The sequence below is a fragment of the Ostrinia nubilalis genome, chromosome 21, assembly GCF_963855985.1.
Source record: "Ostrinia nubilalis chromosome 21, ilOstNubi1.1, whole genome shotgun sequence".
Lineage (NCBI taxonomy): Eukaryota > Metazoa > Arthropoda > Insecta > Lepidoptera > Crambidae > Ostrinia > Ostrinia nubilalis.
In genome coordinates, this window is record NC_087108.1 from 10,059,113 (window position 1) to 10,335,149 (window position 276,037).

At 37.2% G+C, this 276,037-nt stretch overlaps 12 protein-coding genes and 2 non-coding genes across 18 annotated transcripts in view; 4 read left to right on the forward strand and 10 right to left on the reverse strand.

Moving 5' to 3' along the window:
* LOC135082366 (protein D2-like) overlaps positions 1-9,633 on the forward strand; it is a 10,305-nt gene extending 672 nt beyond the window's left edge. The window contains exons 2-5 of one of the 4 annotated variants that reach the window (XM_063977161.1): positions 1,131-1,252; positions 5,127-5,250; positions 7,915-8,128; positions 9,153-9,633. In XM_063977161.1, the coding sequence (XP_063833231.1) occupies positions 1,142-1,252; positions 5,127-5,250; positions 7,915-8,128; positions 9,153-9,291 (588 nt within the window). In that variant the 5' untranslated portion in view covers positions 1,131-1,141 and the 3' untranslated portion in view covers positions 9,292-9,633. Of the gene's footprint in view, positions 1-1,027; positions 1,253-5,126; positions 5,251-7,914; positions 8,129-9,152 lie in introns of those variants that run through there. The other 3 variants (XM_063977162.1, XM_063977163.1, XM_063977159.1) reach the window with 3 other exon arrangements.
* Positions 9,634-12,100: 2,467 nt separating this feature from the next.
* Positions 12,101-16,905, reverse strand: LOC135082367 (phosphatidylethanolamine-binding protein homolog F40A3.3-like). Of its 2 annotated transcripts, none has more exons than XM_063977164.1 (5): positions 16,822-16,905; positions 15,969-16,051; positions 14,395-14,518; positions 13,783-13,996; positions 12,101-12,324 (listed from the first exon to the last, which is right to left on the reverse strand). In XM_063977164.1, the coding sequence occupies exons 2-5, from the start codon at positions 16,044-16,046 to the stop codon at positions 12,186-12,188; spliced, it is 555 nt and encodes a 184-aa protein (XP_063833234.1). In that variant the 5' UTR covers positions 16,047-16,051; positions 16,822-16,905; the 3' UTR covers positions 12,101-12,185. The 2 variants fall into 2 exon arrangements, with proteins under 2 accessions (XP_063833234.1, XP_063833235.1); XM_063977165.1 differs by having other exon boundaries at positions 12,155-12,324; positions 16,826-16,874.
* Positions 16,906-19,131: 2,226 nt separating this feature from the next.
* Positions 19,132-146,725, reverse strand: LOC135082360 (uncharacterized). The gene is made up of 3 exons (XM_063977153.1): positions 146,522-146,725; positions 29,572-30,512; positions 19,132-20,631 (listed from the first exon to the last, which is right to left on the reverse strand). Exons 2-3 carry the CDS (start codon positions 30,503-30,505, stop codon positions 20,027-20,029), a joined length of 1,539 nt encoding a protein of 512 aa, XP_063833223.1. The 5' UTR covers positions 30,506-30,512; positions 146,522-146,725; the 3' UTR covers positions 19,132-20,026.
* Trnad-guc (transfer RNA aspartic acid (anticodon GUC)) lies at positions 58,316-58,387 on the reverse strand. The gene has a single exon. It is a non-coding gene; the product is annotated as a tRNA-Asp (tRNA).
* Positions 146,726-149,411: 2,686 nt separating the features above from the next.
* Positions 149,412-151,244, reverse strand: LOC135082057 (mediator of RNA polymerase II transcription subunit 21). The gene is made up of 3 exons (XM_063976810.1): positions 151,121-151,244; positions 150,766-151,044; positions 149,412-150,156 (listed from the first exon to the last, which is right to left on the reverse strand). Exons 1-3 carry the CDS (start codon positions 151,160-151,162, stop codon positions 150,031-150,033), a joined length of 447 nt encoding a protein of 148 aa, XP_063832880.1. The 5' UTR covers positions 151,163-151,244; the 3' UTR covers positions 149,412-150,030.
* Positions 151,245-151,662: 418 nt separating this feature from the next.
* Positions 151,663-154,922, reverse strand: LOC135082058 (solute carrier family 35 member G1). The gene is made up of 2 exons (XM_063976811.1): positions 154,751-154,922; positions 151,663-154,668 (listed from the first exon to the last, which is right to left on the reverse strand). The coding sequence occupies exon 2, from the start codon at positions 154,651-154,653 to the stop codon at positions 153,613-153,615; it is 1,041 nt and encodes a 346-aa protein (XP_063832881.1). The 5' UTR covers positions 154,654-154,668; positions 154,751-154,922; the 3' UTR covers positions 151,663-153,612.
* Positions 154,923-161,436: 6,514 nt separating this feature from the next.
* LOC135082059 (cell cycle checkpoint protein RAD1) lies at positions 161,437-165,229 on the forward strand. Its single transcript, XM_063976812.1, has 6 exons — positions 161,437-161,626; positions 161,732-161,869; positions 162,159-162,262; positions 163,419-163,650; positions 164,274-164,405; positions 164,882-165,229. Exons 1-6 carry the CDS (start codon positions 161,534-161,536, stop codon positions 164,993-164,995), a joined length of 813 nt encoding a protein of 270 aa, XP_063832882.1. The 5' UTR covers positions 161,437-161,533; the 3' UTR covers positions 164,996-165,229.
* Positions 165,230-168,916: 3,687 nt separating this feature from the next.
* Positions 168,917-178,408, reverse strand: LOC135082370 (SH2B adapter protein 1). The gene is made up of 6 exons (XM_063977167.1): positions 177,575-178,408; positions 176,797-177,028; positions 175,911-176,101; positions 173,869-174,042; positions 170,171-170,176; positions 168,917-169,110 (listed from the first exon to the last, which is right to left on the reverse strand). The coding sequence occupies exons 1-6, from the start codon at positions 178,253-178,255 to the stop codon at positions 168,991-168,993; spliced, it is 1,404 nt and encodes a 467-aa protein (XP_063833237.1). The 5' UTR covers positions 178,256-178,408; the 3' UTR covers positions 168,917-168,990.
* Positions 178,409-187,078: 8,670 nt separating this feature from the next.
* Positions 187,079-226,859, forward strand: LOC135082474 (T-box transcription factor TBX1-like). Its single transcript, XM_063977270.1, has 11 exons — positions 187,079-187,219; positions 210,277-210,380; positions 210,973-211,206; positions 211,378-211,447; positions 211,521-211,630; positions 212,501-212,754; positions 213,183-213,339; positions 213,793-213,948; positions 216,225-216,292; positions 220,883-221,026; positions 225,808-226,859. The coding sequence occupies exons 1-11, from the start codon at positions 187,171-187,173 to the stop codon at positions 225,863-225,865; spliced, it is 1,404 nt and encodes a 467-aa protein (XP_063833340.1). The 5' UTR covers positions 187,079-187,170; the 3' UTR covers positions 225,866-226,859.
* Trnav-gac (transfer RNA valine (anticodon GAC)) lies at positions 226,176-226,248 on the reverse strand. The gene has a single exon. It is a non-coding gene; the product is annotated as a tRNA-Val (tRNA).
* Positions 226,860-229,690: 2,831 nt separating the features above from the next.
* Positions 229,691-232,215, reverse strand: LOC135082256 (uncharacterized). Its single transcript, XM_063977024.1, has 3 exons — positions 232,092-232,215; positions 231,209-231,263; positions 229,691-230,884 (listed from the first exon to the last, which is right to left on the reverse strand). The coding sequence occupies exons 1-3, from the start codon at positions 232,179-232,181 to the stop codon at positions 229,830-229,832; spliced, it is 1,200 nt and encodes a 399-aa protein (XP_063833094.1). The 5' UTR covers positions 232,182-232,215; the 3' UTR covers positions 229,691-229,829.
* A 6,842-nt stretch (positions 232,216-239,057) lies between these two features.
* Positions 239,058-245,128, reverse strand: LOC135082060 (uncharacterized). The gene is made up of 10 exons (XM_063976813.1): positions 245,047-245,128; positions 244,335-244,480; positions 244,115-244,248; positions 243,757-243,937; positions 243,304-243,434; positions 242,750-242,893; positions 241,869-242,059; positions 241,120-241,334; positions 240,194-240,397; positions 239,058-239,378 (listed from the first exon to the last, which is right to left on the reverse strand). Exons 1-10 carry the CDS (start codon positions 245,126-245,128, stop codon positions 239,058-239,060), a joined length of 1,749 nt encoding a protein of 582 aa, XP_063832883.1.
* A 2,705-nt stretch (positions 245,129-247,833) lies between these two features.
* On the reverse strand, positions 247,834-248,748 carry LOC135082476 (uncharacterized). Its single transcript, XM_063977271.1, has one exon. It carries the CDS (start codon positions 248,746-248,748, stop codon positions 247,834-247,836), a length of 915 nt encoding a protein of 304 aa, XP_063833341.1.
* Positions 248,749-260,596: 11,848 nt separating this feature from the next.
* Positions 260,597-274,379, forward strand: LOC135082477 (fatty acid synthase-like). Its single transcript, XM_063977272.1, has 15 exons — positions 260,597-260,748; positions 262,677-262,869; positions 263,599-263,710; positions 264,217-264,420; positions 264,833-264,949; positions 265,125-265,303; positions 265,705-265,847; positions 266,275-266,478; positions 267,231-267,417; positions 271,725-271,884; positions 272,208-272,377; positions 272,794-272,945; positions 273,363-273,546; positions 273,697-273,845; positions 274,191-274,379. The coding sequence occupies exons 1-15, from the start codon at positions 260,599-260,601 to the stop codon at positions 274,377-274,379; spliced, it is 2,493 nt and encodes an 830-aa protein (XP_063833342.1). The 5' UTR covers positions 260,597-260,598.
* Positions 274,380-276,037: the final 1,658 nt, after the last annotated feature.

Genomic DNA, 276,037 nt, shown 5'->3' on the forward strand with positions numbered 1-276,037 from the left:
AAGAAAAAGTCACATGAGTACTTTTCATAATGATGCCTATTTACAAAACAATCCATGTTTATCAGAACTGAATAAATGATAAAGACATTGGTTTCACAAATGGATGACACTGTAAAACTGTAATAGAAGATGTTTCAGTAGTTTAGGAACTATTTTTTAAACAGCAGTTAAGCAAAATGGTTTATCTTTATCTAATGTAAAATAGGTGCCATATTCAAAAATATAGGTACTGCTACTTTTTCAAAAATGTAAATTCAACCATTGATACTTTTTCTAATCCTTCTTGAAAAATACATATTTTGGGTCACCTTTTTGCTGCTGAATGTGCCCCTAGAATCATATCCAGTTTCAATACTACTTACAACATAATACATGCAAATAATGTTCTTTAACTATAAAAACTTTCGAAAGTTACATAATCAGTTGCTAAAAATCAAAACAAACTTTGTCTAAGTGTGAAATGTTTATTCATTTGTTTTTTTATTCCTTGTGTGTGTGACCGAGCCCACCTCTCTTATGTCTACCTTCACTGGCTTAAACTTGTTCATGTGTTGTCATTATCCAGTACTTGTATGTAGAAAAGTGGTTTTATGAAATTGCTGAAAGATTTTTCTGTTAGAAATTGCACTAAACATTATTCATGTTTTAAAATAATACTAGCTACTTAGTGAATGCTTTATTCCTTTTAATGTTAATATTTTTTGCTGAACATAAACAATGTTTTTTGAAGTTTCGCTCCATATGTAACGTCAAGTGGACATTATGATTACACAACATACATTAGTTATATCTAGACAAGATATTGCAATAAGCATCAACATTATCAGCTTTAGTTTAGTTACTTTTGCATTGACTATCATATCACTACAAACAGGCTAGCAACAGTTGAACACAACATTGAGATAAATCAACTTAGCGCAAAAAGTGCGAGATAAAAAAGCACTTTTTTAAGTGCTTTTTTACCTATCTGACTTCTCTACATACATGTACTTATAAGTATAACGCGCCAACCGGTCCAGCGAGGCTTACACTTCAGTTACTCAACAATCGCTGGTCGTAGCTGACGCGTTATTGATTAAAAATGTTGAGAGTGAAGACAATATTGAGATGTGCGCTCGTTTTGTTAATAGCAGACAGCACTATGGTCAATTTTAGGGTGCTAGCGCGAGCGATGTCGACCGTGGCGAAGGCGTTCGAGACGCACCAAGTGGTGCCCGATGTGGTGGCTAAGGCGCCGGCGGCTTTGGCTCAGGTGAGTGCATATTGTGATTACTATTACCGTTTCAGCTAAAGGATGTCCACTGCTGGACAAAGGTCTCCTAAAATGCTTTCTTATGGAAAACCTTAACCTTAGCCTTATAACGTTGCACTGTCCACATCCAGGGTCATCCTGCGACCTTCACCAGATCGCCGGTCCACCTAGTAGGAGGCCTGCCCTTGCTACGTCTTCCGGCCCGTGGTTGCCACTCGAGAACTTTTCTGCCCCAACGGCCATCGTCTCTACGAGCTATCCCGCCCACAGCCACTTGATTTTAGCAATTCTGCAAGCTATTTTAATAATGTAATTACTACAGTGGACCCCCGGTAGTCCGGCCCCTGTCTAATCCGGCGCCCCCTGTAATCCGACATGGTCTATTATTTATTATTGAATACGTATTCGCTAAGCATGAAAAGTTATTGCATATTTTTTGTAAGTTCTATAGCATTAATGACGTTAATTTTATAATAAAACGTAAGCTCTCTATTGTTGTTTAATTTACTAAATTTGACATACATAATGAAGTATAATTGGTATTTCAGAGTACATATATGTACATATGTATATAATATGTATGTATAAAGAATCTTATCATTGGATCTGTAATTTGTCGGATTACAAGGTACTCTTTTGTAAAAAAATCCGGACTATAGGGGGTCTTAGGCAGTACTCTATAATCCGACGAATTCGATAGTTCGACACTGCCCTGCAAAATGTCCGGGGGGTCCACTGTATTCACTTTGTAATACTGTAATTACTGTTATCGTTTCACCTAAAGGACGTCCACTGGATAAAGGATTTCCACGACGATCGGTCCTGCTCCGTCGGTCTAGGTGCTTCCCATGACCTTCAAAAGATCGTTGGTCCATAGAGAGGATAAGGCCTGCCCACACGCCGCGCCGCGCCCGCTTGAGAACTTTTTGCCCCAACAGCCTTCACTTCTGATTAATTTACTTCACTAGATCGTTGGTTCACCGAATGGGCCTGCCCACACGTCACTCGAAAACTTTTTGCGCCAGCGGCCATTCTTGCTTTAGTTAGAAGGCTTTCAAGTCTCAACTGCGCTTGTCGCGCGACCCGGCACGAAGGATCAAAATATTATTTAGGCATTTTGTTTAGTTCGACTTGCGTTCTATCGACCTTTATCTGACCCTTGACATGCACAAAATTATTATCGGAACGATGTAACATTGCTTCAAACGTATAGGCAGTGGCATAGTCAAACCGGGACCAATTTCGCAGTGATTTTTCAATTAATATTCCCACTGAGAATTGAACTCGTCCTGGGGTTCGAAAATAACTGAAGAAACTTATAAGTTATATTATGTTTCTGCGTACCTCTGTTTAAAATAGTTATACCTACTCTAATCTTGTATCAATAAAAAACTAAACGTTTATCGTAATAACCATTATATTTCTCATTCAATACACTGAAGGTTTTGTTTCCCAATTAGCCATTGTTAACGAACAAAAGTAAAAACTTGGATATTTGACTCTACACTTCCGTGATTATTTTTTCTATACAAAATGCCGCAGATTTATTGTCTCTCATTTGAGAAGAATCTGTCTTGTAGGTTACTTTAAACTCAACTTTAAACCATTGGCTCTGGCATGGTTATTTATGGGGTAAAATCATGTGCAATGAGTATTATCAACATCTTTCCTTAGAATATACATTTTCTTAGGGAGGAGTCGAAGCCAAGAGCAGAGTGAATACGAACTTTTCTATGCCAAGAGTAGGTTTTGCGGCGCTCTTTAAAAATACTAAAATCGTGTTGATAGTTATAAAGATCTTAGATCATCATTTACCCTTTTTAATTAAACTAGGGTAATAAGTAAGTTGATAAAACACACTGATACAACACAAGCCAAGAGTCTAGGTTTTGGGGTGATCTTTATAAAATACCAAAAGGGTGTTGATAGTTATAAAGATCTTAGATCATTTATTTACCCTTTTTAATTAAACTGGGGTAGTAAGTTGATAAAACACATTATCGTATTCGATATTACAAAATTTATGTGTGGTTAGGTACCTAGTATCTAGGTACTTAACATTCAATAATCGAGAATTGCTTGTTAGCAATGGAAATAGACGTAACTACAGTTGAATAACACACAATCACGGAATTATGTCGCGTTAACCGACGATTGTCGCAGGATGTATCATTACCAACATGTGACATGTGATCAAAACAACTGATTAACGTGTATTTTTTACCTCATTATCACTTAATGCTATAGGATTGGCTGTAATGATCATTTGTTACACTCCTGCTTATGTATTATAGACCCACAGAAAAAAGCGATTAATACATTATTTCGGGCCTTGAAATGTGACGTTGGAACAGGTTAATTACGGCCAAAATGTATATCCTACATACGACAGCTAAGACCAAAATTATTGAGCCCGTTTTTGGTATTTCTTTGCCTCTAGTCTGTTTTTTGTGGGGTGGAACGGGACTACTTAACCCACCTCTCTTTCCAACCATTGCAACTCCTGTATATCCAGGACACGGTAATAATATCATACAGTATTGTAACTTCATATAAACAGACGAAACAAGAACTTTCTTTCGAAATTCAAATCTCGCTATGCGCTCGGTATGCAAAAGTCGGGGGTGTCGCGAATGTGCCGAATGGACGTCGGTGGCCAAGTGTTAAAAATGACAAAACTGATTGAATTTGACTGACCGCCATTTACGGTCAAATTGGTCAAAAACTAGTCAAATTGTCATTTTCAGTCAGTTTGATTTGAAATGAAAATTATATTGTATTAAACCAGCTTTTGCCCACGACTTCGTTCGCCCGAAATTAACGTAACAGATCATTATGTTTATGATTATTAAAGTTTCAAAATTATTTAAGTAGTTTTAAATAAATTAAATCTACTAATCACAAAACAACACACATTTTTAACCTATTCCATTCACAAAGTATTTTGTTTGTCTAACTAAATAAAAAAATACAATCACAAAACTAGATAGAAATTCTAAGTGGGCAGATGTAATTAAACTGGGTACTGTAGGTGGGCAGCCCTATCGCATGTTGTCATACTGTGACGTACCGCGCGACTGTTGACATTTATTTCAAAAATATGGCCGAGTTGGAATACTGTATAGATAGTATTACCGTGTCCAGGATCTACAGTTTGGCCTCTAATGAAATCCAAGTGATCCAACCAGTGAAGGTTGAGTAGACCCGGGGGGTAGCTTATTCTCTGTTTCACTCGTAACGAAATTAAGCAGAAAACTATAGGATGCTTTTGGGTTGGTTGGGTTTTATGGGTTGTCAAACTATAGATCCTGGCTACACAGGAGTGCAGTGGTGGAAACGAGAGGTGGGAATATGACTTCTTGGCGGGAATCTGAAGCGTCATGTTAGCGGTTTTGTTTTATTTCCTCAAATTCGTGTTTGGGCGACTATTAATGTGTAATAATGGTGGATTATTAACCATTAAGTGTTCGTGAACGTGCATGAGTGTGGGCAAGTGAAGCAAAACAGTGCATCGTGATTCTTCTGGTTCTCTCAAGTTGTCCATAGGAGGTCTCAGTAAAGCACCACAACTTTACTGAGACTCAAAGGGTGGGAAGGGGGTATCATCTATCATCCTTCATTATATCATTACTTGATCTCATTTTGTAACTCGTATCACATAAATACTTGAAAATGGCACAAATCAAGTCGACCTCGACGTGTATTGCCAACATCATCAAAAAAGAAGAAGAAGAAGAGAGGTGGGAATAGTCCAGCTTTGAACTTTCGCGTTCCATTACAATTAAAATAAAGAATCTTTCTATTTGAACTATAGAAAGAGTTCTATGTGTTTGGTGTACAATAACGAGTATATACTTATATGTGCCCTTCGCAGGTGAAATACCCCAGCGGAGTGGTGGTGGAAGAAGGCAACGAGCTCACCCCGACTCAGGTGAAGGATGTGCCGACTGTCTCGTGGGATGCCAGCGATGACAAGTTCTACACACTGGCTATGACTGGTAAGAACTAGATTTGGGTTCTTTCGTTTCTTTCAGCTAAGTTCATTGCTCGATAAAGGCCTCTCCCAAGGATTTCCAAAACGACCGGTCTTCGTTTCAAAGGCACAACACTGTTTCGTGGGATGCTAGTGATGACAAGTTTTCTACACTGGCTATGACTGGTAAGAACTAGATTTGGGTTCGTTCGTCTCTTTTAGCTAAGTTCACTGCTGGACAAAGGCCTTCCCTCAAGGATTTCCACAATGACCGGTCCTTCGTTTCATAGGGACAACACTGTTTCGTGGGATGCTAGTGATGACAAGTTTTATACACTGGCTATGACTGGTAAGAACTAGATTTGGGTTCGTTCGTTTCTTTCAGCTAAGTTCATTGCTCGATAAAGGCCTCTCCCAAGGATTTCCAAAACGACCGGTCTTCGTTTCAAAGGCACAACACTGTTTCGTGGGATGCTAGTGATGACAAGTTTTATACACTGGCTATGACTGGTAAGAACTAGATTTGGGTTCGTTCGTTTCTTTCAGCTAAGTTCATTGCTCGATAAAGGCCTCTCCCAAGGATTTCCAAAACGACCGGTCTTCGTTTCAAAGGCACAACACTGTTTCGTGGGATGCTAGTGATGACAAGTTTTGTACACTGGCTATGACTGGTAAGAACTAGATTTGGGTTCGTTCGTTTCTTTCAGCTAAGTTCATTGCTGGACAAAGGCCTTCCCTCAAGGATTTCCACAATGATCGTTCGTTTCTAAGGGACAACACTGTCTCGTGGGATGCTAGCGATGACAAGTTCTACACACTGGCAATGACTGGTAAGAACTAGAATAAAATAATCCGTGGGTTATGCCCCCGATGTGTTTTGCCCCCGTGGTGGACCTTCTCGATTGATTTCGTTGAAATAATTAATAAGAAATAAGTAATTTGTACCTGATACATTTTATCGCAGTAGAACGAAATCGGAGGCGTCCACTTCGAGGGCATAACCCACGGACCTGAATAAAATTGGGTTCGCTAAGTTCATTGCTGACAAAGGCCTTCCCCAAGTATTTTCACAATGACCAGTGGTTCGTTTTAAATTACGACACTGCTGGACCAAGGCTTCCCCTAAGGATTTCCAGTGACCGGTCCGGCGCTGCCCGTATCCAGACTACAATCAATAAAAATAAGAATAAGAATAAGAATAAGAATAAATTTATTACTTAATAAAACTTAGCCTAGATACATTTGATTTCACTTACTTAAATTAAGGTTAGTGTGCGAAGGTAAAATTATTAATACCTAAACTAAGCAAAATTGTTTGCCTGTGTCTTATAAAAACTGATGATTTTGTAGGTCCTTTTGTAGCTGTACCTACTGTACGAAATTGAAGTCGAAAAATTGTTTTCGCACTGTACTCGAATGAAATAATTTATGTAAGCGATAAGAAAGTAAATCTAAAACTTATCACCTACATTTTTGATATCATAATGACCATTGTGGCCAAGGTTCTGTCTACATTTCTACAGGGTGGCCCAGAAGAAAGTTCACTTTTGAAAATTCAAGGAAACGAAACTGTACATTTTTATAGAACTTTAACTATTGCAATTTAAAGGAAATTTAATGCAATTTATTTTTAAATTTAACTTTATTTAATTACATCGCCCAGGAGATTTCCTTGACGCTTACAACATTCGATCAACATACATCAAAATATTGAAATGCGTTCGTTAGAATTACCTCGAAACCTATTTTCAATTTTTTTCCGAATGCTCAGCTTCAGTTGCTGCATGGTTGTTGGATTATAAAAGTACACTCTATTCTTAATGTAACACCACAAAAAAGAATTTTCTGGAATGAGATCAGGGCTTCCTGGGGGCCAGGAGATGTCACCCCTGCCTAAAATTATTTTTTTGTGGGAACATGTCTCTTACCATCTAAATGCTCTCATTTGAAGTGTGTCACGTAGCCCCATCTTGATGAAACCAAGTGCTCCGGTCATAGCCTTGCGAATCTTGCAGCTTTGAAATCAAAAAGCTTTTCAGCCTACCAGTATAGCGCTCTCAAAAATTAATCATCCTTTCAATGCAACAAACCAATTAAGCAGGGGTGAAATCTCACTGCTTCTAAGAAGCGCTAATCTCATTCCAGCAGACTTCTTTTTGTGGGGTTACCTTAAGAGCAGAGTATACTCTAATAATCCAAAAACTCTGCAGCATTCATCAATCCTGAATCCATTTCGAGGTAACTATAACGAAAGTTTTCCAAAATTTTAATGTAGGTATGTTGACCGAATGTTGTAAACGTCAAGGGAATCACATGTACGATTAAATTTATGAAAGAAAGTAAATTTTAAAATAAATTGCACAAAATTTCCTTCAAATTGCAATAGTTAAAATTCTACAAAAATGAACAGTTTTCGTTTCCTTGAATTTTCAAAAGTGAACTTTCTTCTGGGCCACCCTGTACATTTACGTTCGTAAAGAAACCTACTCACTTTGCATACACGTGACGCGTTTGAGAAAAAAGGAGGTTAAATGGTTGGATGTAGATGAACTACAGACGATGTTGTAAAATCGCCTCTATTGCAACTGAATAAGATGCTACACTCGACTTGCTGTCTGTAAAATGCAATCTGCGGCAGTATGTATTTTTTTTTAACAATAATCAACTCTAAAATTATTCCACTCTTCAGATCCAGACGCGCCGTCCCGCACTGAGCCCAAAGCCCGCGAATGGCACCACTGGCTTGTAGCAAACATACCCGGAGCGAACGTAGCGAGCGGCGAGACGCTGTCTGCCTACGTCGGCTCCGGTCCTCCACCAGACACTGGTCTCCACCGATATGTCTTCCTGGTGTACCAGCAGCCTGGCAAACTGAACTTTGACGAGCCCCGCCTTACCAACACGTGAGTCTCACCCTTATAGCGCAGGAGTAAAGTTCATTATCCGTTGATATGCTGCCTAGCGACAACGTGGCGAGCCCAGCCTAACTAATACGTGAGTTTCATCCTTATAGCGTCGGCGCAAAGCTGACAATCAGAGCCGTCTTTAACCTACTAGGGGGCCTGGGCACTTAAGGATCAAGGGGGGGCCATATCATCTTGAGAAAGGTATATTGAGTAGACGAGGGGCCCTTCGGTCGCGGGGCCCTGGGCACGTGCCCAAAGTGCCCAGTGGGAAAGAGGGGCCTGCTGATAATGCATTGATATTGATACGCTGCCTGTTGATGACAACTGTCTGCAAAAAGCAGCGTTTGAGCAATAGCCTTCGAGGAACTTCGGCTGTCTTCAGACTTCATTTTACTCTAACATTTAGACGATACAGCTTTTGACCTACAACAACTATGCAATGGTCACACCTATACCTATACGCTCTGAGCTTCGAAGAGCCCCGCCTAACGTACACTTGAGTCTACTGTATTGCGCGGCTTTTACCCGTGGTTCCTCCAACATGTCCCCCTGGTGGGTCCACGGGTAATTTTTTTTACCCGTTGTCCCACCGTTCTGAACTGTGTTTGCCAGTGGGTCTACGGGTAATTTATTTTAACCATGGTCCCACCGCACTAAGTGGCAAACATTGCATGTTACCTAGGTATCTATAATACTATAAAAAAATCTATAATTAATTATAGAAAATAATTATACGGCACCATAGATTTATAAGACTTAATTCCTAAGTTCATATTTATTTGAGAATAAGGATACATCGAAATTAATAATTGCAAGAACATTTTTTATAATGAGTGTAGATAACTGGCAAACACAGTTCAGAACGGTGGGACAACGGGTAAAAAAAATTACCCGTGGACCCACCAGGGGGACATGTTGGGGGGACCACGGGTAAAAGCCGGTATTGCGACGTCATAGAGCTCACTTTACCCTGACAATTAAAACCTTACACCAATCCATTCAACTCTAATATCGTTTGCAGGTCCGGTGACAACCGCGCTAACTTCGCCATCGCCAAGTTCGCCAAGAAGTACAACCTTGGCGACCCAATCGCCGGGAACTTCTACCAGGCCAAGTACGACGACTACGTGCCCCTGCTCTACAAGCAACTTGGCGCGTAACTTGGCATCGTAACTTGACCTTGGCGTTGTGTGTTTGGCGCGAATTGTGACTTAACCCAGCGGGTTAGGGTTTAGATTGGCTTACACATTTCTGCTCAAACTTGAATTCTTCCAGCTGTAATTTTTTTTCTTGAAGAAATTTGTCACGTGTGTAACTAATGTTGGGCAGTAGCATTTATAAAACTGTAGTTTCCAACGCAAAGACTGTTAGATTGTAATAAAGAACCAAACACACTTCCACGCAATATCTGGTTGTAAACAACCGTGTCATCTGGTATGACCAGTCAATAATCTAGATTTGTAAGTGAAATTCGTATGTTAAATAAAAATGCATCAAACATATAGCTTGTTTTATTGACATCTAAAACCTTATCCGGTCGATTGTTTGTTATAGTCAAACCTCATAACACAGGTCAAAACAACTTTAACTGCAAAAATCAGGAAAGTGATTTTGATACATGCTTCTAGATAAAAACCATTTGACTGATTCAAAACTATCTATTTAGTCTACCGTATCAAAGAACCAGAACTGCTTCTTAATGCATCATGCTTTGCTACATATTTTAATGTCGATTGACGAAGATGACTATTAGGGGGCGCCATAGAAAGAAGTCAAGCCCAGGGCGCTGGTAGCATTAAAACCGGCACAGGTTGTTCCTTTAATTTCCTCACTATATTTTATCAACGATATCGTCGGCAAACCGAAGGTGAGTGATGTACTCGCCGTTAACGTTTATGCCGTATCCTTTCCATTCCAGGAGTTTGAAAGCGTCTTCCAATGCCGCGGTGAAGAGTTTCGGAGATATAACATCTCCCTGTCTTACGCCTCGCTGTAGAGGAATCGCCCTCGTGCTTTGCTCCTGTACTCGGACCGACATGGTGGCGTTTTTGTACAAGCACTTTAGAACCTCGATGTACCGATAGTCGATACGGCACCGCTGGAGAGACTGCAGCACTGCCCACGTCTCAATCGAATCAAAGGCCTTCTCATAGTCCACGAACGCCAAGCATAGTGGCAAGTTATACTCCTCAGTCTTCTGTATAACTTGTCGCAGCGTATGGATGTGGTCTATGGTACTATAACCTTTCCGGAAACCGGCTTGTTCGGGAGGCTGGAAGTCATCGAATCTACGTGCGAGACGATTCGTGATGACTCTCGAAAACAGCTTGTAAACATGGCTCAGAAGGGAGATGGGTCTGTAATTCTTCAGTAAGGTGTTATCTCCTTTCTTGAAGAAAAGCACCACCACGCCTCTGTTCCATGCCTCTGGCGTTATTCCCTCGAGTAAAACGGAGTTAAAGAGCCTCTGGAGGACCTTCAGTATCGGTGTACCACCCGCGTTCAGAAGCTCCGAGGTTATTCCGTCATCACCCGGTGCCTTGTTGTTCTTAAGTTGTTTGAGAGCCATCCTAATCTCGTATAGGCTGATATCCGGGATATCTTCGGTATAGTGTCGGGTTAGCTTAGCTCTTGGATCTGTGGCTGAGCTATCAACAGGTTTGGTGACCGAGGTATATAACTGTCCATAAAACCTTTCGATCTCACCCAGAACCTCGGCTTTTGTTGACGTTACACTACCGTCCGCCGTCTTCAGCTTCGTCAGCTGGCTTTGCCCAATAGAATTGTCTCTTGCAAACACTTTGGAGCCTTGGTTCCGCTCTATCGCCTCTTTAATACTATTAGTATTAAAGTTGCGAACATCATGTCGCAAGGACTTCCATATCTGTCTATTGAGCTGCCGATATGCCTTAGCGTCAACGGAGGTCTGCAGTGTCATTGAACGTCTTTCAGCCATGAGTTTGAGGGTACGGTCGTGGTCATGGCAGAATCGCTGGAGGACCTCGGCACCATGCTCGAAGACCTTAATCGAGTTTCCCAACAGGTAGGCCTTCGGATGAACATGGACAAAACGAAGCTTATGTCGAACGTCCATGTTGCGCCCTACCCGGTGTCGGTTGGGAGCTCGATTCTTGAGATTGTTGACAAGTATATCTACCTCGGACAAACGATCCAGCTAGGTAGGTCCAATTTCGAGAAGGAGGTCAATCGTCGAATCCAACTCGGCTGGGCAGCGTTCGGGAAACTACGCAACATCTTTTCGTCCAAAATACCCCAGTGCCTGAAGACGAAAGTCTACAACCAATGTGTGTTACCTGTGATGACTTATGGCTCGGAAACGTGGCCCCTCACTATAGGCCTTATACAGAAGCTCAAAGTTGCACAGCGTGCTATGGAGAGGGCTATGCTCGGTGTTTCTTTACGAGATCGAATCAGAAATGAGGAGATCCGTAAACGAACTAAAGTCGCTGACATAGCCCGACGGATTAGCAAGCTGAAGTGGCAGTGGACAGGGCACATAGTACGCAGAACTGACGGCCGATGGGGCAGCAAGGTTCTGGAATGGAGGCCACGTACCGGAAAACGCAGCGTGGGACGTCCACCCACAAGGTGGACCGACGACCTGATAAAGGTAGCGGGAAGGCGCTGGATGCAGGCCGCTACCAACCGTGCGATGTGGAAGTCATTGGGGGAGGCCTATGTTCAGCAGTGGACGTCCTGTGGCTGAAATGATGATGATGATGATGATGATTTTATCAACATTGTTAACCTGTGTTACTTAAGGCTGCCGCGACACAAGCACAGTTTACTGCAGCAGCCGCTAGATAAACAGACTGTAAATTTTTTGTTGGCAAATAAAATACTTTTACTTTACTTTAATATTAAAAACTAAGTACGAGTAGGTACGGTTTCAATGGTGGGTAACCGCAACGGTGAGTGAAAATGAAATATAAAAACGCGAATTAGATAATCTTATTTTATTCTAAAGTTTATAGAGAAAAAATATCAAACTTCAACAACTTTAATTAAAAATACATAAATAAAATCTTAACTTCTAAACCCCCAAGCTCTTGTATAGCAGTGGTACGTAGTCGTCAAACTGAGCGCGGTAGAAGTTACCAGCCACTGGGGCCCCGAGTTTGTATTTCTCGGCGAACTTCTTGGTGGAGAAGGATGCGCGGCCGTCGATCGATCTGGAAGAAAGATGAGTTAACATTACTAATAGGAAACATTTTTCGATATGTTTTATGGCAGGCATTTTCTTACATGATAGTACGAGAGCCCACGACCAAAATTTTTGTCTCATAGCAATACGGCCAAAACCGCATCAAATCGATAGATACGATTATCCTGAACTCGAAAATACCAATATCAGACATTTTCCGCGTAGCGTTTGATCTGACCGAATTTTCAAAATTGTCAAAGAATTTTACCGAACTGCATCATAGCAATATGTATGATTTGCAGACTGTAGTTGAATGATAGTTCTGAGATACCGGAAACATTATTTTCAGACGTTAGTGGTGTAGCGCAAACCCGTAAAATCACTTAAAAAAATTAAAAATGAGACAAAATAAATTTCTCATAGCAATACGTCTGAAAATCTTTTTTATTAGTAAATTTTGGTTATTTGATGCGAACAAAACAATTTTCAGACGGAAATGTGAACGCATTAAATTTTGAGACCGTTTTGAAAATGTTAACAAATTTTACCGATCGGTATCATAGCAATATGTCTGAAAATTGTTGGACATGATAAAATAAGTTGTCCACATGTGCAAAAAATTTATATCAGACAAATTAAGTGTAGCACCTTCTCTATCATACAACTTTTTGATACACTTAAAGTGTCTGAAAACAGGTTTTTGGTAATCATGGCAGCAATACGAAAAGGTGAAAAAAATAATTATCCGTATTGCTATGATACAGGTCGGCTAAATTTGTTGACATTTTCAAAAATGCGCACAGGCTATATGCTACGCGCAAAATGTCTGAAAACAAACTTTTTCGTAATACAATTATAAAATCTATGTACATTTTCACTATCAGACGTATTGCTATAATACCGACTGTCTTTTTTTTTTGACACAGCAGAAATGGCCTCCCACGCAGTTGCTACACTTTCGACCGTTACTACACACCTAGTCGGGTTCAGAATCATACAATCTAACGATTTTATAGGGTTTTTGCCGTATTGCTATGAGACATGGTTTTGGTCGTGGGCTCTCGTACTATGACGTATACATTTTGGTTGATTGGTTAATTATTTTCAAAAGTGTACAAACAATGGCCTACAATTAGCGGTTTTCTACCTCAAACTTTGTTTTGTTAAGGACAGGTCCTATTTTAATGGATCTTCCAAAGGTTCTTCCAGTCCATTCATATTTCATTGATAGAAAATGCGCTGAAAGTACAAAATCTATCTGGCTCGAAGGACCACTCTATTGAAGACGGCTAATGGTGTTAGGTGTTTCTTGGTCGTGACGCTTCTGGTGATTGTATACAAAATCCTTCTCAAAATGAAATCCATGAATTTCTTAAAATTTTCATTCATGTCACATGACGAAGATTTTGCTAATAATTTTCCTAGGCGTTGGCACCTACTTACGTTAGCTTAATTTGGCAATTCCTTTGCTTGGAAATACACTCACTTGTTGGTCAGCCTCTTCTCATCAAAGTTCAGCTTGCCGGGCTGCTTGTACAGGATGTACACGTATCTGTGGATGCCGGTGCCTTCTGGAGGGCCAGAGCCGATGTAACCGGATAGGACTTCGCCCTCGGCTATCTTGTTGCCGGGGATGTTGCCCACCAACCAGTGGTGCCACTCGCGGTATACTAGCTCGGGGCCGTCGTAGTTGTCGGGGTCTGGGTACGAATGAATACAAGTTATTATACAATTGATGTAAAAAAACCTGTTTGCTTCAAAGAAATGATGCTGCTTAGTCATAAGCGAGGTTTAGACTAGCAATAAAATTTGCAGAAGTTGTTACCACTGTGTAAATCTTGCAGAAGTTGCCACGTACAGCCTTTTACACAGCGGTAAACAGCTTGCGGAAGTCAGCTTCTGCAAGTTTTATTGCCAGTCTCGTTTTAGACAAGCCCTGTATCAAAATTTGTTGGGGACACCTAAAGTCAAAAACTTATCAACTTTTTGTAAGGGAATCGTGTGAACTATCTTTGTCTGGTATTTTGATGTACCTAACTACTTCCTGACATTAATTCCGCCATTTCTACTTACTTACTTAATCTAAATAAATGCTCACCAGTGAACACCAAGGTATAGTAGCCCTGAGGGTCAGCGTCATAGTAGACGGAGGGCTGGTCCTTCACCTTGGTGGGCGCCAGTTCATTGCCGAGCGTAGCCTCCACTCCGCTGGGGTATTTTAGCTGTAAGTAATCAATACAGGAACTTAAACATAATAGAAAATCACCTAACAATGGCTTCCGCAGATACTAGTTTCATGTTCTGGGTTCTACCTTAGAGATAGTGTTGCTATTTTGGTTCACAACATGTACTAAAATACTTATTTATACGTAAGTAGGCACTTTCAAAATTAATAATTTTATGCTATGAACCGAATAAGTATAAACATTTTTCTTTCTTTCTTCTTTGTTTAAATAAACTTTGAGTAAAAGTTAAAAATAAATTTACTATTCGCAATAACGACTTCAAATCGGGATTTTCATTTAGGTCGGTCTTGATTTTAATTTACTGGACGAAAAGGATGCTGAAAAAAATTGAATTGTGTTCCGAAAAGTCCAAAAAGAATCCCCGTTGACCGACCGCTGAGCTAACGTGGTTGAGACGAACTCACTCCTAGTTATCACATTGTTTAATATTTACATAATATAACTACTGTATTTAAAACAAATAAAACATAAGCTGTTGTTCGTACCTAAGTCAGTGATAATAAAAGTCCTTGACATTGTTATCGTAATTCTTAATTAGGTAACAGTCTTTTGTTTATCTTATTACCGTTATCATTTCGCAAACATTTTACCAATGAGATAATAGAGTTTTGAGGTAGGTAATCGGTACTTGCAGTACGTTATATTAATTTAGTTTGTGTTTAATTTTAAATTAGTACTAGAATTGCCCGTAAATCGATCCTATCCCTTTTGTGTTCCCGTAAAAGTATCGAGATAAAAATATCCAAAATTCCTAATACACCTTTCCCTGGTCCTAAGTTTCTAATTCTTTACCGCCTTTTATTTATTTTTAAATGAAACTGACATCTCTCCGGGCTGTCTGGAAGCCATCACTTCCTAGCGATAAGACCGCCTAAATTGTGCCGATCCTATAAATTCCAATCTTTCAGTTTTTGTGTGGTGTGCAATAATAATTAATAAAGATCAGTGTCTGAAAGACGATATCTAAAGCCATGACAGGTTCTTATGCGATTTCAGATACTGTAAGTAGATACCGGTGTTTAATATGTAGGTAGGTACTACCTACCTACCTACCTACTTATAATATCTTCAATGCAACAGCTGAGTACACTTACTAAAATGCATTGGTAAACTTTATTCATTGCACCGCTAAGCAATGAAAAATATTACGTAATAACAGTCTATCTTTGATCAATTGGATAATATACTAAAAAATATAATTTCGTTTATTCACGTTACACTTAGGAATACGGTTACGGCATAAAGTTAACGTCACAAAATTATTTTGTGATAATCTGACTCCTCCCCCAATGACTTCCACATCGCACGGTTGGTAGCGGCCTGCATCTTCCAGTGCCTTCCTGCTACCTTTATCAGGTTGTAGGTCCACCTTGTGGGTGGACGTCCCACGCTGCGTATTCAGGTACGTTCAAAATTATATACTCACATCAATTTTGCCTCTGGGAGCCGTCGGGATGACGTCAGGGACGATTTTGCTAGACTCGAAAGCTTGGGCGACCGACATGATGGCTGAAAATTTGGGAAAATTAATGTAATTTTCGTGAAGCTTACCTAACCTAAAATATTAGGTATGTTTTATTTTATCTTGTGAGTTGTGGGTTATATGAGGTAATTCTGGATCAGGTGTCAGACTTTATGAACCACCATAAACTTTAGACAGCTTAATCGGGCTAGACTAAAGCCTCCTCTGTTTGTTGTACAGTCAATTTGATATCTTGCAATATTCTAATAATTATAAATAAAATAAATAAATAAATCTTTATTAATTTAATAATAATTTAACCATTTCAAGCAATGTCCTACTTTATTCCAACTAATAATTGTAACAGTATTTACTTTCATTCGTGTGTCTCATTTGGAAATTGAACCCAGGATCTTCGGCATTAGAATCCATCTATCTAAATTTTAGAGTTTCGAGTCTAAAACACTAGATCACGGAGGAAAATGGGTTACCGAATAGGGTAACTTAGCTACAAAGTTAACCAATTTTATTTCATTAATTTTCGATTAATAATGTGTTTCTGTTCCAAATTATGAAAGTAGAGACATAGAGAAGATACAAGAAAATGACCTCATATTTATTTATATAGCTGTTATTATCTACATTAAAATTTGATGAATTTTGTAATCTTAAAAAAATTACACATCTTCTTGTTATTCGAACTTTGTTTGCTGGTAACTGTTGTTAAAAATCTCTCCTACCTACCTAATTCTTTCCAGATATTTATCGAAAGATAGTTCAAAATGACACTAAAATTATAAGAGAAACCAAACCTTACCTACGTGTACTTCCTTTTCGATCTCGAACCACACTGCACCAGTCGTAAAAAAGTATTTCTCTTGCCGCAAAACATAAGATAAGCGCTCTTTGTTGCCGATATATTGCGATAACCTATGCTTATCCTCATTAGGGTTTCGTAAGAAGTTTTAAAAACGGTAGATATCTCTGGAGAATTGTTTTTTTAATCCAATGCTCCAGAGATATCTCAACTAGTACCTAAGTATTATTTTATTGTAGGGTGAGTCCTTTACTTAAAAAAATCAGGAAAATAGAAAATGCTGAGTTTTCAAACTTTTGTTACGTTGCATTTGTAAAAAAAGTCAAATAAAACTTTTGGATACTCAATCAAACCAAATTGTCGGTAAATTCAATTACCACTGCGGCTGCGGATTCAATCCCGCTGTAGTCAGCTGCTTCAGCTGCTTGTATGGAAAATGAGCTAATTTCAAATTTTATTGGTATATCTATACAACAGAATTGTAACCATCAATCAATAATTATAATTTGCAAAAAATGTTATGTAAGTTGCAATTAAAACATTTTAATGAGATTAGATAATCAAAGTCTTATATCTAAGACAAATTTTGATAAAACAAATAATTACAATTTATAATTGATGTGTTTATGTAAATAAAATATAAACAGACATGTTATCTTTAAAAATATCTCACATTATATTTCATTACATAAAACTAATGTCTGATAAAAAATATGTAAAATTATTTTGCCATTAGATTATTAACTCCCAGCTTTTATTTCTTAGGGATTCCGACGATTCTGTGACTTCTTCCAGTTAAAAATTAATTAAAATATGTAACTTATCCTCCGGGACTACTCAACCGTCAATTGGACATTCACATTGGAAATTAAACTGTAGATCCTGGCTTAAATTAATGGTGGGTTGATTTGAAAATTGATATCACTTTGACGACGTTACTTACTGATAAGAAATAAATAAAGAAACAATTTTTCAGATTAACAAACATTTTATTATTTTTCAAACAACTCTACGACGAAACAAGTAATTAAGTAACAACGAAAATAAATCATACAACATTATACTATATCTCTAATTATAATATATTCATAGTTACACTGTTGATTATAACTATTCTAATAATTACATGACAAAATATGACTTCTTTTCGTCTAAATAGTTATTTTATAGGATCAAGGTATAAATAAAGGCATTTTCCATATGTTCATAAAAAGAAGGAGAACGATCTAAGAATCCGAAGAGTAACAGTTTTAAAGGCGCGTGCGCAACTTTTGGCAATCAGTTTCACATGGTCCATGGGGGCGTATTCAAAAAGCGTTCGAAACGGAGTTTTTCGATTTCGCAGATTCATGCAGATTCAAAAGACAAAGTCTTTATTGATTTAATAGCATTGACCTACGCGTTTTTAGTGGATTGCGAGGAAAATAATGTATTTTTTAAAGAATTTGTTACAGAAGATGCTTCTAAAATGTCTCTATGTCCCCTCTGAAGTCACGTAATCGCATTTATTTACGAACAATAAGTTTAAGAAGTGGCACATCACGGAGTCAAACCCTAGGCTCTCAGAGTCAAGCAAGTCCGATTCTCTAGCAGTTTCATTGATAGTCTGCCCGTGACCTTACTTCAAACACGTCCTTATCAACTGTTTTCTTCGTAATTGAAATAACTTAAACATAATAACGCGAAGAAAAAGCAACACTTACTTAAATAACACAGGTGTATGTAATGTTATCAACTCTACACTACTAAAATAATGTCTGAATTTAAACAAAATAAAATATTATAAGCACTGGGGACCTATTTTCAAATCATTTGAATTGGAATTGGTTAAAAAAGTCTCCTGATAGAATTTTGACTAAAAAAAGACTTAAAATTAAGAAAAGGGACGTCGACTAGAAAATGAGGAGAATCAAATCGACTTAGCTATACTAATGGATATAAGGACGCATTTCATGGTGTGTCTGTTTATAATAAATATTTTATAATCTATAACTAAAGGTAGCTTTAGATGCCAGCAAAATTTTACTAAGGCGGTTATCACACTGCGCCGCGCTCCGCCGCGGAGCGCGTGATTTCATATAAAAAAACCCGCGCGCGGACGCGTTGTCAGTGTGAAGTGCCGCGCGTGTTTTCTATACAAACTGAGGTACTTGCATACAATGATTAAATCCACGGTAATACTTTGTCCAGCAGTGGACGTCATTTGGCTGAAACGAACGAACGAACGAACTGTATGATATTATTACCGTGTTAAATCTGTCGTCCCGCGCTCCGCGGCGGAGCGCGGCGCAGTGTGATAACCGCCTTAGTATAACAACGTTTGGGTATTTACAGGTTATGGAACTATTTACTACAAATATAAAACATTTTGTTGATTTATCATGAAATTGGCGCCCAACGTGTTAGTTTTAATGGAATAACTGGAACCAATCCACAATATTTGTTTCTTCCTGAGTAATCTGACTGTATTATTTTATTGAGAACTTACTACTATCGCCGACATCTAAGTCTACCATCAACCTCATCAATTTCTTGTATCTGAAACTGTCCGACAGCAATCTCAGCCTTAAGATTGGCGACATTTCACGAAATTGCAACATTGCAACATTCGCAACACTCCTTTTGGAAATCCTCAGTTAAGACGGGAACATTGCCAGCAACTGTCAGATCAGATTCAAAAATAACAGAAATCACATTAAAAATAATATTAATAAATAATATAAATCAAGCTGTAGTGATGTGCATTTGATTGGTCGATATTTTACATTAAATAATGTGAAAGTAGCGTGCGAATTTTTGCTGTGCAATGCAGAATTGTTCATATTAAAGACATTTTATTAAGACTAATAAAATTTCGTAAATGTTTCTAGTGTTAACTGTGTGCGTTACACAACACTTTAGAAATAAGTACATTATATTTACACACGAATCCCGGCCTATCTTCATTTGATTTACAATCTAAATAATGCTTTGAATATTTCCTATAACATTCACATCTTATATTACTCCAGTCAACATTACATCTATCAAGATACAATCGATCATCAATAACAATTTAATTCATTCAAAATAAAAATTTACATCGACTTTAGAATTACTCATCACTATTATTGCCACCAATTTCTAATTTGATTAGATCACACTAAATTTCGAGCACCCGATATTTAACTTAGACCACTCGATATTTAATTTAAGTCACTCGATATTAAACAACCTGAACGGTGGCGAACGCGCTGAAAGTGACTTTCTTTGGTGGTTCAGCACTGCAAGTCCTCACAACTGATCGTTTGGCGCCATCTTGGGCGTTAGTTTTCAAAACTGGCTTCAAATTGGCGACGTCACCGTGCGACTGCGCTTTGAAGCGACCAATCGTGTTGCTCGGATTGCCTAGATCTCGCAGTTTATTCGTCAAACCAGTGATCCTATTCGATATGTTCGAATAGTTCGTTTTTTTGACATCGTTCTGTTTCTTTGGCTCGCTGAGTTTCTTCGGGAGTTCTAAGCTTTGGAGGGAGGTGAACTTTCTGTGGTCGGTGTTGAGGAAGTTGCGTTTTATTTCTGGGTTAGGTCGGGGTAGCCTGGGGGGTCTTTGGAGGAAGTTGTTGGGTCGGAAGGGGAGAGGGGTTAGTTTGGGTTTGGGGTCGCTTGGGAGGCGGTAGTACTGGGGTACGGGGTCAAGCCGCTGGGGTTTTTTGAGGGTTAGGGCCATGGCGGTCTTGGTGGGTCGCGCGAGGCTGTCGAAGGCCGTGGTGGAGAACTGGGAGCGGCTGCTCTTCCACTCCTCGCGGTCGGACTCGTAGCCGGCGGTCACTGGAATGAGAAAATATGTATTTAATACAGATACCATATTTTTCTTTTTAACCCTTTAAATAAGTAACAGGTTAAACTAGACCGAAGAATTTTATGTAACGCTTGAGCGTTTACAAGACTTTGTCAACTAGATAATATAATTCTGCCTTACTGTTATAGCTACATTAGACTCATTTTAGTAGCTACTTATTGATTCATTTACAATCAGAATTCTCCTATCTTCATTCTCTCACTGCCATTATATTTGGCTCTATAGCTTGACCGTCAATAAAATCTAGTATGTAATAAAGCTTATTCATTTTAAAGCCTTAGGAGATACCCTTTTAGCATTAAATTAAGTTTTGTTTCATTCGAAGTAATTGTAGTATCGATACGAAAAGAGTTAGCAAATTAACGTTTCTGAGAAATAGAAACACCAACCGATGCTGTGCTATTGTGTTCAAATGTCAAATGTTGGCTAACACCGAAGACTTCTAACTATGAGTAGACAAGTTGTGATATTCGACCGTCACATTATGAACCTAAAATACAATAATTAAAGCCATGTGACGACACAAGTAATCTTAGATTCGGAAAGTGATGATTTCCTGCTCAAGTTTTAACTAAAACTGTATTAAGTACCTACCTACTTGAGATTAAAAATAAAGGCACGCATAATTAATTAAAAAAACATTAAGGCTGAGTTGCTCGTCAAAAAATGTCAAACTTCATACAAAAACACCGGTTATCGTTAAAGTTACGGTCAAAGTTAGATGCTGCAACTCAGCCTACGTGTTATAATCTACCTAAATAATAGCGGACCAAACAAAGAAAAATGTTATTGTCTCTGTCTCTACTATAAATAGAAATAATTAAACGCAATTCTTTGTTTTTATTTGCGTTCCGTCGTTCCAAATTCAAATGTTCAAATTAGAGACGTTACATCAGAACGTTCTCAATGCAGATTGCGACGCTTCCGCGACGGTGCGCATACAAATTATAGTGATGTACTCATTTCGAGTTGATTTGCTAGAAATAATGTTCAGTGGATTATGTCAACTAAAATAACATTGTCTTGGTCAGTGAGTGGTGAAACAATAATATGCTAAAGATGAGTAGGTAAGTACATTTATTAGGTAATCGCAGTTATGTCGATATAGGCTTTTATCGTGATCTTGTGATAAGATTAACCGTTTCAGACCTAGAGGTCTAGGTTCGATTCCCAGAGGGAGGAAAATGTTATGCTCTGTTTGGTTGATGGTAGAGCTTGTTCCAAGTTCGCCTAACTGGCTAGCTATTATTATATTATACTAATATACATTCGGCCTAATTTATCAATTTTCATCAGTTGAGATGCAGAAGAGCTTTCCCATTGTAGCTAAAAAACCTATTACATCCACCGACAATGATCAAAATTGTTCTACAGTTTAGTGGTACAAATCCTTCGATTTTGGACTAAATTACCATGTGGAATTGGTCATAAAACACCAGAACGATCACATTTTCATGGTTATATTATAATCAACCGCTCTACATTAACTGAATGTCAAGGATGCGATTGACTAAACATGGTTTAGAATATTTATATGCGTACACGCTTTGCGCAGGTTGCAGCAATCTACTAGGTCATCTTAACTATTTATTTAGCTATTAACACGTGATCTGCATGTAATTTAGTCTGTCAAGACGTTTATTTAACGATTTCCCGCCCTTATTCGTAAAACCTTTAAAAAACAAGTTCCCGCACACTTTTTCCCAGCACTAGCCCAAAATATTTTCCTGAAGCAGTGATAGGGTTAAAAAAATATTGAAACTTGTCATCCTTTGATAGTGAGTATGGTATTTTCCCAGATAATATCAAAAATTGCGAACCTTAGGGAAAGTTATTTAAAATGCAAGAAAGTGCATAACCCTCTTAAAATCAAAGTATCAATGCATGAGTAGGTACTGTAGGTAGGTTCAAAATACGAACTTAAAATTAAGTGATGGATTGTAATTATTAAACGTAATGTATTGGGATTCTAAGTTATTGATGGACTGTTGTTATTTAACGTAATGTAGGTATGTATTACATTGACGTAGAGATGGTTTTCATGCCCATAACTTTACACCTTTCACAACCATGGCCTGTGAACTATTGGCACATCTGCACAGCGGGTGCTGGTGAATTTGACAGCAACCTTGCTGTCATCTATCAATATTGACATGTTATTAACACGTCACTGTTCTTAGTATAATTATGCCCCGGAGGTGGTTGGGATTTATTAGATTCGTTGATGATTCCCTTTATTAGAATTACGATTTGGTAAGCATAAATTAAAACGTCTATGAAAGAAATTATAATGTAACTTGTTTCTGCTGATGGCATACGCTTTTGTGGATTTCGTTCTCTTACAGAATTTTAAGACTAACAACAAAGAAATGTAAGTATCAAAAATGCTCAAAAACTAATCAAAGGCTTGACTCTACTTGATTTCTGGGTTTATTTGACATTTGTGTATAAATTAAAATTAATAAAAAATGATTAAAATAAAATTTACCCTTGTGTTAGGCGCGGGTTCATCACAATTTTACTTCAGTGGTCGATAGGGATCTAATATTGCGATGATACCCGAATAATGTTCGGATGTGACACCATGTGGCTAATAGACATTGTAATCTAATTTAGCGTTGTTTCATAATAATGTCTCAATATAGAATATTTAATTCAATATTACATCTAAACCTGATACGCTTGCCAAACCCACTGTCCCAATTTGACAGGTGTCGCGGAAGTTGACAGCCGAGCTCCCTGGGAGGCTGTCCTTCACGGCTCAATGGTGACATGCACACCGCTCGCGTTACAACCTTGGTGTGAACGTGTTAAGTGGACTACCCTACTGGAATGGCAGAGGTATTGATTCTGATCTGATGACCAGAGGTCCACCTGGGCCAGAGAAGTGCTAAAAATAACTTTTTTTTTATTATTTGACGGACGTTAGTTTTTATTATTATGTGTTTTTATAGTAAAATAAGAAAAGAGGCACAACCATACTGACCTCATCTAGGCTGGCTGATGGTGCTAGAAAAAGAATATAGTTCTAATGGATATCTTAATCACATAGTTCGTATAGAAATAGAGATATTATAAGTTTTAGGCACTTTTCACGAATAAAACAATGACTGTCATGCACCAGATGACTCTATTTTCTTTTTGCAAAATCGCACTTATTTCAGTAATTTATGATACTAGAGTCTAGCTTGTTTTTTTATGTTTTTGTACTACTTTAAAAGAGCATTGCTAAAAATGTGGTAAAATCTATTGGCACACAATTTAGGTAAAATGCGCAGTACCATCCTTGTACACATTGCAAAAGACTCAAACGTTTGTAAAAGATCGATCGAAAAAGTATTCGAATGTGCGACATGATACGAATGGGTAATCGTTATCGAGAAAAATTGCGAAAGAACATTTGCAAACGAGGGTAGTGAGGTAAATTTGTAGGCCTATGTAAAGGTTATGTAATTTGGTCGTATACATTACTACTGCTTGTAATTTGTTAGGAAAGAAGGTAAATATGTGCCGTAAGAGGTGGTCTATGTAGTGACCTGTCGTTTATATGGATTTGATAATTAATTACATAAAATCTCATATGAAACTCCACGATTCATAATATAGTATCTGAATAAGTATTCGCATGTAACTTTGTCTCCATAAAATCTTTTTCCTTGACCTTTACTTATCTTGGCTACCTTTTGTTTATTTTGAAAAAAAAAAAAGAAATAAGCCAAAAGATCGTTATCTAGTATTCGTAAGTAACTTTGTCTCCATAAAATCTTTTTCTATGGACCTTTACTTATCTAGGCTACCTTTTGTTTATTTTGAAAAAAAGAAATAAGCCGAAAGATCGTTATCTATGTTGCCTAGTTTTTCGCGTCAAACCTGATCGTCATGGACAAAAAAAAAAAGAAAACTAGCCCGCTCAAAAATAGTTTCCTTTTTGGTTCGCATTCCTACTTTATTTTGTATCTGAAAATCTGTTGCCTCTTTTTATATTTTATTTTCATTAAAGAACTTTTGTCTCTCTTTTCGTTGCTCAACCTGCAGTCGAGTAAGTCACGTATGTCCTAAAAGGAGCTGACGAAATTAAGCAATTTGTTTACCCATCCACTTAGCAGTCAATTTGTGGACATGCCACCTTAAACTAAGTCTTGGGCAAGATGTTTTATAAAAGGAGTATTCTTAAGACTTCTTCATGGTAGAGTTTGTATGGGACGTACCAATGGAGGCCACAAAGACCATTTAAGGACCTTAGGCCTTGTTACTCAAATTTTTATAAAATATCTATTATTAAGCCTTGTTTTGTGTTTTACCTTTGTAAGTCAAATAAAATAAATAATTTAAGTAGGAACATAATATAGGAAAAAAAAACTATCATCTTCGAATCGGTAGCCCATGATCCTGGGGTGGGCCCTAGACCATTAGACTCCCCCCTATCTTAACACTGATGATTTCCTCTCTGCACACAGATGCAATTTTTTCAGTACAAAAGCCTTAACTTCAGGAAACATCATTGTACATTCTTCAATACTGTGTCTGTGCAGGTCAATTCTGTTTATGTTTCCGCACATTCAAGAGGTCAGTGACTGCACTATGTGTCAATGGGACACGAACCACTCCGCCAATCGCTTTATGTAACTACGTCGTAAACATATGGACATAGACGCACGTACAAATTGGCAGGCTAGGGATGAGGACGAGTCAGAATTTATCGACAAGTTTCGCAAGTAATCGTAACTCTGACTAGATACACTGGCCTGCAAAACTAATTATCACATTTTTTTCTAAGCTTATAAAAGTTTGAGATTCAAAATGAAAAAGTTTAATAGCAAATCGTATCAGCTTTCTTTGAACACTATTAAACTCTTATTCAAGTCCTCTTTATTTCCATAGTATATCTTGTGTACCTACTTAAAAAGTTATTACAATGTGAAAAGTGTGGTAGGTACTTAGTTTTACAGACCAGTCAGTTGCGGCGTAAGGGGGGAGGGGCGGTCCGCCCCGGGTGCCAAGAATCAGGGGTGACAACAGTCGCGTAGATTAGTGTACTCATTGGGCGCATCTACATGACAAGGACGGTCATGATACGAGGGGGTGCGATCGGTTAACCCAAAAATCTTGCCAAGCTATGCTACGCCGTCACTGAGGCCAGTGAAGATTGACGGATTTTAAAGTATTAGAACAGTGGATTTGTAGCGAAGTAGCGTTGTAGAGAAGAGCGAAAGAATGACAGCAAAAATTTCACTGGTCATAAGGTCTGTTGCCAGAAGAATGTACTTAATTAGGTAGAGTTTATTTTTTAAATAAATAGTATATTAATGTTTGGATCAATGAACGAACTAAAATAATAAATCGATGCTCTAAGTGCATCTGTACAATTTCATTTGAGTGCAGGTTCGTCCGACTTTCCAATATTGGCTTCACACAATCGTCAATTAATTTGTTTTAACTAGGCGTGAAAATGTGCTATTTTTATAACAAAGCAGTGATAGTTTACTATTTGTACCCGTAAAAGTTGAGCTTTCTTTACCTACTTACTTGAAACAAAATTGGTTGTGTTTGAGGATTACAATTTTGTAGTAAAACTGATTTCAGTTTATTGAAGAGCATTAATAGACATTAGTTGGCATGGTTATTAAGTATACCTAAATAATTAAATTTTTATAAAAACCTAATTCCAAAAGAAAGTCCTCCGAAGTGCCTGTAATCTGTATGTCTTTGTCTGTATTCACGATAAACTCAAAAAGTACCGAACGGATTTTCATGCGATTTTTTGAAACAGACCGAAATTTATGCTGACGGAGTAAGTAATATTACTTATAAAATGTAATTCACACACATTCCCCTATTGGAAACTTCTCTACACCCAAGAGAGAGTTTTCTTAGAACCATGAATGATTTGTCAAGCAAACATCCGCGTCTGGGCCTGACTCTAATTATATTAGTTTAAATGAAGTTAGCGACGCTACTGCAAATATAGATTTACATTTATTAATATTATGATTTCTAAAACTATTTAAATCATCCCAAACCATTAAATATGAAGTAACTTACGCAGAGGCGTAGCTTGACCTGAGGGCGTAGCTAATAGCACCGTATGAATTATACTTACGTGAAAATCAATAAAAACTTCCTATTTAGGAAAATAATAATAATTAATTTATTTAAATATAGGAATATTTAAATAAATTAATTAATCTAATTGAGTCAAGTCAGTCAGACGCCTTTTACTAGAGTTGAAATTAAATTGCCTCATTTCAAGCAAACAAAATGAGATAATCCCATCCAGACTATTTTCGATAATCGATAATCGTCATCATCATTTCAGTCATAGGACGTCCACTGCTGAACATAGGCCACCCCCAATAATTTTAATTCCCATAAATTTTTCGATAATGCATGGCTATAATTTTGGAATTTAAATAACTTCTGTAATTCAATTTACATTTGTTTACAAAATATGTATGACGAAACAAAATTGATCCAATATTCAAACATGGTAACACCGCTAACAGGCAGTTCGTGCGTCAACACTTTTTGCACAAATCCGTTCAGGCTATCAACCGAGGAAATTGCAATTAGACGGCAACATTGACTATGGATTTCATGCACTGTCATTCATTCATCAATTTTAACAGTATTGTGGGCAATATTGAATAAATCGTCATGGTTGGATTGAAGAATCGTCTGGGTAAATAAATTTAACACAAAACATAACCCATTATTTTCATTACTAGGTATAATAATAACGTACTAAACATAACTACATAATTACCCTCCTTCTGGCGCAGTCGGGTAATATTGAATTGACATTGAAGAAAAAAGACAATCATTCAAAGTTTTAACCGATTAAACATTCAGATATAGACCAATTTTTTGAGGGCATAGAGATGGTGAAAAAATCATACATTATGGATTGCCCAGGAATCTCGTATTAACTCAAAAGTCAAGCTACGTTACGAGTACCATATTCAGTGTTATTTCTACGGTAGAAGTTATTTTATATCTATCTAGCTTTCCTACTTCTCTACCTACGACGGCGACGGCACATTACCATAGAATTTACTCTGACATTACGCTGAGAATTAACTGTTATTATTGAAGAGCGATATGCAACAAAAATGTCCTCAGGTCAATAGCGTGTCTCTCTGACTCCCCTATCATAATCATTATTATCTGAATCCACAGGCCTAAATCCTCGATCTCGTCAAAGAAAAGGAAGCCCTGTCTCCTACTTCCTAATCGTTACTTAAAATTCGTCCATTGTCCACCGAGTCAACGACCGGCACACATTGCGGCGGCCTTGACGCTGATCTACTGGCAGCCGGAACATCGATTAGCAATGAGCAATGAGCATGCTAGATAGTTTGCTAAGCAAGTGGCCCCATCCAAATTGGGTGCGGTTTTGGAGTTTTGTAAATGTTTGTAATGTTGGTAAGATGTATTCCACTAATTAGATCTGTAACGATTCTAATCTACGAAATTCGGTGATTTTCTCAAACTATTTTTGTGATAAGATTTATGATATCTCTACAGTGGCGGCGTAGCATAGGTTGGCACCCGGGGCGGCTATAATATAAATTATAGCCTAAGGCACCCCAAAGTGGCCATGCAGATGCGTCAGTGAGTACTAATCTGCGCGACTTTGTCACCCCCTGATGCTTGGCACCCGGGGCGGACCGCCCCCACCGCCCCCACCGCCCCCCCCTTACGCCGCTACTGTATCTCTATCAATCTCTAGGACGTTTTGTGGATTGCCTCTGCCAGTTTTAGCAGTTCCTTAGTGCTTATGTTTTCAGCAGCTCTGAGTTCACCAGAAATACAACATTTCTACACATTTTCTAATTAATTTTATTATAACTTTTTAATTGTTTAATATCTGCAAATATCCGCATTTTGGTTTATTTCTGTTATATTAGGTTTTCTGGAAGATATCGCTAAATGTATGACCATATTGTGTCATTTCAAGTTTCTACGTTCAAGATTGACAGATTTTATGCAGTGTAGGTATGCTTATTTACTCTTGTACCTAGTTTTTCCCCTGAACTATTTATCCCTGAAACCCATTACATGGAACAATCTAAGGTAGAGTCGAGTACATAGTCTAAACTTAGGTATATCTTTTTCAATCTCAGCTACAGTCGTTAGTCATTCCATAGTTTTACAGTTAAGTTATATTTAAAGTCCAAATGGATTGACGGACAATGTGCTGTTTCCAGAGACGCGTTTTGTTTATGGATTATTATGTAGCGTAGACAATCGGCCATTACATATTGTGGATATTTGAAATACGGTATTTGTTGAGGATGTGCTGTTTCCCACTTCGAGCGAGGTCTGGTTTGAAGTTATTGGTTTAGTTAGTGAGACCATTGTTAGAAATTGAGAGTTTTGAGAATGTGATGGGAAAAGGCAATAATTGACGGGCACACGAGACTGAGTTAAATGTTTCGGAGACATTCTGGAAGATTGGATAGGCGATAGTTCGAAACCTGAACATAAAATGTTTACTGCCTTTCCTTTTTAAGTGTAGTATTCTTTTATAGTTCTAGTTTATGTTATATTGCTGTCTAGTAAAGTATAAGAAATAACAATTATAGCTCATAAACCTAGGCAGGTACACGTTATTCACTTCATTACCTTCATCAATTTCGCTTTTAGTTTCTAAAACAATTCAACTTCCTAGCTTTTAATTTATGTTTAACTCGTGACTATATTTTACGTCATAAGTATTTACTAGCTTTTCTGATGATATTTTAATTGGTTTAGAAATGACATTAACTATCGCGGCATTAAATCGCCCATCTTCATTTCATACGTAACCTGGGCTTTTGCTATAACTTAGAGTAACTATTTCCGTGTTGCGCTGGCATACATTGCATAACCTAATTCCCCATGAAGCTATAAAATGAATACGTGCTCACCTTTATTGCTAGTGGACCAAAGAGTGCTGGGCGGACTGTTCCTCTTCGTCTTCCCATCACGAAACAGAAGGATATCAGGGACCTTATTCTGCTTGTTATCTCTAGGCACCACATCCGGCGCTCTGTCTACATTAACTCTAACAAATTCTCCTTTCAACACTTTAGACTGACTATCTTTACTCAAAGGAGGCTGAGGGGCTTTAGATTTCTTGTGGAACAGTCTTTTCCTCTCAGGCTTCGCGGGAATGTCTATATCAGTGTAAATTATGCTATCTATCTCCCCGATGTCGCCAGCATCAGTCCTTATACCGATCAGGCTCATAGGCTGGTCAAATCTGTTCAACCCTTTCTGCTGGACCGATATATGCGTCACCCCATCGTTGTCGGTCGTCTGCATCAAATCGAACTCCGCCCGACCTTTGTCGTAAATGCTATAGTCATCCATGCTGTTCTTCCTATTCCTACTAAACAGTTCGTACGTTTTCTTCTTAGAAAACAGGTTGTCGCTGCTCGCGTAGTTATTCGAGTTCTTCGTAAGCCGGTTCCTCATCTTGAAATACTTATACGTGAAGTATATCCTCTTGAAGTCTTGTTCGTTCTCGAATTTGAGGACTATCGCTTCTTTGCTGAGGTTTTTGGTTATGTAGAAGACTAGAGTGTTGTCGAAATTGGGGTAGTTTTCTATGTTGACGCAGTTGGCAATGTCGTCGATGTTGATGTTCTCTTGTTTGGTTTTGTCGTAGTCTTTTGTTTTGTCGTCTTCTTCTTTGGTGAGGAGTTGGAGCTGGTCTTTTTCGTTGAAGCCGACGGTGACGTTGTAGAGGAGGGCGGGGGGTTTGGGGAGGCCGAGGATGTCCAGCTGTTTGTTGGCATGCAGCCACTGGCGGGACACCACCGCGGCCAGCCCGCCGCTTCTGGCTTTCTTAACTGTCATTGTTTATCTGTAACAATAAAAAAGGTCGTTATTACATGAGCTTTATGGAACGTCCAGCAGTGGACGTCTTTCGGCTGAAACGAACGAACAAACGAATGGAACTTTGAGCTTAGTTTACAACCTAAGACCTAGACTTCATTTTCATTTACCTAGTGTGTAGTGTTCTAACTAACGTAGGTATAAATCTTTATCTAACAAACGGTACCTAGTTGTTGTACAACACAGTAAATTAATTAATTTTACAGAAAATAAAAGCAGTAAAAACACATCTAAAACAATAAACTTTTATTGTGTGTGTGTTTCATTAATAGTCCAGTCAATGAATGCTTTAACGACGGTGTAGAGAGAAATCCCTGGAACACAATTTCTGACCTCGGGACTTTATTTAGACTAGTTAGGAGGTGAACATAGCAAAAGTCCCCGCCCTTAGCCCTTGAGCCGGCGGGAAGAGGGGGGTTTAAAGGTACCACTTTTCGGTTTTTCGCTTAATCCTCGGAAACTATGCGTCCTAGTGACATGGCTACTATGAAACAAAAAAAGCTTATTCAATTTGCTACAGGTAAGACAGTCAAGTTTTTCTATATCTTGTATAGTTTTCGCGGTATCTGCTCTAGAAGGTCTGTAATATTGGAAATTTTAATTTTGTCTTACATGTTCCCATCAGGAGAAAATCGACTAAATCAACATTGAGCAAACATTATAGACATGCGGGAGAATGTTAAGCCTAGTTCCAGGGAGGGGACTGCAACCTGCGTATATTTAGACGAACCAATTGGAGCCACTTTTGACTCCTCATTACTCAAAAAGTACTGTGCATTAACACTTCAAATTTGGCTCATGTGTTGAGACTTTCAAGATAAACATCAGCTTCCAATTTCATAAATATACCTCAAACGGTTATTTAGGTATTGACGTTCAAAAATCGACATTTAGGACACTAAAATCTGTCTATCACCTGTGAAATGTTAAAATTTACAAGTTTTTTATTTTTTCCTTTGTATTTACACAACTACCTATCTGGATGCCAAATTTGAACCTTCAAGGTCATCTGGAAGTGGTTAGAATTTGGTCTTATAGGTCAGCCATGTAGATTTTTAGACGTCAATACCTAAAGAACCGTTTGAGGTATATTTATGAATTTTGAAGCTGATGTTTATCTTACAAGTCTCAACACATGAGCCAAATTTAAAGTGTTAATGCACAGTACTTTTTGAGTGATGAGGAGTCAAAAGTGGCTCCAATTGGTTCGTCTAAATATACGCACGGTGCAGTCCCCTCCCTGGAACTAGGCTTAACATGCTCCCGCAAGTCTAGAATATTAGCTCAATGTTGATTTAGTCGATTATCTCCTGATGGAAATATGTAAGACAAAAATAAAATTTCCAATATTACAGACCTTTTAGAGCAGATGCCGCGAAAACTATACAAGATATATAAAAACTTGACTATCTCACCTGTAGCAAATTGAATAAGCTTTTTTTGGTTCATAGTAGCCATGCCACTAGGACGCATAGTTTCCGAGGATTAAGCGAAAAACCGAAAAGTGGTACCTTTAAACCCCCCTCTCCCCGCCGGCTCAAGGGCTAAGGGCGGGGACTTTTGCTATGTTCATCTCCTGACAAGTCTAAATAAAGTCCCGAAGTCAAAAATTGTGTTCCACGGTTTTCCATCTATAATGCTTTATTGACTGGACTATAAACAGACTAAACGACTCATATAAATTCAAATTGTCATTGAAGAATCAGCAACCTAAAAATTAAATGCGTTTATGAAGTCAAACGACAATATTGCTTTATTGATTCTGCGCAACGCATAAATCTTTGAAATTGCTGACAATTTTGGATGAAAATGGCGGACTTGTATGCATGATCAGGTTGGGTTTCAATAAAGTTTATTTGAGTAAATTCGTTTATCTACCATTAAACTTACAATATCAAACGAGAGTTACGTATCAGGGTAATTAAATAATAATAAAACGTTTCTAAAGGTAGAAGACAAAACACAAAAAAATATAATACGAGTAAGTTTAAAGTACACACGCACCTATAACAGTTAGGTTACCTTCTATTAGAAGGTACTTTTGGTAGGAAATAGGTACATTATAGTAGTTTTTGATTAGAGTTTCAAGGAGGCGAAACCTGAATCGATTCATTTACCAGAGAGAGAGAAAACTCTTGTATCCAAAAATAAAAGGAAAAGAGACAAAATTGTGGTTTACTTTTAAAAAGGCACCTAAATTGGGTAAAGGAACTTACGATAAGTGGCCATTTAATTTGGAGCGATATTGTTCACTTTCACTTGCTTTCTTTTTAAATCATGGCACTTATAGTTATAGCAATCAGATAGTGTCAGAACTTAAATTGATCTAAAGAAATCTGCGCAACGATCGGAGAAATAAAAAAAAGCAGGGTGGTTAAAATCATTATAATAACGTTGTGAAATTTTGGGAATATTATTTGATCTTTACCGCGATAAAATTATTATGGTAAATAAAATAATTTTATTTCTGTTTGTCGTCACAGCTATCAAATATCCAGAGAGATAAGCACTTACGCAGTTTTTACCAGAATTTTTGTAGTTTTTATTGAAAAAGACAAACTTGTGAGTGAATAGGTAAATAAGTAGTTTAGTTAGTTATTACTTTTAAAACTACTTATGATGCTTGCTGCATCAGTTATCAAGTCCGTCCGTTTCAAAATAAAAGTAAATGGCTGCCAATGACATGATGGCTCTACATCTCTTGATTTATACAAAAGTGCCTAAACAGCTTTCTATGTATGAAAGAGTAATTTGAAATAATTATGATTATTTGTAAGCATTACAATATTTCAAGGGATCAGGTAGGTACACAATAAGTATCATACGTAAAAACCACAACACTGAAGGAACACAACACACTCAATAAAAGTAGCTTTAAGTATACTTATTGTTGAATCCAAAAGCTTTCGATTGGCACCGGCAATACAAAGTTAAGGAAGATAATCTTCAAATCGGATGTTTTTAATCTTCGTGTCGTCAGGTTGTCAAGAGAAAGCTAATTATCTCGTATAAAAGAGCAATTAAAACAAAGCGTGCGATAGCGAGGCACAACACGCTTCCTTGGCGGATGAGCGTTGGTCCAAAGCGTGGCACAAAACAAACGCGAAAGAAAAAAAAGTCAGCACCGTGTCCTTGTTGGGCATAGATAGAGTCAAAATTACGCGTCGGAGGATGGTCGGAGATAAAAAAATCGAAAAACACTTTATTTCTTATTGCACCATCTTACTTGAACTTTGACAAACATCAAAAATCTGTCAAACTCCATACAAAAAGCACCGGACAAGTTAATGCTACGGTTAAAATAAGGTGGTCCAACTCCAACTCATCCATAGACAACATGTCTTTCTTCAAAGACTAATCTAACTCTACTCTCTCTACCATTTGACTAGACCATATTTTAGCAACCATGAAATCTTTCCCCACATATCCAAATATTTCCGAAATCTGATCATTATCACCCGCTAGTCTTTCGTCACTTGGTCCAACTTGCTAAAACAATAGAGGCGTGGGATCTTCTTTACATAATATTTAGTGCATTTCCGACTGAAACTGGGTGATCTGATGAAATTGGTCTTCATTTCAATGCCTTACAGATGTCTTCCCTGATGACAGGTTTGCAGGATGAACGGGCTTACAATTTTCTGAATTTCACGAGTTTCAACTTGAAATCATAATTTCTAACAACAATTATTGAGCTACTAGAGACTTAATGTCTTAAGGTAAATGTTTTAAGGTCACACAAATAACATTACTATGGATTTTTATATTAGTCAATAATAAATCTATCAAATAAATTGGCACAGTAGGAATATTATAATTTAGGGAATTCCATTAATTATCATGTGATATCAAAAATTATCTAAAATCAGTAAAACATGTAATTATAATTGGTTTGAACCTGTGTTCGAACTTTAAGATAATATAAAAATAGTTATATTGAACATGAATGTTTGAATTTTGGACAGTTTTATTGTTACACCACTGTAATCACTATACGGCAGAAATCTGAGTCAACGATGAAGTAATATGAATAATAATGTACCTACCTAATTCATTATTACTTTTGCTTCCTCAATTTCATATTTAACTCACAATCTTGCACTTACAATCTGCACAGATAACACTAGTTTACAAGGTTTTTTACCCAGAGATGAAACTGATATGTATCGTTAGAGTTATAAACCCTTACTTAAAAACTGAACTTAGAAAAAATTGAGGACGTCAAATTTTGTAAATATTGATTATGTTAATTTTTATCATTTTTATACATTTATTTCTAAAAACAACAAAAAATGAGTCGTATTACTCCTGCTTTTATATTAATTAGTATCAGTTTCCCTTATTATAGACCAACAGCAATCCGCTAACATATTTTTATCCCAAATTCCTTGGTATCTTTCCTCAAAAACCTTCAAATCCTGGTGAAAACTTTCGCCATGCTCAACACTCACGCTTCCCAGGTTCTCAGGAAAAAAATCCAGGTGACAATGTAAAAAATTAATTTTTAACGACTTATTCACACCCATTCTTTGGTAATTCCTCAATAATTTGGAAACAATTTTTGCATAATTCTCAGATAAATTTATAGTTTCCCAGGAAACTTTTCACTACTGCTTTAAATTAATATCAAGCATCTTTCCCTTACTGGAATTGCTGGGTAATAACTCCTTCAGATTGTAGCACAGGTCTTGTGACTGATGCAACATCAAGATATTGTATGTTCTTGGTTTTTGTTGTTAAAACCTGTAGTTTCCGTGAGGCAGAAGTAACAGACATTTAGTGTGATTTGTTGGTTCTCTCCATAACATTGGGGTGCCAATTCGTATTATGTTTTCTTTTTCCTGCAGCCTAGTGCAATAATATACTCCTCAAATTTTCGCACACTACACCAGGAACCCATTTTTTATCAGGTTTGTTACCGAGATTAGAAAGTAATAGAAATAGGCCGGTTTTACGGCCTTAGTGACTGGTCTCTTCTTTTTTGACAATATAATTTGGCCACAAACTTAGCAAAAGTTATTTGGGCTTAATTTACACTGCCTTGGTGACATTTTAAAACAAGTGAAAATGTTAAAATAATACTTAAACGCAATTAAAATAAAGTAGAAACTCCGTCACGGCTAACAAGACAGCTTACTTAGGTAAATGTGGATATCTCAAAAACTTGACGTGATAAAAATATGAGACGTATATTTTTGTAATAAGGGGGCCGATAGAAAACACATCCAATATGAATTATCTTTGGGTAAAAGAAAAACTTTTTTTTTGTAAACTAGTGTAATTTGCGTTATTCGTAAGATTAAACTCGAAAATTCACATCGTTAGTACTCCAACGTAACACATTGTCATTTGCAAAAATTGCGAAAACCGACATAATTTCCATAATAGAAAGTATGTTGACAATAATATGATTTGCACTGGTTATTATGTACTTGAGGATATAGGTAGATAGGTAATATCATTATGTTTATGCGTGTCACAGTCGTTTTAGATTAAATAAGCAATACCTGTGGCAATACTGAAAACGGATTACGGCTTCTAACATTTAAAATCTATACCTGTTTTTTCAGAGTCTACTTAGCTCATCTAGGTATCTGATTAAAAAGCAAGTTCTCACAACACATAACGTTACATACAAAATTAATCCTCTCTCTCTCTCTCTATAGTACAGATGTTATTATACCTATCCCTTCGTGATCCATCAAAATAATATGTGGCCTTTTTGAAATATTCTCACCACTCGTAACAACTTGACAATGCCTGTGTAGCCAGAAGCTACAGCCTGACTGTCAATGAAAACCAATTAGTAAAGATTTACTTAGTCTCGAAGGACTATGCGGCCTGCAAATCTGGCATTTTGACAACGTACTGACTATTTCGCCATATACTCATGTCCGAAATACCGCAGTGTCTCAAGACGAAAGTCTTCGAGCAGTGTGTGTTGCCAGTGTTGACATATGGATCCGAAACGTGGTCGCTTACTATGGGCCTCATAAGAAGGCTCAAGGTCACCCAAAGGGCGATGGAGCGGGCTATGCTCGGAGTTTCCCTGCGTGATCGAATCAGAAATGAGGAGATCCGTAGGAGAACCAAAGTAACCGACATAGCTCGCAGAATTGCTAAAATCAAGTGGCAGTGGGCGGGGCACATAGCTCGTAGAGACGATGGCCGTTGGGGCAGGAAAGTTCTCGAGTGGCGACCACGGGCTGGAAAACGTAGCGTGGGCAGGCCTCCTACTAGGTGGACCGACGATCTGGTAAGGGTCGCGGGAAGAGCCTGGATGCGGGCAGCGCAGGACCGTTCATTGTGGAAAACCTTGGGGGAGGCCTTTGTCCAGCAGTGGACGTCATTTGGCTGAAACGACAACGACGACTGACTATTTATGAGCTATATTATTTCTAAATACATAGTTTAGCATCGATCAAATATAATTATAACCACGATATTATACAAAGGAAACTAAACAATTGCGACAAACAAACACGGAAACCGACACACGAATTATCTAACGCCAGATCAGGGCGTTCCCAGCGACATTTTCACCGAGACAATAGTTTTTTCACATAATTACATAGTTTAATGTGTGGACTTCCAATTGTGAGCTCATCAGCTTTCTTGTTTCAAAGAACTTTTTCTTGAGATGACTTTACAGAAATGGCGATAGAAAAGTCAACACGTATTTAAAAGCTCTAAACAATAGGGATCAGATTAAGATAAGCTTCAATAATCGTTTCGAAGCACTGCTGCCTCTGAGCTGAAGCTACATAGCTAAAATAACAAAAAGGTATGAGCAAATATCTGCCTTTTTCTACTGAGACCATAGGCTACTTTCCTGTCCTTGCTAAAACAACAAATAAGAGTGTGTAAAGATTGCTTTCTTGTCAAACTTTTCGAAGACTATCTTTGAAAGAGACATTGCTCATTCACTATGTCTTTTGAATGAAATAGACAACATAAATTATGTGATGATCAACACAGGATCTTGCTCTTGGCAACAATTAATAGAAAGAAAGAAGATAGAGTTTGTTAACTGTACTTATCAAGGCAGACTTTCTTGAAAACCCATATTTATAAAAGCGAAAGGTCACTGATTGAATGATTGACTGACTCACTCACTCACTCATCACGAAATCTCAGAAACTACAAGTGCTAGGTGTAGAAATCAAACCACTTTTCACGAATTTCAGCAATATATTTCGTATCTTTGCACAATATCACATTTCGACATTCTTCATAATGAAGTCGGTTAAAAATACAAACAGCACTCCAGTATTACGTCCGTCTCCGACGCAGTCTCGAACCACACTGCCCGTCTGCCGGCGTCTGACTCGAGTCGTGCAATCCCACCACCGGATTTTAGAGTGGGGGCGATACCGGTCTGCGGTGGTAGGAGTGTACGACGCGAGTCAATACACTGTCTCAATACAATGTTTCTTACCATGATTACTTAAAATAAAGTATAATTATATTATTAAGATTACATATTCATATTTATATTTATACATTTATATTATATGGGTATATTTAATGTTAACAACTCGGCCATCCTAAGATATGGTTCGTCCTCGGACCTATGAACTATTTTGCAAAAGTTATAGGTAGGTACTACATGCTTGAGGCATTATTTTGTACGTTAAAATTGAGTAGTAAAATCATCACAATTTATCAATGATACCTACTTCGAAATGAAAAAAAAACTTATATTAGCAAAATATGTCGTTCCTCGACTAGGCCAATAGGAATTAGTTTCATGCATAATCATTTATGATCTTAGCTATATAAATCTAAAATAGACCAATAATTAACAAGATAATAATGTTGTTCCGCGACTAGTCTAATAGGAGTTAATGACATGCACAAGAATATAATAATAATTATAATCTACGCTTTGAAGGAAATAAAAATCAATCAATTAATTTATCTAACCATTATTCGGATCAGGTAAGTCATCGTTATCATCAGAACTACTTTCGAAATTGGTGTTGAAATTCAACCAGGGTCGTAACTTGTCACCAGCTATGATAGCTTCATAAACACGTTTATTCTTACGCGTTAACGGTGTATCCTTCACCACGAATCTGTCATTTGGCAATATCTTAGTTATCCTGTACGGTCCCTGGTATTTCGGCACCAATTTCTTAGACTTTCCGTCGTTTTTACTTATGTCGCGTTCTACACGTACCAAATCACCCTCATTATATACATGACTTGGCTTTCTTTTTTTATCGAACCTAATTTTATCCTTATCTTGTTGGACTCTAATAAGATTGCCCGAGTTTTGTCTCATTTCATTAAGCTCTTCAGGTGATAATATTTCAGTAGTATCTTCAAAAATATCATTAAGAATTCCCTCACTTGTACCTGCTAGTCTGTACCCGAATAACAATTCACATGGGCTTTTTTTTGTAGTACTATGAATTGAGGTATTAAGACCTAACTGAATATCTGGGACTTGCTCATCCCAGGTCCTATCATCTTTGCCATGAGTTTTTGTCGACAGCGCATCTAAAATTGTTCGATTAAATCTTTCTACTTGCCCATTGGCCCTGGGAGTAGCGACGGCGTTCAGTATATGTTTTACCCCTGCGCTTTTAGTGAATTCTTTGAAAGCATGGCTCGTAAAACATGATCCACGATCTGTGATTAGACGCGTCGGTGTACCAAAATAACTGATGTGATCTCTAAAAACACGAATGGCTGTATTAGTCTTAGTATTTCTTACGGGCGTTATATTAGCAAATTTTGTGAAACCGTCGATGATAACTAACAAGTATGAGTTACCTCGCTTACTACGCACAAAGGGGCCTAAATGGTCCGCGTGTATTGTGTGGAAAGGGATTTCGCTCTTAGGGATGGGATGTAATTCCCCTGTCTTTGGACCACCTTGTGCTTTGTGATGAGCGCACTCAAGACATGCATTTACATACTTTTTCGTGAACCGTCTCATCTTTGGGAACCAGTAGGACTCCCTTAGTCGTGATAGGGTTTTCTCGAATCCGAAGTGCCCAACATCATCGTGGTTCATCTTAAGGATTTGCCACCGCACACCCTTTGGAACTAGCCACTTTAGAGAATCTTCAACTTTCCTATATACTCTTCCATTCTTTAAAGTATAGTTTTTATAAATCTCAGAGTGTTTATCGATATTAGGAGCGGTAAGCGCTTCTTTAATCGATTTGATCTCATCATCCGTCATTTGAACCGTACTAAGCCAGCTGTCTTGGTTGACTACGAGAACATCTAAGATGTGACTGTCCTGAGTAGGGAATTCAATTGGATTCCTACTTAATGCGTCAACATGGGACATTTGTGATCCAGGCCTATATTCGACACTAAAATCAAACTCTTGCATCTGGATCCACCAGCGAGCTATACGAGGTATCAGGTCTCTTTTTGTGAAAGTATTCCTCAAAGCGCTACAGTCTGTATATATTTTAAAAGGGATACCTATCAGGTACACGCGAAATCTGTTAAGAGAAGCCACTACTGCGAGAGTTTCTAGTTCAAATGAATGAAGTTTTTGTTCGTCATTAGTGGTTTTTCGACTATAATATGAGACTACATGGAAGTTACCATCAGAGTTCTTTTGTAGCAGTATACCAGCTAGGCCAATTTTACTTGCGTCAGTGTGTAATGTCGTTTCAGCTAGTGGATCATAAAGTGCCAGTATCGGACGTTCAATTAGAGCCCTCTTCAAAGTAGTGAAAGCATTGTCGTGTTCATCGGTCCATTGCCAAGTGGCGTTTTTTCTTAAAAGGTCAGTTAACGGGCGTGCTATTACTGCGAAATCTTTCACAAATCTTCTAAAAAAACTGGCCAAACCGAGAAATTGGCGTATTTCGTGTTGGGTCTTAGGGGTTGGGAATTTAGATACTGCCTCAGTTTTCCTATTTCCTGGTCTTATACCATCGCCACTAACCTCGAATCCAAGAAAATCTATTTTGTCAAAGAAAAAGTTGCATTTAGACAGTTTAAGCGTCAGTCCACCTTTGCGTAGCAAGTCTAAAACTTCTTTTAATCTCGAAATACCCTGGTCAAAATTTTTGGCTGGGATGAGAATATCATCCATGTAGACTATGGCAAATTTTACTTTGGCAGAAGCCAGAATTTTATTTATCGTGCGTTGAAAGACTGATGGCGCATTAACGAGCCCAAATGGCATCCTCAAATACTCGAATTGACCGTCGGGTGTAACGAAAGCAGTCAAATGGGTTGATTCTTCAGAAATGGGTATTTGATAATACCCAGAAGCAAGGTTTAGGGTAGTAAAGAGAGTGTTGCCTGATAATGAATCAAGCTGGTCCTCTACGCGTGGGATGGGATAATGGTCTTTAATCGTCTTCAAATTCAACGCCCTGTAGTCGACGCATAAACGCTTCTCACCAGACTTCTTTTTTACTAAAACTATAGGACTAGCATAGGGGGACGAAGATTCACGTATTATGTTCGCATCTAACATTTCGTTTACCATATTCTGAACCTGTAATTTCTCTGCATGTGACATGCGATATGGGCGATATACAACCGGCTGCGAGTCTTTTAAATTTATAACCATCTCAGTTTCTTGTGTAAACCCCAAATCAGTAAGATTGTTTGAAAAACAGTCTGAGTAAGATTTCAAAAGTTCCACTAATTTTTGCTGTTGGTCATAATTTAAGGTGTTGCCAAAGTTAACAGATTTATTCAAATCAATGTCATTCATCGCGAGTCTACATATGTGTCTAGTATCTCCAGGTCTATTAGTCCGAGTAATTAATGTATTTTTGGCAAAAAACACATCATTAACGGCCAAGTTTTGTACTAAAAAGATGCCAGTCCCATTAGAAAGCTCATATTCGCCAGGTAAGAGGTAATATTCGTAACCGGGTTTTCCTCTTATAGAGCCATGTACATAAACTCTACCCGTAAAAGATGAAGCAGAGGTCACAGGGATTGATTTAAGCTCATTCCGTTTTACAATGATCTCATTAGCTACTAACATCACGAGTTTTTCAGAGGTATCGATTGTTTCAAATATTAACTGCGAGGGGGTTTTAGTTATCATAATATTTTGATGTTCCGTAAAATTATGGCCCAACAGTACTGAATGCTTCAAGACATCGTCATCGACAACAAACATATCAATTTCTAATGAGATGTCCTGGACATCGACGACACCCCGTACTCGCGCCAAAGCCGGAACTAGGGCTTGACCTACACCCTTTAACAGTGGCAAATTATCTTTCATAAACGTAAGGCCTAAAGATGCGGCATCTGATTGCCGAATTAACGAGCATTCGCTACCCAAATCTACAAAACATGACAGTGGTAGATTATTTACGTTAATGGTCATCATATATTTGTCTCTAGTATCAGTGAGATTTGGGCAGAGCGGAGTCTCATTCAGGGTTATTTTTAAAACAGTTTTTTCGGAATTCTCCTTCTCGGTCTTTTGCTCATTAGAATTACGATCTGCACGTTTGTATGGGCATGACAGTATGTTGTGTCCAAGCCTCCGGCAATTATTACATTTAATGATCGGTTTTGGACAGAGAAAACTTGGGTGTCCTTTTATACCGCAATTAAAACATGTTATTGGACCTTTAGAACTAGATGCGGTCGCATTTTGGTTTGAAGAACTACTAGGGGTTGTATTAACTGGTCTCTTATCCAATTTACTTCTAAGATTGTGATTGCTCTCCTTATTAGATGGGGCTACTTTAACAGATTTGAAATATTTTAGAACTTGTTCAGGTGTATCAAATTGTACAGCCTGAGCTCCCAATTTGATTGCACGGTCCTCAATTCCGTGCAAGATACAATCGACGGCTTTTTTTCCAAAAATCTGACATCTGTTGAGCAAATTTAATTTTTCATAGAAATAATTATCAAGTGACTCACCATAGCGCGCTTTCAGAGATAACATTTCAGTTAGTAAATCTGCGTAATTTTCTCTACAAGGAAAGGACTCGATAAGTTTTGTTTTCCATTCGGACCAAGTAAAGCGGACACTGGGTAAACTCTGATACCATGTCTTGGCTAACCCTGTAAGCTTAGGGAGCGCATAGTGAATGGTTTCTCTTTCGTCCCACCCATAAATGTCGGCGCACTCTTCAACTTTCGTTATCCAACTTAACATTGTTTGCCTTTTTGAAAGAGGGTCAAACTCAGGTACAACGTTATTAACAGTACTAAGTTTATGAGAGCTTGTTTTTGAAATATCTTTGATAGCAGTAATGAATTGAGACAAAAGCAAACTAGACATATCATCATTATCGTACCTATGTCTACGTGACGAAGGTGGTGACAGCTCATCGCGACGATGACTCGATCTCTTCCTCGATTTTCTACTCCTCCGGCTGCACCGCTCCTGGTGACGCCCGTGGGTGGCATCAGAACTGTCGCTGCTGCTACTCCTCGATCGTCTCGAAAACTGAAAATGGCAAAAAGTTCTTAGCATTCGGATTACAAATATTTACTAAAATATAATCTCACTTTCAATTCATTGCGATAAAATCAGTCTGGTAGTGTGTATCGAGATTTTTGACTCATCGAGCCCTCATAATCAGTCATTATCGTTGCGTGAGGGTCTCAGAGTTTTCAGTTCTTTGGTAAAATCGTCTCAATGCCTTACCCGCCTGGCCCTCGAGTATCTGTCAGTATCATTGCGTGAGGGCTCAGGGAAGGATCTTTCGCTGCGAGAGTGAGGGGGTAGAATTATACTTCTACTCCTTGCCCTAGGCTTACGCCTCACATCATCTATTCCACTGGCCTCATCAATATATTTCTCTTGATTTAATGCCTCTTGGCTCGTCTTATCTGGATCGTTCATGCCAACACGTATCTGTAACTCAAAAAAAAATTTTAAAACATGTTCTGAATGCATTAATTAGAATGTATATAAATAAGACTAAAATATTATTATTCTTTTTACACAAAAAATAATATTATAATACGAATGGACTACTATATTTTATTACATAGCACTATTGCGAAACGTAAATCAAAATTGTACATATGTACGTGTTATCCAGCCTCAGGTATAAATAAAATATATCATAATTATAATATATTTTTTGTAACGATCAAGTTATAATATCAGGTATCATTCCATGCGTTATTTATATAAAAAAAAATATGAAAAAAAATAATAATAAAGTAAATAAGTAGTGTATAATTATTGATTGATATCAACAAAAGAAAACTAATTCAAAAATTTGGAATTGGTTCCGGGGAAAGATATAAAATTAATAATTAATATTGATTTATTTTAAATCATAATTACACTCAAATTGCATTAATATTATGTCGATCTATTTTTTTTAAAGCGGATAATGGTAGTCAACATCTATTCAATTAAATTCTGCCTAATTAAAAACTTTTTAAGATTTGATGCAACTAAACACGTAGATACTTCTTGATATTAAGATAATTATAAAAAGGGGAGCAGAAAAAAAAAAAACAAGAAAGAAAAGTATAGTGTAAAAAAAAATACAAAAAAAAAAGACTTACTTGGTCGTAGGCGTGAATCCAATTTTAAGAGATATTATTCTCTTTCATCCCACTTCTGAACTGTAGAAATCAAACCACTTTTCACGAATTTCAGCAATATATTTCGTATCTTTGCACAATATCACATTTCGACATTCTTCATAATGAAGTCGGTTAAAAATACAAACAGCACTCCAGTATTACGTCCGTCTCCGACGCAGTCTCGAACCACACTGCCCGTCTGCCGGCGTCTGACTCGAGTCGTGCAATCCCACCACCGGATTTTAGAGTGGGGGCGATACCGGTCTGCGGTGGTAGGAGTGTACGACGCGAGTCAATACACTGTCTCAATACAATGTTTCTTACCATGATTACTTAAAATAAAGTATAATTATATTATTAAGATTACATATTCATATTTATATTTATACATTTATATTATATGGGTATATTTAATGTTAACAACTCGGCCATCCTAAGATATGGTTCGTCCTCGGACCTATGAACTATTTTGCAAAAGTTATAGGTAGGTACTACATGCTTGAGGCATTATTTTGTACGTTAAAATTGAGTAGTAAAATCATCACAATTTATCAATGATACCTACTTCGAAATGAAAAAAAAACTTATATTAGCAAAATATGTCGTTCCTCGACTAGGCCAATAGGAATTAGTTTCATGCATAATCATTTATGATCTTAGCTATATAAATCTAAAATAGACCAATAATTAACAAGATAATAATGTTGTTCCGCGACTAGTCTAATAGGAGTTAATGACATGCACAAGAATATAATAATAATTATAATCTACGCTTTGAAGGAAATAAAAATCAATCAATTAATTTATCTAACCATTATTCGGATCAGGTAAGTCATCGTTATCATCAGAACTACTTTCGAAATTGGTGTTGAAATTCAACCAGGGTCGTAACTTGTCACCAGCTATGATAGCTTCATAAACACGTTTATTCTTACGCGTTAACGGTGTATCCTTCACCACGAATCTGTCATTTGGCAATATCTTAGTTATCCTGTACGGTCCCTGGTATTTCGGCACCAATTTCTTAGACTTTCCGTCGTTTTTACTTATGTCGCGTTCTACACGTACCAAATCACCCTCATTATATACATGACTTGGCTTTCTTTTTTTATCGAACCTAATTTTATCCTTATCTTGTTGGACTCTAATAAGATTGCCCGAGTTTTGTCTCATTTCATTAAGCTCTTCAGGTGATAATATTTCAGTAGTATCTTCAAAAATATCATTAAGAATTCCCTCACTTGTACCTGCTAGTCTGTACCCGAATAACAATTCACATGGGCTTTTTTTTGTAGTACTATGAATTGAGGTATTAAGACCTAACTGAATATCTGGGACTTGCTCATCCCAGGTCCTATCATCTTTGCCATGAGTTTTTGTCGACAGCGCATCTAAAATTGTTCGATTAAATCTTTCTACTTGCCCATTGGCCCTGGGAGTAGCGACGGCGTTCAGTATATGTTTTACCCCTGCGCTTTTAGTGAATTCTTTGAAAGCATGGCTCGTAAAACATGATCCACGATCTGTGATTAGACGCGTCGGTGTACCAAAATAACTGATGTGATCTCTAAAAACACGAATGGCTGTATTAGTCTTAGTATTTCTTACGGGCGTTATATTAGCAAATTTTGTGAAACCGTCGATGATAACTAACAAGTATGAGTTACCTCGCTTACTACGCACAAAGGGGCCTAAATGGTCCGCGTGTATTGTGTGGAAAGGGATTTCGCTCTTAGGGATGGGATGTAATTCCCCTGTCTTTGGACCACCTTGTGCTTTGTGATGAGCGCACTCAAGACATGCATTTACATACTTTTTCGTGAACCGTCTCATCTTTGGGAACCAGTAGGACTCCCTTAGTCGTGATAGGGTTTTCTCGAATCCGAAGTGCCCAACATCATCGTGGTTCATCTTAAGGATTTGCCACCGCACACCCTTTGGAACTAGCCACTTTAGAGAATCTTCAACTTTCCTATATACTCTTCCATTCTTTAAAGTATAGTTTTTATAAATCTCAGAGTGTTTATCGATATTAGGAGCGGTAAGCGCTTCTTTAATCGATTTGATCTCATCATCCGTCATTTGAACCGTACTAAGCCAGCTGTCTTGGTTGACTACGAGAACATCTAAGATGTGACTGTCCTGAGTAGGGAATTCAATTGGATTCCTACTTAATGCGTCAACATGGGACATTTGTGATCCAGGCCTATATTCGACACTAAAATCAAACTCTTGCATCTGGATCCACCAGCGAGCTATACGAGGTATCAGGTCTCTTTTTGTGAAAGTATTCCTCAAAGCGCTACAGTCTGTATATATTTTAAAAGGGATACCTATCAGGTACACGCGAAATCTGTTAAGAGAAGCCACTACTGCGAGAGTTTCTAGTTCAAATGAATGAAGTTTTTGTTCGTCATTAGTGGTTTTTCGACTATAATATGAGACTACATGGAAGTTACCATCAGAGTTCTTTTGTAGCAGTATACCAGCTAGGCCAATTTTACTTGCGTCAGTGTGTAATGTCGTTTCAGCTAGTGGATCATAAAGTGCCAGTATCGGACGTTCAATTAGAGCCCTCTTCAAAGTAGTGAAAGCATTGTCGTGTTCATCGGTCCATTGCCAAGTGGCGTTTTTTCTTAAAAGGTCAGTTAACGGGCGTGCTATTACTGCGAAATCTTTCACAAATCTTCTAAAAAAACTGGCCAAACCGAGAAATTGGCGTATTTCGTGTTGGGTCTTAGGGGTTGGGAATTTAGATACTGCCTCAGTTTTCCTATTTCCTGGTCTTATACCATCGCCACTAACCTCGAATCCAAGAAAATCTATTTTGTCAAAGAAAAAGTTGCATTTAGACAGTTTAAGCGTCAGTCCACCTTTGCGTAGCAAGTCTAAAACTTCTTTTAATCTCGAAATACCCTGGTCAAAATTTTTGGCTGGGATGAGAATATCATCCATGTAGACTATGGCAAATTTTACTTTGGCAGAAGCCAGAATTTTATTTATCGTGCGTTGAAAGACTGATGGCGCATTAACGAGCCCAAATGGCATCCTCAAATACTCGAATTGACCGTCGGGTGTAACGAAAGCAGTCAAATGGGTTGATTCTTCAGAAATGGGTATTTGATAATACCCAGAAGCAAGGTTTAGGGTAGTAAAGAGAGTGTTGCCTGATAATGAATCAAGCTGGTCCTCTACGCGTGGGATGGGATAATGGTCTTTAATCGTCTTCAAATTCAACGCCCTGTAGTCGACGCATAAACGCTTCTCACCAGACTTCTTTTTTACTAAAACTATAGGACTAGCATAGGGGGACGAAGATTCACGTATTATGTTCGCATCTAACATTTCGTTTACCATATTCTGAACCTGTAATTTCTCTGCATGTGACATGCGATATGGGCGATATACAACCGGCTGCGAGTCTTTTAAATTTATAACCATCTCAGTTTCTTGTGTAAACCCCAAATCAGTAAGATTGTTTGAAAAACAGTCTGAGTAAGATTTCAAAAGTTCCACTAATTTTTGCTGTTGGTCATAATTTAAGGTGTTGCCAAAGTTAACAGATTTATTCAAATCAATGTCATTCATCGCGAGTCTACATATGTGTCTAGTATCTCCAGGTCTATTAGTCCGAGTAATTAATGTATTTTTGGCAAAAAACACATCATTAACGGCCAAGTTTTGTACTAAAAAGATGCCAGTCCCATTAGAAAGCTCATATTCGCCAGGTAAGAGGTAATATTCGTAACCGGGTTTTCCTCTTATAGAGCCATGTACATAAACTCTACCCGTAAAAGATGAAGCAGAGGTCACAGGGATTGATTTAAGCTCATTCCGTTTTACAATGATCTCATTAGCTACTAACATCACGAGTTTTTCAGAGGTATCGATTGTTTCAAATATTAACTGCGAGGGGGTTTTAGTTATCATAATATTTTGATGTTCCGTAAAATTATGGCCCAACAGTACTGAATGCTTCAAGACATCGTCATCGACAACAAACATATCAATTTCTAATGAGATGTCCTGGACATCGACGACACCCCGTACTCGCGCCAAAGCCGGAACTAGGGCTTGACCTACACCCTTTAACAGTGGCAAATTATCTTTCATAAACGTAAGGCCTAAAGATGCGGCATCTGATTGCCGAATTAACGAGCATTCGCTACCCAAATCTACAAAACATGACAGTGGTAGATTATTTACGTTAATGGTCATCATATATTTGTCTCTAGTATCAGTGAGATTTGGGCAGAGCGGAGTCTCATTCAGGGTTATTTTTAAAACAGTTTTTTCGGAATTCTCCTTCTCGGTCTTTTGCTCATTAGAATTACGATCTGCACGTTTGTATGGGCATGACAGTATGTTGTGTCCAAGCCTCCGGCAATTATTACATTTAATGATCGGTTTTGGACAGAGAAAACTTGGGTGTCCTTTTATACCGCAATTAAAACATGTTATTGGACCTTTAGAACTAGATGCGGTCGCATTTTGGTTTGAAGAACTACTAGGGGTTGTATTAACTGGTCTCTTATCCAATTTACTTCTAAGATTGTGATTGCTCTCCTTATTAGATGGGGCTACTTTAACAGATTTGAAATATTTTAGAACTTGTTCAGGTGTATCAAATTGTACAGCCTGAGCTCCCAATTTGATTGCACGGTCCTCAATTCCGTGCAAGATACAATCGACGGCTTTTTTTCCAAAAATCTGACATCTGTTGAGCAAATTTAATTTTTCATAGAAATAATTATCAAGTGACTCACCATAGCGCGCTTTCAGAGATAACATTTCAGTTAGTAAATCTGCGTAATTTTCTCTACAAGGAAAGGACTCGATAAGTTTTGTTTTCCATTCGGACCAAGTAAAGCGGACACTGGGTAAACTCTGATACCATGTCTTGGCTAACCCTGTAAGCTTAGGGAGCGCATAGTGAATGGTTTCTCTTTCGTCCCACCCATAAATGTCGGCGCACTCTTCAACTTTCGTTATCCAACTTAACATTGTTTGCCTTTTTGAAAGAGGGTCAAACTCAGGTACAACGTTATTAACAGTACTAAGTTTATGAGAGCTTGTTTTTGAAATATCTTTGATAGCAGTAATGAATTGAGACAAAAGCAAACTAGACATATCATCATTATCGTACCTATGTCTACGTGACGAAGGTGGTGACAGCTCATCGCGACGATGACTCGATCTCTTCCTCGATTTTCTACTCCTCCGGCTGCACCGCTCCTGGTGACGCCCGTGGGTGGCATCAGAACTGTCGCTGCTGCTACTCCTCGATCGTCTCGAAAACTGAAAATGGCAAAAAGTTCTTAGCATTCGGATTACAAATATTTACTAAAATATAATCTCACTTTCAATTCATTGCGATAAAATCAGTCTGGTAGTGTGTATCGAGATTTTTGACTCATCGAGCCCTCATAATCAGTCATTATCGTTGCGTGAGGGTCTCAGAGTTTTCAGTTCTTTGGTAAAATCGTCTCAATGCCTTACCCGCCTGGCCCTCGAGTATCTGTCAGTATCATTGCGTGAGGGCTCAGGGAAGGATCTTTCGCTGCGAGAGTGAGGGGGTAGAATTATACTTCTACTCCTTGCCCTAGGCTTACGCCTCACATCATCTATTCCACTGGCCTCATCAATATATTTCTCTTGATTTAATGCCTCTTGGCTCGTCTTATCTGGATCGTTCATGCCAACACGTATCTGTAACTCAAAAAAAAATTTTAAAACATGTTCTGAATGCATTAATTAGAATGTATATAAATAAGACTAAAATATTATTATTCTTTTTACACAAAAAATAATATTATAATACGAATGGACTACTATATTTTATTACATAGCACTATTGCGAAACGTAAATCAAAATTGTACATATGTACGTGTTATCCAGCCTCAGGTATAAATAAAATATATCATAATTATAATATATTTTTTGTAACGATCAAGTTATAATATCAGGTATCATTCCATGCGTTATTTATATAAAAAAAAATATGAAAAAAAATAATAATAAAGTAAATAAGTAGTGTATAATTATTGATTGATATCAACAAAAGAAAACTAATTCAAAAATTTGGAATTGGTTCCGGGGAAAGATATAAAATTAATAATTAATATTGATTTATTTTAAATCATAATTACACTCAAATTGCATTAATATTATGTCGATCTATTTTTTTTAAAGCGGATAATGGTAGTCAACATCTATTCAATTAAATTCTGCCTAATTAAAAACTTTTTAAGATTTGATGCAACTAAACACGTAGATACTTCTTGATATTAAGATAATTATAAAAAGGGGAGCAGAAAAAAAAAAAACAAGAAAGAAAAGTATAGTGTAAAAAAAAATACAAAAAAAAAAGACTTACTTGGTCGTAGGCGTGAATCCAATTTTAAGAGATATTATTCTCTTTCATCCCACTTCTGAACTGTAGAAATCAAACCACTTTTCACGAATTTCAGCAATATATTTCGTATCTTTGCACAATATCACATTTCGACATTCTTCATAATGAAGTCGGTTAAAAATACAAACAGCACTCCAGTATTACGTCCGTCTCCGACGCAGTCTCGAACCACACTGCCCGTCTGCCGGCGTCTGACTCGAGTCGTGCAATCCCACCACCGGATTTTAGAGTGGGGGCGATACCGGTCTGCGGTGGTAGGAGTGTACGACGCGAGTCAATACACTGTCTCAATACAATGTTTCTTACCATGATTACTTAAAATAAAGTATAATTATATTATTAAGATTACATATTCATATTTATATTTATACATTTATATTATATGGGTATATTTAATGTTAACATAGGAGATTCAAGTTTTGCATGGGGGTTTGCACTAAGACGGGATTTTGCAAAATTCAACTCCTAAGGGGGTATCCACTAGGGCATGCAAAAACCGAGCGGTTTGGAAAAACCGGTTTTTTCGGTTTTTATTTTTAAAAACCGAACTAAACCGGTTTTTTCGGGGTTTTCGGGTTTTTCGGGTCGACTGTTTGTAAGTAAATAAAAATGCTGCAAATTATAATAAAAATAATTTTATTTCTTTTATATTCTAGTTTGACAAGATGAAGTTACATGTTCTGAACATAATATTGTGAGATCAATTGAATAGTTTAATTAAAAATCAAATATAAAGAGATCAACAATAGGATACTTCGCTCATTAGCAAAGCAAAACCTTTGGTCAGGACTTCTTGGCGGGAATCTGAAGCGTCATTAGCGGTTTTGTTTTATTTCCTCAAATTCGTGTGTGGGCGACTATTAATGTGTAATAATGGTGGATTATTAACCATTGAGTGTTCGTGAACGTCCATGGGTGTGGGCAAGTGAAGCAAAACAGTGCATCGTGATTCTTCTGGTTCTCTCAAGTTGTCCATAGGAGGTCTCAGTAAAGCACCACAACTTTACTGAGACTCAAAGGGTGGGAAAGGGTATCATCTATCATCCTTCATTATATCATTACTTGATCTCATTTTGTAACTCGTATCACTTATATACTGGAAAATGGCACAAATCAAGTCGACCTCGACGTGTATTGCCAACATCATCAAAAAAGAAGAAGAAAATTTGGTCATAGTTATGCTTATTTAAATAATATGTAAGTTGACACTGACAGAGACTAGCAAAGCAAAAATAATGGCGGCAATGGTCAAATACAAAGCGCGTTCCATTTTGCGCCCGCGCGCTTATAGCTTTAGCTAGAAGATACATAGTACTTTAGTTCATTACCATAGCCATAGACTATACTCTACTCATTCACATTGCATTCATCATCATTCATCATCATTTCAGCCATAGGACGTCCACTACTGAACATAGGCCTCCCCCAATGCTTTCCATGTTGATCGATTGGCAGCGGTCTGCGTCCAGCGCTTCCCTGCTACCTTTACGATGTCGTCGGTCCACCTTGTAGGTGGACGTCCCACGCTGCGTTTTCCGGTACGCGGCCTCCATTCCAGAACCTTTCTGCCCCATCGGCCGTCAGTTCTGCGTACTATGTGCCCTGCCCATTGCCACTTCAGCTTGCTTATCCGTCGGGCTATGTCAGCGACTTTGGTTCGTTTACGGATCTCCTCATTTCTGATTCGATCTCGCAAAGAAACACCAAGCATAGCCCTCTCCATAGCACGCTGTGCAACTTTGAGCTTCTGTATAAGGCCTATAGTGAGAGGCCACGTTTCCGAGCCATAAGTTATCACTGGTAACACACATTGGTTATACACTCTAGTCTTCAGGCATTGAGGTATTTTGGACGAAAAGATGTTGCGTAGTTTCCCGAACGCTGCCCAGCCGAGTTGGATTAGACGATTGACCTCCTTCTCGAAATTGGACCTACCTAGCTGGATCGTTTGTCCGAGGTAGACATACTTGTCGACAATCTCGAGAATTGAGCTCCCAACTGAAACTGGGTAGGGCGTAACATGGACATTCGACATAAGCTTCGTTTTGTCCATGTTCATCCTCAGGCCTACCTGTTGGGAAACTCGATTAAGGTCTTCGAGCATTGTGCCAAGATCTTCCAACGATTCTGCCATGACTACAATATCGTCGGCAAACCGAAGGTGAGTGATGTACTCGCCATTAATGTTTATGCCGAATCCTTTCCATTCCAGGAGTTTGAAAGCGTCTTCCAATGCAGCGGTGAACAGTTTCGGAGATATAACATCTCCCTGCCTAACGCCTCGCTGCAGTGGAATCGCCCCCGTGCTTTGCTCCTGTACTCGGACCGACATGGTGGCGTTTTTGTACAAGCACTTCAGCACCTCGATATACCGATAGTCAATACGGCACCGCTGGAGAGATTGTAACACTGCAAGTTATACTCCTCAGTCTTCTGTATAACCTGCCGCAGCGTATGGATGTGGTCTATGGTACTATAACCTTTTCGGAATCCGGCTTGTTCGGGAGGCTGGAAGTCATCGAACCTACGCGCGAGACGGTTCGTGATGACTCTCGAAAACAGTTTGTAGACATGACTCAGAAGCGAGATGGGTCTGTAATTCTTCAGCAAGGTCTTATCACCTTTCTTGAAGAAGAGCACCACCACGCTTCTGTTCCATGCCTCTGGCGTAGTTCCCTGGAGTAAGACGGAGTTAAAGAGTCTCTGAAGGACTTTCAGTATCGGTGTTCCACCCGCATTCAGAAGCTCCGATGTTATTCCGTCATCACCCGGTGCCTTGTTGTTCTTTAGCTGTTTGAGAGCCATCCTAATCTCGTATAGGCTGATGTCCGGGATATCTTCGGTATAGTGTCGAGTTAGCTTAGCTCTTGGATCTGAAGTTGAGCTATCAACGGGTTTGGTGACCGAGGTATATAGCTGTCCATAAAACCTCTCGATCTCACCCAGAACCTCGGCTTTTGTTGACGTTACACTACCGTCCGCCGTCGTTAGCTTCGTCAGCTGGCTTTGCCCAATAGAGTTGTCTCTTGCGAACACTTTGGAGCCTTGGTACCGCTTCCACATTGCATTACAATAATTGTTTTTATTGATATGACTAAAGAAGCGTGTTCTTGTATGAGTTATTAAATTATCTAAAATCGTAGAAGAAAAACCGAAAAAACCGAAAAACCCGGATTTATAACTGACAAAAACCGAGTTCCAAATTGTGTCGGTTATCCGGTTTTTTCGGTTATCCGGTTAACCGGTTTGCATGCCCTAGTATCCACGCGTACGAAGTAGCGGGCGGCCGCTAGAGATAAATTAATTTATGTGAATTTACATCAAACAGAGAATGGGCAGCAGCGCTCTCTGAAAAACATCAATCTTTTAAACTGCGATCTCCAACCCGCCTGCCAAGCGTGGAGATTATGGCAAAACCCTTCACTATAGTGGAGGAGGCTCATAGTCCAGCAGTGGACTGTAAAGGGCTGTTGATGATGTGAATTTATTTACCTTATCAATAAAGATCCATAAATATTCAATTAGCACAACATCGAGCCATTTACCCTCGTTTCAGAAGCCGGGTAGGAAGACAGATGTTTAATTTCAATTGCATCGACAATAAAGGCATATTATAGGCTATAAATATACGAGGTTTCCATACGAATATGGCCATAATGATTCATCATCGCTCGTCCTTTACTGGGTCATGATTATCTGTGGAAAGTGGAAGGTGATCTTGTCTATGCTTCCGAGATATTAAAAACGTAGCCATAGTCAAAAGAGAACAGCCATATCAAGTTAACAGAAGATATAAATAAATTAATTGGGTTTTTACGAAGTTGTAAAAAAAATCTTAACGTAGGTTCGGGGATGCATCGCGTTGTATGAAAAGTTAGTTTACTTGTTTTTAGTTTTCTAGAAAACGATAACTTAAAAAATGTAGTTTAAAATATGACATGACATAGGTACGTAATTAAATAATTTGGTTTGAATTTTTCTTATATGTTTTTGCTAAAATTTGCTTTTGTTTTAGAGTTACATGTGGTGCTTTACTTACGGTCGTTGTTGGTCCACTGCGTGGCAACGTAAAAAAAAAAACAATCAACACCAGAAAGTCCGACCATTCATCAAGTTTTGATTAGTTTGGAAGTAAAGTCGCAGTGTAAAATGTCTAAGGATATTTCTTTTTATTTATTTATGTTATTCTGTGGTACGACTCTTCAGTAATGTGATGCAACTAAAACTGAACTGTTTTATTTTAACTGTGACCCTGGCGAGGGCGGAAGTAGGTACGTAAACTATAAGGGTTAACTGAGCTGTGGCATTGGAGAGGCTCTATGGAACTAATTAATTGTCAATCGTAATTACTGGGGGTAATTAATTATTACTTTTACCTTTATTATTACTTATTACCCTCCACGGCCATGACAAATCCATCTTAAATGGCAGGTTCTGGAACGTTTGTGGAATTGGTTTAAATTAATTTAAGTTAACCAAATATACAAAAAATAGTTCATTTAGAAACCAATTAACTTTTACGTCATTAGTTAGTTGGTAAGTATTTCTATTAGGTAGGTAGTTACTGCTGAAAAAATTCAACGATTAAACATTTTCAGGTAAATTAGAGACAGCCTGAAAGGACTGGCGAAACTAATCAAAAGTTAAAAGGCGTTTCCTAAATAAGCAACATGGTCCAAGTTCCCATATTATGTTGTCCCGAAGTGGTGGTAGGGCAAGCTATGTATATTTGGGACATGTATAAGTGCCCTGGAAGGGGCCTATGTACTGAATAAAATATTTGAATTTGAATTTAGAAATTGAATTTGAATTTAGAAATGAAATCTGACACGCGCTTGCCTAGATTTTCCACAGCAAAACACTATTTTTCGCATACTTACTCATCTCAAGCTGCCAAAAGTGTCGAGAAATGCCACTCTCTAGGTGTTGAAATGATAAAATAAATAACTAAATATAATTAAAAGTAGTGTCCTACGATGGTACAGAACCCTTAGTGTAAGTCCGACTCGCAAACCCAGTTTTTCCATAGAAAAGCACCATACTTTTCCCGTCCCATCTCGTGCACCATTATACTCATCTCAAACTGCCAAGTGTCGAGAAATGCAGCTTTCTCGGTGCATATCAGCCTGGGAACGCTGCACAATGCGCGATTGTTGTCGGTACAGTCGCCGACAATTATCGTAATGTCGGCGATATTTAGCGTCATGTGTTTGGAGGTAGAAAGCGACGTAGAGCTTCGTTTGTTAAATTAGATGCTTGCTTGCATAAATTATTCATGTTTTTTTTCTACAAATAGATATAATAATATCTTTTAAATATTTTTTTTGTGTGTTTTTTGTTTCTTTGTAAGTTGTTGTGTCTTAGGGTAACCAGTGAACTTAACATTATCACAATACACCATACTTTATTGGGGTCATTATACATCAACGAAATATTTTATGTAAGTCCATTAATTAAAAGTGTTTTAAAAAGTCTCTAAAGTAGTCTTAATTTGTTTACCTACATTTTTGTTAATTCTCATACGATCTTGTAAGATCTAAAAAAACTCTTATATGAAGCGAAAAACATTACGTTTTTTATTAGTAAAAATATTCGATCGGAAAAACTATAATAAAGGAAAATGTACGATTAAATAATTTCTGTGATGGTTTTTAGTAATACATTTCAATGTAAATAATAAAGAAGTTGTGCCTACCAATGAGAGAGTTCTAAAGAAATATATTTTTAACATAATAACTTATACTAATAACCAGTAATTAGACTTTTACGACAAACAACTTCAATTTAACTTAGCTTCCTTGAACTCTAGATTTTTCTTAAAGATACAGTTTTCCCATAGAAACAATAAAATGTATTCACTCTTTTACAACGAGGTAAGTAAATCAGAGTGCAATAATAAGAAGAGCTATAGAACTTGTGACAGTAGACCCACTTCTTATTGCGTAAATACGACATCTAATTTAGGGAATTTTTATTAAAATTATCTGTCACTAGCTGACCCGGCGAACTTCGTACCGCCTTAGCGTAGAGATTTTCTTTATATTTTTTTCCGTAAGAACCATCCTTGGACTTCCACAAACATTAAAAAAAAAGAATTATCGAAATCGGTTCAGCCGTTCACACGTGATGCCGTGACAACGCGAAACGGGTTTCATTTTTATATACTCGTATATAGATTTTATATATATAGATATAGATAAAAATATTAACTTTACGAGGCTTAGACGCCCGTATTCACAAACATTACTATGAGATCTCACAGAGCGCGTGCACGCACAGGGTGACACACGAACCAATCACAGAGCTCTATTCAACGCTGTGCGTTCGATTTGCTGCTTCACTTCAGCAAGCATCGTTTGTGAATACGGGCGTTAGTCACTCTATTAAATACTAGCTGACTCGGCGAACTCTGTACCGCCTATGTTGATCAATGAAGGATTCTAATGGCAAAAGAATTTTCCAAATCGGTCCCGTAATTTCGGAGTCTTTTAGTACAACTAATCAAATATTTCCTCTTTATTATTTGTGTAGATTTAAGGAGACAAGTGAGAGTTCTGAGTATACCTCTATTGTAAATCTTAATGAAGATGAATCTATTAAAAGTGAAATTGTATGCAAGCATTCTTCCGTATGTTTTAATGTAATAGTTTTAGTTTCCAAGATATATTTATCCAGATTGCTCTCTATAATGTGTCTAATTATTTCAACACATCTCGATTAAATATTTTTGCATTTAGATGAACTCTTTGATATTTCAAGACGAACTTGCTCTTAAATCTTTAAAATGCTAGACACGTTAGAAAATTTGGGCTGAGATGTACCACCTAACTTTGACGGTAACTAAACGATAACCGGTGTTTTTGTATGGAGAGTGTGTGTGACAGACTTGACGTTTGTTAAAGTTAAAATAAGATGATGCAATCCATCTATCTAAGTTTTCAAAATGCTAGAAATCTTCTAGATTTATTGTTTGGGGCCCACCCATAATGGCGTTAAATGTGTAAAAAAAATATTTACCAGAGATTTGACAGGAGATCCAGTCTCTTTGGCTTGGTGGAAAGAACAGTAAGACCGCAAGCAAAAGGCAGTGGGTTTGAGTCCCACATAGTGACTCAAGCAAAAAGAATAAGTCACTTTTTTTTTTCTTGACTGATATTTTATGTCTTAATAAATCTACGATTCACTCTTAGTTTTTCATTATTTTTGGTGCATCTAGGAATCGAATCTCAAACCACGAGGTGTTTCCTAATGTACAGTCGACAGCTCGTCAGACTATACATTTTCGTAGTAAAATAGCCTGTATTACAACGAAATAGATGCCACTGTATTTAGCTTGATCTGCTATACGATGAATCACCGTCTCTATCACGATTCACGACCTGTTTCTCATAAACGTTTATCGTTTTATATCAAAACCCAATCATTATTGCTAATTTCATATAAGTTCTACTTATCAGTGATTATCTGGCGCCAAATTGGACTCTATGGTGAATATGAATAGGGGCGTGAGTGATAGACGTGTGAGAACGTTTGCCATTATCACAGCTTTCTCGATGTGAAGTAAAAGTTGAAGAGCTAGTTGGGAGACGGCTGCCGTCACACCGATGTCTTGTTGAAAATTGCAGTATGTGTTAATGTTCGCTAAAAAGCAAAGGGCATATTGGGTAAAAAACACCTTATGGAATTATTTTTTTATCGCAATGATAAAGCTCTTGGCCTGTATCTCACCAGGTGGAAAGTGAAGATCAGGCAAGATAAATCAATAAAAAAATCTGCTGAGCTTTTATTTTATATTATTTATCAATTTTTATTATCTTTTAATAATATAAAAAAAATAAAAAATCTCTCCGGCGGGGAATCGAACCCCGGTCTCCCGCGTGACAGGCGGGGATACTGACCACTATACTACCGAAGACTTGATAGTGAGGGCGAAATTACATACCAATTTTTACATGTTGTATTCAATAATGGACACATTTTTAGAGCTGTCAAAGCGCTTCTTTCCCACAGCTGGGGGACTACGAAGTCATGAGGCTGAAAATTCATGCCATTCATAAAAAATTCAAACCTACTAAAATCGAATTTTACAGATAATTGAATTAGATTTTCAGGGCTACAATGAAGCATTTTTTTAAAGATGATGTGTCTTGAAATTATTTGTTTCAACAATGCTATCTGTTATCAAACGCACCGATCCACCTGATACAATTCGCCTGCCTGTTACGTCACGGTGTGACAGCGCCGCTCAAATTGAGTGATAATAAAGTGCGCGCGCGCCGTGTCGCCGAAACGACGCGCAACGAAAACTCACTTTCGAACCTTTTGCCGTGGAAGTAATTGATCTGGAAATAATAAGTACCTTATTAATGTCAGAATGACGTACGACTGTTTTTCGTGATTAAAGTTTCGAACTTAGGAGTTCGAAAAAATAAAATTGGTCTTGAACGTTTACATAATAATGCGTGTATAAAGTAATGTATTTGTCCTTTAAATAAGCTTTGTATTTCAATTCAATGTTTATCTTGCTATCTAGAAATCTAGAAAAGCTATTAGTTTTGAATTGTAGGCAATTTTTTTTTTGTTAGACACACAAATCGTCTTCCTTATCAATAGATCACATTGATAACTTTATAAATTAATTACTGGTCCGGTTAAAAAAATATCAAGATTTTTTTTTCATAAAGTGCCTACATTAATTTGTATGATACCGTCCTTTACTTACTGCATGAAAACTCAAGTTAATATATCAAATTTAATTTAATCCTATAAAACTGTCTTAATATAATATTAATAAATCTAATTCTTTATAATAATTCAATTACCTCGTTACGAAGAACCGATTGCTGTCCGATAAAATCAATCAATACAATCGCTCGATATTTTCACACGTAATCGAGCACCTAATATCGACCATGTAGATTAAATCGATTGCATGTTATAAGGGAGAGTCCGCTAATTTGGACCAGTTTTTTTCAATCCCATTTTACACATAGTTTTCTTTTGTTTTTGCTAATGTCCATGGTATATAATAATAGATACATTATTCAACTTACTATTTCATACGTATTAATTAACATGATTGTTGTATATTTAGCACAAATCAACAAAGTACGAGTTCAGAGCTTCGGTCCAATTTAGCCAACCGGTTCGATAATTTGTACCACAGGGTTACTAAATTGGATTTCAATAAATTTCAAGCCTTTAAAAAAACTATGGCAAAATATTATACGATACATTCTTAACAAATTAGGAAACGAAGAGGAACAGTAGTTAATAACATAGACAATCGATATTGTTTTACACGTTATCACGATTTTTTTGAGTACAAGTTTTGTAATTCCAATTATCGTAACGCACACTTGTACCTAATCTACTTTGCCAGTCTTTTGCTTTCATTTATTGTTAGTCAAACATAACTACGCTATTATAACTTCAAAATATGATTTACTAAAAAAAATGTCAAAATCCTTTGGTAAAGTTCCATACAACTTGATGTGGTACAATTTAGCCGACTAGGTGATAGTGCTTTTAAAAAATCGGTAAAAAATACAGCTTAAAAATACCGAAAAATGTTTCAAATAATTGTAATCCACACTAATTTACGCTTCTAAATAATATATTAGAAACACCCTGTGATTAAATTTAACAAAATTACAATCTAAATATGTATTGTCAAAAGTTACTTGAAAACAATGAAAAAATACTTTTCAAAATAAAACACACGTGTTTGTTGTCACGGCAAAAACCACATGGCCGATATTAATTGATTTTAGTTGTGTATCGCTGAGTGTTGCAATTACAGACATTTAATAAATACTTTACGAAATATGAGGGTGGTACAATTTACCCGGCGGTACAATATACCGAACTCTCCCCTATTGAATTTGTGAAAGTTCTGTAATATTATGGCAGGAAAATACTTGTAGCAATTTTAAAAGCTTTTATTGAAAAGCTAAAGCTTGTAGCACCCAAATAAGGTTCGTGGAAAGCTATTTCCGAGTAAAGCAAGTTTTAGTAATAAGCTTTTAAGTCTTATATCCTGTGGTAAAGTTCATGCCATACAGAAAGCTAAAACCGCTAACTGTTAGGAATTCAATGTGGATATTTTTTTATTCTAGCCCTGAAAACTTTACAATTTGCTGTAAGATCTAATTTTCAGTATCTTTCAGAGTCATTGTTAGAGTTTGAACTTTGTGACGTCATGTTACCTTTAGGTAGTACCTATTTATCATTTTTCTGCGATATTTACTCTTCAGAATAGCACATCGCAAGCTTTATTTATTTATTTAATTGATCACCAACAAGGTTACATTGTAGCGTTTACATGAATAACTTACAAAAACGACACTCTTGTTAAATTCAAAGTTAATTAACTTTGAATCTAATTCAGGTTCATTTATGGATTTTTTAATAGTTTTTAATGCGTAGTTAAAGAGCATCGTATTGCTGTTTTATATTATAAGCTGTATGTTTTCCTAATAAATAAAATACAATAAAAAGTAATGCCTAATTTAGTTTATGATATGAATCAGGAATACCAAGTGTTTCAGTGCAATATTAAGTTGTTTTATGCAAAAGTGACTGCTGGAATGTTCCAACCACGACCCAAACAGGAAACGAAGTTACGCAAATGTCCGTGAGAGGGCGCGCGTGTGGTCTTCCCAGGCTAATGCGATGATGACGTCCTCATACGTCATGCGGGATGCTGATGTTACGTAATGCGCCATTTTGGCATTTTTCGCTTTCACGCATGCGCTTATGGGGTTTGCTTCCGTGGAAGACTGACAGTTAGGCCCAGAACAGACGGTGAAACGCAACTGCAACGAAACTGCAACTGCTAGTTACTTTTGAGTTGCATCTAAGTTTCTGCCATAGCGTCCGTTGAGAGACACGACGCGACCAGTTTGAAACTTTCAGTTTCAGTTTCATTCATCAGAATCATCAGAAAGTTGCAGTTTCGTTGCAGTTGCGTTTCACCGTCTGTTCTGGGCCTAAGTTTTAGCGGGACAAACCAGGTTTAGTTCCCACCATTCATTGCGACTTTTATAGACAGGATCTTCAGCCTGTTCAGGAATGGACGTCCTGTGGCTGAAATGATGGTGATGATCTACAGTTCAATCAATATTGATTGATATCAATAAACCAACGAAGTTCCGGGGACTCTGGGATATTCATATTCATGGCAAGAATGAAGTGTTTTAAAGAAGTTGGTGGTACCTTTGTATTACCGAATTTGACCTCTATCATATTTTCAGTCACATTTCTAGAAAATGGTACCTAATCTAAGCTTGACGTCGTCTTCTGTGAATGGAGCCTACTTACTTCATTTTGTAGTGCTTAATGTAGAATGATAAGATAATAACAAGACGATACCATGAATAAAAAACTAATAGTTATTAGTTTTGTTCACATAAAAATTATTATACTCATGTTCCATTTATGAGGAAGCAAAACATTATAAAAAGTTAATTAGGAAAAATTACAACTTTCTTCAATTTTATTGTAAGAGATCCGAGATACAATGTTCGGGGAAGACATCGGCATATAATGAGTTACCTAAAAAAGTACCTTTAGGCTGTATTTCAATCAGAGTTGTGCTAGGAAGATGAATAGAGCAAGGAAGTGTAGAAAAGCCGTGAAACAGTGTGGGTATTACCACCAGAGATGTGCTAGAAAGGTAACGGGACTATTCCCACCGCTGCAACTCCTGTGTAGCCAGGATCTACAGCTTGACCGCTAATAAAAACCCAACCAGTGAAGGTCAAGCCAAGAAGGTGAGTGGAGCGAGGATGTGTAGGTAGAGCTGAAGAAGCTGTGAAACAGTGCGCAGTCACTACTAAACGGACTGCTAGCAGTTTCTCGTTCGCCTCCATCCCATAGCATACATCCTTCGCCCACATCTCTTACTAACATTCCTAGCACACATCCTTCATCATCCGATTCCACTAGAGCTGTGCTGAAGAGGCGAGGTATTTTTTTTGCAAGGCAGGTTTTTGACCGCAGTCGCACATGTTGTTAAAAAGTGAGATGCAGTCTAGGATGGTACATGTATCTGCCTTGAAAAGGCCCGGATTATAGTGTTCGGGAAAGAGCAGCAGGCAGTGAATTCCAGTCCCTAGCTGAAAATATGAAATTGATAGAATGAAATCTGATTGTTTATTCAAAACATTTCTCCGTTCTGTTCCGCTCCGGTGGTGGTTGGTGGAAACCGGCCCTTAGAAACACATCTCTGGTGGAAACGTAGCCTTACCTATAGATTTGCTATCTTCTATCAATTTCCATCGAATCATCATTTATCACTTACCGGTCAGTGACTGCGCATAAATGTGCGTGCACGAGTGATCGGCCACAATGGCACAAAAACGCCACATTGTCTGTATGGGAAGGCAGATTAACATGACAAATACCTTATTGTTGGTCAAGGGAACACTTAACTTATTGGTTTGTTATCGGATGATGCGAAAGAGCAGCTACGTACCTACACTTAATAACATTTTTACCTACAAGAAGGATAATAATAAAACTGTTTTTTTGTGGAAAGGCTCTAAGTTTTAACACCGGTAATCTATGGCCGAATATAAAGATAACGGGCTGCATATTTCGACGGCGAAGTGACAATACCTTCTAACTAACATTTCTCAAGAAATCGATTTTCTTAATACGATAGGCTTAAAATTTAATTCCACGTCGACTTTTTCCATTCGAAATTTTTCTCCTAACTCATATTTCTTTTAGATAGCAATAAACCTTTGTGGAAATAGCTGCTATATGTGCAAGTACCTACTTAATATTTACGTAATTTTTTATATCTCCTGAAAACCAAAAAGATAAATGCAGTTAGGAGGTATTGTCACTTCACCGTCGATTTGTATGTACTTATCATACATTGATTGAACCTTCAACCTCTGGCGTAGCAACCAAGTTCCAAATTGGTTACCAAATTACAAATAAATTAAAGAGCTTAATTTCTTTATGAATTGATCTACGAGTTCTTTTTCTATCATGGATCATTTATTATCAACAAAACAATTCTTGTTTGTTTATTTGTCTTTAGAAAGCGATATTTATAACAATGTCGTCACTTTTCAATAATTAACTAAGATAAAAAAGTAAACTGTAATCAAAGAGCGTGTTAAGTTTGAAGTGTTAACTAACTGGAGAAATTAACTTACAATTTTACTGAGGCAATTAGAAGAAATGGTTCAAACTGAGAGTTCTCGAATCAATACCTATTAATTATTACAATAGAAATAAAATTAAGTAAGATATGTATTTTTGGTCTACAAATCTTAAAGTTACAATAAAATAAAATAAATCTTTCTGGTAACGATTGATTATTTCTTATTTGCAGATGATTGATATGATTGTTAAGAAATATATTATCAGGTTATTATTTTAAGGGTCCATCGTAAAAATACTAAATGACCTTTTAACTTTAATTGTGAAAAACACAGGTTCAAGGTTCAAAGTCAAAGTCAAAGTTTCTTTATTTGTATCTATAGACTATTTAAATAGTACTTACAAATCGTCAAACAATTTGCTACTACATCTTCTTCTTTTCAGCCAAATGACGTCCACTGCTGGACAAAGGCCTCCCCCAAGTATTTCCACAATGAACGGTCCTGCGCTGCCCGCATCCAGGCTCTTCCCGCGACCTTTACCAGATCGTCGGTCCACCTAGTAATTGCTAATACATACATGTCTCATAATCGTTTTACCCTACCAGCGCGGCAGCGCATTGAGACCAACATTAATTTGACATTTGGTTATAATTATTATGACAAAATTTTCTTAGGACTTATAATTTCAAACCCGAGATCTCTTGCACTGTTTTTGAAATCGTTCGACTAAACGGAACCCTCAAAAAACTGTTCCTGCAAAAAACGGGATATCTCAGTGGGAACAAGCCCTTAGGACATTAAAAATGATTTTTTTTAAATTGCCTACTACACAGAATAAATAATATTATTATGTCTATCCTCAACTCACTACTTATTGACATAAACCGCATTCCTTCATTAGCAGTAGGGCAATTCGTAGGGAGAAAGATATTAATTTCGAGACAATACAATACTTATACTATCTTCTTTATATAAATTCTGATTGTGAATCTGTTTGTGGTCCTATGAGAATAAATGAAAAAATACAAAAACGTTTATTCACGACAACAATAAGAAAAACACATCACGCTTCTCGCTACTCGATCCGAGTACAATAACAGCGAAATCGAAAGCTATCGAAGCTTTTTGCCGCATTCACTTTCGATGTCGCTAATAGAGACGCCATACTTGTGACACCGATGTCGATGATGCTTCTTGATTGGGCGCTGATTGCTTTGGAATCAGGGAGTACAGTTGAACTACATTAGGCTACACATTTGTGTTGAAACTCCCACCTTACGACTGCATAATAAGGTGCTTGTGTTTTGTTTGATGTGCCTACGTCTGTATGTAGGTATCACCTACTAGGTATGTATAAGTTGCCCTTCGTAAAAAATGACTGTTAATGTGTCTCTGCTGGAATACAATTTCTCCTTGATATTACAGAGTTAGAAAAGCGCAGTGTCAAACGAGACTGCAGGCACAGAATAACAATAAGGTATCGTTATACTCGATGAAATCCCCGAAAAAACAATAGAACTAAAACACACCATGAGCGTTTTATTCTAATAGGTAGGTACTTTACATTGGCAGAAATAAAACTCCTAGAAGAAAGATCAAATAAATGAAAAAAGTCTTTATAACTTTGTAGGTGTTTTTGACATTTCAACACGTCCCAAATAGAGTTTGCTCTACCATTACTCCAGGACAACAAATTATCAGCTAGTGCTGTGAAGAAGAGATGGAATGAACTCAGCCAACTTCATTGTCCTTCTGTTAAATTACTTACATAAGTAATGTGCTCAAGAATTCAAGAATTTTCAATATTTCAACTCATCCACTATCCTTTAATGTTTCAATTCAACCAATATTAGGCTCTAGTTTGAATCTATTTTTTTATTACAGACTCAAAATTTAACCCTTGTAGGTCGGGGTCTCACGTACACTCCGTTGCATTGCATCGCACGTAGACTTTACGGCCGCGCGCGTGACACTTCAGGGTTAAAAGCACATTATTGGCAAAACACACGAGTTTTGTAAAAGGAAAAATCGAATTTATTGTAGTCTGTCGTCGTGTACTGGTGAAGGAATTTCCTATAGAGCAAACACCAATATCAAGAAGGTATTAAACGAATTGAATGCACTCTACAAAAAAAACCAACCGTATTGAGAACCTCCTCCATTTGTTGAAGTCTGTTAAAAATCATCAGTATTACAAAAGATATCTAAGATAATTAAGACACGATTATTCTAATCAATCGAAACTGGGACCCGTCGTGTAAAAGCTTAATAAAAGCCTAGGTAATTGAAAAAAAAAACTCATGGTTTGGAAAGAAGAAAGGAGTTCGGGCTTTCAAGGGAATCTGTGGATATATCCAATTTAAATGATTGACTAAATACTAAATGAGGATGCAGATTGCAGACTAAAGGAAACCAAACGCTCTAAACCATCGAGAAACAGCTTTACGTCCTTTAACTGATTTTAAAATATCCTTTGACATTTTCTACAGCCCTAATACATCCCAAATTAGAAAGAGTTAGGTATCCATAACTTTCCATAACTAGCGTGGGCAGTCCTCCTACTAGGTGGACCGACGATCTGGTAAAGGTCGCGGGAAGAGCCTGGATGCGGGCAGCGCAGGACCGCTCATTATGGAAAACCTTGGGGGAGGCCTTTGTCCAGCAGTGGACGTCATTTGGATGAAACGAACGAACGAACGATCCATACCTTTATCAACGGCCTGACCGTCTCGATAAATGTGACCTGATTATAAAGAACGACATCCTAAAGCTGACCCAAAACCGATGAGTTGACAATCGATTCCAAATCGATTCTACTCAAGCCGGAGGTTGTAAGCCGCGAACAATGGTGCATCCGACGCTGTTAGCCGTAAACAGAGTGATTCATGCACCATTGTGGTGGGTCAGTCGTCAGTCATAATCGCACAGTGGGGACAGGTAGAGAAGGTCTACAATTTACCCATAGCAAGTACTGTAGCCGCAAGTCTGAGTAGCACCACCTTATTTTAACCGTAAGAATAACAATAACCGGTGCTTTTTGTTTGGAGTTTGACAGATTTTTGACGTTTGTCAAAGTTAAAGTAAGATGGTGTAACTCAGCCTTAAATAATCTCTTTTTTTGAAAAAGGTTGCAAGCTGGAAATCACTCTAGTTGGAACCTAGCAAATTGGACATGGTATTTCTGATTGATCACCTTTTGCAGATTTCATAGTCTAAGATTCAATTTTTGATCAATTTTAATTCAGTCTAATTTTAAAAAAGACAAACACAATTAGTTTCAATGTAACAGTCGTGTCATCCATTAAATTGTAGAGCATGAATTTTTACGAGAGTGTCACTCAGTTATAGATTATTAAAGGAACTTGAGTAACGAAACTTTAGGTCAACAAAATATCTATAAATGTACAAATTCTACAATAAATCAATTTCTAATTTTTAATGTCTATTGATATAAAATATGCTAACTCTTACTGACAATTCTTTTCCTTTTTATTTTATGTCAGTAACTTATAATAACTAAGCTCGCCTCAAGGACTGTGGTGACAATATGCAATTCTGTTTTATTTAGCTCACGTGCCTGCATGGCTGCATTTACCTCGATAACTTTAAATAATATGACCCATTTTATTTCCGTAATTTATAAAAGAAAATATTGCTTTCAACCGCAGAAATTATGAGCATAGTACTTATCCTTGAGGAACCAATATAGAGTCTATCTCAAAAAAAGTATTTTAGAAGACGTAAAACTTCTGTGTGTAAGTATCTGTGTGGTATTATATGGAAAAAAATATTTATTTATTTAAATAATATATAATTTATTGAACCAAAATGGCTCCTACTCTGCGTGTATCATGTTTCATTCAGAACATGATGCTGGTATTCTGTAGGATTCTGTAATGTTATACTTAAAGATAAAATGGCTGAATATTATGGTTAGCATATAATTTACATTGTCCTAATATTATCGACTTCGTACGCGTGGACCCCCTTTTTCTCCCTTGGGGGTTGAATTTTGCAAAATCCCGTCTTAGTAAGCACCTACGTTCTAAAAGGCAAAATTTGAGACTCCTAGCTTGTAGTTTCTGAAATTTTGTGATGAGTGAGTCAGTCAGTGACCTTTCGATACCTACTCGTAACCTTGTATTACTTATTACTGATTTTATTTTGAAAAGCTCATAAGTACAGGTCCAAGTAATGTTTGTTTCTATAAATGATACGAGTAGAGTCAAAAGTCGGTAAAATCTTATCTGATGACTGTAGAGAAACAAGTTTTACTCACTAATTTCAATTCATTATCAAGATTGAAATGCTTTTTTATATTAAGAAGCAAATGAAAAATAACAATGAGTAGTTTTTACTTGACTAATTCACAATTAATTCAAAGAAAGTGTGAGACAGACCGTTTGAAATATATTATCTAATTGCGAAAAGACCGGCAAGTGTGTGAACCGCTTTTATTTTGAACAAAAACCGACTTTCCATTGAGAGTTGCTTTTTATTGTATTGTTATTTTAGCTAACGTTTAGGACGTTCACAAGCGTTAAATTGTAGAGACGCGAAAGATTTAGAAGCTATCGCATTATTTTCGTCTTGTCACTATAGGTACCGGCGCGTGGGCAGACCTCCCACTAGGTGGACCGACGATCTGGTGAAAGTCGCGGGAGGTGCCTGGATGCGAGCGGCGCAGGACCGGTCTTTGTGGAAATCCTTGGGGGAGGCCTTTGTCTAGCAGTGGACGACTTTCGGTTGAAACGAACGAACTATAGGTACTCTACATTTCTTTAAAAGCTTGGGATTGTAGAGATCTTCAGTTCGTACTAATGAGATCACAACATTAGGAATCTCATATGACTCAATCACACCCATGGCTTCAGGAATCTTATTTCACGACCGACTTTTCTTGCAAATCAGCACTTACATGGTCTTAATGTTGCTTTTGTAAAAGTAAAAGTGGTTTAATGAATAACACAGTATAACAGGTAATTAAATCACCATTCTGTGTGATTACCCATCTTTTAAATAACACTTGTAGAAGTAGACCAATCGGTTAGTAGTTCTGATGATTTACTTTACGTTAGTGGCAGCACGGAAAGCGAATCACTTGTTCGAGTAATTCATAGTGATTAGCCAGTTAATTGTATATGCGCTGAACAACTGTGTTTAGGGCTGTACAATGAAGATGTTTAAGTGATACTAGTTTCAATCAAACATCAATAACATTTGTGTTTAAGAATGTGTTTTTTTTTACCAGAACGGGATGCTCTTGGCCTGCGTCTCTCCTGATGGAAAGTGATGACCAGACAGAAAATGGGTGATCCCATCCGATCCGGTCATCCGGAATTCCACCTCAGAGAAACTGGCTATTTTGCTTTGTCTCCAACTGCCGAAACATAACCATGCTGTGAATTCTGTTCTTATGGCGACAGATTTATGTAAGACGATAGTAGCCAGGCTAACATTGAAAAACCCTACCACCACCTAATCCGAGCAGAAAATGTTAGCCCTGCTACGAATCAATCCCTGGACTGATTCGGTCTGAAACAAAACCGTATTTTGCTAGCCGAATATGCTAAATATTTTACTGGCAACCCTGTTTGTCCATAGCAGTTGCATGCCTCACGAACTGCATTGCTTAAATAGGAAGAACGGGATAGCGTGGCAGAAACGAAAGTAGATTCCCTCGCAGAAACGGAATTTGGTGTAAGAGTTTGTTAAGCAACGCTGAGACTGAAGAAAATTGATGGGTGACCAAATTTTTTGAAGCGGCCGAACGGAAAGACTTTTGTAATATGATTGTTATCAAATTTCACTTTACAAAACATATACATAAGTACTAAGTAAGTAGATATGAAAATATTGAAAGATGCAAGCAAGAAATTAGGCACACACTGGCACACAGCACAAAAAAAGATTTTCTTTTTTTGACACTGACAGACACATTGCGCGGGAAATAGGCTGCATGATTTTAGATGCATTTACTTCGATAAAAAAAAACATTAATAAGTTTACTTTACGTCCGTAAAGTAAAAAAAAAAATTGGACGGTTCTGGTTCAATAAAAACCGTAGGTTAAAAAAAAACGTGCGTCTGTCAACTTGCCTAATCTCACAGATTCTGAAGTTCGGTAATCATGGTATCAAGTTTAATCACAACAACAAAACGTGATGATAATCGAAGACACAATCGAATAATCGCGCACGACGATTAGGGAGTGATGATTGATAATAATCGAGAAAAAAGGCTATTTCGTAATCGTGGGAGTTTTCCAACTTTTTTAACACACGAGTAGGTACTCGTATTTCAAGTCAAAATTTGACAATAAAAATTACTACGAGTTACGTTATGAGAAAAACAAAGGAGCATCATTTATAGAGATAAAATACGTAAGGCTAAAATGTTTACATTTGCATAACATTACATATAATTATTTATTAAACCATAATGCGCACATCTGATTATATTCGTGACTTCTCATAACAATTTATGGGTAATTTTACGATCTGCGATTATTGGTCATTATGTCAAAATTTGACATTAATTTTAATGTAATATTAACCCTACACCTCTCACATCGTGGTCATAATTGAAATTAAATGTAATAATCAATGACATTTCCGATGTGGCCATCGCGTGACGTGACAACGTTTCAACATCAACTCGTGAATGAATAGTGTGTTATGTAGATAGTAATGATAACGAAAATAACCTCCAAATTTACATTTAAAAAGGCTCTGCGCAATTATTTTAAGGAATAAACCTTTTTTTTTATCTCTGATATGTGTTGTGTGTACGCCAATATTATTATTACGTTTATGTATCTATGTGTATGTCTATTATATTAATATGTATTCTTATGTTATTTATTTAATCTAATCCTATGTAAGTATATTATTTATAACTAAACCGTCATATTTATTGCACCGCCTTAGTCTCTCTACTAGACCTGTGGTTGACTGGCTGAGAAGAAGTCCGCCACTGTACAGTTTTATGTGCAAAAGTATAAATAAATAATGTACAGTTAAATAATTAATAGAGGGGAATACTTAAGTGTATGAAAAAATACTAAGACAATTATTCAAAGTCGTACATTTTTAACACGAGTCGCGGTCAATATCCTAAAAAATGTAAGTGATTTCAAAAGGACAATGACCAAAAGTGGTCCAAATGTCCACCACCAGAGAGACCTATATTGGCTTATAGTCCTTTAAATAGAGATTAACTTTCAGTATGGGACGAAAAAAAAATAAGCTGTCAGTAAAAAGTTATGACTGTTTAAAAAATGTTGTAGTTTACGCGCTAATCTCAGGAACTACTGGTCCGATTTGAAAAATTCTATATGTTATGGATAGCCCATTTATCAAGGATGGTTTTAGGATAAATAACATCACCCTACAACCAATTGGGGAGGAGCAGTAAAGACAAATGTTGTAAAAATGGGAAATATTATTCAAACAATTTTCACGCGTACAAAGTCGTAGGCACAGTTAGTATAATATTTAATAAAATTCATCTATAACCCCGCGCCACATGCGACATGACATAACATGCGTAGATTAGTCCAAAATGTGCAATGGATATAATGATATCAAGAACATTTTTCGGATGAAAAGGTAAAAAACAGACTTTTCATTCAGTCATAACTTTTTACTGACAGCATATTTTTGATTGCGGTTTGATTATAATGAATCAGTATTTAGTAAACTATGTTACTACATAGGTCTCGTTAGTGGTGGACATTTGGACCACACTCCATACATTTTTGGTCATTGTCCTTTATCGATATAGATAGAGTGTCCGTCTACGAAACCACCCACAACGACGTTTAGGTATTATTTTTTAAAACCGGTTTTACTTTTACTGTCTGTGGTATTCACATCGCTATCATTTAAACTTATTCATCAAAATTACTACTAAATTATTAGTACGTTTTGTAAAGTCATTACCTAGTATTTCCATCTAAAAAACTAATGCGCACGGGTACATTCTCTCCACTCCTCATTCCACAAGTTCTTTAGTATAAGACACTATTTACATTCCGCGTGCCTTGTTCGTGGATGAAAAACATGAACAGTTTTAGTTAGAAGCCGATAGCGAATGAGCAATGATGTAAAGATGTCGATAAAACGGGATAGTTAGTTGTATCGATAAATGACAAGGTAGAAATCATTCTTGTAACTATAGTCGGTGAAACAAAATGGATGAATTTGGGTAATTCATTAGAAATGTTCCAAATAGGTAGAGCAAGATTTTGATTCTATATCACTGGATTGCGTGAAATTATTGAGCTTCATTTTAAAGTAGGTTATAATTTATCTATCCACTTTTTATTCCAAATTGAACCTTTGTCATTTGAACTGTGTCTTTCTTTGATAGGCCAGTAGAATTAAACACAAAAATTGATTAAATCGGAAATAATTCCTACAAAAGATTTTTTTGCTTTAATGGCTTCATTGGTTGCCCATTAAGACTCTCCTAAGTTTTCGACTTCGACGGAGTTGTGCTTAAGTGGTGGGGGCCCCCGAAAGGGGCGTTTTTTCGGTTTTCCGGTTATACCGCGTAAAGGACTTACCCTATCGAAAAGTGGTCTTCATGACGGTTGAAGGGCACTTAATCCTGCATTGAATAAGACCAAATTCAAATGTTTTGGATAAACCGTTCCCGCGCTAAAGTTCGGAAAAGTAGAAAATATACGTATATAATTAATGACCCTCTCTACGTCCAATGGCTTGTTACCCACAGGCTTCCAAGTCTTGAAAAGGGCCACCTCAACCAGTGTAACCCTATCAAGGCTTACGAGCTTGATGCGCCTATCCTTGTGCGTCCCAGCCGTTCCTTAACTGCGGTTGGTGCACCTCTTCCTTGCACTCTCCTGAACGACCCTGTGTTACCTACTGTGGCTGTCCCTCTTCCTTGCAGCCTCCTGCACGACTACGTTGCCTAGCCGTATGCCTGGTCCAAGGTTCGACGCCACAAAATCAACTTCGCACGCGTGAAAATAGTTTAAATACTATTTTCCGTGCTTGCAACATTTTTCTTTACTGCTTCGGCTCTATTAGTCGTAGAGTGATTGTATATATCCTATAGCCTTCCTCAATTTATGAGCTATTCAACACAAAAATTATTATTTCAATCAAACTAGTAATTCTTGAGATTAGCGCGGTCAAACAAACAATCAAAAAACTCTTCAGCGTTTTAATATGAACTTGTTGTTGTTGATTTTTGGCGTCAAACCTTAGACCAGGCATACGGCTAGGCAACGTAGTCGTGCAGGAGTATACAAGGAAGAGGGGCAGCCACAGTAGGTAACACAGAGTCGTTCAGGTGAGTGCCAGGAAGAGGTGCAGCAACCGCAGTTAAGGAACGGCTGAGACGAACAAGGATCGGCGAATCCAGCTCGTATGCCTTGATAGGGTTACACTGGTTGAGGCGCTCCTTTTCAAGACTTGGAAGCCTGCGGGTAACGAGCCATTGGACGTGGAGAGGGTCATTAATTATACACATATTTTCTACTTTGCCGAACATTTGCACGAGAACGGTTTGTTCAAAACATATGAATTTGGTCTTATTTAATGCAGAATTAAATGCCCTTCAACCATCAGGAAGACCACTTTTCGATAGGGTAAGTCCTTTACGCGGTATAACTGGAAAACCGAAAAAGCGCCCCTTTCGGGGGCCCCCACCACTTAAGCACAACTCCGTCGAAGTCGAAAACTTAGGAGAGTCTTAATGGGCAACCAATGAAGCCATTAAAGCAATAAAATCTTTTGTAGGAATTATTTCCGATTTAAAAGCTAATTCTACTGGACTATGATTCTATAAACGAATCCAGAGTCAAGATTTGACGGGAGACTTCGGGATCGATTAAAGCTTTTGTATTTGTATTACAGAGAATCAAACATTGGCTATTAAGCTTGTAAGTGCACACATTGTTTATTTTTAGTAACAATCTGTTTTTATATATCTATCGATATATCGATATCGACAAACCCGACGTCCCGCTGTAATATGATCCCGGCATTATGAAAGCATTATATTTCTCAGACGTTTTGTTTTCCGTGAATGTTGCGCAAATATTGTGTTTGTTGGGCAATTAACAACAATCAGGGATATGTGATATGTTTATGTATATCCATTATGTTTACTTATTTTTTTGCTGTCGACATAACAATAGAAGGGTTATGACATCAAAGGTATTAAAACTTTTTATGTACAAAAAAATATTCGATAGTTCATTGCACAATTTTTGAGTAGATAAAAAAGTTAAAACAATACTATCTGTAAGGGTTCTTACTTAACACCTTTGCTGCGGCAGTAACTTTCTAATACTTTCCATTCCTTCGGTACAAGGTCAGTAAACCTGGTATTAAAACTTACATTGTGGCGGCACAAGGCTTAAAGACCTTGTAATATTTAAGATATATTAATTTTATTTTTGGCTTCATGTTAATAGATATTATTGTGTTTTTTTTCTTTGAATATTAATAATAATGCATTTATTGACATACACCTGAAGGCGTTCGTGAATAACTTGTTTAGTATAAAAATTATAGCTATATTCAAAATACAAGGCTTATGCACCCTGTGCCGCACTGAAGTAGGGAAGTCTGGTAGGTATTTTAGGGATGTGAAATACAAATATCGATAGTTTAAATTAAGTTTTAAAATAAATTTAAAAAAGCAACAAACAAAGATGTTTCAATAATTTAGTCTAAATATTTTACAAATAAGGCATACGTGCATAAATACCTAAATAAGCTATATTTAAAGAAAACATATTATTTAATAACATTTAGTTACAACTTCAAATGTTTGTCACGAAAAACATTATTTAAATCTATATATACAGGGTGTTAGGTAAATGGGTATATGAGCCGACACTAGCCCATGTTAACATGGGCATATAAATAGTGTGGTGAAGTCAGAAATTTGATATCATCATTTTATTTTTTTTAATTTTCATACAAAATATTTTTTATAAAATCCGATTTGTATGAAAAATAAAATAATTAAAATGAAGATATCAATTTTCTGACTTCACCATACCATTTATATAACCATGTTAACATGGGCTAGTGTCGGCTCATATACCCATTTACCTAACACCCTGTATAAAAGAAAGTCGTGTTAGTTACACCACTTATTATAACTCAAGAACGGCTGAACCGATTTAGCTGAAAATTGTCAGGGAGGAAGTTTAGAGCCAGGAGAAGGACATAGGATACTTTTTATCCCGTTCGAAATAAAAAAAATCTGCTTATTTATTGCCATTAAGGCGGAACAAAGTTCGCCGGGTCAGCTAGTTAGCAATAAATCGTGTAGCAAATTAAATTATAATCAATTTGCAGTTTTGATTTTGTTTGTTTCTCTTGACGCCATGTCGACATGTGCGTTTCTTACGAATGCGAGGCAACACTGGCTGCACGAAGCTAGCGTGGGGTGCGGTACCAGGTGCGCAGGGTACAAGGTGCTTCGACCTGGTTTCGCATTGTGAAGACATTTTATTACTTCCGTGCGGTACCAGGTCTAAAAACCTGGTATTAAGGTAGGTACATCATTGGATTCTATTTTAAGAATACATCATAGATATATATTCATCACTTTCCTACACCGGACCCAATTGAAGTTATGCCTTTCGCACGACAAGGAAGACTATAATTTTCTTAGCCGCACGGTAAGCGAGACGTACACAAGGTCTATAGACCTGGTTTCGCACTCAACGTGTTAATCGCACGTAGGGCAAGGATAAAGGTTAGAACATGCATCGTTTAACTCAACACGAAATAGTGACCAAGAAAAACAAAAAAAGAAAAACATTTTTTTACTATATTAATGACTCTACTAGGTTAATACTTACTCAACAGCATTTCAATTGCTAGGGAATGTCATCACTGTAATAGGTGACATCGCGGTAGGTCGTTTAATACATCTCCTTACCTGAAACAAAAATAAATTCTGTTAAGAATCTAAAATGGAAAAGTAATCAATGTTACAAGTCTATAGTATTTCGAACTCCTCCTATATTATTCTGATTAAATATGGCGCGGGTTCCAAGACAGTTGATATCCCTGGGTCTACTCAACCCTCACTGGTTGGGTTTCAATGGAGGTCAAGCTGTAGATCCTGGCTATACAGGAGTGGCAGTAGTGGGATAAGTTCGAATGACAGTTCTTGTAAAAAGTGATATTTAGCTTTCTTATGAAATAAACGCCCGTATTCACAAACGATGCTTGCACAGCGTTGAATACAGCTTTGTGATTAGTTCGTGGGTCACCCTGTGCGTCCACGCGCACTGTGAGACCTCATAATAATGTTTGTGAATACGGGCGAAAGTTTCTTTGTAACGAAATAAAAGTTCTCTTAAAACCACGCAGTTGAAACCTAAAAAAAAACTACTCATCAATAAACATGACAGTCAGACGACAAGCATTAAAGAAGTGATAATAATTTTAATTCAATGTTCTTCTCATTGATCAGTTTTATTACAACAGCAAATGGTTTACCGGTTACAGTGGCAGGTTTTTTGAAGAAAGCAATAAACATAAATCGTTTTATCGTTACATAAGAGTTGCATAAGCAACGCATAACAGACGAGCGAACAAACAACGGAAGTGTAGCATGTATGTATGTATTAACACACAACATCGTAGGGTTGATACAAAAAGACATGAAGTTCCTGAACGCATAGATTAAATGATAGTTTTGAATACATTTTATTTATTTATGTCTTTGAATTTAATTTATTATTTATGTCTTTGAATTTTAGTAATACATAATTAAAGTACCAATTCATAAAAAAAATATTTTCTGCAAATAGGCTTTTACACGTCCCATTATTACTTTAGCCCTACCACTAAGTACTTCGGGACAATCAAGGTGCTGTGAAGATGCAGCACAAAAAACTCAAAAAAAAAATCAAACTGCAAGTATTATAAAATTGATCAATCAGTTTTTTCTTATCTAACGCGTCGGAGACGTTTCATCATTTATCTTTCGGTCTAGGTATGTTAAACGCGTGTACTAATTGATCAGAAATCAAAATGTCTGAGTAAAAAAAAAATTCAAATGCTAGAGAAGTACCGGACTTTGGCATAAGTATAGTAATTTGGATGCATTCGTGCTAGTTTTTTTCTTTTGACTCTACCTTTTTTTGAGATGTTTTTTATTTTCTCCCAGCTGTCAACCCTATCGAGCACCGATCTATCTACACAGTTGAGTGCTCGTGATTCAGTGCTCGCTTCTCGCTTTTTGCCTTCGAAAGCGAAGGAATTCCTCTTCTTCATTCCTAGAGCATTCAATCGACTACCAATTCTTAAATTCCAATAGAATTTTCACGAAAGATTCGATATGCTTGCACATTGTTTTTTTTTTAAAACAAATGATTATTGCCCAAATTACTAATAGTCCCGTTAGCCTCTCGTGGTAAGCTAAATAAGCTTGTGTTACGAGTGGGCTCACCACAATAGTCGAGCGGCGGTGGGATTCGAACCCGCGTTCCTCGGATCTCGAGTCGGCCAGTCCGACCCCTTCACCGTTCGGCTATCGTGGCTACATTAAGGCCTCCTCTATTACTATTTTAGACGCTATTTGGTTGCTTAGTTTAATTTTTACGTTTACCATAAATAGCGAAAGTAACCCAATGGTGTCAGTGGCGGACTTGCCGAATCGAGATCCGAGGATAGTAGCCCGCGGGTTCGAACCCCGCCACTTACAACCGGAACCCCGCCACTTACTACCGGAACCCCGCCACTTACTATCGGAACCCCGCACAGAATAAAAATAAATACGGCTAAGGGATCTTTTCAAAAACAAAACTCATAAAACTCATTTATTTTTGCAAGTAGGCTTTTAAAAAGCACTTTTCAATATAAACGTCTAGACGTTAGCATAACGTCTCCGTAGTCTAGCTAGGGTGTACATTTTGATTTTTAAAGTAAGTAATTTATTATTGAGTAAAGGTTTTAGTTCAGGGAAAACTGTTATACCTACCTACAAATCGGGTAATTTATTTCAGTTAATTTTATTGTGTTGATATAAGTAAGGCATTTTTCATAATTTTGTGTAGAGGTCGAGGTCCGTAGTAATCGGTCAACCACAAAGGTTAGAGTTTCCTAACTAAATGTACACATGTTTTTGACCTTTGCGAGAGAAATAAAGTTTATTTTTATTACTATTAGTGCTAATGTTTGTGACCACGTGTCCTTTTCAAAGCCTGTCCATTTACATTCTACCTATACTTAGTTTGAGCATAATACTTTAGCGTTTAAAATAATGTGTGAACTACATAATGTACCTATGATTGCTGACAAATAGGTTATATGATTTTCCTTTGTTATTATTTCGTATTGTAAATAACCAAACATTAATACTTACTCAATGTTGATTAATGAAGTTATTGTACGAATTGTTATCTAATAGACGTATGCTTGAATAGGTTTAATTGGAGTCGTAATTAATAAATACTCGTAATGGCGGACTCCAATTGCGTGCTTGCAAAAGAAAATATTTTTTATGACGCAAATATTATTGGTTTGTTGGACTGCGTGATATTGAATAGAATATTTATTTTACTACTGTTACGAGTTACGTTATCTATGGTATAACCATTATGTCAAAAAGAAAATTTATTGCTAGGTACTTACTATTTTTATTACCTACTTTAAAAACTTAACTTACCTACTTATTGGTAGCAAAAAAATGTACGCGTGTTAAGCAATGTGTAAAAAGATTAGCTAATATATTTTTTCGATATTTTTGGTTAAAAACCTGTCGATCCTACATTAGTCCAGAACATAATAGACATAGGGGAGACCGAGGTCAGTTGTAACAGAGGAGAGTTGTGTCATTGTCGATTTTTGGAACTTATTAACTACTAGCGAGCTCGTAACTAGTAGTTAGTTTTTTAGTTCAAGTCTCGAGTTAACAAATGCGCTCTCTTGTGAGCTCGCCTATAGATAATAGATTTCCAAAAATAGACAATTTCACATCTCTCCTCTGAGGGCTTAGTGTGAGTTTACACCAAACGTCGTCACTAACAAGCGCGTTAAAAAATATATGAAGATTTTAGTTCTTGAAAGATTCCGCTGTATAATCCGTGATACATTTTAATGTCAATTTTTTACGCATTCGACATCGAATGCGTTTGACGTAAACTCACACTACGCCCCCTGTTACAACTCTCCTCGGTCTCCCCTACCAAGTGTCATAGCACTTGAGATCACCCATCGATCAAGGAAAGGAACCGTTTGTTAAGTACAAGCCAGTAATTAGCGCGGGCAGCCACTGTGCACTGCGCTGGACAGACGCAGCGGCGCGCGGCGGAAGCGCGCGCGCCGATCAACCGCGAACTAAGGATGTGACGGTGGAAACATCGATTAATTAATCGATCGATCGGACAAAAAATATAATTAATACCTAATCTATTTTTCTCTTTCCAATAATTTTGGTGAGAGGGGCCGTTCAAGTATTACGTAAGCACCAAGGGGGGGGGTAGGGGGGTCTCTGTTTTGCTTATTTTGGATGACATGGGGGGTAGGGGGTCTAGATGATGATTACGTCATCGTTAGTTATTTACATTTTTTCGGGGATTCCCGCAAATAATACATATGCGTAGGCACTCGCTTTGAGAACTGATTAGGTGAATTACTGCATATTAGGGAAATTACCGTGCGCTATTCACTTGTCTAATAATTAACTCTCGTGCCGACACTGCCCATTGAAATTTGAGAGTCGTAGTCCGCATATTATTATATTTTTTTGTCCCTTACTCTATGTGTATCAGTTAAACCTAATATTTTCATGAATTTTCCTATTTTAAAAATGACAATATAAAAAACATTTATAACTAAAAATGTTTACGTAAGCATAGGGGGAGGGGGTAAGTGCTTTGCTTACTTTTGATGACAAGGGGGGCGGGGGGTAAAAAATGGTAAGAAATCTGCTTACGTAATACTTGAACGGCCCCAGACAAGATTGTTTTTTTTCCTATTGCATACCTATTCGAAAGAATGCATCAACTTTCTTTTGCATAATAACACAGGTCTGCAATGGTTTTCCTCTTTCAAATCTGAGTAACGTTTTCTATAGTTTCTGATGTGCTGATTACGAGAAAAATAATTAAAAAAATCCATCACGTCTGGATTTTTTTATATTGAATATTTAAGATTTTGCTCAAAAATGTTTCAGCGCCTACATTTTAAAATTTATAAAACATCATTAAATTACTTCAGCTTAATTTTTATTGTATTTAATTAGTGTAAGGGGACATAGAAGTTAATGCAAATCAGTAATTTGTTAATTACTACATAATGAGTACTAGTAATTCGCATGAAATATGTCGATAAAGGGGTATTTTGGCTTAATTTAGTAATGAGCTCATTCATACATAATGATTAGGTAATATTACTTAATTGTTGCAAATATTATTAGAAAAGGGTGTAATAAAGATAAACCAAAGGGTTTTTGTATAAGTACCCGCACTGATTTATAAAATTAACAGTTAAACTGCGGATCTTGCAACATAAACTTTAAAATGTCATTGTTTAAATTCTCTGAATAGTTTTTGTAATATTTGCGGGAAATTTATGGTGATAAAACAACGAAACAGCATTACAGACTTTGTAAAAAATATTTTCGAAAGTTATTTTAGATACGTTTTAAGTAACCAAGACAAAACTTGGATTCCTCATAAAATTTATACGACTTTTTTATTAGAACTTCGCAAGTGGTCAAAAAGACAGAAAAATTGCTTCAAAATCATTTCGCCTATGCTATAGATATGCCTAATTGCCTATGCTCCGACTGTAAAGAAATAGTGGCCAAAATGATTACAACTTTTGGTGTAATGGGTTGTAATATGAGCATTAAACTTCATTTCCTTAATTCGCGCATTGATTACTTCCCAAAAAATCTAGGAGCCGTTAGCGAAGAACAAGGCGAAAGATTTCACCAAGATTTGAAAGAGCTTGAAGTCCGGTATCAAGGCAGATGGAATACTAGCATGATGGCGGACTATTGCTGGTTATTGAAGCGCGATGATCCAAACCGGAAATTTAAGCAAAAATCGCACAACCGAAGCTTCCAGGAAAAAAGGATCAGGTTCCACAAATAAAATTTACATGTAATTTAGACTAGTAATAAGTTGTTATTATGTTTTAGTAGTTTTTTCATTTAAAAGTAATGTACTTCTTTAAAGATATATTTTTTTATGTAAAAACTTGTGATTTTTTTCCTATTTTCAATCTGTACCTTTTTTGAAAAATCTGGAGGTGATGGAGAAAAACTAAGTACATATTCGTAATCAGCGCACCAAAATACCCTAGAATCAGCTATCAAATCCTAGAGAGGAAGTTATGACCCTCATTTTGCAGGCCTGTGTAATTTATTTTACGGTAAGTGTTCAATCATTATTGATAATTCCCGAGAATCACGTTAAAAGTAGGAAACTAATTATTGATAACTTGCTGGTAAAACGAATAAAATGTTACACTGCGAGGTCCTATTTGCATTCATTCGGTTGGGCGTAGGTGGACTATAAAAAATCGACAGTGCACCAAAAATCGTTGTTACCTTAATCGATTATTTTCTCACATCCCTACCGCAAACCACTCTCGATGGGAGAGCTTAATTATTGCTCATTTACTTTTGGTAAGGTTCGTTATTGGATAATTAATTAAATAATGTACCCGTGAAAATCAAACTTTTTTAGCAATATTGAAGTGCACGGAAAACGCAGCGGTCGTGGTCAAGGTTGTCTAGGGAGGCAGTAGTTAGGCTGAGTTGCACTATCTTACTTTAACCACAGAATAATAATAAGTACTACGTACAGAAGTTGTACTTCGCGAAGGTATTTAAAAAAATGTATGCTCAATGTCAGTAACAATATAGTGTAATTTAGCCTGTCTCAAGAGTCAAGCACCATTTTGTTGACAAACGTCAGTGATCGGCACTGCGCCGAAGCTATAGGGCTGACTTCGGTAAAATGATGTGACGTGAGGTGCCAAACTGCGGAAAATGGCGGAGGAAATACATGATTTAGCATGAATTATCATGAATAATATTAACTACTTATTAACCTCTCAGTGTCTTGATGCAACTTAAAAAAGTACGTTCTGTGTTTTTATTATTATTTAGGCAGTTAAATACTGCACAGTATTTAGTACACCATTTCCTTTATTTTCTTCCATCATACACAAGAATACGCGTGCGTGAGTCAATGTTTGCTCGTATGTGAGGCCTTGTCGAATAGTATCCTGTAGGTGGGCCATCGTGCGTGTTTTGTTTTCGATGTAAACTCGCGGAGATGAACAGGCCTGCTTTAACTTTAAGAGTAGGCGCACACCATTGATTTTTAGTTGGCCGATAGTTGTGCCCGATTTTAAATTGTATGAAGAATCGGCCAAATCGAATCGGCGTAGTGTGCGCACTCCCATACATGCCCATACTGATCAACTGCCCGACTAAACTATCGGCCGATGAAAAATCAACGGTGTGCGCCTACTCTAATAAACGTCATAAATCTGTCAAACTCCATACAAAATACACCGGTTATCGTTCGTTAAGGTGGTGCAACTCAGCCTTAGTCTATGCAAATAAAGATAATTTTGATTTAGATTTGATAACCACATAGGGTTAATATTAGAGATAAACCATTCTTTAAAAAAATATACGAATATATGGCAGTAACTAGACTCTCGTAAAACTTTCTAGGTTACACGACCAAATGCATTGTAGACTTTTAATTTTAATTTAACTAATGAGACCCACGTAACAAAAACCACAGATTACACTCAACAATGCAGCATGCAGTTTCGGAACCGTGTCACTGGGCCTCGTTAACCTCTATGCTCGACCATAGACTACGCGGAAACTTAGAGATCATAGACAATGAATATGAGATGCAACCTGCGTGTATGATGCCGAATTTTAATGTAATTAAAGAGGTAAACATGTTAATTTAAATTGGGCACGTTTGTGAGATTGTAGAAAAATGTTTGTGAACGTGAGAGAGAGGTTTCGTTAAATTTCGTTTTCATTTTGTATCTTAAGTTTATCTTAAATCTAAACTCTTTGTTTTTTGGCAAACTATACAATGAATAGTTTAGGCCTGGACTGTTCACGTAATTACAATTAAATTACAATTTTATCAAACTAGCGGCCGCCCTTATCGGCCGTCTTCGTACGCGTAGATCCCGTTTTACCCCCTTAGGGGTTGAAATTCTAAAAGGAACCTCCATGCAAAATTTGAGACTTCTAGTACTTGTAGTTTCTGAGATTTCGTGATGAGTGAGTGAGTCAGTCAGTCAATCAGTCAGTGACCTTTTGCTTTTATAAATAAAATGTAGATAGATTGGTTTCTATAAATAAATAAACAATTACTACCTATACAAACAGTTTTATCTTTTTATTAGTATTCTACCGATTTCCCACCTTTCGTATTTATCTGTGTACTAATATTACTATTTATGTATTTTAGAAAATAATAAGCAGCTTACTATTTTATTTATTTTATCAATGGTCCGTGACCCTCACTCGGTATGGGGCACACTGAAAACCAGCGCCGTGGCCTTCGTCACCGTGGGCCACGGCATATGCTGAGTGGGGTCCCGTTGCAGTGGGCATCTTGTTGGTGAATGGGTGGCACTGCTCAGTTTACTCTTGTTTTTATTTTATTTTTTTTCTTCTTCCATTATTATGTGCCACTGTCATGTCTATGTAATTGCCTGTATTTGTGTGATGTCCATTGTAATAAATGTATCTTTCTTTCTAAAACATAACGTTGATAGACGTAAAGAAATTAGCAAACAATAGATTTTACGTAAATACACTGTCCCTAACCAAATACCTATATCAATTACATTACTATCCAAATCGAATCGATGTTTTAATCGTAATCGATTATCGGAGGCGTGTTTTGCGCGAGTAATCGCTGTATATTCAATAACATATTATGGCGTACTTTCGATGTGAAAGTTAGTTAATTGCCGTTACGAGGTATTACGTAAGAGAAGGATGTGTTCTCACCAGCTGGGTCCATGAAAGACGTTTTATTACAAGTTTATTAACTTCTTAAACAATTGAAACTCTCCCTGGGTGTCTGGAAAAAACACTTCCAGACATAAGACAAATTTAAGTTTAATTTTATTTGCCAAGGTTAAGGACCGTTATGCGTCTTCGATTTTGTATTTAATTTCTTTTATTTTATTTATCTGGTTTGTGTAGAGTGCAAAATATAAGTCAATCGTAATAAATATCTAATGCTGGATTGCACCATCTTACTTTAACTTTTACAAAGGTCAAAAATCTGTCAAACTCCATACAAAAAACACCGGTTACGGTTAAAGTTAAGTGGTGCAACTCATCCTAATGTCCGTTTTCACCATCAATTCCTATGTTTTAAGTGACCCCTATGGCAACACATAACAGGAATTTTGTTTTCATAGGGGTCATTCAAAAATTAGGAATTGATGGTCAAACGGCTATCTATAACTTTTATTCCTATATCAACTAGGAATCATTTGAACAATTTATGCCATTTATCCCGTGAAAATAATCACTTAAATGTAGGTATATTACACAATTATAAATACACGAATGACACATCTAATAAAAAGAAAAAAAAAAAACTTCTAAAAAAGCTTCTAATTCCAATCAATATAAGGAAAAGCTTCTAATCTAGCCACATGTCAAGAGCTTTCCTTACTGCACTCTCTGACCCGCGCTACGAAGGCATTCGCGCGAGCTTTCCACAAGCTTCGAGAGTTCATAAGCTTAACGTGTTGCTTTACGAACTTCAGGGCTGCCACTAGGCTTCATAAAAAGACGTCGAGTCAGAGTTGCTTAAATTTTGAGGTTGAGAGCCATCTGTGCTCCCTATTATTATTTGAACCTATTATCCGGTGAGGCTGAGAAAGCCGCTCACAGCTATCAGCACAGTCCTTCCGAAAAAAAAATATGTAGAGTCAGACGGACTTTCGCATTTATAAAATTTGTATGTAGAGCGTTTAGTCGTAGTTGTGTGAACAAAGTCATGTTGAAGCTGAGTCAGAGTTATAGAGCGTAACGATAAAAGATGATGGACTGTTTTGTACACATCGATTAAATTATTTCTCGTTTGCATATGATTCTGAGCAGGCCCCATATTATCCATTTTATTTAATCAAATTATAAGTGCAATTTTCTCTGATACATTCATTTAACCATTAAAAACAATAAATTTATTCCTACGCCATAAAAACTGCCACAGAATCTCACCAGACCGCGGTTCTTTTTGTTTTACATCGTTGTGACATTTTATATCTTATCTTTTTTGGCAAGATGAATGGGTGAGTGCATAAACACGTCATAAACGATAACACTCCCAATTCCACGTGTTTCTCACGGAACCTGTTGCGACTTGACACGATCAAAGGCCCCGACTCGTAACTCCGGTGGATCTCTCGCCCTTTCACTTTTCAGTGCGCGAGCGCATTGTACTACGTCAAATGTTATAAAGATAAAAAGATCACGAGATTTTTAGGAGGAAATCGTGTCAAAAATAATGAACCCACTTGTCCATTTGTCTCTGTAGAAAGAGTGTCGTGCTCGTGCAGTGGAGACTAAATAACTTGATGATGATGAAGCTTTTTGTGCATTTGCACAGTGCTTAAAGTAGGTACGCGGTGATACCTACATGTAACATTTGCACAATGCTTAAAGTACCAGGTGATACCTACATGTAATAAAAAATATAAGTCTCCAAGACATTGTCCGGAGAAACAAAATATCTTGGGACAAATGGAAGGCAGACGTGCTCGGGGCAGGGCACCGACGAGATGGTCGGACGCGGTGAGGAAGACGGTGGGCGGAAGTTTCCATCGTGCGGTCCACACAGCTTATGACCGCAGTCTGTGGAGGAACACTATCTGTGGTCGCGATCCTCATCAGTGAGGGACCGAGGAAGTACAATCGTACAATATTAGTTTTTACTGATGACGTGTGCTCATGGGAACAGAGCCCGTGAGGCGGGCGGTCTGGCGGGTGCCCGCCGCGGGCGCTTCGCAGAACGAAAGCGGGACCTGCGCGTGCGCTTCCGCTCAGGAACTAATTGTAGACAGCGCGTCCAGGGTAAACAAACACTGACATCTTATCCTATTTGAAATAAGTGCTGTTTTGGGAGAAAAAATGTATGGTATGATGTGCTGATGACTGTACAAGACTGATTAAATTAGTAAGAACGGCAATGACAATAAAATCGATTTTGTCTTACCTTACCTTATGTTATGTGCAATAAGGTTTGAAATAATAAAACTAGACTACATCTCACTTAACACCAGGTGCATGTTAATACCTGCCTTGTTATGCATAAAAAACTATATTTTTCATTCTTATAAAATACTCGTACACGCTATGAACTTATTTTTTCAAATTCACTATGATGATAGATATTGTATTGGTGTTAAAAATATCTTCCCAACACCTATGTTTCAGTCAATGTAGAGTTAGTTAGAATCTAACCTTTTTTCTACAGTTATACATAAATGGAGAAGTAACAATAATAAATAAATAAACTGCCTTTTGACCAGCAAAGACGTAATTAAATGTACCTATTCAATTAAATTAATTTGTATTTGACTTCGATGTATTGACTTATAATGATAAAAACAGACTAAGTAATTATAATTTTTACACGCCGAATATCGGTAAGACATGTTGATACTAACAAAATCTACTAACACCAAAAATATATTTCTGTATTGTCTCACACATGGTCTGATAAATAAAAATATCTTTATCTTTATCTTTATCTTTAATGTAACATAACTCCATTTTCCATATACCGTTATGTAACAACATGTTTTAAAACATACGATAATGTGCAAAGTATTGAAACTTGAATCTATGTTTCTGCCCCACTTGTTGGGCCTTGGCTAACGAAAGGCACAAGAACAACGCCCACTGGCGAACAGGCGGTGAACTAATTAAACAACTATTTATTTAATACTTATTGTTTGAAAACGTCTATACTGCAAATAAGATCATCGGTTCGTTTGTTCATCAAAATGATGTCTACTGCTGGAGAAAGGCCTCCCCCAAGGATGCCCCCTTAAACAAAATAAAATCACCGTCAATATGGAAATATCTATTATCTTCATAGCTCGTCTATTAATTACTTTAAAATGCTCGGATCGATCACCATGTTGCTAATATTGTCCCCAGCAGGATTCAAACCTGTAGTCATTACCTATTTTGTTTCCAATGCGCTAACCATCAGGATTCAAGATTAATGAGCGCCAAGATTCTTTTATGCGAAATATATTTAATCACGAAATATTAGAAACTATCTACACCTACAAACTTGGGCAAGTAGTTTCCATATAGGGTGTAGACATCCACTAAGAACGGATTTTACGAAACTCCAAGGGGATAAAACGGGGTCCCGGGCGGCTGCTAGTCTAACTTATAGTGCCAATCTAAAATATCACTAAGGAAATTTAATATTATCTAGTTATGTAAACTTTCATAAACGAAACCAATAAACACAGATTTAAGTGCTTACAACTTCAAGTAACTGCAAAAATCTATAAGCTAAGTCCGAAATCAGGTAATTATTTTCCTAATTTATTTTCCTGACTCGCTCAAATATTTATTGTTTTCCCTGAACAATAAGTTGGGAAGTTTACGAACTTCGTAGGCAATGTAATATAAGAAGCACACTGGAAGCGATGATATTAATTTGTTTCTTTATTAATTTTGGGAGATTGTGGCGAAACTGATACTACAGAATAATAAATGTACTAGTTAATACCACTTAATACTCAGGTACCTATATGTACGTAAGTTTCTCAAGTAAGTATATGATTTTTGCAGCTCTACTTCTTCTTTATTAAAAGGCCCACCAATTTTTAAGGTACAAGTAGGTACAAATGTTTTTTTTTCCTGAATCATTGGCCTATCAACTGTAACTTTTTTTTCTCTTTATTTGGGACAGCAAAACAAATCAATTAAATTAAGAGCACCAAGTCAACGTTTGTCAGATCGAACAGGTTTTCTTTTTTTTCTTTCCCCTAATATTTTAAGTGGACGACAAGCACATTCTAATGCGGTGGCTTAGTGCACTCCGATCGGCATCGCGTGCCTCTGAAGTTCATTCCCGGGCCCGTTGCCAACACCTTGAAGATATTTCCAACTACCCGCAGAAATCAGCAGGCATTGATTGGTGGAACCTTGAGGGAATGGAAACGAATCGTTTGATTGTACAGTCAGCATCAAATAGTTCTTGACACCCAAAGTAGCCAAAAAGTTCGCAACACGTCTTTGTTACAATTGGAATAAGGTTGTGTCACGGTAATACTATCTATACAGTATTCCAACTCGGCCATATTTTTGAAATAAATGTCAACAGCCCCGCGGTACGTCACGGTATGACAACATGCGGTAGGGCTGCTCAAGTGCTCACCTACAATAGGTAGTACCCATTCTGTCTACTTAGAATTTGTATCTAGTTTTGTGATTGCATTTTTTTTTTATTTAGACAAACATAATACTTTGTGAATGGAATAGGATAAAAATGCGTGTTGTTTTGTGATTAGTAGATTTAATTTAAAAAAATATACTAAAATATTTTTTAATCTACTAATCATAATGAGTACATAATGACCTGTTACTTTAATTTCAGGCGGGCGAAGTCGTGGGCCAAAGCTGGTTTTATACAATATAATTTCATTTCAAATCAAACTGACTGAAAATGACCATTTCTGACAGTTAATGACTAGTTATTGACAAATTTGACCGTTTAAGACGGTCAGTCAAATTCAATCACCTTAGTAATTTTCAACACTAGGCCATCGACGTACGTTCGGCACATTTGCGACACCCCTAACTTTTGGATCTCGACCTCGTCCCGTGATTTGAAATTCGAAGGAAAGCTCGCGTTTCGTCGGTTTATATGAAGTTACAATACTGTATGATATTATTACCGTGGTTGTGTTGTCAAGTTTTTGGTCACTTTTGGGGGTCACGAACTATTTGACACTGACTGTATAAGCAGTTCTCAATTTGCTGTTCTTTGAGGTATAAGTTTTTAATGGTCGTATTAATTTATAGATACAGGTTGCCAGTGGCGGCGTAGCACGGGTTGGTACCCGGGGCGGATCACCCCCCCCCCCCCCCCCCCCGTCATTAGTCCTAAGGCACCCCCCTGGTACCCCCCAGGGATTTTGGGGTTACCTACCGATTGAAAGACAATCCACCCCCCCCCCCCCCCCCCGTATCATGACATTAGACCGCAGACTTGCAGCCATGCAGATGTGCTAATGAGTACTAATCAGCGCGACTTGTGTCACCCCCTGATGCTTGGCACCCGGGGCGGACCGCCCCCACCGCCCCCCCCTTACGCCGCTACTGCAGGTTGCGTGTCTGAATAGGGCATTTCTTGAAATATAGTACAGTCAGCGTCAAATAGTTCTTGACACCCAAAATGGCCCCATAAGTCCAAAGCCAAGTGGCCAAAGCCGTCTTGCGAACTTTTTAGCTACCTATTTTTTGTGTCACGAAAAAAAAAAAAAAATCAAAAATATTTATTCAGTTTAGACCACAAGTGGCACTTATGAACTATTTGACGCTGACTGTCCTGTAAAAGACAGGTTGGAAAAGCCTTTTCCATGAAACATTTTTAGAGATACAACCGAAAAAGCAAGCTAATATGGAAATGCAAATGATTTTAAAAGAGATTCTGATACATATATCGTTGTCAACTCATTTAAAAAAAGTTATTGTAATCACAACGACCAAATTGTTACTGTATGTATTAAAGGTGTACATACAACGTAACATCACTTCTTTTCCAATATTTAAATTAGGTATGTATGAATGATTAGATAAATTGTATGTAACAGAATATTTAACGGTACAACGTACTTTCTTTGAAATACCAGTTGCGTGGGGTCTTAAATTATTCTAACCTAAGGGTATTATGCAAAGAGGATTATTATCAACTTAGGATTAAAATGGCTAAGCCAGGAAGACATTACTTAAAAAGCAGTTATACTGTCTGTGTCTGTTACCTAAGTTCAATAAAATTGTAGACTATAAATTGAATGACACTTTGATCTTTTCTATTTAATAACATAGGATTTCTAATTCTGATTAAAATACAGCAAAATTCAAAGCTAGTTTTGCCCAACCACTTCTCATTTGGTTATGAGAATGTAAAAAGCTATTTTTAGGTAGGTAGCTTTTTGCCGCGGCTTTACCTTCGTGAATTTCGGTCTGCCACAGAACAGAATACGCGCTCGCGTGTCCCCCTTTTAAAAACCGCAATAAAACGAACTTCTGCTTTGGATCCCAAACTATATCTGTACCAAATATGACTGAAATCCGTTCTAAATCCGTTCGGTGATTAAAGCGTTAGGCAGATAGAGTTCTTTTCGCAGCTAAGTACCTACTTATAATATTAATATTACAGCCGACAGCTGTTTAAAAATTAAGCATAGCAACCACATTGCGTGTCAATAGCCAATGCGCTGAAGTGCTATATTGACGATCCTACGCGATACCCGTCACGTTGACTTGGTTACATAATCGACTGCTGAATTCGGCTGCCTATAGTCCGCCAATGGGAACTGTCAATTTTGTAAAATATGATAAAAGTTAAAGAGAAAATCTGTCCTTTATCTTTAGATTTGACACTTTGCAGTCAAAGGTAGTTTTAACACTTAATACATTGCCAGCTTGGTATTATTCTTATTCGGCATTCGTCATCATCACCATTAAGTCATTTAGTGTCCACAGCAGGAGGACGGTTCGTAATTTACTAGAGGTAAAATTGAGGATTTGGTCTACCTACACTCCCCAGGCTGGAGTGTTCCAGTGTTCGGCTTTCATTGTCTCATCCGAATTACATCCACTGCTGGACAAAGGTTTCCCCTAGGATTTCCACAACGATTGGTCCTGTGTTGCACGCATCCTTGTGGAAGGCCTTTCCACACTGCGTTTTTAGATTCATGGAGTAGCAATACTCAAGAACTTTTTTGCCCCTTATTTTCTTTTACTTGTTACAAAAATTTACAGATTCTATCAGCGTGTAGTCCTCCTTTATGGGGGCATCAACATGAGGCTTCATTGGCTCTTTCTATAACATAATAGTACCGTTATTTCAGCGGCGAATTGTTTATAAATGCTACCTTTATTTGGCAATTTAAACCGTCCGAAACCAGTTTATCCTGGGGCCTTTTTGATTGCTCAAAAAAGATAGAGTCAGTAGGTGCACTCTACTATTATAATATTATATTGATACAATAATTATTATTTATATGGTGCTAGTAACTAAATCTTGTCACATTTGATATTTTTGAAGTAAAGCTAAATATTATGCTTGTTACGAGTGGGTTCACCACAATAGTCCAGCGCATTCGAGCCAACATTCTTCAGATCAGCCAGTGCGACAACTTCTTCATTCGGCTTGTGTTCTTAAATTTCTCTTGTTAAAGTGTAAATTCTGTACTAAAACTGAAATAGAGACTGAAATAAATATTTTTGTTACTTACAGATAGTTCAATAAACCATACAGGTAAGTTTAAGGCCTAACGTATTAAAAGGGCTGGAAGCATCTTTATTTAAACAAAACTGACATCTTTTCTGTGTCACTTTTGTTAGTAATTTTATGAGAAGGAAACCCACTCTATGTCAAGTATATTATGACAGAAAGTTTAAAAAAGCGTGCAAAACTGCAAACACAGATATTCGTCATAAGCATACTTTTGACATCAAATTTTCTAGTCTGAACCGGATCCTGTGTGATCCGTTATCCGCCAAAAGTTACTCAATATTAATTTGTCATCTCTGTTGACTGTTATTTTTTAACTTTTTAATACTCACACACTGGAAGAGGTTTTCCTCAAGTTTAATATTCCCTAAATCATTTGATTTCTAACTACCTACCTATTGACCTTTTCAAGGCGATAGTGAATAGGCACTTACAACAGGGCAGGCATGTACCACATTATATTGCATCTCACTTAACATGGTGTGATTGCGCTGTCTTGTTCCGCCTGCAAAAAAAAGAAATGTACCCCCTAAAGCTGCAGATGTGTATTCGAAATTTGTTGACGACTGTTTTTAAATAAAGATTCTCGTTCTCATAAGATGTGCAGGCACGCGTAAACATATCGTCGATGTCAACAAAAAAGCCTAAATTATTCTTCACTCATTTAACTCAGTATATCAAAGTGATGTGACAACCAACCGTTAACTTTTATCGCTGAGTTCAAAAACCGGCGTCTATAAAACAGATTGCATACGTAATAGGTCTAGAGCGCTTACTAAGTCCATGCCTGAGGTATGAGAGCGGTACGGGGGGTGACATTGACACATGACGTGACAGAGTATACAATGAGGGCTATCGTTTTTATACTCAACAGTTGGCACCCCTGGCGATTGACAGGACCTTGCTCTATAGTGGCGCCATCTTGATGAGTGCAAATGCGATAGTCCTCCTACCACTTTCGCGCTCACCAGTTGGCGCCACTGTCTTCGCTACTAGCAAGTGACAGGACCTTACTCTACAGTGGCGCCAACTGGTGAGCGCTAAAACGATAGCCCTCATTCTGTGGGCGTAGTGTGTTTACATCAAACGTCCTCACTAGTGAGCGCGTTAAAAAAATGTATGAAAATTTTAGTTCTTGAACGTTTCCGCTAGGGGCGTTGTACAATCCGTCATTTAAATATCATTTTTTTTACGCGCTCATTAGTGAGCGCGTTTGATGTAAACTCACACTAGGCCCTCTGAAAGAAATCTGAAGTTTCGCTGACGTTTGACGTTTAAAACACTCTCTCGTGCCGCTCCCATACTTCAAATTCCCGTATTCACAAACGATGCTTACTTAAGTGAATTGAATGCACAGCGTTGAATAGAGCTCTGTGATTGGTTCGTATGTCACCCTGTGCGTTCACGCGCACTGTGAGACCTCATAGTAATGTCTGTAAATACGGGCGTAACTCAGTTTAAGCGCTAGACCAATACTCACCTGACAGCAATTCCCCAAATTCACAGTTTACGACGTTGATATAATCTGTGAGCTATTTCGTCCTAATCAAGCAATAATGACGAAGAAATTAAAGAAAGCCATTAAGTAATCCCGCTAGGCAGTAAACGCGAGTTATGTAAGGCAGTACTGGTGTCAAGGCTATGATGATAGCTACCCTTATCTAGTTGGCGTCTTACCAATGGTTTTATTGGAGCAATGATAATTCTGGCATTATTGGTTCAATAACTGTTCAGTTTAATTGATCTGAATTGGTGAGGAAGCTATAACGATGTTTTTCGATTGATGAACTCACTGCAAACTGGTGGATTATTTATTTATTTCATCATGATGAAAACCGTTTTAATTAAAGCAAAGTAAATAAAAAAGTCTATTACATATTATTCCTCAAGAGAACCAAAGTGACCGACATAGCTTGCAGAATTGCTAAAATCAAGTGGCAGTGGACGGGGCACATAGCTCGTAGAGACGATGGCCGTTGAGGCAGAAAAGTTCTCGAGTGGCGACCACGGGCTGGAAGACGTAGCGTGGGCAGGCATCCTACTAGGTGGACCGATGATTTGGTAAAGGTCGCGGGAAGAGCCTGGATGCGGGCAGCGCAGGACCGTTAATTGTGGAAAACCTTGGGGGAGGCCTTTGTCCAGCAGTGGACGTCATTTGGCTGAAACGAACGATTACATATTATCTAAGCTTCCATGTTTGCAATTGAACTTTGAAAATAAAATCGTATTGGTGTCGTGAATCGTGATGTTTTTATTTTATTTTCTTCAAGCAATGCTTCCAATGTGCCAATGGTAGGGGTGCCCTGGCGCCCACCGCACCTGTTCAGATGTTTATCGGCTATTCCAGCGGTAGTTTAGTAGCTCGTATCAGCTATTAAGTGTTACGTCACGCTCACACTTTGGATTGAAAAACTTTTTGGTTAAACCTCCAGTCTATTTTCGGGGCTTTGTGTTGCTGTCTTGCTATCTATAGAGGTTTAAAATACCTAAGTATTACTTTGTTCATTGTATTTCAGGCGTACCTATTTCAAAACGTCGATACTATTATGTTAGATAGTAATAATACGTCAATGGTTACACTTTAATAAAGAAAGTATTTTTCAGTATCTCGCTCGTGACTGAAAGAATTTAAATATTTCACAGCCGCAAATTGTAAAAATAAATATTTTTCTAAAATTTTACAAATAAATACACTCAGAAGGAATCACAAACGTGTTTTCGTTAGTGATATGTTGTTCACCAAAATAAGTCATCTTAAAAGTTCTATCGTTAGTTAAAAATTCCTTGGACATTTCACACTGCACTATCTAATCCCAAATTAAGAAAAGTTAATAAAGCGAATACACACTTTAATAGGAACTTTTTATTATCACTTATTGAATTATTTACAATCACCAACACTTCTCGATTACATCAGTAAACACAGCTTGTATTTATCGATACAAAAGGGTTGGGAAACTGCAAAGTTAGATAGACCACGCAGTCTCACGCAACTGGCCGATGACGCGACGATCATTGTAGATGGTCACGCGCAGGCCTATCACGACCTGTCACTCCTGTCATAATCAATTTGTTGGCAACCCTTACATAACTGGAGAAATGGAGGGAAAAGTGTTTAGGTGTTTCTGATAAAATGATGTTAATGTGTCTTTTATAAGTGATTTTTTACCGGGATCACGACAACTAAGATCGGTAAAAAAGAAAAAGTACTTGTTTAACACTATGCATGTAGAGAACTAGAGATGTTAGTGATATCATGTTTTCAGCAATCTTAATACCACTCTGCAATAAATCTTTAGACATTTATTTTAGGTAGGTACTCGAGCTAGGTGCGGTAGTCACAAAAAATAAGCAAAGCTGCACTATGGTAAATGAATAACAAATTTGCGTACCTACTTTTTAACGTAGGAAAAATCGTAAACTTTCCGGGAACGAATTCCATTGCCTTTCATTTAAAAACTTTAAGGTAGAGTCTCTGCAACCCTGTCTCTCATAACATCGATGTGTTTTAAAAATTGATCAACATTAGCAATTAATCTCAGCTATTCGCCCGCGCCTCATAACCTGCGGTTACAAACATACAAAGTGCTATTAGTATAGTATAGTGTGTTGACGTAACACGTTCGTAGAACCGAGGGGTCAACGACCCGCCTCTAATGCACTATCATAGTGACGCACTCTTGCAATAAAACCGATTTTATCGATATGGCGTTGGCCATTTCGTTTGATTTGGGGTTTTTATCCACACGGATACCATTTTATTGCAATCGATATTTCACAAATAACATCGGGCTTTTATAAAGCTCGTCGCATCGTGTTATTAAACGCTTTCTATGTTGTTTGAGAAATAGGTATGGACGATAAAAAGATTCATTTCGATCGTCTGTAATGTTTTATTTCCTATGCAATTAAAGCATTGATTCAATCAATTAATGACTTTATGAGTACCTACATCTCACAGTTGAAATAGGAACATTCATACAAAAATAGATAAAAAAGCAATTATTTCCAGGTCAAGAGATAGGAAAAAAATATCACTAAGTTATTTTTCTCCTATCTATTGACCACAGAAAACAATTATATGAGTACGATACCGGTATCTTGTGTACACAGAACATCCCTACGGCACTCTCTAATCACAGATTGTATCTGTAATAGCAGTAATAATAAGAATTAAATCAAATAATGTTATCTGTGGTAGCTCTACCAATCACTTTTTGGCGCCAACTTATGTCACGTAATTAATTAGATAGAAGAACTTTTTGATAGACGAATTAGTAATAAAGGACAATGTTCGTTCTCCATACATTGTTCGCCGTTAGATCAACAGTGCCGAAAAAATACTTTCTAGGTTCTAAATGACACAAATCTTTATGTAAGAACAATTATTCCTGGCGGACCAATTCTATAAACTTATTGATAGCAATATTGTTATCATAACCTCTTACTTACTAGTATTGTATTATAATATTGTATGCACATCGATTTGGGAGATGTTCTGTATTGTAGTTGTCGCAGCCAAATTGTATTATAATATTGGACGGGTTTTGGAAATAGCTCGGCGTTCCACTTTTATGATTTACTTACTTACATTTTGCACGTAAATAAATAACATGAATCCTATGTTTACTTTCCACTCTTGACATTTAACACGTGACTTACCAAACTAACTATCTCCATGGTTACCGTCTTAGTCTATGCATGACTAGGGATTGAACAACTTTTAATTGAATATTATTAATAATTCTCGATAATTATTATCGATTGAAAAATATTCGGAATTTGAATCGAAAGATATATTCAATTTTATCAATATCAAAATATTCAATTTAATAATAAAATAAATATTATTTACTACTACCTATGAAATGTTCTGAAAATTGCCTGGAGCGCTCCCCCAATCCTGGGTTTTCCCTTTCCAAGCTGAGAGGACATCATTTTGGTTCTATCGATACATTATAAAGGTACTTAATATTTGAAATGTATTACCAATTATTGTTATAAGCATTTTGAGCGAATAAAACTTTCAATTCTATTAGAACTTTAGACATTTCTCTCACTATAAGCGGCATTGGATTTTTCATCGGATTTTGAAACTGTTACAGATATATTAAAGATGATCCCATATTGTTGTCATTGTCTATATCAGTGTTATGATCACAATTCATTTTATTTTATTCATGACCTTCGACCAGTTGGACACATTAGATAGCTTCTTGTAGTATCGTGCAATATATTTTTAACTTTTAATTAAAATCTAGTTATACTGTAGCAATTTAGACGATTTATTTTATTTACAAGATCGGTATCTTATTGTCTATGATGACCGCAGTCAACATCACTATTACATGGATTCCTAACAATGAAGTACGGCATTGCCTTGTGCCGATTTTACATAGATTTTATCGACACAAATTATGGAACTTCATAGGATATGGAGCAGGCCACGCCCTAAAATGTCCGGATGTCGTCATAGTATTATGGAATACATATAAAAGACTTTTATTATTTCATTTTCTAATCCTCAAGTGTCCGTTACAATCTAATTAATATTTAAGTATTCAAAAAGTAAGAGATTAATTTTGATACTTTACTGCTGTGCCCAGGAATCTAAGGCGGTTTCTGACAATGTCCTTTGACTTTTATACTGTTACATTACAATGTAACGAACCTAAAAACTTAATTGGCACTTACAATGTAGCCGATGTAAAAGTTGCATTGTTTTTTTTTATGGGTCAGGATTTTTTTGTATTATTAAAGTGTTGCTAAAAATGCATTATCAATTGATGAAACAGAATCATTTAAATTGACCTACTAACCATAAAAGTAGTTATTTTAATTTCTTTTTAAAGAGAATACCTATTTTGAAACTTGAAACCCTTTCTATAAAAATCATTTAGATGGAAGCTTGGTGGTTCCCATATTCGCCTACTACACCACTCATGTTTTGCGGGTTCGAACCTCGCTGGGGACAAATGTTAGTGCCAAGAACCCAAACAGTTTAAAACGTGTAATATGAAAATGTTTGTTCTCATTTTTTTGTGCTCAAGAAAATAAAATAGGTATAATAATTAGGTTAGATATAGTAGAGTCAAAAGTTGTGAACATAATACACACATTAAAATTACCTTCACCGGAAGTCAGAAATGAAAAAATCCTCTTTTTTTGAAGTCGGTTAAAAAGAGTCTAACGGGACCCAATCATTCGGGAATCCATTCAAAAAGTGTTAAACGCTTTCTATAGCTATTTGAACATAACCGGTCGGTTTGGTTCCATGGGATGTTACGGTAGGTCTTGTGCCACAGGAAGTTACTATTGTGATAAAGTGGTTTGTTTAGTATGAAAGTGCTTAGTACAAGGTAAAAAAATATTTGATAATTTCACTAGAGAGTGTGTATTTTTAGAATTGGTTGGCCACCAAATGAAGCTTGACATTAATTACCTATTTGAAAAAAGCTTGTATAAAAGATACATAACAGAATCCCTCTGTATTTATTTATCCTGTAACTTTTCATGCAGACATTTTTATATATTTGTAGGTACAACAACAGAATACACTTTTAAACATTTTTACACAACATAACAATAAAAATAGGGCAACTTTAAACTATTTTCTACATTCTCTTTCTTTTAGGTTTTATAATAAAGCTAAATATTGCAATAATTTATCTATGTGTGAGTTGTGACACTTAATTGCAATATTTCGTTTAACTTCGTTTAAGTGTTAAAAAAAAGATAAGAAGTTGATTTACTAACTTTTGTTTAAATTAGGGTAAAGTAACCAAATTACGTCAGCATCGATTGAATCTATAAAACGTTTTTCTTGTTTGTATTATTAATCTGAGAAAAAATATAATAACTAAAAGTTTGCTAAATCATATTGTTGGAGCGTTCCGTTCGCTGACTACCAAACCTGACATTTGACATCTTATTTTGCAAACGTGAATTGGAACCAGTTTGGATTGGCAGTGCATTCGAATTTGGTACCTAAACCAATTCCTTTAAGAGCTAACAGTTCATAGCAGGTTTTAGTTAGTGAATCATTCATTGGTCCAGACTATGTCTAAATATCTCTGGGTTCAATATTTATTGGAATAAATACTTTTTGCTGGGCCGATTAAACAATGTTGCGTAGGTATCTATTTATGTTCTAATGATTGTTTTGGACACGATTATGTTTTACAAATTTTTGCTTATTTTAAGGGTAATAAAAACCCCTTATTTAAGTACCTACAAACTTATGGTTTTCTAAAACCAACAACGATTCTATTGATAAATGTCACATGACGTCATTTTATGTAAAGCAAAATTATTGGTAAAAACTCTGTCGGTGTTTATAATTTGGTTAGTTACACACTAAAAGCCCAGTTTAGTAAGTAGGTACAAAGGGCAGCACATCAGTCCATACATTTTTATAGCAAAATAGCGTTTATTACAACTACATAACATGCCACAGTCCAGCTTGACGTGCCTGTACTTATATGGAGACCCAAGAGTAGGACGTCGTGAAAATCTCTCTCTAGTTTTGCAAAACAGGAACTGGTCGGGGCGTTTCTAACACCACATATGATGCGGCTAGGGCTTGTTCAGAATGGAGTTTCTCAACGAGTATAAGTAGTAGACTGTTAATAATATGGGTGTAGAAAGAACTTCTTCGAATTACTAGTAATTGACTAACCCATTTTGCGATAGCATAGATTTTTCATTGCATAACTATCGTCCAGCAGTGGACGGCCGAAAAAGGTACACGCGTCCCGACTCCCGACACTGATTGAAATAATGACTGATTATCTAAAATTATTTAGCAAATATTTTTATAAAATAACCAATACCTACCTAATCTTCCAAAGGACACGAAATGGAAATGTAAAGAGAAGTTAATTAATGATTTGTTTAACTCTTACTTAATAATTATCTATAATTATTTTGACATTTTATCGACTGCTTATAAAGTTGTAAAGCTTTAATGTATTCACTTGTCAATTACACAGCTTTAAAAGTTAGGTTTAGACTCACACAAGAATGTCGTAACTGACCTTCAAAAACCACAACTAACTGGTAAATAAAGAAGCCTAATGAAGCAAAATGTCTTTTACTACGTGTTCTAAACATAACAAGCTTAACCGACCTTTTGAACCGCAATAACAGCTAGGGTTGCCACTTACATGGACAGAGGGCCTAGTGTGAGTTTTTTTCAAACGCGCTCACCAGTGAGCAAAAAATGACATTAAATGTATGACGGATTGTACAGAGCCCCTAGCGGGAAACTTACAAAAACTTAAATTTTCATACACTTTTGAGCGCGTTTGTTGTAAACTCACACTCAGCCCACAGATTGCCACAATATATCTATTTCCTTTTATATTTTTTGCAGTTTGCTTAAGAAACTAATTGAAATTCGTTATCTGGGTACTTGTATCTTATTAGTTATTATGTAATGTCCATTTTGCGTAGATAAGCAATAAAGGCTTACGTAATGGTTACAGCTGATGATTTTTATCAGCAGTTTAGATGAAGTACCTGGAACAAAAAATGTGTGGTTAGGGACTGAAGAAGCACAGTCAGGTTCTAAAATCTGAAATGCATGCAACGGGTAAAAACTATAGTCATGCGTTTCAAAAACATTGAAAATATTGCAATAGGCTTGTTTTTATGGCTTTAAAAGTCTGAGTGGAGATTGTTATAAAGACCAGTTAAAAAAAACTTTTTTTTTTGCACAATACCTTATGACAGACAACCCTATCACCAGGTCATTGGTTCCTTTTACAAAGACAACAAAGACGCAGCAATTACTTAACCGCGTTAAAAATGACTTGCAACAACATGGTATGGCGTGCGCGCATGATTCTACAGATTTTGCCATAACGCTATGCTAATTTAACGACAGCTTATCAAGCTATACATTTTAGTTGTAAAATAGCTCCTAATACCACTGTATAAGATTCTAGAGTGTAAAGCTTGACGTGCTCTCGTTTGTACAAACATTGACAGAATTAATGATGGCAAAATGCTATAAATAGAGGGGTTGACACCATCAGTCAATAGTCATACATTTTATGAGCTTTCGTAGGTGATTTCCTCAGTTATTGTATGGCAATACGATTAGAACCCCTTTTGCAAATTCACTAACAATTATTCAAAGTCAATGATTGACTAACAATTTACTGACTTTCAGAGCAAAACTTTCTTCAGGGCTGAAATGAAGTGATTTATAGGAAATTATGGAACATTGATTTTTTATTCACTCATTTCGCTGACGATTATTTGAACGAAGTTCTACTTAAAAGGCTAATCTAAGATAACACGTCATCTTTGTACTGCAGTAATGATTTTGAAACGTTTGGGAAAACTAACAGATAAAATAAACACGTTATTGAAAGATTGAAACAATTGATTTTGGCAGTTTCAGGTAGGTACTTATCGCTACGAAAAGATCTCATTCCAAGAGATAACCAATGGTAAGGACTGCTGTTTAGGAAAAGGAAAAATGGGGATTTAATAATTTAATACTCATACTAGAGTCATAAAGTTGGCACTCACATGGTCGCAGCCTTATAGATCCCCGCGGATCTGCTTTCTCCGTGGGAACCCGACACAATGCGGAGAAACGAGATGTCGCAGGTTATTTATTAATCGCTCTTAATAACCATTGTTCCGGCACTTGTGCCCTAGGTCTACATTCTAGACCTAGAACTTTCATCTCGTAAGAATTCCTTATGATCAGGTCATTTTAGGCTTACTATGGACCTCATAAGAAGGCGCAAGGTCACCCAAAGGGCAATGCTCGGAGTTTCCCTGCGTGATCAAATCAAAAATGAGGAGATCCGCAGGAGAACCAAAGTGACCGATAGAGCCCGCAGAATTGCTAAATTCAAGTCGCAGTGGGAGGGCACATAGCTCGTAGAGACGATAGCCGTCGGGGCAGAAAAGTTCTCGAGTGGCGACCACGGGCCGGAAGACGTAGTATGGGTGGGCAGGCCTCCCACTAGGTGGACCACTGGTGAAGGTCGCCGAAAGAATTTGGATGTAACCTATTAGATAAACTAAAATACTGGTTTAAAGGGAATAGGGACTCGAATAGAGATAGGTACATTGATTTAAAATAACTAACTAATCAGAATTTAATTTTTTTAGATAGTGCTGACTAAATATCTAAAACATAAATAATGTCAGTTATCTGGCACTTCATCAGGAACCTGTGTGTCCCTTCATAATTCTCACGACAGAGAATAATTTCATCGTGGACTGTTTAACTAGGTTAATAAATTCCGAATCCGTCTTATTCAAGCAAAAAATCATTACTCATTAATTAACTAAGACCATAATCACTTAAGAAAGTGTTCGATATACGGCAGATAATCAATTAAAGCACATCAAGCTGATCATTGCTATCTTATGTAGTGGTATTAAGGGCTATTTTCCAACAAAAATGTAAAAGCTAATGTGCCTCCGGTGGTCCCGGCCCAATCTCCTTCCTTATTGGTCGGAAGCGATTCACCTCGATTGTCCCGGAATTAAAAATCGAGAACGTTTCCAACTGGGTGTCCGCAGAAACTAGTTTTAAGACAATGAGAACAGCCAGTTCAGTCCAGTATAATAGACAATAATATTATCAGGAAGAACGGGATGGGACGTATGTAATGCCTTCAAACGGGACATGACTAATAAAGTATTTCAATTTGAAGATGGAAGCTCAATATTCGATTTTAATTTCAGGCATACATCGTCGCTTGCCTCTCTGACGTAACTGAAATTTTGCAAAATTTTCAGGCGATTAGACAGATCGATTCGTTTTGAAAAACTGATTATGATGGTGTAGATAACTCAGTTTCGAAAAAAAATTCAGATACATCAGTTAGAGAGGCAAGCGACGACATTTGTGACCTCGATTGGTTGTTGGAATTTTAACTGGATTGGAAGTTTAACTGAAACATTACAAGTTTTGAGAGATTTTTTGTAACACGGCAGAACCTAGTCGCTTTCACCCTCAAGTAACTATATTCTTGTCTTTTATTAGTCTAATTTTGGAATAAAAAAAGTTTTATTTCAATTCTTTACCTACAGAAATCGACTGTTTGTTCTCATCGGACTATGGCAATAGTTTCTACGATTTCGATGCCGCGTCAAACTCGTTTGCGGTTATCGATAAGTGCATCGAGCCGAGACGATTAATCGGTGCATCGATTTGTTTTACAACCCGTCTGGATTTGCACGGAAACTGATTTCAGTAATCTTGAAATATGTTTACAAAAGCTTAAGTAAGTACACTTATTCACAAACATTACTATGAGGTCTCACAGTGCGCGTGGACGCACAGGGTGACACACGAACCCATCACAGAGCTTTATTCAACGCTGTGCGTTTGATTTGCTGCTTCACTTAAACAAGCATCGTTTGTGAATAGGTACGGGCGTTAGTTTCAGTATGTACGTTATTTACGCTGGACTTTGTTGTGAATCCACTCTACAAACATAGCTACTATGTAAACTTCCTTGGCTGTGGTTAACGGGTTAACTAGATTACTGGTTAATTCCTACTAATATTATAAATGCGAAAGTAACTTTGTCTGTCTGTGTCGCTTTCACGCGTAAACCACTGAACCCATTTTGATGGAATTTGGCATAGAGATAGTTTGAGTCCCGGGAAAGGACATAGGATAGTTTTTAACCCGGTTTTTGAAAAAAAAAATACGTGGATGAGCCGCGGGTGGAAGCTAGTTAAAAAATATGGTAGAGTTCAAAACTTCAAAACATCGTTTTAACCAGGAAGGCTACACATGCTTAAGAATCTAATCCAAGCATATTTCCTTTAACCGCTTAGGTAATTAAATTAACCGTAAAGTGTATGTTTATTCAGCTCTTACCGGTAAGTGTGCCAAAAACCACTCGCGTGCTTTGCTTACTCAAATAATTCAAGGAAGGGTTGCCTCTAATCAAGTTAAAATTAAGTAAAAAGGTTCTTGTATGCTTATGTCGTGAAAATTGAGTTATGACACTAACGAAAAGTACCTACCAAAAATAAATTTTAAGAATATATCCACTGGTTAAATGGCACAAAAATATGCGAAGGTTGACTGGAGGAAAATGCCGAAAGGCATTTAGTCCGCCTTATGTACACTGATTTATGTGCATACAAGTTTAAAATAAATAAATAAATATATGAACCAAATACGTCTGGGTAGCGTCGAGAGAAATGCAAATCCTTCTTTGATTTTGAAAATTTAGGTCATTTTATTTCAGCTGCAGTAGCACGACTTGGGCCTACATATATACTTCCTCACGCTGGTCAACCAAGTTCTGATATTTTACACGTTATATTATTTTCTTCTTCTTACTGGTGTGATACACAGGGTCCAATGACAGTTTAACTTTCCCCGGGACAAACTGCAAACATGACCGTTTGTTTGGGTTTTTGAGTTTGGGTTTTTATTGGCGGTCAAGCCGTAGATCCTGGCTACACAGGAGTTGCCGCGGTGGGAACGAGAGGTGGGAAAAGTCCCGTTTGGTCCGATACATCTTTTCATTTCTTCTTACTGGCAAAGTGGTAACCCTAACCCCCCAGACACCTATCTAAATATCTAATAGCGAAGGAATGCACCTGTGCGAATATGGACCGGAGGAAGCGGGACGGCTGTATTTCCTAATACTCTCGCATTACAAGAATCTGAACGCTATTTAGTTAGATTGGGTGACCACGGCTTGGGAATATCCTGGGAATAAGGATATGGATGTATGGAAATAATAAACACTAATGTATCACATATGTACCTATTCACAATCACAATTATTAATGTGTATTGTGAAACACAGCTAAAATACAATACAGGTGAAGTAATTATTTACTGTTTTGTTCCTGATATTATCTCAATAGATAATTTGAATAAAGAAAGAAAATTACAAGATAACTGATGTTTTTTTTTATGAAAATAGCTAAACCAATTCGGTCATGCTCATGCTAGTATTAAAGTAATTAACAAATAAAAATATTTTCATGAGTTTTATTAAGACTTATTCCATCGACTCTATTAAATAGAGCTCAATATTGGCAACAAATACATTATTCCTGATTAGTTTTTTGTATTTTTTTAAAATTATACATTATCCCAAATAGAACAGTCAGCCTGGTCGCCCCACCGCCACGGCGGACATTTCTACGGAATGCGGCCAGTTAGAGCAAACTCCAGCAAGTTGGTTGGGCAAGGGCCCGATACTACGGTCTACGGTTAATATCGATGCGTTATCTGCTTCTATTGTTTTTGCTGTGACTAACACCATTGTTTTACAGCAGTGGTAGGGTTAGATTATGCTGGGAGGTGTAAAAACTTTTTATAAAGCTAGCTGTGAATGTATGGCACAATAATTTATGTGCTCGTAAGTTTTAGATGTGTTTAACGCCCGTGTTCACAAACATTTCTTTGAGGTCTCACAGTTCGCGTGGACGCACAGGGTCACACACAACACTGTGCGTTCTATTTGCTGCTTCACTTAAGCAAACATCGTTTGTGAATACAGAGCCCCGATTACGGTAACTTTTAACGTCTACAATCCAGACACGCTTCATCGATTCTGCGATACGATTGGTCAAAACAGCTGACGTACGCTGTTGAACGACCAATCGTATCGCAGAATCGAGAAGCATGTCTGGATTGGAAACGTTAAAAGTTACCGTAATCGGGGCTCAGGTGTTATGTTAATATCTTTACAGAAAAGACCTTGCTGATTATGATAAGTATTGGTCTGGTAGACCTATGCCCGTTTTCACCATCAATCACTAATTTTTAAGTGACCCCTATGAAAACAATATTCCTGTTAAGTGTTACCATAGGGGTCAAATAAAAATTAGGGATTATGGTGAAAACGGGCACAAGGCTTGGAGTGGAGACCCCGCAACCACCAGAGGTAAGACCGCCTAAAAGATGGACAGAGGACATCCAGCAACAAGCTGGAAAAAACTGGATGCATGTGGCCGGGGACAGAAGTCGGTGGAAGGTTGAAGAGGAGACCTATGTTCGAAAACGAAACCTATTGCATTATCATCATCATCATCATCTCAGCCATAGGCCTCAGCTGAACATAGTCTTCCCCCAATGATTTCCATGTTGCCCGGTTGGTAGCGGCTTGCGTCCAGCGTCTTCCTGCTACTTTTACGATGTCGTCGGTCCACCTTGTACAGGTACTCACATTATCTTACACTATAGTTTTTATGACGTTCATAGCAACATCTAAGTAGCTTTAAGTTTTAAATCATTTCCATCTGTTTATAACGTAAGGAGAGAGCTCTCCTGACCTTCTTTCCTTAATTAAATTGTCTGCTTTTCCCCAAGCAATTAAGAACATGAAAGCGGCAATTCAAAGAATTCAATTTACAAACAATGGGATCACATACAACTCATACATAAAAGTCATACATTCATTAAGCAATCGAGAAAAACGCGTGAAAATTCATCAAAAGGCAATCATGTCTAGTATCTGATCGTATGGTAAAGTGCACGCTAATAGCACCTTTATTATTATTGGTGTAAGTGAGTAAAATGTATTGCTTATTACTTAGACAGGGTTGTCACTTGCCAGTCTTTTTAATATAGCAACTGATCAAAAATTATAAAGTCTGAAAAAGATAAATATTTTAAAATACTCCGCGGATTTCTTTTATAAATGGCAGAAACGCCAACATTTTCCAAAGTTTGGTCGCATTTTGTCCTCTTCTATGAGTCGGGATTATATCCTAAGTATAATGAATATCCAGAGCAAATACTGAAGTGTCCCAGATATGACATTGACAGGAGCACGCTACTATCGATACTGGTTTACTATCAAAACTGGGTTATCCTATTAGTTCCGAGTTTTTCCACGTTGGACAACACTGAAGTGTATGACATTTACAGGAGGGCGCTAATATCAAGAATGGGTTAGTTCCGATTTTTGCAACTTGATGTTTCAGAATCGTTGCACTTTACCGAGAATTTTACCCACAACCCTATGTAAGTAATATGAAAGTAAGTTTGTAATTTCATACGCACCAATGGACATACGATTACGCCTCCGTTACGCAAACGGCACGCTAATGAGATGCGTCCAACATATTTATTTATTTATTATTTGACTTGTAGCAAAAGGTTAAGTTTTACTTCCGACAAGTATTTTTATAGATATTAAACTGCGAATATTGAAAATCATTGAAGACTTTCGTGAGCTGTCAAAGCTTGAGCTTCTCCAATAGATTTTGTATGCCAAGTACGTCATTGTTACGCAAAGTCAATTGAATAACTGAAAATTCAATTGAATAATTACCATGAAAAAAAAACATTTTTAAAATTATGTAAACTAAGTTTGAGTAAATGTTTAGTTTTTCTGTCTAAAATGGTAGAGAATAGTTTTCAGCAATAAGTCCGACGTTTTGACCTTGACCTTTAGATGAGTGTAAAAAATAAATGTCGATAGCCATGCATTACTTATTTAGAATCCTTTACCAATCCTACCTACCTGTTTATTGTCAATCAAATCTTATAATAACAAAACTGGGATCCAAATAGCAAATCGAATCATTATAAAAATAATTCTAATCAATATGTTTTCTGTGTCTGCCTCAGATGAAAATGATTAGATCACCAGTAGAAATACAATCCAAGTCGATAGCTACGAGTAAGTAGGTAAAAATATACATAGTTACTAAGCATTATACATCACACACACCTTTACAACTAACAGAGCTGTTTGAAAAATCATTCAAGTATGGATCATTCTTTACTGAATTATGTGACAATCTACAGTTACAAGATATCAGGTTTGTATTACAAAATGATACTGAAATATGACTCTACATTATGTTGTTATTATCTATCTAGTAGAATCTATGGGTAGAAAGGCTGTAGCATTTTTTTATTTAATTTACTAGTCTTTATTTATTTTTTCACAGATTAAGTACCTAGCTCTTTTTATGGATCTCGTGGATGAGTAGCTGTATAATCCTTAAATGCACACAAAAACTAAAGTTCATTGCCATCAATAAAAAAGGATGAAATTTTATTCAAAAATCGTAGAAAGTGAATGTGCAAAGGTCATTTTGCTGTCTCGAATAAAAAAATTCTGCGTCATTTAAAAAAGAACTCGTTTTTCAAACACGTTCCATTTGTTTTTAATATTTAAAAATAAATTCGATGAATATTCAAAAGTTCAAACAAATGACACTCCACATCAGGGTTGCCAATCTTTGCGGAATTCCCAAAACTGAGGGAAAATTAAGCTGATTGGGGAAAATGCTGGGATATTATGAACACAAATATGCAATATAACATTTTTGTGCTAGTCTTGATTGATTTCTTACAAGTAATTACTCAAAACAGGAATTTATATTTATAGATAGCCATTTTTTCATTTAAATGCGGTATTAAGTTTGTCAAATTTACCTGTTTCCCAAATGTAAGGAATTTCGACATAATACATTATAGGCATTTTTGGCATATCACTGTCGGGAACCCTGCTCTAAACTCGTTCTAACAAACGTGTTACCTCAAAAATATATGACGTTATACAGTTTAAACAGTTGGACAAACATATCGTCGAGTTTTGTTTATTAGAGGCACCTACGTAAGTATATTTGGCAAATAATAGGTACTACGCAAAACGCCATGAACTGTTAACAGAAGGCTGTGAAGAAAATTCATAGTAAACAAGGCTTTGACTTCATTGAATTCAAAATAAATTCATTTTCGAAGACTCTTGACCGTTAAGTCCAAGGTTTGGTTCCAAGATGAGACTCACATTAATTGATAAATGATGCTACAAAAGATACTTTGTGCTATCAGACCAAAGGGACTTACTTATCCCACTACACTTTCCCACTACTGCACAGGGGTTGAAAAATAGCCAAAATAATGGACGCCCCTAAACCCAAGCATTGAAGGTTGGCCATTGGACCTATCGAACTATGGTTGTAGCAACTAATTTTTTTTTTCACTACAAAAGCTTTTATTTATTAAAAAATTGTAATGATTTTTTAAATCTCTGTCTGTGAATTGTATTGACAGCTTAATTAGGTAGGTACTTACAAGCAAGGACTTGTTAATCCGTCTCTCGTTTCCTTTAAATCATATTATATATATTGTGTAATTTACCTGTAACAAAACAAAAAAGACATTAGTAATTTCCTTCTTCCACATATTTCCACGAACAAACTTACAAAACAGTAATCAGAACTCCTATAAAACAAATGACATGCATTACTTAGTAATCACAAAATATGCCTTTACATCATTTCTAGTTAACAAAATTACTTGAATTAATGGCGTGGTATAATCAAATTTCGCTTGTGATGCAACCAAAGACAATAAGTTACGTCATATGGCAACATCTTTGTTGTCTATGGTTTATTACGCCTTTTGGACGTAAGGAGTTGTATCTGGGGGCACGGCAGTGCCCCCACCAAGTCGAGCAAAAAAGCGGCACGGCCGTACCATCCTTTTCTTGAAGCAATTCAGGCCATTTTCGACCGCCTGTAACTTCGTTGTGGATAAAACTAGAAGGCTGAATTTTCATTAGCTATGCAGGCATTGTAAAGACACGGTATATTTAAAATTTCATTCAATTTGAACCAGTAGTTTAAGAATTATAACGGGTCAAAGTTACTTAATTTTGTCACTCACTGACTGACTCACTGACTCACTGACTCACCGATCATCAAAACTCTAAGGCACTTCTAGCAGACCTAGAAGCTTCAAATTTGGAATATAAGTAGTGTTTGGTGTATGAATCAAGGAAAAACTAAAATATTTGGGGGCACGGTAGTGCAACCGCCAAGTCGAGTAAAATTTTTCAATTTCGGTCCAGTTTTCTAGATACATAACTGCTGTCTACAAAATACAAAAAGAAATGATATTTGGGGGCACGGTAGTGCAACCGCCAAGTCGAGTAAAATTTTTCAATTTCGGTCCAGTTTTCTAGATACATTACTGCTGTCTACAAAATACAAAAAGAAATGAGATCCCATCAAAAACAATACTTGTCAAAAAAACCAAGTCTCGCAACTCAGTTGTTCTACACGGTAAAAAGTTGTGAGATCCATGTAATACCAAGTCCAGGCCAGGAAATCTTTAACGTTTTACATAAATATATTGACTTGGCCATCGCATGAAAACACGTGTAAATTAAATTATTTAGTGCGATGGCCAAGTCAATAATTTATGTAAAACGTTAAAGATTTCCTGGCCTGGATTGGTATTACATGGATCTCACAACTTTTTACCGTAGAACAACTGAGTTGCGAGACTTGGTTTTTTTGACAAGTATTGTTTTTGATGGGATTGAATATACACAATACGATGCGGAAATTGATGACAATCGAATGAGGATCATTTCGATTTTTAGCTGTGAATGCAGATTTATAGGGCTAAGAAATCCTTAATACACAGTCCAAAAATTTTTGTTCTACGACAAAAATTGACGAAGTTATGGCCAAATTACTAAAAAAGTTCACTGACCGCCCGGCGCGGGACCGTTGACGTCACTGTATCCGATCCGAACGCTGCCGGCGTACTGCGTGGATAGAAAATATTTTTTTCTAGCCAAACTATCAGTTTGAGAGAAAAACTTGTAATGACATATATTCATCAGAATAAAGTAAGCTATCGATAGGTAATTTTAAAAATAGAAATTGTAAAAAATAACGTAAAAAATCCATACGCTCATACGATTCAATGGAACGCAGAGACGCGATTGGGGTCTCCGCGGTGGTATATTTGGCGATTTATTCAAATAAAGTGTTCATAAGTGTTGTTAGAGTCATATCTTCTTCCAAGTAAAATATAAAAATGTATAAGTATTAATTTATTTACTTCTAACAATAAGGTATAGCTGAGGCAGATACACTCTGCCTAGGCTACAAGACATTTCTATGCAGATCATTTCGATGTACACGCAATACCTACCTGTTATTTAGTTTTTCTGAGTTAAACCTACGTACCTACCTATCTATTCGCCGTTCCCATGGGCGGACCAGCTGCTGCAGGAAAGGACTGCTGCTCCCTCCTGGAAATCTATTTAATCTTAGCCTAGAAGCTGGGTATGACTCCCCCGCCCCCCTACCCACCAAGGCCAGAAGCTGGGTAAGGCTTGCCCCTCCCCCCAGGCTATAATCTGGGTATGACTTATCCCCCCCCCCCCCCCCAGGCCAGAAACTGGGTATTAGCATCATATTATGTATTATTATGTTCAATACAAACAATCATTAAGTTACACTCACCCCAACCGCGTCTCCGCACTGCATCGAATCCTATGAAAATGTGGTTTTTGGACATAGCGATACTGAATTTTCACAATTTTTATTTTTTAAAATTACTGGTCGATAGGTTACTTTATTTTGATGAATAAATGTTATTAAAAGTTTTTTTCTAAAACTGATGGTTTAGCTGGAAAAAAATATTTTCCATCCCAATAGTACGCCGGCTGCGCTCGATTCGGATATAATGACGTCACGCGGCCCTGCGTACGTTGACTTTTAGCGGCAAAAACGGCCTATGTTTATTACTTAATATCTTCGTAAGTAATGGTCCGATTTGGATAATTCAAAAAGATATATCTTTCTTATGTCTTAAAGATTAACGTAGATACTAGTTTTATTGAATTTTCTACAACAGTACTGATCCTCATTGTCTTCATTTTTTAATATCTGTAAAAATAATAGTTAACACAGACAATAATAATGTCAAGTTGAACTTTGTTAATTTCTAAATGGTTTTACATGCATATTTAGAGCTCTAGAAGTGCACAAATTACTGATTTCCCGATAGCGCTTCTAGCTAAGTTACTTAGATATTCGGATTTTTAATTAAGATTGGGTTTATTAAAAAGTCCAGTGATCAATGGGGATCGAACTAGCAACCCTCAAACCGTTGGTCACTTTTTAGTTAGATTGCACTTGATATACAAAGTATGCTAATTTATAAAGCTAGGCTTCCCAAACTGTGCGTCAAAAAAAATGGCAAAGTCCCAAGGGCGTTACAGTAAAAAATAATTTTGTGAAGCCCTGGTGTAAAGTTCAATATAATAATTTGTGAAGCTAATGACATTTTCATTTAATTTTAAACTTTATTAAATGTTTTTAAGCTTTTGGTAGATTTCCCTTTGGTTGATTGATAGTGCATGTATAACCTGCGCAAGATTCGAATGTCAACGACATGTCATGCTGTGTGGGCGATTGTGCATCGGACGCCATGTTTTGTACGAATGGCAGTTTAATTGTTTTGCTCGGACAAACAATACGTTGTGCAACTGACAAGGGACCACAATACTTGTGACATTAATTTTCTATTGGTTGACATGTTGATACTAACAATCAAAAGTTATGTAGTCTTTATAAAGTGTTGTTGCATTTGCAAAGTGGACCGACGATCTAGTAAAGGAAGCATCTGGATGTGGGCAGAGTGAAGACTGATTGTTGTGAAAATCCTTGGGGGAGGCCTTTGTCCAGTACTGGACGTCATTTAGCTAAAAGAATAGAACGATTTGACAGTCTTCCTGAAAAAATGCTTAGTTTCTTTTTATCCCCAACGAGGGAGCTCAGATCACCTGATGGAAAATGATGATCAGGCCAAAGGTGGAAGCGAGCTTAACCCGGTGTCCTCAACCACAGAACAAGTTTGAAGTTGACAAAGAAAACGTAGTCCTGGATCAGAAAACCATCGAATGTATAATATCAACAAATACTGGCAACATAACACTTACGCCCGTATTCACAAACATTACTATGAGGTCTCACAGTGCGCGTAAACGCACAGGGTGACACACGAACCACTCACAGAGCTCTATTCAACGCTGTACGTTCGATTTGCTGCTTCTCTTGAGCAAGCATCGTTTGTGAATACGGGAGTTAAACTAAAAGCTATTTGTCAATCTAGGAAACACTAACATCGATGTTATGAAATCGTCATAAAATATCTAATATCATGTATAATTTTGCAATTATTTACAAACAGACTTGCACATTGTATAACATGGCACGTAAAATGTGTCACCACGTGCGAGTGTGCAATTACGTGCGCTTGCGCCCGCGCCGGTGCATCCATACTAATGCAGTTATTAATGATTACTATGTCTGTCTATTTATAAATGTTACAGTTTCGCAAATTTTACCAAGAAAACTCCTTTCTCTATGATGCTTTAATTATAACTTAAATCTGCGATAGATACCTAATTGCGTGAAGTTGAGAAAAAAATTATTGTTTTTCTTACGGTTTCTCATATATAGCCTGACCAGGAACATAAAAACCCTGGCATAGAGGCGCGTCAATTGCATTTGATAGTGCAACACTGAGTACAGTCGTACCTGTGTTAAATTAATAGGCTAACTTTATGTATCAGGATTCAGGATTACGGGCTAATTTGATATTTTCATAAATTAACGAAAAAATATGATTATAGGTAACCTGGTTTAAATAAATTAAATGAAACCATCAATCGAGCTAGTAGGATTTATTTTATTATTCATCAATAATCAAATTCAGAACTTGAATATTCAACTGCAATGTTTGCTCATGAAAGCTTCAAACTCGGTACTTCTTTCCAATTCCATAAAATTCAACACTTAGAATGTGACAAATATTTTTAAAATAGGTAGTTGGAACAAACCACAGCTAATTTTCATAGTGGACTGTACTATGCGATAAACATGTCAGTCAATTTGACAACCTTTGTCCGAAACATTATTCAATGAAAATATTGTCCGAACCCTTAGTATTTCTCTTCGAAAAATACTTTAACACATTGTGAACCACTTTTCTTTCACGACTATAAAAAGATTTTAGCAATTTAATTCACAAAATCAATTGCGCACATTTAAAATAAAGTTTGTTTACACTTTGACAGCAATAGACTGACATGCAAGGTGACATGGCAATGAAGTTTTCAGTTACTGTTGCCATAAAAAGAAATTAGTACCATTAGTTTTCCGCAACATGGCGAGGGTTTTTATGTTCCTGGTCGGGCTATACCTACATATACTTAAATAACTAAGTAGGTATACCTACTCCGTTTAATCAGCTATGGTTGCTACATTTTCTAGAACTTAATGCTGATTAATCCCCCGCAATTTTGTAAAAAAAAAATTCAGAATCTAGGGTTGCCATCTCTGATGAGGCACACTATTTCAGCATTTATCTGGTAATATTTTGATACAATTTAGCAACTAGAGTTTCAAATGTATATTTACCCATTTTTATGTAAACATAGGATCTTAAACGATCTTACCATCAGGTGAGATACAAGCTAAGAACTTTCTCGTTGTGGATAAAAAAAACATGATAGAGTTCCAAAATCCGCTATAAGTATAATAAGTTAAGTGTACAAATATTGTTAAGTACACAGGGTAGATAAAGCCGGAGTTCAAAACTAGTATAAACACGTGCATTGCAATTGCACATGCAAGTTTATAGCATTCAGACGCTGATTAATTAATTGCAGTGAACATTTAATTGCGTCAAACACATGACTTACGAACTCACTCGCACTTTAATTCGATTTGCCTAATCGATTGATTAGTAGGTGTTGGTTAACTAGACTTAAATTTTCTGATTAGATACGGTTGCAATGAATCACTATGTGCTCTATATGTAACTTATACAAATATAATATACCTAGTTTTGGAATAATTTTCATAAAAGAAAGTTTAATTCTTCAGCAAAGACGATTATTTCAGAGTTTTGCACGATTTCTCAATTTTATTATTCTCTTGTGAATGAATATATCGTAATTTCTGCGTACGTAGATATTTAAAGAGCATAATATATCCTATTAAGTTTACAGAAGAACCTTTTTGGTTAGCATATGAACCAAAGGCTTGGTTGGGGCTAAATTTCTTCTAAGTCTGCTTTCATATTATTCGCCTTGTGTCTGCTTACCTTAAATCTTGACTCATCCTTACCAGAGTTCAGTCACTCGCTAATTATGGAAATGAGGATTTTATAATGAGATGTTTTGATGTATAACCCTCCCACAAATATGACATACCTATACATCAGTTCAAAGGTCCGTGTAAAAGTGCTTATGTTTAAAACATACCTTAATAATGTTATAGTCAAATAATGAAGTTTGGAAATTCTGGAATTGGCTAGTGTCTTCAGATCGTGGTCAGATTCAAACTGAAAGCGTTTTCTGACGAACGCACGATTTAGACGTCATAATTGTAGGCCTAGAAGAGAAACTGAAATATACTCGTAGAATAGAATTATCAATTTTACAGATCTAGGTAAAATGAATTAAGTAAGTTCCCTATCTTAGGCTGGAATGCACCATCTCATTTTAACTTTGACAAACGTCAAAAAACAGTCTAACTCCATACAAAAACACAGGTTATCGTTATAGTTACGGTCAAAGTTAGGTGGTGCAGCAACTCAGCCTTAATGTGGTATAAGTCTATCTTACCAAAATTCAAATTCAAATAGGTATAGTACAAAAATTCCGGCAAACTTTTTTTAACTTAACACTGTTTGCTTCTGACAAATGTACCATTTTCTGCTAAAGGTGATTATAAAGTTCCTCACTGTCCATGAAAGGTTTTAAGGTATTTCTTAAGACTACGAACAAATCTATATTATTCACAATAGCTTCCATTGTAATTATATGTTAAAAACCGCATTTAAAGTTGAATGTTATTGGTGACGTTACACAGCCCAAACTAAATTTAAAACAAATAAACAATCCTTATCTGTTTTTTACCCCCACCCCTGACCATTATCTGCTTATTCGCAAAACACGTTATTTACGAGGTATGAGTAACTTCATTGTTGTTTTAAAGTCATGTGCTGATAGGAAAGAAAGGGTTTAACAGATTCTGAGAATAGATAACAATGTCACCTAACGATAAAATCACTTTCTAGTACCGTGATCGAAGCTTTTTCTAAAAAAAGGAACTAAAATACAATTACAAGAAGAGTCAATTTTAATTTTTTTCGGAATCGTTTAACAGGCTAAGTTGCGGTTTGGAGCAGCTGGAAATAGCTTAGAATATTCATAAATAATGCAGTTATACAGACCTAGGTTGTTTAAAGTCACGATCTAGCAGGTCTTCGGAGAAAATTAGCACTTTATGTCTCGTTTCATACAAAAAATACACAAATTATTTTTTTTAAGCTAAAGTATCAGGTTTAGAGAAAAATGTGATATGACATGTCGTGATGAGTGAGCAAAGGACTATCGATTGGCAATTTTTAAAATTCGATTTTCCGAAAAAAATCCCTATGTCCACTTTAATGCCATTTCGATCCACCGTGTACCGTTTCGATTATTTGATAGTACTCAGTCATGAGCTATGATACTAATCGGGACCCCCCTGAAAAATAACCCTAGAGTCTTTAAATACACACCTATGTATAACGCCCGTATTCACAAACGATGCTTGCTTAAGTGAAGCAGAAATACGAACGCACAGCGTTGAATAGAGCTCTGTCGCCCGTATTCACAAACATTACTATGAGGTCTCACAGTGCGCGTGGTCCCACAGGGTGACACACGAACCAATCACAGAGCTCTATTTAACGCTGTGCGTTCGATTTTCTGCTTCACTTAAGCAAGCATCGTTTGTGAATACGGGCGTAAGTATACCAGAAATAAAGAATGAAGAGGTATGTGGAATTTTCCACACACCTTTTAAGCGGCTTTCCATACGTGATTTACAGTTGAAATAAAAACATCATTGTAAGTGTACAATTTTCACCTGCACTAACGAAGACACATTCCGCCGGCTTGCAGAAGTTATTTCGTGATAAATATTCCTTTATTGTATTTTATTATCTTTTTGTAAAAGTTTGTTCATTAAAATATTTGCAGTCGGCTGTTGAACAAGTTTCGTAAATAAGGAATATGTTATTTAGCAATAAGTTAGTAAAAGAAAATCGTGTAAGTGGCATATCAAACACAATTGGTAAAAATACAAAACACAATAAAAAGGATGTAGATATAATTGGAACATCAAAAATTAATATGTTGTTTGCCTACGTCAATTGGAAACTGAGTAAAAACGTAAGCAGTATTATTACCTTGGTAGCTTATCGATGGATTCCTTAACCCACATTTTTGTTAGTTTACAGAAAAATAAGTATTTTACTTCCATTAAGTAGAAATGTCTAACATGAGAAAATCACTTAGGTCCAGAACAGACGGTGAAACGCAACCGCAACGAAACTGCAACTGCTAGTTACTTTTGAGTTGCATCTAAGTTTTTGCCATAGCGTCCGTTGAGAGACCACACATGACGCGACCAGTTTGAAACTTTCCGTTTCAGTTTCATTCATTAGAATCATCAGAAAGTTGCAGTCTCGTTGCAGTTGCGCTTCACCGTCTGTTCTGGGCCTTAGGTATTTCTAAAGATGGCTCAAATAAAAAACCTGTGAAAGCACACTTGCCCATTATTTTCATTTTATTCGAATCAGTCTTCAAACGATAGTCTGAAATTCTAAATCAAGTTTGTAATAATAATATCTATTTCTGTAAAAGATAAAAATACTTGACAGTTTTAGAAGATTCGAGTATATCAAACTTTCATTTATATCATTTTCTGCTCGTAATTGGAACAAAACGACACAGGTTTTGTAACCTTGCCGGCAAGTAACCTTACGTGATTTTCTCGTACGAGTTTTATAACCTAGAAAAATACATGTTTACCATAGTTTTTGCACATAACATTCTCTGATGCAATAGAGAAAGTCATGGAGAGATAGAATTCATAGAATAAATGGTTTAATGCAAAAATATAGAGCAAATACAGCAATTGTTGGTTTGTACGATAACACAGTTGCGGTCGGCTAGGTATTACTACGAAATTAGAGAAATGAGGTACGAAGATATAATTGCACGGAATTCCTTGTTTGGAAAATGAAAATTGCGGGTAACTTTCAATTTTGATTTGACGTAGAAATTGAAATGAGTTTTAACGTTAGCAAGTGATTTAAACAGTCTGTCTGTACCTACTTTGAACGTTTACATTTGTATTGGAAATAACATTAAAAAGAAGTGATTAAGAGTAGAATCAGGCCTTAGTATTTGCACAGATATTATAATATCCAGGTAAAAAATAACAATACAATTAAATAAAATTTGAATCGTTTTGTAAATACACGTCATTATCGTCCAACTTTTGTTCCAGTCGAAGTTTGATTAATAGGTACCTATTTCGTATTGTTTTTAAAATTGGAACATTGTTTAGTGTTTTTTTTTCTTTTGTTTCTTTTAGGACTGGCTGTTTGCGTAAGTGTTTAATAAAAATAAAAAATAAACAAAAGATGCGCGGAAAAATCCTCCAACCAACTGGTCTAAATCAAAGATTTCATTGTTTTTCTTCTAGCATTATTTTAACTACCAACTGACATGCAATATAATTGAACACGTTATTGAATCATTATTTAAACCTATTAAGAAATACCTAAGTTTACTTTAATGATCGAACTGAAAACTTTACGTGTAATACGTAAGTGATAATTATTTCACACGTTATTATTATTGTCGATGAAACTAACAGTAATATTATTAACAAAGACGAATTAATTTGTTAAATTCATAACAACTACTCGTAAACAAATTATTATTATGTGATTGATTAATAAAGGCACTAAGTAGTTAGGTGAAAGATTTGGTTAAAAGGAATATTAGATAGATAATATTTTCTAAATCGCATCCTTACAGTATTTTTTTCAGGAGCTTTATTATAAATCTAGCACTTAACTTAGTGAGTGCCTGAGGTATGTGACCGGCACGAGAGGGGTGACATTGACATAATTATGACAAATCTGAAGTCTCGCTGACGTTTGATGTTTGACCGTCACAAAATTACCCTCCCGTGCCGTTCTCATTGCTCAGGCACTGTCTTAGTTAAGCGCTACCTATAGTTTAATAATGTCTGGGACATGAGAGGGTTGCCCTAAAGACCATATTTTTACAGACTTATGTCTGGGACAAGAGAGGATTGCCCCAATATCAATTTAACGCTCAACGACGCGCGGCAAATGCCGCGTGCCAAAACCAGCTGGATCTGTTTCCACTAATTACCACTTAATTACAATTGCCATACGATTTTTATTCGCGTTTCAGTCCGGACTTGTTCAGCACACTTTCACTTGTTTTTGCTATGTGGAGATAAAAAATCATATTATTACTAGCTTCTTGATACAGTTTCACCCGCGTGTGTTTAGTTCTGACATAAAAAGTTTTGATCGCGAGCAAATCTCATTTTGTAACACGTTAAGTATCATTTTTCTGACAAAAAGTAGCCCATGTCCTTTTCCAAGATCCAATCTATCCTTATACCAAAATTCATCAAAATTGGTTCAGTGGTTTAGGCGTGAGATGGTAACAAACAAACAAATAGAGTTACTTTCATAGTGTATAAATTTTTTATCAGTGAACGAACACGTACGTACGGAACGAATTTTAATGGGTATTTCCTGTAAAAATTGTAAATCAAAGCAGTGAGTAATTAAACACTACTTAGGCCTATAATGATTATTTTTTGCAGTGTTTATTTCCGATTCTTTACCATAATTAGCAGAAAATACGTTTTGCCTCAGAAAAACTATATCCTTATTAAGTGAAACTTTCAGCGTATCTAATAATTATATTATTTTTAATTCCCGATATTCTAGTAGTAATAAATCGGTAATAGGCAGTTCTTTGATAGACTGTCCATATTGCTTCTGTTTCAAAATCGTACTTATTGTAACTATATTAAAGACGACAGTGTTTAGCTTTTTGTGCCTACAAATAGGAAGTATTTGCATTGTAAAGAAAATTAACAAAATAATTAATACTCTTCCAAAATGTGGGAAAACAATTGAATGTAACAATTCTCTGTCATTACAAACACATCTTTATTCATGTAGTAATTAGATAAGCAATTACTCGATTAATTATTCGATTATTAATCGATGCAGTGGCTCGATTCGTTCCCAATGCGTCTTGCGTGCAATCGATTGATTCGCGATACCATATGGAATCGATTACATAATCACCAGTTTCGTGGGTTACATAGTAACTAATGGTACAGCATACGTAGTTAAATGCTAATTAATTTGAAAAAAGTTAACTGTTACTGCAGTTGCTCTAGCCTGTGATTCTCATGGACAGCTGGAAAGAAGGAAAGAAACAAGGAATCTTTTTCTTCTCCAGCCTTAAAAGGGGTTGTTAAACAAACGTGTGACGTCCACCTACAAGGTGGACCGACGACATCATAAAGGTAGCTGGAAGCGCTGGACGTTGGCTGGAAGATGATAATGATATTAAATAAGTAATTACTTTTCTGTCTTCCAAAAGACAATTGACGAACGCTGATTTGCGACCCTTCTGACGTAGAACTTCATTTGTTTTTCAAAGTTAATTTGGATAGGATTTTAATTTACAATCAAACATTGTAGAAACTTAGCTGTCAATGTTTGTTGAACTAGTTATTAGTTTGTTAAAATTCTATTCTATGTATTGTATTCTATGTATATTCTGCACCAATGTGCAGAATATACATTCGTAGATGTAGTATGTAGAGTGAAAAGCTCATTTACCTACCTCGTTACATTTTACATGTATTACCTACCTATTTACCAAAAAAATGCAAAAGTAAAAAAAAATACATATAAGCGTTTAGGTAAACTCAACGACTTGTCAAAATATGAGATTTCCATGCAAAAACTTTCGCGTACATTACTCGTAGGCTACCACTTATTGGACCAAAAATATATTTCACCGACAAATAAATACTTGTTTTTCATTCAAACTTATCCAATTCGACCTTTTTGTACCTTTTTGTCTGTTTTTTACGTTTCCGACCGGAAGGCTCAACATTTCATGGGAAACGGCGACACGCCCTTGATACAAATCGATCTAGAGTCGTATCGATTAAATCATTGTCAGATGATGTAACTTTGTGTTGTCAATAGTCAATTGGTGGTCATTAGTACTTATTTCAATCTAAAAAAGCCCTATTTAGCTACAGCTAAACGGGAAAAGTGGTGGGTATAGCCCGTTTAGCAGTACGGGACTATTCTCACCTCTCGTTCCCACCGCTGCAACTCCTGTGTAGCCAGGATCTACAGCTTGACCGTCAATGAAAACCCCACCAGTGTAGGTCAAGTTTGTCCCGGGAGAAAGTTAAACTGTCATTGGACCCTGTTGCATCTGTAGATCCTGGCTACACAGGAGTTGAAGCGAGAGGTGGGAATAATCACGTTACTTATTACTTAAAAACTGTTTAATTGACTTTTAGTGCCTTTTACTTCTAGAGATTAATAAAAGTGTAAACCCGCATCCGATGATCGACATTGGCTTAACATTTACGAATCTCGTTTAGAATGACCGTGGCTTTATATCACTTATACCAAATCACACATTAAACTTAGATCATCCATCTTATTAAAACATTAGTGTACACGCCATTATGAACTTTAAGACGCCGTGATAACAACGTGATGTATTCGTAAATGTCATGTTTAATATACTCATTTGCAATGCATGTACAGACTTCACATAAACCTAAACTTTGAGACAACCTTAAGTCGTGGTAATAAATGCTAGTTTGAAACAAAAATTTGTAGTTAGTTGTGCTGCCAGCTGTACACATGTCGTCACCAAGTCACACCTTGATTATTGCTTATTTGGTAATGCTGATTTAAAAACTAAGTACATGGAATTTGAGTAAGTAAACTTTTTATAAGTGTGACGACCAAGGAAGAGTTGACCAAGCGACGGATTTTTAAAACGATCGAATTTCAGTTTTATTGGCATACGAAATTGCTGCCCCAATTAGGCAAACTTAATTAATATTCGTATACGATTATGAATTCGTCTGCTTTTGGAATACTTCCCCAAGACTAAATTATTTGGTATTTTAGGATACAGTTCCTAACTATTAGAAAGTATATAAAATACCCTGAAAAGGGCCTCTACATAACTACAGACTCTATGACGGGACTATTCCCACCACTCATTCCCACCGCTGCAACTCCTGTGTAGTCAGGATCTACAGCTTGACCGCCAATAAAAACCCTACCAGTGAAGGTCAAGACTATGACATGATACCACATATTTTTGTTGCTTTACACGTTTCATTGAAATTGCTAAAAAAACGGAATAAGCTAAGGAGTTGATCCTGGGGTCGGCTTTACATATTGGCCCAAATGTTGGCCCCAAAGCCACTCGTCCAATGTGTAAATCTAGAAGATAGTATTGGCACCCATAGACAGTTTGACACCATACCCCTATAATTCGAAACCACAACTTTTTTAAAAAGACCCTTCATTCTGGTCTTAAAAACTAAATTAATTTTAAATTACCTGTAAATTACGATTTTTGTTCGCATTGTAATTGAAAAAAGTAGTTTGATTGAGTTGACAAAATAGTGACGTCACTTGCTTGTGGTGCCATACAAAATCTATGGGAGAGTTTGGTTTTGACAGTTTTAAAAAGTACGTCAATTGATTGGTGGTGTCAACATGTCTTATTTTCTAGATTCACACGTTGGACGAGTAGCATTGGGATTGGGACCAATAGTGGTTCCAACGTGTAGAGACCTAATAAATATGCTGCGTGTTCGTCCCATATCCTTAAGCTAGTAAGTAGGGGGCTATCCTACTTTACAGTTGGGTAACACAATACATTTTCGTGCTAGTAACTGTGGCAAATCTGTACGGTGCATTCTACATATTAAAGCAGCCTGCAATACTCAATTAGTGGTTTACCTTAGCCCTTTCTATTTCACACTAACCACACACTACACTTTACTCTTGTAACCGAACTTACTTCTATCCATACCTACACTATCCTTAACACACACGCACACACGCACATACTATTTGATGTCTTATTTGATGTCGAGTGTAGTTTTAAATTATTAAAATTATGTACGTACCCACATAATAAATGTAAATCAGTAACTTTTATGAGGTGGATGGCTGATCACTTGAGATACAGGTGTCATTACCTAGTTCAGGTGTCAGCCCACCATACCCAATATTTTACTGTAAACTAGCATAATTATAATTACGTTTTGGAATGAACCTTGTTTGTATACGGTTACGGTGAGAAATAAACGATATTATTATTATATTATTATCATCATCATCATTTCAGCCAAAATAACGTCTACTGTCTACTGCTGAACATATCTCCCTCCATGATTTCCACATTAGCCGGTTGGTAGCGTCCTGCATCCAGCGCCTTCACTACCTTTAAGAGGTCGCCTGTCCATTATATTTTTTCTATATTTTCCATACTTCCATACTAATATTATAAATGCGAAAGTATGTCAGTCTGTTACTTTTTCAAGCTTAACTATTGAAAGGATTGATATCCAAGTAAAAAGAGGATAAATAATTTCCATCTCATTTTCAAAGGGGGGACACGCCTGCGAAAGTCTTTAGTGACAGGTTCAAATTCACGCAAGCTAAGTCGCCGGCAAAAGCTAGTCTTAAATATTAGCTGAGAAAACATGATTTATAATCTCTTCCTACCCATATCTCCTTCCGCGTACGTTTGCAAAAATACTGAATTAATTAAACACCTTCCCCAATTCGTTTACCTTGGACTTGATTTAAGAAGCCTTTGGAACATTCATACGTAGCCAAAGGAAGTGCTTAGCAGTGTTAAATTAATTATGATGTCAATTACATCCTCATTATCTACCGCTTTTAATTATAGCGTCTGTCAGACAACCGGCGTTACTATGACGTTTCAATGGGTTTCCATATGAGTGCTTAATATCCAGAAGTTGGTAGAGCTAGCTATAAGTGCCCTAAAAGGGCTACATACAGGAAAATTTGAATTTAATTGTTCGGGCATCGAACCTGCGACTTCTTGCATTGTAGTCTGATACGTGAACAGTCATTATAGTAATGATAAAGAGGTAACTTTGTAGAAAATAATATAATAATAATAGTAATAATGAGCCCCGCAGGGCAGCTTTGTGGCGAGCTGTTGGTGAGTAGCGACACCACGGGGCCAGTTGTTAACCCGAGTGCTCCCGAGAGTCGGTCAAGACCCTCGTCTTCGGCTTGCCGAAGTGGAATCCGAGAGGGTCTGCAGGACTTTCACCTCTGGCTTGCCTTAACCGGCCGGCCAGAGTGGAGTCGCTAGAGCTATATGCTCCAGGGGTGGAAGTGTTAAAGGGCATAACGCCGCGAGTAACCTCGGAGAAAGCGCAGCACACCTCTCTACACCCCTGAGCTGGCAGACGCCAATGTTGCCCCTCAGTCCGGTCTATACGACCCATGACGCCAGGGGGGGCCCATTTAGTCGCTGGCTAGTCACCGCCTGCCATTTTTTCAGTCCGAGACTATGAACCAGGCAGGTGACCCGTAGTCTCCATCCATAGCCCAGTAACCAGTCCATCCATCCTTCATCCATAACCCTAGTCCATTGTCCAATAACTGCAATAGCTCCTGTGCACAGGCTGGGGATGGTCTCTGGCTACATCCCATGATATAGTCAGAGACTAGATCCAGCATGTGCACCACTTTCATTTTTGTCTATTATTTTGCGCTTAAAACGGCCTCTACGTGTTGGATCTGTATCCCCACGCAAGCCTTATAAAGGACCGGGCCACTTTTGACCCGTGAGCTCCAAAGCGTACAAATGTAATAATGATTTATTTATTTCTCGCACAAAAATACAGGATACAATACATTAAAGAAAACTCATTAATGAGTGTGATATCTGAAACTACTGAAATTTTGAAAATTCTTTCACTGGTAGAAAATACAAAATTGTTGAGTTAAATAGGCTACTTTTTGTGACAGACTGGAAATCATGCGGGCGAAGCCGTGGGTACTTGGTGGACAGACGACCTCATAAAGGTAGCAGGAAGACGCTGGATGTAGGCCGCTACTAACCTGTCAATCTGGAAATCATTGGAGAAGGCCATTGTTCAGCAGTGGACTGTAGCTGAAATGATGATGATGATGAAGATGAAGTCGTGTGTAAAAGCTTGCAACTAACAACATAACTGTCTTGAGTGTAGCTTAAACTTAACACTTGAGTGTAGTTTCATAACAGGCCCTAGTTTGCAAGCGTGATCTACCGGGTTTTCCACTCCAAGTCGAGCTAAGTAATTGGCCAACCAAATAGACTGTGCATATTTTAGTCTATGACATAATGACGTCTGTTAGATGACACCTTTGTTATGTAAACGACAATGCGTTAAGCAAGCGTTTTAATATAACTTGATGGGAAATTGGACTTTGAACGAAATAGATTAAGATCATAATTGTGTTAAAATTTTAAGCAAAACAATGCTTCAACACCGTTTCAGGAAATGAATGCTTTGTCTGACACTTTTAATTTAATGAATTTATCATTTAAAGAACGTGTTCTTTTACTTTAAGGCTGGGTTGCACACTTGCACCATCTTACTTTAACTTTGACAAACGTCAAAAATCTGTTACATTCCATACTAAAAACGCCAGTTAACGTTATAGTTACGGTCAAAGTTAGGTGGTGCAACTCAGCCTAAGAACGTACAAAATCACAATCACCAGAAAAATATGTTCAGTGTGTATAAATAGGTACTCCATGTTTAGGTATGCACTGAAAAAGTTGGTCTGACAGCTTTATTAGGAATGGCCATAAATGATGTCACCGCATAATATTGTGAATTCCGTCAGATTATAATCTGACGTCTTAGTTAGATTACAATCTAACCTAACCTATAACCCACTGTTAGTTTTAACCATAAAAGAATATTTAGACGATAAAATTCATTAGCGATGTACCTAAACTATAATTTTCTATCTATGATAAAAAGAAGCCTCCTCTCTTATACATTTTTAGTTTGCAGCGCCCAACAGGGTCCTTAATGATCTCCAAATATAACTATGTAACACCTAAATGTACTATTAAGGAAGCAATAAACGTATTGAGTATTGAGTATTGAGTAGTTACAACCTCACGCGTTATATTATAAACTGACGGAGTTCACAATTTTACGTTAACTAAACGCTATTGCGCTATACCAGTATTATCAGTATTATACTTTTTACCGATAAATACCGGTAATCCGTTCATAGAGCTGCCCATCCCGGCGACCTGCGACACAAATCACGGCACCCAACGCGAACCGCCATTGTACGCCTCTAGACGTAGCTATGCGGAAACGATCTACTTAATATCGTTATTTATCGCTATTTTCTATAGTTCTATTGTTTTTCTATCAATTGTTAAGAGCTAGAAAGAATTGCATTTAATTTTGTCCTTTGTTTTTCAGAGCAATAAAGGTACGACACAAGGATGAACACAGTTTTGTTTTCCTTTCTTAATGCACTTTTATTACTGATCAAATTACAGCAAGAAAACTTCTTACTTAATTAATCTGAAGATGGGAGTAACTAAAAACTTTTTTTCAGCTTTTAAGGTGTTTAAAAAACATTTCGTATTAAAAATAACCTATTACAGCGCATTGGTCAAGTATATTTTTTGTTTTGATGTTTAGTTACTCATGTACATAAAGTTGTGTTCAACACTTAAATCTACCCCTTTGGTACATAAAGAATTTTGTAAAATTAAAATATGTAAGTAAGTACATAAAAGTTAAAGGTAGCAGGAAGGCGCTGGATGCAGGCCGCTACCAACCGTGCGATGTGGAAGTCATTGGGGGAGGCCTATGTTCAGCAGTGGACGTCCTGTGGCTGAAATGATGATGACATTGAGGGCTATCGTTTTTATACTTAACAGTTGGCACCCCTGGCGATTGACAGGACTTTACTCTACAGTGGCGCCATCTTGATGAGTGCAAATGCGATAGTCCTCCTACCACTTTAGCGCTCACAAGTTGGCGCCACTGTCTTCGCTACTAGCAAGTGACAGGACCTTACTCTACAGTGGCGCTAACTGGTGAGCGCTAAAACGATAGCCCTCTGCGAACTTTTTGGCCATATTGGGTGTCACGAACTATTTGACGCTGATTGTACATACAGTCCTCGTTATTTTACGGTGTACTTACTGAAAAAGACCCGTTCAAAAACTTAATAAACGTAAATGCCTGCTTAATTTTTATGTCAATTACAGTACTGCTTTCTCCAATACAAACAATAGTGTCCGACCGAAACTAGTTTTACGACCGAAACCGAAACCGAAAACGAATTTCGGCAACGGTGTCTATTTCGGCCGAAACCGAAACCGAAACCGAAACTTCCTTACAAGGCTCATATTTTGAGGGAAAAATAAAGAAAACGATATTATAATTAGTCAGTCTTAATTGTTTTCTCTTTAAATTGCATTAAAATTGAACTTAAAAAGCGCCTTTTTACTCTAAAAGGTATCAAATTATGTATTAAAAAAGAAAAAGAAGGATTTATAGTCTAGATTTTTTTTAATTACTCGCAATATTCAGGACATCTACATAACCCGTCCCATGGTCGGGTCTTTTACCTTAATAATTTCTCAAAACAAAATTGGTAGTAGGTAGGTACGTAAGTTAGTATCTATACTGTACTTGCCACTTGGATACCTTGGTGATAAATACTAAAATGAACTTTGAAACCCTGAATCCATAATATTATCACCATGAAATGCACTATAGTCATTACTAACTACCTAACTAATGTTTGTTTACATATAGCATTTGCGAATCAAAAAAATAGGTAAGATTAAACTTGATTTTACTTTTATCAGTCATATTGAATATTTTTTTGATCTTAACTACCCGCTCTTATGTTATAACGACATAAAACGAGATAAAACTTACCAAATTCAAAATAAATCACTCGAAAATTCGCCACCACAACAAAACAAAACTAACAGCAAACAAACAAGCGAGCGAATCACGACATTGGCTCTGATCGGATTCATCTACCCGCTCTTATGTTATAACGACATAAAACGAGATAAAACTTACCAAATTCAAAATAAATCACTCGAAAATTCGCCACCACAACAAAACAAAACTAACAGCAAACAAACAAGCGAGCGAATCACGACATTGGCTCTGATCGGATTCATTCATTCATTCAACGCGCCGAACATGACCGATAACAGCGCGGAAACTCCCGAATGCACATTCGGTTTCGGTCGTAGTTTCGGCAAGTTTGCCGCCGAAAACGAAACTAAACCGAAACTCGTGTTTTTACCGAAACTCAACCGAAAACGAAACCGAAACCGAACATTCGGTCGGACACTACAAACAAACTGTTGGCTGGACGGGTAACCTTTCTGATAACGGCATTACATACGAGTTAATGGTAAAATTCTAGATTTTTGCTCCAAATTTCACGGTTATACAGGCTGATAACACGGCCATCTTGGAAATTAAAAACATATTTGCGCGGGATGGATGGGAGATGGAACTGTCATTATTGAGGTTATTGGTTGTCTGTGACAGCTATTGTTGAAAGATTGGAATAAGAGATGTGCTTACCTACTAATTCTAGATTATATTGATCTACTTTACTTTGGAATCGCGTTTGATATTATCAGCTTCATCATGACAGAGATAAAATTTTAATTCCTGTAATATCATTACAGGCAACAATTTTTATTAAAAGCTTGTGAAAAAAGGCGAGTTATTTACTTAGGGGAGAGGGGGGCAGCTTTGGACAGGGGCAGCTTAGAACAAATGAATTTAAAAATCACTGGTTTAGGCTACAATGGTATAAATCATAATTTATATTGCCAGCACTAATGCGCATAGCCGTCACATCTCATTTTTAATATCTAACTGTAGGTTAACCGGCAAAAGTGGTTTTTTGTTTTTGACTGCCAATTTCGCACTTTTTTATTTTGGTTCTAAGGATTTTGTGGACGTAGTTTTATAAAATAGTAAGTGGTTTGTTTACTAATGGAAGTTTAAATAGTTTCAATGAAGATTTGATAAGAAATTGCGATATAAAAGTATGTTCCGCTATAAAATTTATGTTTTTTTCTGGAAATATACCCATGGGGCAGCTTTGAACGAAATGGTTGGGGCACCTTTGAACTTTATAAATTTTCTTTTTTAAGTGGTATTATGAAACCTTAAGTTTTCTAATACTTCGTAGAAGGTTTTTACATAAAAAATAAGCAGATTGCTTTACTGTGACAGATAAAATTTCAAGCTGGGTGAAGTCCGGGCAAAAGCTAGTTTTATTAGTTGATTGATATTTTTTAAATTATGCAGTTTTGTCTTTGATGTGTCATTAAACAGAAAGTTTATTAGTATTTAGTTAATTGATATATCTTATTTTTACTTTTTTTTTAATAATATCACTAAGTTTTGTGTTACTTTGTACAGAGTGATGTAAAATAAAATAAACATGTTAAATTGATCCCAAATGACACTGATCATTTAAAATATTGTTTATTAATTATTTTAAAAATACACATTCATAAATATTCAGTTTTATTTCATTGAAAAAAATACTAATTCAAAACTGCCCCAGGCGTGTTCAAGGCTGCCCCGACTACGGGGCAGTTTTGAACGTTTACAGGTCTGTGCAAAAATCTAAATATCTTAATAAGCGTTCATGAATAATTAAGAAGAACATCATTATTTTGTTGTGTGATAACCATGACCTCTATCTAGGAAGAAAAAATTAATGAACTCGTTCAAATTTGGAAGATATTTAATAAAGAATGAAAATTGTTCAAAACTGCCCCCCTCTCCCCTACTTAATGTAAGTAATATATTTTTATGTTGTATGAAGGAGCTTTCATGATCATACAGTTAAAACCTACAAAACTATTACCTACAAAAAGATCGAAATACACGCTGACAAAGTCGCATCAAACGCTAGTTGTCATTTAAGACAAACTAACTATTATACTATTTTGAGGTTTACCGTTACCGCTAACAATTTCAATTTGCGGTTTGTCGTATCAACCACAGATAAGAAATTGGCACTTGATACATTCCGATGACAAAGGGATCCAATTATTAATCGTTATATTTCAATTAAGTACCTACGAATAGATAGATATGTACTTACAGTATTTTTTGCTATTATTTAGTTAAACAATAAAATGTTTATTTGAAAACGATTCTACTAATCGTTTTCTGTATAATCGATTCTTATTTCAATTGTATTGTCAATCGATTCTCGTGTGAAATTATTTGCGGTTATGAAATTATTGAAATGCCATCGATTATAATGATTTGTAAAGCTTATGTTTATGTTTGTTTTATTTTATTACATATTGCACAATGATCTGTAGACGATGGATTATTTATATGACGTGAAAGTTTTGTAGAAAGTAAAGAGTCGTACAAAGACTTCTAATTTTATAGAGAGGTTGTGCTGAATTTTCTGTGACACAGTGTTTATTCTAAACAGCTTATCTAATAATGAAGAATCAGAGATTTTATTTTTTATTTTATTTTATTGAGAAAACCAACAGCGTATTTATACAAAATATAAAGAGATAAAATATAAAAAAGTAAAGTTACGATAAACGACTCTACCTACGCCTAGTACTATGCCCATTGCCCACAAGTCCTAACAACTAGTTCGATTCCCGTTGACAGATAATGATACTTTAGGGCAGTGTTTTTCAACCTTTTCCATGACACGACCCCCCCCCTAGTATGAAAAAAAAATAATCTGCTCGCTTTTTTCATGCTTGTTACCAAGATGTTGTAGGAACCGAATAATTCAATCCATACAATATTTATGCATTTGCTCAATTAGATTTCGGATAAATCTATCTTTATAACTTTACTGTTTTTATTACTGAGGTAGATTTTAGGACCTCCTACGACCCCCCTATAGAGGCTTGGCGACCCTCCCGGTCGAGATCCACAGGTTGTAAAACTCTGCTGTAGAGGATTAGTAACGCGCTAGTTCATCATAGCATCATAATAATTCCAAATTGTTTAAAAAACACGCACTAACCAAACTCTACGAAACACAACTATGTTGGATAACGCAAAAATAAGTCCCACCCACGAACTGTTTAAAATTAACTTAAACCAGTTTTAACTTAACTTAAAAAGCAATAACCACGGACTATAACTTCCATAATGCATGCTTGTGGTTTATAATAAGTCTGATTTCAATCAAAATATTTGCTTCCTTAATTAACAGTAATTAGATTTTTGATAACAATAACTTGTAATTTTACGTGCTTTGTTTAACTGGTTCTAATACATCTTCATCAGAATCATTAAATTGCTCATTGTTATTATTATTAATCATTTAATAGAGTAGGTAAATATTTAAATACCTATTTAATTTAATTTACTTTTAATTATTTTTAAATGGGTCGACTAGAGGTCGTTGGCATTATGTGCACGCCATATCTTATTTTAGGCAGGAAGGGGATTATTTTAAAGAGTTTTTCACAAGAAATAACTACTTTAGATTTACTGTATAAATGTAACTAAATGACTGACCATGACCATAATATACTATGTAAGTGACTAAAGTAGGGAACGGCATTCCAGTATAAAACAACACTTGAATTTTCAAGTAGTGATAATAGGTTTTCTTTCAAATTTATTTTATAAAAGTTGTTAGAGTAGTAGAGAATTAAAGGCGACCAGCCAGATGAAAGTGAAATGTACCATCAACTCTATCATTTTTATCTTTACAGCAAGCTGAATTGGGTAGTCCCTATTAGTAGCCCCATAAGCATCTAAATCAAAACTCATATAACATAACTACGACTGTACAATAAACATTGTTATACCTTCTTTAAGTCGTTTGTAATAGAGTTCAAAATCTTGTTAATTTATTCTGTGCAAGAGTTCGCGGTTGAGGTAACCCACATGGTATTGTTCTTGATATTAAAAACAAAAGTAAATCTGCCCCAAATGCCCCAATGCTTTACTTTTCTTACTCATGCTCTACATTTTTAAATGTTATTTAAATTATTGTTCTTTTTATTATAACAAGCTCTGTAAAAAGTTTCTAAAACACAACCTCTTTACCTATTCAATGAGTATGTGTATAATATGAGGAATTGAGGAAGTTTGTACTTCTACAATTTCACGGTCTTGAATCCATTATTTTTAAAACCACTCTTATTTTGCTAAAAATAAAGAGATCTCAAACTTAGCTACTAGCGATGCGCTTGCGTGAAGGACCTCTGCTCAAAAACAAAACACAATCAACAAACAACACGCAACTACATAATAATATCTAATAATAACATCTTACCTTAAAACATTAAAATTCCAAATGTACCTACATGCATCCTTGTGATTGCAGGTGTGCTTCCTTAACAGGGGCCTTGTCCTTTCAAAGGCAGAGCCGCAAATGTTTAAGGAAGACATGCAATACTTATTTAGGCATCTAATGCAATTTACAAATGGCCAAAAATTAATACAAATCGCACTTTCATTCCATAATCGTGTAAGTATTACCACGACACCATGTGGAGTGGCATGGCATACCTTTTCGCTAACATTGTAAAACTTGTATAATTTAGTTACCTAATTTTGTATGATGATACTGAATAAATCTTTTTTCTTTGTTTTTTTTTTATTATACCCACAACTTGGGACGAGGTAAAAGCGAAGGAGAAAAACCAGCTTCACTTGGAATCTTCAAAGCTCTACCATGCACCCGCTGGGAATCGAAACTGGAACCTATGAGTCTGAGAAGGTAGGTTTCACCATTGGGCCATAGACGCCGCAGAGTTCTTCCTTTTGAGGTTGTCGGTCCATCGAGCAGGTCATGTCATAGATCTCAAGTTTTGAGCATATTTTCAGGACTCTATCTGGGGTGGGTACGTCTTCGAACATAGAGCTTATTTAACTTATCCAGTTTATTTCTGCCTGTAGCAGGATGTCCATCTTTTAGGCGGTCTTCCATAACTTCCATTGCCGCGGTTGTCATTTCGGGGTCTCCATTCCAAGGTATTTCTGGCCCAAGGATCAATTTTCATTTCAGTCTTTAATATCAATGCAAGCCGTAAATAAATTACCAACCATATAACACTATTTAAGATAATCGTGCGCATGATTTCTGATGCAATTACGACATCGCTCTGCAAATATTTAAGTCGAGCGCTCAAATTTTCTGCTTTGGTTCATTGCACAAGCTTATTTGGGTATTCGTCGTGCAAATGTAGACTTAAGCAATACCGAACTATAGTTTTGTTAATGCTCATGCCAATTTCCGAAAACGGTAGGAGTATTGGGTCATATTAATGCACGTTTTATGTATTTAAATTGCCAGTATTCGGTCTGAGTCGTTTAGATAATGGGAGTACCTATGCATATTAGAGTACACTTGCATTTTAGATTAGGCTATTATAGCATCATTGTAGAGCTAGTTTGAGGTTGATAGAGACTCATTGGGAGGAATGTAAAGCCAGTTTTAGGCAAACAGTTGTTCCTCAGTCTGTTTACAGGCTTATTAGTAGAGACACGATTAAACAGACGTAGAGTTTAGATGAAATCCCTAAGAGTAATGAGTCTGAAGTATTCCTCGGAACATTGTTTACGGTTGTACCAGTTGTACTTCTGAAAATACCTTCCAATTGGCCAATATGCATTATGTTGGACAAAAAGGCTTTCCTCATTTTACACAATGACCGGTCCTGCGCTGCCCGCGGCCAGGCGCTTCTTTCTATCGACCTTCACCAGGTCATCGGTCCACCGAGTGGGAGGCCTTTATATATTTTTTTTACTTTATTTAAACAGTCTCGCACTCCGATTCATACCACCTTATATTAAGAACTTACATTTATTAAATAGTATCTTGTAGATACAATAAAAACACTAGTGTTAAATTGCCACTTCAGTCTTCGCATGTTTCTAGTCAATTACGAGTCCAAATTCGTATCATTACTTTAATCTTATCAAACCACGTCCATTTATAAAACAAAACAACGAATGAAGCAAATGGAATCCGCCGCGAAGATGTAAAGTTTAGCGTATAACACTTACCGAAACACCTTCAACTGAAAATGAGTTGTAGCACGCCAGGGGGCTATTCTGATGTCACTCGATAAAATGATTGATGCGCTTTGATGATATTTGCCGATTATCAAGCTGTAGCAGGAAGGCGCTGGATGTAGGCCGCTACTAGCCGGTCATAAAGGAAATCATTGTAGAGGCCTATGTTCAGCCGTGGACGTCCTGTAGCTGAAAAGATGATGATGAAGCTGAAGTTGTAATAAGTTTCAAGCATTTTAATTATTTGAAGATAACGTAAGACTAGCAACATCCACGATCATACAAGCACGACCACCTGTCATGAATGTAACAACGACTGAGAAGAAAAATATCTTTTACGCATGTTTTTTGTTTATTGTGAAAATCAATTTATGAGTGAATAGAATATGAATTTTCTTAAATTTAAAGTTATGCCTTAATTATTTGAAGACTGTAATGTTTACAGCAGTCGTTTAAAGCTATGGCGACGGCGAGTCAGTAGACAACATTATTCAACTCGCACGCGACATTTATCGTGCATTACCGACGTCGCCTGCATGTGAAAACACAATTTATTCGAACACTGTTTTGCTATTACATTTTATTACTCTATTTGTGATGCAACTTCGCCTTGAACTTTCTTCGGAAACAATGAACTGTGTATCGCATGATCATGATCATGATTGCATGATGATTACCGCCAAAACTGAAGGAACATGATAAGTAGACCACCAGCTGTTAGATATGATTAGGGTTTCTGCTCGAGCTTTCTCGAACTCGAGAAAACTCGAGAAATTTGGCCTCATTCGAGACGAGAAAAAATTTACCGGAGCTCGAGATTTCTCGAGTTTCGATTTTGAAGCTTTAATATTCTTGAAAGCCTATTTTCTTAGACAAAAGTAAGTTTTTAATTATTTAATAGGTTAACGTTGCTTTTAGAATGGCCTAGTCTTTCCTTTTTTAACTGATTTGATTTCCAAGTAATGATCTCAATCGAAACTAATAATGTTCACCTACGAGTATGCTATGTTTATTGTTTGTTTAACTGAATGATTTAAAGACCGAAAAATTTGTTAACTGTCTGTTAGGTTAGGTACTCTTAAATACGTTTATTCAAGTCGTTATCTTTTCAATTTTTTTTTTATAAATGTAGGTTTATGATCGTAATTTTGCTATTAATTTGGACTTGTGTTTTTTGCAAAACAAGTGATTCAATTGTAGCTCCAGATTATTATTATTTATCCTACGTTACGTACCTATTTTGTTCCTTTAGTTAATTACTAAGTTATGATTATTAGTTTAATAATTATGAAAGATTTTTTTTTTTGTTTCTTTCCTTACCCAAATAAATGGTACTAAATTTTAATATTGATTGTTGTGCAATATAAGTAGGTATACTTATTACATTTAAAAACCTGTGTTTTTTATAAAATTTCAACCGATTTCAGCAGTTTTAATTAAAAGACTCGAGACCCGAGAAAACTCGAGACTTTTGCCTCGAGAATTCCCGAAACTCGAGAAAAAAAATAGGTCGAGAAATCAGAAACCCTAGATATGATCATTAGCCATATATTTCTAGAGGGCATTTAATTTAACATTTGACCTCCGAAGGGCGGAGTATTAAGTTAGGTAACCTTATAAAGGTGAGTAATACGAAATCTAACAATGAATAACCAACTTTCTCTTTTGATTTACTAGTAAAGGTTTTATTGGCTATTCAAATTCAAATAGTTTAAACACTACATAGGCCCTTACTAGGGCATTTATACACGTCCCAAATATAGCTTGCCCTACCACCACTTCGGGAAAACATATGGGCTGGTGCTGAGAAGTGGCGGAAAAAACTCTATCACCTTGGTTCACACACAGATAGATGCCACCCATAACCATAGAGCATACATTTTTTTCTTTAGCATTATGCCATCATCATCCATCAGCAGTTTATTTCTCCACTGCAGCTCTGCAGGAGCACAGAGGCAGAAGGAAGATTTTTTTTATATTAGTGCTACTGAAATGCACTTGCAACTAGTTCTAGAGGTTTACTCCATAGAAGGAAGGTTTGGCCCTACACTCTCCACCCTGGCCAGACGGGTTGAGGAGGCTTGTCCCCCTAGACAAGTTACAAAACGTGATATTTTTCGATTCCAAATAGCTTCATGAAGCGAATTAACTTCATACAAAAAACGCGTGAGGGACGCGATTTCAGAATTAAGACTGTCACGTTTTATACCTTGCCTAGTTATGAAAGTTTTTATAGATACCGAATCTTTTCTCATTAACTTAATACTACGTGGAAATACCTAATACACTAAAAATATGTTTACTAACATCTGTAATTGACCGAAAAGCGGTCAACGGTCAACAAAGTCGCGGACAGACTTTAGTGAATAAATAAATGTCGTAAATATAAGTACGAAAGCCTCAGTGAATGTTATAAAACGTTTTGAAAGTCAGTACAAAAGCTAGAAATAAAATGCAAAGCAAATACCCAGCTAAACAAATTAAAAGAAGATCCGCGGTAAATGTCAAGGTGAACGGCGAGAATCGGCAAGATGTCGTTGCTAAAACAAAAATTGCGCGTAATATCGGCGCCGGAGCAGGTATAGGTTGGCTCGCATCTGCCGGTGATCATTAAACGTTGAATCAACAGATACTTAATACATGCTTATTTTAGTCACAGATTGACTAACATTACTAATGGGCAGAAAATACTATTAATACGTCTTCTCAAAGCCTAGACTTTAGGTTACCTACGTTTTCTAATGTGGGTAAATAAAAGTCAAAGTCAAAACTTATAAGGCCATTTCTTAGGCTTACACACGTCCCAAATACCACCACTTCAGGACAACATAATGGGCTGGAGCAGAGAAGTGGCGGTAGAAACTCAGTCACCTTTGCCTTGGTAAAATTGTAATTTCGCTATCTACGATTCCTTCAGTTAGACTGGAAGTCATAACTTCCTTCCTACCAATCTAAAGATTGTTTAATCGTTCTTTCGCTTTCGTAGTTACTTATTCTTTTTATGTGGCAACAAAGAGAAGTTAGCCAGTTCCTCTTTATGAAGAATCTGAGTGAAGCTCGCTTCTAACCTCGACCTTAACCACTTTCCATCAGGTAAGATACAGGCCTACAGTTTCCTCGTTGTGAATAAAAAAAATAGGAAAAGTCTATTTCCTCACATTTTTTTTAGAGATGTTAATAAAATAGGTATGCTTATTAACAAAATAGGAGCGGCGCTTGACCTGATAAATAAATTAAACTCTACAATACAGTGTGAGTCACGTTAAAGTGCACATATGAAAATAGATGAAACTAGACCTATTTTTATCGACAAAAAACAGGTCAAATTTTTTTTGAGATTTTTTTTAAATTTTTCATGGAATTTTTTTTCTTCCAATTACTTATTGTAAAGAAAACGTAATAACTTTTGAACTAAGCGGTATATCCTGATAAAATAAAAACAGTAATAATGATTAATAACAGGTGATACTAAAAAAAAACATAAAATACACAAAAAAGGCCAACAAATAAAAAAAAAATGATACTTTTTGAAAAAAATCTGCTTTTGAATTCGTGTTTTTTTGGTTATTTGATAAATTTCTCCAAAAAATGCCCCTATAATAGGTGGTTTTTATAACTTTGTATTATTCTCTATCGTATTACCTTCGTAAAACTAAAAATCACATGTCTCTATCCCTATCACAACGTCTGCAATGATCGTTTGAACTAAGCCTCTCCGGGCGCGCCATTCAACGCTTCGTTAACAACGAAACTAAAAATGGCTCAAGATTTGTAATTTTGATAAAGACAAGTTAGATTTCAAATAAAAACAAAAGATTTCGAAGTAAAATAAGCATTTTAGTTTAAATAAAAATTGTCCCTACATGTAGCGGAGAAAAATGTTGTGGCAGGTCTTTGTTCAAACGATCATAGCAAATGTTGTGATAGGGATAGAGACATGCGATTTTTGGTTTTACAAAGATAATACGATAGAGAATAATACAAAGTAATAAAAACCACCTGTTATAGGGGCATTTTTTGGAGAAATTTAGCAAATAACCAAAAAAACACGAATTTAAAAGCAATTTTTTTTCAAAAAGTATCATTTTTTATTATTTGTTTTCATTTTTTGTGTATTTTATGTATTTTTTTAGTATCGCCTGTTATTTAGCATTATTACTGTTTTTATTTTATCAGGATATACCGCTTAGTTCAAAAGTTATTACGTTTTCTTTACAATAAGTAATTGGAAGAAAAAAAATTCTATAAAAAATATTAAAAAAAATCTTAAAATTTTTTTGACCTCTTTTTTGTCGATAAAAATAGGTCTAGTTTCATTTATTTTCATATGTACACTTTAACGTGACTCACACTGTATAATTATTCTCAGATTCCAATCAACCTTAAATCGTCACCATTTAATTCGTGTCAGGAATTTAATCCTTTAGCACACGTTACCCTATCATTAGCGCGTTGATTTGCTATAGTCTTATGTTTTTTGTTTCTTCTTCATGCGCGTGAGTCGATACAGAGTGGACCAAGCGGCCATTGGAATAGGTATATTGAGTGTCAAATTGATAATAAATTGTCATGCGCAAGTCTGCAGTGCTGTGGGATTTTAAAAATGGATTCAGAATTGTTGTTGTTGGTTTCTTTCTATGAGATCCGTATATTTTCCAGTCGAGAAAAAAATAAGTAGGTTTAAAATTCAATAGAGTCAAGAAGCTGAATAGGTATATTACTTTAGGCTTTTTGGCCGTGAGTTCCAAATGTGATATAATGTGAATCTTAATTAATAAAGTAATAAATATGCCTGTAAATAAGTCCCTATGCGCAGAGCATAGCCTCACAACAACTCAAGGGTGATTCAAACCATGCTCTACCAGTACCACACGGACCCAGTGCAGATAGCAAATTCTTAAAATGTGCACTAACAGTGTATTGTATAGTCGTCGATATCAGATTCTTAAATTGATTACCTAATTAAGCTACCAATTAAAAATTACGCAAGATCCGAAGCATCGAAAAATAGAGAGTTAGAATATTGGTCTTCAACTCATAGCAAATATACAAACAACGTTGCAAGTTAAACATTGTATCTTATGTAGTTGGAACAGGAGTGATTTTGCAATAAAAATGTATATCTTGATGTGCTTTCGACTATATTAACGGTCAGTGAGGGCGATCGACTATGTTTAATATTTATTTAAATTATAATAATATCGTCAAAACTGGAAATTCGAGGTTCAGGTCCGTATTAAGTATCATAAGCCGGAGGCCACAGCGAAGGTAGACGATTTAAATGATCTCACGTAGGTTTTAGCCTGTTTAAAGTATTTTTTATTTTTAACTTTGAGTTTTTAAGCCTATGCGTTACTTTAGTACTTATTCGTGTATTTTTCATCCCCTGATGTTTAACTTTCCTCCGGGTCAAGCTTGACCTTCACTGGTCGGGTTTTTATTTGCGGTCAAGCTGTAGATCCTCGCTACACAGGAGTTGAGTGGTGGGAATGAGAGGTGGAAATAATCCCGTACCCCTGATGTGGGAATTGAAACACATGAGTATGTAATTAAGGGCTTCTGTAACTCTTTTACCACCATACCAGGGAGAACCCCGGACGAAACCAACATCTATACCTATACGATAAAGATTTTAAACTTTCGCGTTCCATTTCAAACTAAAATAGAAAGAATGACACGGGTCATAACGCGACATTTAAGACTGAGTAACATTATTGCGTTAAGACCCGTGTCTGACTATTTTAGTTATCTTTACGATAAGTAAAAGCGCTTCTTTAACTTTATATCTACTTAAAAGAAAATTCAAACTAATAAGTAGTAAAAGTCAGCCAATCATCGTCCAATAGAAACTTTTCAAAAACATTGTGCCTCGACTCAGGGCTTCAAAGTCCAATCACAGACAGTCAACTTCTGACATAATATCCCTACTACATCGACGCCAATTTATTATGTCAAATCGCAGTAACAACTTAACAAACCATCGATGAGAGACGCAGCTGATAATAATACTCGTCTACCAGGTGTATCAGGTTTGGGGGTCAGCACTTTCACGACGCTTTTTACATTTCGTACGTACGTAATATATTTTGAATTAGATATCTTAGACACTTCGTCGAACTTCCTGCATTTTGTTCTGATTTTAATGTCGTTGCGGATTTTAGAACTGGTGATCTCCCGGATCTAGTATTTATTGCAGATTGGGTTTCATTGGCGGTCATTTACGTACCTAAGTAGGTACTAAGTATTCTATGAATAAAACGGTAGATGTTTTACCCTAAGGTACCTCTTTTATAAATTCTAAAGTAACTATCTGCCTATCTTATTCCTTACTTTTCAGTTTTCACGCCTAAAAAAAGGGGCGAACTAAAGGATAAGATTACACAGGGAACTAATCATTTTTCAAGTAAAGGTTCTGGTAGTTATGTATGCTTTAGCAAGAAATAAAGCAGTTTGGATCACGTGAAGCTCGATTTAAATATTTTTTGTCACAGAAAGTAGTCAAAACCGCGGGAAGGTGGTTTAGCGATATTGTGTAGCGACCAAAAAACAATGCGATCATGAATGTCACTTTGTCTAGAGGAGCTAAGAGCTAGACATGTTTACGATATCCGTGACGGCATGCGACCGTTGTTAATGTGTGATGTGAAAGAAACAAAAATATTGGAAAAGTGTGTTTTTCATATGGCATTTGTCTATGGCTTTATTGTCATCATAGCCGACTAGCGGGACTATTCCCACCTCTCGTTCCCACCGCTGCAACCAATCCTGTGTAGCCAGGATCTACAGCTTGACCGCCAATAAAAACCCAACCAGTGAAGGTCAAGTTTGTCCCGGGGAAAAGTTAAACTGTCATTGGACCCACAACGAAATTAATCAGAAGAATATAGGAGTTCGAAGTAGCCGACCGTCGGCTATGGCTATAGCGATGGAGAATACGAGAAGTGCAATTTTCGTTCTGTATGCATTTTGTTCTAGCTTATTTATGGTAGACTGATCTTAGTTGTGGATTAGTTCTCGTTGAATTCCGATGCATCAGCGATAGGGATTAAGTATTAGGTACACCAGGTTTTGTTAATAGGTAATGTTATAGACAAAATTACTAAGATAACAATATTGTAAGGAGTAACTTGTGTAATAGAGGAAGTATAATTACAGATTAACTGTTTACAGGAGATGCCATATTATATGGTATGCTTAATTTTCCGTCGTTAAAGATATAGGTAAGCTAGGTCAGTGTCAAATAGTTGGTGACACCGAAAGTAGCCAAAAAGTTCGCAACACGTCTCTGTTACAATTGGATTAAGGATGTGTTGGTCACTTTAGGTGCCACGAACTATTTGAAGCTGACTGTACTTTTTTTATGCATAACAAGGCAGGTATTTGACCACAATCGCACCTGATGTTAAGTGGGATGCAGTCTAGGATGGTACATATCTGCCCTGTAAGTGCCTACCTATTCACTCTCGCCTTGAAAATGTCCGGATTATAGTTTTCGGGAAAGACAGCAGCAGGCAACGAATTCCAGTCCCTAGCTGTTCGCATTATAACTTGGATAAGTAACATAAAATAAATGACAAAAGTTGTACACACCTTGTGTGTTCTTTACTTTTTTTCAATTCTATTTTTATTGTGGTTTTCGAGGCCTGTACAACGTTATTAGTTTTCTCAAAGATTCCATGGGCATCATCACCTACCACAACAATGTGTAAGAAAGCACATCAAGCTAAAACCTAGCACCTTAAGTGGTCGGAATAAGATTGAATTTGCAACGAAACTGTCAAGTCTGAAGTGCTGTTGACTGCATTCAAAGGCAAGGTGTGGCGAAACTCGCTAAACCATAACATATTGGGTTCTGCGGTTTAGTTCAAAATAATATCTTATTTTATGTGACAACAAATAAATCTATGTTACACAAGTTCATCATCATGTACCTATTCATGCACCTACTTAGATGTACAAGTCATTTTTCGCCCCCGTTCTGGTTAAAAAAATCCCATCAAAAACAATACTTGTCAAAAAAACCAAGTCTCGCAACTCAGTTGTTCTACGGTAAAAAGTTGTGAGATCCATGTAATACCAAGTCCAGGCCAGGAAATCTTTAACGTTTTACATAAATATATTGACTTGGCCATCGCACTAAATAATTTAATTTACACGTGTTTTCATGCGATGGCCAAGTCAATATATTTATGTAAAACGTTAAAGATTTCCTGGCCTGGACTTGGTATTACATGGATCTCTCAACTTTTTACCGTAGAACAACTGAGTTGCGAGACTTGGTTTTTTTGACAAGTATTGTTTTTGATGGGATCTCATTTCTTTTTGTATTTTGTAGACAGCAGTTATGTATCTAGAAAACTGGACCGAAATTGAAAAATTTTACTCGACTTGGCGGTTGCACTACCGTGCCCCCAAATCTCATTTCTTTTTGTATTTTGTAGACAGCAGTTATGTATCTAGAAAACTGGACCGAAATTGAAAAATTTTACTCGACTTGGCGGTTGCACTACCGTGCCCCCAAATATTTTAGTTTTTCCTTGATTCATACACCAAACACTACTTATATTCCAAATTTGAAGCTTCTAGGTCTGCTAGAAGTGCCTTAGAGTTTTGATGATCGGTGAGTCAGTGAGTGACAAAATTAAGTAACTTTGACCCGTTATAATTCTTAAACTACTGGTTCAAATTGAATGAAATTTTAACTATATCGTGTCTTTACAATGTCTGCATAGCTAATGAAAATTCAGCCTTCTAGTTTTATCCACAACGAAGTTACAGGCAGTCGAAAATGGCCTGAATTGCTTCGAGAAAAGGATGGTACGGCCGTGCCGCTTTTTTGCTCGACTTGGTGGGGGCACTGCCGTGCCCCCAGATCACAAGAGTGAAAAATAGGGAAAAGGATTAGTTGCTGAATTTATTTTTGACCCCTTTTACCTACTTATCAGTAACATCATAAAACAACAGAAAATGCCCTGAAAAAGGTTTTAGTAAAATAGGCTATGTTTTTTTCGATCGTTCGTTCCTGCACTTCCAGCCAAATGACGTCCACTGCTAGACAAAGGCCTCCCCCAAAGGATTTCCATGTTAATAAAAAAATGTTTACAATGCCACAACAGGACTCTATCTATTTTTTTAACCAGATCAGTGTTTTATTAGATATGTAATTTAGTAGCTAATTATTTTTTGCGATATCAAACTTAACCTTTTTGGCGGCAATTGGGCTTATAATTCAAGCACCTTGCCGTGTTAATCAAGGCCCGAGTGGGCGCTTAACATAATAACTTAAACGGTAGCGGAAGGTCAAGACCGGACCTTTTTGGTCTAAGTTTTTCCATCTTCGTATGAAATAAAATAATTTGGATGATCGTTTTGATCTTATTTGTAGCTGTTTTACCAAGTAGACTGCAGTTTGAGAACTTTAGGATACTAAGAACATTTTAACCTAGGTATGTGAAACCAATACAAAACGCTGATGCCACGATAGCCGAAAGGTGAAGGGGTCGGACTATTATACAAGCATTGATTTAGAATACAATTATAGTCCAGTCAATAAAGCATTATAGATGGAAATCCGTGGAACACAATTTTTGACTTCTGGACTTTATTTAGACTAGTTAGGAGGTGAACATAGCAAAAGTCCCCGCCCTTAGCCCTTGAGCCGGCGGGGAGAGGGGGGTTTAAAGGTACCACTTTTCGGTTTTTTGCTTAATCCTCGGAAACTATGCGTCCTAGTGACATGACTACTATGAACCAAAAAAAGCTTATTCAATTTGCTACAGGTGAGATAGTCAAGTTTTTCTATATCTTGTATAGTTTTCGCGGCATCTGTTCTAGAAGGTCTTTAAAATTGGAAATTTTAATTTTGTCTTACATGTTCCCATCAGGAGAAAATCGACTAAATCAACATTAAGCAAACATTATAGACATGCGGGAGCATCTTAAGCCTAGTTTCAGGGAGGGGACTGTATCGTGCGTATATTTAGACGAACTATTTGGAGCCACTTTTGACTCCTCATCACTCAAAAAGTACTGTGCATTAACACTTCAAATTTGGCTCATGTGTTGAGACTTGCAAGATAAACATCAGCTTCAACGGTTCTTTAGGTATTGACGTTTAAAAATCTACATGGCTGACCTATAAGACCAAATTTCAACCACTTCCAGATGACCTTGAAGGTTCAAATTTGGCATCCAGATAGGTAGTTGTGTAAATACAAAGGAACAAATAAAAAACCAGTAAATTTTAACATTTCACAGGTGATAGATAGATTTTAGTGTCCTAAATGTCGATTTTTGAACGCCAATACCTAAATAACCGTTTGAGGTATATTTATGAAATTTGAAGCTGATGTTTATCCAGCAAGTCTCAACACATGAGCCAAATTTGAAGTGTTAATGCAAAGTACTTTTTGAGTGATGAGGAGTCAAAAGTGGCTCCAAATGGTTCGTCTAAATATACGCACGATACAGTCCCCTCCCTGGAACTAGGCTTAAGATGCTTCCGCATGTCTATAATGTTTGCTTAATGTTGATTTAGTCGATTTTCTCCTGATGGGAACATGTAAGACAAAATTAAAATTTTCAATATTACAGACCTTCTAGAACAGATGCCGCGAAAACTATACAAGATATAGAAAAACTTGACTATCTCACCTGTAGCAAATTGAATAAGCTTTTTTTGGTTCACAGTAGCCATGTCACTAGGACGCATAGTTTCCGAGGATTAAGCGAAAAACCAAAAAGTGGTACCTTTAAACCCCCCTCTCCCCGCCGGCTCAAGGGCTAAGGGCGGGGACTTTTGCTATGTTCACCTCCTAACAAGTCTAAATAAAGTCCCAAGGTCAGAAATTGTGTTCCACGGATTTCTCTCTACACCGTCGTTAAAGCATTCATTGACTGGACTATAGTATAATAGGATTCTTTAAAAAATACGATCAAAATGTACAAAAATGACAAATTATAACTTCGTAGGTAAGTAGGCAAGCTTTCTCAACAAATTAATTACTTTTACATTTATATTTTCTTTGCGAATACTTAGGCAGTCAATTTAATTAAAAAGCATTTTCCAAGCTTGATGGCTCTACAGAATTACTACTACCCATTCTTGTAACTAGGCATTTTCCATTTACATAACTTAACCATAATTTCAATAGGTACACAAACCGCTAATCAATTTAAACCCCTTTGTTTTCACTGAACCGGCGCGGGCGCATCAATGTAATGAATTAATGATTTACTTAGTTAAGTGGTCACTTTTTACATGTATGTAATGATGTAGCCCTTTTGTAACGTTGTCAATATGTCTGTTACGAAAACTATTTGTGAGTATGTAATGCGATTAAAAATCAATAGCACTATTGCAATGAACAAAGTAGGCAATATTTTAATACTTAACATTTACCAATGTTTGGATAACATATGAAAGAGATGATTGTTAAACGTATTTGGAATTCTATAGTTTGTAATAATTAGGTAAATGTAAGTACGTTAGGTACATACATACCTACCCTTTTTTAACATTTAATTTCAAGTTATATAATTTTGGGCGAACAAAACATATGAATGTAGGTAATTGTAAATCCTCTATCCAACAAAAAACTAAAAATTGAAATAGCTATTAAATTAATGGAATTATAAACTCATGAATAATGATAAAATCGGCATTTTCATTCGGAAAAGACCAGTTATAATAGCAATGCAAAAATACTATAGGTAAAAGTGAGATAAATACCTAAATCAAGAATGGCTGCTATGTCAATACTGGATGCACAAGAATATTTGAAAAGGCCAAGCATCTATTTCTGATGACATTCTAAACGATTGTGTTTACTAGAAAATTTACATTTAAATTAGTCATTATGCTTAGAAATGCAATTAATAATCAATATTGTTATTTTCCAGTTTTTTTTATAATAAAATCTTGTTGCACTTTGCGACATCAGTTGCTACTTATCTCGGAATATTATTATTAATAACGTCCTTGTTTAATTAACTCAATAAAAAATGTAGAATTAATAATTTTCTTATAAACTAACTTTTACTTGCGGATTGGTCTGCAATTTTGCATAAAACTTCATCATAGAAATAGGGCCTAGTTCTTCGGACATGAATAATTGGGCAAAAATATTATTGAAATTTATATAATTTAGCTTTATAACTATTGAAAGTTTTTAGTTTAGCTAGCACGTCATGATGTGAAATCTTGTAAATAGGTAAAGTACATAATTATCTTTTTCTTTTCATTATTTACAAGTTAAAATGTTAGAGTCAGCTCTCCTTTGTTTTAACTTGCTATTTTTCTTTTCACTGTTAGTTGTCTAGAAGAAATCTCTTTCAGCGACATTATTTTAACATTTCTACAAATTATAACAATATTGTGTACTTAACTACAAAGTGCCTGATTGGTTCACCGCGTTTGCAAATCAATCAACACAAAAATGCAAAATGTCAATATGACCGCGAATAACCGGTACTTACCATACCGGTGATTGTGGCGTAGACAAATAAATTGTGTTCTAATTTTGAATGCATTAATAATAACATGGCGGCAAATTGATTCAATGGAATGCTGGCTCCGGCGTCAGCTCTAATAGATTAGCTATGATGGACATGTGTCGGGATCATTTAACAATAGTTAATTATGTTATTAAGTTACTTCAATTAGTGTGGCGATGATTTATTTTGACTGTCAGCAATTTATAATTTTATACACAGCATTAAGTTAACAGATTAATAGGATAATTTTAACTTACACAACCTTTTAAGCTTATTATTCTGTAAATTGTGGGAACCACAAAGTGAAGTTAAAACTATCAAAGTATTTCGAATTTAGCCGTAAAAAAATAGTATTTCCGGTTTTTTTTTCCTTTTTCTACAAAATTTCCTTTTTTTTTCGACTGCGCCAGATGGAGGGTTATTCACCCTATGGCACTGCCATGATTGCTTTTCCAGCGCTTTTGGCCATAGAGTCAGGATAACTTTTTCAACGGAAGTTCAAAAGTGACGAAGGAATATTGTTAAAGAGCTTAGGTTTAATTTGTAAAGTTATTATCGGAGACAGATTAGACAGAGAATGTTATCTAACGACTAACGATGAAATGCATCGTTATTAACTCTACATCGTCGAATAGAAAACGTCTAAGGCATTAATGAGGCCTTTCATTTACTTTCATCTTATAACGAAGTCATTGGTATGCAAAGATTCATATTTCTCTACCAAGTTTAAGATTACTTAAAATTGTGGTGTAAACTTAAATCTTATTCGCAGTAATTAAGTATCTAGGCAATAGCATTCACAGACCAGCTCTGTTTATTAGCTAGTACCTATTAACCGAGATATTAAATGTATTTGTAAGTATTCTAAAACTTTTGAACTGAATAGCTATAAGAAGATAAACATACTGAAAATAATAATGCGATAGCTCAGAAATAAATAATTAATAATATCGTGATTCGTTTACAAAAATTATCAAAAATATCTTTAAACGCAAAAAGAGAATGTTAAAATATTTATGAGCTCGCACCAATGTGTGGGCAATACAAACAATTTCACCATCACCTACAAAAACAAGTAAACATACCTGTCGCGGAAGCAGCGAGGGAGAGTCAACCCGTTCTTCCGGACGATTTCCACTTTTCACATCCAATGCCTTTTCCAATAAAACTTCTTTCGTATCAACAAAAAACACATCAAACGTTGCTAAAAATAAAGTTACTGGCAACTTTAAAAAAGTATGTCATTGCATTCACCAAAAAAAAAGTTTTAAATGTTCAAAAGTTTGAAATTCGTAAATCGAACGTCACGGGATTGTTCCGGAACCGAGTGAGCGTCGCGCGTGCTCGCGGCGTGGAGGTCGGTTATCAACTAGTGAGCGCGGCGAGAGGCTGGGTGCGTTCGAAGGTTTCCGCGCCACTTGCCGGCGACCGGTGGCGTCTTCGGATGCTGACCGGTGAAGGTGCGCCGACGTTTCGCAAGGATTTTCGAATCTGACTTTAGGGTTGGCGCTGAATCAAATAGATAGTTCCTCTTCCGGGGACATTCCTCTTTTCCCACACCCATGGCTACCGATTCCAAGATGATAGTACCTACTCATGAGCTATGATACTAATCGCCATAAAGCCAGTATCCATCGGACATGACATGTCAGGGGCTATGCCCCCGGCTGTGGTAGAGAAGGCTTTGTCCGGAATCCCACAATTTCGTCCTTATGGCGAGTGACGGAGCACCGGGGTCTTTTTAGTGGGTATGCCTCGTCCTTCTGACTTGGTGAGCCTCACATAACCTATTGTCCCCGCAGGGTAGGTATGCGATTCAACGCATTTTCTCGACGTAAAAAAAGGGGCTAGGACCCCTCCTGAAAAATAACCGTAGATATGTTACGGTTAAAGTGATAAATTGAAAATTATTAATAATAACCGGTTATTATGAATAATTACCGACAGTCGCGGTAAAAGTGATAAATTAATCACATTTAACAGTGATTATTTGATAATTCAACCTTAGTACTAACAAATTTCATAAAAGAGAACAACATCTTGTGTACGTGCTCGTGTACAGCCAAACTTTTGAACGTTTTGATATATAATATACTAGCTTTCCGCCCGCGGCTTCGCCCGCGTGGAATTTTGTCTGTCACAGAAAAACTTTATCGCGCGCGTCCCTGTTTCAAAAACCGGGATAAAAACTATCCTATGTTCTTTCCCGGGACTCAAACTATCTCTATGCCAAATTTCATCAAAATCGGTTGCGAGGTTTAAGCGGGAAAGCGTAACAGACAGACAGACAGACAGACAGACAGACAGAGTTACTTTCGCATTTATAATATTAGTTGGGATGAATATAATTTGGCATAATGAGTTTGGAATGTTTCTTGCATAAAATTACTTTTCCATGGTGTCTATAGCGTAATGTTTTGATTTAAAGTGAAAAATAGGTTAAGGTGCGGCGGGGGTGGCCCTTGGGCCACCCCTAAGCCGCCTATATAGTTTTATACACACATAAATGACCTCATATTAATCACATTTACCAAATCATGCGGTAATTATTCATAATAACCGGCGATTATTCATAATTTTCACATTTATCACTTTGACCGTAACAGATACACCAATGCTGTAAATCCTGATGTTAAAGTTGCAGTGGTGGGAAAGTATGGAAAGATTAGTCCCGTTTGGTGCAAATTCGTAATGGGAATTCTAATAAGAATGCTTCAAAAATATTGGGTTCGATTTCTGGTAGAGTCTAATAAATTATATTTCCGAACTACCTACCAGCAAATTGGCTCCCGACTAGGCATTGCAGGGAAATGGGTAATTATGGGTAGGACTCAGATAATTCTAAATCCCTACTAATATTATAAATGCGAAAGTAACTCTGTCTGTCTGTCTGTGTCGCTTTCACGTCTAAACCACTGAACCGATTTTGATGAAATTTGGCAGATATAATATGTTCGAGTTCCGGGTCAGGGACAATGGATAGTTTTGTCCCTATTTTTGACAGACAAAATTTTACGCGAGCGAAGCTGCGTGCCGAAAGCTAGTAAATAAATATTTAAGTAAATATTTTTTTTGTTTTTGAACTTTCCGTATCTTCGATGTACGAGATGTCGCTGTGCTAACAGCGCCATCTAGCCTCCATCTATGCAAAACTTCGTCGCGTTAAGAGTGCTTTTATATTATTTAGCAGTGTTTATTACATTCGCGTTGTTTTTATTAACGTTTTCAATGAAGCGGTAGCGAAATTAACGACCGTATTCACAAACGATGCTTGCTTAAGTGAAGCAGTAAATCGAACGCATAGCGATGAATAGACCTCTGTGATTGGTTTGTGTGTCACCCTGTGCATCCACGCGCACTATGAGACCTCATAGTAATGTTTGTGAATACGGGCGTGAATCTGCCATGAATGTTACTTTGCAGGGCATGGATCAAAATACAGGGTGGAATTTTGTAATGCCACCTGGAGGGAAAGTACTCTTCCCGGGTGTGGAAAGCAAATTTTCGAAAATTTTTGAATGCAGTTCTCTTTCTTTTCTTTCAGTCAAATTTTCTATCTAAAGTATTAAGAGTACTTTCCCTCCAGGTGGCATTACAAAATTCCACCCTGTATAGGTACTTACTCTATTAATCATACAACTGAGATTAAATTGGAAACTGGTTTTTATTGTTCATGTAAATATATCTTACTAGCTTTCCGCCCGCGGCTTCGCCCGCGTGGAATTTTGTCTGTCACAGAAAAACTTTATCGCGCGCGTCCCTGTTTCAAAAACCGGGATAAAAACTATCCTATGTTCTTTCCCGGGACTCAAACTATCTCTATGCCAAATTTCATCAAAATCGGTTGCGAGGTTTAAGCGGGAAAGCGTAACAGACAGACAGACAGACAGACAGACAGACAGACAGACAGACAGACAGACAGACAGACAGACAGACAGAGTTACTTTCGCATTTATAATATTAGTTGGGATGGATTTAGAACTTATTTTAATAAATACCATATAATCATACCTATAACTTGGAGATGAGGGATAAAAAACAATAGAAGTTATATCTATAAACATCCTCCTAAACTTATACTTAATTAGGCAGATATAAAGTCAGTACAATGAGATATTTAATGTTACAGAAAGGGTTTATTTTTAACAAAATTACTGTAAGGCTCTATTAGTTTTTAAAGTATGATAAACATTTAAATGAGAGACTATAATAATATCTCTGTGAATAATAATAAATAATCTTTGTATTAAAAGGATGATAACCAAAAGTTAGATTCCTTCTGCCTAAACACAATAATATGGAGACAGGATATAAGAAAACAGTTTTATACAGTCTGAACCATAGACTATGCTTTTAAAATGAAAACCTAGAGAAACATTACATTATTAAACATTCAGCTTTTATTACAAAAACTAGACTGATGGACAGTGATACCCACTGTTGTAAATTTTAACCGTCTTTCACTTGTCTATGGCTTCTCCATTGCACAAAAACGATACCCAGTGGTTCACTAACTTAATAATCAACTTATTCTATTAAAAAAAGTCTTTTCACCAGATCACCGACGGTGGTGGCCACCGCTCTTCTTCGAGCCCTATAACTGAGGCTTAACGTCTTTATTTAGGATTAGCGCTGGGTTCTGCATGTCTAGCTGGCTTTGAGCGATGTCACTCAGGGCTCCTTGGATCTTTTCGAGCAATATCTCACCTTGGCGGACCACCTGGAAGTATTTCAAGATATAAAACATGCTAGCGAGGGGAAACTCTTAGTTATTTAAAAAGTTTTAGAATCAGTACTTATGTAAATGAAGAACTGCTAATAAAACGTTTTCATAGTCTGTTGTAAATGCAGTCTAATGATTTGTAATAGATTAAATTCTTTTAAACAACATTTTTAATAGAAATAAATTCATCATCAGACAACACCCTTGAAATCCCTTTTTGTCTTAGTTGAATACAAAAAAATGCTGCAAACTATATAATAAGGGATAAACAACTGCAAGTATGGTGATATTTTTATGGTACAAAACCTCTATCTGAGTCACTGAACTAATAGGTAGGTACCTACTTTGTTGTAACAATAACAACATATAGCAGGGTTTCCCAATTTTTTTTTTGCCAAGGAACCCTAATTGATTATACTTTTTCTAGCGGAACCCCCGTACTACTCCGCCCGTACGCCCTGCCCCTCCCTTGTGCGTAAACAAGTCGGTGCGAGCGAACAACGTCGGTCACGAAACGTGGGATAATATTTTTTACGGAACCTTTCCACGGAACCCCAGGGTTCCACGGACCACCTTTCGGGAACCGCTGACATATAGAACACTTACTTCTTCCAATTGCTCAGCAGCTTCCTTGTTCTCCGCCTCCAAACGCCTCAAGCTTTGCACCTGCAGCTCTGCCGAGCTCTCCTCACTCGGCAGCGACTCGATCAGCGTGTCAATATCCTTCGCACACCGCGAAATGAGCGTCGCAAACAACACTGCATAGTCCTCCTGATTCTGCTGTTGTTGAGGCGTTTGCGAACCACTCCGGTCAAATCCAGGGAACTTGCTAGGCGTGGAGAACTGCTGCAATATGCCTATGCTGTTGCAGAAGTGCTCAGCTTGCTGCAGAAAAGAAATAAAGTCAAAACCAGGGAACAATTAGTAGGTACAAAGTTTCCAAGTTTTGTAAGTCGTTTACCTGGTTAATGGTGTCTTGCAGTTGTGTAAGACGATCTGCCATGATGAAGGCTTATTGTAATGAATGAAGTGAAAGGATTTAATACGATTTTTAGAAGAAATTAGCAAAATTTTAACACCCACAGCCCACAGCTGACACAGCAAAGCAAACAATTTTGACAAATCTTTGACAGTTGACAGAGGCAATGCAGATTTTTTTTATACAAAACACGCAAGGGAAACCTCACAAAACACCTATAAGTTCTCCTTCCGTCTCTCCCACAGATATGGATTAGAGGTCTCTCCACTGAGCACTATGCAAAATCGTATTCAGACATTAAACTACTTTTTATGTCCTTATAGCTTGGTCTGAGCCTTGTGTACTATTTTAAAATAAAATAAGCGCGGTGTTTGGGCGCTTTATTTTACCTTTGCTTGCTAACGTTGCGCAGCACTTGGCGGCAAGTTTGAATGCGCCCACGGATAGGTCGTCGTCGGGTTTGACTCCAGAAGTCGAATCAATATTCAAAATACCATTAGCAGCAGAGTATGATTAAGAAACTATTTATTTCTTTAAGACTTTTATTCATTCATTCATTAAGCATAATCATTTCCATCTAAATGTATGACTAGAAGTAAAAATATCACAATTTATAACATTATATTTACATACCTATATTATAAATCAAATTCAAGCCTATGCTAAATAATAGTGTGCATAAATAACACTACACTCATTTTATTGTGTATTTTCTGTGATAATGATAAGTTACGTTGGCAAAAGCTACGCAGTACCTACTATACTATAATTTTAATAAATCATTACATAGTTTTAAAACATAATTTTATAAATAATGAGATATGTAACTATATCAGAGATGAAACGGATATCCGGTAACTATCCGGTAGGCCGGATATCCGGCCCTAATTTACTATCCGGCCGGATACCGGATATTAAAAAACTGCGACAATAATTTCCTATTAATAAAATGAAATACATTAATCTTTGCGGTAAACATCAATAAAATGACTTATAATAATGACGGCTTTTATTTAAAGTCCAAAAAGTTACAAAAAGCCATATTAAGGGCTTTAAAAAAACTAATTTCGTTTTCTGGGCTATTCACTCTAATGACGAATACATAAATAGTAAATATGTATCTGTTAAGACGAAATATTGCCAAATAAAATAGGCGATCTTTTGTTCACTGATGGTCTGATGTCATGATGAAACTAATTTAATTTTCACTATTCAATCACACTCACGATGGCAACCGAAATCGCCCGAATTGATGACCCTAGACAAGTGGCAAAATCTGTCATTCTTTTCGGACTGATTCGATTTTAGAAAAGTGTGACTAGTCTACTAATTAATAGACCCTACTGATCGCGTTCGAAGCACCTGTGCGGCGCTAAACTCGTCACGACATGCAACGAGACAATGGGCCAACTATCCGGCCGCCGGATATCCGGTTATCCGGCCTAGCAGTTGGCCGGATATCCGGTATCCGGCCAAACAACTATCCGTTTCATCTCTAAACTATATATATATAAATTGACCAGCAATAATAATAACATTTTTGTGACATGATATGTAATGGTACTAGTTTACACTGAAACACTGATCATTAAAACTTAACAATAAGCCAATGTATATTACTTGTAAAATTGTATAATATTTAGTTGATAAAATACTCCATTATTTGATAAAACGGTATGAATCATGATTCATACACGATTCTTTGTGTCAATAAAAATAATTTATACTTTTTGTCAAATGATACAAAGTTTACCTACAATTGTATTATTTAAAATGACTACAACACTTAAAACAGCTTACATGGTGATAGTGAGTGACTAATATAATAAAAATATTAATAACAATTAACAATAAAAACACTAAGGGTGGGTTGTACCACCTATCTTTAACGGTAACTATGACGATAACCGGTGCTTTTTGTATGGAATTGGACAGATTTTTGACGTTGTCAAAGTTAAAGTAAGATGGGGCAACCCAGCCTAAGGACTAGCAAGATTAACAAAGAGGAACATAAGGCATGCAATGGACAAGTCAGATAGAATAACTAGATCACTTGTCCAAAGGGCAAAGAACTAGAGGCAAGACACAACACAAGTTCGAGTGGACTTATTTAGCAGTCTTCAGGGTGAAAAGTTACACTTAAGTACACTAATAGTAGTTATTGTATCTTCTCGTAATTATTTTTATCTAAATTTATTTCAAGCATAAACATTTTGATTGCAATGGATGCTACAGGGTGGCAGGTCTGGGAAATCTTGTTTCTAATCCTTAAATCAGATATTTGAGTTATGACTGTTCCCTTATATTTAAAAATATTTAAAACACCCATTATTTCTTATAGTATTATTATGTATAGCATAAAAGCTTCAATCTTTTAAGTCCTGCCATTTGATACCATTAATATTAAATGTGATAGGTACTGATAACAATATACATATGAGATTCAGCTGAGTGACTAATATTTGATCCTTAAATTATTGTGCTAAAGCCCCTAACTTACTCCTTAATTGGGAATCAGCTGGCAAAGCTAGAGCCCACTTTCGAAGCCCCACAAGAAGAACAGAGCTTAGTACCAAAATCGCCCCACAAACAGAAAATTTGCTAGGAATCTCATTGAAAAACATAACTTGCCATAGAAATGCAAATACAATGTCTGCCGAACGGGCAATGGCCACAGGACCTGCCTGCTCCATTTGCAATGACATAGTCAACAATATCTGCCCCAAATAGCTGAACAGTGCTAAGCAAACGACTAGAAATCTTTCAGTGCCACAATTAGGCATACACAGTACACCAAAAACAAAAGAATAAAACAAAGTCTGTACTATAGCAATAGCACCAAAATTGGTCATGATTACAGAGAAATGCAATCCTTTGAGTACCCGTAACAAAACGTAGGCATTCGCCCCAAATATAGTAGACACAAATGCTGCAATAGCTCCTCTTAGGGTATTGTAGTTTTGAATGTGCTCCACGGTGGAGTCACTTCCAAATAGAAATGGCGGATGAGTGATCAAAATAACCCCAATTAACGTCAAAATGATAGAAATCGTGTTCCACATACCACAAGGCTCTTTCAAAAACACCCGTGCGAATAGAGCAACAAAAACAGGCACCGAAAAAACAATAACAGATGCATCAGCCAATGGCATGTTGCGAAATGCGTAAAAACTTAACATTAAGCCCACTGTGCCAACAACCGACCGCAGCGCGAGTAACAATCGCTTTCCAGGAGGAAACACAGGCTGTTCAGTGTAAATTACTATTGGTATTGTGGGTAACAGCACACCTATGAACCGGAACATGGCCAGCTGCATGGGGTCAATGTTAACGAGACTTTTTACGATGACCGAGCACAGTGAGAAAAACAAAGACGATAGCGTCGCCAGTATCAGGCCTAAGTACGGGCATCTTTTGATGAGCGGCCTTTTGTTCTCCAATAAGTTTGGTATCGTCTCGTCACCGCTGCCAGCTGATAGATCGACGAGATGCTGAAGCTCCAAGTGTTCCGGCATTGCCTTAACTTTCACCTGTAACATAAAACGGTGTAGGTAAATAGTTACATCTATCTTTCGTCCCTAGAGCACTCGAGTTGCACTGTATTTCACGAACCTGAGTCTCTATTCAAATGCAATCCTAGAAATATACAATAAAGCCAGATGCATTAGTCCATAACTGTAATAAATTTATCTTAAGTTTAGTCAAATCCTCTTGGGGTTTCTCAATTTTATTATTTTTAATCCCCGAAATACATGATAAAATACAGATTGATTGACAGGAGGACACTAGGACAGATATACGATGACATTGAAAGGACAAAGAGTCAAAGAAGGACATTGACGTATAACACGTTTTGTTTTACGCACTATACATTTTTCGATTTTGTATCTTTTGGACTTCAAGGGGTGAAAAACATTTTTTTATAATGTTGGCAGCCACAATTTTGTCTATGATGCTTATTTGACATTGACAGGTACATCCGTTTCCGGGCGCGATCAATACGATGCATTTCCGGTCCAGTTTATTTGTTTGCGGCGCATCGTCTCGGCGCATTTTGGCTGGCGCAACGCAATTAATTACCTGAATGTCTCCAACTTCCTCATTGGCCCTAGAGCAATTCCAAGTATACCATCAATAAAAGCCTAATTAGAGTCATCAAACCTCTCAGTCATTCAATTAGAGCCATTAGAACTTCATAACTATGAGTTGTTTTCTATGTGTAAGCTGAGGACACGTGTCTCCAGCTGACACATCTGTATCTTCGTAAATATTTATGCTACGATAATGTATTATACCTCAAAAATTACAGTCGAATCCAAATAGTAGGCTTTCCACTTTTCAAGACTTTAGCTCAAATACTGTTAAAACCACGATCAAAAAACTATGTGCGAGCTGGAGTACCGTGTCTCCAGCTTACACATCTGTATCTTCGTAAATATTTAAGCTACATCAATGTTTTATATCTCATAAATTAAAGTCGAATAAAAAAACCCGACTTCAATTCTTTCAAAGCTTTATTTCGAACCGTTTTCGAACTACGAACCGATACGTATGTGTAAGCTGGTGACACGTAACACACGGTGGATTATTAAAACCGTATAAGTTAGAGTTGCGTTTTAAAGATCAAATAATTCGTTATAATTAAAGTACACACGAGACATAATTTCAAATCTCTAGGCCTCTTAGTTTCAGAATTAAAAGCCAAAAACTATTTTCCCGCCAAATAATTCAAATAATATGGGTCGACTGCGACGTTGCCGTTCCGTGCGTCCACTAGAGCAGTCGAATTTGAACCTAAAAACTAGTACTGTTTGAATCATTTTTATTTGTAGTTTAAATCATTTAATTTCGATTATAAGAATTTTAGACTAGGAGCCGGCTGATTTCTGTATTGAGTACCTAATAACCTATAAAATATTTTGATAATAAGTTTTTATTTTGATCACAATGTTTAATTTAATCGAGGCAAAAACATTGCATCTATACTAATATTATAAATGTGAAAGTAACTTAGTCTTGCTTTCACGCCTAAACCACTGAACCGATTTTGATGAAATTTGGCATAGAGATGGTTGAGTCCCGGGAAAAGACGTAGGATAGATTTTATCCCAGTTTTTGAAATATGATAAAGATTTTCATCATTATCATAATATCATCTGAAAATTATAAATAACTTGAAAAAATCGAGTATTCGGGTAGCCCTAGTGATACTCTACCTCTGGGCTTCGGCTTGACAGTACTTTTTGGGAAACCTTGTACAGGTGAACAATGGTGGCGCCCCCTATCAATGTGTTTGGTGGGACAGTTCAGTTTAGTGGGTCTTTTATAGCTGAGACGGTTCATTGTTCAATACAATCAATTCTTTCCTCTCTATTATTTTAGGTGCCTTATGTACGTATAGATTACGCACATTCTTTTTATATGAACGTAAGGGTGGGATTTAGGGGGTCACAAAACCGGTTTTACCGAAACCGAAAAAAAAACTGTATTCAGACATGGCAAAACTAGGTTATTCTTGGAAATATAATAGCTAGAATGAAATACTAAAATAACAATCAAAAACGTTTTTATTCAGCTTGATTATTATCACAGATCAATTAACATTTTTAATAATTAAGGTAGATACACTTTACTAGAAATCCGATGATCTACGTTCTTGTCGGGTATCACTAATGAAATAAAATTCCTACTTCATAAAACTAATTAATCAGGTAAATTATTTATCACAGATCGATCAACTTTTAATAACCTAGGTAGGGTAAGGTGGGGCACAATGTTACACGGGGTACAATGTTACAATGCATATTTCTCCGTCCCTTTCTATTAGTTGTATGATGTTGGTATAGGTACACGTTTGTCAAGCTCATAAGAGCTGCTGAACTGAGCCGCTGAACATCATACAACTAATAGAAAGGGACGGAGAAATATGCATTGTAACATTGTACCCCGTGTAACATTGTGCCCCACCTTACCCTATACTTTACTGTGTAGTAGAATACTGGTGATCCACGGTCGGGTCGGGGAGGTTTCCGGCTTTTTTTTTTTTTTTTTTAAGGGACGCGCGCTGGTAGCTGGAGGAGCTTTTCCAGCTTCACCGGGCAGAGTGGCGAGTACAGAAGGTACTCTAGCCGTTTGGCGATCGTCGGTGCGCGTGCCGACGAGGCCGAGTGTGGGCTTCGCGAAGCGAAAGCGAAGACGTTCGCGATCGGGCCGTAGATTCCGGCTACTGGGACCGCAATTAACTGGGACAGTGGTCCCAGTCGCTGGATCGATAAAAATTAAATATTTTTCTTCCAGCGACTAGGTTCACTCATAGATAACTTAAAAAAATATATTATTCAAGCCAAAATCGGTATCGTACTAAAAGGACAATGACCAAAAGTGGTCCAAATGTCCACCACTAATGAGACCTATATTGGCTTATGGTCCATTAAATAGAGATTAACTTTCAGTATGGGACGAAAAATAAATAAACTGTCAGTAAAAAGTTATGACTGTATGAAAAATTGTAGTAGTTTACGCGCTAATCTCAGGAACTACTGGTCCGATTTGAAAAATTCTTTTTGTTATGGATAGCCCATTTATCAAGGATGGTTTTAGGTTATATAACATCACCCTACAACCAATAGGGGCGGAGCAGCGACCACCCGACCATAATTCCAATATTGTTGTCTTTCTTCTGAGTTTTTTTTTCTTTTAGCGAGAATCTAACACGGCACACTAAGCGGCATGACATAATATGCATAGATTAATCCGAAATGTGCGATGGATAGAATGATATCAAGAACATTAATTTTCAGATGAAAAGGTAAAAACATGACTTTTCATTCAGTCATAACTTTTTACTGACAGCATATTTTTGATTGCGGTTTGGTTATAATGAATCAGTATTTAGTAGACTATTTTACTACATAGGTGGTGGTTGACATTTGGACCACACTCCATACATTTTTGGTCATTGTCCTTTATGAATGGTCCCAGAAAAGTATTTAATTTTTACCGATCTGGCGATTGGGACCGCGGTCCTAGTTGATTGCGGTTAGGGTTGCCAGGTCCAAAATCACAAAAGCCTGACTTTGTGCTTCATTTGGCCGGACATTTTACCCTAAAAGCCGGACATGTGACGGGGGGGGGGGGGGGTGCAATTAGTTTCAGCTCATGAGTGAGGTACTATCATCATATCGGTTGCTAACCAACATCCTGATGCGTGCGCTTCATATGATTATGTGGCTCCACTTTTGCCTGACGCGGCAACCAAATAAAAAGCCTAACAAAAGCCGGACAGGCCGGACAAGGCAATATTTGGCCGGACAAGTCCCTAAAAAGCCAAACATGTCCGGCTAAAGCCGGACGCCTGGCAACCCTAATTGCGGTCCCAGTTGGCGGAAACCTCGGGTCGGGTATCACTCATCCATCAGAGATTCGTAAATCTAATTAATCTATTTAATTACCACAGATAAATCATATTTTACTAACTAAATCACCTAAAAGTAACCTTTTCATTAGTGTAACCTAAAAGTAAACCAAAGCAGTTCAAAAATCAGCTAAAAGGTTACAAAAGTAACCTTCTGGCAACACTGACTGTTTCTCAATATTGCAGTCAACTGTCATCTTTTTTTTTAATACAAGTTTTACGGCTATGGATATAGATCCTTACGGCCAATTCTGTGCAAATGCTGTGTTTCGTCTATTTTGTGATGTCTTAGTAGTGATTGTGATTTGTGATGTTAATGTTGTTAATTTTTTTTTTTTCAACAAAAGAAGAAGAATTCAATGAGGGCTTTCGCGATTGGAAAATCCGCCAGATGGCAATACGTAGACGCGAGGTCCAAATGCTGCGTGATTGGTGGATTTTGACATATCTGTCAATGTCATGCAAAATCTGTTTGTAACCATAGAGCAAAATACAGGGTGGAAACGATAAGTGATCTCACTCGATTATTTCTAAACTATACAAGATATCAATAAACTAGTTATTGATCCTGAAAGTGCTTCATGAGCTCTATCAAACGGTATTAATAATAGGTTACAGAATAAACTGGATCTATCCGAAACTTCAATGTTTCCAGCTTCCATACATTTGGTAAAGTCACATTATTTTAAAAACTACATAATATGATATCGTAAAACTGATTACTGATTCTAAAAGTGCTTCACAAGCTCTATCCAATGGTATCAATAATAGGTTACAGAATAAACTGGATCTAACCAAAAAATCAATGTTTCCTTCTTCCATACATTTAGTACTACCACAGTCATGACACTCATCTCTTGACAATATTATAGCAAGTAAAGCCTAAAACCAATGTTTTTCATTAATAATTTAAAATAAGAATACAATTTACGAGTTTATTTTAAGTATTTATTATTAAATTAAAAAAATTACACTTCTAATATTGTGTGTCTGGCATACATTTAGTATGGAAGCTGGAAACATTGAATTTTCAGATAGATCCAGTTTATTCTGTAACTTAAAAATCAAAATCAAAAATCAAAAAAATATTTATTCAGTTTAGACCACAAGTGGCACTTATGAACGTCAATAGAATATTATTATTATTGGCTTATTATTGGTACCGTTTGAAAGAGCTCATTAAGCACTTTCAGGATCAGTAACCAGTTTTTTAATATCTTGTATAGTTAAGAAATAATCGAGTGAGATCACTTAACGTTTCCACCCTGTATAGTTGTTGCCCATTTTTGCCACTTGACGTGGCAGAATCGTGGGACTTCACGGTATTTAAATAAAAATTAAAGTGGTTGCGTTTAGAAACGCCACAAATATTTGAGTCTTTGGAAACAAGTTCGTTATTATACTTGTATATTAAAATATAATTTTGTTTTACCTAGCTTTTTCTTATTAATAAAATATAGGTTATTAAGTACTCAATACAGAAATCAGCCGGCTCCTAGTCTAAAATTCTTATAATCGAAATTAAATGATTTAAACTACAAATAAAAATGATTCAAACAGTACTAGTTTTTAGGTTCAAATTCGACTGCTCTAGTGGACGCACGGAACGGCAACGTCGCAGTCGACCCATATTATTTGAATTATTTGGCGGGAAAATAGTTTTTGGCTTTTAATTCTGAAACTAAGAGGCCTAGAGATTTGAAATTATGTCTCGTGTGTACTTTAATTATAACGAATTATTTGATCTTTAAAACGCAACTCTAACTTATACGGTTTTAATAATCCACCGTGTGTTACGTGTCACCAGCTTACACATACGTATCGGTTCGTAGTTCGAAAACGGTTCGAAATAAAGCTTTGAAAGAATTGAAGTCGGGTTTTTTTATTCGACTTTAATTTATGAGATATAAAACATTGATGTAGCTTAAATATTTACGAAGATACAGATGTGTAAGCTGGAGACACGGTACTCCAGCTCGCACATAGTTTTTTGATCGTGGTTTTAACAGTATTTGAGCTAAAGTCTTGAAAAGTGGAAAGCCTACTATTTGGATTCGACTGTAATTTTTGAGGTATAATACATTATCGTAGCATAAATATTTACGAAGATACAGATGTGTCAGCTGGAGACACGTGTCCTCAGCTTACACATAGAAAACAACTCATAGTTATGAAGTTCTAATGGCTCTAATTGAATGACTGAGAGGTTTGATGACTCTAATTAGGCTTTTATTGATGGTATACTTGGAATTGCTCTAGGGCCAATGAGGAAGTTGGAGACATTCAGGTAATTAATTTATTGATTTTACACTACTACTCGTCCATTTCATCTGCCTCGCCCTCTTGGATAAGATCAAAGTGTAGTTTTTGGTGGTTTACCATTGAGTGTTAATTCAATTTACAATTATTTTACTCCAGCCGGTGGGGTCAGGAGCAGACAGGTATAAAAAGTTTTATTTTAATTAAAATCATGAACAATGCTAGCCCGTCTAAAATTCCATCAGTAGCAGAGCACTTTCTTAACGAATTAGAAGCTCGAATTACACTGGCCCAATCCAAACAACGTAAGTGTCTTTCTAACTCACATGTAAAATTATATTTACAATAGTCTTCATTAAAAAATTCGTCCACAGTTACAGACGAAGACCTATTATCTATCTACTCTGTGTTCGGTCCAGTAGTACAAAGAGCTTTCGACATATTGGAAAAACAAGCCATCCTTGTAGAATACACCGCTTCCAAGTCTAGAAGTTTGATAGAAATAAAAGGAGAGAACGATCGGTGCTACAGGGTGTTCCCAAGAATAAACTACTGCCCTTGTCAAGCTTTTAAGCACCAAGTTTTAGAGAAAAAAACCGAAGTTTTATGCAAACATGTACTAGCAGCAAGAATCGCCCTGATTCTAGGTAGGACGGTCTGCCACGAAGTAACGGTAGATCAATACTTAATGCTAGTACGGTCTATGTTCGATTTGGAGCAAAATGGATGAGGGTATAGCTGATTATTACTTCACTGCGTCGATGGACTCTGGGAAGACACTATGCAGTTTGTTAAAAGCTATACAATTCCAAGAGGTGAGTTCAATAAAAAAACTCTAAATCTTAAAAAAATTTCTTATCATAAAATCTGTGTGTAATAAGTTACACTTATCATTGTAAAATTAAACAATACACTTTTAGACGGCAGTCTTCTGTGCTCTCCCGGAAGGCTTGAAGCTGACGGTAGAGGAAGGGAAGTGTGTGCAGGCGTCAGCTTATGTGCCATCCGATAACTTCACAGAATACCATGTCAGAGATGATGTGGATGTCATGTTTAAGGTAATTATTAAGATTTTTGCATTTAAGAGATAATCTCTGAGGCATTAAATTTTTTCAAGTTTTAAAATGTAAAAATTACAAAATTAAATTGAAACTGTCCATTTATCTCTCATTTTCTATAGTTGGGTAATAGATGGGTATTATTAATTGTAGGGATTCAGTATATTCACAATATGCTAGTGTTACAATTCACACAATCATCCAAGGCATTAGAAATTCAAGTTTCTTCTGGAATTAAACTACCCAGGGTTACCAACTTCTGCTTAAGAAATATTTCTCACCATTGCAGATTAGCATAGCAGTATTATCTGAGTGCCTAAACATATTTGGGTCGGGGGAAGAATCTAGCCTCAAGATGTACTATCGTGGCGAAGGGTCTCCATTATTATTAGTGTAAGTAGGCTCTTTTATTATGGGGTATTTCATGAGCTATTATGAAAACGGTGGTGGGTAAATTATGGTGCTTTTATTGCGATAAAAACTGCCATATTTATACAGGTCAAACCTCAAGCAAAAGCTAAATTGTTAATTACAGAACTGCTTCTCTAGTTTTAACCCGTGGAACCCTAAGCGGTCGCATGAGATCATGGTAATGGTTGATTTCTTTTCTGGGTTCACTTTTACTTGGAGCCCTATGTAGCTTTATTTGACTCATACAAACATAATTTCAGAGACAAAAAATCCTGGCCAAAACCTGAATTATCGGCCACCCTTTTCCAGACGGCGATACCGAAGCCTTCAAAATCAATACAGATTCAGTTTAAAATTAGCTGCAAGCTATTATTAATTCTACATATTGATTGCGTCGGTCTGCGCAATTCCCCCTTCCACATCCATTGCGCAGCGCGACCCAACCTACCGCCCTTTTGCTCATGCGTACTAACGCCTTGCTGGAAACCTTTGTGCCCATTTCTGTTGAATCATCTTTGAGTTTCACTGCGCGCTTCTGCTCATGCGTACTAGTTCAATACCGCCCTGCTAGAAACCTTTGTGCCCATTTTTGCTGAATCATCATTGAGTTTCGCTGAAGTGGTTGTCGATTTGCAACGACGTTGTTTCGTGATTAAAAAATACCCGTGAATTAAATAAATAATAATAAATAAATAATAAATCTTTGGACAATTTTACACAGCGCCAGCTAGCCCCAAAGTAAGCAACTTAATGCTTGTGTTATGGGTGCTAGCTTAACGGATTTACTACTTATATACTTTTTTTTTTTTTTTAAATACATAAATATTATACATAGTCACACCCAGACCCGTCACAGAAATTAAAATTCATCATTTCAATTTCTGCCCGGCCGGGAATCGAACCCGGGACCTCTCGGCATAGTAGTCCGTTCTGAACCACTACACCAAACGGCCGACAAATTTCGTCACACATTAGAAAATGAATAGGGCGTTGCATAATCGTCACATTTTCTTTCAATATAAAACATTTCCTCCAAATAACTTTCAATGGAATTGGAACTTAGAGGTGCGATGAATCAAATATAACCAGAGCACCTTTTTTGGACATAAATGAAATAAAACCATAATTTCCTCACCAGTCTGCAGCCGCAGTCAGTCCACAACGTGATGACGGACTGCGAAATCGCCACCCAAACGGCTGACTCGGTCCTAGAACTTCGGGATTCAGACTCTGCAGAAGCTGCGAAGCTGGTACTGAAGGCTGCAGCATTCTTGGGCCTGCTTGCTGATCTGGAGCGGGCCTGTGACGTCATAGAACTCAACCTGTCTCCGGAACACCCCAACGTTAGCATTGTTACTTATGGGATGCAGGTAAGAACCATTATACGTTAAAGGCAGTTTGAGAAATAGATTCATTTGTTAATATTTCTTTTATGTTACCTCACATATTATGTAACTAGATTTTATTTGGCAGTGTGGCTTTGTTTGAATAATAGGTTTTTATCGACTGAAGTAAGAGGAACGGAGAAGGGTCGATTTTGCCCCTTCCATTTCCTAGGAGTCCTAGTATTTGAACACATAGGGCTCCTGGGAAATGGATAGAGTAAGACGTGCCTCTGCAGCATTAGAGACGATGTTGGCGATTGAAGAAAGAAGATAGAGGTTGTGGTAAGATGTGTGAGAAGATTGAAGATTTTGTCCCATTTCATTTGTTTATAGAATGTGTTTGTTCAAAAAAATTGCTTTTTTGTAAACTGCCATTTGATGCTGTTCATAAATATGTACTTATGCCACGTTTTACCAAGGTGCTAGGTGGCGCTGTGAAAAATGACCATATACCTATTTTTTCACATAAATGTATTATTTCTGGCCCATTTATTGTTGTAAAAGCGCTTTTAAAAAGCCAATTTGTAAAAAATAAAAAAACTTATGACTTTTGTATCATTGTACTAATGTTGTAGTTTACTTCTTACTTACGGAGGTATGTTTAACAGGACAGGTCGTGCATCGACATGCCGAAGTCTTCCGACATGGTACAGAGCTTCAGCTGCGAGGCGCCGGTCACGCTGCGCTACCAGCTTCCCCATCTTCGGCTCATCATGAAGGCCCTGGCTATATCCACCAAGGTAATTCATAAATAAAGGTTTTGTTTCAGCCAAATGACTTCAAAGCAGTGGCGGATTTACAGTTTTGCCGCCCGTAGGCTAGGGTGGGGTTGGATCTTTATTTAACTTTTATCTTCTGAAATCGAGTAAGCGTCATCTGAAATCTGCCGCCCCTAGGCCGCGGCCTATTGACAAATCCAGGACTGCTTCAAAGACAAAGATTTATTATTTCCGAAATGACCGATCCTGCGCTGCCCGCATCCATGTACTTCCTGCGACTTTCACCAGACCGTCGGTCCAACTAGTGGAAAGCCACACTACTGCCTCGGGAGCTGGGCTCGCCCAATCTGGACGCGGTTTTACGTCTGCCCTATTTTATACTCAAACCATCTCAATTCCAAAATAATAATGGTCACTTAGGGCACTGTCATTGCGCACACAGTGAATTAACGTTAGGTATAGCAATTTAATTTACTGTTAATTTCGTTTATTTACAGGTGGTGTTACGGTGCAGCGCGAACGGACTTTTGCTTCTTCAACTTAAATTGGAAAAAGAAGATCAGAGACAGATGTTTTCAGAGTTCTACATTGTGCCCCTACTTGACGATTGACTTGATGATTACACAATAACAGTCCTTGTGTCTATAGACTTAAAGTAAAAAAACGTGTGTACAACTGATAGGTGCAGAAGTTTTGTCTTATTTTATAATAGACACATACTGTTCATACAATTTCCTAAAGGATGTTTGAAAAATATTTATACCGATGTATTGTTAAGATTAATATTGTGATAAGTAAAATGTTTTCTATTTTGTAAAAGCAACAAACTTTTTTTATTAAGGTCTTAAAGACTGATAAATAAAATAATTTCATACAAAATATATGTTTTATTCACTTTCCAAATGACATACAATATGCAAGGAATGTACCTGTTAATAAATAACATATTACCTAAAATAACCTTTAGACAAACATCAATGATATTCACTGTAAATATAGAAAAGTGACACGGATTACTTTTGAAAACTTCACGAAAACATGACTTGCTAAAAGTAAATGGGCATTTACAGAAGTTTAAATACACCAACGGTAGCCCATAGTCTGAGTCTATAATGAACGTAGCTAGTTTTTATAGCGTTAATTATTATTAAAACACCAATATAGAGTATGACGCAGAGTAGAAAAAACATTCACGCAGTCAAACCAATAAACACGTTTTTTACCTTTATCCTAAATCCGTCATTACATAGTTCAAACATTTATGTTATAAATTATTTAATTTTAAACTTTCCTTTCTAATACAGTGATTTTAACTTAATTTTTTCTATTAAACAACATACTAAAACGATTTTTGTGAGCTAAGTAGGTAGTTTTTTGTGAACTTTCCATTGATTTAACTTCATTTCGTAATTTTCTTCTTTTAATACACACAAAATACTTAAACTTTTCAATTCATCAATTCCAACAACATTTAAGTACAATTAATTTACTTTTACAATAATCGCTCATATTTAAATACGTTGTTAGTATAAAAATCCGGCTCGAAGGACCAAAAATGTCCTCGAATCGTTATATCTTTACAATTTTCTAACATTTGATTAAACGTGTCCATTTATTTCGATTTACATTTAATTTTCCATTTAACAGTCTGCCATCGCATCCATCCTTTTTTATCTACCTAGCCTAAATGTAAGATAAACCTTATTTACCAGTACATTGATACAGTATGCTACGTGATAGACATAGAACTAGCCCCTGTATGCTAAATTAAGATAGGTACAGTATGACTAGAGTTTTGAAGCTCCTTATTTTGAACAAAACTAAGTATTTTTCAGTCAGTTACAGAAAATAAGAGAAACAGAAAAAAAGTAATGTCAAAATGTTTTAAAAAATCGCTTTCGAGTTTGAGTTACAAGTTATACTTTTGATTTTAAACAAATACGCGTTTCGTCTTGGGAATGTTTAAAATAAGGAGCTTACATGCATCAGCTATATTTTTATATTGTCATTCATACATTATGATATTTTTGCTGCGTTGTATAAGTTCTACCCATTTGAATATTCGTAGCAAAATGTTATATTACACTTAATATTTATATTAATTAAATCATCCCTTTAGGGTTTTTAAATGAATGAAATAATTTGATGACACGAATTTTAATTGTTAAGCCTTGAATATACATCGCGTAGTCCATACAAGGCTATAAAAGTGCTGAGCAACTTTTAAAATTAAACAATCAATCAGTATACAGGGTGTTAGGTAAATGGGTATATGAGCCGACACTAGCCCATGTTAACATGGTCATATAAATGGTATGGTGAAGTCAGAAAATTGATATCTTCAATTTAATTATTTAAATTTTCATACAAATCGGATTTTATAAAATTTAATTTGTATGAAAATAAAAAAATGATGATATCAAATTTCTGACTTCACCATACCATTCATATGACCATGTTAACATGGGCTAGTGTCGGCTCATATACCCATTTACCTAACACTCTGTATAAGCAAATAAATAGGTAGACCGTATGTGCTACAACATTTACTATGTTCAAGGGTAAAGTCTGTCACACAAATTGACGAATATTATGATAACTGGAAAAGTATGTCAAGAATAAGTAAATAAGTTAAATAAATACGTTTACTTATGACTACCATCAATAAATTACGTATAACATAGACAAATTTGGCTAAGCCTTATAACTAAGCATTCTTTTACACATTCTTGATTTACTTATGTACTTTTTGCTAATCAATCACACACACTGTATTGCACAAACAAAAATTGCTAATTAAATAAATAATACAAACATCGAATTATACACATTAAATAGGGCTTGTCAGGTGACAAAAAATTGCACTACCCACTAATCAAGTAGGATAATAATTATACAGCTTCAACGGTGTATCTGCGTACTGCACCATTTATCATGGTTATAATTCAGTAAGTAACTTGGCATAGGGATTTGTTTTATATTTACAAATAATCAAGATAGTATAAAAATTATAATATTGTAGGTGGGTACAGCAGGAAAGTTCAAAATGAATAGAAAAGTATACACTTTGATCATACGAACGGATAATAAAGAACAGAAAATTATAGCCCAGTAACCCATTAAGTCGAAGAAATAAGATTTTGGATAGTTATGACATCCCATTCCGAGCGCAAATACCATAGGTACTTATAGTTCCAAAATACTGAACTGTACTATGCATGACATTGACAGTGGGGCGCCACCGTCAATACCGGATCGTTGGTTCCGATTTTTGCCATGTTGGAAACCATATAGTTGAACGATGGTAGCGCCCCCCTGTCATTGATTTTGGTGGGACAGTTCAGCGTGGGTCATCTATACACAGTTATGAGTTATGTATGGTGGTAACTGGTGTTGTGTCAAATGTCAACAAGCCGTACATAGAAGTCTGGAAAGGGGCGTGGCAGTTAGGCTGGGTTGCACCATCTTACTTTAACCACAAAATATAACAGAAGGTAAACTCATGTATGTACGTACTTCGCTTCGCGAGCCTGCGCTCGCCGTCGCGTTAGGGTTGTCTTGTCATGTGTTGCGTTTATTTCGTTATGATAGAAATATGTAACTCTTAATACTACGGAAGAAAGACAATAACAGATATCCACATTATCCACGTATAATTATGTAGTTATGTTTAGTACGTTATTATTATAGTAATAGTTTGCAAACAAATACACGAGAAGGAAGTAGTATCACGTAGTATGTAGTTGGGTGGTTGACACTATTATCCAATAATTCCTAAAACTTCTTTAAAACACTTCGATATTCCTAATAATTGAGTTGGGTTTCAATTTGTCAACGTTAAACGAACTATTGAAATACAAATAAATACCATTCTTACCTCCCGGAATCAACTGGTAGTTTAAAAACGAAAATTTAGTTTTTAATGTTGAGTGTAAGCAACCATCTACTTAACAAATGTTATAATACCCCTTTTTTGTTGTTCACTCATTTTCGCACAAACAAAATAATTTCACAAACGCGTGAGCAGCATCACTCAAGCGAACGCAGTCGCGCCTCGCATTCGTCCAATACAGTCTTGATAACGCGTACGTGAGCGGTGGCTATGTGTGCGTGGCTCGAGCACGCTTAGTATGGAGTTTACCTTCTGTTATATTTTGTGCTTTAACTTTGACAAAAGTAAAAAATCTGTCAAATTCCATACAAAAACACCGGTTATCGTTAAATTTACGGTCAAAGTTAGGTGGTGCAACTCAGCTTTAGAAGGGTTTTGTAATGATCTGTAAGGCCCAGAACAGACGGTGACACGCAACTGCAACGAAACTGCTACTGCTAGTTACTTTTGAGTTGCATCTAAGTTTCTGCCATAGCGTCCGTTGAGAGACCACACATGACGCGACCAGTTTGAAACTTTCAGTTTTAGTCATAAAAATCATCAGAAAGTTGCAGTTGCGTTTCACCGTCTGTTCTGGGCTATGTTAGTTTGACGGGACCGCCTCGTGCAGAAGCTTTGTCTCTTGTTGAAGGTCTGTTCCGGGCGATTCTGACGTCATCATACCCTATCTGGCCTACCAGTGGCGCAGCACGCAGCTTTGACCGCGGCCCACGGCTACACGAAGCTGTATTGGTTATCCACGGCCCGAGTGTCGTGAGGAGCACCGCTGGCTTGAAGAAGCGCTTCTAACTCCGCTCGACGCATACGCACGTCGCTACCGTGGGTCACGTTCAGCTGAAATCAAGTGGTTTATATGAATAAAAAAGTAATATAATTACGAAGACCTTCTAAAACCTGTGTAATTAAAATCAGTAAATAAATATACTAAAAACTGGTCTGGAGAGATTACTCTGGCAAAATATTAATAACAAAAAATATAATACAAAAAAGTGGTCAGAAAGATTACACAAATTGGCGCCACAGTAGAGTTAGGTCCTGTCACTCATTAGTGGAAGACAGTGATGCTAGCTGATGTGAGAATAGTAGATTATAGAACTAAAAATACAGGAACGAATTCAATTTGCTGACTCTTTTTGACCATCCATTTACGATTTATTTAATATGAATAACTACAAATTCAATATAATCACATTAATGCATACTAAACTAAATGTAACATTGATGCAACAAATACGAAACAAAACTAAAATAGCGTGAAAAAAGACACTTACCACAAACGATGTGCAAATTCAAAAACTGGCAAAGGAAATAAAAAACATACAGCAAATAAAAATTCAAGCCATTCCATACCATATAAGTTTAATATGTAATAAAATTTACAACCAAGGTATTATTTTAAAGCTCGGAAGAACATGATTGTGATCTGTACAGACGTACAAACAAACATACGTTAAAAAAAATTCCAATAAAATGATGCAAACTATATTTTATACTCATAAGAAATCAAATTATTAAATAAACTCATTATCTAGCTAGGCCGATTAATACACATACAAAAATTTATACATTTTCATTATACAATAAGTTATCAAAACTGTACAAGCATCATACTATTTAGAATAAATATTATAAAACATACTTTGTTAGTACACTTTATTAACAGTCAACATAATAAAATCATATTATTATTATGACATTATATTTTATAGAAAGCAATAAGTATAGTTAATTTAATGTTTCATTTAAGATACTTAAATAATATTTTCAAAATAATAATATGAATACATTCCCATTGAACAAAATCAGTCTAAAACTACATACATGGCGATGCTTTAAATTAAATAAAACAATATATCGATAAAATGCAAAAAAAGTTAAATAAAACTAATTCTACATGAGACTACTATGGTTAACCTATACATGTAAGAATAATGTTACTAACATTATATCTTTTGTCGATATGATGCAGTAAAATAAAAATCCCTAATATGTGTTTCGTAAGTCACAGATAATCCTATTTTATAAAGGTGTCTAGTTTTCAAGGCTATAAAATTTTTGGTGCAAAATGTACCTTAAAATATACAATTTGTCAGCCAACAGTTAAAGGTGTGTTTCCACTAGGAAACAACACCTGACTGTTGTATGTTGCATGATTGAGTTAGTTGACACCACAAAAACTGTGTCATTTTTCATATTTGAATAATACACAAAATAATAAGTTATTTACAATTTTATCAATAAATAAGTTACACAAGAGTATTCAAGTATAAAATATTTTTATATAAGATATTATTCAATTTGTGTCACGAATAAAATCAACAAAAATGTATTGAATCTATGCATTTCTAAAATATTTAAATATGTTTGTGCATTCAAAATCAAGAAAAATCATGGTGTTTGAAAGCTCATAAATAGGCAGTGAAAATATAAATATTTTGATTACTTTCACGATGAAAAATTTTGCCTTGATGGGCCAGATTACGGTATACCATATTCCCAATATTTATAAAAAAAATCAGATCTACATTAAACAAAATTATAACAATTAGAATGAATTTTTGTTACGTATGAAAACATTGCAAAACACATTACACCAAATAAAAACGATAAAAACAAATGAAAATCGTGCAACAAGCATATAAAGCTAAGTGGATGATATAAACAATAAATAAATTCTAAAGAATTTCTTTTCATTTCTTCATTCCTTGTTTTGAGAATATTTATTATACTGAACTTTTACGCCCGTAGTCACAAACATTACTGTGAGGTCTCACAGTGCGCGTGGACGCACAGGGTCACGCGCGAACCAATCACAGAGCTCTATTCAACGCTGTGCGTTCAAATTGCTGCTTCACTTAAGCAAGCATCGTTTGTGAATACGGGTGTTAGTAAAATATCAAGACAGATAAAATTAAAGTAAATGACACTTGGTACTTTGAAAAATCTACTTATATTTAAATGGCAGTTGGGAAGTAAGAACACTTATCTACTAGTAGCCTGTAAGACTAAACTTGAGTTGCATTGTTACTAAAATTATAAAACTATTTCTTAGGAGATGTCATATTGGGACAAAATGTTTTAAAAATCAACTGATGAATAACTTCATTTGTTCGCTTCAATTCTCAAAATGAATAGGTATGTCGTTAATATTGGTCTCAAAGCTTTAAACGAATAATTAAAATATTAGATACCTAAATAATTTGTAGTTTGACGTCCAACTAAATTATATTTACAAAAGAAAAGAGATAAATAATTGCATTTTTTTCTCGAATAAGACTTTTTAGCCACGGAGTAATCATTATAGTTCTAAGACTCAAAAATTAGGAGGGGGTTAGCAAAAATGACACTAAAAGCTGACAACTATATGCTACAACATTAAAAATGCACATTCCACTTAGTTTGATCAGTACTATCACAGAATGCGTGTTTTATTGAACCAATATAATTTTAGAGGTTGGTTTTGAACATATAAAATATTATGATCAATTTAAAATACACAGACCATTGAGCATGGTATTGCATAAGCCTTGGTCAAACAGGTAGCGTTCCTAGCGTATCATGACGTCACGAAACAACAGCGTAACGTCAAGTGGCGACGTTATAGCGTTACGTCACGAGACAGGGCTATAGCGTAGCGTCAGGTGGCGCTAGTGTGCCGTGAAACTGCGCTATTGCGCTATCTTAGGAACGCATTGTGTTTAAGAAGGCTTGTTTATATAAATATGAATCATATAAATATCGTAGAGCGCCTTTTTGTCTTAATAAAGGGCATATATTTTAAACATTGGTAAATGCTTTTAGTAAGTCCACTGGTTAGTGAAGTCCATTTATAAAATTATATACAATTAAGTTTGTAAGTATAGTATTGCTAGGAACATTCGGTGGGACTTTAATGCCTCTTTGAATTTACAGCGAAATATAAATTGAAGAATATGAATATAAATCCACTTTCAAGACTAAAAAATATAATAGCTTATGGAGCTACAATATTCAAAATATTTATTATAAGATTTTATTTTTTTCCTAAATATTGAGTTATGTAGGATTTTATAATAAATCGTATTAGGTAATACTAGCTTTCCGCCCGCGGCTTCGCCTGCGTGGAATTTTATCTGTCAAAATGAAAAACCGGGATAAAAACTATCCTATGTCCTTTCCCGGGACTCAAACTATCTCTATGCAAAATGTAATCAAAATCGGTTCAGTGATTTAAGCGTGAAAGCAAGACAGACAGACAGAAAGAGTTACTTTCGCATTTATAATATTAGTATAGATTTATGTGACATTTTATAGGTCTCTTATGTTGACTGGGCAGTAGTTTCAACGAATGGTTTCAACCTAAAAGTTTATAATAAAAATAACTGAAAAAACTGTGATAATTGAAAACAAAATGTTTTACGAACATTCATACAGATACAAACTACTATTTAAAGTAAAGCTTGAGCAATAAATACGAAGTACATAAACATAATGAAATCTCATTACATACAAGCGACACTTCTAGTACGATTGTGGATGTTCTCGATTGCTTTTGACGAATTGCGAGATATCCAATATAATTTGGATATACATAATACATACAAGTTTTCTAAAATCTGATATTTAATGTATGTTAATGACACCTGTTTCTTTTAAGGTCCCGAAACAAAAATATTGACTTGTCTAGCGATGTGTGTCTGATGTTGTTAAGACGCATACATAAGTATTCTGTTCTGTTCAGGTTAGCGATATTGAAACTGAATCTAAATACACTAAAACAACATTTCGCCTTTCAAACCTTAAAGTAACGAGCACATCTTGAGTTCCAAAATAATCGATTAAGTCTCACAATCGTAGGACAATCGACTACACCAAGAAAATTACAATATTACGTCAAAACCGGTTTATTCTCAGTGAAAAAAGCGTTTGATTTACACCATCAAATTACTTTTCTAAGCCATCAAAGCCATTAAAGACTTTTTTCAATGAAAAGAGCGTTCGATTTACGTCATTACCTTTTGTAACGATTTCAAACCGAGCACAATCACATCTCGCGTCCAAAAACAATCGATAAAACATCTCACAATCGCCTACGCATTCGAAAACAATCGAGCATCGCGCGCCCTAGTCTCTCACTTGTTGGCGGCCCGCATCCTGGCATACGACGTACTCGGTCAGCGTGACGTCAGCAGCGCCGCCCGACTCCAGCGGTATGAAGTAACTCGAGATATTGTCCCGATTCAAAATAACAAGTCTTTTGAGTAATCAAACCAGAGAAGACGATATAAATCGATCATACTCGACGAAAGAAAAATCGAATAACAATATCGAACGAATTGTCAAATAAGACTCTGACTTAGCAAATGTTTGCTAATACAACCTGACACGCAAACATTTTTGTGGTATACACCAAAAGAGGTCATTTTCTGTGAAAAGAGCGAGCAATTTACGGTATCGCTATCTATCAAGATCTCAAAACCGAGCACAATGACATCTCACGTCCAAAAACAATCGATAAAACATCTCACAATCGTAAAACAATCGACTACGCATCTCACATTCTAAAAACAATCGAGCATCGCGCGCCTAGTCTCTCACTTGTTGGCGGCCCGCGTCCTGGCACACGACGTACTCCGTCAGCGTGACGTCAGCAGCGCCGCCCGACTCGAGCGGGATCGGGTGGGCTCGGAAGTGTTCGAGCATGTCGTGAACGTTCGGGAACCAGAGGTGCTGGACCCGACACTGGCCCGAGTCGCTGAGCGTCATGCGAAGGTGCTTCGCGCGGCCCTGGAAATAAAAGGGTTCAAGTTAGAAAGAATGAAAACACTTTATTGACACATTCGGTCATAGATGCGGATTGCGGGAGGACTCTTTTAATGTGAAAAATAAAGCTTTTGCCCTACACTCCGCATGCTAGCCAAACGGGTTGGGGAGGCCTGATGTTCGTATTTCTCTCTTAGTGGCTTCACGGCATCCATGGGAAGTGTAGAGGTGTTCCTATTCTTGGAACTGGAGGACTTTAGGATCACCAGACATGGAGCTGTCGTCACCGCTCGCGCCAGCGTGCCGTGGAACTAAGCCACGAGGCTAGGACAAGAGAGGACCGAGGACATAGCATATGGAGGATACTACCTACCCTGATCAGACGGGTTGACGAGGCTTATGCTGGTTGCTGGTCTGGTGATCCTTGACTTCGAGCTACTCTTATGTTCTCCTTATCCAGGGAAGGCGCTGGAAGCAGGTCGCTACCAAGCGGCCAATCTGGAAATCATTGGGGGAGGCCTATGTTCAGCAGTGAACGTCCTGTGGCTGCAACGATGTTGATGATGATCGCTGGCATTAGTCCCGCTGTCTACGGAAACACACTTAGAAGTTGAAGGTCCCAGCGTACGCCTGTTCTGTGGGAAAGGTGACAACAGTCCCGTTAAACCTATGGACTCACCTGGAAATTGAAGGTGAGCACGTATTCCCCTCGGCGCGTCTCGCTCTGGCGCACCAGGTAGCTTTGAGCTCCTCCTTATGTTATGCTTATCCTAGCTACACAGGAGGTACAGCAGTGAGAAAGAGATGACACTAACAGCAGTCCCTATGTCTACGGAAACCCACCTGGAAATTAAAGGTGAGCACATATTCCCCTCGGCGCGTCTCGCTCTGGCGCACCAGGTAGCTTTGAGCTCCTCCTTATGTTATGCTTATCCTAGCTACACAGGAGGTACAGCAGTGAGAAAGAGATGACACTAACAGCAGTCCCTATGTCTACGGAAACCCACCTGGAAATTAAAGGTGAGCACATATTCCCCTCGGCGCGTCTCGCTCTGGTGCACCAGGTAGCTTCCAGCTCCTCCTTATGTTATTCTTATCCTAGCTACACAGGAGGTACAGCAGTGAGAAAGAGATGACACTAACAGCAGTCCCTGTCTATGGAAACCCACCTGGAAGTTGAAGGTGAGCACATTATTCTCCTCGGCGCGTCTCGCTCTGGCGCACCAGGTAGCAGTCGTGCGCCGCGAGGCAGCGTGCCGGGACCAGCCCGAGCCGGGACAGGGACCGGGACGAGACACGTGGAGGACACTCCCTACCCTGGCCAGATGAGTTGGGGAGACCTAGGATTTAGCCTACATTCCCTTTGAAGTCTATGCGAGGAGGCTTATGCTGGTTGCTAATCTGGTGATCTTTAACTTCGAACTACTCCTATGTTCTTCTTATCCAGGTTACAAAGGATTCACAGCGGTGGGATCGAGCGGTGAGCTATGCTCGGTGTTCCTTTACGAGAGTGAATCAAAAATGACGCTGATGAAAGAAGTTGAAATGGCTACGGGCAGGGCATAGCACGCAGAACTGACGGCCGATAGGCCGGAAGGTTCTGGAGTGCAACGTAGTCCACCTGGAAGGTGAACAGATAACCTCCTAAAGGTTGCTGGAAGGCGCTGGAAGCAGGCCGCTACCAAGCGGCCAATCTGGAAATCATTGGGGAAGGCTTATCTAATCCAGCAGTGGACGTCTTATGACTGAAATGATGATGATGATGAGCACTGACAATGGCCCCGCTGTCTAAAGAAACACACTTGGAAGTTGACGGTCAGCACATACTCCATCCAATGTACACCTGTTCTGTGGGAACGGTCAGAATAGCATCGCTATGCCTACAAACTTACTTGGAAGTTGAAAGTAAGCACATATTCTCCTCGGCGCGTCTCGCTCTGGCGCACCAGGTAGCAGCCGTGCGCCGCCGCACCACCGGCTAGCACGCACGCCGCCGCCGCCGCGCGCGCCAGCGTGCCGTGGAACCACGGCCATTCCGCTAGCGATACGCGGGAGGATTCGCACGCCTCTTCTGCTATTGAACCTGGGAGATATGATTTACAATATAAGATTCAACAGCATATGAATATCTAAAATAAAGAAATTTTAGTAAGGTGGTCAATGCAATAACTGTTAGCATTTATTTAAAACTTTATTTTAACTCCAGCACAGATTCAAGACTGAAATTGACATTTAACTATTGTTGTTAAACATCATCCTGTCCACCGTATCTCTCTAAAGTTTAGAGTCTAAACACTCGACATTGGCAAAACCAGTGTGCTTCAAATTCCCACCATTGAAGCTATTAGACAGAATAATAATAATCATCAGACCATTAAAAGCTAGTCCAGATGACACAGATTTCCTCGTATCTTTCAAATCGCATCATATACAGACTATCCAGAGGGATTCTGTCCACATACAGGCACGTGTTTGTCTATAAGCACTCGAGTTAAAACGCGTAGCTCTAGGTCTCTACTGCAGGGCCTACCCTAGCTAGGGTAAATTAAAGAAGGTTGTGCGGAGGATGGTTGCCTAGGATGTTCACACATCTTTCCCTTAGTGGAATCATCAGCAGGTTTGTTGCCCATATAAAAAAGCAGTATCTTAACATGATATGAAGTCTAGAATAGGTCTAAGATTAAAAAAAAATTGATGGGCAACATTGCCTACATACAAGACAGACACAAAACCATACCATCTTGGCTAATTTAAGCAGGGCTCTTATTAAACACATACCTAATTCAGCCTCTTCCGGGGTATCCGTGGCAAGGTCAGTGTTACTAGTGCTAGGAGGCAGGTCCCTCCGAGGCGGAAGGTCTGGTGGCGCCGGCTCAGGCAAGCCGGGTAGCGCATCGGGCGGTGGTTGTGTGGTCGGCGGAGATCGCATACAGTATTTGATCGTGGCCAGCCAGGATTTCATATCGTCTACGTCTGCCGCCTCTATTACATATTCCATATTGTTGTCTGCCTGGAAATAATACAAGATGGTACAATTAATAATTATAATCAGTAAGTATTATGATTTAGGTATTAGTGTCAATTCAAGGGCTAGTAAGTACTATACTTCAATACCTCAGGCGACCACTGATAATATTATGATTTTTAAAAATACCATGTTTTATGCTTTTCCTCAACTAATTAACAAAGCACAAAATTAATAGATTTAAAGGGAAGTCTTTACTCGTAAATAAGTTAATATCCTAATCAATTTTAACTTTTTTTTGGACTAGTCCTTTAATAAACAAGATTTTAAAAAACATAACCCTCCTTTTGGCGCAGTCGGGTAAAAACTTACAGCTGTGTAGGTTATTTTAAGTGTATGTAACTATACTAGGTAGTTGTCTCAAAATATCCATGCCTAATAGTATTTTGAGATGTAATATAACAATTTCCTACAAGGAAGGAAATCATAATAGTTTTAACCTATTATACTATAGCTTATTGCATAAATAAAAGAAATGAATTATCACTCATGCATGATTACACATACCATTTAATTAAATTAGCTACAAACCTTTAATACAAAAGTATTTTCATGGTCAGGCATTTCTAAAGCAGTGGTCTCTCTCGCTTCTGATATTAAAAAGCAAAAAACACCACTGCGAGGTTTCTGTGCCTTCGGCGGGGAATAGAACTCCAGCATATACCCTCCAACAGTCTTCACAAGTGCCAGTCTACATCTCTCCCATTTCTGAGGACCTCCAGGCTGCTCTAAGCTTTCCGGGGTCAAATAATTAACCAGACCTTCTTTCCTACACTCTACTACTATCTTAGCTAGTTTAGTCTTATTGTGTTTATTCAAATTCGACGACAGTTCCACTTCATCCGAATGTTGTTTAAATAAACCCTTACCGCGTCGCAATTTGAAAGATAACCTGCGAAAGAATGGCTTGTGTTGCGTTTTAGGAGAATCCGTGTCCTCTGAGTAGTCACTCTCATCGTGGCCTGTGTGAGTGCCGTTCGGGACTTTATTTAGCGTTTTTAACTTCACTAACTCAAATTCGAACTGATCGGAGAAGCAGTCGCAGAATCTTTTCACTAACTCCTTGTTTGTGACTTGAGGCCGTTGGGGGTCATTGCCGCTGGTGTGTATGTACTGCAGCCAGGTCTTGGCGAAGTCCTGAGCGGCCGCTTTGGCCTGACGCTCGCAAAACTCGGCCCAGCCTTCGGGCTCGCCGTCCGACGGCCCCGCCATGGCGAGTAGCCTTCTTAGGAGCTCCACTTGGGAAGCTGACGGTACATACGTAAAACAAAACAATAACAACGCACTAACACACCAAATAACGCTACAATAGCGTTCACATTACAAATTTTCAATCAAAATAAAATTCACGATGCTCCTCACGGTTTTCTCGCAAAAACAAGTTTTGTTGCCATATTACAAAAAAGTAGACACAAACAAGTTCAAACAACCATAAATCTTGTTCAAAAATTTAATCAAACACCAATATTTGTTTGATAAAAACAAATAGATTAATTTTGACTACTTATTAATGCATTCCTGTGTTTAATTGAATTATATGAATCAAAACCACTCAAACAATATTTTGAACATTTTAATTAAAATGGCAACTTTTTTTTAACTAGGTCGTTCTGTTCTACGGAGGTTGAAGAAAATTTGTTTTTTATAAAATACATTTTCTTAACTTCAAAACTTAATTACAACAATTTTCTTAAATAAAATTATGTCTTAATTAAATGCGTAAATTAATGACGTAAATCGAATCCCGAATCCACGAAAAGCTTATTTAACGACATCTCTTGCCAATTTAAAAAAGCAATGTGGAAATTCAAAAACGCCATTTCAGTTTTGATAGTATAGCTATAGATGGCGCTTTTAAGACTTTTGCTTTTGCCAAATAATGGAGAGAACAGTGATGGCGAGTGCCCATTTACCTTTAAAATCTATGTAATCGTCTTGATAACCATTGTCTGTAGATACTTATTAGCTTGTTTCGATTTGTTTCATATTTTCATTTTAAGTGACGCGCCGCTCGCGCTCTATGTCGGAAAATTACTTTCCGGCATTAGAGCATAGAGCAGTGGTTCCCAAACTTATTTAGTCTACTGCCCACTTTGAGAATAAATTATTTTTAGCGCCCCTCATTTTTGTAGTCAAGAGTCGAGCTTAGTCGGTGTCTAAGATACCTCCTAATAGATGACGCCTCGCAAGCCTCTACACAACGTCCCGATTTTTTTTCTGGGTCTCTTACCGCCCCCCTTTAGGCCTGCAGCGCCCACAAGGGGGCGTTATCGCCCACTTTGGGAAAGACTGGCATAGAGCATAAACACGGCGAGTCCCGTGTTTGGTTCCTGATTTTAGTTTTTCTTGAATCATAGTTTCGTTATCATTTACTTAGTTATAGGAATAGTATAGTAAGTAGGTCTGTAGTACTTAAATTAATTTGAATAGGTACTATAAAACGTAAACTTCACGACTGCAAACTATATAAATCGTCTCCTTTTTGTAATTGTTCCACTGTTGAAGTCAGTTATGAATACATAGTCTGCCCCTTCATACTTATGAGAGTGTGAATTTATTTGATTAAAATACATCGTTAGATCTCCAATAAAATTGATGCTCTACCTTGTACTTTGTCGTACTTCATTCGCTCGTTCCATTAATAGGGTAAATACCCCCTTTGTGGTCGCTGTACCTTTTCTGGCCACTTAAGGTTCATTTACTGTCAAAAATACTCAAAATTAAAATGATTTCGCTTTTCTTACATTTACTTATAGGAAAATGGCTAAAACCGGCCTAAGTACTTCTGCCCTACCTACGCACCTTTAAGTTCTTTGTAATAGAGTCCCAGTCCCAGATGAGTAAGAAAGCCAACTATAATGAGTGGTAAACTCTAGCGAACATAAACAGCGTAACAAACATCCTACCCTACCACATTCCCGTCAACACTCGAAACAGTTCTCACGTAAACTGTAGCCCCATAACTCACACACCTTCCAAAGGGTCCAAACATCTCAAGAACATTACAACAAGAATAGTTCCATCCCAAAATACCCAAGGACCACTTACATGCGTCATCACCACCACATCTTCACATAAAGCGCGTCTAGATCGTAAACTACGCGGGCTCTTGTGTCAAATTTCCAATAATCTTATTTTGGCGCGCATCAGACGGTCCGATGACAGATAAATGGGAGCCATCTTGCGAACGACGCGCAGCGCGGCCGTTCACCTGAACCGTGTCGATGGTTTTATGACACTATATTTGCGATGATAAAAATAATGGTGGATGGATCTACCTTGACCAAGAGACACAATCAGATGTTTGATTTTAAGATAGAATAGCGAATGGAAGCTTTTGTGTGCTTAAAAAGTTTCAAAGTGCGGGTAGTCTTCTTACCTTTATCATGAGAACTGACGACAGTTATTTCAAACTTTCATGAATGTGATAGCTTAAGATAGAGATTTTAAATCATGGCAAAGTTGTTATGCAGATGAGAAAACATAGCTGCTAGGTTACTTTTTTGTCAAGAGACTAAAAATCCTGAAAAATTTTTTCGGTATTTTATTAGTTTTGGAGTTGCCTTGAGTTATAGTAGAAATAATTAGTCTACAATCGAAATAATATTATTATCTAACTTTCTTGATAAATATTTTATTTCTTTTATTTTCTACAGTAGAGTAAGAATTATCATGAAACTTATAAATAAGAGACAAATCAAGACGTTGGGTATTTTCATGATGTTGACATGTTCATTTACCCAAAATTTTCCATTGGACTGAAAAATACTTAACACCAATCTCAGTTTTCAGGTATTTTTCAGTCCAATGGAAAAATACCTAGAATGTAACGTCATAATGTCTCTACCAAACTCTTTGAACGTGCGCGCGCGCGGCCATTGGTAAATACGGGCCGCACAGTAGTTTACGACTTTACGAGCATCCCAGTAAACAAAACTTTAGTGTTTGCTGTGAACGTTTCACTTGTAGGGGGACCATCATTTCATTTATTAGTAGGACGGATAATTTTAATTTTTTTCTACTTGAAGTAGGTGCCAAATGTGGTCTACAAGTACAGATACAGATTGCGGTTGGTATGCTACGAGTAAAATATGTGAAAACTGATTTGAAAAATACAGATAATGCCTAAGCTAAGTCACTACACAAATCTTATTATTCGAAAAAATCTTCAGCTCAAGTTAAATTATATTACCTACTCTTTTCTGCGTTGCCCAAAGGTTGACTGGAAAAGAATGCCTGGCATAATGTACGAGTATTTATTTATTTAAATAAATCATTAATGCCTCAGAGTGAGTGTAAAGAAAATAATATTTTGAACGTGAACAAAGTCATAAGTTTACATTTTTAATAGCGTTCATTACGATGGTCTACAGGCCACAATTATTTCCTAAGCTTTTCAATATGTTGAAACTATGGATAATTCAGTCCCGGATTGTCCGTGTCGTAAAGAAACCGTGGTGCGCCCATTTTTTTTCAGGCGCATCCGGCGCGCGAGTGCCCGCTGACAGACAAACGCAGGAGATGGCGCTGCTGTCGTCGCCTGCGCACGTAAATAGGGGATTTTTCTCTCGGAAATGCAGCCTGTTTGGTTATTTTTTTATTTTGGTGGTCTGCGTCACTAAGTTTTATCTGTATTTTTCAAGAGGATACCGTTATACAGAATGGGAGGATGGTAATTTAGGATTTCTTTTGTAGACTTTCTGTAGATGGAGGGAAGAGAATTTTTCACTGCATTTGTTGCATTATTAAGAAGCAGTATAATTGAAAACTAAACGAAGAGCTTTCGTAGCATTTGCTGAAATTGAGCTTTTGCCCTACTTAATTCCGTGCTATAAAACGTACCTAAAAAGGTTCCTATTTAAGAAAGTGTTTTTATGAAGTACCTACTCGTAGTTACTTAATTTATCGCTCATTAATTCGTTTCAGCCAAATTAATGACGTCCACTGCTGGACAAAGATTTCCCCCAAGGATTTCCTTAACGACCGGTCCAGCATTGCCCGCATACAGGTATTAATTAAATAATTTTTAATTAGCAAAAACTGTAGGTAATTTGATCTTTACGTACCTAGGTATCTATTAGTCATCACTAAGAAAAAAATCCTGTAATTAATAATTCAAAATCAAAGTAATCGCCATTATTCTTTGATCTAAAGACCGGCTATTATTGTATTTAACAATGACAAATGTCTAACACAAAACGAGCCTCTAGTTCCGTTCCTTAGAATGTATTTATGTGATTAATTAAATATCTATTAACAGCTTATTTGTATTTTATTTTTCAGTAAAATTCTCTGACACTGTGTGGGATGAACTCGTCTGAGTATGCGCACCGCCCTTTGTGCTGCATCTCTGTCGCACACGTCTATTTTTAAGCAAAAGAGCGAGATGGCTTACTTTACCTCAGTCACGCCTACAGAGAAAGTTATGCGTTTCAGATTGAATGTTCCAAGAACATTTTTGTTTGTATGTTTTTTGAGAAAAATTAAATACAAATTATTCTTGTTGGTCTGGATATAATAAATATTTCCCTGGAGGCATTGTGTGGGCGGTATCGTGGAGAGATTTACATTTATTATATCAAAAGAACATGGGAACAATTTCAAAATATTGTAATTGACTCAAATATATCGTACTCTTGAAGATGTTCCATTAATAACGTTTACGAAAATTGTTTTTCTTGTATTTTAAATGTATATGTTGCTTGATATGTAAATTAGTGCCTATTTATTTCAACTTTTTATCTAGATTTAAACATTACAATAGTACATAATATTTAATTTCGTAAAATTACATAAAATTAAGGACTATTCAAGTTGACTAGTTAGATTTTAACTTTTACTTGCACACACTCAACACTTATTCCTAATGCCCTTTAAATCCTATCTTTTGATTTATTGTATCCTTATTAATATTTTTTTTATTGTACTTCTGCTTAGCCGTTAATAGCTACTAATTACCTACTTGTAATTGTGATTCCTTCCTCCACAAGACAGGCAATGCCTAGTGTGGAGGTCTGTCTTTTATTTTGTACTAACTACTTGATCTGGCAATAAATATATTTTCATTGTCATTTTTAATTTTCATGGAAGTTCACGGAAAGTTTTTCATAAAATAGCACCAATTACTTGCGTCTTCCATTGAAATCAACCACCTTTATGCAGATTTTTTAAAAATTGCACAAACTCTACATTGAAATGATAACTGTAATGTTTCAATTTCAGTAAATCCAGACAGTGAAAAGATTCGATATAGATTTCAATTCGGCAAAGTCACATACATTACATAATGTAACTTCAACAGTGAAAGTAAGTAGGTACTTAGAATGCAACTTGGAATCATAAGAAGATGTGATCATGCTAGATTTATCAAAAGGCAGTACCTACACTTCATTTTCCTAGTTTACGAATGTAAATAAAAGATTATTAGAAATAAACTGTTTGAATTTACCTTCGTTCTCAAGATTATCAGGGCTACACAACAGATCTTTTTTTCTTCAAATATTGTAACTAGGTAAGTAATAGCTTTACTCACAAAGATAGCAGAAAAGCGTTGGTTGCAGGTCACTACCAACCGAGCCATGCGGAAATCATTGAGGGAGGCCTATGTTCAGCAGTGGACTTCCTGTGGCTGAAATGATGATGATGATTATCTTTTTTTTTTGTTCGGAAAACATATGGTGAAACAATAACAGACTAATAACTACTGCTTAAGAAACTATACACCATTTACATGTTTTCGCACATGTGTAGCAATACAATTAAACAACAAAAGATATATTTATCTATAATATCGTACAAACAACAAGTACAAGTCTGACTCTACCTTATTCCACAACTGTACCCATTTTAGACTTCAGACTTGAGAGGAGTAAATGTTATCATATTTGCACCTTAATCCTTAATAGCGCAGTCAAACACCTCTATGAACGTTTACAGCACTTTGAGTTCGTCCAAACTGCAGTACCTACATCCGTGTTTACAGTCCGGCAACTGGTGGACAGCGGGCACCTTCGATGTTTTGTTAATAAATTAAAGACCAAATCAACAAAAATCTACTTTAGAATCTTAGAGTGGGCCTAGTTGCCGGAAGAAACAATATTTAAAAATTCAATCCAGCGACTTGGTCCGTGGAACAAGCTAAAAGTTTTCCAGGTCGCTGGAAGACTCCGCGAGTCAAACTCGCACTTGGCCTGCTATTTTTTTGTAATAGATAGTTCATCATCATCATCATTTTATAGGACGTCCACTGCTGAACATAGGCCTCCTCCAATGCTTTCCACGTTGCCCGGTAGGTAGCGGCCAGGGTCCAGCATCTTCCTGCTACCTTCAACGTACTGTTACTGTCTGACTGTAAACACAGAGGTACGTCGTAGAAGCAATAATGGACTTTATTTATTTATTATCTTTAAAACTCCGACTCTACCTTTCCTTTTACCATTATATACTGGAGAGTCGTAAATGTTATCATATTTTGCACCTTAATCCTTCATAGCGCAGTCAAACACCTCTATGAACGTTTACAGCACTTTGAGTTACGCCTCAACTGCAGTACTTCTGTGTTTACAGTCAGTCAGTTTACACTGCGCAGCCGCTGCTGAAAGATTAAGTTTCTTGGCAGCACTTTATAAATAACCATCAATTTGGGTAAGGGTCCGTATTCACTGGAATATCGATTGGGGAATTTTGAGTTGTCTTCGGGGGAATCTTTTGTCTTGAGTCTTTTGTTCGATTAAATACAATGGAAGTAATACAGAAATAGTTTTGATCGTTTTCCCGTTAAACAGAGTTCAACAGGATGCGTTACAGGTAAAGATATCTTAGTTATTAAAATTTTGTAGCCGTAAGAGTCGCCTGTAAAACTAAATTATAAAAAACTTGAAAAAATCGAACTGTCTAAGGTGGGGATCGATCCCACTTTATTCCTAACTTAGGAAATTCGATTTTATCAAATTATTTATAAGAAAGATACCTTCTTTACTATCTTGTACTATAGTAAAACTAATATTCATTAGTCGTCAGTTTGTGCGTTTGCAAGACAGAGACAAAAAGTTTACAATCGCTAAAAAGCCTTGAAAATACATAGGTAGGTACTTACTTGAGCAATAATAAATAAATTTATTTCTGCATAAGATGTAAGAAAATTCTTTCAAGAATCATCCTCGAAGTTCTTTACTTCAGAAATATGTTTTTATTATTCACTAGCTTTCCGCCCGCGGCTTCGCCCGCGTGGAATTTTGTCTGTCACAGAAAAACAATATCGCGCGCGTATTTGCTCACCGTTTAGACCTACCCTGGACTACGACAAACATTTTAAAACCAAAATCAGCTCAATCGGCCCAGCCGTTTTCGAGTTTTAATCAGACTAACGAACATCAATTCATTTTTATTTATTAGAAGATTATTCGAATACGTATGTTAAAAGCTAAGATCATGGAAGTAATGTAGCCAGTTCTGATTGTTGTCAATTTACGAGTAGCTGGGCTCAAGATTTAAATTATAGATTGAGAATGAGATTTTTGATAAACCATGCATTTCCCCTAGATAATGGTAGAGTCGTTATTAATTCATTTTGTTATATTCGAAGTTTTCCAACAGTTAGGTGTAGCCCCGCAGAAACGTAGATTCACAGACACCCATTTAGATGTTCATGTGACGTAATATTTTGCAGAAATATAAGTGCTATAGTCATTTAACTGTTGGATAAGCCGATTGATAGTAAATGATATTTTATGTTAATCAACTTTGTAAGCGTTTCATAGATTTGACTCTACATAATATTTAACATTGTAAGTAGTTGTTACATTCAACTTTGTAATGCATAATCAACATCATTTCTATGAGTTTAGTGAATGTTTTAATTAGTTTTAGGGACCTAAATAGGTACTCTCCAAAAGTTATTTAACCTCTAATGCTTGTAGTAAATGGGAGAGCATTGTTTAAGCTCATCAATATCATGAAATTAAAAGGCTCTATGTAAGTGTGTACTCCTCTAGAATTAATTAAAAACGACGTTGACTCTACTTTTGAATAAAAAAAATGAGCTTACGCAAACAGGCATGTATCTTAACCGATTGAGTCCCAGACGGCATTAATTAATGTCATAACAATTGATTATCTATTGTGTCTAGATTCGCGGAGCTCGAAGGATTAATGAAGCTCAAGTATGAATCTAAAACTTGCGAACTGAATAAGAACAGTATATTGAAACACAACACACAAACTTTTCTATCTCGTCTATGCTAAATCTAAAGATTTCAATAATGAGTTTTTTATTTGTTTATGGTAAACTTAATTTTCAAATGGTGAATTAATCCATCCTAACCGTCATCTAACCTCAGTATATCCACCGATACACAAAGAGCGCATGCAATACATAATAATATCCCGAACAGCATCTGTGGGTGTAACGGCCGGTAGGCGTGGGGCGTTAGGGCGGCGCCCGCGCACACGGCCCGACGACAGAAAGCTTCTCCTCGCGCATCGGTGCGCGCGCGCATAAGTTGATTAACGCGGGGAAAACTGATTTATTGTGTCCCGTTGAAAAAATAATCGCGCGAGGAAATGTGATGGAGGGCCAGGAGTGGCGCGCGGACTGGCAGCAGCAGAGGATTGACGGTCAGTCCCGTTTTGTTATTGTCTTTTCCACTAGGCATTCTAAGTATTTATAAGTACCTACATAGCTAAGTGTAGAACCCTTACGCAAAAATACAAGAAGTGCCTATTCTGTGCGTGTTGCTAAAGTGATTTTATGGATTTTATCGTAAAAAGGGCAAGGTAGGTGATTTTTTCTAACTAAAGTCACTAAAGTTTAAATTGCGTCAGTACTTCAGTAAGTAAAGTATGTTTGAACCTTTGAGCAGAGCTAGCCGTTTTAATTTTTCAAATAATAACCATCTAAAATATATTTTTAACTTCCTTTTTGGGTGGAGAAGTCTTGACGTATAGTGAAACAAAAGACCGTTAGGAAAGACGTTTGAAAATGGAATTACTTTATTTTATAATTTGTGCAATCGAACCTCTTTGCAAGCTTCTCCTCGCGTATCGGTGCGCGCGCGCATAAGTTGATTAACGCGGGGAAAACTGATTTATTGTGTCCCGTTGAAAAAATAATCGCGCGAGGAAATGTGATGGAGGGCCAGGAGTGGCGCGCGGACTGGCAGCAGCAGAGGATTGACGGTCAGTCCCGTTTTGTTATTGTCTTTTCCATTATCTAGCGTTAAGTACTTATAAGTAGGCATACTCACATACTTGCCTATGTGAAGAACTCTTGCCTAATTTAGAAACAAAAATATGAAAATAAGCTGTGTGTGTGTTGATAAAAAGTGCACAATGTTACGGATTTATATTGAAATGGACAAGGTAGGTGATTTTTGCTAACTCAAGTAGGTATTTACTATTTAGTCAATCAGTGGCCAATCCTTTCAGTTTTTAAATAATAACTATAAAAACTAGTTACATACTTAAGTTAATACTTACTTTTAAGGGGAGAAAAGTCTTGACTAATCTCATAACGAAAATACGCTAATAATAATGGTTAAAGACGCGTAGGTAGACTGTTAGAAAAGACGTTTGAAAACAAAATTAATACTTTCTTTTACAAATTTTGCAAAGGAACCTCCTTGCATCGGTGCGCGCGCGCAGGAGTTGATTAACGCGGGGAAAACTGTGATTTATTGTGTCATGATTTTTAGAGTTAATACCTAGTACATACCTTATTTTCGAATACCCATTTCAAGTGTTTTGTATCTTTACATAGTGAAGAATTTGTAACTTATTAAAAGAAAAAATATACAGAAACAAATAGGATGTGTGTGTGAAGTTTATTTTATGGATTTTCTCTTGAGATGGATAGGGTAGGCCCTTTTCTAACTCAATGTCTAGTCAATCAGTGTATAACCCTTTCAGCATTTCATGACCACCAAATCCTGCCCATTTTGAACTTACTTTTTGGAGGAGAAAGGTCTTAACTTAACGAATTACGAAAAGACGCGTAGAAGGTTAGAAAAGACGTTTGAAAATGGGAGTACCTTCCTACTGGTTCTAAGTGTTCTAATTATCTAAGTGAAAACCCTACTTAATTCAGAGAAAAAATACTCCAACAGAAAGAAAGAAATAGGCTGTGTGTGTTAACCAGGAGCGTTTTATGGATTTTGTCATTGAAACGGCCAAGGTAGGTAGCATTTTTGCATAATACTCGCATATCCTTCTGTTTTTCAATATTTTATAATAGCCACTGAAAATCTACTCTTTCACTTATTTTGTTAGGAAAAGCCTTACTTACACGTAGCTGCGTGACGTAGCAATGTCTCGTTAAAAAGACAGACAAAATACATTTGAAAATGGAAGCTGGTTACTTACTTAACTCCGCTGAAAAAAAAAGTTGCACGGGTGATAAAATGTGATAGAGTAGAGTGGACGGAAGTAAGTCTTAATTTATGACTATTTTCAGCTTCGTTTTACTTTGTAAAACGTGTAAAAGTACCTTTATGTAGGTATCACAATAATTTCTGAGAACTATTATATATACAAACATATTGTCAAAGATAAAGTAAGATGGTGCAACCTAACCATAAAGTTTTTCAATCGCCTGAAACGCGCGCTGCCTTCGCTACGTTTTAGACGCGTGCGTTACCTACTTCAATCAATTTTATACAAAGCTACAGAAATGTAGAGATCTAGTATCGGGTGATTTCCCTAAGGGATTTCTTATAACATACTCTTGCGACTAAGAATGTGACATATCCCAATCGCGTCATGCACATAGATGACGTGTTTCACTGATAGCGTTCATTCATCTATCAGTCGTCACGCCGCGCCGCGTGTCGGGCCCGACGAGTGACGGGACGCCGTCGTTTTGCGTGACATTGCTGCACGACATAGTTTTGGGGACGAAAATGTGGTCTGAAATTCGTTTGCTATATGTATGCATAAAACTGAATATACTAGTGGTTTAGATTTTAGGGCTCTTTCCCACAGACATCCCAGGAAAGCAGGAAGTGCTTTTTTATAAGATCCCTTTTGCAGTGTCCCGTAAAAATTCCTGCATTTACTGGATCCCTCAAAACTGGATTGCGGTGGGAAAGAACCCGTATACAGTCCTATCTAGTCGCTATCTAGTCCTAAACTTAAACTTGTAGGTACATAATGGTTACCATACGACACCTTATAAACTTAGGCCGGGTTGCACCATCTTACTTTAACTTTGACAAACGTCAAAAATCTGTCAAACTCCATACAAAAAGCACCGGTTATCGTCATAGTTACCGTTAAAGTTAGGTGGTGCAACTCAGCCTTACGGCCGGTTCACACATGTCTCCGTTTTACTGTTCCGTTTTATCGTGTACGTTTTTTTTCGTCGATGTATGTATTACTATATACAGAATACTGTGTCATGTGTGAAGTCGCTCATACAAAATACAAAAGACATTTCAGTGTTTTTCAAAGCGGCAAAAATGGGAACCAAAAATCCAGTTCTGACAGTAGCGCCCCCCTGTCATTGTCACAGGTGGGACGGTTCAGTGTAAGATATCTATACGGTACCAGCGTCAACGTATCGACTTCCATAGTTAACGTTACGTTAACGTTAACGCCAACGTCAACGTCAACGTCTGAGGGAGACTACAACAGTACGTGGCCTAAGGCGTTTATAGCCCCTAATCGTCTGTCAAAAACCTAACATTTGCCACTAATTTATATTTTTGCCATTAATCCGTTGAGTAGCCAACAAGTACCTCTTCAAATAGCTTTTACACAAAATAAAATTAATTTTTCATGCTCGTATTACCCAGCTGCCCCATTCCTTTGTAAGTCTGGTACACAAAACAAAACATGTCATTTGTAATTAATGACTGCGATGGGTGGCCGTTTTTTGTAGCAATTAGAACACTCGCCCACTTGAGCGGAAGAATTTCTGACATTGCTGCTTTGCTAATCGAGGATTAGGGAGTAGTTTGAACGTTTAAAATGTGTTTTAAGGCAGTGACAGTTTGATTTTAGAGCTTCATCATCATCATCATTTCAGCCATAGGACGTCCACTGGTGAACAAGAGCTTGAGCTTAGCTTTTACTAGGGGCTTCGCCCGCGTGATTTTTGTTCTGTCACAGAAAGTATAGCGCGCACTTGTCCTATTTTAAAAACCGGGTAAAACTATCCTGTTTTTACATGGGTCTCAAACTCTTTTTATACCACAAGCTACTTGTCATTTTGCATACTTTACTTTTAATACGGGAGATAGGGATTGAATGCTCAGTGTTATTGAACATGCGATTTTTCAATAGGAATTATTTCCACTTACTTTACATAAAGTATTTGAACAAACCATCTTATCTCACCATTTTCAAAGAAAATCTTGATTAAAAATAGCAGTTTCGTACAAAACGATACATATCACGGATTCACCTTATTTTTGTGTCATAGTAAAAAAAAATTAAACATTGTTTACAAGTTATGTGTTTCAGATTTACGAGCTTTTAACTAAAGTAAATTTTTAGTAACGTTAATAAAATACTATTTTTGAAGTGCCTCCAAAAATAAATTGCCACTATCCTAAGCTTTCTTGCTAAAAAGCTCTAAAAAGAGATAATTTTACACGTGTTCGTACTCCTTTCTCTACATCGTTTCCTGGTACCGGTGCAGTGCGTTATCAGTTGCCACATGTCTTCTTGTGATAGAGCTAATTTCAAAATTATCTATTTTTTTACAACATGGGTTACCATAAAAAAACTGTAACAAAATGCTTATGCTGAATGCACGCTTCCAAGTTCGAGCTTTCAGTGAAACCTAAAAAAAATCTGCAACACCAGTTATGTAAATAAAAAAAATGATTGATTGAACAATCCTACGAATGATTTAAACTTTTTCAGTCACCTGTCGCTAATTTTCAGCGGACGGAAGTAGAAATATTTTAAAATGTTTTTTCTTGAACTCTACGTGTATTGTCAGTTAATGTTATCATGCAGATAATAATTAGCCGGATTATAAAGATCTTACAAAATAACTCTACAAAGTGCAAAAACTTAGGCTTGGTTGCACCATCTTACTTTAACTTTGACAAACGTCAAAAATCTGTCAAACTCCATACAAAAAGCACCGGTTACCTATTGTTAAAGTTACGGTGAAAGTAAGTTGGTGCAACCGAGCCTTAATTTATGCAGCGTCATCGTTAGACCACCAACATTTGAGTTAAAGCATATGACACGATGTCTGACGTATGTGATGGAATTTTCACTCCCTGGGGTGTTCCAATGACCCCTGAGAATGTTCAGTTCAGTTTTTGTTTAGGTACCTATGCGTAGATTGTTTTTGCTATTTGACCATTTGCTGATTTTTTTCTGTGCGTTTTGCTTTTTCATACAAAAAAGTGGATAGCAAGCTAAATTATTGAACTCTTTTAGCCTAGGGTAAAAAGGGTCTAGGATCTAAAAAGTCTGTCAAACTCCATAAAAAAACACCGGTTAAATATTTATGTAGTTTTAGTTACAGATACCGTTAACGAAGCAACTAGCGTGGATTGTCAATCATCAAAGAAAGTCACTATTTTATAAATGTGAACCTAATAAACTCAATACTTTTTTCATTAATTGAACAAATTAAATTACAGACATTACTGGTTGCTTTTGACAGCATACAGGAAACCACTAAGGCCGAGTTGCATTACCTAACTTTGACCGTAACTAGGTATAACGTTAATCGGTGTTTTTTGTACGGAGTTTGACAGATTTTTGACGTTTGTCAAAGTTAAAGTAAGATGGAGCAACCCAGCCTAAAGGTTTGTGTTGATGCTGTTGCAGTTTCTACATTGATACTCAATTTGTAGTTGTTCTTAAAAACTTTTGAGTAATTATCACAGACTTGTCGACGTCATAAACATGTCAGTGTGTGACAAAAAAGTAACGAATCGCAGAGTTTGCACGTGTGATGAGTTTTATCTTATCTTTAGTCATACTCAACGACCGTCGTAATAGTTTTACTTTCGTTAGAGATAATAAATAAGTTTTTGATAACTGCTACCCTTTTTGCTTAGGTAGAGAAAAAAGTGATTTATATTTTGCAGTTTTGTCTTAAAAAAAGCTCCATAAAACGTAACCCCTGTGCTATTAGATAATTATGTAGGTCATTTTTTATTTCATTATTATAAAGTTAGCTTTTGCCCGCGGCTTCACCCGCGTTAAATAGTCTGTCACAGAAAAACTTTATCGTGCGCGTTCTTGTTTCAAAAACTGGGATGAAAACTATCATAATAATATGTCCTTTCCCAGGACTCAAACTATCTCTATGCCAAATTTCTTCAAAATCGGTTCAGTCAGTCAGGTTTACCTACGCGTGACAGACAGTCAGAGTTACTTTTGAATTTATAATATTAGTAGGGATTATCTATGACTAGTGCAGTTTGGAGTCGAACCCGAGACTTAACAACAATTTAACCCCCTAACCAACACACCTCGGAGGATAGGTACTATAAATAAATAATCATGTTCCAGAAAAAACATATTTTCCTACAGTTTACCTAAAAATATGCGGAACGTGTATCGGTCAGTCGACACCAGTACCCTTCGCTCGTCGATTGACACGTTAGCTTAATAGCTTTTTTAATGAGCTTTCAAATAGATGTAGTTAAATATTAATGTATTTTTATTTTATGTGCAGTTTTATAATTGGTGCTTTAATTCTGATTGGAAAAAGAAAGATTGATTTAGAAGTGTACAGTCAACGTCAAATAATTCGTGACAACCAAAGTATCCAAAAAGATCACAATACGGGTTTGTTACAATATCGGAATAAGTTTGCGTTGTCAACTTTTTGGCTACTTTGGGTATCACGAACTACGAGTACATTTCTCTGACTGTACTGTATCATCATCGTTCATTATCATTAATTCAGCCATAGGACAGAACATGTCTCCCCCCAATGATCATCGTATTGGCCGGTGACCATCTCAGTGCTATGTTTCAAAAGCTTTGCGAAGTTATTGTCTGTATTTTTATTCTTAACGATGCATGCAAGCGATAGGTACCTTTACCTACTGGACTACTAGAGGGTTATTATGACTGTGTGAGTAATTATTTCCCAACAAATGAGACCACCTTTAAACAATGTTAAGTCCCCTTAAAATTCTCACGCTTAGCGATCACAAAGTTACACGCGCTTGAAAAAAGAACACAGCTCACAATGAAAATAAACAAGTGAAGTTATACTTAACAAAACGCGTGAGACAAAAACGATACGTTACCTTTTGTTACAAAGTTAAAGAAATATAAATTAAAAACTGCCAATATTCTAAGGCTGAGTTGCACCACCTTATTTTAACTTTGACAAACCTCAAAAATCTATCAAACTCCATACTAAAACACTGGTTATCGTTAAAGTTACTGTTAAAGTTAGGAGGTGCAACTCACCTAAGTTTCAGATCCCTGAAATTCAGGACATCCCGCCCAAAACTACGTAATTTAAAATTAATTGTCAGACAATGAACAAAATTTTGAATGAACTTTAACTTACATTATAAATGCTGTTACTAACTGGCTTGGATTTTCTAAAGCTATTTCATTAATTGAAATATCTCAAACGTCGCTAGATTGTTATTTTCTTAAAACTTCCAAAGATGAGCGCTATTTTGAATTCTTTCAAATTAATATTTCATAATTCCCATGATTTTTGGCGTTATTTGTTTTGATTGTCGATCCGACGGAAGCGATCCGTATTAGAATCGTAACGAATGGGATTATCGTCTATTTTTGAAAAGGTTGACCAGCTCTGACGGGAAATGCCAAGCGAATTTGAACTGTATAGTTTAGGAGATATGACCGTGTGGTTATTTTCGACTACCGTCTTCGGCATGTAGCGATATTGGTAAGCAAAATAAACGTGGGCGGCAACACATTTGTGTTTATTGTTCTTGATATTTAATTTTGAACGCGTCTGTAATACCTACTAATAACAATAACTGAACCTTTGAAGTGGCACTGAGAGGCTAGGGATTAATCTGTCGGTTTGTTTGACTGCGTCGAAATTATCGGCGCCGTTCGGTGAAGGATGCGGTTTTGTGATACTTTTGTGATTTGCCATGTGAAATTAATTGGTTGGGGTTGGAACTAATTCTGTCGTTAAGGATTTAGATCCATGTCAGACGTCAAAATTTTCCCATACAATTCTTATTGAATTGGTAAATTTTCCAGCGTTCAAGTTTTTTTTCCTTTCTGTTTTGCTGTGACTCTATCATTCTCTACATAACATTGACGTTTGCATTACTTAACATGCTTAATTTTACGACAAGCGAATATTTACTTGACCCACGTGTAGTTTTATGTAAGAAAGCTAGGATTCACTGAAAGACGCGTAGATAATTAAAATTTATAATTGATAAGGTATTAAATTTTTTGCCAAAATAACGTAAGGATCCATGCATGATTGTTTCGACTCGTTTATTCGATTCTGTTCATATTGTACCTTACAAGAACCCTTTTCGAAATTCTCAAAGATTTACACCAAGTGCTATATTTCAGGCCACTTGGCAATGTTTATACGAGCCAGTTTTATTGTGAGAAGATTATTCTGAACCGAGACCCAATGGGAGAAGGTATGGCAGGCTCATTACTAACTTACAGTGATTCCCTAGCAAAGCATCCATCAATCAAAGGCTTTAAATTCGAGCTCAATAGCCCCGCTGCCGGAAAACGCTGCGTGGGACGTCCACTCACAAGTTGGACCGACGACATCATAAAGGTAGCATTAAAGCACTGGACGCAGGCCGCTACCAACGGGGCAGCATGGAAAGCATTGTGGGAGGCCTATGTTCAGCAGTGGACGCCCTATGGCTGAGATGATGATGATGAGCCCCGCTGAAACTACAGAAGTTACTATACCAAAGCTTTGGACAAAGAAAAAGCTCATACCACAGAATGATAACAGTATCAGTAGTCTCCATATTTTAGCTAAGAATAAAGAACTCTATAATAAATAACTAGATATACGAGTACCTACTCATTGAATCGGTCTGTTGATAAATAAATAATAAATAAATTGAAGTTAGCACGGCATTCAAAATAGTAAATAAAAACATGATATGACTTAGATCACTGAAAATTGTAGAGTCATTGGATTCGTTACGTAACTTTTTAGTAACTGAAGCAAACGAGGTTTCTTTAACTTTTTCTATTACAACTTTGCCATATGGAAGATCAAGACGTAAGGCATTGTGGTCGCGAATTAAGAAATCTGTTTATTTTCGTTTTTTAAACATAAAACGATCTTTCAGCAAAATATGTGCCTCCAAATGCGGACAGATGTGGCAATGGTATGATCTAGTTTACGTATTGAAGACTTGCATAAACATTTCACTAGTGAAAAATTGTTTGCTCTACAAAACAATTGTATTTCCTTAGCGTGACTAAGCCATCGAAAGAGTTAGGGATAAAATAACTGGGACATTAATAGAATACATGATAGGTGCCACAAAAATTCCTTGGTGTACACCAAGGACTAAATACATTTTATTATGCCATCAACTTTACTTTTTCATATTAAAAGTTCATTGTGGATTGATAGCTTTATTTCCATCACCATCATCATTTCAGCGACAGGCCGTCCACTGCTGAACATAGGCCTCCCCCAATATTTCCATGGTGACTCATTATTAAGTGTCCTGTGGCCAGTTTCTTGTGATGTTGTTTCAACTAAAAGGCGTCCACTTGAATATGCTAGATGACAAAATTTCAATTATTTGTCCGTCAGACAGATAATTAGAAAATATTAGACCCATATTTTTTATTTTCTTTCATAATTAAATAATAACATTGCTGCATCGAGTTGAAATGGCGCGATATGTCACGCTTGAGTAGAATTTTTGCTCAAAAGTGACGTCACGCGACATTTCAACTCAATATAATACTGTAATTATTCTATTATGGAAAAAAAAAGAGTCTAATATTTTCTAATTATCTGTCTGACGGACTAAATAGAATTTCGATTTCATTACCCAGTCATCATCCCTATTCTGGACAAAAGCCTTCCCACAAGGATTGCAAAGGAATCTGTGCATCGAGTGGGGAGCGCTTTGGTCATTATGTAAAATCAACCAAGTCAACTGTCAAGTCAATATGCAACAAAACAGTCTGCAGTCATCTGAAACTCAAGCACTAACTCTTTGTGTCTGCCCAATAAATTATGTGGACCCCAAATATTTAGCTCCCAAAAATGCCCGCCATACAAATCACCGATCGGAGCGCCGCGCTAAGGATAAATTAGACCAATTAGTTCGGAGCCGTGCGTACGCGCACGATTTGTTGCAACTTAGACGTGTAGGGCTGTACTTACTACTTTTATTTTCTTGATCATCGATGTATTTGTATTCTTTGTCTTGTGGTTTGTAACAATCCTGGTGTTATACAGAATAACATGTCGCGTTAAGATCCGTGTCTTTCTATTTTAGTCGAAATGGAACGCGAAAGTTTAAAATCTTATAGAATTCGTCTCATATTCAGTGTCGAACCTGACGTACAAAAACGACGTAGTGTAGTGATCATGTACGAGTACATTGAAGAATTCCTCCTAACTTATGATAAATTTCGTTGCGGGTCCAATGACAGTTTAACTTTCCCCCGGGAATCCGGGATTTTAACTTCAGTGACAGTTAAACTCCCGGAGGTTTTTATTGGCGGTCAAGCTGTAGGTCCTGGCTACACAGGAGTTGCAGCGGCGGGAACGAGAGATGGGAATAATGGCCCCGTACATCAAGATGTTCATGTTTGTGTCCTTGATGTATTGTTTTGTAGTACTACGAGTAGTAGGTATAAGCTAACCAGCTTGTACTAGATTTCTAAATAGTGGTAAACTCTAGTTCTCTACTATTTGGAACAGCTCTGTCGATAGGCACATCTACAAAAAGGGTTTAGTAAGCTTTTTAAATTATGAAAAAAAAAAAAAAAAGAATTAAAAGAATTTTCCATTATAGGTATTTAACAGTTCTTTGACAGCCCTGCCTGAAATAACCGAATTGTTTTATTTCGTAAGACAATACTGATGCGCGCGCGCACTTTGATTTACTTCGGGGCAGGGGCGACACTTCCCGCCCTTACTCATAACTTTACACATTTGTATCGGGGCTGAGTGGTGTGGAAAGGATTCAGTGGTTCTGACAAAAGTATTCAGTAAAAGCTCTGATATTTAACAACACAAGAAAAACCAGGTAGTTAAAGTATGTTTTATTTGCATTGTATTATTAGTATTTGAGATATTCTACAAAACAAATGTCTAAAGTCTATTAGTTCCGACGTTATTGTTGAACAAAGATACCCCTACCTAGCGGTTCCATAGCGCGGTTAACATGCGAAAAGGCACTGCCTGCAAGAATCCCACAACCTGATCTGACTACATGACTAGCCCTTAAAGTTTGACCACTACAAGCCCGGACACACTGTATACAAAACTTTCACTCAAAATCCTTTTCTATACTAACTTAGCACCGTAATTAAGAGTTCCGAAAGATGTATTTTTTGTCACAGCGTATCCGAGGATTTATACCTTTGACATTTAGTGGAATTCCATGGAATAAATAAATATGTCGAAAGTGATCGCTAAAATGTGTTTGTCTGTTCATTTGTTTTGTATTTATTACAATAATATCAATAGATACCTACTTGTTCTCTTATCGTGTTAACTGTAAAAGCTGAGGTTCCAAAACTGATGTAGTCTACGATCCACCATTGGTGTAAGACATGACACAATCTATACTATCTATACTAATATTATAAATGCGAAAGTAACTCTGTCTGTCTTGCTTTCACGCCTAAACCACTGAACCGATTTAGATGAAATTTGGCATAGAGATAGTTTGAGTCCCGGGAAAGGACATAGGATAGTTTTTATCCCGGTTTTTGAAACAGGGACCCGCACGATAAAGTTATTTTGTGACAGACAAAATTCCACGCAGACGAAGCCGCGGGCGGAAAGCTAGTCACCCATAAAGTAATTACTTTCTTCTTCTTCGTCGCTACACTTGGCAGAGTGGTCGTGGTCGTCACACCTTCACAATCCGTCGCCATTCCTCCCGCACTGCAGCCTTTCTTGTACACTCGTGGAGAGGACCATTGGGTGCGGTTTGACCTGATCGTTCCAACACATGGGGGATCTGCCGCGCTCTCTTGTGCCTTCAACATTCCCCTGCACGACAAGTCGTTCACCAGATGTGTCGGTCGTCTCTGCGTATGATTATAGCCAAAGAATGTCTTTGAACGATGGAAGTAAGACTCGGTGAGATGCCAAGTTATTGGAGAACTTCGTACGCGTGGATCCCGTTTTATCCCCTTCGGGGTGGAGTTTCGTAAAATGCTTTCTTAGCGGATGCCTATGTCATAACATCTACCTGCCGTGCCAAATTTGCCAAATTTCAGCCCGATCCGTCTAGTGGTTTGGGCTGTGCGTTGATAGTAGCTATACAGTGTGAGTCACGTTAAAGTGTACATATGAAAATAGATGAAACTAGACCTATTTTTATCGACAAAAAAGAGGTCAAAAAATTTTTGAGATTTTTTTTTTATTTTTTATAGAATTTTTTTTCTTCCAATTACTTATTGTAAAGAAAACGTAATAACTTTTAAACTAAGCGGTATATCCTGATAAAATAAAAACAGAAATAATATTAAATGACAGGCGAAACTAAAAAAATACATAAAATACACAAAAAAGGCCAACAAATAATAAAAAATGATACTTTTTGAAAAAAATCTGCTTTTAAATTCGTGTTTTTTTGGTTATTTGATAAATTTCTCCAAAAAATGCCCCTATAACCAGTGGTTTTTATTACTTTGTATTATTCTCTATCGTATTACCTTCGTATAACCAAAAATCGTATGTCTCTATCCCTATCACAACGTTTGCAATGATCGTTTGAACTAAGCCTCTCCGGGCGCGCCATTCAATGCTTCGTTAACAACGAAACTGAAAATGGCTCTAGATTTGTAATTTTGATAAAGACAAGTTAGATTTCAAATAAAAACAAAAGATTTCGAAGTAAAATAAACATTTTAGTTAAAATTAAAATTGTCTCTACCTGTAGCGGAGAATAATGTTGTGGCAGGCCTATGTTCAAACGATCATAGCAAATGTTGTGATAGGGATAGAGACATGCGATTTTTGGTTTTACAAAGATAATACGATAGAGAATAATACAAATGAATAAAAAACACCTGTTATACGGGCATTTTTTGGAGAAATTTATCAAATAACCAAAAAAAACACGAATTTTAAAGCAGATTTTTTTCAAAAAGTGTATTTTTTTATTATTTGTTGGCTTTTTTTGGGTATTTTATGTATTTTTTTAGTATCGCCTGTTATTTACCATTATTTCTGTTTTTATTTTATCAGGATATACCGCTTGGTTTGAAAGTTAGTACGTTTTCTTTTCAATAAGTAATTGGAAGAAAAAAAATTCTATAAAAAATTTAAAAAAAATTTAAAAAAAAATTGACCTGTTTTTTGTCGATAAAAATAGGTCTAGTTTCATCTATTTTCATATGTACACTTTAACGTGACTCACACTGTATATGTCTGTCAGTCAATCAGTCACCTTTGAGTTTTATATAGATTCGCCAACCTCTGTGTTCGTCTTCCACGCAAGCGTAGACACAGGAGAAGCTTGTTTAGTTCCGAAATAAATAACACTCAAGTTACTCACATAAATTCTTTTCGGTAATGGAGGATGCGGGGTAATGTTCGATTTAATTTATATCCTGATTAATTGCGTTGAAAGTTTCAAATGCTTGTTTTGATTGCGTTAGTCAGTTTGGGGAGTTATGAATTTTAAAATAAATTAATCTACTGAGATGTGGCCTATCTATTTGGGCATTAATACCTACTTTAATTAAAAATACGATACTAAGCTTTTGGTTCTTGGTTGAGAGGTAGAAATTTATCTTACTAGCCCTTCCTCTACGAAAGAGATTCCTTAACTGAGGTTGATCCTTAAAGAATAATTGAGGATTGCGGTAGTCGAATCGAGGAACCGTTTCTTACCATAGCGGCTGTTAGAGCACTTTTAGTAAAGTTAATGTTTTGTGTAGAATAATTGTTCTCAACCAAGTATTCTGTGGATTCAGGCTAGAGTGATTCTGGATATCGTGCATTCAGGTGTATGAGTTAAGAAATGTCAGAAATGAACATCACGCAGACACAAATCACCATTAGTGGTTGGGACGAGCGCGAGTATTAATTTCGCTTTTGTACTGAAATGATTACTCGCATTACTGAACTATCTATACCTACATTCAGCCTTTGACATTATGCATATGTACATAATATTTGCACGTCACAGCTAAACCACTATCATTAGCCAAGCGTACGTGAAAGCAACCGCCAGCCAAGAGGCGGTGGGCGTTTGGCTCAATCACCACCCATAACAACTGTTACTCCTGAGCAGCGCCGAGTGATGAGCCAAATCAATGTCGGTGATGCAACCGGTGACCGTGATGACGACCGATAAAGGGGTACAAAGTACTAAATTGAAGCGACGATACTTAGTTGAACGGTGAAGGTACGATCTCCGCTGCCGCTCGACTATTGTGGTGAACTCACTAGCATATTATTATATTTACTTACCACGAGGGGTTAACGGGAATATTATTCTTAAAAACATTAAAGAAGGCAGTCTTCTTATGCAGTAATTAACTTTTTCTACTGTTTTGATAAGACAGTGATAATTTTGTTCATGAAAACTAATTGGTGCCACTGAAAACTGAAAAAAGCTTCGGAAGACAAAAAGGAGGAATAGTATTCATTTACACTGCGTTTTCTACCTCACCAATATCGCTGAGTATTTGTGGGTGACCTGCAAGATAATATACACCCGAATCAGTTTCATAAGCCGGATTAAAGTGCAAGAAAAATATTGATAAGAAACTTATTTCTTTACCATACATACACCATAATTATGTTATTATCGTTCGCCAACTTAATCAATGATCGGAATATACCGGTTCCATTCCTAATTCATTTCAATAAAATCTAAAATTAGCCGAATCAAGAGTCAACTGGATTGAAGCTGCAATGAAATGACAATAAATTTCGTATAGACGACAGGAGTCGCGCCGGGCGCGCCGTTCTACCTCGAATTGTCAAATTAATAGCCAATTTAGACATACATGACATTTTTGGCGAATCGTCACGCTACTTCATACAATAGACAAGAGACATAACTATTAGGGCACTTTAACATTAAGGCGACTTTAGTAGCACGACATGACAGTCGCGTGACAACCGTGCTACATTCGCGCTACTGATAAGTAATTTCATAAAATACAGAGCGCGGCATATACAAGTCGGTTTCAAATAGAATGAACGAAGATGGTAGCACAGTCATTTTATTGATTCAAAGGTTCTACAACAGATTTAACAGGAATTCTTATATGAAAGAGCTAAATTCAAAAACACAAATGTGAACTTTTATACCTCTAATTTACCTCAATAAAATCCTACGTCTTCCAGGTCAAAAGTACAAAATTAGTTATCTACCAAAACACCACTCTACCTATTTCGTCACATTATTAAGCAAACTAAGACAATGTATTAAAAATACGCTTCTACTCAGGTGTTGTTCAGCCAATTATACTGGCATTTGTTCTATATTAAGCGACCAACAAAACGGGTGTCGCTTCCTCAGCAATAAATCCGCATTGATTGAGCGCTATAAATTTAGAGGTGCGCGAGCGCCGCTCCGGTTGCAACTGCGGTTTAGGGGTGACACTTCCAGGAGCTTTATTAGGTAGGTATAACCAATATCTTCGTATTTTCTTCTATTTTTGGTGGAGAAACTTTTGTTTTGGAAACGATTGAGCTAAAATTTAGACGCATGGGGCTGTCACTTTCAGCAACCAAACTGTCAAATTGTGTATTAGTAGGATAGGATTTTTCATACTTTCCTTAGATTTTGGAAAAGATTGAGCGCTATAAATCTAGAGGTGCGCGAACGCCGCTCCGGTTGCAACTGCGGTTTAGGGGTGACAATTTCAGTAACTTAATTATTGAGCCTCTACAAAAATCGGCTGTAAATCTTGGTTTAGATATAAAATAATGACGTTAACGTAACAATGTTCAAAATGAATTTAAACACAGTCCTGTCCAGAAGTCTTAATGTGATACATCCCTAAGCGGATTCTGTTTTAGTGCTTAAATGTTTTTCTTGCTTGGCCAGCTGAAATATTTACATTTTCTTGTATTTTGTTGAGTCATCATTGAGTTTTTTCATCGTTGTTAGTTGGTGGACATGGAAATTGGAACATGCTTAGTTGATTGATGTCTGAGTAGCTCGGTGGTTAAAACAGTATGTACTTAACTACGGTATTGTACTCGTATCTGTAGATCAAAGAATCAAGATTAATCTCTATGCCACAGTTACCCCTAAATAAAATTTATAATAATTATGTTTGATGTTACCTATTCTCTTACCAGCCCTGTAACGCACGTGCGACGCTTGCGCATCGCGGCGTTTGATTTACACGCGGCCGATACAAATTGCCCGTCCCACCGCAAACAAAGCCGTATTACACTTTAACATAAATTATCGCTTATTAATCGCATTTAGTTTTATTTCGGGACTTTTAATGAGACGGGGATGTCTCAGTCTGAGCAGCAGTTATAGAGAGTTTTTGAAGCAGTTTCTGCTTGGTAATGGTCCGTGATACATTAAAACTGACATAACAAATGGGCCAATTAATGTGAATATCAGTGAATTTTGTGACCAGCTAACATGGTTCCTGAAAGCATTAACAAAGAAATGTATTAGGTATCAGATCCGGCAGAATAAGTCACTGGTATTCAGAAATAATTTTTTTTGCAACACAAGGCAGTTATTTGACCGCAATTGAAAGATAGAAAGAAAGAAAGAAAGAAAAATATTTATTGCAGTGAGATACAGTCTAGGATGGTACATAACTGCCCTGTAAGTGCCTATTCATTATCTCCTTGAAAAGGCCCGGATTATAGTATTCGGGAAAGACAGCAGCAGGCAGCTAATTCCAGCTGTTCGCATCATGAAAGAGTTATCGATTTCGATAATTTATTATTACTTACTCGTAGATAACTTCAGATAACACTCTGAAACTAAGGCTGGGTTGCACCATCTTACTTTAACTTTGGCAAACGTCAAAAATCTGTCAAACTTTATACAAAAAGCACCGGTTATCGTCATAGTTACGGTCAAAGTTAGATGGTTTAACTCAGCCTAAGTGTGTTAGGAAACGGAGAAGCTGTAGCTTACTTTCTAAAGATATTCTAAAATTTCTAAAATATTACATTTCTTTTATAAACTTATCTTTTACTCAATTTTTTTAGTCTTTTCAGATGTTCCAAAATCTTTACAGATTACTTAGACCAGTCCGGTTTAGTTTATGAATCTTCAAGTACACTATAGTGCGTCTAGAGACCATACCAACTGACAAATATTTATCCTACAGCAATTAAGTACTATGAGTCATGCAGCCACTCATGTGGTTTACAAATAGAAGGTACTGCCGGCTTTGATCACACGTCAGCATGCCCCGCGAGCCCCGCTAACGAGCCATCGACACATACAGAGGTATTTGCGGAAGGCATCTAATTCTTTAGTCTTGAAAACATCTAGAGACTAGGTAGCTAGAGGCTGAAAAGATAAGCAGTAACTTGTTTATTTTTAATGCTATTTAATAAACGGTAACTTGCGAAGTTAATGCCAAAATTATCTGCCAGATAACCTATATTAGCTATAGCCAATTTATTTAATATTTTTTAAGCTCATGGGCCTTGAGTCTCTATATGCAGGTCTAATAGCAGAAAATAAGTAACGGTCGTACGAGTAGGCATACCAGTTTTGTGATACCCGTACCGAAGTCCCTTTTCAAAACTAAGAATAGTCTGCTCCGATTCTCTTCTTTACAACAAAATCTACATCTAAGTTTTCTTAAGATGTTATGGGCGTAAATCTCTACAAATAGTATGGGCCTCACATTTAGTAGGCAAAAACAGAAAGGGCACTTGTACCGAACAGACCATTGTTTGCAACAATTCTGGACGTCTTCTTAAAATAATTTGAAGGTGTGTGCAAATGCTAACTGAGACTGAAAACATATCTTAATAGTTTATATCTATCGATTAACTGGCACAGATACAATCAAAACCAATCGGAGCTCGAATCAGCGATCCCGGAATAGTTCAGCATCGCAACATCAGTCAATCAGCGGTCAAAACACAGCCAGATCTGACAAGTCTTCCTTGAACGTCTGCAACTGTTTGGTTACGTTAGATGATGCTTCCTCGTTGCGTGTTTAACCTCTGTATTCTAGGATCCTGGGGATCGTGTATAGTTCTTGACAACTCACGAAGACGAGGGAGCTTTACTTGTGTGTGTACATGCACATACAATAGTATAATGTCTATCAAAACTTGTGAAAAACGAACAGTAGCGAGCCACCACACATCGCACCCTTAGAATGAAAGTGACCGAATCCAAAAAATGCAATTTGTGGTAAATGAACAAGAAAGTCTTCAAAAAAGTGTAGTCTTGAATACATTTTACTATATCTCTTTCGTGTTCTATCGCATTTGATTGATTTTAAGTAGATTTATGGATTAACCTTTTGAGTTAACATTGGCAGAGTATTTTTTGTAATTATACTTTATTTAGTATATATTTTGACATAAAATATAAAGTACTTCTAAATTAAGTCACTTTATTACAAAATACTTTTGAAACTGATGAGATTTTTTATTAATTAAGTCTGTTTATGACGCATATTGCAAATGAATCTGTTGACATAAGTCATTACTATACTGAATGTTATGTGAATATAAGGTAGTGAACATGGGCGTAGCCACGGTGGGGCAGGGTGGGGCAAGTGCTCTAACCTGTCAGGTACCTAACCAAACCTAAAAAAATAATTATCTAGGTACTAACTACAATACGATGTACACTACCAACTACTTTTTGGGTGAAAGATTTCTTGGTGTAGGTAGGTGAGCAATAAGACAGTGTTGGATAATTTAAATTTACACATTCAGATAATTATTGGGTGCTATAAGGTAGCCTTTTTGTATGAAAAAAACTAACCGAGGTATAGCCCAAGGGTATAGTTTGCTTCTTAGTCGTTCGTTTCAGCCGAATGACGTTTACTTATTGCTGGACAAAGGCCTACTCCAAAGATTTCCAAAACGACCGGTCCTGCGCCGCCCGCATAGGCACCTCCCGCGACCTTCACCAGATCGTCGATCCACCTAGTGGAGGGCCTGCCACTACGTCTTCCAACTCGTGGTCGCCACTCGAGAACTTTTTTGCCCCAGCGGCTCATTAACTCTGTGAGCTATGTGCCCCGCCCACTGCCACATGATTTTAGCGATTCTGCGGGCTATGTCACTTTGGTTCTACTGCGGATCTTCTCATTTCTGATTCCATCGCGCAGGGAGACTCCGAGAATAGCACGCTCCATCGCCCTTCTTATGAGGCCCATAGAAAGCGACCACGTCTCAGATCCTTAAGTAGTCACAGGCAACACACACTGGTCAAAGACTTTTGTTTTGAGACACTGCGGCATTTCGGACGTGAGAATATTGCGAAGCTTCCCGAACGCAGCCCAGCCTCAGCTCAGACCTCTTTCTCGAAGTTGGACCTACCTAACTGGATTGTCCCAGGTACACTTAATTGTCAACAACAAGTGTAGTCTCCAACTTTCAGAGGTGTGGGTTACAACACGGATATTTGACATGATTTTTGTCTTGTCCATGTTCATTTTAAGAACCATTTGTTGAGAAGCTCTTTATCCATCGAGAAGCCATCGAGCATGACTACGATATCTTCCGCGAATCCAATGAAGGTGATGAAGTCTTCGCTCTGCCCAGCGCTCATCCAGCTCCAAAACCCCGAAAGCTTTTATCTCGAATTGCGAAATCTTTTATCTCGAAATCTTTTCAAATGCCTAGGAGACTACGGAAATGTGGACGAATGCAATGACAGGTTCGTGGGAATTGTCCAAACGACTGGGTCTAAGTTCTTTAAAACCCGTCGTTCAAAAGGAATCAAAAAGATCTCTGACCTCACCAATAAACTTATGGAAGACACAAGAAACTTGGTTCTGCAAGTATACTCAACTCGCGACCTACGCCAATTTGATACAGACCCAATTAAAGAGGCGACTGAGCGTAACAAGGGCTCTATAGCAAGAGATCTGTCTGTTAGCCAAAGCCAACTGACCAAGCTGAAGACCGAGGATGGCAGAGTCATCTCGTCGGGGCCTGAGATATTTGAAGAGGTTGAGGTTCTACGGAAAATTATCACGAGTGTACGCACACCTGATCACAAATCTAGCCGAAGACCCAAGAGCTAGATTGACCCGAAACTATAAAATATCTCGGACGTCAGTCTGTGCGAGATTAGAATGGCTCTCAAACACCTGAAAAACAACAAGGTACAGGGTGATGATGGAATCACGGCTGAGCTTCTGAAAGCAGGTGGAGCGCTGGCACTAAAGGCTCTTCAGAAGCTGTTTGACTCCGTCATCTCCGAGGGAAAAAAAGCTCCCTGTCTTTGTTTTCATTATCAGTTTGGATGTTTGGAGGTGTTATTCCCATCAAACTAAACATATCTTGAACTAACTCGTCTTGATGTTATTTTGACTATAGAGTAAGAGCTAGTGAACGCCAGACCTACGTCATTTTATAAAAGCTGAAAGTTTGTCAGCGTATGCTCCCAATATAGGATATATTATAAAATCTGATTTTTTATGTAATCATATTTTGGCAATAATTAGAAATATTTTCCCCAACACTCACACAGTTTTGACAGTTCCAACTCCTTGCCAGACAGTTTTTTAGGGTAGCTCTAAAGCTCCCAAAGCCACGATGACCCAAACTTCATAATTCACCAACATTATAACCTATATTGGGAGCATACGCTGACAAACTTTCAGCTTTTATAAAATGACGTAGGTCTGGCGTTCACTAGCTCTTAGTTTACTAGTAAACTTGTGAAGTAAAGTCTGAAACAACACAACTTATTAAACTCTTAAATACATAAATTTATGCATATCTTAAATAAATTTTATATTAAAGCGACATATTCCAAAAATATGTTAATCGGTCCTTTTTATTTTTTCTTCTACACAGGCGCAATATCAAAAATAACAAAACTAAATTAGGTTAGTTCAGTCATAAATAGTCCTATTCGTAAAAGTGTCGTGTATCCTTCATTTATATTTTTAACTAAACAGACCGAATCCATAAATGAACACTGAATACTCTAACATATTTAGTTTAAATACCGACCTATTTATTAAAAGGTCACTTTATGACAAAAAAATCATGAACTTACCTTTACAGTATTTTTGTAATAAACAGGTATAATTCGAGATCCGCCGATGTTTTACACGTACACTCGCAAGCACCGCCGACGTAAAACTAGTTCTGCCTCTTTCACACAATATGCATACATGAAAAGCGGGACAAGTGAAAGAGACCGAAGTATGCGTTTCTCTGCTTTTACTAAGAGATAGGTCACTTTATCTATACAGGGATATAGAGCATGCTTTATAAGGTCAGTTTATGGTGAAATCGAGAGTAACAGGAATTTTGAGTTAAGTCACTTTCATTCTAAGGGTGCGACATGTAAAGCTCACTCGCTTTACGCCCGATTCCCATAATTTGATCTTCTTTTCAAAGATTTTAGCAATCTTCTCTTTTTTTCTCGTTCGTTTTCATCCATCAAACCACAGAGGTTAGTGAATTGCAACAACTAACTAGTTATACTATGAGCATGATTCGCTGGCCGCAACAGCGTACCTATTGCACTTGAATATTTCGACTGGTTCATCCAGTGTCTAAGTAGCTCAGATGGAAGAGCAGTCGCCCGGCAAGCGAAAGGTCGTGGGTTCGATTCGCGCCTTAGAAATTTCGATATTTTCAAGTTATTTATCGTCACATGAAGTAATCATCATCATCATCATCATCATTTCAGCCATGGGACGTCCACTGCTGAACATAGGCCTCCCCCAATGCTTTCCATGTTGATCGATTGGTAGCGGCCTGCGTCCAGCGCTTCCCTGCTACCTTTACGATGTCGTCGGTTCACCTTGTAGGTGGACGTCCCACGCTGCGTTTTGCATGAAGTAATATCTTCCTTAAAATGTAGAAAGAAGTTTTTCCTGGTGACAGGATCTTTCTGGAATGAAAAGCCTAGCCTATCTCACCACTCGTTCCCACCACTGGCAGTGCAACTCCTTTTTAAGCACCCGGTGCCCTTTTAGGCACCCACTGGGCCGGGAATTCCTAGAGTTATACAATAAGTTTAATTTAACTCTTCACTGTTGTCCAAAATAATACCTTCTGATCACAAAAATATCTTGATATGCTCACACAAATTATCACTAGAAATAACTCATAAACTGACAATTAAGTCTAACTCAACAGCTCGCGAAAAAATTTATCGCTTCCTACTACATGCACCGGGCATCTTTAATGTGAACCGAATATCACGAATTTAAGGTTCAAATAAACATTTTTATTTTTATGACTACAAATACAAATTCATTACAAAATATTATCTTATTTTACACATAAGCAGTTTTGAGAAAGTAATTTTGTATTTTCTGGAAAGCAGTGAATTGCTTTAATTGGCTTTAATTTGGGTTTTCGTAGCAAAGCATTGTTTACATAATAATATGCGCCTTTAATTACCTACATTATTTTATTATCGTATATTGAATATTGATCATTTCAATCATTTGAATCAAGACTTTTTCTAGAGGCTTCGCTTCTCGTGTTTTTTCCACGCAATCGCTTCGTCAGTTCCGTGGTAGGTATAGATTTGTTTTTTTTTATCAAATCTATGCCTACCATAGAATTGACGGAGGGATGCGTGGAAAAAAGAATACCTACTTTGGTCTTTGCAATTGGTAGTTCACTCCTTCGCGCTTAACTTTTCCCGACTTCAAACCGGTTAGAAACAAAAATAAACGAGTTCAAAATAAACGGCGATCATTGTCGCCTCTACGCGTTTAGTTTTCATCGCCCGTCTTATTTATAATGCAGCTGACATCAACCGATGAAAATTATTGCGACCATTCCGGTCGTGAGTTCCCGCCATTATAGCAATTAGTTGAGTGAGATGTCCGCCCGTGGACGCACGGGTTTATGACCAATGAAAAAAGAACTATTTGTTTTTAAAACGCGCGGGAAGTCAAACATGTTTTATTGTCTGTGGTTGTGCTGAAAAAAGTTTCGGTTTTTGAAAACCGCGGGAAAATATATTTTTTGTAGTGTTTTTTTTCGAAGAACTCGAGTAAGTCTTGAATTAACAGTGATTATTTAAATGTGTGTGGAAATGTGCTATTGTTTATATTTTCAGGACTAGAGATTCATGTAACTTCAGTGTTTGTTAAAAATTAGTGTGTATTGTTAAAAGTGTTTTGTCGACATAATAACAGAATAACAACGTGATGGTGAATAATACGGTAATAATAATGCTTAGTCAGTGACTCTATTAATATGGTTATGTAGTTTCTAGTTTATCTAAATTGATATATTTACAAGTGAGTTTTCGATTAACCCCCTTACTAATAAAAAGTTACACAGTTGTTGAACACTGTTTTAATATGACATTTCCATACTAAACGTCACTTTAAAACACTGTTCAACGAGCGTGTAAGTTTTATTAGTAATAAGGGGGTTAGTGTTTATCGTGCAATGGTAAGTGGTAACACTTGCTTGAATTTCACGCAGAAGTGTAACTTATATCTACCAGAACCAGGGAAAAGGAAAACGTCTTTAGTTTCTGCAGATAACCAGTTTAAGCATATTATTATCAAATTGCGCGTATTGCTGAAATCTTATGCGATCCCAAAAGCCTTGTTTCTTTTAGTTATATAGCTTTAAACAAGTACTTCCATGTTTAGGTAGCTTACACATCACAAACACGTGTCGAATTTTGCTGCGTTGCGAAATTGTTTATAAATGTAACGAGAAACTTAAATCATCATTCTTGAGTAATGTGCAATTTTGTCGAGTTTGCTTTACTGTTTAAAGTAAAAGGTGAGCCCTGTGCACAGAACAATAAAAAAACATAACCCTCCTTCTGGCGCAGTCGGGTAAAAATTGCTCACCGACGGTTTCGTAAAACTTGTAGTTACCCAGATGCCGTTCAGAAATTATTGCGATAAAAAGATTTTGTGTGTGAGAGGAGAGACTAGACACTACTTTTTTTTCAATAGTTTTTTATTGTCCACAGGCATCGTCTCAACCAGCCAGTGTCCCCGGGGGTTTGCGCAGAGCGGCCGAGGCAGGGAGCACGAGCAGCCGGTGTTGCCGCCTCTGCACCACCCTATCAGAGATGTAAGTTTATCTTTACGACTTTATAGAGATTTAGATTTATTTGTTAGTTAATTTACAACTCAATATTGGCTGAGTAAGCTTACGCCAGCTATTGGGAAAAATATAAAGACGGGGTGGAAAGAAATAGAATAGTCACCACTAATTTTGAACATTAGATACGGGTTGTGACCAGAAAAGTTTTTAAGTATCGTGTTGCCTATCTAAAGCTCTACAGACCTACATTTTTTAAGTATTCATTAGGCACTTTAGATTTTTCTTAATTGAGAACTTCTCCTATTTTCTTCTGATTATTTTCGTTGCGGGTCCATTGACAGTTTAACTTTTCTCTGGGACAAACTTGACCTACGTTGGTTAGGTTGTTATTTGCGGTCAAGCTGTAGATCTTGGCTACACAGTCTAAGAATTAGTCCCGTTTTATTTTTTTTAAGTCCTTATTTGATATAAACAAAGAAGCAATTAAAAATTATTTCAACGAAATAATGCCTTTTATTATCACTTTACCGCATTTTTATAAGCGATTGGGAAATTATCACTAACGTTTATTTTGTCTACGGGAGCATACATTGTGTCACAGCAGCAGGTATATTTCCAGGGGACCCTATGCGCGCGCAGCACGTACTCGCCGCTACAAGCGCTCAGCGAGAGCACGTGCCGGGACCACGGCGCGCAGCCGGCGCCCCCGCCGCAGCCTCCCAGGGTCCAGGTTGGAACTGTTCATATTCTACCTTCCCAGGGGACCTTATGCGCGCGTAGTACGTACTCGCCGCTACAAGCGCTCAGCGAGAGCACGTGCCCGGCGCCCCCGCTGCATCCTCCCAGGGTCCAGGTTGGTACTGTTCATATTTTACCTTCCCAGGGGACCTAATGCGCGCGCAGCACGTACTCGCCGCTACAAGCGCTCAGCGAGAGCACGTGCCGGGACCACGGCGCGCAACCGGCGCCCCCGCCGCAGCCTCCCAGGGTCCAGGTTGGAACTGTTCATATTCTACCTTCCCAGGGGACCTTATGCGCGCGCAGCACGTACTCGCCGCTACAAGCTCTCAGTCAGAGCACGTGCCGGGACCACGGTGCGCAGCCGGCGCCCCCGCCCCAGCCTCCCAGGGTCCAGGTTTGAATTTGTTCATGTTCCACCTTCCTAAGGGTCCCTGTGCGCGCGCAGCAAGTATTCGCCGCTACAAGCGCTCAGCGAGAGCACGTGCCGGGACCACGGCGCGCAGCCGGCGCCCCCGCCGCAGCCTCCCAGGGTCCAGGTTGGAACTGTTCATATTCTACCTTCCCAGGGGACCTTATGCGCGCGTAGTACGTACTCGCCGCTACAAGCGCTCAGCGAGAGCACGTGCCCGGCGCCCCCGCTGCATCCTCCCAGGGTCCAGGTTTGAACTGTTCATATTCTACCTTCCCAGGGGACCCTATGCGCGCGCAGCACGTACTCGCCGCTACAAGCGCTCAGCGAGAGCACGTGTCCGGCGCCCCCGCTGCATCCTCCCAGGGTCCAGGTTGGAACTGTTCATATTTTACCTTCCCAGGGGACCTAATGCGCGCGCAGCACGTACTCGCCGCTACAAGCGCTCAGCGAGAGCACGTGCCGGGACCACGGCGCGCCCCCGCCGCAGCCTCCCAAGGTCCAGGTTTGAACTGTTCATATTCTACCTTTTATTCGTCTCTTGTTAATGTAATGTAATGTATTTGATGTTTTTTGTACTTTTGGATTGATCAATTATTTTGTGGCGCAGCTTCCACACGCTGGGAACCGAAATGATCGTCACCAAGGCCGGAATTTGATGATGCTCTATTGTTTTTGGTCTGTTTCTCAACTCACAAGCGCCCATCGCAGTCTTTTGTTTTCTTTTCACATAATATTTTGGTCACTGGCGTTGTGATGTAGGGATTTTATCATTGATGCTCACTAGTTATTCTGAGATTCAGTAGTTAGTAGTTTTCTGAGATGACCTTGATCTCATCATGATTGTCTTTTTAAACGTCCAAGACTGTCCTTGGTTTGATCAACTTTTAGTCCGTACTTTGTTGTTTGATTTTATCTTAACCTTAACCTTTTTTACCCGGTGTACTTCGAGAAATATCTATAAGTCCAGGGCAGTCACTCTAAGCCTCATCCGCAGTTTTCTCTGCAGGTGTCCTCGCAGAATGTCACGCTGCACTCTGCAGTTGCAAGATGCACCGCGAGCCTGGAGCTAGCAGCGCTCTGGCGTAGCTTCCACGAGCTCGGAACTGAAATGATCGTCACCAAGGCTGGGAGGAGGATGTTCCCAGCACTGCAAGCTAGATTGGGAGGGCTACTGCCGAATGCTGATTACTTGTTGCTGGTCGATTTTGTGCCGCTCGACGATAAGCGGTATCGATATGCTTTTCACAGGTGAGTGTTAGCACTTTTGAGAAAGATAACTTTATTTTGCTTTATCTAATGCTACTTTTGATATTACCATTCCTTGATGCCATTCTTACATTTGCTTCAGTTATGGTCACACAAGTGCAGCTAACTGAATTAAAATATCGTATGAGTCCCTGTACTGACAGTTTTAAATTTCTGATGTCATTATATGGAAAAGCATCAATATACGTCATTATTTTACCCGTAGGCCTAGGACGCGCGCTACCACAGAATAAGTAATAGTACCAAGCGCTACGATACATTTTTATCGATTTTAAAGTCATACATTTGTCGTCTAAAATCGGAGATTAGATTTTGTCATGGCGCGCATCTTAGTTTGGCAGGCTTCTGATAAGCATCTCGATATTTAAACTCATATTATCAAAGAAGTCTAACATACATTGTTTGTCCAGCTCAAGCTGGGTAGTAGCGGGTAAAGCAGACCCGGTATCCCCGCCACGGATCCACGTGCACCCGGACTCGCCTGCGCCCGGCGCCCACTGGATGAGGCAGCTCGTCTCCTTCGACAAGCTCAAGCTCACCAACAACCAGCTGGACGATAATGGACACGTGAGTTACTGACAAGTCTGACAACTGACATTGTACACGTTGAACTAGAACCGAACTGTGGATCAATTACGGATCATAAGATCCTTTATGGCCTATCTAGCTTTTGTAGGTAGCAATTGTAACTGGACCTAAATTGAAATATGTATTGTTATTTTCACGGTAGGGTAGGATAGTTTAGAAATATGCCATTTGGTCATTTATCAAGAATTGAAATTGAGATCGCCAAAGGCATTTGGACATTTTGGACATTGGCAAAATTGGCGAGGCACAAGTTATCCTGAATTAGGTACCTAATAACATTTATGTAATGAGTTATGGGTTGTTTCTTTATAGGGATATACTTTTATCAGGATGACAGGGTCAGCTAGTGTTAAATAAATATCAATTTTATGTTGCCCGAGTTGTTAAGAGTTCTGTTTTTATCAAGCTTCGTGGTATGTTCTCCATTCGTAGATAATCCTGAACTCCATGCACCGCTACCAGCCTCGTTTGCACGTGGTGTACCTCCCGGCAGAAGGGCAGAACGCGGCGCCGGGCGTGGTGCCCTTCAGGACCTTCGTCTTCCCAGAGACCGGCTTCACGGCCGTCACCGCTTATCAGAACCATAGGGTGAGTGCCTTGTGAATATTGTTTTTAAAACAGTTTCATTTTTGTGTTGTGTGAGCTTGATAGCGGTCGCTAGGCTGAAGCCAGATGATAGGTACCAGATAAGCGTATGTGTAAGTCAGAAAGTATCAATACAGGATAGCTACATTAAGAGAATATCTAGTAGAGGTGCCCGGGGTGGTGCCCTTCAGGACCTTCGTCTTCCCAGAGACCGGCTTCACGGCCGTCACCGCTTATCAGAACCATAGGGTGAGTGCCTTGTGAATATTGTTTTTAAAACAGTTTCATTTTTGTGTTGTGAGCTTGATAGCAACCGCTACGCTGATGACAGAAGATAGGTACCAGATAAGCGTATGTGTAAGACAGAAGGAGGATAGCTATGTCAAAGAGAGTATCTAGTAGAAGATACCCGGGGTGGTGCCCTTCAGGACCTTCGTCTTCCCTGAGACCGGCTTCACGGCCGTCACCGCTTATCAGAACCATAGGGTGAGTGCCTTGTGAATATTGTTTTTAAAACAGTTTCATTTTTGTGTTGTGTGAGCTTGATAGCGGTCGCTAGGCTGAAGCCAGATGATAGGCACCAGATAAGTATCTATATCTAGCTATGTGAAAGAGAGTATCTAGTAGAGGTGCCCGGCGTGGTGCCCTTTAGGACCTTCGTCTTCCCAGAGACCGGCTTCACGGCCGTCACCGCTTATCAGAACCATAGGGTGAGTGTCTTGAGTATATTGTTTTTAAAGCAGTTTCATTTTTGTGCTGTGAGCTTGCTAGCGGTCGCTAGGCTGAAGCCAGATGATAGGCACCAGATAAGTATCTATATCTAGCTATGTGAAAGAGAGTATCTAGTAGAGGTGCCCGGCGTGGTGCCCTTTAGGACCTTCGTCTTCCCAGAGACCGGCTTCACGGCCGTCACCGCTTATCAGAACCATAGGGTGAGTGTCTTGTGAATATTGTTTTTAAAACAGTTTCATTTTTGTGTTGTGTGAGCTTGATAGCGGTCGCTAGGCTGAAGCCAGATGATAGGCACCAGATAAGTATCTATATCTAGCTATGTGAAAGAGAGTATCTAGTAGAGGTGCCCGGCGTGGTGCCCTTTAGGACCTTCGTCTTCCCAGAGACCGGCTTCACGGCCGTCACCGCTTATCAGAACCATAGGGTGAGTGCCTTGTGAATATTGTTTTTAAAACAGCTTCAGTTATGTGCTGTGAGCTATTAGCGATCGCTATGCTGAAGCCAGATGATAGGTACCAGATAAGCGTATGTGTAAACCAGAAGGTATCAAGGCAAGATAGTTATGTTTAAGAGAGTATCTAGTAGAAGATGCCCGGGGTGGTGCCCTTCAGGACCTTCGTCTTCCCAGAGACCGGCTTCACGGCCGTCACCGCTTATCAGAACCATAGGGTGAGTGCCTTCTGAATATTGTTTTTAAAACAGTTTCATTTTTGTGTTGTGTGAGCTTGATAGCGGTCGCTAGGCTGAAGCCAGATGATAGGTTCCAGATAAGCGTATGTGTAAACCAGAAGGTATCAAGGCAAAATAGTTATGTTTAAGAGAGTATCTAGTAGATGTACCCAGGGTGGTGCCCTTCAGGACCTTCGTCTTCCCAGAGACCGGCTTCACGGCCGTCACCGCTTATCAGAACCATAGGGTGAGTGCCTTCTGAATATTGTTTTTAAAACAGTTTCAGTTTTGTGCTGTGAGCTTGATAGCGGTCGCTAGGCTGAAGCCAGATGATAGGTACCAGATAAGCGTATGTGTAAACCAGAAGGTATCAAGGCAAGATAGTTATGTTTAAGAGAGTATCTAGTAGAAGATGCCCGGGGTGGTGCCCTTCAGGACCTTCGTCTTCCCAGAGACCGACTTCACGGCCGTCACCGCTTACCAGAACCATAGGATACTCACCCTATCTCTTGTGTCTTGTGAATCATCACTATTCATCATCATAATTTTATCCACAGGATGTCTATTCTGAAGGTAGGCTTTCCCCAATGATTTCCAGTTGCCACCAGCATCCAACTTCTCCTGAAATTTCTATGAGGTCGTCAGTCCACCTTGTGGGCAAAGTGTGGGCCTTGTGAATATTGTATTTAAAAAAGTTACAGTTTTTCGGTAAGCCTGATAGTGTTCTCTAATACGAATTCAGAAGGTACCTGATAAGTGTGTACGTGTAGGTACGTGTTCAACGTTGACAATAATAATTTCAGTACAATTTCTAATGTAAAAGTTGAATATTCACATTTTCGTTCCACGTAAAATGAAACTAAACTTATCTTTTACAGATAACGCAACTAAAAATAGCGAGCAATCCGTTTGCAAAAGGGTTCAGAGACTGCGACCCCGATGACTGGTAAGTCCATCTTTCACTTTTTTGACTAAGCTAACTAAATTAGTATAAATACCGGGTGATTTTGTAATCAGTCAAGCGTAGCGGATAAAAATAATTAAATATGACAAAAAAGTTTTTTTTTCACGTAAAAAGATTAAGTTACTGATTCTGAATTTTGGATAAAAAATTTGGATACTGATTGCAATTTGCAAAGTCACCCTGTACTTATGTACCTAATCAAATTAATTTCGTGTTATTTCGAAATGTACCACTATCAAAATAAACTTTAAAGACAACTTATACAGTAATTAAGCGGACAGATGAACACAATTATGAGGAAACTAAAATTTTACGAACCATCAATTTCAAAGTTTGAGCGCCGCCATTTTTTCTTTTTAGCGGGAGCGGGAAACGAGGCATGTCCGCCATAACTGTCCCCGTAACTCTTTACTCTATGGCTGCGTCGTAAAAGTAAATTGTCACCGGCTGTTGAAACTCTATGTCCTTGCGTTGTGAACAGTTTTAGTTGGGACATTTTGTTTTGTAGTGCGTTGATTCATTATTGTTGTGACATGGAGGATGTTACAGAAATGTGGCTTCGTTTATTTAAACATAAAAGAGTTTTATGAGGTTGGGGTAAAAGTGGTGGATGGATTGATAGTTTATGAGGGATATAGCTACAGGGTGGTCGCCGTGGTGACATTAATAAGGGCTATATTTCACCGGGACACCATGGCGGCGCAACCAGTCGCGCGTTACCAACAAAATGTACCTATACAGCTCTATAGAGAGTTACTCACCTGGTGTCCGTTTGGTTGCGCAAAGCTGTATACATTTTGTTGGTAGCGGCGACTGGTTGCGCCGCCATGGTGTCCCGGTGAAATATAGCCCTAACTATGAGCGCTCTAGCTACAGGGAGTCGTTTGATTAAAATATATTGAGCGTAATAAGAACGTTAAAACTAAATCTACAGAATTATAGGTCTAACACCTAACTTACTCAGTGCCTGAGGTATGGGAGCGGCACAGGAGGGTGTTTTTGCGACGTCAAACCTACTTACCTTACCATCGATATACAGGGTGTTAGGTAAATGGGTATATGAGCCGACACTAGCCCATGTTAACATGGTCATATAAATGGTATGGTGAAGTCAGAAAATTGATATCTTCATTTTAATTATTTTAATTTTCATACAAATCGGATTTTATCAAATTTATTTTGTATGAAAATTTAAAAAAATTAAATCATGATATCAAATTTCTGACTATACCATACCATTTATATGACCATGTTAACATGGGCTAGTGTCGGCTCATATACCCATTTACTTAACACCCTGTATATTTATGATACATGTATATTATTACTGAGATAATAGAGAGAGACACGCATAATAGAAATACCAGGCATAAGGATAAACTTTACTTACCTCAATCAAGAATAAAAATGTTAAATACCAGCTCCTACTACATGTCAGTGAAACTATACAACAAACTTCCTGAACACATAAAAACCGAACCTAACATTAAACGCTTTTCTAAAGCTCTGAGACAATATTTAATACCTAAATGTTTCTACTCAATTAACGAATATCTAACAACTAACCACCGAAAATGTCTCTAGATACTTTAATTTGTAATCTGCTTATTTTTTTATTCTTTCGCATCGAAGTATGCATATGTTTACATCTCATATTATGTATAATGTATTATGTATAGCCGTACAGTAACTCTGTTGCAATACCTCCTAGGTCACTAAGTCTTAAGCCCATGTGTATGTAATTTCCACCATTACAATAATTGTCACTTAGTACGCAATAAAGATTTGAATTTGAATTTGAAACGAGACTACAGAATAGCTTTAGATTTGTATGCTCTGTCAAGTCATAATATGTGATTGTCACCCCTTCCTTGCCGCTCAAATACCGCAGGTACTGACTGAGTTAGCACTAAAAAAACTCATTAAAACTCACAAAAAGTCTTTTTTGAACCTCCAGGCCTAGGGTACTCCAAAAATACTAGTGTAGGTATGCCTAAAATTACTGCTGTTTCACCTGCATATACTAAAGAACGAAAGAAAGAAAGAAACATTTATTGCCACGGACATCACAAAAGACAAAAGAGGTAAATAAAAAAAAAGCAAATAAGACAGAGATGACATAACACATACAATGGAAGAGAAAGTAAACTGAGCAGTGCCACCCTGTCGCACAGCGATGCCCATCGCAATGGGACCCCACTCAGCATATGCCGTGGCCCCCGGTGAGGGCCACGACGCTGGTTTTCAGTGTGCCCCAACTATGGTGTGTGTACTACTAAATCTTCTCCAAAATTAGCTAGGTCTACACTCTACATAGTTTTGTCTAGACTTTACATAAACATTAGCAACCAATCAGCAGTGTTTGCAGCTGAATAATAGTGCTTCTGGTACGCTTCAGCTCGCTATTGGTGCATAAAATGGGTGTTTGTGTTGGCGTGAGAAACGCTGCTCGTAAAAATGTATACGGGTTGCTTTATGTAATGCAATGATCTAATTTTGGTTGTTACATTGTAGATTAGTTGTAGGTGTTACGTTGTATATCTCCAAATGATATAATAGTTATTGTAACTTCAGTAAGTTACATTAATTTAGAAATAAAGTTTGGGTCTTTTATCTACTCGTTATCTAGGAACTCTAAGTTGTACAATATAGGTACTTATTATTAGATGGAATTGGAGTTAAAACTTAAATACCTGCCTTTATGGTCTAAAAAGTACTATCTAAAACTTTTCTATTTTATCAATAGTTGACTGATAGACAATGCATGTTACAATTTTGCGCATTAGTCGTATATGGATATGGGAGCCCTTTAGACCTGTCACACACTTAAAATGTAAGTCTTCGGAAGCCTACCTAATTAAGTTTCTACAAGAGTTTCAAGAACCCTTTTTCAGCCTCTTACAATAGCTATTTTTAAGCACCCATTAAACTTTTACAACTAAAACAATGTAGCCATAAGTACCATCCATTCAATCTATAAACAACGCTACCATAAACAAAGATTGTTTACCACCGCGCGTTACTGCCGTTCTGGCCGCTGCATTGGCTACTCGAGGGAAATTAATTCAGCAGGCGGTTATTCTCCCGCTGTACAAGTTTGTAGCTGACCAATCACTGAGTTGGAATGTGTATTCTTCTTTGCTGTGAATTTGGAAGTGACGAAAAAAATAAAATTAATGCTATACATATTAATTGCTACGCAGTAGCTGAAAGACACTTAAAATAGCTTTCAAATTCTTTCAAGTATTTAACCGATTCAAGTTTCAAGTTTTTAAAGTTGAAAAGACTTTGAAAATGTACTTATTTAGTATTATTTGTGTTAATAAAAAAAAACCTATTTCTTTTACTTTTTAATGCATTGATTAAGGAGTTGGTCTTATTTTTTGCTAACATTAATTTTTGTTTTGTTTTTAACCGACTTCCAAAAAAAGGAGGAGGTTCTCAATTCTTGTAGTCATCTATCATAGTCATCTAGCCTAGGACAAGAAACAAATTATGTGCTAAGATAAACTATGTTTATGATTTTCAAAAAGTTATCATAAGATATTCAATGACAGTTAATTAGCTTTCTGGAAATATGACCATGATCCTTGCAGCCCGCCCAGTAGGCGGGGTCGTATTACGGCCTCCGTGTTAATCCTCTATTTTGACAGCCCACGACAAATGGCTATCGCACGACAGTCCCAGATATTAATCGATCTCACCAGGAAGACATTCAAATTTATAATTCACGCTTTTTGTCCCGTTCCGCCATCCTTTTTTGTCCCGCTCCAATGTTTGTACATGTGGCGATCAGTTTTTTCGCTGTCTTCGGCGACGTAATAAATGGCCGTGTTTATTTTTGTAGGACTTATCTAGCTTGGCTTTTAGTCATTATAAGAAACTGAACTCCCATTCATCAGTTTTTGTTCTGATTTTCGGGGAATCGGTTGATTGATTAATTTATATTTTTACAGGTTCACTTATTGGTAGCAAAAACTAAATTATGGATCGTTGAAAAACACGGATGTTATTTAAAACAATGTTTATATTCGGAATTAAGGAGTACGCAGTGTTGAAATTGAAGCGAAAAAAGCCCTAATAATATTGTCACTGTTGGGTTTGTAACCCCATGTTTTATGGTGAACCCATTCCTAGCATGAGCATGATATATTTAACTTAGCTTTTTAGCGGTTAGCGGGAATCTGGGCAAACTTGACCGTCACTGGATAGGTTTTTGTTGGCGGTCAAGCTGTAAATCCTTACTATCCAGAAGTATCAGCGATGGGAGAGATGGAAATAGACCCGTTATAGCATCATTTTGCGTTCTAGGAACTAAGAAGCTGCTATTCGTAGTCTTTTTGTGGGTTTTTGCCCCCATCATGGTTACTTAAGTCTCAAACATAAGTTTATCCTTCTAGTCTCCCAGTACGCATTTACAGGGCAGATATTATTATGTACCATACTAGTCTGCATCCCATTTAGCACCAGGATTGTGGTCGGCCTGCCTTTTTACCCATAAAAAACATCTTTTCATCGGTTTATACTCTCATCATCGTCACGTCAGTCTCAAATGCACCATTATACTTCCAGTCCCCCCGACCAGACTCAACAGCGAGGCACTCCTAGACGCCGTGAGCCGTCAGCCCCAGAGCCCTGCCCTCAACTAAGTCAGCCGTACGCTGCGGAACCCAGCGCGTGCGGACCTTTGTACGCTACCCATGCTCACCCAGTACGGTAAGTAAAAAGTATCATCTTATATCTTATCTATATACAGGGTGTCCCGTAATGTAACGTCAAGCCGGAACTGGGTGTTGAGGCAAGTTGTGCTGGTTATTAGAAAAATAAAAATAAAAAATCTATGTGGCATATTTTAAAAATAATAGGCATTTAAAAAAAATAAAAAAATTCTACTCCAGGTGACGGTCCTTTTGCTCGTGTTGCCACAAATCTTCACTTTTTCCAAATTTTTTTTTGTTATGTAACCCTGAATAATGCTTCTCTAAATTGTTATCAAAATTACAAAACCAGCTGCTCCAGCTTGGATGAAAAAATACATTATTCCCAAATTAAATTTCAAAATAAAAATTTTGCCTAGTTTAAACTGACTGTACTGAAAAAAAAATGTACTACGCTAGTGTGGCAAGTGACGTCATAATTTGGCGCATTTAGTAAGGATTCCAAAATGGTATAACACTTGGTAAATTTTTGCTGTAATTGTCGACAATTTTTGGTTTTTTGGAAATAGTCCCGTTTTTAACTTTATCTACCTTGGTTAAAAATTATTATTCTAATGTGCCCAAAATTCAAGTTTCTGTGACTGACTACCGTACAGTCAGTCACAGAAACTTTTGTCACCATGACAGTAATTAGTAGTTGACATACTGTGACAAAAGTCACCCGTGCGCGCGCGCCTTTACTACCTGCTCTGCCTGCACTTGTACTTGGTAACAGGGATAATAAGGATATGAAGTTTCGGTTATGGATACGGTTACGGATATTAGAATAATATTATACCGGTTTCGGTTACGGTCACGGATATGAAATAATTTCAGATTATCCGAAAGTCTCGGATAATTTCGGATACGGAATTATTAGAATTTCAAAAATGTAGGTATAATACAAATAGCAAGATGCTGCGTGAGCGTGAACCACATAGCTACTTTATGTACCAACTAAGACGACACCTATGTATGATAAAGGTAAAACAGGCTGGCATTTTAGATGGTGCCAGCGAATGCCAGACAAGTTGGTAACAAATATTAAGATTTAAGGTACAATTCCAAGACGGGCCGCCGGACCGCAAACTGCAACCGCAAACTGCAAAACTATGAAATCGGCAGCGCGGCATTGCAGCTGCGGCGTGTATACTGCAGATTTCATAGAGTTTTGCAGTTTGGCCTATATCCGAAACTATCCGTAACTTTTGAATCAGTTTCGGTTACGGTTATGGACATTTTTTTATTTCGGATATCCGATACTTTCGGTTACGGTTACGGATATCCATAACATCCCTGCTTGGTAAGATGGCCCTCTCCGTCCCGCTCATACCTTTTAAAATGGCTTCTCCACCTCACTTAAGCCAGAAACTTGAATTTTGGGCACATTAGAATAATATTTTTAACCAAGGTAGATAAAGTTAAAAACGGGATTATTTCCAATAAACAAAAATTGTCGACAATTACAGCAAGATTTTACAAAGTGTTATACCATTTTGGAATCCTTACTAAATGCGCCAAATTATGACGTCACTTGCCACACTCGCGTAGTACAATTTTTTTTCAGTACAGTCAGTTTAAACTAGGCATAATTTTTATTTTGATATTTTTTTTGGGAATAATGTATTTTTTTCATCCAAGTTGGAGCAGCTGGTTTTGTAATTTTGATAACAATTTAGAGAAGCATTATTCAGGGTTACATAACAAAAAAAAAATTTGGAAAAAGTGAAGATTTGTGGCAACACGAGTAAAAGGACCGTCACCTGGAGTAGAATTTTTTGATTTTTTTTAAATGCCTATTATTTTTAAAATATGCCACATAGATTTTATTTTATATTTTTCTGATAACCAGCACAACTTGCCTCAACACCCAGTTCCGGCTTGACGTTACATTACGGGACACCCTGTATATAAATATATATATAAAAGAAAGTCGTGTTAGTTACTCCACTTATAACTCAAGAACGGCTGAACCGATTTAGCTGAAAATTGTCAGGGAGGTAGTTTAGAGCCAGGAAAAGGACATAGGATACTTTTTATCCCGTTATTTATTGCCATTAAGGCGGAACAAAGTTCGCCGGGTCAGCTAGTCTATTATATAAAAGAAAGTCGTGTTAGTTACTCCACTTATAACTCAAGAACGGCTGAACTGATTTAGCTGAAAATTGTCAGGGAGGTAGTTTAGAGCCAGGAGAAGGACATAGGATACTTTTTATCCCGTTATTTATTGCCATTAAGGCGGAACAAAGTTCGCCGGGTCAGCTAGTATATTTATAAAAACTGCTGCCTCCCCAACCCGTCTGGCTAGCCATTCTGGGAGTGGGTAGTCAATGCGAAATATCGCTCAACGGTTGGAATGTGCAGGTGTCAAAATGTCCATAGGGACCGGCTTTTAGTGTGGCAAAAAGTATGAACGTCAAAAAGTCCCAGTGTCAAAATGTACTATCACCATGGTTACAATGGAGTGTAGGCCAAATCCTCCATTTGCTACTGGTAAATTAGAGGGTCATGCTCCTGCAGTGGAGACTAAATGACCTGATGATGATGATGGTGATAAAAACTGCTGATTCAAGCAAGCTTTTAATCTCCTCTTTGTACTGCAGAGGTCAATCTCCAATGATGTTTGTCTCTGGTATCAACTTTCACTCATTATTTCAGCCATAGAATGTGCTACTGCTGCGGACTGCTGAACATAGGCCTCCCCAATGATTTCAATAGTGACCTGCATCCAGCGCCTTCCACCTTTTTCAACCGTCCGTCAAACTTTCACTGATAGGGTTTTATTTGCGATCAAGCTGTAGATTCTGATTGCACAGAAGTTGCAATAGTAGGAACCATAATCACGTACAACAATGTCCCAATCAAGAGTCTAATGCCCGTTTTCACCATCAATCCCTCTTTTTTAAGTGACCCCTATGGTAACTCATACCAGGAAGTTTGTTTTCAAAGGGGTTAGGGGAGACTGGCCCAAAGCGGGCACTCTGCCTAAAGCGGGCACCCCCCTCTAAATTTACACTCATTTGCTCGACTTGTTGTCTTGTCTTGTTAACGTTATCCCCCCGCCCCGCCGCTCCCGCGGAAGTCGTATGCGCCACCTCCGAGTGACAACACCACGCGTGGACAGCGATGAACGAAATTCGTCAATTTTATTTGAAAAAACAAAGGTATGTTCGTTGTGTTTTGGATTAAACTGAGTGACGTACGTTATTATCAATGTATGCGTAATGTGTTGCACCTACTTTACCGTGTTTTAAGGCTATTTCCTTGAAAATTATTTAAAAGGAATTATAGTTTATATTTTATGAAACGTGGTGTGACGCAAAAGGCAAAGTGAGCAGGGCAAAATGAGCATGCTCACTTTACCCTCTTCATAGACATATAAACTAACTTGCTTTTATTGTTAGTCCTCTATATTTATCGTGTAGATATAGTCCGTTTTTCTTTGCTAGTCGAACAATGTAAACAATCTTTTTATAAATTTTAAAGTAATATCTGTGAAAAAAATTAATAAATTATATGATTTGATAAGATATCGGTGTTCAACGATGACTTACCTATGTAGGTTGTGAGCTTTGTGTTTATCTTATTTTAAAACGAATTATTTCGTCAAAAAGAAATATTAAGATTGTTTACAATATTGGACAAGCAAAGAAAAACAGACTTTAGTGTAGACATTAATCTCTTATTATTTGACTTTTTAGATGGTAAATAAAATAAAAGAAAATCACAACAAGGTTCTTGGAGTGAAGCTGAAATACTTCAGCTCAAAAGCTTCAAAATACTAGAAGATAATGATTCAAGACTGCATTATTCAAAGAGAGTTCCTTCTGATTAGTTTTATGTTTTAATTTTCATGTTGTTTGATGAATTTTTATGTCTAGAATCTATTTTTTGGCAATAAAGAAAGTATGATTCTCATTCTGTGTTTGAATAGAGACATTCCTTATTATTCAAAGGTCAAAATTATATATAGTAAAAATAAAAAGAAACGATTGCCCTCTGCATGCCCGTTTTGCCCGTGTGCCGGTGCTCGCTTTAGGCCACCCCCTCGGGCAAAGTGAGCAAGTGATAGTGTTTCGTATTTGAGTGCCTACTTTTTATATATTAGACAAATGAATGATTTGAAAACGCCATGTCAAACTACAATAAATGTAGTAACTGATCACGATAAAAACTTATTCCGTTTTGCTTATTCTGTGTGTTTTTTTCCTACTTTACCTTAAGGTGCCCGCTTTGGGCCAGTCTCCCCTACTTAAAAATTAGGGATTGATGGTGAAAACGGGCATAAGTGCGGTTTAGATTGCTCTGCTTAAACTTAGTAAGAACGAGAGGTAGAAATAGTTTCCGAGGCTTGCAATGTCCTAACTACACTTTTGAAGTTTGTCTCAAAAAATAAAGTGATCCAAAAAGCGTAATGTAGTCAAGCAAAAAAAGTCAAATTCAGCATAATTCCAATTCCATTCCAAGAGTTAAGTTTGCGTTAGTTGTGAAAATATTTTATTGTAAATGAATATTTTCTACTTAGCAACTTTAGTTTGCGTTAGTTTTGAAAATATTTTAATGTAAATGAATATTTTCTACTTAGCAACTTTAGTTTGCGTTAGTTGTTAAAATATTTTAATGTAAATGAATATTTTCTACTTAGCAACTTTAGTTTGCGTTAGTTGTGAAAATATTTTAATGTAAATTAATATTTTCTACTTTTTTTACAACTTTAAAAAAACCATTTCTGATTTTTGGAATCTAATGGGGTTCGAAATGGCAAATCACTATATTAAAAATCTTTTGTTAATGTTACAGGTACCAACCTCACGCCGGTCACAACAGTGCTTACAGCGCGTACTATGCCCACAGGTAGCCCACGCGTGGGGTCGCTATGTGATAGTTTTGAATGAGAGGAAAGACAACAGATGGATGTGAATGTATATTGTAGAGAATGTAAAAATAAGTATTTATGATAAAAGATGGGAAGAACAATTATTATTAGAATAGTACAGAAATTGGGGTGCCAAAGAAAACATACCAAATGTAGAAAGTTAAAAAAGGAAAGTATAGTAAGTAGAGTAAACTAAATAGATTTTCTAGAGTCAAATAGGTTTGTAGTTTTAGTTTCCAAATTTTATTGTGAACATACAAGATATTTTTAAAATAACTTGAATAAATCGAATTGCCTAAGGTGGGAATCGAACCCACGACCTTTCGCTTGTCAGGCGACTGCTCTTCCATCTGAGCTACTTAGACATTTTGATGAACCTGTCGAAGTTATTTTAAAAATATTTAGATCGAGAGGCGACTCTTAACGCCAGAAAAAAATTAATTACAACAAACAAAATATCTAAACAATAGCCGGGGGAAAAAGTGGATCACATCAACTTATGGCACAGTATTTATCTACTGTACTTATGGGTTAGTAAAATATTTTTTGAATCAAATTGTAACAGGTGTTAAATAAGATGACCGCAATGAGAATTACCCGAATCTTAAAATGTTGTCATACTGTAACTACAAGTAAGTATTGATGAATCCTAATTTAGTAGTAATATTATTTGTTTCTTATTTGAAGATAAGTAAGCCTAATTCAGAAGTTATGCTGGTGACAGGCTTTATTAAATTAATCTTTGATTCGTGTTAAAGCACGGAAATACAGATTATTACTTATTATCGAAGGCAAGAAATAGCACTGTACTTAAGGTGAAATAGAGTTTAATATATTTCTAAGTTATTTGTAAATTAGTAAGGTAATAGCTTAAGTTTTAAAACCAAAAAAAGATGGAAACAGTGCCTTTTCTATGTGATACTGTTTACTTAGCTCTAGTTTAAACAGATATTTTAATGTTACCAAATAAAAATAAGAATTAAACTCTGATTTTTAATTCGACGGAATTTTGACATTTCAGAAGTGTTGTCAACATTGAAACATTCCCACTAAGAATGGAGAGCATTTTCATAAATTAAAAAATAATCCTTTCTTGAATTTAAGGTTTCACTTGAAAAACTAAGGCTTAAAAATGTACCGATCATTTCAAAATGGTTATTTGAATTTTTATTATCATACTTCTGAAGTTACAAAAAAAATTAGGAAATTATTTTTCTATTACTGGACTCCCTGGCCAATAATCCATGGGTTACAAACCTTTTTTATGAAAATCCTTTTGTTAATAAAATCTTAGCTTCATAAAATAATCAATTTAACAAGATGCCAATTTTATAATCCAAGTTGATTATGATGACGATAATGATGATTGATGATCAATACATATTTTCGTTTATGATAATATGTTGTTTTACTGTGTTAAAAACACGTTTTTTTTTATTTAATCTTTCAAATGTACATAATAATTAGTGTACATTATATTCACAAAACATACAATAGTTCATTCTTGTAAGTTGTACTTGATGAAATTTCATTTCATATTATTTATTAATAATTCAAAGCAAAAAAGGCTTATTACATCTGAATTGTCAAAAAATGACAGCTGTCAGAATTCCGTCGAATTAAAAATCGGACTATAGATTAAGTTCATTTGGTGCCAATTATTATGAAAATTAGTAAAGGTAGAATAAATACTTATAAATCTCTGACTAAAATTATTGTTTACTGAAAAATGAAAATTTTGAGTGTAAACCAGTCATTTGAAACCAAATCTACGGTAGGAATTTTTATTTTTGAAATTTCTACCGTCAAAATATTGTAACCAAAGGTGTTTTTTTAAGTTAAATGTAAAGATTTAGTGGTAAGAGTATGTATTTATTACATTAAATTAAAATTCATTTAAGTCTAAAGATTTCTTTATTTACAAAATAACATTAATCCTCATTAACACAAATTGGACGAAAGAATATTGGAAAAAATTTTCTTATTCTTAATTTTCTTCTAATTTCTGACGAAGTATTAAATAATTTAATGTCAAAATCTGTTCGAATATTCAGCAATCGAGAAGTTTTTTCTTTTATGCATTGTGTTATTATTCCAAGTTTACATTAAAAAGAAATAGTACTGCATTTGCTGGGGTAAGTTCTCAATTTGTGGTTTCTTGAAATGCGACTTTTCTGCTACTGTGTAAGTCATGACGTGGTTCACTGTAGCCGATCCTGGTTCATCACCACGTTCTACGATCACCTTAGACGATACTGTCTCTTCGAACTCCTCGCCTACTAGTTCTGGTTCTGGCTCAACCAGCTCCTCAATAGGAAAGACAATTGTGGTCGTGGTAGTGACAGGCTCCATCGGGTAATAGGGTGAGTAGTACTCAGGAGCTGGAGTAAATTGCTCGTAGAAGTTAGGCATGTGGCTTACTGGAGGTCTTTGCTGATGCATTTGGTGGGGAGGCGACACTATCTGGGTCTCATAAGGGTGGCTGTGATAGTTGTAGTGAGGATGCTGTTCGTAATGGACATGCACTGGTGGTCTTTCTTGGATGAACTCTGGCACGTATTCATAGCTTGGCAAAGAATTTTGATGCGCGATTATTTCTGCTTCTGGCACGGAGTACACGAAGTATGTGTTGTTTTCTGTGGATTTGACTGCGGTTTCGTTGTTTACTGGAATGAATTCGATTTCTTTCGTCTCGTTCTTTGTGTCGTAAGCGTCTTTCAGTATAGTTGTGAGTTCTTCAGCTTGTTTGTTAGTAGCTACAGCGAGGTCTGACAGGATTTCAGGGTCGGGGTTGAACTCGATTCCGAATTTATCAGCGATTTCTTGAGCGGACATCATCTTTTCGATTGCGATGTTCTGATATTCGTTATTGTTCTTGATGTGTTTCAGCAATCTCATGACAAGTTGGGAGCTGTCCACTGGGGATTCAAGTGATCTTTTCTTCCTCAGACTGTTTTCGTCGTATTCCTTCTCGCAATCTCTCAATGCGTAGGACAAAAGGTTGGCCATCTCACTTTGGATAGCCAGAGTTATTTGATTGGCCATTTCTTTGATATCTTCCAGTTGTTCTGCTGCTGGTTTGTCTGAATTGGTTACCGAGGCCATTTTAGCTGCAGAAGAAGTTTGGTGAAGATTTTGCTTCGGGAGTGAGAAGATATCAATCCAGTCGGTGTCTGTAGCTCTAAATTCTTTGATTTTCATATCCCCGGGGGCAGATTTGAGAATTTCTCGACTGGTGTCTTCCCATTCTTCTTTGTCTATGTCATCTGTTGCGTATATGAATGAGGACTGAAAAAAATAGAATTCAGTTTTAAGACTTTGTCTTTGCCTTAAATAAAGTTATAGTTTTTTACTTAATATTCAAAGATTTTGGCATATTTACTAAGTACAATAATTTTAAATATGAAGACAAAATGTTTGAATAATTACAATTAATATTAAAATTAAAATATTTACCTGAACTATTAACGCCAGAATAAAAAATAGAGGTGCCATGGTGGACACGAAGTACTATCAAATTGTTACATGTATTGCTTTTATACATGTTTTTGTATTTTATCGATTCCTTATGAAATTCGTGTTTCGAAAAATTATTTCACGATGTTCTTTGACATAATTTGATAAAGGTTTGTGTAATTAAAGTTTTGAAACTGCGAAGTTATAAATAATTTGTCATGACAAAGTTACAGAACCAAGCAAAAAAAAAACACATTATCATTAATTCATTAACAATGTTGTTTTATTACGTTCATCATAACATAATACTAAATAAAAATACATTTAAATAAGACAAAATACCAATTAAATAATTTACAAATAAATAAAATAAAAACTGATCTAACAAAAATACACAATATTTTTTGTAGACAGTTTAAATAATGGCCTATTTCAGATGCTCATCAGAGATTCTCTTACTCAAAGAGATTACGAGACAGTTCTTCGTATTTTACTGAGAATAATAAGATGATGATTCATACGGCAGGGGGTAGGAAGGTATCATGGCATTAGGTATGGGATAGGGAGAGTTAGGGTTCGGCTGATATGGGGGAGGGTTGTACGGGACGGGAGAGGTGGGGCAGACAGGGGCGGGAGGTGGTGAGTATGGAGGCCTATGGGGGCAGGGAGGCGGTGGATACTCAGAGTGACTGCAGGAGCAAGACTCCTGATTGTTAGGGTTGTAAGGAGGTGGTGGATAAGGCGGGGGGTTTTGAGGGTACGGGCTAGGGGTGTACGGTGGCGGAGGGCTACTGGGACTGTAGGAATTGCCAGGGTAAGGCGGTGGAGGGTACGAGTCGTATGAGGGATGGGGATTTGGATTGTAAGAGCTGGGGCATGGCTGGGGTGGAGGAGTAGAGCTGCAAGAGCTCGGGGAGTAAGGCTGGGGTGGGGTGTTTGAACTGTAAGAACTTGGTGGGTATGACTGAGGTGGGGGTGGGGCGTTGGAATTGTAAGAACTAGGGGGGTATGGTTGAGGCGGAGTACTAGGGTTGTAGGAGCTAGGGGGATAAGGCTGGGGTGAAGGGCTTGGACTGGACGAGCTGGAGGAATATTGCGGTGGCGGCGAGCTGGGAGCACCAGGGCTGTATGAGCTCGGTGGATATGCAGCAGGAGTAGCACTATAAGGAGGTGGTGGGTATGCATACTCGTAGTATGGGTAAGCAGACCTTGGAACCGGATTTGAGACTCCGTACGCGTAATCGTTAGGATCTGAAGAGTAGTACGGTGGATTTTGGACTGTGGTGGAAGATATTGTCACAGAGGGGTTTCCTGGGGATGGTGGGGATATGGCGACGGTTGTGGGGTTCTGGGCGTATGGTGGTGAGACGTATATGACTTGGGGCGAGGTTGGCGGGTATGGGGCTGGAGGGTACGTCACAGGGTAGCTGTACGCGCTCTCGAAGGAGGTGGCAGTGTTAGAAGTGTAGTCCGGAGTGGAGGCGGCACTTGCGTACGATGGAGGCGTCGTGTTGGTGCTTTGCGACGAAGTCTTAGTCAGGAAAGCTGGAGAAATAAAAAAGTATTAATGTTATTAGCATTTTGGCTATTCACACAGCTAGTCATTAAAAGTAATATGTTTTCCAGGAAAGCAAAACTCACTAAAGAATTAAAAAATCATCACATAATCAAAGGTGTCATCCTAAATTCCATAAATATGATTATTTTAGTATTTTCATGATAACTATGAGCAGTGTCTAAAAATTATCACAATTATTGCAAACATAAACGTGACAAAAGAATCTGCGTAGCTCAGGAATGTAGTTTACGTGTTACGCAATATAGACTTTAGACTATTTATAGTAAATTAAGTATAGTTTACACACTTACGTGATGTATACAGAGCACTGATCATCTGGTTCATACGCTCATGTAGAGATGCCATCTGAAAAACATAGTAATATTTATGTAAAACACAATCACAGCAACGAAAATTCAATAAAATTAGTCAACTTTGTCAAAACTGGGCTAATAATTATGAAACAGTGACATTGGCATTGGTTTCAAGGTCATTTCAAATGATGCAATAAATAAGAAAGTGTCATCAATATTTAATACAACGTTAATGAATTGGCTACCTCAATTTAGAAAGATTCTGTGCATCTTTGGAAAGGGTTGCTGAAGCTTAAAGAGCCCTTATAATAATATGCCCATAATTATAAGATTATGAGCCCTCATAATCTTCTTGGCCTACCAGCGCTTTGAGATCATTTGGCAAGTGCTGAGAAGAAGCTCTGCAACAAACCCTGTCAACACAGATGAATATAGAAATAACGGTAGGAACTACATTAATTGGGAACCTATTGAGTAACTTCTTGACTCTAATATTGTCTCTACATGGGAAGGCTTAGTCCCGGGCTATGCTAACACAAACTATATTTTTTTAAGTTATTTCATCATCATCATCATTTCAGACATAAGACGTCCACTGCTGAACATAGGCCAATCCCAATGCTTTCCATGTTGATCGATTGGTAGCGGCCTGCGTCCAGCGCTTCCATAGCCTTTCGTTCGTTAACATAGCCCGACGGGCTAGCAAGCTGAAGTGGCAATGTGCAGGGTAATAGCACGCAAAACTGACGGCCGATGGGGCAGCAACGTTCTGGAATGGAGGCCGCGTACCGGGAAACGCAGCGTGGGACATCCACCCACAAGGTGGACCGACGACATCAAGTTATTTAAAACTATGATATTTACAATAAAAATAACGTACCTGCGATTGCTGCATCTGATGGCAACTGGTGGCCGTTGCATAACTTACACCTATCAAGAAGGTACTTAATTTTATCCACGTCGGCAGCATTTTCTAATTTATTTTTATTATTAACGTTGGTCCATCTGCCTCTTTCTTTACATTGAGTAGATTTGAACTAAACTGTGATATTTAAACATTCAGAAATAAAGATTAGACTCAGATGACGATTGTAAACAAATCGGATAAGAATCAGTTCAGATAAAGGCAGTTCTATGAGTTAAGAGATAAACTGAGGAGATATCGGTTGGAAATTAGTAAAAAGCACGTTAAAGTTACTGAAAGCGATTTGATTGATATGGGAGATAGATGTTCGGAGAAATAATTGCTAAATAGTAAGATTGATTCGTTATTATGAGTTTACACTCTACCTTTGCTAATAGGAAGATAGTAAGTACTTACATGTAAATAGTAATTTAACTTAGTGTTTCTTGAATGAAGTTATAAAATGCTTCAAATAATGACAAAGCAAGAAGAATCCGTGACTATTAAGGATAGGATTTGCGATGTAATTGATAAATTATTCTAAAAATTCTAAAAATAACATCAAACTCTATGAACTATTAATTATAACAACACAGAATATTGCAACTTAGTCCAGTCAATAAAGCATTATAGATGGAAATCCGTGGAACACAATTTCTGACCTCGGGACTTAATTTAGACTAGTTAGGAGGTGAACATAGCAAAAGTCCCCGCCCTTAGCCCTTGAGCCGGCGGGAAAAGGGGGGTTTAAAGGTACCACTTTTCGGTTTTTCGCTTAATCCTCGAAAACTATGCGTCCTAGTGACATGACTACTATGAACCAAAAAAAGCTTATTGAATTTGCTACAGGTGAGATGGTCAAGTTTTTCTATATCTTGTATAGTTTTCGCGACATCTGCTCTAAAAGGTCTGTAATATTGGAAATTTTATTTTTGTCTTACATGTTCCCATCAGGAGAAAATCGACTAAATCAAAATTGAGCTAATATTATAGACCTGCGGGAGCATGTTAAGCCTAGTTCCAGGGAGGGGACTGCACCGTGCGTATATTTAGACTTACCACTTGGAGCCACTTTTGACTCCTCATGACTCAAAAAGTACTGTGCGTTAACACTTCAAATTTGGCTCATGTGTTGAGACTTGCAAGATAAACATCAGCTTCAAATTTCATAAATATACCTCAAACGGTTCTTTAGGTATTGACGTCCAAAAATCTACATGGCTGACCTATAAGACCAAATTCTAACCACTTCCAGGTGACCTTGAAGGTTCAAATTTGGCATCCAGATAGGTAGTTGTGTAAATACAAAGGAACAAATAAAAAACCAGTAAATTTTAACATTTCACAGGTGATGGATAGATTTTAGTGTCCTAAATGTCGATTTTTGAACGTCAATACCTAAAAAACAGTTTGAGGTATATTTATGAAATTTGAAGCTGATGTTTATCTTGCAAGTCTCAACACATGAGCCAAATTTGAAGTGTTAATGCACAGTACTTTTTGAGTGATGAGGAGTCAAAAGTGGCTCCAAGTGGTTCGTCTAAATATACGCACGGTGCAGTCCCTTACCTGGAATTAGGCTTAACATGCTCCCGCTTGTCTAGAATGTTTGCTCAATGTTGATTTAGTCGATTTTCTCCTGTTAGGAACATGTAAGACAAAAATAAAATTTCCAATATTACAGACCTTCTAGAGCAGATGCCGCGAAAACTATACAAGATATAGAAAAACTTGACTCTCTCACCTGTAGCAAATTCAATAAGCTTTTTTTGGTTCATAGTAGTCATGTCTCTAGGACGCATAGTTTTCGAGGATTAAGCGAAAAACCGAAAAGTGGTACCTTTAAACCCCCCTCTCCCCGCCGGCTTAAGGGCTAAGGGCGGGGACTTTTGCTATGTTCACCTCCTAACTAGTCTAAATAAAGTCCCGAGGTCAGAAATTGTGTTCCACGGATTTCTCTCTACACCGTCGTTAAAGCATTCATTGACTGGACTAACTGTTTAATTATGATTACACAACATTCTTTACTCACATAACTAGTTACTAGAGATGGGCCGACTAGTCGCCGACTAGTCGGGAAAGCCGACTATTCGGCATCATTTTTAGTCGGCCGACTAGTGACGACTATTCGGCAAAATATGCCGATTATAATCGGCGCATTACAAAATTAAATATGTGAATGAAATAAAACTCAAAATCACCAAGATGATTAATTGATTATGAGGTAGACCAAGGGCGTTAACCTAAACCACTTGACTGCAAAAAATCTGTAAAAAGTGGTTTCAGCTGATTTAAAATTTTGGCAATCAGTTTAAATTCATACAAAATTACCAGGAAATCATCAAAAATGTGTAAAGTTTATGTAATTTGTCCATTATAAAAATTATGACACTTTTTTCCTGGGTAAAAATGCATGGAATTGCATACCTATCCTGCGGGGAAGTGGTAGATTATGTAGGGCTCCTCTCATCGGAAGGATGAGGAATACCCACATAAATAACCCCTGAGATCGCCTTAGTGTGAAGAACTATGGGAATCCGGACAAAGCCATCAACTATCACAGTCCGTCCCGGAAATTGTCAACCTGTATGGCGGGCCCTGCCTATCCAACGATGGTGGTAGTCCGTGCTATGTAGGCGGGGGTACCCCCACAGCCCCAGCTCGCTGACCATCACCGTGGAGGGTGGAGAGGAATCAGTGGGCCTAGTATGCGTGCCGCGAGAAGCGCAATTTTGCCCATACATTTTGACGTCGATAAGTAAGAATAATATCACGGCGCGCATCCTAGCCCAGCAGGAGGCGATCATATTGTCATCTCCTCCTGACCCCTCCGTCGTCGAAAATTATGACATCTACCTTAGGTACTGTAAGGTGATTGTAATGTTGCTTTTTATTTTTTCTCATATTAAAGAAATCTCATTTCTCAAGAAGTTATATTTATCTCTATAGAAATCTAGATACTCATATTTCTTCGAGAAAATCTAGATAATATTATTCTTTGGACAAGTAGGTATTAGAATGATCGGCATTGCCGATTAGTCGGCCGACTAATCGGCACTTTGAAAACCGATTAGTCGGCTAGTCGGTTAGTCGGCAAAGACCATAGTCGGCCCATCACTACTAGTTACTGAAAATAGTGCTACATAAACTATATTTCTAAAGCATATTAAAGGACAATGTTCGTTCTCCATACATTGTTCGCCTAAAGAACCAACAATTTTGACATATTACTACCCGAAAGCGAAATAATACGATTCTGTGTGTAAGAACAATGATTCCTGATGGACACTTGCCATAAAATTAATGATTAAGAATATTAAATCACAGCGATTTTATAATATGTCGTTTATGACAACATGGCGTCTAATGTATTGTGTGAATGTATGAACACCGATTCGCGAAAAATGTTTTGTATTGTCGTCACGCCGAGTCGCAGCCAAATAGTATAAAATAATAGAACAAGTTTTAGAAATACAACTCGGCATTCCACTTTTACAATATGCCCACATATTGCACGTAAATAAACAACATGAATCGTAGGTTGTTTCCACCCTTGTCATCTGACACATGAAATAAACTCCTATTGTATTATAGATATCGAAGCCGAATCGTATATAATAATAGAATGGGTTTTGGAGATCACTCGGGGTTCCACTTTTATAAAATACCTACATATTACATAAAAATACCACGAATCATGAGTTTTCTTTTCACCATTTACATCTGACACGAGATAACAAACTCCTATCTCCATGACTACCATCGTAGTCTATGCCAAAGACTACAATATTTTAAGCAAGAAGTTTCAAACCTTAGCGGCTACGGTAACCCCTGGGCCACATACATCATGATAACATTCGGTCGACACCGGAACGAAGTCTTGCGATTATGCAAAAAAGCATCGTATTCTAGTGCGGCTATATCACGTTCAACCGGGGTTTTAATTCGACTAAAGTCCTGACTAAAGACTGGAAGAAAATACGCCGCATTGTATGAGCACTTCGTGTTCGTTAAAGCGGCTTCAGATCTAGAGCCCACATAGTTTTCTTTCCAATAATATCCGTAAGTAGCGCTGCATGATCTTTACAACAAAAACGGCAATAGTTATTAAGGTGCCAAAATTATATGATTACTTTGGCACGGTATTATACACGTGCGAAGATTTGTCATTTTCATTCATTTCTTCATCATCATCATCATTTCAGCCACAGGACGTCCACTACTGAACATAGGCCTCCCCCAATGACTTCCACATCGCACGGTTGGTAGCGGCCTGCATCCAGCGCCTTCCCGCTACCTTTATCAGGTCGTCGGTCCACCTTGTGGTGGGTTGACATTGCAGAATATGACTTTTGATAGGTTCATCATAGAATTCGGCGGGGATATCCTCACGGAGGAAGTTCGTAAAAGGGCGGAACAAGATCTTATAATAATGCAAGGCCGAAGCTGTTACGCGCGTGCTCCTACGTGTAATCCGGCGAGTATGCAATAAATAGTAATGTCTGGTAAATAGTGGTAATACGTATCGTTCGTTCGTTCGTTTCAGCCGAAAAGACGTCCACTGCTGGACAAAGGCCTCCCCCAAGGATTTCCACGAAGACCGATCCTGCACCGCTCGCATACAGGCACCTCCCGCGACCTTCACCAGATCGTCGGTCCACCTAGTGGGAGGCCTGCCCACGCTACGTCTTTCGGCTCGTGGTCGCCACTCAAGAACTTTCCTGCCCCAGCGGCCATCAGCTCTACGAGCTATGTGCCCCGCCCAGTCTATGTCTGTATGCGCTACGATTACAGGGTATCATTTTGCATAGTCGCAAGACTTCACTCCGCTGCTGTCAAATCAATGTCGCATAATGTTATCGCAATGTGTGTGGCCCTTGGCCAAATCACAGAAGCCTATGCGAAGAAAGAGCACTTGAATGACAATAAAAATCAGGGTTACCATTTTATAAGATTTCCTCACTATTGAGGGTAACAAAGTAACATTAATAATCTAGCCATTAATTACATTTATTACCTATACGAGAAAGTAAAGCAACATGCGGTTTTATTTTAATTTGTAAAATATTAAACCCCTCATATTTGTAACAGTTTGTTCCAAGTTTAGTTTTACTGTTTTGTTAACAGTATTGCTGTTTCAGCTGTCACTGTGAAGCTTTGGGAAAATAAATAAATAGAAAAAATATTAACATAAATATTTATTTAAGTTTTTATGTTCATTATCATAATATGCCAATTTAAGTTACACTGTGTGACAGTCTTTGACACTAAACAAACTCTTCAGCTTAATAATACCTACCTACAGGGCGTTTTTATAGTTACTCTTGCTGATGAAACAAGAAGGGTTGATTCTACTACTGAAATACAACTACTTTTCTTACAGGACCAATATCAAATTCTCAAAAAAATTCACATCCTCGTGATGGTGATAATTTCTATGGAGAGGTTTTTTTTATATTCGGTCTCTTGGGATAAGTTATTCCATTTGAGCAGTAGAATTAATCCTTTTTATTCGATCACATATAAAAACAACACAAGTGTTTAGGAAAACTTCTTCTTTGGTATGGTATCACTACGGAGTTATAATGTCGGCAACTCTGTATCACTGACTTGTAACTTTCAAACAGCATGAATAATAAGGGCACCACATTGGTTTTCTTTCTGAAAAAAGGCTTTCAGTTTTAGTACTAACCCTTTAGCACTATTTCATTGAAATAAAAATACAATAAACGCACAGAAGACTGAAATTGAGTCAACTGACGTGACATTTATAATTTGTTGACATTATGACAGTTTGACAAGACTAGGGATTGAAAAAGTTTTAATTGAAAAAGTAAAATGACAATTTATTAAAACGATTCACATGGATATAATCGATTAAAAATATTTATAAAATGTTCTGATACTTGCCTGTAGCGATTATCCAATCCTGGTTTCTACTGAAAAACTACCTCGTGGCAAGATTTTAATAAAATAATAAAATCTTTATCTTCTCTTTCACAATCTATAAAAGTTCATTTGGTCTATTATTATACATGTGCTATGAATGAGGGTTTTCGCGATTGAAAAATCCGCGAGATGGCAATACGTAGACGCGAGGTCCAAATTCTGCATGATTGGTGGATATCTGTCAATGTCATGTCAAAAATAACCAATCATGCAGCATTTGGACCTCACGTCTACGTATTGCCATCTGGCGGATTTTTCAATCGCGAAAACCCTCATTGGCATAGATTATGAGAGACTGGCAACTATACTAGGTTGATATCAGGTGATCCGTCTGCTCATTTGCCTCCTGTCACATAAAAAAAATATATATATGTTTCTCACACTTCAACTGGCATTGGATTCAACATCGGATTCTGACACTTTTACAGTTATGATACCATGAATATCAGTTTATGGTCCTAATTATTTTTATTTTATTTACGACCTTCGACCAGTTGGACACTTTAGATATCTTCTTGTAATAGTGTCAAACTGTCAATATCTTTTTAGCTTTTAACGCAAATCTAGTCTTCAAAGCAGTTTAATCGATTTATTTTATTTTCAAAATCGATATTTTATTGTCTATGATGGCCGCAGGAACATCACTATACATGGACTCCCAGCAATAAAGTACGGTAATGCCTCGTACAGATTTTATCGGCAAAAATTATGGAACTTGATAGGTTTTAGACCATGCCACGCACCAAAACGTCCGGAAGTTGTAATAGTATTATAGAATAAACGTTAAAAGACTTATTTATTTAATTTTTCAATGCTTAAGTGTCCATTAGAATGAAAGGGTGCTTAATGTATTAAAAAAAATAGAAAATAATTATGATGGGTTAATGTTTTTGGGCGGTTTTTTAGGCGGTTTCTGACAATGTCCTTTTACATTTTGTAAAATACTGCTTCTGTGCAAATAACTTCCATGTAACTTAGTGAACATCTGAAACATTATTCAAGAGCTACCAAAGACGCTTCACTACTGCCCCACTTCTTTTCCCTTCTATTCTTCTCTGTCCACCTATGCAACACGATTTCCATCCCCAACAACCCAATAGACGCAATTGCCCCAATTGTTGTGAGTCCCAACAGTGGGGCAACGTCCCAGAAGGTCACTCTTTCAGCTAGCATAGCCGCCCTGCAGGGGGGAGGGTGGGTTTGGATGGAGGAGAGCAGTTGTCGAGCTAGTCCAGTCTCGTATAGCCAGGCTCCAGTCGATCTGAAGATTTCTGTCCACTGTCCCCGGGCTGATGCAGAAACCCACGTCATGATCTGTTGGACGTAAAATATTTTTACATAGGTAGTCCACTGCTGAACATAGGCCTAACTGTAGGCCTTATAAATAAGCTCAAAGTAGCACAACGTTCTATGGAGAGGGCTATGCTTGTTTCTTTACGAGATCGAATCAGTAATGAGGAGATCCGTAAACGAGCTTAAGTTGCTGACGCTGAAGTTAAACATTTTAGTGCAAAATAATACACTTTATTATCCACAAATATTTGTAGCATTCACAAACAGAGAATGTCATTAATACGAATTTTTACCAGTACGAAAAATATAAATGTAGTCCATAATGTCTACGATTTTATTAATTTATTCATAACTAGCTTTCCGCCCGCGGCTTCGCCCGCGTGGAATTTTGTCTGTCACAGAAAAACTTTATCGCGCGCGTCCCTGTTTCAAAAACCGGGATAAAAACTATCCTATGTTCTTTCCCGGGACTCAAACTATCTCTATGCCAAATTTCATCAAAATCGGTTGCGAGGTTTAAGCGGGAAAGCGTAACAGACAGACAGACAGACAGAGTTACTTTCGCATTTATAATATTAAGTTGGGATAGTTGGGATAGTTGTGGTTGTTACTATTCTAGAGCAATTAAAAATAATAGTGCGTTACGCATTTTTTTTATCAAGTAGGTATGTACAGTCAGCGTCAAATAGTGACACCCAAAGTAGAGCCAAAAAGTTTACAACACATCTTTGTTACAATTTTATTAGAATAAGGTTATGTCTCAGAATACAGGGTTATGTTGACAATTTTTTGCCCACTTTGGGTGTCACGAACAATATTACGCTGATAAGACTTACTTCAGGAATGGTATCAACATGCTGCATCTTACAAATCTCATCGTCGCTGAACTTCTCCAAGAAATGGTACAACTGGTGATACTCTGCGTGGTATGCTGTGTATCCTTGCTGTATCAGCTGAACTCCATATTCCATATCTTGGAACAGTTTGGACGTCATCTTCTTCTTTTTCAGGTACTCCAGTTCTTCCCAATCAGTTTCCACCTAAATATAAATGAGTTTCTTTTATTTAACTCTAGCGGCTGCCCGCGACTTCGTACGCGTGGATCCCGTTTTACCCCCTTCATCTATCTTACGTGGTTTAGATTTTTTCATACAAATGTTTTTCCCGCTATCTCCCGTTCCCGTGGGAATTTTGCAATATCCTGTTGTAACTAAGCTTTAAGTCTACTAAGGTACCTGCATGCCAAATTTCAAGCGTCTAACTTAAGCGGTTTAGATATTTCATACAAAAGGATTTTCCCGCTAATTCCCGTTCCCGTGGGAACTCCTAAGTATACTATAACCTGCCCAGGAGTATGAAAAATAATTGTACCAAGTTTCGTTAAAATCCGTCGAGCAGTTTTTGTTTCTATAAGGAACATACAGACAGACAGACAAAAATTTTCCCTAGAACTAATCACCCCCTGATAGTTATTTTGAAAATATATTTCATGTACAGAATTGACCTCTCTACATATTTATTATAAGTATAGAAGATATAGATAGATTAATAATTATAGGTCTAGAGCTTAATTAGACAGTGGTTGAGGAATGGGAGAGGCAAGAGAGGGTGTTTTTGAGAAGTCAAACGTCAGCGAGACTCAGATTTACTTCAGATTTGTATGCTCTGTCACGTTATAATATTAAGTCAATGTCACCCCTCTCGTGCCGCTCCGTAGCTACATTTTTGTTAACTCAATTAATATTATGTTTTAATGACCTACATTGAACATGCCGTTCCTTATAAAATCGTGGTCTTCTGACGCTATAGCGTATCTGGAGTCGGCTAGCTCCCTTAAAGTGTTGGGCCCTCCCCTGCCGGTGCTCATCAGCGCTGACACAATGGCTGACGTATAGTATGCGTGAACTAGCATTGCACAAATGGACATGACTGTGAAAGTCCACCGTCCTGCCACGCCATCGGGAACTGCTGCTGCATCTGGAAGAATTGAAACGATGATAAAGATTTATGGTGTTTTTAAAAGTACAAGAAATACGAGTAAATATGAAACGTTCAAACCTCCTTTTTTAGCAACGTGTGGGAGCTAGCTGTATCTTCGTGGGTCGCAGTAGAAAATCTGCTTAGGCTGAGTTGCACCATCTTACTTTAACTTTGACAAACGTCATAAAATTTGTCAAACTCCATACAAAAAACACCGTTTATCGTCATAGTTACGGTCAAAGTTAGGTGGTGCAACTCAGCCTAGTCTTTCACCGTACATAACGACTTTTGACCACAACAGGGTTAAATTATAAAAAGGAAAAATAATATGCACGACTATGGCAACAAAATCAACTCGATGCGTTCAGTATTCTTAAAAGGAACTCCGTACTGTAACGCACACTTATCTGCACCGTAACGTAAACGAAAGGCGATACGGTGTTGATCCCTTTCCGAGTTGATAAGTGTGCTATGATCTTAAACAGTCAATCTCTAGAAGAAAAGACCTAATCAAAATCTTTGAAGTGTTACCTTGCTGCAACCAAGTGGCGAGTACAGCCATGAAAGCGCCTTCCTTCTCTTGCTTTCCTCTGGCTGCTACCCTTTGGGCCAGGGCCAGGGTTACACCGATTCCTAGGCAAGTCCACCAACAGGCAGCCGTGAATGGTTCCACATACATATTGCTGCTGCTCTCCCGTTCAGCTAGGTAGGTAAACCCGACACTGTAGAGGAAAATAGGAAATAAATAAATAAATAATAATAAATAAATCTTTGGACAATTTCACACAGCGCCAGCTAGCCCCAAAGTAAGCAACTCAATGCTTGTGTTATGAGTGCTAGCTTAACGGATATACTACTTATATACTTTTTTTTTTAATTAAATACATACTATTATACATATTTACACCCAGACCCGTCACAGAAATTAAAATTCATCATTTCAATTTCTGCCCGGCCGGGAATCGAACCCGGGACCTCTCGGCATAGTAGTCCGTTCTGAACCACTACACCAAACGGCCGACAATAGAACTCAGTAGCCTTATTCACTTAACAAAACTTTAACGACAACAAAACACTGAGTTGCGATCCTATCGAGTAATCGTTCTATCAAAATGACCCTTGTGAATACGGATTTAGAACTGTTTTTCAATGGGACGACTTCTGAACGTCAGCAAGATCTTGACTGTCAAAATACGTGAATTAGGCCACTGGAGTAGGTACTCCTCGACATATAACCCGGTCGAATTAACTGCGCACCTGGCAGCCGTGACGTCACGTCGACGCTTTGGTATGGGTGGGGCTAACGCGAGGAGGAGCGCGGGTGAGTGCTCGGAGAGTCTCATTCCAGCGAGGTGTATAGTGAACTTTATAGGTTTGTAAGTAAACTTTCTAACTGAAATGCAACTTGTTACCTAAAGAGCCAAATCGGCATGATGTAGTCCAGATACTCCATTCTTGTCTCCATAATTCTCAACACGCCAGCATTAAGGTCTGCTGACTCCGAACCCAAGACGTCTTGGGTGCCGTACCACAGCTTAGCTGGTACTAGGACCCGTCTGACAACATACGGTCAGGGTTAATATTTCGTGACACACAATGTGGCCAAAAAGTTGATACCTTATTCCTATTGTTATAAAGACGTGTCACGAACTATTTGACGCTGACTGTACTATAATTAGGCACTAAGGCTGAGTTGCACTACCTAACCTTGACAGTAACTTTAAAATATTTTTTGTATGGAGTTTGACAGATTTTAGACGTTTGTCAAAGTTAAAGTAAGATGGTAACCCAGCCTTCGTAAATCATGTCTCACAAACTCTCACATCTTTTTTAACACAGACCTTTTTGGCACAGGACACTCAAAGCTAGGTTTCATTCTATTTGTTCATTTATGTCTTTAACTTCGATTGTGTGCTAAATAAACTATATTGTATTCTATTCTAAATATAATATTTCTGTAACCCACGTAGCATTGACAGCCTCGATGATGAGTGAGGATGCACCGTAGCCACAACGTAAGCCTGCATCGGGTGCCGTCAGGTCTTCTAGGTATTCAGCAAAGGAACCCTTGTAGACTTCTTCAGAATAGTGTGCTACCTGGAACACCAGTAAATCCTTAAATAGTACTTTGTAGTATAGAAATTTACAATATTCCAATACAATCCAGAGGATAATAGAATGGAAATATAGGATTATTTTTTTACGCAGAACAAGGCAGATATTTGACCGCAATCGCACCTGATTTTAATTGAGATGCTGTCTAGGATAGTACATATTATTTGCTCGTAAGTGCTTATTGACTCTCGCCTTGAAAAGGCCCAGATTATAGTGTGCTGCTTCTTTAGTAGTTCTTTTTCCAGCGGTAGAGTCATCTCTAGTAATCTCATATCTCTAATGACAACAGCTAGATAGATCTTACCGGGGCAACGATCCTGAAAGGGTACTTCTTGACATCTTTTCGCCTCTGGGTTCTCTCCCATTCATGGGTGACCTGCAGCCCATCAGACCAGTGAGCCCATTCATGCTGAGTGGCACCCTCTTGCGGGTGGACGTATATTTCATCGAAGTATAAGTTTATTGTCGTTGGTGTTGTATCTAAAATTCATTGAATTTTTGTTTAAATTAAATGAGGCATCAGTACTAGTTACGATTTGTGCATTTATTACCTAAATTATTTGGTATAATTAGACAATTTAAGTATGTACCTACCTTCTTATTTAAACATGCTTGCTTAGTGCTTACCATTAACTTCATCTATCACAGTTGTTAAAATTTCCGTATTATTATCAAAACTTTCAGTTTCTCGAAGTATTGTCATATCGTTATCATATCTCACTGAGTGTAAAGCATCGGGTATATTTTTGCTGACGATGAGCCATTTGTACCAGTGAGAAAAATGTTTTCGATTTACCTAAAAGACAGATGCGTAAATGTAGTAAAACCTTGATCTTTGTTACATTTTTCTTCGATGCCTGTTATTGTCTTTGTTGAACATACCTTTTTCAACAAGTTAAAGTTCTCCTGATCAATGAAGAGTACTCCTTGAAATTTGAAGTCCGAGACGTCTCCTAGCACTTCTGGATCACATGCAAACGTTACGCTAATTCCATGCTCATAGAACTTCTTGGCGAATTTTACTTCATCTGTTTCCAAATAAAGATTTTTGTAGAGTTTTCGAATAATAACTAGTTTCAAGTAGTAGAGGTGGCTGAGTTTTTTCCGCCAATTTCTTCTCAGTAATAGCCCATATGTTATCCCGAAGTGGGGGTAGGACAAGCTATATTTGGGATGTGTATGTGTAAAAGCGCCCTGGAAAGGGTCTAAGTACTGATTAAACTTTAACTTTGAGAGAAAACGCGTTATGAATAAAAACGGAGACACTTAAAAATAGTAGTCCTGTTTTTCAAGTCAGTAAAATGCAATTTTAGATGACTCTTTCTACGATTCCCGTTGAACAAAATGTGATTTTGACTGACACCACCAATAAGCATACCTGACTAACGTTATAATGCAAATCCACTATAGTAGAGCTGGGTTGGAATAATTGATCAAGTATTTAAAAGCAATTAACAGTTCTCTAGATATATAGAACAGAACTTTATTGTACACCTGACAAAACAGACACATAAGAAATTTAGACGTAAAAAACTTGGACTAAATCGTTAAAAAACTTGGAATATAGCCTGAATTAGAATCTGGAGGATCTTACCGAATGAAGACCAGCATGCCAGAACGAATATACTTCCTACGAGTTTGTATTTAAAGAATTCCACTATTGCTGGAATAAACATTGTAACTATTTTAAAGTATTCTAAATAGAAAATCAAGCATGCGTTAATGTAGGTTAAAGTTCTAAATATTCTTGTTTTCAAACGTATCATTCATTGGATAATCTTTTGGGTACAGTTAGCAGAAACAAAATGAACTGTTTTAACGTAGATATACAGGGTGGCCAGGGAGTTGACGTTCAAAGCTAAAATTTAGATTCCTTACATCAAGGTGTATCTAAATCATCCCCATGTATGTTCTACGATTTTTCTTAGTTTAAAGCCTTTTTAGAACCTACTAGGTCATACAATTTTAAAATAATTATCACAAAATTAACTTTATCTCCTAAACTAAGCAAAATCGTAGAACATACATGGGGGTTATTTAGATACACCTTGATGTAAGGAATTTAATTTTAGCTTTGAACGTCAACTCCCTGGCCACCCTGTATACAGGGTGTTAGGTAAATGGGTATATGAGCCGACACTAGCCCATGTTAACATAGGCATATAAATGGTATGGTGAAGTCAGAAATTTGATATCATGATTTTAATTTTTTTAATTTTCAATCAAAATAAATTTTATAAAATCCGATTTGTATGAAAATTAAAATAATTAAAATGAAGATATCAATTTTCTGACTTCACCAAACCATTTATATGACCATGTTAACATGGGCTAGTGTCGGCTCATATACCCACTTACCTAACACCCTGTATAAGTTAGGTTTCATAAGATATACGGTATTAAGGCCTTTTAGAGTTCTACAGAGCATAATATGGAGCTTTTACTACCATCTTCATAAAGTATAAGTTTGTCTAGGCTACCATGTCCTACTGCTGCTCTTTAAATGTACCTATGCATGTCCCACTAGTGTATTATATAAATTGAAAATATGAAATTGTATTTTTTTGCCGACAGTACAGCACAATTACTGCATTCAAAATGCATTTCAAACAGTTTGAAGGTTTTATCAAATTATACGTTACCACAGAAATGGCCCACTATTTTGGTTAGAAAATCACATTGGAATTTAATTGATTAAGGTAAACAACGACCTATCATTTTTATTGTTTAGCTTGCAATAAATTTAAATTTTAACTACGTACCTACCAGTTTTTATGCTTGTTTAAAACAATAAATATTTATTATGCTTGTTTTTTTTATCTTCGAAATTTTATGACCGAGGAAAAATTATACAAAAATAGTTTTAAGAATTAAAGAACATATGTATACATAGGTACATTATATTTATTCATTGATGACTTCAAAACATTGGAATTAGGATTAAATTAATACCTAATTCTAATGTGTTGAAACGTATTTTTGAGGCATCGAATATTAATTACTAATATTCGATCCCTTCCCAAAAATTGTTTAATGTCTGTAAAGATCCATTATACATGCAAACATTATCCTATAAACCTATTACTTAACTTCAGAGTTGATCCAAGTACAAGTAGCGAAGGAAAATCGAACTTACACCGCGGGGTAAGTCAGCACAGCGCCATCTAGTTCACGTTAGGTTGCAACTTTTCCGTTTGCCGCGTTCTACTTCAGACGTAACATCTGTCTACCTTTAGTAATTGATGTGTAACAAAATTGAATTGATGTTTAGTGTCTTTTAATGGGCGATACTGTAATAAAATAACTATAATTCTTTGTGAAGGAGCGACATGGAATTGTTCTCTATTTTCAAAGACATGCAATATGATTTCCATGGCCTGGAATAAAGAAAATCATACTCCTTTTTGAGTAAATTGTTATCTCTAGATGAAGATTGAGGGAATTTTGGTTAAAAAAACAATGGTAAAATGCTTGATCGAGTCTGGAAATCAAGCTTATACTAATGTTGTTACACACTTCATATTATTACCTGATTATTTTTCTTTATATTGTTAAACGCATTTAAACAATAAACAAAAATAAATCAATGAGTATGGTCGAGAGTAGGTACCGGTGTATGCGTATTGATCTAGACCAGGGTTTCTCAAACTTTCGGCTCCAAGAACCTCAGTTAAAGTCTCCAGGGGACAGCAAACCCCTTAAATATCTAAGTATTTAATTTTCCCCACCCTAAAGAAAATTGACTATTGAAGAAAAATAAGGTCTCAATTTAAATAAAAGATACCAAACAAAGTGCCAAAGAAATGTCTTTTTAATATGTGATAGGTGTGTCTGTTTCTTATTGCAAATGGATTTAACTTTACGAGTAATTTTGGACAATATTTCAACCTATAACTCTGCCACCATTATGTAAATCTTATCGCGAACCCCCTGACGTCGAATGGCGAACCCCTAGGGATTCGCGTACCCCACTTTGAGAAACTCTGACCTAGACAAATTGTTATTGCGCATGTGGTTTCAGCGAACTCAATGAAATTATAGGTTAACTTACTGTAAACCAGTCATTGCTATATCAATTTGCGACTTAATATGCCTTAATAAGTAGGAATTATATTTGAGCTGTAGTTCCAGTCTGTATCTACTATTTCGTTAGTTACTCTTGACTCTTTTACTATTTATTTTGTGAACCATAAAAGTTTTGATTTGATTTATAAGGGCAAAGAAACAACGACCTATAATTTAAAGCCATTTATTTACGTTGCAATAAATTACTATGCTAACTAATGCAGTGTTTATTATAGTAAAATTAAAATTAAACTAAACAAGTAATTCCTTTTTGTAAACTCAAAACTTGAGAGTTCTTGATGCTTGTAGATTTTTCTTAATAATAATAGGGATAAGACGGTGGCTGTGAACACTTGCTGCAGCCACAAGATGGTTTGGACTTCTCGAACTTCTCGAATTTGTCGAATTTGTCGAATTTGTCGAACTTCCCGAACTTCTTCTCGCATTTGGACTCACATGCTGGTTTGGCTTCTATATTGCATGGGACCATGGGTGGTACCATATACGCGCTCATTGGGACGGCTGGGGGCGAAGGGGCAGGAATAGGGGTTGGGTAGCCGTACTGGGGAGGAGGTAGGCTGTATTGGGGAGGGGGGAGACTGTATTGGGGTGGGGGGAGACTGTACTGGGGAGGTGGGTAGTAAACAGGCGGAGGAGGAGGAAGCCCGTAAGCAGGCGAGTCACATTCAGGGGGAACCAGAGATATTACGATAGGAGATGCTGGTGGTACTACTGGAGGGGCTACGGGTGGCAGGTATTGAGGAGGAGCAGGCAGCACTACGGGCGCAGGTTGGGGAGCTGGAAGGTAGACTGGGGCTGGCGCTGGTGGTGGGAGATAGACGGGGGCTGGGGCCTGTGGTGGTAGATACACTGGTGCGGGTGGGGGTGGGGCTGGTAGGACTACAGGTGACGGCGGGGGTGGCAGGAGAACTGGGGCTGGTTGTGGAGCTGCACAGGGCTGGGGTGCTGGTAAGATTACCGGCGAAGGGGGTGGCGGCGGCGGTAGTAAGATGGGTTGAGGAGGCGCAGGCAGGTATACAGGAGGGGAAGGAGGTGGTGGTAATAGTACTGGTTGCGGCGCCGGCGAGGGTAAGTACACTGGTGGAGGGGGTAGAGGGAGAGGGGCTGGTAGATATACAGGGGGAGGAGGAGGTAATAAGTACTGGGGAGGAGGTGCTGGTAGCACAAATGGAGGCGGCAGAGGCGGTGGCTTGGGCGCTCCGGCTGGCATCAAGACTATGGTAGATGCTGGTGACTCTAGTAACGAGAGCTTGTCGCATTCTATCTCTTTTTCTTTTTCTGAAAAAAGAAATAGAATTACTTGAATTTCATCGATCTTACGAAGGAGTGGTTTAACAAAATTGAGGACAAATGAATGAAAACAAAATATTGTGTAAGTACCTACATAATGTAAGTATCTAAATAAATTATATTACTCACCAAGAATCTTGGTCTTCAATAGAGGTTTCAGCAACCTGCAAAGAAAGATTTTACAATTCATTACTTTTCGTTCACAAAATTCAAGTTACTTTTTACTATATGATACTTACGAAGATAACACCGACTTCTTGCATTCTTTCATTTCCTTCAATGCTTCCAACTGAAAAAAGAAAAAATAGTTTGAACCATTTTGCGTGGTGATTTATTTACTTAGTAAATGAGTAAGTGAAACGTGTTACAGCAAATGCATTCCCAACTTTTTATTGAAAGATAAAATACGAAATATGTAAGGAAACTTCCTTAAGTTTGATGTAGGCGGCTTTATTGAAAATGTAAGACTTTTGATGACTCATATCAGAGGGTTTGGTGTGTAGGTTGGATTAAACATGAATTATCTACGATTTGGCCAATCGCATGCCTGAATTTAACCTTCAGCATAGATTCATACTTGAGCATCGTTGCACAATTAGCAAGAGTTCTTTTCAGTTGTCTAAGCTGATAACAATAAGTGGGTATGTAACATTCTAAGCCCTATCACTATTGACTTAGAAAATAAAATACAATTCCATTTACCAGACATAGCTCCTTGTCTTCACACGCTATCACATACGATGACGTCACCACGAGGATCCCTAGGCAGGGCCAGAAGAACCGTGCAACCCCCATGGTCAAGCACTATCACTATGTTTGCTATACAGACATTACACTTATAAATAGTTTTCGAAGGCTACGTGCGTTTTATAAGCTAATTTATCTATTGCACCAACGATTTCGTATGGTTTGAAATCTGGCGATGCGATGCACGTGCTGATATGGTATTGTTGAATGATTAAGTTTGTTGAAATATGACTCCAGTAATAAACAGCCGTCGTCGTCGTCTCAGCCAAATGACGTCCACTGCTGGACAAAGGCCTCCCCCAAGGTTTTCCACAATGAACGGTCCTGCGCTGCCCGCATCCAGGCTCTTCCCGCGACCTTTACCAGATCGTCGGTCCATCTAGTAGGAGGCCTGCCCACGCTACGTCTTTCAGCCCGTGGTCGCCACTCGAGAACTTTCCTGTCATGATCGAATCAGAAATGAGGAGATCCGCAGGAGAACCAAAGTAACCGACATAGCTCGCAGAATTGCTAAAATCAAGTGGCAGTGGGCGGGGCACATAGCTCGTAGAGACGAAAAAACAGCGTGGTTTAATTATTAGACTAGACCAGCAGGGGTCTCTAATCTACTATCTCTATCCCGCCCGCCACTGCCATCAATCCGGCCCGCGACAGCTTAAGACTAAGCCTATGTTTGCATAGGTGAGCAGAAAAATTAAAATTGTTATGGCCCTTGCAACATACCGATAAAATTATCATGGCCCCAAGGCTTTAAAGTTTGGAGACCCCTGGACTAGACCACCAGGTAGCGAGTTGATAATTCCGATTCCACTGGAAACAAAGTATTAGCAGGGCCGTCTTTAACCTATTGGGGGCCCTAGGTATTTGAGGATCAAAAGGTCTAGATTATACGAGACGTAACAAAACGGGTTCCCCTCGATCCCGGAGCCCTGGACACGTGAACCTTGTGTTTCTAATGGGAAAGATGGGCCTGAACAGCTAAATTAAACTTATAGCGGCCATAACTTCCGGCGTTAAAGTTCTGGCACGCCACACACAAGCTGGCTTGACTGCGGCGCGACGTGAGAACGACGTGACGTTTTGCATTATTGACACATCTACATGTGCCTCAATGTTTAGCTTGATGTTCTATTGTCCACAAGTAAGTTTTAATATGAGTGTTAGTTTAATTTATGTATGTATGTAAATAAACGTTATCTTTCGAGCACAGTCTTGCAGTTTTATCATGTCAAAAACGTCATTTTTGTTGTTCTAAGATATTGTAAATTAATGTAAGGAAGGAAGGAACATGATATTCACGTCTCAACATAACTTTTTTAACATCTGAAGACCCCACATTTAAAAGGGTTTTTCTCTACATTCATACAATATTTTTAGGGACATATGTTAGTTTGTTGGTTATATCATATATTTCTTTATTATACAGTTCATTCAAATAAGGCTTTGATAATATCTTTATCAGATAGCATTGTTTCATAATCAAACAAATCTTATGTAATCGCTATCAGTAATCAGTAGGGATCGGTAACAATACTGCAACCTTTATGTCAATGACAACAAAGTTTATATAAAGTTAATGAGCCAGATCATTGGGTTTAGTCAAAAGGGAGACCTATAAGATATTATATCGTAACTTAACAAAAATGAGAAGTGTTCTGATATTCCTTATTGTGAGTAAATATAAACATTGTGTAATATTCATATTCATTTATTCACTTCGCAATGTTACAGAAGTTCCAACAATAAAGGGTAGTAGGTACAAGATGTTCAAATGTTACATTGCAACCTCCTAGAGGTATTATGTGATTTGTAAATAAAATTAGGCATTTTATCAATCCATAAAATAAAATAATTAGAACTTTTAATAATTTAGCAAATGTAGGTAAAAGCATGCTAGTGACAAACTAAATTACAGTATAATTACAGACGTTATTCAAATCTATTTCAACGATTATTATTGTCGCGATAACTAAAAAATTCATCGAGTGAGTAGAAGCAGTTTGAGATCTATTTGAAGTTTATATTTATCTATTTGAAGTTTATATTTATCTATTTGAAGTTTATATTTATCTATTTGAAGTTTATATTTATATATATCTACTTGAAGTTTATTACTAAACGGTCTTAATTTATTTTTGGTCTTAATATTTTTCCGTTGAACACAAAGCATGACTGTCTTCCAAGTTGTCTCGAAGAGATGGCTCTATAGCAAAAAAAATCGCGTAAATAAATTGTGGCCTTTCCTTTATGTATCATATTTCTATATTTTCATTTCTTGTCTTGTGTTCTATCTATTCCTTATTTAAACCATGAGTAATAATACACATTATTTAGTCAGACATAAAATTACTCGTACTTTATACTCGTAGACTGTCCACTAAAATTAAATGTTAACTAAACCCATTTAAATGAAGCTTTGTCACTTACTATTTAAAAATACTTACTTAGCTCTTTTCAACTTCCAGATATGCACCTCACACGGAATTCGATGTGGACTCCTCACCGGTGATTTCAAACTCCGTTCCAGACCTTTATCCATCAACCACCATCATGCTCCGATAGAAATCAACATCAATACGGATAAACTAAAAGTACCTTTACCTTCTCTTTCTCTACCTAAGCCTGCCAAACCTCCTCCCTTATCAGATATCTTCAAAACTTCACTGTTATCAAAATCTTCAATACCTAAGCTACCTTCAATATCTAAATTGCCTAAAATATCTAAATTGCCCAAAATATCGTCTTTACCTAAACCACGACTGTCTATTCTTTCCCCCTTATCACCACTATCAAAGTTACGCTCACCACTGCTCCCGTCTTTCCTTCCGCAACCACTGTTACCTATAATACCTACGATAATACCTCATTTACCTCTTCTGCCTCCTATAATACCACCTTTACCTTTAATACCTGTGATACCTCCAATAATACCTAGAATACCTCGGGTTCCATCTATAGATTTATTCAGGCCTTTAAGAGTCCCTATTTTGGGGAAATCCCCTTTACAAAAGGCTTTAGGATCGGAACTGAGTCCTGTTTCTGTTAAAATATCTGAAAGTAAAAAAGATTTGGTGTTGATGAAATTGAGGAAATTGTTGAAACAGGGATCGCTGACCACAGCTGAGTTTAATAGGTTTCGGAAATTGTTAGTAAGTTAAGTTTTTTTTTAATAAGAATTATTGTTTACTAGTTATTGTTTATTTGTGATAAAATTCCTTGTTTTTTTCAAGAGAAAGAGGGTTTTACTAGTATACGTTATCGTTAAAAAGTTGTAGATATGAAAACTACGTCTTATGCCTTACTATAAGTTAGCTCTAATTATTGTAGGTATAGTAGTATTTATTTTTGTCTACGATTTTGATAATTTTGTATTAATGAATTGTGATTTTTAGAAAAATAAAAAGCATTGTTAATTTATTTTTACTTAATCTACTGCAGTACTGCCTCTAAGTAGAGTCACCAGTTGTAGGTACATTAAAAATCTTTAATGGTGAAAAAGAACACTTATTACAGCTTTAATCGTGTGTTGTCCATAGAACAGATTAAAATCTAGCAATGTTACATATTTATCAATGTAGAGGGAGGAACTCCAGTGCATATTATGTATTATGTTGAAATAATAAATACTCAGTAAACAAAAATCACTTTAATAAATTACATCTTAAATAATAATACAAAAATAATAAAAACACTTATCCTAAGACATTCAACTTAAACCAGCCTTACTCCCGATTAAAACTTAGCTTTATGTCCTGATAACCCTTCGTGGTCATCTAATATGTCTGCATTACAAGTAGGTTCACCATTATAGTCCAGCTTCGGTGTTCGATCTAGCGTTCCTTAGATCTCGAATCCAGCCCGACACCTTTACCTTCAGGCTATTGTGGCTTAATTATAATCTTCAGTCGATATCAGCTTATCAAACTTGTGTTCCTTAGCCCCAGCTACTATAGCCTTGAAGGCGTTCACGAAGGCATCCTTGAAGCCGACAAACAGGGTGATGAGAGGCGACCTGGGCTTCTCCCCCGCCCGGCAAGCGAAGCAGGGCCTGGATGTCCTGGGCCGAAGTAAGGACCGCTCGAATAGCACGCTACCCTGGAACAAGCAAGAGATTTTTGGTCATGAAACTAGATAAACCAAAATCAATATTTAGGTTGCGCATGCACGTCATCATTTCTAAAACACTCGTTCAATAGTAACTGAGTTTCTTGCGCTGCTTATTCTTATAGAACTGGCCCATTTATTGTCCCGAAGTAGTGGTAGAGTTAATACGGTCACATGTAAAAGTGCTTTTTGAAAGCATATTTGCAAAATAAATGAGTTTTGATGATTATTCGTAGCAATACCGTTATTCCTTGTTTCGTTCCTTGACTGCTGAACATAGGCCTCCCCCAAGGATTTCCATAATGTCCGGTAGGTAGTGGCCTGCATCCAGCGCTTTCGTTCCTTCATTAAGTTCATCAAGATAAAGGTGTGTTTTAATGTAAATGTCATGACTACTAACTTGGTAAACGAGAGTCAATTGAACATTGAAACTTCAAGACAAAAAAACTTCATCTTACAGTGAACGTTGAAAACTATTAAAACTGTTTTTTCTTAAATTCAAAAAATGATTTTTCTACGAACCTCTACAGTAATCGCAATCACAAGCAGGAGTATCCACAGCAGCTGCACTCTTAACTTCATTCTCGTAGTACACTTTCACACATAGGTAGACCACCAGGCTACTCGCGTACCATATTTTCATCAGCCACCCCATCTCGTGTATTTCTCTATTTAAGTACTTTTTCTTACAACACCTCTTCTAAACGATGGACAGACAAATGACGATCGATCCAAAATTGCGACACTTTTTTAATACGAAAAACAGAAGACGATCGTAAATAAAGAACACTTTGTTGTTTCGAAATTTGAAATGGAAAGTCTTCTTAATTGAAAATAATAAAAAAAAAACAAGAGACTATCTACACTGAGAAACTATCAAGATTTTAATAAGCACGTTTGCTCGATAAGTCACAAAATCGATTTACTAATCGAGATGTATTCGTTTGCGACACTTGTGTGCGATATTGAATACCGAATGATTCTTTTTTCAGGCACGTTTATCGATAATCGATTATTACGTAACTTAGGAGACGAAGGAAATAACACGTTCGGAACTAAACAAAACATTTAGTGATGGTGCAACAATAAAATAAACGTTAAAATCAGTGCAGACATGTACCGAATACAAATCGTACTAACATGTAGACAATAATCTGCTTTTACTGTTTCATAATTACTTCCTATCCCAATTTTTAACACTCATGGGAAAATAAGAGAAGCTATTGTTAAGACACGTATCAATATCGATTAAACCAATTAAGCTCTTCAATTGTGTTCTCAATCAATCAAAAAATAATTGCTACGCCCTCGTTAACGAAAAAAGCAAAGAAATATTAAATAGCCTTTTTAAACGTTTATCAATGGATAAATTGGCGCACTATCTCATCTCACTTTTACTTCTTGAACTTATTAAAGGCACATGAAATCATAAAAAGACAACTAGATTAAAACCCAAATAACAACTTTTTTAAGTTCAGTGGTTTACGCCCGTTTTCCATGTTCAATCTCGTCCAAATAAGGATTACAACTGTCTTGCTCTTGAATATGTTTTGGATCAAATATATCCATATTCTTGATGGTATACCTAGTCTTATCGAAAACTGTAATATTAGGTATATTTTGACCAAAAACATATGCACTTGGCATTTAAGTAAGTTATTAGAAGGTATGTATAGGTAAGATTAGTTGCGGTTGTAGCTCCAAAGCAAAGAGTCTTCTGAGATATTCTCGTTCACCACGACGCTGAGTCTGCAATTTCACTCGATGGAGCATCAATACGTGCTCGTGCGCAGTTTGATTTAGACGCAGCAAAATGGGACTGTAAACCCTACAATGTATCGATACGTGGCTGTAATATTATTGGTTCGTATCGTAAACTTATAAAAATATGGAAAAAATAATATTTGTTGCTCTACATTTGAAAAATTTTGGTGTGTTTTGTGTTAAAGTGAATGTGTGTTGTTTCAGATCTGTGACTATGTGAGGGGACCCCCTCCCGTAAGGTTGACAATTGATTGCGGCTCTGAGGAAAAGGTAAAAGCGATTTACGCATTTTTTTTATTTTCTTAGAAACGCTCCACATTTTGTTCAGTAACTCGCCTCTCTCTGTTTTTTTCTATCTGGTGCTGAAAAGTTGGATAGAGTCAGTATTATACAAAGTTTCATTTGGTAATCCGTATTACGACAGCTATAAAGAGTGATAAATAAGAATAATTTATAATTATATTTGTTCGTTTGCCAACGTTATAATTAACTTTTAGATGTAAATACTGGCTACTGGTCCATTTTATATTATTATTATGATTACGAGCGAGATTAAATTATCTATTTCAAAATCCAAAAATATTACTTGAGTCAAATCTGACCGTGTAGAGTCTCGAACGAAGACTTTACAGTGAAATAAATGCATTTGATAAGTACTTAATCAACTTAATTACTTGTAAATGGCATGCATCATCAATATTCCGCTCATTTCAATTATTGTTTGCATAAACAGAACCTTAAGTGGGTACTGAATAATCAATTTAGGCGAATTTAATGTCAACAACTTTTGCAGTTAAGGTTATTTAAAAATAATTAGCGGTAGGTATTTAAACAATCAAATCAATTAGAGTTAGTGCCAGCAAATATACATATAGGCACACTGCTTTTTAAACGATTTCAAAAGTAAGTGTTAATTAAGTTTTTTTGTAATTTTTTAGTTCTGACTGTGACACTGCCTTTTACAGGACACACTCCTCGACGGATACCGACCGTTCAAGCAAAGATCAGCTTCAGGGAACCTTGACATCAATTCTTTCTGCAATATGATCCAAAGAGCCATACCCAAAGCTATCAAAGACGGAAGATTTATTCCTGTGGATGAAGATGACGACCAAGATGGACTTGGCAACGCCCTAACTCCAATATCAGTGGCTCCACCCAACGGTTTTATACCAAACTTCCCTAAACTAAAGACTCCAAGGCTCAAAATCCCTCGAATAAACGTCCCAACACTAGGTGTACCTGAAAGAACGTTCTCTGCTCCAAGAGTAGGGTCTCCAATGAGCTTCTCCAAATACAGAGAGCCTGAAGAGGAGACCAGTGCGGAGAAGATGGAGAAATTCAAGAAGGGAGTACAGAAGATGCTACACGTTGTGAAAGTGCTGGGGAAAATTGACCATTATCTGTCTGAAAGGACTAGGATTATAATCGAGAAATTGTCTAAAACTTTTGCTGAGTAGTATCTACCTAACTTATAAATAAAAAAAACTCATTTACGGCAGACCAAACCTTCTTTTCGAATATTGAACTTATGCATCGATAAATAATTTTGATACTTTTACACTATGTTAACTAAATTATACTTATGTAAATAAAAAATCACTCTTTTGGATTCTAGCATAATTAATTTTCCCTGTTTGTTAGTTTTATAGCTATATATAAGGTACTTGATACAAATAAGGCCTACGTTCTAATAAGGCCTATACATCAGAAAACACAGATAAATAAATCCTACCGGGATAATACTTCAAGGACACGTACTCATATGCCCTTTAACCCAGTAGAGAGCAAGAGCGTCCCGATCCACGATCCCAGCACCAATTGGCATGCGTTCTTCTAAGGTGGTGGGTGATTTCGTGCTCTCTTATAAAAATTCGGCTATTTCATCTTAAGTTTTTGGTAAAATGACGCTGTTTTAGATTAAGCTTTTCTTAGTAATCGTTTCTAAATATTTCTTACTAGCTAATAATTACCTTAATTTGTACTACTGGCTATAGATGCATTATTTGTAAATTTTTAAAGACAACGAGAGCGAGATATCTAATAAGGCCTAGGCCTTATTTCAGCATGGTAGGCCATATTAGATACGTATGTCAACACCTGATTACGGACAAATTCATTAAACTAAATGAGTCAAAGAGTAACAAAATATTTATTTAATAAGAATGTTACCAACAACACAGAAAAGAAAAAGAAAACAGTGTCAAAAAACAAAACAAAACATGTAAAAAAACAAACAAAATACAAAACCAATAAAAAAAAAGAAAAAAAAAGCCATATGTATAAATCTAAAGGAAAGGAGAATAAAAGCTGGTATTATCATGCCTGTCTCGAAGAGAAAGTAGCAGATATGCGACCATAAAGGACTGCTTTAGGTGGTATCACAAAGATTGTGTAGGAGTTTGTAAAGATGATTCAGAAGCTTTTTTATGCCCTGGTTCTAACAAAAAAATATGTCTCATTTTGTTTACAAAAATTCAAGACTAAATGATGTTCGTAAACTGATTTATTTGAAAGGTTTTATGTGTAGGCCTTATTTGAACACGGTGTTTTAATAAGCCCTATGCAAAAAAATAATAATGTTTGTTTTTGATAATTTTTTTTATAATATATGTAAGGAATCATTACTTTGTTACTATGAATATTTAATTTTATCTATAATTTATGTATAATTCTTAATAAGTGGAATTTAAGTTTATCTGAAGATGTAGAGTATATTTCTGTTTACTTGGTATGTAAAATTTTAATAACGCAAACAAATCGACGTGTTTAAATGTTATGAGACCGCATTTTGTTTAATACAATCACAATTTTAAGGTCTAGAGGCATTTGAATCATATAGGCCTTATTCCGTGTAGGTGATTTAATAAAGCCAAAATCAGTGGTTTCGTAATTTGCTTATTTTGAATAGATTTAGTTAAAATTGTGTTATTTTTTGTAATATTGCTAAAATTAAAGGATGGAAGAAGTTAATTAACCTTGATTTTGTTGATTAGCGTTAATATTTATTGAAATATAAGCATTTAAAGTTAGGTAGGCGTTATTTGTATCAAGTACCTTACTATGAAAGACGATACATTTAAAATCATAATTTTGATTCAACGATCATATTTTTTAAGTTTTAGCCCATTAAGTAGGTACACCCTCGTCAAAGCTTGGTTTTTAAGAAACAAAGTTTTTTTTAGTGGTCGTGTTTTAATGCCCGTTCTGGATACCAAAGTTTTATAACAACCTACTATGTTTTTGTAATATCAAAATAATATACAAATAGGTACTTAAGTATAGTAAGAACGTTTGTCTTGACTTCGCTAGGTCCTCGGCCACTGCCACCTGGAGCTCGATTGTATTGTATGGTAATTTGTATGTGCAATAAATAATGTGCATACGGTACCTAATGTAATGAATTGGGTGACTAATTTTAACTTTGTTAGTAACTAGCAAAATGTAAATTACTCAAAAGATAAATATTTTTCTAAGAATCAGATATGAGTTGACCAGATGGAGTATTTTTAACCGACTTCAAAAAAGGAGGAGGTTATATGTTCGGCTGTATGTATGTTTTTAATTTCATTTTATTTCAGTAGATTCGAAATTTAAACCTACCTACTTCACTGTAACTAGCACCTTCTCAAAAGAAATAATTAATTTCAATATTTTAATTTGACAAAATAAGTAAGGGGTAAAAGAACTCATTGTATGCACTCTTTAATCGTTAATATTTATGAAGGAAATATCAATACGTCTTATTCGTACTGTAAAAATGATTGTTTCTCGATATGTTTGTTTGTATAACCAGTATAACTTTAAAGAAGAATTGTTCAGTTACAAAGTACGAATTACGAAAGCGTTAGATTTTACACCGCAGCGAAGGCATATTCGTATATCCAAACGGCCTAATTTAGGTATTATCAGTTATTTATGTAAATAATTCTGATGTACGGCTGCAATAAAACTATGGTATGACTTAAATGGAATGGTGGGCTGGACATGAACCTTTGTAACGGAAATGAATGAAAAGTTGGGAAAAAGTATTTTCGTATTTTGTGTGCTTTTAAGAAGTCATAATGAAACCTCTTTAGCTGAAACTGAAACTACATAGATGACTGATGGATGAATTTGAGCACTTTAAAAAGTCAAGTTACTAAAATTATTTAAAATGTTAATAGGAAACGAAAAATACTGGCCATATGAAATGTGCCAATCGCACGATGCCACATCACAAAAAAGTAAGAACGTCAAAAAGTTTTAAAAAGTTTCCCGCTATTATTCAATTGTTTTTCTGTGAATTAATTTTATCTGTTTTCATTGGGGCTGCGATAGTTATGAAAGTAGAAATTGTATTTATTTTCTGAATTTACCGAAGAAATCTATACTTAATATTATAAAGCTGAAGAGTTTGTTTGTTTGAACGCGCTAATCTCAGAAACTACTAGATCGATTTCAAAATTTCTTTCACTGTTGGATATTTTATGTACGCGATCTCTGAGTGCTATAGGCTATGATGTACCACGGGCAAAGCCGGGGTGGACCGCTAGTTCTTCAATAAGAACCAAGCGAAAACACAGTATTATTAGCATGCATGCAACAGTTATATAATTGCATATTCATTGAATACAAATTGCATCAAAATTATAAAAACGGGTTTTTACTGGACAAGTTGCAGTTACCTTGAGAGTTTTCGGGAGCAACACAGTAAAAAACGTAAGTACTTAGACAGCAATACTTTTGGGTTTTCCTTGTACTGTTTTCCTATTCATTTAAATTTTTGTTTTGTGAGAAAATGTTGAGGTAGCTAAATAAAAACAAAAAATAAAGTTCTGTAGTTAAAAAAAAACTGTCAATCTGAGGCAACATAATATGTCTGGCTACGCAGTCGACGGTTTAATTAAATGAGTTTTTTTTTAGAAGTTGATTAATTGCATACATAAAAATCAATAGCTGAAATATCTTTAGGTATGTGACTTAATATATTATTTAATACGGGACAATTCTCATATATCACTCGTTCCCACCGCTGCAACTCCTGTGTAGCCAGGATCTACAACTTGACCGCCAATAGAAACCCAACCAGTGAAGGTCAAGTTTGTACCAAGAGAAAGTTATAGATTATTTATAATGTGATAAAAATCTTATTGTACTTGAAACAGTATCAGCAATGGCTCCAACTACTCAAGAGAGAGGTCACCAGGGCCAAGAACCTGACATGGAGATGGTACCAGATGAGGCTGTCGTCATATCTGGGGTGTCGGGTCTTATGCCGGAGTGCGCGAGCTTCCTGGAGCTTGGTGATAAGCTTTTTATGAAGGTATGTTCTCAGTGTTTTCTATATCGTGGTCTGATATCCATAGAGTCATTGCTTAGTTTGATTGGGAGGTGCCTGGATGCGGGCGGTGCAGGACCGGTCTTTGTGAAAATCCTTGGGGGAGGCCTTTGTCCAGCAGTGGACGTCATTCGGCTGAAAAAGCAAATTAATTTTAAATGTACCTATGTGTTTCTCTACATTTTGAATAATAAACTGATTCATTGATTAACGTAATGCGTGACTTATTAAAGGCCACTATCAAATGTTGGTACATTTATGAAGGAGAAAACCATCATAAAGCTAAATGGCTTCATAAAACTGAATAATAGTAAAATTTGTATTTTATTACCATTTTCTATACCCACCCATTACAACAATGTCTATGCATGTCACCGTAAAATTGTGAATTCCTTCAGATTATAATCTGACGTAGTTAGACTACAATCTAACCTAGCGACATTACATAACCCTCTGTTAGTTTACAATCTCAAGCGTTATACTCGTAATATAAACTGACGGAGTTCACAATATCACGTTGACATCTATAGATCGTTTTCTTCTTCTAATATTTGAGTGTTATCGGTACACGCTAAATTATCCATAATGCATACGCACACTACAATAATGACGCTCGGATTGCTCGGAGCAAACTAGGGTTTCTGCTCGAGCTTTCTCGAACTCGAGAAAACTCGAGAAATTTGGCTTCATTCGAGACGAGAAAAAAATTACCGGAGCTCGAGAATTCTCGAGTTTCCAATTTGAAGCTTTTAATATTCTTGAAAGCCTATTTTCTAAGACAAAAGTAAGTTTTTAATTATTTCATAGGTTAACGTTGCTTTTAGACTGGCCTAATCTCTCTTTTTTTAACTGATTTGATTTGCAATGCAAGTAATGATCTCAATTTATCAACATTACCTACTCTATTTAGTTTTACTTTTGTTTCATATTTTTGATGCTGTTTTGTGTCGCTGAATAAAATATTTCATTTTCATTTTTCATTTTCAATCGAAACTAAGTACTAACGTGGTAATAATGTTCACCAACGAGATGCTATACCTATTTACTAAGTATGTTTAACTCTGAAAAATTTGTTAACTGTCTGTTAGGTACTCGTGCCTCCTCGTAAAGTTTATTCAAGTCGTTATCTTTTCCACTTAACATCAGGTGCGATTGTGGTCAAATAACTGCCTTGTTATTCATAAAAAAAAAGAAATTTATTAAAAATATTTTTTTGTTTATAAAAAAAAACTATCTATCGTAATTTTGCTATTTTGGGCTTGTGTTTTTTAGAAAACAAGTGATTCAGTTGTAGCTCCAGATTTTTATTGTTATTATCCTTAAAAGTAAACGCGACTTTATGACTTTTGTTGTGATTATTAGTTAATATTAATTATGAAAGAAGATTTTATGTTTTATTTATTTCCTTACCAAAATAAGTGGTACTAAATTCTAATATTGATTGTTGTGCAATAAAAGTAGGTATATTAGTTAAAAAAACGTGTGTTTTTATTAAATTTCAACCGATTTCAACAGTTTTAATTAAAAGACTCGAGACCCGAGAAAACTCGAGACTTTGGCCTCGAGAATTCCCGAAACTCGAGAAAAAAAATAGGTCGAGAAATCAGAAACCCTAGAGCAAACTCCCCGCACCCCGCGCTCCCCTCGACCAAAAATTGTTGGGCGCGTCTTCGTGGATGAAACGATCTATACATATAAAGTGTAATCATCAATTGATGAATTTTAATTTCTGTGATGGGGCTGGGTGTTACTATGTATAAATGTACCTATGTATTTACAAAAAAAAAAGTATTTTAAGTATGTTTATATCCATTGTCTAGTACCCATCATAGTACAAGCTTTGCTTAGTTTGCGACTAGAAGCGTAGTGTAAAATGTCCAGCAATATTTATTTATTATTTATTTAATTCCTAGCAAAACCTGGTAGCCAAGCACAACCGTTGGAGGAACTTCAGCCACCCAGAGCTGCCGGAATACTACGGCCTGCTGCAAAACGTCGACAAGTTCGACGCCCAGTTCTTCACTGTGTCCTACAACTTGGCGCACTCTTCGGAGCCTGGCTCGAGGAAGCTGTTCGAGAACACTTTCCAAGCTATCTTTGATGCTGGTAAATAAACTACCACTACTAATATACTACTATACTATACTACTATACTTCGACAAGACAATGTTATAAAGTAAATTACATAATATTAAGTGCATAGTTGTGCTAGGTGGACCGACGATTATAGATAGGTGTACTGGGTATAGGCGGGAATCGGGACAAGGTTCGCTATACCAGCACTTCCCCTATGCTCAGAAAGAGGGACATTCGTGGTTGTTTTAGTGGGTACTAGTAGGCCTTGCCTTTCTGGTAGGGAGAGCCCCACATAACCCTTCGCCTGACCACAGCGCCGGGTATGCAGTTTTATGCACTTTTTCCATGTAAAAAAGGTGGACCGACGATCTGGTAAAGATCGCGGAATTCCAGGAGGTGACCAGTCATTTCAGCCACAGGACGTCCACTGCTGAATCTATGCTCCCAATGATTTCTGCATCGCCCGCTTGATAGCGGTCTGCATCTAGCGTTTTCCTGCTACCTCATGAGGTCGTAAGGCCACTAGCAACTAGCTAGCATTAGCACTCATTCCTCAGACATAATCCCTCTGTTGTATGTACAAAAAGTATATAAGTAAGCTAAGCCGTTTCCACTAGCTAGCGGCGAGAAAAATGAAGCGATTCTATTGATTCTTTTACTTCAAAACCAGTATCTTAAGTTAACAGTTCTACAAATGATACTTTTCAGAACTTTTCTTTAGTAATTAAGGTGCTTATTATATTATTGTATTTGTTTTAGGAATTTGCCCCCCTGAGCTGTCATCCAAAAAAGTCGGGGTATTCTTAGCCTGTGCTCTGTGTGATTCTGAGAAGGCTTGTTCCAAGTTAGACGTGTATTATGGTCTGGTTGGGTAAATATATTTAATTCTTAATTTATGTAGGTGTTATATTTTGTAAAAATAATAATATTGATGTCTTAACTTAAGAAGCTTTAAAATTGTTACAAATATTTCTAAAATCGGCTAATAGACACTACCAGCACAGCTACCAGTCAGTTGATTTAATTTACATGACGACGCTTACTTAAGACAAGTAGTGACGTCACTTTTTCGTCAACTCAGTAGCATGGGTGATGATTTAACGGCCGCCTAGTGGTTGGTGTAATTTAGCTACAGTTGAGCCAATAGACGTGAGTTGTCCATAGTCCTAATGCTCAGTTCTAAAATTCCAGAAAAATTTTAGCGGTCTTACCAATATTGGTTGTATGATTTTTATAAGTAGTTTGTACCGCCGAATAACCAAATACTCGTAAGTCATGATCCGTACCAGTCAAACTAAGCAGGACCACGGGCAATGCATGTCCATAGAAAATTAAACGTATTCAGTTACAATGTGTCGCATTTTTATGTATTCCCAGCTGCGGCAGAGCAATGTTCTCCAACCGTATATCCTTCTGGCTGAATCTGAAGGGTCCCTCCTTCACCCTGGATGGTGACGCGTGTGGTTCTGGGGTGGCACTAGAGCACGCCTGCCAGTCCATCATGGAAGGTCACTGCGAGGCCGCTATTGTGGGGTCAGCGAAGATCCTTCTGCATCCACAAATTCCTATCCTTTATAACAGGTCTGTATTATTTTGTTGAGGTTCTTTTGTTATCCAGATGGCAAAAACCCATTATCTCGTAGGACTGAAGCCAGGCAGAAAAGTTATCAAGTGGCGACGACGTGCTGAAATACGTGTTCAGCAGTAGACGTCTTTTAATTAAACGAACAATTTAACGAGCTTAAGGACCACTTAATTGCAGGCAACCATCGCCCAGTGGGATTTGATACGCCAAAAGAGTAGCGATTCGTTGCCTACCTTTACTAAGGCTGAGTTGCGACTCCTAACTTTGACCGTATACTATAACGATAGCCAGCGTTTTTTGTATGGAGTTTGACAGATTTTTAATGTTTGTCAAAGCCAAAGTAAGATGCATGGTGCAACCCAGCCTAAGAGTGACGTATAATATTTCTAATCATAATTTAATTTTCAGAGAATGCCCAATGAATTTCGATGGCAAAACTAAGTGCTATGATGCAAACGCTGACGGTCACTCACTGTCAGAAGCGGTCAATGTTATGTTTCTTCAAAAATATAAGGATGCTAAAAGGTAGGTATTTTACCTTTTGAACAAGTTTTTTTTATGTAAGTAGTCTTCTCAATGTCTAATGTCTAACGGGACTATTCCCACCGCTGCAACTCTTGTGTATCTAGGATCTACAGCTTGAGTGAAGGCTCAATGTCTAGCAAAAGATTCAGGAATAAGAAACTTGTCGTACTTTCAGAGTTTATGCCGTTGTGCGTCATGCAAAGGCAGAATTCCGTACCACTAACGAGGAAATGACCTCGGAGTACCTCAAGGTACCCCGCGATGCCCAAGTACTGACAAACTTCTACAAAAAGTTCTATGAGGAAGCAGGAGTGTCACCCTCTTCTGTGGAATACGTTGAAGGAATTGGCGCAGGTAATACTGACCCTTAAGAACGCAACTATTATATAACTATTAAACTTCTTAGATCCTGAAATTTCTTTCCTCCTAGTTGAAAGAAACATTAAAACTAGGGTTATAAAATGCCGTTACATATTATAGACTAGTTCTAGTACAGTGGGTAACACCTGAATGTTAATAAATTCATGTTAAACAAAGAAGAAAGTCTCTCATGGTCTATAATGAGTATCTACTAACCAGATGTAAAGCAATACGTAATTTGATATGTAATCAAGATAGTGGCGAGGAAGACAATCCCAATAATGATTCCTAATCGTTTAAGATTAAACCTTCATCTAGCTACTAGTCTAGAAACAGTTGAATCAACATAATAGTCAACTTTTTATCTTTATGTCGTATCTCGTATTCTTTCGCAGCAAACCCTGAGACAGACAAGATGGAGCTTCAAGCCTTAGAGCAGGTGTTCTGCAAGGACCGCCAACGGCCCCTGTTGGTCGGCAGCATTGCTTCCAACATGGGCTACTCGGAGGCATCGGCGTCCAGTTGTGGGATCTTTAAGGTGATATCGATTCTACTTCTTCAGGTATTTCACATTGCTGAGTAGTATGCGATTGAGATCGCGAAGACGCTTGCACCAGGCTTTTTTTTAATAAATGTAGTAGGTATATCTAACATTTTACTTTTCTATCGTGTCGACTTATTTTGTTTTATTCACATTATACTCGTAGTAGAATATTTGAATTAGAAGCGACTTGTAGGTCTGCTTAATGGATGAAAAATATTTAAATATACTTAGCTATGTTAATCCGAGTGGCTATATGTATTTGGCACTTTTGCATAAAGCCCTTAAGTGCTGAAAACTTGACTTAACATTAAATTGACAATACGCCAGTAGGACAACAAGCATCGTCAAGAGTTCTTTTGAAAGCTCATAAAAATAACCTATGAAATAAGTCAACTTGTATTAAACTGGAGTTGGGTTGCAGATGCTCCTCGCCTACCAACGGGGTATGATCCCAGCAACCATCAACTGCTCCAACCCTCGCCAAGACATCGCGGCGTTAAGAGACGGACGCATGTGCATCGCGACCGAGCACGTCCCACTGCTGGGCTCCTTCACCGCCGTCAACGGGTTTTCTCTCACTGGTCTCAACAGCCATGTTCTGCTGGAGAAGTTTAGGAAGAAGAAGGTAATCATCATCATCATCATCTCCATTATCAACACTATTATCAGCTCATTATGTTGTCCCGAAGTGGTCGTTGGACAAGCTATATTTGGTACGTGTATAAGTGCCCCGGAAAAGGCCTATGTACAGAATAAACAATTTAATTTCATTTCCACATCATCATCTTTTCGGAATCACTTCAGAACTTCCAGATTGGCCGATTAGAAGCAGCATGTATAGCACTTTTCTGCAATATTTATAAGGTCATTTATTCCACCTTGTAGGTGGAAGAAAGTGATAACTAATCGTTCGTTCGTTCGTTTCAGCCAAATGACGTCCACTGCTGGACAAAGGCCTCCCCCAAGGTTTTCCACAATGAACGGTCCTGCGCTGCCCGCATCCAGGCTCTTCCCGCGACCTTTACCAGATCGTCGGTCCACCTAGTAGGAGGCCTGCCCACGCTACGTCTTCCAGCCCGTGGTCGCCACTCGAGAACTTTCCTGCCCCAACGGCCATCGTCTCTACGAGCTATGTAATGTAATAAACTAATGCTTCATCATAATTCCAACCTATTGCAGTGTAGTATTTCGGGGCAGTTACCACTATCAAAGACTGTCCACCCAATACTTCTCTATTATCAAGTCAGGACAATATACTGGCTGACCCTGAGGCCCTGAGAAATGGAGCAGAACAGTCACAAAAATAACAAATTACAAAGCTATTACGAAAAGTTTTATTTATTGACTCTACCCATTCTCAAATTCAACTGGTTTCAGGATCTAGCCCGTTACCACACCAACATGCCATACCTTGTATTGGCGTCGGGAAGACAAGAGACCTCGGTCCAGATGATCCTTGATGACGTCATGTCACGTCAACCGGATCCTGAGGAGATTGCGTTGCTCCACAATATTTTCAAGAACTGTATTGGCCAGCACTTGATTCGAGGATATGGAGTGTACTGTAAGTTATAGTCCATCCATACCTTACATTTCTGTTAGGTTATCATATTAATATAATTTCCCTGAATTCTAAATGACGTCCACTGCTGGACAAAGGCCTCCCCAAGGATTTCCACTTCAACCGGTACTGGGTTGCGCGTATCTAGGTACTTCCTTCCTTCCTTGCCTTTGTCCAGCAGTGGACGTTATGTAGTTTTTTATGGGGTAAGTAAGTCAAAAGGACTCGAGCAATGACTTTAATGGTTTTAATTAAGGTAATCCAATGATATGAACCTCCTCTGTTTGCAAATTGTCTATGGTACTTTAAGAATGATACAAGTGACATCTTTGTGGAAAATATCTTGATCTTAATTATCAGAAATGTAGCTCATTTATTAAGTTGAATAAAGCCTAGTTTCTGAAGGCCGTATCTTTTCATTTGTAACAATTTATTCAACTTAATTGTGACAATGTCTCATAACGAAACTGTGTCGTCGAGTTCCATCACGAGAGGTTCTCGTTATCTAAATCCGGAAAAATTTTCAACGGATCCAAGTACGCCCGGTGCAGAGCTCCAATGGAGTCATTGGCTGCATACATTCCAAAACTTTATATCAGAAGAGATAAGTAATGCTAGTCCTGACTTAAAATTAAAGCTACTTATCAACTATTTGGCGCCTGGAGTCTTTACTATAATAAAAGGATGTGCCAGTTATGACGAAGCAATAGAATTACTTAAAAAATCATACGAGAAACCTCGGAATCGTATTCTGGCTCGGCACATCCTCTCAACAAGACAGCAAAAGCCTGAGGAATCTATACGTGATTATGTTCGTGCCTTGAAACTGTTATCCCAAGATTGTGATTTTCACGCTGTGACTGCCGAACAAAATCAAAACGATTTCATGTGTATTGCATTCATATCGGGTATCAACTCTCAAAGAATCCGTCAAAGACTGTTGGAAAATTTGACATTGTCATTCGATGACGCACAGAACCAGGCACTGACACTTGAAACCGCCGAAAAAAGTTTGCACTCTTTCTCAATTTCATCTAATCCGACCTCATTGCTTAACGCTATACCGGTTCAACCAGAACAAGAAAAGGAGGTCGATCATAATTTAGCCGCTGTTAATTTCGGTCATAAAAAACGTCGATGTTTTTTTTGCGGTGGTAATGTACATCAACGTATAAAGTGTCCTGCGTTTCATTCGCAATGCCAATTATGCTCCAAGAAAGGACATTTTGCAAATGTATGTCGGAGCAGTGGTGGAACGAGTCCTAAAATGAATGCTGTAACTCAAGATACACCTACGGAGGCAGCGTCGGTAATTGCAGCCGCTCCAGGAAGTCTGCGAAAAGCGACTATCCCCATAACTATTAACGACTACCTTGCAGACGCACTCGTTGACACAGGAAGTTCAGTAAGCTTTATTGACAAAGGTTTGGCTGAAACATTAAAACTAAAGAAGAAACGTTGCAGTCAGTCTATTACACTAGCATCGCTAAGCCATACCTCTATCGTAGAAGGATCGTGTTCCGTAACTTTAAAGATCGATAAACATATCTACCCGAAACGGAATTTGCTGATTGTAAACAACTTGTGTGCAGACGTCATAATTGGGCATGATATACTAAAAACACATTCTTCGCTCATTTTGAACTTCGGTGGTGAGGAGGAGCCCCTCAGCGTCTGTAACGTAATGGAAGCCTCGGTTCCTCCTGCTTCAATTTTCACAAATCTCACTCCTTCTATTAAGCCTATTGCTATCAAGTCCAGGAGGCACAACGATGAAGACGAAGCCTTTATCAAAGTAGAGGTGAACAAACTACTTGAAGATGGCGTCATAAAGCCAAGTGTGTCTCCCTGGAGAGCACAAGTTCTCGTCGCTGGAGGAGGCAACCACAGAAAGCGACTTGTTATTGATTACTCAAGAACTATTAATATGTTTACCGAACTGGACGCCTATCCCTTGCCAAAAATAAATTCAATAATTTCAAAAGTTTCCAAATTCAACTTTTTTAGTCAAATCGATTTGAAAAGCGCTTATCATCAAGTGCCCATACTGAAAAAAGAACAAAAGTTTACTGCCTTCGAAGCATGTGGGAAACTGTACGAATTTACTCGAATCCCATTTGGCGTTACTAACGGCGTAGCCGCTTTCCAGCGAACACTAGAATTCATCATAGAAAAGGAAAATTTAGTTGGAACCTATGCTTATCTCGATGATGTGACCATCTGTGGCGTGACTAAGGCCGAACACGATAAAAACCTTAATGCCTTTCTACAAGCGGCTGAAAAATATAGACTTACATTGAATAAAGAAAAGTGCACCTTTTGTTCGGAAACCATTAATCTTTTGGGTCACACCATCACCAATCAGACAATCAAACCTGACAAATCAAGAATACAACCTTTACTCGATCTTCCTGAGCCTAAAGATTCAACGTCACTCAAAAGGGTTTTAGGATTATTTGCACATTATAGCCCATGGGTAAGAAACTTTTCTCATAAACTGAGGCCGTTGATAGATAGTACCGAATTTCCTCTTTCTGACGAAGCATTATCAAGCTTTAACAATTTAAAGACTGAGCTCGCTAACGCTAGTTTACATGCAATTGATCTTAAAGCTACTTTCACTGTCGAAACGGATGCATCAGAATATGCGATTGGAGCCATTTTATCACAGGACGAACGACCTGTAGCTTACTTTTCCCGTTCATTATCTCCACCTGAGAGACGCCACTCTTCAATAGAGAAGGAGGCGTGTGCCATCGTTGAAGCACTTCGCAAGTGGCGCCACTTCCTTTTAGGAAGGCATTTTATTTTAATCACTGACCAGCAGTCAGTAGCATTTATGTTGCAAGCTCACCATTCAAGCAAAATTAAGAATGAAAAGGTAGAGCGTTGGAGACTCGAGCTATCAGCATACAAATATGATGTTATATATAGACCGGGGAAGGAGAATTTGGCCGCTGATGCACTATCTCGCGTTTGTGCTCAGATACACACCAACGTCACAAATAAACTAATTGAGTTGCACAACGCTCTTGGACACCCTGGTATTACTCGTATGACTCATTGGATCAGAACTAAAAATTTGCCATACTCTGTCACTGATATAAAAGCGATTACTTCTGCTTGCAGAATTTGTGCTGAAATCAAACCACAATTTCACAAAACTCAAGGAAAGCTTATTAAGGCGATAGCTCCTTTTGAACGACTAAGCATTGATTTCAAAGGCCCATTACCTTCAAAGAGCAAGAATAAATACATCCTCACTATTATCGATGAATTCTCTAGATTTCCATTCGCATATCCTTGTCAAGATTTATCTGCAGACACTGTAATCAGATGCCTTAAAGATATTTTTTTTATGTTCGGCACTCCTCTCTTTGTCCATTCTGATAGAGGCTCTGCTTTTGTGTCAGAACGAGTGCAGCAGTTCTTGCTTTCTTTAAACGTGGCAAGTAGCCGGACTACTCCATATAATCCACAAGGTAATGGACAAGTTGAACGTTTAAACGGGACATTGTGGAGGACAGTACAGCTTTTCCTAAAATCTAAGGGCCTGGAAGTGACGGATTGGGAACAAGTGCTATCCGAATCTTTACATTCTATACGTTCTTTACTTTGCACGGCCACAAATTGCACTCCTCACGAACGTTTGTTTTGCCACCCTCGACGAACAATGAATGGGCAGTCGATACCATCATGGTTATCGTCTTCTGGGACCGCTCTCATGAAAAGGAATGTTCGTGCTTCAAAGTACGACCCCTTAGTGGAAGAGGTCGAACTTTTACAAACAAATCCATCATATTCGTATATAAGATTACAAGATGGTAGAGAGACCACCGTTTCAAACAGACATTTGGCTCCTTTACCGGATGGAGAGGATGATTCCTGTCAAGAAGAGCCATCAGACTTAGATGAATTAGTTCAGGAATCTGAATCTGTTCAGCAGCCTGAACTTGGTCAAGAAACTGGTGTTGCTGAAGAGCCAGAGGCAAACCTAAGCCGGCGTTCCCACAGGGCTCGCAGAAGACCAGACTATCTAGAAGATTTCGTTTGTGATAATGACTAAAGTGTACCTGGACATTGAAATATAGCGAGGGAGAATGATATGAACCTCCTCTGTTTGCAAATTGTCTATGGTACTTTAAGAATGATACAAGTGACATCTTTGTGGAAAATATCTTGATCTTAATTATCAGAAATGTAGCTCATTTATTAAGTTGAATAAAGCCTAGTTTCTGAAGGCCGTATCTTTTCATTTGTAACATCCACCAACTTAAAGAAGTATTTTTAACTGTTTTCCGTTTTTGCAGCAGGCACTAACGAAAAGATTAACACACACAGTAAAAAGATGGACTATTGTGAAGGTGAAAAACGTCCGTTATGGTTTGTGTACAGCGGTATGGGGTCTCAATGGGCCGGGATGGGAAAACAACTCATGAGGATACCTCTCTTCGCTAAGTCGATCCAAAAGTACGTATTCGTAAAACTAGGTATTTTCTATTTGTCTTTTAGTGAAAACATTCCTACATTGTTTTATTTGCACTCACACACATTTGATGAACTGATGATGTAAAATTGGTGCTTGGTAAATAATGATTTACCAGGGTAAGGACCCGTCGTTGTGGGCAACTTTGGGGGAAGCCTTTGTCCAGCAGTGGACGTCATTTGGCTGAAATGAACGAACGAAATAGTCATTTACGCGGTGGTGTAGAAGAATAAGTAGTATTAACTAGTTATTTTGTATTATGCATCAAATATTCTAAAGTAAAAAATATACGGTCTGTCTTTACCAGGAGTCATAAAATTCTGGAACCAAAAGGGTTAGATCTCATCAAAATCATAACAACTGAAGACGAGGCGATATTTGACAACATCTTGCACTCCTTCGTTGGTATTGCCGCCATACAAATCGCTCTGACTGACATCTTGAAAGCCGTTGGATTGGTTCCAGACAATATTATTGGTGAGTGAGATTGTCTAAGTATCATCATCACTATCAGTTCATTAAGTTTCCATTGCAGGAGCACACGCCCTCTCAAATTTTCGTAATTTCATACATAGCAAGGATTTACTTTATATTTTAGAAATATGTTACACGTAAACCCAATTTTACAAGCAATTTTGTATATCAAATACTCTAGATCTTCTGAAACAATGACTGAAACTGTCTCTACAGGCTGCTGCTGCTGCTGACTGAAACATTATTTCACAAGAGTCAAGAGAGTTACCTACTTAAAACAGACTCTGTGGGTACTATTGTTTGCTTTGCTTATTATTTCTAAAAACTTCACCCCTTTAGAGTAGGTATAGAATAAGACGTGATCACTTATAGATTTTCGCTTGCTACACTCAAAATTTCAAATCTTTAAATAATTCTAGGTCATAGCGTAGGGGAGCTAGGTTGCGCGTACGCCGACGGCTGCTTCTCAGCCGAGCAAGTGCTACAGCTGGCCTATCTGAGAGGCTACCTGTCCTTGACCACTCCCATGGTGCAGGGCGCCATGGCTGCAATCGGATTGGGGCACAAACAGGTTAGTTTAATCAAGTCTTGCTTTCAGCAACATATCCCTTTATTCAGTGTATGGGTTGTGCTCGTAACATCGAAGCTCGTAATGTAGTGGTTTTCGTTGGATAGTAAAATATGCTGAGTGGGAATGCTGCCATGATATCAGTAGTATCTCCAATTTTTAGTATAAAAACGCTTGTCAGCTCATTGCGCTGATTCTCGTCTCAATCAATACATAAGTATACGAGTATAACCCAGTTTTGCCAAATATTGGAGTTACTACTAAAATCGCTAGCATGGCAGAATGGGCATTTCAACTAGAGGTAGGGGAGAATTGCTGCATAGTTGATAGGTAAATTGAATCTGTCAAAATCTTCATTATTTTATCTCAAACTGAAGTCACATTCCACAGGAGTTACGTCATATTTTATTCTTCCTTTAGATCTCCAACCTCTGTCCACCTGAAATCGACGTGGCGTGCCACAACAGTGCCACTTCCAGTACCATTTCTGGCCCCGCTGAAGTGGTGAGGGCGTTTATTGAAAAACTCACAAAAGACGGCATCTTTGCGAAGGAAGTCAACTGTTCTAACATTGCCTACCACTCCCGGTACATCGCTACACTTGGTAAGTTTAGGTACTTTATGATAATTTCTGGTGCGTAGCTGAGAACTCGTCTCAAGATCTGCGTCGATTTAGTTGTTAATTTCCTACACACATTTTCAGAAGAACATTTAATTTTAATACATTTTTAACAGTTTCGTGTTTCGATTTTAGGTGCCAACTTCATAAAGAACTCACGGAAAATTGTCAAAACCCCGAAACTGCGAAGTGATCGTTGGCTGTCTTCCTCTGTGCCCCACGACAAATGGACCGAGCCCGAAGCACTATATTCTTCAGCTGAATATCACACTAATAATTTGCTGGTACGATTGGCAATTTTACACCCTTCATCATCATCATCATTTCAGCTATAGGACATCCATTGCTGAACATTGGCCTCCCCCCAATGATTTCTACGAGTACATCGCCCAGTTTAACAGAAATAAAGATCGCAGTCATTTTGAAAATGTGCCATAGAAAAAAAGTGTAAGCAAGGAACAACTTTATTGCGTAGTTCCTTTACTCAAAAACCTATTTTTTTATTGAAAAATTTTCAGAGTTGAGGGACTTTTCCGACTTCTTGTTTTCACCACTGCAACTCCTATATAACCTGGATCTACAGTTTGTACCAAAGTCTACCAATAAAGGCCAAGTATTTTCACTTCCAGAGTACCGTATTATTCGAAGAAACGCTTCGCTTTGTGCCTTCCAACGCTGTTTTGGTAGAGATAGCCCCTCATGGTCTACTTCAGGCGATCCTCAAGAGGGCTCTGTCTGTGGACTGCCAACACGTGCCTCTGACTCGAAGAGGGCATCAGGATAGTACCGTCTACTTACTGGAAGCTATTGGAAAGTAAGTTTATTGGTTGAAAAGAAAGTAGCGTGGAAATAGAAGCTTCTACCGTCGTAGATGTTATTTTTAATTTCCACTTTTGAATGTTTTATGAAAGCGTGTATCAGAAGCTTCGAAAGGCGTTAACGGGACTATTACTAGTAATTTGTATGCAATACAAAACAAAACAAATCCATAGATGTTTAACACGTATCTTTAGCAGTAGTTGCCAAAAGTTTTAAATTTGATAAAACGCAGGCCTACGTCTAATCTGATTCATTAAAAGAGAAGCTAAAAACCTACAGATGTAGTGCTTAAAACCACATTAACTGAGTCAATGCCAGGAGGTATGGGAGCATAAATCTAAAGCACATCGGAAGTGTCACTGACGTTTGAACACCCTCCGTCCCGTGCCGCTCCCAAACCTCAGGCACTGACTTAGTTATGACAAAATGTATGATATTAAAAACGTCATATTCCAGCCTTTACATCCATGGCTACGAGCCTGACGTCAGTGCTCTGTACCCGAAGGTGGAATTCCCAGTGTCCACAGCGACAAGGCCGCTGTCACACCTGGTAGAATGGGTTCACACAGAAGAATGGTACGTTAAAATCTATTAGACCCGGTTTCTGAAGTTAGATTTCTAACTTGAGTATTCTTTTTACTTTCACAGGAAAATGTGTGGTTTCGATCAGCCAGAAAGCGAGTGGTACCATGCAGAACATAACTTGACCATCTCGCTAGAAGATGATGATTATCAGTACTTGTCAGGCCATAAGATTGAAGGTGTGTAATAATAGTGAATATTTTAGATAGATATTTATAAAGTTGACGATTAGGTTATACGAGTATAATAAGATAAAATGTTTCGAATATTATGACTGCTTAGCTCGCATCAATTATTGTAAACACAAAACAAAAAAAGGCTGACAAAGGTTCTTGCATTGCATCTTCTCAGCACTGGCCCATTTTTTGTTCCAATCAGTGGTAGGGTTAAAGTAATAAGGTCTCCTCGAAGCCGGAGAGGCTTGCTCGAAAGCAAGTCGTAGACTGAGACGGAACTGCGGACGATTGTCCAAGTTAGGACAATAACTCGCGGCTCCGTTTCATTCGGCTTCGGTGGACACCATCGGGTTTTAGTGGGTAGCTTAGGTTCCGTCCTTCTGGTGGGGAGAGTCCCACATAGCCCACTGGTCGTCCGAAAGAATTTTCCGACGTAATTATTGAGTTAAAGTAATACTGGGACATGTAAAACCACTTTATTAATATTTGCTAAAATAAATGACTGATAGATCTTCCAGATTCTTCTTTGTAAACCTCAATACAATTCCAGGTGTATGCGTATACCCTTTTGCTGCGTGCTTGGTAGCAGCATGGGACCTTCTATGCATGACTCTGAACCAAGAAGCAAAGAAAGTGTCAGTTCAGTTCCTGAACTTGAAGTTCTACTCGCAGATGACCTTACTTGAACATCATCTTCAATACGTCACTGTTACTCTGCAGAGGGGAAGTGGACATTTTGAGGTAAGACCTGATCAGAAGACTTAATGCCACTAAAAGTAACTGCCTTTTGAAGTACAAATTATTCCGTCACTTCATTTTGGAACATGACAGCAACCTGATAATGACCCAATGTTCAATTGATGACATTGATGACCTTCTAATATTTGTGAGAAGTTAAA

Coding starts and splice junctions, on each gene's coding strand:
- LOC135082367 (XM_063977164.1), bottom strand. CDS start 16,046: ATGTCGGTCGCCCAAGCTTTCGAGTCTAGCAAAATCGTCCCTGACGTC. Junction 13,997..14,394: donor CTATACCTTGGTGTTCACTG/GTGAGCATTTAT, acceptor ATTCGTACCCAG/ACCCCGACAACTACGACGGC. Junction 12,325..13,782: donor GAGAAGAGGCTGACCAACAA/GTGAGTGTATTT, acceptor TCTTTCTTCCAG/ATCGATCGACGGCCGCGCAT.
- LOC135082360 (XM_063977153.1), bottom strand. CDS start 30,505: ATGACAGTTAAGAAAGCCAGAAGCGGCGGGCTGGCCGCGGTGGTGTCC. Junction 20,632..29,571: donor TTGGTCCACTAGCAATAAAG/GTGAGCACGTAT, acceptor TTCTCATTCCAG/TGACCGCCGGCTACGAGTCC.
- LOC135082057 (XM_063976810.1), bottom strand. CDS start 151,162: ATGGCAGATCGTCTTACACAACTGCAAGACACCATTAACCAG. Junction 151,045..151,120: donor TGCAAGACACCATTAACCAG/GTAAACGACTTA, acceptor TCTTTTCTGCAG/CAAGCTGAGCACTTCTGCAA. Junction 150,157..150,765: donor CTGCTGAGCAATTGGAAGAA/GTAAGTGTTCTA, acceptor AAATACTTCCAG/GTGGTCCGCCAAGGTGAGAT.
- LOC135082058 (XM_063976811.1), bottom strand. CDS start 154,653: ATGCCGGAACACTTGGAGCTTCAGCATCTCGTCGATCTATCAGCTGGC.
- LOC135082059 (XM_063976812.1), top strand. CDS start 161,534: ATGGATGAGGGTATAGCTGATTATTACTTCACTGCGTCGATGGACTCT. Junction 162,263..163,418: donor GGGTCTCCATTATTATTAGT/GTAAGTAGGCTC, acceptor TTTCCTCACCAG/TCTGCAGCCGCAGTCAGTCC. Junction 164,406..164,881: donor CCCTGGCTATATCCACCAAG/GTAATTCATAAA, acceptor GTTTATTTACAG/GTGGTGTTACGGTGCAGCGC.
- LOC135082370 (XM_063977167.1), bottom strand. CDS start 178,255: ATGGCGGGGCCGTCGGACGGCGAGCCCGAAGGCTGGGCCGAGTTTTGC. Junction 177,029..177,574: donor AAAATACTTTTGTATTAAAG/GTTTGTAGCTAA, acceptor TATTATTTCCAG/GCAGACAACAATATGGAATA. Junction 174,043..175,910: donor TGCTTACTTTCAACTTCCAA/GTAAGTTTGTAG, acceptor TTTTATTTCCAG/GGCCGCGCGAAGCACCTTCG.
- LOC135082474 (XM_063977270.1), top strand. CDS start 187,171: ATGGAGGGCCAGGAGTGGCGCGCGGACTGGCAGCAGCAGAGGATTGAC. Junction 210,381..210,972: donor TGCACCACCCTATCAGAGAT/GTAAGTTTATCT, acceptor GTATATTTCCAG/GGGACCCTATGCGCGCGCAG. Junction 213,949..216,224: donor CCGCTTATCAGAACCATAGG/GTGAGTGCCTTG, acceptor TATCTTTTACAG/ATAACGCAACTAAAAATAGC.
- LOC135082256 (XM_063977024.1), bottom strand. CDS start 232,181: ATGCTGCCGACGTGGATAAAATTAAGTACCTTCTTGATAGGTGTAAGT. Junction 231,264..232,091: donor ATCAGATGCAGCAATCGCAG/GTACGTTATTTT, acceptor TATGTTTTTCAG/ATGGCATCTCTACATGAGCG. Junction 230,885..231,208: donor CAGTGCTCTGTATACATCAC/GTAAGTGTGTAA, acceptor TTATTTCTCCAG/CTTTCCTGACTAAGACTTCG.
- LOC135082060 (XM_063976813.1), bottom strand. CDS start 245,128: ATGTTTATTCCAGCAATAGTGGAATTCTTTAAATACAAACTCGTAGGA. Junction 242,060..242,749: donor ATGCCGATTTGGCTCTTTAG/GTAACAAGTTGC, acceptor TTTCCTCTACAG/TGTCGGGTTTACCTACCTAG. Junction 240,398..241,119: donor TAAGGAACGGCATGTTCAAT/GTAGGTCATTAA, acceptor ATTTATATTTAG/GTGGAAACTGATTGGGAAGA.
- LOC135082476 (XM_063977271.1), bottom strand. CDS start 248,748: ATGCCAGCCGGAGCGCCCAAGCCACCGCCTCTGCCGCCTCCATTTGTG.
- LOC135082477 (XM_063977272.1), top strand. CDS start 260,599: ATGGCTCCAACTACTCAAGAGAGAGGTCACCAGGGCCAAGAACCTGAC. Junction 273,547..273,696: donor CCGGTACATCGCTACACTTG/GTAAGTTTAGGT, acceptor TTTCGATTTTAG/GTGCCAACTTCATAAAGAAC. Junction 273,846..274,190: donor ATCACACTAATAATTTGCTG/GTACGATTGGCA, acceptor TTTCACTTCCAG/AGTACCGTATTATTCGAAGA.